This window comes from Eumetopias jubatus, unplaced genomic scaffold, assembly GCF_037043125.1.
Source record: "Eumetopias jubatus isolate StellerSeaLion01/CBP00866 unplaced genomic scaffold, mEumJub1_p1.0 scaffold_16, whole genome shotgun sequence".
In the NCBI taxonomy this organism is placed as follows: domain Eukaryota; kingdom Metazoa; phylum Chordata; class Mammalia; order Carnivora; family Otariidae; genus Eumetopias; species Eumetopias jubatus.
The window spans coordinates 92,912,813-93,182,987 of NW_028274822.1; the positions used below are offsets into that span (position 1 = coordinate 92,912,813).

At 57.0% G+C, this 270,175-nt stretch overlaps 6 protein-coding genes, 2 long non-coding RNA genes, 2 other non-coding genes and 1 pseudogene across 24 annotated transcripts; 8 read left to right on the plus strand and 3 right to left on the minus strand.

Moving 5' to 3' along the window:
• The first annotated feature begins 8,168 nt into the window (after window positions 1–8,168).
• MMP17 (matrix metallopeptidase 17) lies at window positions 8,169–27,261 on the plus strand. The gene is made up of 10 exons (XM_028095842.1): window positions 8,169–8,312; window positions 17,596–17,728; window positions 18,404–18,533; window positions 19,005–19,288; window positions 19,988–20,164; window positions 21,520–21,619; window positions 22,190–22,272; window positions 22,386–22,538; window positions 26,046–26,303; window positions 26,916–27,261. The coding sequence occupies exons 1-10, from the start codon at window positions 8,169–8,171 to the stop codon at window positions 27,239–27,241; spliced, it is 1,788 nt and encodes a 595-aa protein (XP_027951643.1). The 3' UTR covers window positions 27,242–27,261.
• Window positions 27,262–48,070: 20,809 nt separating this feature from the next.
• ULK1 (unc-51 like autophagy activating kinase 1) lies at window positions 48,071–69,526 on the plus strand. The gene is made up of 28 exons (XM_028095837.2): window positions 48,071–48,235; window positions 48,740–48,832; window positions 48,916–48,957; window positions 56,815–56,847; window positions 57,146–57,182; window positions 57,893–58,066; window positions 58,151–58,224; window positions 58,415–58,516; window positions 59,546–59,604; window positions 59,699–59,781; window positions 60,176–60,226; window positions 60,370–60,458; window positions 61,157–61,310; window positions 62,130–62,190; window positions 62,290–62,379; window positions 62,858–62,980; window positions 63,542–63,690; window positions 63,816–63,902; window positions 64,224–64,492; window positions 64,950–65,140; window positions 65,438–65,547; window positions 65,626–65,769; window positions 66,141–66,334; window positions 66,424–66,596; window positions 66,681–66,799; window positions 66,983–67,140; window positions 67,827–67,962; window positions 68,049–69,526. Exons 1-28 carry the CDS (start codon window positions 48,125–48,127, stop codon window positions 68,102–68,104), a joined length of 3,162 nt encoding a protein of 1,053 aa, XP_027951638.1. The 5' UTR covers window positions 48,071–48,124; the 3' UTR covers window positions 68,105–69,526.
• Window positions 69,527–70,224: 698 nt separating this feature from the next.
• Window positions 70,225–82,758, plus strand: PUS1 (pseudouridine synthase 1). Of its 3 annotated transcripts, none has more exons than XM_028095841.2 (6): window positions 70,225–70,792; window positions 72,730–72,961; window positions 74,531–74,668; window positions 78,016–78,118; window positions 80,417–81,108; window positions 82,455–82,758. In XM_028095841.2, the coding sequence occupies exons 2-6, from the start codon at window positions 72,740–72,742 to the stop codon at window positions 82,482–82,484; spliced, it is 1,185 nt and encodes a 394-aa protein (XP_027951642.1). In that variant the 5' UTR covers window positions 70,225–70,792; window positions 72,730–72,739; the 3' UTR covers window positions 82,485–82,758. The 3 variants fall into 3 exon arrangements, with proteins under 3 accessions (XP_027951642.1, XP_027951640.1, XP_027951639.1); XM_028095839.2 differs by lacking the exon at window positions 70,225–70,792 and adding an exon at window positions 72,323–72,365; XM_028095838.2 differs by lacking the exon at window positions 70,225–70,792 and adding an exon at window positions 72,337–72,646.
• Window positions 82,759–86,675: 3,917 nt separating this feature from the next.
• On the plus strand, window positions 86,676–184,838 carry EP400 (E1A binding protein p400). Of its 9 annotated transcripts, none has more exons than XM_028095830.2 (54): window positions 86,676–86,768; window positions 97,149–97,314; window positions 100,011–101,371; window positions 112,814–112,904; window positions 114,254–114,361; window positions 114,863–115,248; window positions 117,299–117,589; window positions 118,345–118,530; window positions 120,042–120,182; window positions 120,633–120,711; window positions 121,443–121,492; window positions 121,854–121,911; window positions 122,699–122,788; window positions 125,094–125,201; window positions 126,486–126,676; window positions 126,932–127,109; window positions 130,082–130,218; window positions 131,149–131,318; window positions 131,568–131,742; window positions 131,842–131,978; window positions 134,166–134,352; window positions 136,080–136,246; window positions 137,576–137,745; window positions 138,479–138,697; window positions 140,755–140,919; window positions 142,360–142,515; window positions 143,715–143,809; window positions 144,270–144,541; window positions 147,987–148,189; window positions 148,277–148,446; window positions 149,595–149,791; window positions 152,378–152,489; window positions 152,658–152,801; window positions 156,203–156,343; window positions 156,551–156,634; window positions 156,915–157,049; window positions 157,309–157,353; window positions 157,434–157,587; window positions 157,815–158,056; window positions 158,164–158,337; window positions 160,409–160,545; window positions 160,686–160,742; window positions 163,471–163,549; window positions 163,634–163,885; window positions 164,839–164,887; window positions 164,964–165,073; window positions 170,807–171,014; window positions 171,119–171,279; window positions 172,824–173,042; window positions 174,902–175,097; window positions 175,506–175,630; window positions 177,791–177,937; window positions 181,250–181,327; window positions 182,112–184,838. In XM_028095830.2, exons 3-54 carry the CDS (start codon window positions 100,046–100,048, stop codon window positions 182,382–182,384), a joined length of 9,225 nt encoding a protein of 3,074 aa, XP_027951631.2. In that variant the 5' UTR covers window positions 86,676–86,768; window positions 97,149–97,314; window positions 100,011–100,045; the 3' UTR covers window positions 182,385–184,838. The 9 variants fall into 9 exon arrangements, with proteins under 9 accessions (XP_027951631.2, XP_087875674.1, XP_027951633.2 ...); XM_088019548.1 differs by having other exon boundaries at window positions 174,923–175,097; XM_028095832.2 differs by having other exon boundaries at window positions 164,842–164,887.
• LOC114202563 (large ribosomal subunit protein uL23 pseudogene) lies at window positions 93,796–94,645 on the plus strand (annotated as a pseudogene).
• LOC114202572 (small nucleolar RNA SNORA49) lies at window positions 149,275–149,404 on the plus strand. Its single transcript, XR_003607820.1, has one exon. It is a non-coding gene; the product is annotated as a small nucleolar RNA SNORA49 (small nucleolar RNA).
• A 10,447-nt stretch (window positions 184,839–195,285) lies between the features above and the next one.
• DDX51 (DEAD-box helicase 51) lies at window positions 195,286–200,585 on the minus strand. Of its 2 annotated transcripts, XM_028095844.2 has the most exons (15): window positions 200,253–200,580; window positions 200,014–200,165; window positions 198,881–199,031; window positions 198,431–198,576; window positions 198,268–198,339; window positions 198,071–198,177; window positions 197,835–197,943; window positions 197,604–197,749; window positions 197,207–197,399; window positions 197,014–197,129; window positions 196,800–196,916; window positions 196,517–196,618; window positions 196,348–196,411; window positions 196,119–196,253; window positions 195,286–195,902 (listed from the first exon to the last, which is right to left on the minus strand). In XM_028095844.2, the coding sequence occupies exons 1-15, from the start codon at window positions 200,539–200,541 to the stop codon at window positions 195,876–195,878; spliced, it is 1,926 nt and encodes a 641-aa protein (XP_027951645.2). In that variant the 5' UTR covers window positions 200,542–200,580; the 3' UTR covers window positions 195,286–195,875. The 2 variants fall into 2 exon arrangements, 1 of the variants encoding a protein (XP_027951645.2); XR_015767046.1 differs by lacking the exons at window positions 195,286–195,902; window positions 196,119–196,253 and having other exon boundaries at window positions 196,517–196,685; window positions 200,253–200,585.
• Window positions 200,586–200,739: 154 nt separating this feature from the next.
• NOC4L (nucleolar complex associated 4 homolog) lies at window positions 200,740–206,446 on the plus strand. Of its 2 annotated transcripts, none has more exons than XM_028095843.2 (15): window positions 200,740–200,903; window positions 201,074–201,194; window positions 201,647–201,753; window positions 202,046–202,153; window positions 202,353–202,502; window positions 202,579–202,678; window positions 202,767–202,801; window positions 203,225–203,275; window positions 203,386–203,497; window positions 203,688–203,748; window positions 203,931–204,041; window positions 204,132–204,292; window positions 204,388–204,470; window positions 204,583–204,696; window positions 204,780–206,446. In XM_028095843.2, exons 1-15 carry the CDS (start codon window positions 200,754–200,756, stop codon window positions 204,897–204,899), a joined length of 1,584 nt encoding a protein of 527 aa, XP_027951644.1. In that variant the 5' UTR covers window positions 200,740–200,753; the 3' UTR covers window positions 204,900–206,446. The 2 variants fall into 2 exon arrangements, with proteins under 2 accessions (XP_027951644.1, XP_087875859.1); XM_088019733.1 differs by having other exon boundaries at window positions 200,740–200,899; window positions 201,028–201,194.
• A 4,227-nt stretch (window positions 206,447–210,673) lies between these two features.
• On the plus strand, window positions 210,674–235,286 carry LOC148162345 (uncharacterized). Of its 3 annotated transcripts, none has more exons than XR_015767014.1 (4): window positions 210,674–211,013; window positions 212,046–212,163; window positions 234,503–234,710; window positions 234,798–235,286. It is a non-coding gene; the product is annotated as an uncharacterized LOC148162345 (long non-coding RNA). The 3 variants fall into 3 exon arrangements; XR_015767015.1 differs by lacking the exon at window positions 210,674–211,013 and adding an exon at window positions 211,190–211,441 and having other exon boundaries at window positions 234,500–234,710; XR_015767013.1 differs by lacking the exon at window positions 210,674–211,013 and adding an exon at window positions 211,190–211,441.
• On the minus strand, window positions 234,155–237,182 carry LOC148162346 (uncharacterized). The gene is made up of 3 exons (XR_015767016.1): window positions 236,677–237,182; window positions 236,252–236,375; window positions 234,155–234,912 (listed from the first exon to the last, which is right to left on the minus strand). It is a non-coding gene; the product is annotated as an uncharacterized LOC148162346 (long non-coding RNA).
• Window positions 237,183–243,102: 5,920 nt separating this feature from the next.
• Window positions 243,103–243,176, minus strand: TRNAN-GUU (transfer RNA asparagine (anticodon GUU)). The gene has a single exon. It is a non-coding gene; the product is annotated as a tRNA-Asn (tRNA).
• Window positions 243,177–270,175: the final 26,999 nt, after the last annotated feature.

Here is a 270,175-nt window from a genome sequence, read left to right on the forward strand (position 1 = left end):
CTTTGCACAGATGCTAGCAGGCGCTCCCCGGAGAGTCCACCCGGACAGGCACGTGCCGTGGGGACACGCGGAGGACTCCACACAGGGGCTTCCTGGCCCGTGTGGGACTCTGCGTCCCGGCCGCGTGCTGCGCCTCCTCTGGACCTGCAGACGGAGCAGAACGCATGCGGGGCACCTTCCAGGTCCCCTGCTGAGCTCCCACACCCGCACTTGCTGCAACAGAAATACCGGGACACAGGGCTTGGTGCAGGCCGTGCGGTGTGCGTTTCTGTGCTGGAGCCGCCCCAGGCTGTGGCAACAGGAGAGGCTTCAGGGGTAACCACACCCCCCGTGCCCTCCCGGTCTGGTCCCCCAACCACACACCGCCCTCCTGCTCCACGCGGGACGGCTTCGCACCGTCCGCCACAGAAGACACTGCCGTCGGCGTTGGGTCGAGAGTTTTCCCCTTTAAAAAGGTTCTCTCATAATGAACTTGCAGTATTTTTACTGGATTATTTTTAAGGCTCTTAAAATGGGCCAATAAAATTGTTCTCCACAACCTCTTCCCACCTGTTTGCGGTACGGCGCTCATGCCCGGATGGCGCGTTCTCCCCGCGACCTGTGTCCGGCCGTCACACTTGTGGCTCTGCCAGATTCCCAGAACCAGACGGGAGCTGCTCGGGGGGCCCTGCACCAAGCTTGCGGGTGGGCGGCGGTGGCCCGGGGCGGCTCCAGTGACGTTGGGGTGTCTGCATGAGCGGTCAGTTCACTCGCGCGCCATCCCGCACCCTCTCCACACACACGGGCGACGGGCTCTTGGCTGCCCCCCCCACAGCCATCCGCACGCACAAGGTGGCCCGTCGCCCACCAGCTTCCTCGGTCGGTGGTTACCGTGTGCCTTGGGGCTATTCCGTGTCTGAACACGAACATCCCCTTTATTGTCTTCTTAATAAACATTGTAGAACAGCTGTAGACCCGCATGAAAACGAGGACCACAGTACCAAAGTGCTCTGCTGTCAGGGCCTGGCCCCAGTGTGGCCCGCGCGGCACGATCTGCGGGCCAGAGTTGACGTGTGTGAGGAACTGAAGTCTACGGTGTCTTCAGATTGCCTCCCTTTCTACCCATGCCCGCCTGCGGCATTGTCAGCTCCGTGGGGTCAAGGTGGAGCAGATCCTCCCGCGAGGGGCTCCGAGCGCCAGACACCAGCCCCAGCCGCCCCAGCCCTGCAGGCTGCGGCAGCTCCCTGGGACAGACGGGTGCTGGCCGGCCCAGGGAGCCCACGAGCAGCGGCCCTTCTCAGGCTTTTCCAACGGTCAGGATTCAAGCTCCGGCCCAGGCTTTCGGTGGGCGCAGCGCAGCGTGGCCCCCAGCGGGAACAGAGAGCCGGTGGGGACAAGCCAGCCCCCACAGGACATCGGGCACTGCTGCCCAAAGAAGGTGCGAAGGATGCAAGCCCCCAGGAACCAATGGTTCACCCCGTCGTCCAGGAAGCCAGGTCTCCACGGACTTCTGGGCCTTCACAGGACTTGCTGGGTGGACGGCTGACACCAGCTTTCCTCATAAACCGTGTGGGGCTGGCGTAGAGTGAGCTCTGTAGAGAGTGAGCAAGGGGGCATCTCTCATGTGGTGACACAGGGACAGCGGCCTGCTGGGAGTAATGCGGGTAGGGGAGGGCGCCACGGGGCTCTAGGCTGCTGGTGCAAAGGTCCTGAGGTAGGAATGTGTCTGAGTGACAGGGAGAAGCAGCAGCCCTTTTTCCAAGTAAGCTCACATGCTCAGGTTGGGGTGGACATGAATCTGGGGTACACCATTTGCCACCCTTCAGGGCCCTGGAAGGAAACCCCGAGACCGCAGAGTGGCCGTTGTAGCTCCCAGGAGCTGGGCCGAGTGGGGTGCAGGGACAGAATTGCCCCACTCTGCTGCCTTCCTGGCCCGGCTGGGCTCCTCCAGACACCAGTTAGGAAAGAGCGTGTCGCTTGGGCCTTGTACCCCCCGCCCCGGGACGACACCCCCGGACCCGTCTCCCCTGACCCCGGGACGACACCGCTGGACCTGTCTCCCCACCAGCACGGTGTTCACCTGAGGCTCTTCCTGCCCCTCGCGGTCAGTGGATGGTGCAGGTGTGTGTCTTCCTTCCATAAGTTGGAAACAAAGCGTCAACCATACAGCAGCATGTCATGGTTTGCCGGCAGCCCTTCTTCCTTCTGGAAGCTACACAACGCCCACGGAAACTTGGCTGTTTTCAGCTCTGCAAGGTGCTGGTCATGCAGCAGGGTCCCCAGTGCAGGGGTCACAAGGCGGGGACACACGGGGGCACCCCCACCCGCTCCGGGGCCTGGAGCTGCCCTGACTCCTCCTTCCCTGGGGGTGAGCACACCCCACGTGGTGTCAGCGTCCATCGCAGCCATCCGATTCCGGAACATTCCACCTCGCCCAGGCCCTGGTGCCCAGTCCGCACACCGTCCCCGGACATGTCTGCTCTGGACCGTTCCTGCTCCGCTGGCGGACTGCAGCCCGCGGCGAGCGTCACACCGGCTCCACCGTGGTGGGTGCGCCCCCTCCTGGGCATCCATCCACCGGCCCGGCCTGCGGACACCAGGGGGCTTGCACTCTGTGGCTGCTGGAATGACGCTGCAGAGACCCTCACGCACCAGGCTCTGTGTGGACGTAGCTCTGCTTTGGTTCTTGTTAAACTGGAGGAAGTCTTGGTGCCCCCGCGCAAGGTGGCTGCGAGGACCCACGGGGTGGGGTCGAGGCCTGGGGAGGGGCTGCGGAGCCCCTGGGAGACAAGGCCTGGGTGTGGGGACCAGCCCCAGACCGAGGTGTGGCAAGGCGGGAGGAGCTGAAATGTGTGTCCAAGTGCCACGGGACAGCACCCAGGGACCCCGGCTCCCACGGCCACTTCGCCCACCGAGCCCTCCATGCCGACCCGGCCCCGCGACCTCTCACACCTTCCCTCTGGGCTGAACTGCCCCCCACACCCACACGGGGGGAGCCTCGACCCCCCAGACCACGGATGTGACTGCGTGTGGAGGGTCACGGGTGACACGGGGCCCCCCGGGTGGGCCCGTCCCACAGGACTGAGTTCCCGCGGAGAGCAGAGCGGGACAGAGACGCGCACGGGGCAGGATCCCGGAGGACGCGGCGGGAAGATGGTGCCTGCAGCCCTGGGGGGGGCCTGGGGAGGGGCCAGCCTGCCACCGGGGACGGGACCCCGCGCCTCCAGACAGTGTGGTGCGCCCTCTGTATGTTGTGTAACTGCTAGACGCCAGTGAAGACCTCCCCACTGCGCGGCACAGGGCCTTTCACCGGCCCCTCGGCCACCTGGCCTGCCTGCTCCACCTACACAGGCTGGTACCCGAGCAGTGGGAGCAAGGCCGGGGGCTGGGACTGCCCTGGTCCTGGTGAATCTCCGTCCCCTCCCTCTCCCCCCTCCCCGCTCTCCCCCCGACCCCTACCCCGCCAGGAAATACCTTGCAGGAGTGAGCAGAGGGACCCAGCACGGCCAGCTCAGGGGTCATCACACGAGTCCGGGCCTGGCTGTTCATGAAGGCGGTCACAGAGATGCTCTGTGTCCAGGGGAGGGGAGTACCTCCCTGGGAGGGGTGTCACGATTTAAGGACATGTCCTTTTTTTTTTTTAAGACCTATTTATTGGGGCGCCTGGGTGGTGGCTCAGTTGGTTGGGCATCTGCTTTTGGCTCAGGTCATGATTCTGGGGATCATGGGATCGAGCCCTGCGTCCGGCCCTGTGGGGAGCCGGCTTCTCCCTCCCCCTCTGCCCCTTTCCCCGCTCGTTCTCTCTCTCTCTCTCTCTCTCGTGCTTTCTATTTCTCTCTCAAATAAATAAATGAAAAAAAAACGAGAGAGAGAAGCGATGCCGTTGCAAGCTTGTGTGAGAGGGGTGGGGTTGGCGGGTGCAGAGGGGGAGCCGAAATCAAGAGTCCACGCTCAAACGACTGAGCCCCCCAGGAGCCCCTTAAGGACATGTTTTAAAATCACCTCCCCCTCTCCTTCCACCCCTCCCCCTAGGCTGCCCCAGGGCCTTGGCACTGGCTGTCCCTGCCGCAGCGGCCATCTGCGTACTCTTACCACCTGTCTGACAAGTAAGGGTCACTGTGGCTGCCGTGATGGTGACCACACACTCATGGGCAGAAACACATTCAGGCTCACTCCAGAGGCCAGCAGCCGAAGTCAGCTCTGCAGGAGTGAAAGCAGGTGGGGCAGGGCTGGACCCCCTGGGGCTCGGGCTTCCAGCTTCCAGAGGTGCCTGCATCCCCGGGCTCCTGGCTGCACCGCTCTGGCCGCGCTTCCCTTGTCGCATGACCTGCTCCCGGGCTCTGAGCCTCCCCCTCCCTCCTGTAAGGACCCTGGTGATGACACTGGGCCCACCAGACCGTCCAGGACAATCCCATCCCAAGATCCTGGCCTTGATCACAGCTGAAAAGCCCCTTTTGCTACATAAGGAACCACATTCTCGGGCTCCGGGGGCTGGGATGGGGCATCTCTGGGCCACTGTTCCACACTTCGCACACGCGATTCGTGTCTCCCCGACCCAGGGCAGCAGCCCCACAAGGGCAGGGGCTCAGGCCCGAGCCCCCCCACCCTGCTAGAGTGAAGGCATGGGGCCTGGTCTAAGGGCGCCACCTCCCCTAGAAACCCTGGTCTTGGAGAAGGGACCCTACTTGAGTAAGTCAACCTTTTGCATCCAATACACAGTTAACATTTTTCTTGTTCTCATTTTTATTGATTTTCAGTTACACAAGCAAACCAGAAATAGCCGCTCCTAGTAGGAGTGTAAAGCAGGCCTTGTCCCCCCACACAGAGCCCGGTGCCCACCGTCCTCACCCAGACTCACCCGTCCTCACCCGGTCCCTCAAGCAGACCCCAAGCAGAGGGTCCCAGGGACAGAGAACCCCCGCCCCGGGGGACCTAGGGATGGGGAGGTGTCAGAGCTGCAGAGACCCTCACGCACCAGGCTCTGTGTGGACGTAGCTCTGCACCTGGGGGGTGCAGATCACGTGCAAGGGCCCGGAGCATCTCCCCTGCGCCAGTCATGAGCCTGGGCTGCGCAGGGCCCGGGACGGAGAGTGGCAGGGGCAGGCAGCAGGACGGAGCGCCCAGTGAAGGACGTGAGCTCAGGCCTGGGGCTGCTCCCTGCCCTCCCGCCTGGAGTCCTCGTCACGTGCTGTAGTTGGTTCCCTCCGGAACTTTCCCTCTGCATTTACACACACACACACAGAGCCCAGGAAAGCTGCAGCCCCCGGCCATCCAGCTCAGCGAGCCCAAGCCCAAGGATTGTCCCTTCTTGCAGGACGTGGGCCATGGGGCCGGCTCTGAGCCGGTTGTGTGGCCGGGAGATGGTAAGGAGGGATGGGCCCCTCCTGGCTTCTATGCTCCAGATGGTGGGGGTCCGCATCCCAAACCCCTGGGCTGACAGGGTCAAAGGGGGACTTTCTAAAGGAAGTTGGAGGTGCTGACGCCAGAGAAAGGGAGATGGATGCAGGCAAGGCTGGATCAAGGGCTCAGAAGAATGATACAGTTATAGACATGTTTGTTGTTTTGTGGGGATTTTCTGATTTCTTTTCCCACAATTCGTTTTTTTCACTCCACAAGGTGTATGAGCGGTCCCCTTGGTGCACCCGGATCTAGTCCTTTCTTTCTAACGTCCAGGTAGTGTTCTGTCTTCTGGGTGTGTCTGTCCAGGGCACCTCCTGGGTCTTAGAAGAGACACCTGTTTCTCTAGTGGGACGCACGCCCGCCCCAGGAATCACAGATCCGAGGGCAGCACCCTCACCCACGTCCCGGGCCACAGCCGGCACAACTGACTGGACACGTGGCCCTGCTTTAGTGGGTCAGCCCTGCATGCACATGTAGGCAGCTTCTGACGGTAAACTAGTACATCCTGCGTTCGCCTTCTCGTGCAAAGATGGGAGTGTTTTTCTAGGGCAGACACCAAGAATGCTAGCCATAGAAAATGTACTTTTTAAATTTTAATAGCTATTCCCTGATGGCCTTCCAGTAAGTCGGTACCAGCTGGCACCCCCACCCCCACCCCGTGGCACCGAAGTCCCCACTTCCACACCCTGGGCGCATGATGATGTATCACTTTTCCAACATCGCCCATCTGATGGTGAAGAGTGGCCTCTCATCGGTGCTTGGATTCTGTCCACGTTCAAACGCCAGAATTCAGTGGCAGGCTCAAAGAGAAAGCAGCAGCTGGTGTGTAGTAGCCCCCGGCATGAAGGGACGAGCCTCCCCCCAAGTATGTCCTAGCCCAGCATGCTTGGTGCTCGCCATGGTCTCCAGCCACTGTCTGGACCCACCTGAGGTCCATGCTTATGTTTGTGCACCTGAGGCCACCGTCACAGCTACCTCTCTCTTCACCACCATCTGGAATGAGTCCCCCTACAGCATTCTGCTCCAAATGCTCAAATGCAGGAAGAACTCTGACACAGGCGTGGACTGCTCTGGCCTCTCTTCTGAGCTCCTTGATCCGGTCCTGCCTGCCATCCATCTCCCTTACTCTGACTTCAGCACCTCCAGTTTCCTTTAGAAAACCCCCTCCTTCCCATGGTCTACGCGGGCAGGTCAGCTCATTTCCATCCCCTGGCCACATGGTTGGCTCAGGGACAAACACATAATCCACATCATCCGATGAAAGACAGCCCTGGGTCTGTGGCTTGCAGGTCTGTGTGTGGCTCGGCTTGCTGCAAGGCAAGGATGTTGGCTGAAGCTGCCCTGCACCATCCTGGCTGCCATTTGGAGAAATCTTGCCCAAGGATGAAGCCAACGCATAAATGGAGGGAGGAACTGAGTTCTGATCTAGTCCTTGTACAACCTGCCCCAGCCTTGCCCGACATCAGTGTGCTCTGGGGTGTCCCAGCCTAACAAGCCCCTAAACTTCCTTTCCTTGACTAGGACCAGTTTGAGCCGGTTTCCTTCACTGGCAACCAGGTTGTCCCAATGCACATGAGCAAAATTTGGGGATGTGCCTCGAAGGGTCACTGTGTGCCAGGGTGCCTCGCTGCTTGGAATCTCAATCAGTCAGTACAGGGCTATAGCGCAGCAGGTGCGGAATCTCCTTTCTCCAAAGGGGCCACGGAGGCTCTAAGAGTATCAGGGAAGGATGGTGAAGGGGAGGCTCTGCCTGGAAGCCAGCCCTCACCGCTCCCCCCAGACTGGGTGACGTGGATCCAGCGGAAGTGCTTGGGCCTCAGTTTCCCTGTCTGGAGACCGGGGCCACAGCACCAGCCAGGACCAGAGGGTGAAGGGGCGATGGCTGGGAAGCAGTTGTAGACCCCAGGATGAGAAATCTCACTCAGGTGTGGGGGTGTTTGCATCTGATCCTCGCAGCCCCCCACCCCGCAAGTTAAGTAATTTCTCTGGACCTCAGTTTCCTTGTTAGAAAAATGGGAATAATCGTTCCCACCTCACGAGATGCTGTGAGAAGCTGAGATGATAAAGGGGGCAGGCTGGACATGTGCCCCGCGCACACTGACCTCCGACAGACGTCAGCATTCACAGCCTCCTCTCCAGCCCAGACCCCAGGAGACCCGCCCGCCCACAGCGCCCCGCCCGCCCCCACGCTCACCCCCTCCCCTCAGCTACCCCTTTCTTTCGAGGATCAAGGGCTCCACCAGGCGTCCGCCGGGCGCGCTGCGACTGCCGCTTGGGGTGCCCAACCGTGACCGCGAATCCGGGCTCCGGGTCCGGGTCCGCGGAGCGCGCGGGCGGGCGGGGGCCCGGTCAGCCCCCGGGGGGCGCCCCGTCCACGCACCGCCCGCCGTCCCGAGACCGTCTCGGGACACTCGGAAATCGCCGGCCTTCCGACAGCCGCAGCTCCAGTCCCCGGTGCACGCGCGAGGCGTGGGGCGCGGGTGGGGTCCGAGCACCCGCGCGGGACGCGGGGCCTTTAAGAGAGTGGGCGGAGCGAGCGCTGCCGGCGGTCATTAGCATACATTAGCATTCCCCGCCCCGCCGATAGGAGGCGGCGCGCGGGGCTCGGGCGGGCCGGGAAGCGGCGCGCAGCAGAGCGGGGCGCACGGGCGTGGGGGTGCAGGGGCGCAGAGCGGCGGCGCGGGGCGCAGCGGCGCGGGGAGCCCGACGCAGGGGCGCGGGGAGCCGGGCGGAGCGGGGCGCGGGAACGCGGAGACCTGCAGTGCCGCGCCGACGGCCCCGCGAACGGGATGGGGCGCCGCGTCGCCCGCGGTCCCGGCCCGCCGCCCCCCTGGCCCCGGCTCCCGCAGCTGCCGTTGCTGCTGCTCGCGCTGGCGGCCCGCGGGAGCTGGGGCGCGCCCACATCCCGCGCGGAAGACCTCAGCTTGGGAGTGGTGAGTGCGCGGCCGGCATACGGGGTCCCGCGGGCGGGGAGGACGCCGTCCGTGCCCCTCGGCGCCTGCAGGAGCTCGGGGAGCCCTGGACCCATTTCCTAGGCGGAAAGCTGAGGCCGGGGCACAGGCTGAGCGGCTGAGGCGCGCGCACCCGGGCTAGGAAAGGGGCGCCGCGTGCCTTCCCGGCTGCTTGCGCTCCCCGCGCGCGGCAGCAGCGGGAGGCAGCGGAGGTTGGGGCTGCCTGGCCGGAGCCCTTGTCCGCGGCTTGGAGCGGCCCCGAAGGGGGACCCCAGGTGAGTGGGACAGCCGTTGCAGCCGCGGGGGCAGTGCGCCCCGCGTGCGTTCCCAGTGGGAGTGGCGGGGGGAGGGGCGTGCACCCACCACCCAGGAAAGCTTGGGGCTGCGGACTGTGGCGCCCCGGAAAGCCGGTGGCTCTCGAGTTTGCTCCGTGTAGGGTGTTGGGGAGCAAGAGAACCGGCCCCCCTGCCCCCCCGCTGGGCATGAATCTTGGCCCTATTCCCTGGCCTCTTCCGCCGCCAGGGCGGCCAGCCTTGCTCTGCCGCCCGCTTGGCCCTGTCTGAGCTGGATGGGGTCCCCCTTCCACTCCCAGGCTCTGATGCAGCCCCACCGCCGTCCCCAGCGCCCCCTCCCGTAACCCCAGCTGTCCCCCCTGTTTTGGGAACCGTCCTGGGAGCGGCGGCAATGGCCTTGTCCCGCGCCCCTCCCCCATTCAGACTCCTTTGGACCTGGAGGGTTGAGATCAGACTTTATGGGTCGCCGCCCCCAGATCCGAGAGGCCAGGCGAGGGCGCGAGGGGCCGTTGGATTGGAACGATCTTCTGGGGCTTCCGCCCCTGCCCTCACTCCCCGAGGCGTGGGGATGCGGGCGGGGAGCCGCGGCCTCCCCACCCCCGCACACGGCCCACGGCCGGCAGCGGTGCTGGCCGGACCCCTCTCCCAGCGCCGTTGGCACTTGGAGGCTGCAGGCGGAGTTAGGCAAGCGGAGGCACTCGGATGGGGGCAGTTGGGAGGCACCCGCAGCTCCATAGACTTGGCAGGACTCGGCCACAGGTTCTGGCTGAGAAGCAGGCTGGGACCACCCCCGCCCAGCTGGCCCAGCCCTCGAAGCCATCTGGGAGGGCGCAGCCACGGTCCCTGCTGACGGCATCCCGAGGCCTGAGGGGCCCCACACCGGGCGTCCTCCCAGCCAAACTGCCCCTGAAATTGGGGTGCCTCCGTTCACCCGCTCTGGGCTTCCTGGACCCGCTCCTGGGGCACATGATCTGGGGCTCAGAGAGGCCCTGCTCCGGAGGCTGAGGGGGATCCCACGGGGTCCCGCCAGCGGGTGCTAGTCCCGGCCCAGTTCATTTGTCAGACCTGGCCCGGTTCTCAGGTTTTTTCTCTGCCTGCCCAGAGACAGCAGGCTGGGTGCACTCCTCCCAGCTAGGGCCTGGCACTGCCTCCTGGGGCGTGGGGGGCAGTCATGGGCCCAACTCTGTGAGATGCACTGGGGGTGGGGGGGCTGTGGCTCCTCAGCCTGGAGCCCCAGAGACAGCAGGACCCTGGCATCTGGCCCCGTGGGGGAGTAGTGAAGGGTTCTGCCCCTGACCCTAGAGGCCCCCACCCAGGGAAGGCCAGGAGGTCCCTCCGGGTGCGGCCAAGCCTTCCTGCCTCCTGCCCACGTTTGTGGGCGGAGGGCGGTCTCTGGTGGCCTTCTGGGGAATGACACCTCAGAGCCCCAGACCCAGAGGTGCAGGAAGTCTCGGAGACAGGATTTATGGGGAGGAGGGGGCTCCTTCCCACCCCCTCTGTAGACTGCCGCACACACCCCTGGGGCCCACTGACTCTGCATATTCAGATCTAGGGCTGCCAGGGAGGAGAAGGGCCCCTTTGTCAGTGTGACCCAGCTTCTGCCAGAGTTGAGCCCAGCGGGTCTGGAGCACTGGCTGGTCCCCAGAGAGGCTGGCCCGGCCCAGCCCACCCCCAGCTTTAGTGAGAGGACAAAGCCCTGGATTGAGTCCTCCTGCGCCCAACTACCGGTGGGTTTTCAGGCCGGTTTTCAGGCCGTGTGGAGCAGGACCAAAGAGTGCGCTGTGCCCTCCTGGGGCTGTCGGCCGCTCAGCGAGTCCTTCTGGGCCCGAGCTTTTCATCATTTTATTTCTGGGTAGGTAATACCCGTAGCAAGCTATTCAGGCCATAGGGAAGGGCCAGCGGGAGAAATCCCATCTTTCCTGCCCTCCCCTCGCTTCCTGAGAATCCCTCTGGAGGTCGTCTGGGCACTCCAAAGGACGTGGGGACCTGGGCCCCTTATCTCTGGGGGTGACGCCTGCTGCCCACGGTGCCGTGCCCTGCTGTTTTCCCTTGGAAGTCCGTCCTGGGGAACGGTCCGTACTGGAGCGTCTGGGTCTGCCTGGTGCTTGGTGCTCACCCCAGCTCGCTTCTTGGCGCAGACGTCAGTCACATCCTCCAGCCGGCCCTGGGCACGGACGAGTGGGCTATTGCTAATATTTTGCTAAGCCAGCAGCAGGGCCAGGAACACCTGGGACCCAGGCCCGGGAGCAGGGGGGCCTGGTGGTGGGCGTGAATGGGATGCGGTGCACGTTAGCACACCTGCCAGCCTGGCCCCTCGAGTTTCTGCTCAGGTTTCTGCTTCCAGCAACCAAGTGCTTGTGGCCCCGAACCACGCGGCATCTTGGCGGATCGTGTGATCTTTGACACCCAGAAAGCTGACTGGTGTGTGGCTGAGGATGGCCGGGAATGAGCAAGGCCCTGCCACGGCCCAGGAGGCCCCAGGAGGCCCCACAGGGATGGGCAGCACAAGGCTGGATGGTGACAAGGGTGGGTGCGAGCCAGGACCTCACTCGGAGCGAGTGTGAGCCTCGCGTCCCCCTCCTGGGCCAGAGGCAGGTCACGGCAAGGGTGACAGTCACCCTCAGCCAGTGGCCTCTGGGGCCCTGCTCCTCAGTGCCAGCACCCAGGGGAGCCTGTGGGCCCTGCGTGCCCTCGGGCCTGAGGTCACAGACCTGGCTTAGGGCCAGGACTGTCCCTCGCACCTCGAAGCTGCAGACGCCCAGGCCAGGGCCAGACTGCATGCCCCCTGCCAGGACAGAGAGAGCAGGAATGGTGAACCTGGGCATGCGTGCTTTTGTCCTGAGCCTTGGAGAGGGAAGGCTGCTGGGGTCCCCTCCCTACACCTCTGTGGGAGGTTGAATTTAAATGTGAAGGACCTCAGACACCCCCCAGCCCTCCTGAGGCCCCCACCCTGAGGCATGCTGTCAGCACTGAGTCCTTGTGCCGGAGCACCCACTGCCTTTGGGGCGGCCGGCCGGTCTGAAAGAAGTCTCTGTGGGGCTTTTGTCCTGCGAGCCAGGGTGGTGTGGGCAGGGCTGTGCTGGATGCCTGTGGTCTGAGCTCTGGGAGTGTGGACCGGCCGGCCTGGGGGCTTAGGTTGCGTTTCCTCTCATGGGGGCCCTTGACACAGATGGGGGTCCAGACCCAGCCTGCAGGCCCCAGGCTCCCATTTGTAAAACAGGGCTGCTGGGATGTTCAGGTGAGGCCTCTGAAGTGTCTGGCAGGTAACAAGCTGCCTGCATGTTCCCAGGGGGACGGAGGAATGGAGAGAAGGCTGTATAGGATTTGGGGTTTGGCAGGGGGGCTGACGCAGTGCCTTCCAAGGGTGTGTGCTTTTTGCCTGTCAGTGGTGATCTGAGTTTCTAGTGAGATGCTCTGGGTGTAGGGTCTGCTTGGCTCATGGAGGGTGATGCATCTGCCCCACATAAACTGAGAGCCTGTCGGGTCCCCCGAGCACTGTCCAGCTCTCGAGAGTGACAGGACAGAGTGGTCTGGCAGTATGCACAGCCCAGCTTCCCCACTCGCACAGAATCAGGTCCCACTCCTTACAGGCGGCTGGCTTCTGAATGCCTCCCTCCTATACTCCGTGGAACTCCTTTCTCTAGGGAACTTCCCAGGCTGCTTCCTGCCCCGGGGCCTTTGCATCTGCCATGGCCACCTCCATGAACTTTTACAGGCTTGTCACCTGACCAGCTCCTCGTCTTTCTGGTCTCAACCTACTGTCCCCCCCCCCCCCGGACATCTTCCCTGACCACCATTTAATTAGTCCCTGCACCTGTCACTCACGTGTCCTCATAGCACGAAGGTTACAGGAATAGGCTCTGCAGCCAGACCCCCCGGGCTCCCCGGCCCTGCCCCACGCTGTGGGACTGCGGGTCCTAATCTCTCTAGGCCCCCCATCTGTAAAATGGGGATAATCATGCCCTTGTAAGATTAATTTAGCAGGTACTCCCTTGGCGTCTCCCGCGTGCCAAGCGCGGATTGAACCCGCAGACAGTGCATCCCGGCCTCACGTAGCTCTGCCCTGGGGGATGCCGAGAGCGTGAAGTGGGTTAGTGAAGGGAAGAGCACTCAGTAACTGCTGGGATCGCTTCTGGTAACGACAGTCGTGCATGACACCATCACGGTCTGGTGTCACTTGCTGTGTTCACTTGCTCCTTGCCGTTCTTCCCCAAGACACTGTCCACGCCTGGAGCCCTGTGTGCAGGACAGGCTCTCCCAGGCCCTCACTGTCCCCAGGGTGCCCGGTACAGCGAGCGCTCAGCCTGGAAGTGTCAGGTGGATGGACAGCGAACAGCAGGCTGTCGGGGGGGATCCAGGAGCATCCCCCCCCCCGGGAAAGACACTGGGGCTGACACTGGGGCTTGGAGCCCCCAGCAGCCGCCCGCTGTCAGCTCCCAGAGGAAGACAAGCATGGGGGGTCCTGCTCTGAGGACGCCCCAGCTCATTTCCCTTCAGGGTCTTTAGCGGCCCCCGTGGCAGAGCAAGCCGGACAGGGACTGCCACCGGACCACGGCTCCGCCACTGACTCCGGTCACACGTCTGGGGGCCTCAGTCTCCTGAGCTGTGAGTGGAGGTGGTGGTCACACTGCCCTCCGAGGGGCACCAAGTGAAGGCTCGCAGGGCGAGCAGTGAGCCGGCACCTCGTGGGTACCGGCCGGGCTCTGCCCTCCTCACTGTGAGTGTCGGGGTCCTCAGGACTGCTCTGAAGCCACCGCCTGCCAGCTCCATGTCTCCCGAGCCACATCGCCGTGGCTGGGGGGTGGCCGTCTGCACGCGGCGCCACAGCAGCCTCTGAGCCTGGGTTCCCTCATCTGTGCAGAGGGGCTAATGCTAAAGACACCTGCTCTCCATGCCCCCCGCCATGCGGCTGGGGTTCCAGCTGGAGATGGGTCGTGCAGGGGAAGGGCCCACAGGTCAGCCATCCATGGCCACGGTCCCTGGCAGAGCTGCAGATACCCAGGCCAGTCCAGGCACACGGTGGCCCCGCCAGGCTCCAGGGGATTGTGTGTCTCCTGGTCACCGCTTGCCACCTGTAAGTGGAGACGGCAGCGGCCATGTGGTGGGGCAGCCAAGGGGACCACCTGAGACCCTGCATACAGTAAGCACTTCTTGTTTGCCAGCTTGGTGAAGCACAGAACAGTGCAGCCCCGTACCATCCCTCCGTTGGGCTGGGGCTGCAGTTTCCCGGTGCCCACCTGCTGGGTCCCCCCCACCTGCTGGGGCCGCCCACCTGCTGGGGCTGCCGTGGGGCCAGGGCTGCGCTTCCCTGTGACCCTAAGAGTAGGGAGGGGACTTAGACCTGTTGGCGGTGTAACAAACTGTGTTGAGCGCACAGGGAAAGACCTGAGGCCGCGTGGGCGAGCCGGGAAAGGCCCGCCGGATGCGCGCTGCACGGAGTCCTGCCACTGCCTGGCACCGGACACCATGTCCCGGCCTCAATTTCCCCCTCTGCGGTAATGGCCCAGCTCAGCGGTCGCTGGGAGGAGGCAGAGCTCATCTCCTCCGCTGTTGGGGATCCTCCTCGGCGGGGCGGGGGCTGCGGGGTTGCGCCGCCCCTGCTTCTCTCCTCCCCTCCCCTTTCCCTCCCCTCTCCCTCCCCTCGTCACAGCCTTCTGGAAGGTTCACCTCCGCTGCGGCAGCCTGGTTGCCCTGGAGACGCGGTCGCCGTGAAGACGGCGCAGGGAGGGGCCGGCCTGGGTGTGCACCCCGTGGGCTCTGTAGCGATTGAGGGGGCGGGGACCCCCGGGGGGGGCGGGCTTCCTGCGGCGGGCGCCCCCGAGGAGAAGGCGGGGGCAGCGTCTGGCCCCGGCTGCGACCCCCAGCCCCACCCCCACCCGCCGCCCCCCGCCCGAAGGAGCGGTGGGGCGCTCGTCTGCCGCGTCCCCGGGTTAACGCCCCCGCCGCTCGCACCCATTAGTCTCCTCGGCAGCTTCAGAATGTAGTGGTGCCCCGGGAAAAAAGGAAGCCCGGCCATTTGGGAATTTGCCTGTCACCTCCCGAGATGGAGATGAGCTGGCAAGTGGGGAGAGAGCACTGTCTTCTTAGCCGCCCCCTCCCCGAGAGCCCCTCCCTCCCTCTGCTGGCGGCCACTGTGCCTTCCCCGCGGGGATGGGGCCTTTGGGTTCCAGGCACTTGTGCCTCCACCAAGACAGGCCTGGGCGGGGCCCCACGGGCTTGCAGGCCCAGTGCCACCCCCGAGGGCTCCCGAGGGCCAGCGGCTGTCAGCAGCCCCCACGCCCGCCAGGGCTTGTCCTGTTGTCAGACCCCCCCCTTAGGATTTTCCCCTGGCCAGCTGGTGGGGTGCTCCCACCCACCCCCACTCTGGGCTGTCCAGGAAGGGACCCAGAAGCCCCCCCCCAGGACTGCAGGGGCCTTCGGGGGCGTGGGGAGGAGAAAGGGGGGCCGGGGGGGGGGGCTTGAGAGGCTAATGTCATTGGGAGGAGTCCACATTGGGGGTAGGTGGGAAGTGCAGTTGAGGACACAGACCCCCGCACCCCCAGCTCTCGCCTGCTGGTGGGGACTCCCTGGCCAACCCCGCAGATCCAGCCGTATCTCAGGCAGGGTCCAGGCAGGTGGGAGTGGCCACTGACCTTGGGGGCAGCAGTGCCAGTCCCAGGGCCGTACCTGCACTCAGCTGCCCCTTCTTCTGCAAGTTAACCCAGGCTGGCCACTCGGATCCGAGGCTAAAACCTACTTTGCAGTGTTGGCAAACATTTCCAAAACTGCCGGAAGTGCTCTTGGCTTCTCCAAAGCCCAGAAACGCAAGGATCTCCTGGCCAGGCTTCCCTGGGGACCCTGGGGGCTGGCGGGCGAGGGCTCCTCCGTGAACCCCACAGAGCCCTGTGAGGGGTGGAGCACGGGGCTGCTCAGTGCAGAGACCCAGCTGTTACCTCGGCCTGCAGGCCAGACTTCCCCGGGGAGCCGGGGGGGGGGGGGAGGTCCTTCTGAAGCAGCTGGCCTGGGTGGGGGGATGCACCTGCTTGAATGGACCCTTCCCTGGTGAGGAGGGTGGGGGCTGGCTCCCACGCCTGCCATCCTCTTTGTCAGGAGACTCCTGAGGGCTTCCTGGAGGAGGCAGCCTTGTGCTGCTGAGCAGCAGGGCTTTGAAATGTGTGTGTGCCTGCATGTTGACATTCAGAAAGAAAACTGCAACATCAAAACCTTGTTAAAACTTTTCCCCCAAAACACATGTAGCCTCAAATATACTTGTTTTGTGCTTGAGCATCTCCAGTGCCTAGCCGGATGCTAGCCAGGACATGTCCCCTCTTGGTGCCTGAGATAGATACACTTTAATGTGTCCCAAGTGATGTGAAGGGAGGTCCTCCCAAAGGAAGAGGGGTGTTCAGGGGCAGCAAAGATCTTAACTCTGAGGAGGGCACAGTCCGGGGTGGGGAAGTGGGCCTGTCCCAGCCGATGCCCACCTCGTCTGAGCATAGGGCGTCACTCCTCAGGCCCCCCTAATCAGGAGTGTCCACTTGGAAGGGTCTCCTGATTGCTGTCCATCGAGGACCAAGTCACTTCCACTGCTACCCAGTCCTGTCCGACAACCTCTGAGGGCCCCGGCTCCGCACACTCTCTCAGGGGTCTTCTGTCAGGACTGGTGGTTCTGGGCCAGTAAGGGCTTGAGGGGTGGGAGTTAAAGGAACAGAGAAACCCCAAGAAAGACTCCACGTTTCCAGGAAAGAGAGGAATCTAGCTGGTTCTCTGCCGGTGTATACAAATTCTACGCAAATCATGGAGGTGGCTCCTCCTGGTCAACTGAAGCTCCTGAGAATTCCAGGAGGGTGGACTCTCTCCCACCAAGCACCTGCTGGGCCCCCTGTGGGGGCAGAGCCTCTGGGCAGGGGTCCTACTGGCAGGGGCCACAAACTCAGAAGCTTCCGGGGACCCTGCAGGTAGCATAAACGAATTGAGAGTTTCTTCAGTGTCCACCAGAAAACAAATAGGCCTGCAGGTTGCTACCTGTCTTGGAGCCAGGCCTGGGAGGGGAGGGTCTCAGGGAATTCCTGCAACCTTGCGCCCCACCCACCTGCAGGTCCTCCCCCACTGGGGAGCCCACTGCTGTCCACATGGCCCGAGGCTTTCATGTCACACCGGCCAGGTCGTGGGCGTGACACCATTTGGTAGTTGAAGCTGAGACTCCCCCCAAAGAATGGCGTCAGCGCCTCCCTCTCTTCTCGGGCCCCCCCACGGGGGTAAAGGTGCTGGGACTTGGGAAGGAGGCTCTATTTGTGTCCATGGGGAAGGGTCGCCTGCCATTCCTGCTTCCCGTTTGGCTTGGGACCCCAGTGCCAGGGCACTTTTCGGCAGACCTGTCCCGACAACACCACGTACACTTTGTGTACAGAGCGCCTGTGTCAGGCGCTGAGCGTTTCCGTGTTCTAACTCATGATGTCCTCACACCCACAGGCAAGGAGACCACCCAGAGGGCTTGCGGGACTTGTCCCAGGTGCCCGGCAAGGAGGTGGCCCAGTGGGATTTGCCCCCAGCCAGCCTGGCTTCAGAGTCCGGGCAGCTCGTGACCGGATTCCTAAAACCGGAGTCTGAGGCTACTGCCCTCTCGGTGTGGGTTTCAGACCTTAGGTCCTAGGTTGCTGCCTCGTAAGGCAGCTCCGGGCCTGAATCTGGCACTTGCCACACGCAATAACCTTTTTATAATTTCACCTTCTCAAGTGTGCCCTGGGTGTGTTCTGGCGCAGGAGAAGGGCACTGCTTAAGCTCACCCCTTCTAAGGGGCATCAAGTTTAATAAGACGGTTCTCCAGAATCTGTCTATAAAGAGGGGGCATGAGGTGGTCTGTGGGCTAATGGGGGGCTAGGGCCGGTGGTGATCAGGGCGGAAGAGGCCTGCCCCTCACCTCAAGGGCAGGCAGCTCTTCTGGTGGGGCTGAGCCCGCCACCGCCTCACCTCACTCTGCTCTCTGCTCTCAGGAGTGGCTGAGCAAGTTCGGCTACCTGCCTCCCACAGACCCCACAAGAGGGCAGCTGCAGATACGGGAGGAGTTGACCAAGGCCATTGCGGCCATGCAGCGGTTCGGAGGGCTGGAGGCCACCGGCATCCTGGGTCAGTCCCGCAGCGGTGGCAGGAGATGGGGTTTCCCCTAACTGCCCCGCCACCCTTTGGGGCCCTTTGCCCTCTCCAGCCTGCCCGTGGGGGGTGCGCTTAGGGCTGGGCCCACTGTCCCTGGGGACATGGGATCTCGTCGGCACGCTCACCACCGCCAGATGTGGGGGGACTGTGCACCAGCTGCGCCCAGGCCCATCTGCACGCCGCCCAGCAGGGTCTCATGCACTTGTGCCATGGGGGCCAAGGGGGCTAGCTGTCGGGGTGGGGTCTGCCCAACCATGGCCCCAGTTGATTCTTGTCCCCGAAGTGGCAGTTCTGTGCAGCCAAAACTTGCAGCTTTCCATGGGAAGCCAGAAATCTGGGGTATTTGTGGGAGCACTGCGGGTTTTACATATTGGCAACAGATCCCCGGCTTGGAGAGCCCCTCCTGTGGGCTGATGGAGCGCACCTGTGCCCAGGCCTCGGAAGAGCTGCAAACGTCCGTGCCCCAGCAGAGCCGGTCAGGCGTGTGTGCTGCCGTAGTCAGTGATTGCTTCGCATGACCCCTGCCTGGTCACGGACGTCCCCCTGGCCATGAGGCCTGGCACGCTGAAGCCCCGGGGCAGGGACTGGGGCATAGGGCCTGAGCCTGCTGCCAGCCCCAGGGGACCTGACCCCCGGCCACCCCTGCAGACGAGGCCACCCTGGCACTGATGAAGACCCCTCGGTGTTCCCTCCCTGACCTCCCGGCTGCGGCCCCAGCTCGAAGGAGGCGCCAGGCTTCAGCTCCGGCCACGTGGAACAGGAGGAGCTTGTCCTGGAGGTGGGTGGGCGGCACCTGCCTGCCTCTCTGGGTCTCAGTGCCTGGGGGCTGCCGAAACAAGCGTCCCCGAGCCGAGCGTGGTGGGACCGGGACCGTGTCCTCAGTTCCCAAGGTCCAGGGCTTGAAGGGCTGGCTCCTTCTGAGGCTCCGTGGGGGGGGTGGGCGGGTGGGGGGAATCCCCCCCGGCCTCCCTGCTCGGGGTGCTGCTACACTGCCACAGTCCCTGCGTCCACGCTCGCGCGGCCCTCTCCCCGCCCCCGCGTCCCCTGCTGTGTCCTCTGCGGACACCTCACCCCATCCAGGAGGCCTCATCTCAAATCCTAACTACATCCGCAAAACCCCATTTCCCAGCAAGGCCTGGATGGGCACCCCTGGGGAGGGATGTGCCCGGGAGCCCCCCGGGTGGGTGCTGGGGTGGGGGCAGGGCCTGCGCCTGGTGGGCAGACCCCGGGCTCTGACCCCATCACCTAGGGTCCGCACGTTCCCACGGGACTCGCCCCTGGGCCGCGACACGGTGCGGGCGCTCATGCACTACGCCCTCAAAGTCTGGAGCGACATCACGCCCCTCAACTTTCACGAGGTGGCGGGCAGTACTGCGGACATCCAGATCGACTTCTCCACGGCCGACCACAACGACGCCTACCCCTTCGACGGCCCCGGCGGCACGGTGGCCCACGCCTTCTTCCCCGGCGACCACCACACCGCAGGGGACGCCCACTTCGATGATGACGAGTCCTGGGCCTTCCGCTCGTCAGGTGCGTTGGGCTGAGGCTGAGTCCCAGGGAGCCCCTGGCTTATGGCGGCCACTCCAGGCCTGCGGGGTGAAGAGCCCCCATGGCCCCAAGCGCTGTGTGTCTGTCCTGCCCATGGAGCCCAGCCTCATCCCGCCGTCTCCGGCAGGGGCGCCTGCCCTGCTGATCTTGGGCTCACAGGCCTGGGACGCGGGCTCACGCGGCTCGAGGTGTCTACCCCATGACGGGCTGAGCCGGGCTTGTCCTTACCCTGGTCCCAGCTTCCAAGAGGCAGCGGAAGCTTGCAAGGTCTCTGCAGGTCTTCACACCTTCACCCCCTTGCTCGCTGAGCCCCACTTGTCCTGGAAGGCACAGGCCCCCAGGCTGTGGGTGGGCCGAGCCCCTCAGCGCAGGGCACAGATGTGGGCCAGGAGATGGGGGCCGCTGTGGGGTCAGTCCACACTCCAGCCCTGGGGCGGAGCCTGTCCCAGCCTGAGGAACCTGCAGTGACCCCGCAGAGCCTCTGGGCCCTTTGCCGTGGTGGGACTCAGGCCCGAGAAGCCCTTGTAGATGCCAGGAGGGCCTTGGCAGGAACCGGGTCGGTACCCCTCACATCACACCCCCTCCCCATGGGTGCCCCCTGCCCCTGTGCACAAGTTTGCCCCATCCTTGTGGCCAGTCCGGCAGTCCCTCCCCTGATCCACTGCTCCCTGTGGTTCCCAGATGCCCATGACATGGACCTGTTTGCGGTGGCTGTCCACGAGTTTGGCCACGCCATCGGGCTGAGCCATGTGGCGGCCGCGAGCTCCATCATGCAGCCCTACTACCAGGGCCCGGTTGGCGACCCTCTGCATTACAGGCTCCCCTATGAGGACAGGGTGCGGATCTGGCAGCTGTACGGTGAGTCCTCCCCTGAGCCAGCCACAGGCTCCCCCGGGATGGGCACAGAAGGGCAGGGGACCCCCAGCGCACAGACCACCCCGGGAGGAGGGTTGTTTTTTTTTTCCGTCTTGGTCGTCTTCATGAGCTCGGCATCTAGACCCTGCGTGGCACGACTTAGCAGCTGCCCCCTCGTGTGTGGGATGAGTAAAGGGTGTCTGTCGCCGGGGTCCCTGGATGCAGGGCCTGCAGCCCTTATAACAGCTCGCCCCAGAGCCTCCGAGCCCCGGGCAAGATCCCAGGCCAGTGCCCACAGAGCTTCAGGCAGTGACCGCGGGCGTGGGTGGTGCCCCTGGCCCCGTGCGAACCACGTGTGTGCCTAGCGGCGCCCGGTCTTTACACCTGTGACCGCGGGCCGGCCGGCCCCACTTAGAGGTGGGAGAGAACTGAGGCAGGCTGGCCCCTGGCGGCCAACAGAGCCAGGACGGGGCCCAGAGCCCTGCTTGGGGACCTGCTCTGCTGGGGACATGTCAGGAAGCGGCGCAGAAGGAGGCCCCATCCTGCGTCGGGCGTGGGCCTAGGCCAGAGGCGGTGGCCCCAGCCCCGTGTGCGGCTCTGGTCTCCTGCTCCAACCCCAGTCTGCTCCGCACGGCGGCCAGACCCTGCCTCCCCTTCCTAAGCGTGGCAGCCCCTCCCCCGCTCCCACGCTCCCCTCGCCCCCGGCCCTCCGATGCCTCTGGGCTTTTCCTGCTAGAGTAAAATGTACCACGTTAACCACTGGGAGCATCCAGGTCAGTGGCATTTACCCCGTTCACAGTGTTACCCATCTGCCACTTCACCTAGTTCCAGAACATTCCTCACCACCCCCTGCCCCCCCGCCGAGCAGCCACTGACCTCCTTTCTGTTCGTCTCCACGGTGTGGACTTCTCACGCCAATGGAATTGCACCCGAGTGGCCTTTTGTGTCCGGCTTCTCTCACTGAGTGCCCTGTTCCCGAGGCCGCCCACGGCCCGCGTCACTGTGGCCCAGCGATCCTACCTGCCCACTCATGCTGGTGGACACCTGGGGCGTCTCCGTGTTTTGGCTGCTGGGCACATTCACAGACAAGTTTTGGTTGGAACCCCTGTGTTTGGTTCTTTGGGGTCTGCACCCACAAGGAGTCTGGGGGGCAACCTCGTTTAAGCCCTGGTGGTCAAGGAGGGGTCGTGGGGACCCCCGTGTCTCCTACTCCTGCTGTAGTTCTGGCAGCCGTGCCCGTGTGGGGACCTGCCACCCCTTGGCCGCAGTTCCGCACTGGGGGGGGGGGGTCCCCTGGTGGGGGCGGGATTTGCAGGGAGGCGGGCCTACGGGTCCAGTGCAGCCTCCTGTCTCCACAGGCGTGCGGGAGTCCGTGTCCCCCACGGCACAGCCAGACACCCTGGAGCCCGAGGAGCCTCCACTCCTGCCAGAGCCCCCTGACAATCGGTCCAGCACCCCGTAAGCTGTGGGCCCCTGGTCTGCACTCTGTGGCCGGCACCGCCCCCAACAGGCTCAGAGCTTCCTGGCTCTCCTGAGAAAGCACGGCTGTGGGACCACGACCCTTTCCTTAAGCCTCCCAGATGCGGAGGGGCACCTGCTCACTCCTTGGCCCAGACCTGCACCCACGATGCTCGCTGACGCTCCGCCCGCTCCTCGCTCTGTCTCGGCCACTCTGGACTGTGGAAAAGGGACACGGGCTTTGGATTTTCGTTTATTAATTGAAGTATAGTTGACACATAAGGGACTGCTTTTAATGCCCTTTCTCTCTTGACGCACACCGTTGTCATGCCTCTCTGAGCCTGTGGGCAACGATGCGGGGTCTCCTTCCGGGGCTTTGTGACGCCCAGCTCCTCACAGTGGCTCAGGAATGGGGGTTCAGCCCGCCCGGGTCTGTGCCCCCAGCCCCGGCACCCCCTCTCCCCTGCCCACCCCCCTTCTCTCTCACCCCCAGCCCGCCCCCCAGCCCTCCCCTCCCTCTGCCCCCCCCAGGCCCCTGCCCCCAGCCCCCCCGGCTCTCTCTGCCCCCAGGCCCAGGAAGGACGTGCCTCACCGTTGCAGCACTGACTTCGACGCAGTGGCCCAGATCCGCGGCGAGGCCTTTTTCTTCAAAGGTAACCCCCACCTGGTCCCGCATCCAGCGAGCGGCAAATGGAGGGAAGGGCGGCCCCCTCCCGCTGCCCGCCAGACCGGCACCTGCAGCCGCACACCCTCTCTGGCCCCCCAGGCAGGTACTTCTGGCGGCTGACACGGGACGGGCACCTGGCGTCGCTGCAGCCCGCGCAGATGCACCGTTTCTGGCGGGGTCTGCCCCTGCACCTGGACAGTGTGGACGCCGTGTACGAGCGTACCAGCGACCACAAGATCGTCTTCTTCAAAGGTGGGTGGGCCCCCACCCGGCGCTGCCTGTATGGTTGCTGGGGCCTCAGCCATGCCCGCGGTTTGCTCCGAGCCCGGGGGGCGGGGGCCAGGTCACTCACTGTGCCACGGCCTGTGTGTATTTGCTGAGCACCTACTGTGTCTTCACACTGTGGCAGCCATGACAGGTACACGGTGGGAGACCCCGGCCCTCGTCCCCTAGGAGGGCCGGCATTAGCCGCTGCACGAGGTGAGGGACTCAGTGTTGGATGAGCTGAGGGAGCAGCTTTCCAGGCAGAGGGAACGGCCAGCGCGAAGGCACCAGGGCAAGAGCCGTCCTGCTGAGTGCCCAGAGCCCCGAGGAGGGTATGAGGCTGGAGTGGGGGTGCGGGAGCCCAGAGTGCAGCTGTGCACCCGGGGAGGGAACGCAGGGGGAGGCCCGGCCAGCTCCCACGTCTCCCACGTCTCCGTCGTCATCGGGGATGATGGATGGCCGGCCCACCCTCCACACCCTGTTCCCTGGGCCGGGCCACGGGCAGGACGCCGGGCCTGCGGCACGAGCCCCGCGGGTCTGTGGGCACCACCCCCCCCAAAGAGGAGCCACCCTCCTGCCCTGACCCAGGCTTTCCAGTCCAGCCTCGTACGGGCTCCAGAGTCTGACCCCTCCCCACCCAGGGACGCCGGGAGCCACACACTGTGCCCCCCCATGGCAGATTCCCTGCCTCCCGGTCCTGCACCCCAAAGCCACGGGCATGGGGGTGGGACCTGCAGGGCACGGTCTTCTAGATTGGTGTTATTTCTCAACATCTGAACGTCGGGAGACCCTCATTGCGCCAGCATCGGGCTCTCAGACGGTGTGGCCGCCTGGGGCCTGTGCTGAGTGCAGGACAGCGGGGCGGCTGGAGCAGGTCGGCCACCCCGCCTTGTGCCCCCCGCTCCGGGGAAAGCCTGGCAGCCCTTGCCATGTCCACGTCCATCGCGTGGAGAGAGGAACAGCGGAGGCCCCCGGCCCCGGCCCCACCTGTGTCCCCGCCGGGCTCCGTCCCTCTGTGTCTCACTGCGTGTGTGTCCTCTCTGACAAGGACACCAGTCCGCGGATGTCGGGCCCACTCGACTCCAGCACAACTTCACTCTTAACTAATTTCCCCTGCAAAGACCCCGTTTCTACGTGAGTCTGATGCTGAGGTCCAAGTGGATGTGAATTTGGGGGAGCGTTGTTCAACCCGCTACAGCAGCTCTTTGAGCCAAAATGGGGGGGGACCCTATTTCTTTGAGGAGATAACGAATATCGTGCGTGCTTCTCGTGCTCCTGCCAGCGCCTGGTTGGGGTCAGGCACCTGTCAGCTGTGAGCTGTCGGGGTGACCAGTCAATCACCACTGGCTCCAGTGGGTCTGGTCCCCATCCTGGGGCGAGTCAGCAGCCGGGCGCAGGGGGGCTCCCTGTAGGTGGTACCTGTTATCTCAGCCTTCAAAAAAAGCAAAGCTAGAAGAACGGCGCACGTTCTAGCAGATACTTTCTCACAACTGTGATGCCATTTGTACTTGATGTTCAGATGTTCACCAAGGGAGGGATGTTCGCCTCGCCGGACGGAGCACCGCCTTTCAAAGGGAGTGCGTGCACGAGTGAGCCGCTGCGTGCACCTGCCCTCGCCTGTCTCCGCGCAGACAGCAGCCTACTGTGCACCCTGGCCGTCCCCTTGTCTCTGGGCGCTCGAGAGGGCTCGGAGGTGGTTGCACTTCTCTGCGTAAAGAGCCTCCTCGTTCCTCAAACCTTTATTCTGGAAAGTCACTTCTGACTTCCGGGAACGTTGCAGAAACAGCACGTGAACGCCCGCCTGCCCGTCCGTCATCCAGCTTCCCTCCTTGTTCACATGTTGCCGTATTTGCAACATGGACGGTTGGTTCTATGCCTGTGTTCCCCTGAACCCGTGAGGAGTCCACTGCGCTCGTGCGGGGCATCGTACCCGCCAGGCTAGCACCCCCTCCCGCCGTGCGCGGAAGAGGCTCTGCGTCTCCGGCCCTTCGTGTTGTGGGGGCCCCCCTGCCCTCCCCCCCTCTGTTGGGGGGGTCCGCTCTGCGGGGGTGTGGGTTTGCTTCGTGCGCCCCCCCCCACTCAGGCACTCCAGTCGTCTGCTGTCTCTGGCTAAGGATTTTTTAAAATTATGTTTACTTTTAATTGTGGTAAAAAAGAAAAAACACGTAAAAATTGGCCACTTTAGCCACGTCTACATGCACGGTTCAGGGGCGCGAAGCACCTTCCCACGGTGTGCAGCCGCCACCACCGTCCACCTCCAGGAGGCTTCTGTCTTCCCATGAAACACCAACCGCCCAGGCCCCTGCGCCCACCGTCCACTTCCTGTGTGGGTTGGGTGGGGCGCCTCGGAGACGTGGAACCACGCCGTACGTGTCCTTCCGTGACGGCTCCCTTCCCTCAGCATAGCGTCCTCAGGGCTCACCCGTGCTGCGGCAGGCGTCCCGGCGTCCGTCCCTTTTAAGGCTGAGTAATCTGTTGTGTGGATGGCCCACCTGGTGCGTATCCACCGCCCACGAGTGGACGCCCGGGGCGCTGCCGCCTCTTGGCTACGGCGAATGATGCTGCTGTGAACGTGGGTGTGCAGGTGCCCCTTTGAGACCCTGCCTTCGAAACTTCTGTGTATCTCCCCGGAAGTGGGATTATCGGAGCCTCTGAGGACCGTCCACGCCGTTTCCCCAGTGGCTGCCCCGTGTTACGTTCCCGCCAACAGGGCGCCGTTTCTCCACATCCTCCCCAACACTCGGTCTTCTCAGGTTTTTTGATCGAAGCCATTCTAATGGGTGTGAGATGCTATCTCATGGGGTTTTGATTTGCGTTTCCCTGATTAGTGACCTTGAGCATCTATTCATGTTGCCTGTCGGCCATTTCAGTGTCTTCCTTGGAGAAATGCCCCTTCCAATTCTTTGGCAAAAAACTTTTAAATGTTTCCTCCTCTCACCCCCCTGCCCCGTCGCCCCTCCGCCCTCCCCCTCCCCGTATATGACCGGGCTGCACATCGCCACGCCAGAGGAAGGACTTCGCTGGCAGAACGACGGAGTGATGTTTCCAGAGCCCAGTCAAGGAGATACTCCCCAAAATATCTTAAACCTTTTTTTTTCAATTTTGCATATGGATTTGAAGTTCTTGGTGATTTCTAAACGTGTTTCTTCTGTGTAAACGCTGAGAGAGGTGCACCCGCATGTCAGGGCCTGTCAGTGCCCGTGAAGATGCCGCCGGCCTGCCTGGTTGCAGCAGTGGGTGAGGCCCAGCACCGCGGCCTCCTGGGGGCCGGGCACTCCGTTCCCTGTCTGTGTGAGAACCCGGGTTCTCAGGCTGCCAGCAGGTGGGCCAGCCCTGGGCCAGGCACAGAGTAGGTGCTCAGTAAATACGCGCCAGGCCCCCGGGGCGTGGTGGGGGTGATGGCGCGGGGGTGGCTGACGCGGGGAGGAGGGGCCAGAGCCTCCGCCCCGCGGGGTGGGCCGAACTCTGGCCCACGGCGCTCTCTCTCACCCCCAGGAGACAGATACTGGGTATTTAAGGACAATAACGTAGAGGAAGGATACCCACGGCCCGTCTCAGACTTCGGCCTCCCGCCGGGCGGCGTCGACGCTGCCTTCTCCTGGGCCCACAATGACAAGACTTATTTCTTTAAGGACCAGCTGTACTGGCGCTTCGATGAGCACACACGGCGCATGGACCCCGGCCACCCCGCCCGGAGCCCCCCATGGAGGGGCATCCCCAGCACGCTCGACGACGCCATGCGCTGGTCTGATGGTGAGCCCCATGCAGCCTCAGTCTCCCCGCCTGTGGAATGGGGATCGCAGCAGGCTCGTTGGGAGGACCCAGGAGCCGACGCGTGCACCTGTGCCCCTTGCTGCCACTGACCCGCCGGGGTCACCGCTCTGTGCAACATCCTGCTGCCTCATGTGCCCCAGGGCCTTTGCACCTGCCCTGCCTCCCGTGGACGCTGCCCCGACGCCTGCTTCAGGCCCACATGGTGCAGCCCCGCCTGGCCGAGGGGAGAGCACAGCTCCTCCACAGGGACAGCTGACGGGGCCAGATGTTTCGTTTCCTTTCTGTTTTCAGAGCTACGTCCCCAACACCTAGAGTGGCCTGGCACACAGTAGGCCCTCAATAAATATTCCGTGAGAGAGAAACCGAGAGGGCCTCTCATCCATCCCCCTGCCTCCTGGCGGCTCCCCCAAGCTTTCCTGGGCCTGGGAGGCCCTGGGTGCCCACAGTCAGCCGCTGGGGCTGAGACAGACAGACCGCCCGGAGGCCGCTGTCCCACTTACCCTGGCCCACGCTCTGCCGCCTCGTCCCCCTGCTGTCTAGCCTCATCCCTGCGTGCTGCAGCGCCGCAGCTCACGCTCTCCTCTCCCCCAGGTGCTGCTTACTTCTTCCGCGGCAAGGAGTACTGGAAGGTGCCGGACAGCGAGCTGGAGGCCGCGCCCGGGTACCCGCAGTCCACAGCGCGGGACTGGCTGGTCTGCAAAGACCCACAGGCGGACCCGGAGGGTGCGGGCAGAGAGGCCGGGGCCCAGGCCCGGCCAGGGCAACAGGGCCAGAGCCGCGCAGAGGACGCCTTCGAGGTCTGCTCCTGCACCTCGCCCGCCTCCCCTCCCCCAGGGGCCTCAGGCCCGCTGCTGGTGGTCTCAGTGTTGCTGCCCCCGAGCACCCTGTGGACAGTGGCCCGGGCCCTGGTGCTCTGACGGCCGCCAGCCCGCGAGAGGGCAGGGGGGGTCACAGCTGGGGCCTCACAGGGCCAGGGCGGGCGCCCCCACCCCCCACCCCCGGTGCCCGGACCAAGAGCTCCTGCCGCGCCACAAGTGGCCTTGGGGGCCCCGCCGGGCGGACAAGGACGCACTGCCGCCTGGTGGTGCCCTGCGGGCTGTGAAGAGGCCAGCAGAGGGCGGTGCCGCTCAGCCACCCGCCCATCCTTTCCTGCTCCCACCCCGTCCCCACCCCCACCCCCCCGGGGAACGACTGTCCCACCGGTCTGGGGACCGGAGCCGTCCTTCCGGCCCGCGCACAGCTATCTCCAGAACTCTAGCGATGAGCCCAGGAGGCAGGGCTGGGAGGGCGCGGGGTGGCCCCTCTGCCCCCAGCCTCGCCGGCCCCTGGGACAGACCCTGGGACAGCCCCCTGGCTGGCGGCACCACCGTCCCCGACCCACGCCCAGACTGCTGCCCCTGGTGCTTCCGCCCACCCCCGGGGGCCTGCGGTTGCCTGGCACAGGGCAGTCTCTAACCCGCAGATGAGTCCCCCAAGCTGCGGCCGAGGCCGGTCCCCCTCCTGACGCATTTCAGACAAACACGATCTCCCTGCTTCCTGCCGGCTCAGCCTCGGCTCCCTGATGCCCTGCGGGCAGGCGGGGGCCACGGGTGAATGTCCTCAGGGGCCTGGAGGGGTGGTTCAGACCCAGCCCCAGACCCTCCTGCGCTTGGGAGGGGTGGGGGCTTCCAGGGAGAGACCGGTGCCCCCCTGGCGTTCGCCGACCCCTTCCTGTCTAGCTCCGGCTGACCCTGCCCCTGCCCCCGTCCTTACACCCGTTTCCCAGGCAGGGGGCTGAGGCCCTAGCACGTTTGCCCAGTGCTCGCTGACGGAGCCCCTCCCTGCGTGCACGCACTCCCTGCCTGAGCGGACGTGCAGAACGCGCCAGTGCCCATTCTCGGTGAGGCACCCGGGACACCAGCTGCCAAAACCAGGCAGCCACCCGACAGGAAGCGCAGGGAGGCGGCTGGGCGGCCAGTCGAGGGACCGCCCTCCCACCCGGAGACACAGTGGGAGCCGCACCCCCAGTCAGGAAACACGGCCTGTGCCGGAAGCTGGGATGGGTGGCCTACCCCCCAGCTGCTGCCCCTTCCTCACCCAAGCCCACACCCCCCTCTGCTCCTGTGGTAGGCCCCGCCTCATCCCCAGGGAGGGGTGGCGATCCCTGATTGCAGAGGTGCTCACAGGCCTGAAGGGAGTGCACAGAGGGCCTGCCGGGCCATGTTAGAGCAAGCGTCCCCAAGAGCCCCGGCATCCCCTGGACCTGGTGGAATGCAGATTCTCGGCCCTGCCCCCACGACCAGAGCACAGTGGGCGGGGCCGGCCGTGTGTGTGTCAACCCTCCACCTCCGTATGTGACGTGCTCTCTCCTGGGGCTCCAGAGAGCCTGCCCCAGCAGGATGGGCAGAACCTGAGGGAGGAGTTGGTCGTGCAATCAGATGGAAGAGGCAGGCCAGGAAAGGAGCAGCAGGTGTGACTGTCGGGGCAGAGGGACCCAGGAGGCAGGGCCAGCCCATAGGGGATCCCCCCTGCAAAATGGGGGTCATCCAGTCCCCCACCCCCCCTTCTCCACCACTGGCTCTCAGAGGAGAGTGCAGACACCTGTAGCCCCAAGCCCCTCCCCACCCGACACCCAGGCCAAAGAGGCGGGTCCGGAGCCCACCCTGGACGCAGATGCATGGCAGCCCCCTCCGTCTATCTGCCCTGTGACCCGCGGAGCTGGGAGGGGTCTCTGCCTGTCAGACGGACAAGACGGACCAGAGGTCCTTCTGGGGAGCAGGCTGCCCAGCGTGGTCCCACTTTGTTCTCCTGCAGCTTTGGGGGAGCCCCCCCAGGCCCTTGTGTGGGTGGGAAAACAGCCCAGAGAGGGTCCCCAATCCCCAGGGTGCACAGCCCAGGGCTCTCAATGTGGGCGGTGGTCTTAGTGCTGGGTCAAAGCCAAAGGCTCTTCCTTAAAACTTTCCTGCCGTTACGGGCCACGTGAAGAAAACAGCGGGAATGTCCCGGAATGGTGCTACCCACACAGTCCTTCAATGTAGCTGAGTCACCATCTGGACACCCGGACATTTTGTGATGAATTCGGGATTTTCGGGCAGTCTCTGTTTCGACCCCGGGCTGTGCTGGCTTTGCTCGGGGAGGCTGTGCCCCCTGGGGAAGGAGCAGCCCGGGGACAGGCCCAGAGAGCCCTCCGAGAAAGGCCAGAGGACTGGCCCCACGGCGGCAAGGTTGAGGACCCCACTCGCGGCGCGCGCCGGGCCCCGGTGCTGGCTGGCCTCCGCGTGCCTACCTCGTGAGCGGACGTGCACATCTCCGCGTGGGTGGGTAGCGAGTTTACAAAACACGGCGCACAGGGGACCTCAGGGTCCAGAACACAGCGGCTCTGAACCCCCGGCCCCTTGCAGGTGGGGGAAGAGGATGCATGGCTTAGCTCAGGCTGTGCGGCCAGCGCCACGGACGGGGCCCAAACAGCAGACACAGCTCTGGAGCCCGGACTCCGGCCGACAGGCGCTGGTGGCTTCCGTCCGCCGAGAGCCACGTCCTGGCTCACAGATGGCGCGTTCCCGCTGTTTGTGTGAGAAAGAACGAGTCCTGAGCTCTGCACAAGGACACTGGTCCACGGAGGCCCCACCTCTGTGACCTCCCCTAATCTCACCACCCATAGCCCCCCCAAATGCCATCCTGCTGGGGGCGGGGCTCCCACCGGCAGACTCGGGGAGACACAAACATTTGGTGGACACACGTGGGAGCGTGGGCCAGAGCACCAAGCCTGCATCGTGGGTGCCACAAGGCCAGACTCAGCCCTCGGCCACCCTGCACCCTCTCCCACCACCTTCCCTGGGAGCAGGCTGGGGGGCTTGGGGGGCTCATCACCCCAAAGAATAGTTGCGATGGTACGGTTCTGGTCCTGTTCTGCACTTTACAAATACAAACTCATTGGATCCTCTCCATGTTGTGAAGGGAGGGAATGTGGTCACATCTGTTTTCCAGAGGAGGAAACCGAGGCTCACAGAGGGGCCGTGAGCCGCCGCCGGGGCTGGTGGGCGAGGGACCTGGGGGTGGAGCCCAGGTGGCCATGCTCTGAGAGTGGGCTAACCCGTGTGGCTCCCCCTGTGTCCGGTGCGAGTGCATGTGGGGGCAGCCATCTGCTGCTGCTCGGGTGCTCCTCCACACCCTGGGGATGCAGCCCCCGCCCGCCGTGTGCCTGCAGCCGGGAATCGGGCCCTTGCGGGCTCTGTTGTCCCTCCCCGAGCCCACGAAGCGTGACAGGACCCTGGTGCGTCTGGAGGGATGAGAGGGACCCACAGCACCCAGACGCTGGTGTCCAGCAGCCCCTCTCCCTGGCATCTGCTTGTGGCGCCACAGCGACACCCATCGACTCCGGGCCTGCGTCCGGACTTCCCCCAGCTTGGCCGAGCGACTCTCCCCTGGTGGCTGTCCGGTCTTGCAGCCGGGTGGTGGCCGAGCCCGGGGGTTAGTGGTGCCGGCTGCAGAGGGGTCTCCACGTGCCCACACGTCCTCACGTGGTGGCCGCAGGGGGACCGCACCACTACCGTGACCTCGTCTCTGAGGTCAGGTGGGTGTCCTCCTGCCGAGGTCTTAGGGCGGCCTGAGCCACGGGAGGGGACAGACCCACCTCTGCAGGAGACCAAGAGTCAGTCCACATCCTACGAAAACCGCATGAGACTCAGGAGGTCTTTTTTTTTTTTTTTAAGATTTTATTTATTTATTTGACAGAGAGAGACACAGCGAGAGAGGGAACACAAGCAGGGAGAGTGGGAGAGGGAGGAGCAGACCCCCCGCGGAGCACAGAGCCCGATGCGGGGCTCGATCCCAGGACCCCGGGATCATGACCTGAGCCGAAGGCAGACGCCCAACGACTGAGCCGCCCAGGCGCCCGAGACCCAGGAGGACTTGCGGTGCCCGGCTTGTAAAGTCCGACCGGCCCCACAGCTCCAGCTGCAAAGGGAAACAGCGGGCCCCGAGCTCCCCCGGGGGCCGCCCATCCTGGACACAGACCCCATGTCACCTGCCACTTCCTGAGGCAGACACATCCTCGCCATTTGGCCCAGTCCTGCCCCACCGTCCAGGTACATCCCAGCCAAGGCCTGGAATGTTCCAGCAGCCCCCTGACCGGTCCCCTGCACCCCACGGGCCCCTCTGGAGTGTTCTCTGCGTGGCAGCCTCGGGGGCCTGTGGAACGCCCCACCAGACCCCGAGTCCTCTCTGTGGGGCTCTGTCCCCTCCCTCCCCGGCCCGCAGCCTCCGCGCGCGCCAGTCTGTCTCCGCGGCTGCCTGGTCAGTGATGCCCCTCCCACCGTCGCAACCAGTAGCGCGTTGGTGGTTTTAGCCGATATTTCGTTGGGTGTCTCTCCTCCTCACGAGAGTCCAAAGATCTGACCTGCTCTGTTCCGTGCCGTGGCCCCAGCACCCAGAACCGTGCCCGGCTCAGCCAGTGTCTGTCGAGGGAACGGAGAGATGACCGACGCCCCGGGCACACTCAGCCGCGCACAGGGGTCTGGCCCAGGACGTGGCTTCACGGAGGGCAGCCATTTCCTTAATTAATTGATTTGTCGTCCAGACCGGGATGGAGGGGAAGCCGGTGTTGGCTATGCCGGGTGGCCCGACACAGTGGCAGACCTGTCCCCGTTGATTCCGGCGGGAGAGGTCAGCGCCCCGTGGTCAGGGAGGTGCGGGGTGGGGGAACAGAGCTCGGCGTGCGACCGGCCCCCCACAGCCCGCCTGGTTGGCCAGCTTCCCTGGGAACAGTGTTGCCCCCACGAGACAGCTGCATGGTACGCGAGCCATACCGCTGCTTTCCACGAGCGGAGTCCCCACCACGGAGCCCGAGCGGCCGCAGAGAGACCGAGTGTCCTCATGGAGGACGCTGGCAGGCCCGTGCTTGTCACGATGCCCGCTTCTCCGGCAGGGTGCCCTGCATGGCTGTGGGGACAGTGGCTAGACCACGCTGACCGTGTGCCGGAACCAGGCTCGGGACGCGTCCCGGAAGGAACAGAGCCCCCAGGGGTCTGCTCGGGCAGCCAAGGCTAAGAGCTGTGTCGGGGTGTCTGTGGGTCTGTGTGCCATGGGGTCGCTGCCGGGGAGGTGGGCAGGGTCGGTCACCCCAGGAAGGCCCGGGGGTTCCAGGCCACAGCAGTATGGACCCTGATGCAATGCCCCGCCACCCTCAGCCTGGACCCTGCCCTTCCAGGAGTCCACCCCCAAACTCCAGCCTCCAGCTGCCCCAACACCCCCCCGTGTCCCCAGACAGCACCCCGAGTCACTCCCGCTTCTGATCCTTCATTCCACAAAGAGCCCCGCGGGCTGGGCGAGCCAGGCCCCCCTTTGCACCGCCCCTCACCTCTGAGCCGTGAGCCTCGGGGGCTCCCTCACCGGACCCAGCCCCCCACCCGTCCCTGTGCACTCGCTCCGTCCAGGTACTGCTGCTCAGAGGAGACCCCGCGGCAGCGGTCATTTCCCATCTGCTGCTTCTTTCCGACGTGGCTGCAAGGCTCCTGAATCAGAGCTTCGTTCCTTGTTGGGGCTGAGCTGGCTCGGCCACGTCTGGTCCGTCCGCTCATCTGCGGACGGACAGCCAGGGGGTTCCCACCTTTTGGCACCTGTGAATGAGCCGCCGTGGACATCCGCACACGCTTCTGCTGAGAGCCCAGTTCCAGTTCTCTGGGGTGTGGACACAGGAGGAGCCCTAGGGGACTTGTCATCGGGAGACCCTGCACCCCCCGCAGGGCGCAGCAGAGTGGGAGCTCATGCAGGCCCCCCGGCCCCCCATCCAGGCTGGAGCAGAGAAGTCACCCCTTCACCCCCTGGACGCGTCTGTCACTCAAAAGCATGAACCCATCTAACGCCTCTGCCTTTGCTTCTGAGTCACCCCCCCCCTCCCCGCGCTCTCCCTGGTCCTGCAGAGGCCCCTGCAGGCCTGTCTTGGTCTGGGGTGGGGTGGGGGGGCGCCGGGGCTCCCGCGAAGGCCCAGCGGTGCATCCTGGAGGATGAGTCCCAGGTGCGTCCAGGGTTGCCCAGGTGTGGGCTGGGCCCGGGGTCTGGGCATGTGAGGGCTGCCTGCAGGAGGCGGGCTCGGGGGTCACGGCTGTCGAAGCCACGTCTCCGCACACTGATTTGGAGCATGTGCCAAAGCTGGCCCTCATCTGTGCGGATGAAAAGGGTGTTTCTGGGGGTTTGGAGAGCTTGGAAAGCAGGGCGTCTGCACCAGCAGTGTCCGGTGCAGACTCGACTGACCTCATGCAGCCCTACAGCGGTTGGCAGGTGAGAGCAGTGTGCGGGGGGGCGGCGGCCGGGACTCTCTTCCCCAGATGCTGGAGTCAGAACGACACGAGCGCATCTGAGCAAGCCGGCCCCGGGCTGTGGAGCAGCCCCAGCAAGGAGGCCGGACCCCTAGGCCCACTCAGCACAGCCTCCAGCCGCGGCACCCCAAGCAGGAGATCGGGTCTCTAGCCTCCCCATCCCAAGCCGCAGCAGGGGGCCCACCCGAGTGGCTCCTGGGCTCCACCTCTGGGCATGACAAAAGGATGAAGAGAGGGTAGGACAGACCTCCACCCTTGCATCGCCCACCCCACGCGGGGGACGTGTGTCAGCCCCGGGTCTCCTCGGCTTTCCCATCCTACCCGCCCAGCGCAGGGCAAAGGTCCCGCAGCCTCACGCGGAGTTGGCCGCATGCCTTGGGCACACACCCCTCCACACGTTCAGCCGCCTCACAGGTGCTTGCAGAGCGCCACTCCATTCCAGAGGGTGCTGTTCCAGGCCCTCCCGTAGGCGGCTCCTCCCCCATCCTGGCCTGGCCTGCTGGGACACAGGAGCGGGTACGTCCCGAAGAGCAGCCATCTGGGGCTCTTTGAAATCAGCATCTCTCCTGCGTCAAGGGCAGTCCCGGGCCAGTGCCAGGGGAGGGGCGGGTCAAGGGGAGCTCTGGGGGGGCGCACCCCTCTCTGCACCCCCTTGGGAACCTACGTTGGCATATTTTGTAATGCCAAGTCCCCTGCAGTCCCACCCCCAGATGTGACCCAGAGAGACCCATGGGAGGAAAGAGCAGTGAGATGTTAACGGCAGAAGTCCAGACCCAGCCTGCGGGCCGTGGCCAGAACAGATGGCGCGTTCCTGGACAGAGCTGGCGGCAGGGGCAGCCCGGGCAGCAGGCAGGGCGAGCGGCCGCGACGCGCACGGCCCAGAAGGGAGCGCGTCCACACCACGGTGAATGAGGAAAGCATGCACGACACAGTCCCCGTGCTATTGTTTAAAAGACGGTCAAAACAGGGAAAATTATGACTCACAGAGCTATAAAAATGAAGAGGTGTTAAAGATTTTGCTCAAGGAGGGAACCAGGCAGATGTTAGGAAGTTGGCAAAAAAATTGAAAGACACCCTTATGGATGAGAAATGCTGAGATGAATAAGTGCATGGAGGAAAATCCGGGTTTTTCCGTGGGATGGAGGGGAGATCACAGGAGCCCGGTGGACAAGGAAGAGTTTGCTCGTCTGTCCACTTGTAAAACTCGCACAGAGTTTTGTAAGACAGCTCGGTGGCACAGGAGGCCAAGGGGGGCGCCCTGGTGCACCTTCACCACCGGAGCCCCCAGGGCGGCCGGCGGACTCCCCGGAGTGCTTCTCTCCCGGCCCCGAGCCTCAGGAGGGTTCTAGTTGGCGGCTCACAGTTAGATGGGTCTGGACATTTCATCCTCCAGCCTCTCTAGGACTCCAGGGGCATTTAATCCGTTTACGTTGATTGATGTATGTTTACGGTGATGGAACTGTAACCCAATCCCGCTCGGTGGCTGGTGGTGCCTTCCCTGCTTGCGAACATTGTTTCAACACGGTTATGCTTTGATTCCTCTTTCTATAGGTATTTTTTGTGGTTATCCTCAGACCTACATACGACACCTTATAGTTACAGAAGTCTATTTTAGGTCGAAAACTTATGTTCAACCACACACGAAGACCGTATGCTTTAGCTCTGGTCCCACACACACATTTTACGGTATTTTGGTCACAGTTTGTATCTCTTCCTACTGTGTATATTTTAACATATTTATTAGTCATAGTTACTTTTTATACTTCTGTGTATAGCTTCTACACTAGAACTAAAAGTGGCTTACCACCGTCATTGCAGTAATACAGTATTATCGATTTGTCTATAGAGTCACCTGCACCGATGGGTTTCATGCTTTCCTGCACTATTGTGTTCTTTTTCTACACGGTGACACCAGTTTTGTAAAGCTCAAGAGGAAGCAGAACTGAAAAATACATCTAGATACACACCTGGACAAATCCGTACGTGTACGTGTACGTATCACCTATGTGCCGGCATTGCTTTGCACAAGCCAGGGAATGGGCGCCTCTGACGGAGAGGATGCTTCCTGAAAGGGGCAGACACAGTGAGCTCTCTATGACCCACTTTTATCAAGTTCAAGACCAGCAGCACTCTCCGCGGAGAAATGGACCAGGATGCTGGTTCTCCGGCCGGGCGTGCGGGGGGCACCCGACAGCTCCCGGGGTCTGGGAAAACCCTGCACCTTGCGCCCAGCAGGGGTTACACGGCCCGACACGTTTGTAAAAATTACCGTTAAGATGAGCGCACTGACCACGTGTCGGTGACGCCCGGGTAAGAGTTACAACAAAGGAATGACGAACAGGAAACGGAGGCCATGGCCACCTCCGATTGAGGGGCTGAGACCGCGGGATGGCTCCCTGGCGGCTTTGAGGGTGTGTGGTACCCCGTTAGGCCTTTGACATGCACTGCGCTCATTGTTTCATATGTATTGAGTCGTAATAAAAGGGTCTTTAAAGGAAACATATAGGAGTGTACAATAACAATAGGTATTTTTAAATTCCTCTCCTGCAGCTTTTTTTTCCCCCTTTGTCATGAAAATTTCCAGGCTTTAGAGAAGTCCAACTTGAAGCCATGTGTAGATTCAACGATTGGCAGCATTTTGCCACATTGTTTCCCTTATTTCTGTCTTTGCCAAAGCTGTTTTAAAGTAAAATACAGACATCACAACATGTTACTCCTCAGTACTTTGTATATCTCATGAAGAATAAGGACATTTTCCTACCAGACAACAACCTCACCATCACATTTCATGAGATTAACCAGAGTGCCCTAATGTCATTTCACTCTTGTCCACAATCAAATCTGCCCCCTTTGTGCCTCCACATGTCTCTACAGTGGATTCGTTCAACCCAGGACCCCGTCCAGAACCACGGGATATGTTTGTAAATCTTTTAATCTGTGACGGCCCCCTATTTCTCCCAGGCCTTTACCCTGATGACCAGCTGGGACCCACCATCCTGTGACGGTCCTGCCATCACCAGGCGGAGAGCAAGTGGCTCGGGTGCGAGGAGGGCGCCTGCGCTGAGTCCCCGGCGGCAGCCGGCTGAGCTGAGCTGCCGGGGAGAGCAGGCCAGCGGGAGGGCCCAGAGGCGGACGGGGCCGGCGTGGGTGGGGCGGGAGGGGCCGGGCGGCAGGTGAAGGCGGGGCGGGCGGCAGGGCTGGGGCCCAGAGGAGCTGAGTGAACACATCAGGCGCAGACTTTGGGGCTGGACCACCACCTGACTCCATGAATCATCTGTCGGGTATGCGCGTGTGCTGGGCGCTGTAGGCTCAGCTCCTGGATCCGCAGACAGCCTATGACTCCCTGCCTGTCTGTCAGGACGGGCCGGGTCACCCACAGTAACAAACAGCTCCCCAGAGCTCAGCCGCTCAAATCCGTGCAGGTTTGTTGCGTGCTCCCTGCCGGGCTGGGGGGGAGGGGGACGCTCACCGGTGTCCAGGTCCCTGATAAGCATTTGGCTCTCAGACACCGCCATGCCAGGGTGAAGGGCTGGGGAGGAGCCCTTAGGGCTCCGTTCCAGAGGCAAGCTGGCAACTGGTCAGCCCGAACTGATTACGGGGCTCTAGCCCCCCGGAGGCAAGAGGCCCATGACCACCGGGCCCCCGGAGCTGGAAAGCTGGAAGCCCTGTAGATTAGGGCCCCATTTTACACAGGAGAAACCAATTTAAAAAGGATAAAAGCAGGTTGCCCAAGGTGTCCCACCTGGTTCTTGGGAAGCAGGGAGGGCTGGTCCTAGTGTGAGGAGGGGTGTGGTGGGTGTGGCTGTCCGGGGCCCGAGCTCCCGCCCAGGACACCTGCACGAGGGCTTTGCCTTCTGCGGCAGAGGGCTGCAATCTGCTGCTGGACACTTGCTCGCCAACCTGGAGGCCCCCGAGTCCCTGGGGGAGCCGTGCCGTTGGTGATGCGGGGCCTGGACCAGGGCCTCGGGGCCTCTGTCTAAGCCCCAGCTCTGCCCAGGGCCAAGGGGGGGTCCTTTCACGCCTCCTTGTCCCCGAGACAGATGTCCTGTGCCATCTCTGCCCCCCACATCCAGACCTGTGAATGGCGGGCCAGGCTCAGGTTCCTGGAGGCTGGTCCCCTCTCCTGGGATTGGCCAAGCAGAGGCGCCGGGCTGGGGGAGCCCCTAGTCCCCACTTCCACTGGCTCCCAGTACTGAGTTCTACAACCGGGGCTCCTGCCCGGTGACCCCCCTCACCGCCCCACCCCCCAGCTCCAGCCCCACCCTGCAGGCCTTGCAAGGCCCCAGCTCCCTGCACGTAACCTCTTCATCAACGTCCAGGGAAGCCCTTTGGAGTAGAGCTGTTTCCCGCCAGGAAGCCGACCGATGAAGGGGACTAGTAATGGCTGCTTCATCGGGTCTGGGACTGTAGGCAGGGACAGTGCCTGTGACCATTCACACAGGCATCCACTGAGGACTTCCTGAGGGCCGGGTACCAATTTAGGTTCTGGAGAATCCCTTATGTCTTAGAGTTCTCATTCCAGTGACGGAGACAGACAATACGTTGTAGTAAGTAAAACATAAGTTCCGTTAGATGGAAAGGTGTCCTGGGGGAGAGGGGCAGCTATGATTCTAAGTATGGAGGTCAGGACCTGGGGGAGAGGGGGAGCCGGGGCAGATCTGGGGGAGGACAGGTTCCTCCTGGCAGAGTAAACAGCTAGTGCAGAGGTCATGGGGTGGGAGAGATGCCCCATGCAATCGGGAAGAGCACCAAGGCCAGAGGAAGGAAGATGGCGTCCACGGGAGCACAGGGACCCGTCTCCTACTCTGAGCGACATGGGAGTTGCTGGGTTTGTTTAAGGAACCCTATGCCTGTCTCCCACCTGGGTTAGCTCTTGTGCTGGGGTGAATAGTATCCCCCCAAATTCATGTCAACTTGGAACCTCAGAAGGTGACCTTATTTAGAAAAAAGGTTTTGGGGCACCTGGGTGGCTCAGTCATTAAGCGTCTGCCTTCAGCCCAGGTCATAATCCCAGGGTCCTGGGTTCGAGTCCCACATCGGGCTCCCTGCTCCGCGGGAAGCCTGCTTCTCCCTCTCCCACTCCCCTTGCTTGTGGTCCTGCTCTCGCTGTGTTTCTCTCTGTCAAATAAATAAATAAAATCTTAAAAAAAAAAAAGAAACAAAAAGAAAAGAAAAAAGGTTTTGCAGATAAGCTAGTTAAGATGAGTCATGTTCAATCAGGGTGGTCCTAAGTCCAGTGGCTGCCGATCTTCTAAGAAGAGGAGAGACACAGAGAAGCTGCGTGAAGACAGAGGCACAGATGGGGGGGTGCAGTCACAGGAAAGGGACTCTCCCAGAACCCCCAGAAGCTGGGCGAGGCAGGAAGGACCCTCTGCTCGAGCGCCCAGCGGGAGCATGGCCCTGCCACACCTTGATTTCAGGCTTCCGGCTTCCAGGGCCGTGAGAGAATGCTTTTGTCCGAAACCGCCCAGTTTGTGGTAACTTGCCAGGGCGGCCCAGGGAAACTCAGGTCGGTGGCGAGAAATGGCCAAATCCTGGGTCTTTTTGGAAGACAGAGCCAACAGGGTCTCCGGAGGTGCTAGAAAGGATGGGTCAGGGATGCCTGCATGCTTCTGGCCTGAGCAGCACAAAGGATGCAGCTGGAACCCCGGAGGTGGGGAAGATCCGGTGACTGGGACCCATAGTTGCTAAGCTGCCGGCCCTGCCTGAGTGACCAGCGGGGAACCGCCAAGACGCCCCGGGCAGGGGCCACCCGACCAGAGGCCCAACAGTGGGCGGTATTCCCCATCTCCTGCCTGGCCAGGACCCAACCTAACAACAGAGGGCCAGGCCTGGAGCTGGCGGGGAGCACAAGGGGCAGGGAGAAACTGGGCCTCCCCTCATGCCCCTGGGCCCTTTCCTCCTCCCCGAATAGGAGCCCCCGGGCCTTTGCACTGGCCGGGCCCCCTGCCTGCGTCACTTGGCCACCAGCTCCCGCGCACGTACTTTGGCTCTGCCTCCCCTTTTCTCCCCTGAAAACCAGAATGATGGGCTGTGGTAGTGATGAAGGGTGGTCGGAAGAAAGGCATGCAGGGACAAGGCCCTCACCCCCGCCCGAAGAGGAGTCTACTGTTAAAGAACTTGACACGCTGGATGGAGCCCTCCACCCTTTCCCACTTGATAGAGACGTGTAAGAACCTGATTGGATGACAGGTGCAGGGAGGGGTAATCAGATGGAAACAGCCTGCCAACAAGCCCATAAAACCCCCAAGACTTAGAAACGCCGATGGCAACCGTCTCGGGTCCCTCCCCCCTCGGGGTCTTCGTACTCTCGCTTCACTGCTGCTCCATAAACCTCGCTTTGCTGCCCACCGCTCATTCTTTGAAGCGGTGCGACCAAGAACCGTGGGCACAAAGGTAAAATAGTCCGGTCACTGGCATTTTTCATATGGCCAAAGGAAGAAAAAACCCCAAATACCCATCAACTGACAGTTAAAAGCAAGGGTTCTATCCACAAAGTGGAACATTATTCGGTAACAAGGGGTGAGGCCAGACGCACCTACCATGTAGACGAACCCGTAAACGCCATGCTGCACGAGATAAGCTGCAGAAGAGGCTGTGCAGTGTCTTGACGAGCAGGCAAATCCGCAGACGGAAGGAAGCTTCAGGTTGTCGGGGGGGCGGGGCGCAGTGCTGTCCACGGGGATGGGGGTCCTTCTACTGAGATGAAAACGTTCTAGAATGAGCAGTGGCGGCGATGGCTCTGAATATACCCAAAACCACTGAAATGGATGCTTTAAAATTGTGAATTTGATGGTATATGAACGATAAGTTTTTTTTTTTTTAACCAAAAGAAAATGGAGTGCGGCCTCACCTGCCTGCGTCCACATGGGGTGCGTCAGAAGCGTCTGGGGGCACCTGACAGGTGCGGGCTGGTACCCGCCCCCAGCGCCCGGGCTGGGCTCGCACCCGAGCTCCACACCCACCAGCAGGAGACCCTGGGCTAGTCTGGCCTCGGCTTTCTCATCTGGGAAATGGGGAGAGTCGCCGGACCCCCACTCAGAGCAGAGCCTGCAGAGCCCTGCCCCAGCCTCTCGCAGCACCTCCCCCACACCGAGCTAGGCCCTCACTGAGGCCACCCACTTGGTTGCAGGACATGCTCATCACCCCAAAATAAAGCCCTGGGACCATTAGCAGGGGCTCCGCACTGGCCTCCTCCTCCGGGCCCTGGCAACCAGCAAGCTGCCTGTCTCTGCAGTTTACCAGTCCCGGATGCGCCGCCGCAGAAATGGACCGTGCAGCACGTGACCTTTGGCTGTAGTTGGAGGCCACCAGCGCAGGGGAGAGTAAACATGCATCCCCGCGCGGGTACATAACGTCCCCCGTAGAAAACCCTAACCGGACTTCTAACCGCCTGCATGCTTCTTGATTTGCGGTACGTTGTCCTCATCAGCCTGGACCGATTTTATTTATACTTTGAAAATCCATGAATTCAGCAGCCCCCTCAAGAGCCTGAGCAGGAACAGTAGCTCCCAGCTGCTTCTCTGCCCCCCACCCTCCTTGCTGCCCCTGCCCCCCTGTCTGGGGACGCAGGGCACTACAGCACAGAGCAGGAGTGTAGGAGGCGGCCGGCGTGAACGGGCAGGCGCTGGGCCCCTCCCAGGCTCCCACTAGCATCCGGCCGGAGGGAGCGGCAGTGTGGTCCCCAGAGACACCCCTGGGTGGCACTCAAGGCCTAGAGGGCTAGAGGGAGGACAGCTTTGTCTGGGTGGAAGAGTTCTGGAGCTGGGGCCCAGGGCTTGGGAGGGGGTCTCTGAGGAAGCCCCCAGCCCTGGCCTGTCCCTGTCCAAGCCCTGTGGTGACTCAGGCCACCAGGGCTTCTGCATGCCTTGAGGATGTCCTGCAAGGCTCGTGACTCTCTATCCTCCATCAGCAGGGTGGCTATTGTCAGGCCGAGTCACCGCCAGCAGGGTGCAAAGGCCCCGGGGTGCTCTGCTAAGGCCTTTGGCAGGAGCCAGTCCGGGCCTCCCCTGGGAGCTGCTGAAGGACACGGACGGGAACCCTCTGCGGCTGGAAGATGCCAGATAAAGCCTGGGGTCCCTGGACCCAGCAGCCGCTCACTCCTTTCCCCTCCAGGCCCTGGGGGACACTGGCACCAGACATGCCCCTGAGGGTCCCGCCCACCAACCCCCAGCGCAGTGGTGCCCACGGGCAGGGTGGAGACCCCCACCGCAGCAGGCCCTCGCCGTTCCCGTTCCCTCCTCCAGCCCCGGCCACCCACCACCTTCTTCCGGGCTCTGGATTTACCTGGTCGGGACATTTCACGTAAATGGAATCCTCCAAGGTGTGGCCCTTGGTATCCGGCTTCTCTCACCTCCCAGAATGCCTTCCAGGTTCGTCCACACACACTGTGCGTCCACGCTCCCCTTTAAAGTGAGCTGCAGGGGGTGTAATTCATTCACGATGAGATGCACACAGTTCACTGCGTTTTTCTAAGAGAGAGAGAGAGAGAGAGAGCACGAGCTGGGGGAGGGGCAGAGGGAGGGAGAGAATCTCAAGCAAACTTCCCGCTGAGCACAGAGCTGGACACGGGACTCGATCCCAGGACTCTGAGATCACACCGGAGCTGAAGGCAGACGCTTCCCAAGTGAGCCACCCAGGGACCCCAGTCCAGTGCGTTTTGACAATTGTGTGAAGCCAAGTGTCCAGCATCACGCCGGTCAGCCCAGGACACTTCTATCAGCCCCAGGGTCCCCCCTCCTTTCCCACGGACCCTCCCGCTCCCGAGCAGCAATCGGGTTTCCGATGCCTGCACCCCGGATGACTGAGCCTCGCCAGCCAGCCAATGCTGCCCTCGGCGGGGGCCTTTGCATCTGGCTGCTCGCCTCTGCGTGGAGTGTTCGCTGGGGCCAGACCTCTGTCCAGTCCTTCTGGGTGCTGAGAAGTATTCCTGCGATTTGTTCCTTCTCTGGGGCTAATGGACATTTGTTTCCAGCTCTGGGCTATGGGCTGTCGTGAACATTTCCCGTTCAGGACTTTGTGTGAGTACCTCGGGGTGGAATTGCTAGGTTGTAGGGTAAGTTTATGTTGTGAGTTACAAAACTACCAATTTTCTCTCCCTAGAGGGAGGCAGGCGTACTCTTCCCTCCGGGCTTGGGTTGAAACTGGCCCAGAGCCTTCTTGGAAGCCCTCGAGCTGTCACTCTTCCCACCTTTAGGGAGCCCAAGGGGCAAATTCTCATCCCGCCCCCTCCCAGGGGCAGAGTGGGAAGAGGTCTTCCTTTGCTTAAACAAAGTCGGAAGGCCTGAGAGCTAGCCTGTGGCCTGAATTCCCCTGGAGGAAGACAAAGACCTTCCAGAATGAGCTCTAGCCTCAGCAGTGCCTTCTGGGGCGGCTCAAGGGCTGGAATCAGTCAGCTTGGGCCCTGGGGGCAGGGAGGCGCCCTGTCCTTCTGAAGAACTCCTCAAGACGAAGCTGGCTCCTCTACATTGTTCTACTTAAGTTTCTTTGGGACCTCTCTCCCATTTTCCAGGGAGGTAACCGAGGCGCCCGGCACAGTGGTGAGGGGAGGGGGTCAGGGCTGGAAGAGGGGACGCTGTCCGCAGGCCCACCTCCCTGCCCGCAGCCTTCAGTCACAAACGACGAGCAGATCCGCCCCAGGTGTTGTGGTCGCGGTGACAGGGGCAGGAATTGAGTGGTGCTCCTGGGGTTCTGCTTGGACCCACTAACGCGGTTGGGGAAAATGTCCCACAGCTGCTGAGGAAGGACGGTGGCATGCCCTTTCGTTGTCATATACCACAGGGTCCTTGACCAGGCCCATCCGAGGATTGCTTGGGGATTCAAGGCGAGGTGGGCAAACGGCTTCCGTAAAGCCAGGTGGAAATAGGGCTTTGCAGGCCACACAGACCACCCAGCTCCTCTGCTCTGAAGGGGCAGCTCCAAAGCAGCCACCACGAGAAATCAGCAAGTGGACATGGCTGGTTTTATCTAGAACGTAAAAAGAACTACAACTCCAACAACCCGATTAAAAACCGGTCAAAGGCTTGAGCAGACATCTCTCCGGAGAAGACAAACAAATGCCCAACACACATGAGAAGATGCTCAGCATCACCGATCACCAGGGAAATGCAAATCAACACCACAGCGAGAAACCACTTCACACCCACTCGGATGTCTATTTTTATTTATTTTTTATTTTTTTAGATTTATTTATTTATTTGAGAGAGTGAGAATGAGCGAGAGAGAGAGCACATGAGAGGGGGGAGGGCCAGAGGGAGAAGCAGGCTCCTTGCTGAGCAGGGAGCCTGATATGTGACTCGATCCCGGGACTCCGGGATCATGACCTGAGCCGAAGGCAGTCGCTTAACCGACTGAGCCACCCAGGCGCCCCTCGGATGTCTATTTTTAAAAAAATAAAAAAAATCACAAGTGTTGGTGAGGACGTGGAGAACCTGGAACCCTCTTGCACCATTGGTGGGAAAGCAAACTGGGGCGGCCACTCTGGAAAACAGTACGGAGGTTCCTCAAACGATTTAAAAATAGAACTACTATATGATCCAACAATTCCACATCAGCGTATATGCCCCAAAGAGTCGAAAGTCTGCGTTTCTGTTGACCATTGACTGAAGGCTCTGGGTCTGTGATATTATCTCCAGGTAAACTTGTAGGGTTCTGTCAAGCAGAGGACAAATGATTCCTCCACAGGGGAAAGATAATCACAGGTTAAATGTTTGCCCTGGAGAACAAGAAATAGTTTTGTATCTGGCCAACCATCTACTCTAACAGTCTTCAAATCTCTGCAAATAACCAACTCCTCAAATTCCACCCAGCAACCATCTTTTTTGTTTGTATGTTTTTTTTGTTTTTATTCTAAGTAGACTCCACACCCAGTGGAGCTCCAGCTCACAACCCTGAGATCAAGAGTCGCACCCTCCGCCGACTGAGCTGGCCGGAGGGCCCCCACCCAGCAACCATCTCTGCTATCCTGCTGGTTCTCTTGTTAATGAATTAAATAAACTCACAACCCCTGCTTTTTCCATATTTGTAAGAAGGTTTTTAACTTTTTGGAAGTTTGACACCTTTGAAGTCACGGTGACACAAGGATGTGGCCTTCCGGGCACCTGGGTGGCTCAGTTCATGATCCCTAGGGTCCTGGGATCAAGTCCCGCGTCGTCGTCGGGGTCCCTGCTCAGCAAGAGGGGAGTCCGCTTCTCCCTCTGTCTGCCCCCCTCCCCCTGCTCATGCTCTTTCTCTCTCAAATGAATAAATAACTAAAAATCTTTAAAAAAAATAAACAAGTTAAAAAAATGTGGACTTCCGACTGTTTGAAGGCATGCAAACCACCCCACACCCCCAGCGTGTGTGACAGACATTACTAAGTGATCACAGACCCCCCCCCCCCCACCGCCCCCAGCTCTCGCCTTAAGGCTCTGGGGAGCCGGGCCAGGCCCTTGGAATTGACACCAGTCTGCCATTCCTGATGTAGAAGGGGCAGCGGCCTTGGAGCCCTGTGTGGGTGGGTATAGCCTCTCCACAGCAGGTGGCGCGGTTTTGCAGGCTGAGTGAGGTGGGTCTTTCCTGGGGTGGGTCTTGGAGTTCACTCAACCTCCTTTCAAAGTTTCCTTACCGTTTGCCGGGCCTTGGGCTGAACCCTGGGGGTCAGAGATGGACAGCACTCAGTCCTTGCCTTGGGGGACCCGAGAGGACGAGGAGCACGTGGGTTCAGGGGAACCAGGCTTAAATCCGAGAGCCACCACTCTAAAGAGTGCAGCCGACACACAGCCCATACAGCCAGTTCTCGGTCACAGTATTTGTACCCCGTTGACCCCTGCCAATGAGGAACAGGGAGTTAGCGGGACACTGCACTCCAGGGGAGACGCAGGGCTCGGTTTCTGCCGCCTCTGCTCACAACGTCTTTGTCAAGCGTCCAATTCATAATCTGTTTTATGTGTGTTTCTGTTTCAAGACACTGTATTTAATACATGCTGTTGATTCAACAACATCCAACTTGCAGGGGCGGAGCCCCTCTGATGCATTTTCTCCTGGAGGCACATTGCTGCCTCCTTGCGCTCAGGAAGGGACAGCTCTTCACCATGACCCCGGCAGCCGTTTTCGACAGCGAACTCCCCACCAAAAAGCACAAAAATGCAAACCGTGTGGCACTAAAGGGCCCAGAAGGTCACTTAGAGTAGTAAGCTGCAACAGGGCAGAGGGTCAGGTGGCCCGCCCGCCCTCAGCTGGGACTGTGCGCCCAGGGAAACACCCTGAGGACTGACAGGGAGGTTACAGAACAATTTAGTGAGTACACAGATTTGCAGATGTGAATAAGGAGGATATAAGTGTTGACCATGAGACAGAGGAGGGCAGGAGCCTGGCGGTGGCCCACAGGGCCCACGGGGCGGGAACCGGGCGCTCCCAGCCTCTCTGGCCGGGGTGCGGGGCGGGGGGGGGGGGGGCTCTCCTCCTCGCCCGGTAACCTCTTCCAAATGCAAATCTTACCTCGACCCACCCCCTCCTAACTTCACCGTCCTTCCTTGAGTTGAGGTTGAAGATCCCCTTCCCAGGGTGGGCTGGACTCCTGCCCCCAGGCACCAGCTCCATCCAGCAACCTTGCACCCCCTTGCCGCCCCCAGCACCTGGCCTGCTCTTCACACTTCCCTCAGTTGCAACTTCATGAGCTTTTCTGCAATTACTGCCCCTCATGTCTCCCCACCCCCAACCACTCCTGAAGACAGGGACTCTCTGTGCTGTGGCAGCTCCAGGGGCCTGGGCCCTGGAGCTGGTGTTGGTGTTGGACAACTGAGGGAATGGAAAGTGACCTTAGGAGTGCTGTGGGCTGACCTCAAACTGGGGGACCTCTCCCCTGAAGAGCAAGGTGCTTGGCCAGGAGACCCCTTGTCCCTCCCAGCTCTGGTGGCCTCTGGCCTCAGTCCAGGGTCAGGAGCCTGCATGCACGTGCTGGGGCCTGGAGAAGGGCCCGGGGGCAGGTGAGGGGGCTTCCGGGAGATCCTGGGTGGGGTTCCTCCCAGAGCAGCAGGAAGATTAGCTGCCAGGCGGCTCTGTGAAGGCAGCAGAGAGGGCAGCAGGAGCCTGACCCGAGAGCCTGCCCGTTGGGCCCACGGGCAGGCTGGTGCAACCATCCCGGGCTATTACTGCAGGCTGGGGGCCGAGAGGGGGATTGTTCATACCCGGCATTTACAGAAGCAGGACTCAAACGTGACAAGAATAATTCATGCCAGTACTCAAGGGAGACAGTCAAAAGCACCGACCCCTCCCCAAGCAGCCGCTGTTAACAGTCTCTTGCGTGAGAATCTGGCTCTGCCTTGCTTGCCCCGTGACTTCAGGTACATTTCTCTGGGCCTCAATTCTCTCATCTGTCAAATGGCGATAGAATAGCAAGTGTCTCACGGAGTCATTGGGGGGAATGGACGAGTTACTATATGGACACACTGGCATATGGCAAGCCCGGGTTAGCGGTTCTATTGGACATGACGTAGACATACGTGTATTATACACGTGTACCTACGCGTGTACGGCCATATACTTTCTAAAATGACAAGTAGTAGCCCAGTTCACTGTTTTGCCTCTTAATTCTAAACTTCGGAGCACTTTGCACCTGAGCACATGTCTATTTAACACTGTGTCTAAGAATCCGCGGTGTATCATCCCAGGGAAAGGACTTATGGAAACTTTCCCTCCGATTTCCTATGTTTTGGTGCCGTGTGGCAGACAATTTGTTACCGTTGAACACAATTTAAAATGCATCACCTCGGGTGCCTGGGGGGGGGCCCGGGGGCTCAGTCGGTTAAGCCTCCGACTCCGGATTTCCGCTCAGGTCGTGACCTCAGGGTCGTGAGATCAAGCCCCGCAGCTGGGCTCCGCCCTGGGGTGTGGAGCCTACTAAAATAATAATAATAATAATAAAAGTAAATAAAATGCAACAGCTCTAAAGCAGCCCGATTTATTCTATGCGGCCCCTAGCCCTGGGGTACACAGGCCACGTCCGGGTATTATGCGCCTGTGTAGAGACGAGGCAGCGGACAGGGGATGCGGGGCAGGGTCGCAGCGCGGGGGGGGGGTCCTCCCCTTCCCCCCTCTTCCCTCCCCGCCCACCCCCACCCCGGCCTACCGTGGGGGCGAGTCGAGTGCTGGCCCCGCCCCACCCCGCCATGGCCCCGCCCCCGCAGGCCCCGCAGGCCCCGCCCCGCCCCGCCGCCCACGGAGCGCGGCCGCCCCGCCAGGCCCCGCCCCCAGCCCCGCCCCCCCCGGCGCGCACTGCGCCTGCGCCGGCGTCTCTGGCTCTGGGGCCCGGCGGCCGCGGCTCTTTTGTTTCCCTGCCGGAGTCCGAGCCGGAGCCCGAACCCCAGCCGGAGTCGCAGCCGGGGAGGGATCCGGATCAGCAGCCCGGGCTGCCGGGGCGCCCCGAGCGGCCCGCGGGGCTGGAGGCGGGCCCGGCCTGCCCGATGGGGCGCGCCCCCCGCCCGCCACCCCCGGCCCGAGCCGCCGCCTGAGCCGCCCGCCCGCGCCATGGAGCCCGGCCGCGGCGGCCTGGAGGCCGTGGGCAAGTTCGAGTTCTCGCGCAAGGACCTGATCGGCCACGGCGCCTTCGCCGTGGTCTTCAAGGGGCGCCACCGGGAGGTGAGGGGCGCCGGCGGGCCCGCACCGAGCCCCAGCGAGGGGGCACCCCCTCCTCCCCGCCGCACGCCCGTTGCCCCCATCCCCCATCCCCGCCCCACACCCGGGGACACCTCTATCCCTGCCTCACACCCCGGACCCCCATCCCCCCATTCGCACCCCACACCCCGGGGGAACCCGGCCCCCACCCCACACCCCGGGCCCCTCAACCGGGCCCCACACCGGCGAGCCCCACCCGCATCCCCTCCCCGCACCCGGGCCCCCCCATCCCCACCACACACCCCGGGGGTTTTCATGCCCACCCCACCCCATGGGCCCTTCCCTCCCATCCCCACGTCCCAGGCTCTCTCACCCTTACATCCCGGGACACGCCGTCTTTCCCACCCCACACCTGGGGCCTTGCCACTGGCACCAGAATCCCTCCCCAGGTGCTTACCTGGCCTGGGGTGGCCCTGTATGGTTTCCTGGGTTCCGGGCCCCTGAGGAACATCCATGCTTGGTTTTCAGAAGCACGACCTGGAGGTCGCAGTCAAGTGCATTAACAAGAAGAACCTCGCCAAGTCCCAGACACTGCTGGGGAAGGAAATCAAGATCCTCAAGGTGAGCGGGCTTCGGAAGCGGTAGGGGGAGAGGGTGGTGGGTGAGCTAGCCTTGATCCTAAGAAACTTGGGTTTCTGTCCTAGGAACTGAAACATGAAAACATCGTGGCTTTGTATGACTTTCAGGTAAGGCTCGGGGCTGCATTGGCGGTGGGGAGGGGGTGCGTTACCCTCCCAGGCTGGCTAGTGCACAGCCTCAGGCCCCACGAGCTTGGGTCCCAGGCCAGCCAGGTGCTGAGACCCTGGTGGGTAGTGGAAGGTTCTAGGCCAGGGTCTCATGTTGGGAGAGGGAGCTGGGCACCCCTGGGTATAGATCGCTGTCTGGCCTGCCCAACTGCGAGTCCTGAGCAGGACCCTGGAGACTTCTCTCTCGGCCCAGTTCAGGGCTGGCTTCCTCTGGGTATGTGGGGAGAGTCCCGCCAGCGCCAGCTGCCTGACTGCTGCAGGCACCAGCAGGGCACCCTGGGTCGTGTCGCGTTCCTGGACTGACGGAGGTCTAGCTAACTGCGGCGGGGGCCTCGGGGGTGTCTGACCCAGTGGGCCCGACCGTGGGTCCTGTCCCCGGTGCAGGCCTCGGGCAGGACGGTGCTGCTGGCCTGGCCCACCTGTCTGGGCCGGCAGCTTGTTTGTTGACATTGCTCCAACGGCCTGGCATTGGCCAGTCCCTCCCTGCGTCAGGCTGGGGGAGGGGAGGGGCCCACGGAGATTTCCTTCTAGCTGGCAGTCGGGGCCAGACGGCCCCGGCGGAGGCTGCCTCCGCCGGCAGCGGGGAGGCGGTCCGCCTCAGGCCCAGCTGGCTCGGGAGGCCCCCGCCGTGTCCCCTCACCGCCCCTGGGGCCGCAGGTGGGGCCTGGCTTCGGTGAGGGTCCAGGACCCTGGAGAGCCAGTTTGGGGCCCGGGAACCTGAGGCAGATCTGCAGGCCAGAGTGCTGACTAATGGTTTTGAAACCTGTTTACTGAGGCCACGGGACCAGCCCCTGGCTGAGGGGAAGTTCCCAACCCGGCTGTCTGTGTTTGGGTGGCCTCCTCCCTCCCCCTTGAGAGCCAGGCTGTGGCCTCGGGGGCTGTAGCATGATGTGAGGTGACATGGGAGGGCACGGGTCCAGTGTGACGGCGAGTACCTAGAAGCCGGGCACTGGGCTACCGAGACACGGTGTCCCGGGGCCAGGAGAGCGCCCTGCCCCCCTTGCCCTGCCCTCCCCTCCTGGAACCTCGCTCTCCCTCCTGCCCCATCCTGGCTGGGCCGCACACCTGGTTGTGAGCGGTGCTGCTTCCTCTAGTGTTGGCAGCGATTCAGCCTCCCCCGCCCGGAGGAAGTGCATGGAGGCCAGTGGGGCCTCTCCCCTCCGAGGCCCGGCCTCTGCTGGGGCTCTGTGCCCTCACCCCCTGGGGTGTGCAGTGGTCCCCAAGTCCTTAGACTTCTCCGAGACACACAGGACCCTGGAAAAATGGCTTTTGAAACTAGGTAATACATAATTGGGCTAAAAGAAATGATCATAAAAGGGGACCTGGGAAGAGGTAGCTCCCCTCTCTCGTTGGCTCCCACACTGCCATTGGCGGTTTCTGGATCTCTCCAGGGGCAGGAGCACGTTCCTACGTACGGCTTTGCCACCACACCATCCACTTCTGCGTAAAGTCAGTGCCTTTTTCACTTGGGCCTGTATCTTGGGGAAGGATCTCTGTCTCCCTCTACGTGGGAGACACACCCCTCTCCCGGGAAGGTTCCCACCCCTGAGCAGAGTGCTTCAGAGCCCAGACTCTAAAGCTAGATGACCTAGTTCCAATCCTGGCCCTAAACCAGCTGTGTGTCCTTGGACAAGTGTCTTAAGGTGTCTGTGCTTCCATCTCTTCCTGTGGTAGAGACCCTGCAGTTGTTGACTAGAGACAGCCATGGTGAGCCCCGTGTGCTTGTTAGCTGTTGTTACAACGTGGCAATGGGTGTTCTTTGCGGTTGTATTGGGTTCCATTGCCCCACATTCCATAGCTGACCTCGCCGGTTCCCCACTGACGGGACGTGGGTTCTTCTGGGGTTCTGACACGGCCGCGGTATGGTAGCGACTGTCTTTGCACTCAGTTTTGGCCAGGTGTGTCGACTCCTAGACAGGAATCCCTGGGTAAGAGGGACGTGTGCTTCTAGTTTGGGACAGTTGCCAAATTGTGGTCCCCAGAGGCTGGACTGGACTTGCAGCAGGGCTGCGTACGGACGGGCCAGTCTCCCCACATCCTTTCCAGGAGGTCGGTTATCAGACTTTGATCTCAGGGGAAAATGACTTCTCAGTGTTTTTCACTTACTGTGAGTGAGGCTCAGCGTCTCAGTATGTGAGTATTAGGAACGCCACCTGCCTTTGGCATGATTCCTGTTAGTCTTTTTCTACTGAGGCTGGATGGCGCCATGGTTAGTGGCATGGGCCCTGAACCATACTGTCTTTCTCTGAGCCCAGGTGCTCCATTGACTTACTTGTGTGACTGACCTTGGGCAAGCTCCTCAGTGTCACCTGTAAAGTGGGAGACGGTGACCGTACGCCTGTGTGATAGAGAGCTGTGTCTGCTCAGACACAGCAAATTACGTAGTATTTGCTACGTAAATACTATTGATTTGTAGGAGCTCTTTGTATGTTAAGGAAAGCCCTTTTGTGATGGGTTGCAAATATTTCCTCGGAGATTGTTTTCTATTGTTTTGTGATCCTACGGAATAGGGATGTTTATCACGTGGTGTGGATGCTTGGGGGGGTTGTACTCTGTTCTGAGGCCCCCCAGACCCGTGGAGAGGCAGCTGGAGCTTGTGGCCTTCAGTGTGGTAGGTGGTATCTGGACATGCTCTTGCCTGGGGAAGGTGGCCATTGCAGGGATCAGGATTAGGACCGTGCCCAGCATGGCCCAGGAGGAGGGCTGATGCTCACAGTCCTCGCCGACAGTGACCCTCCCCCTCCCAAGGCCGGCTGGTTCCCACAGCTGGACATGACTCACGGCCGGCCCAGCCGCAGACGCAGCCAGCCCACCTCCTGCTGACTTACTCAAGGGCCTTTCTGGGCAGTGCCAGTCCTCCGCCTTGCCTTTCCTTGCAGAGAGGGGCCTTGGGCCTGGGGCGAAGGTGGGCAGGATGCAGGTTGGGTGGCAGCCCCTCGGTACCGGGTTCCAAGCTGGGGGCCGATGAGTAGGCCCGATGGTCCAGGTGGTTCTGGAAATGCCTGCAAAGTTGCGTTACTGTTGTTTCATCTATCTTTTTTAACTTAAAAATTCTTTTGACTTAGCATTTTGAAGTATAATATATACTAGGCGGTGGGAGACGCAGATCACAAAATGCTTTGTTAAGCACTTAGCTGAGGAAAGAACTCTAACGCGGCTGGCCCCAGGAGCTCAGCCCCCGAGTTTCTCCGTGCAGGTGGGGTCTGTTGCGCTGCCTTTTGTGGGGATGTCTCTCTCCCGGTCCACCGCCTCCGAGCCCTGGAGCCCCCCCAGCTCGGCTGCCTGCCTGTGTGCTCTCGGCACCACCTTGGGGGTAGGGGGGCTCTGTGGCCGTGTGGTGTCCCATCTTCAACCGTCTCGGTCAGTGCCCTAGAACGGAGTTGCTGCGGGCATCTGTGTGGGTCACGTCTGCCGTGTCACTGGTGTGTGGCGACCGGGGCATGGTGCGTCTCTGGGAGGAGCATGTGGTTTCTGTTTTCCGAGGGATCATACCAGCTCACGCCTCTCTTGCCCTGAGAGTCTCCCCTTGTTTCCCGAGTCGGGCAGGCCGGGTGTGCGGGCAGGAGGGTGCCGCAGAGGGCAGGCCGGCTGGCCTGCCGGCAGCCGCAGCAGACTCCCCGAGGAAGGAGGGTGGGGCTGGGCACCCTTCGCTTCTGGGAGCTGGCTCAAGGGCCCAGCCTGGGGTGGGGAGTGGCCCTGCTCCTTTGGGCGGCTGTGTTCTGGCCCCCACTGGAGCCTTTGCCACCTTCCCGAGCCAAGAGGGCCAGTGTCCGAGGAGTTAACTAGGTCAGTGCCGGCCCACCTCCCAGGCCCAGCCCAGGCAGGGAGTGGGATCCTATTAGGCAAAGCACCTTAGCGCCCCATGGCGGGGTGGCCTCCTACGTGCCTGGTTGCCCGTCCCAGGCTGCCCAGCACACCTGGCCGTGATGCTCGGGCCTGCCCTGTCCCCAGGGCCTGTGGGCACCCTGCCAGGGGATGGAGAGGGCTCCATTTCATCTCCTTGTAAGGCTTTGCCTCGTTGTCCATGTCAGGTGCTTAGGCTGGGATTCATCACCCCCTTTCTTGGGGGCTGCAAGGTGGGGTGGTCGGGACTGAGGGTTCCCACCAAGCTCTGCCCCTCCCTTGCCCCTCCCTTGCCCCTGTATGACCGTGTCCTGTTTCCTCTCCTGGGGTGGGCTGTGACACGGACGGGACCCGCCATGTCCCTAGGCCAGCAGGGCAGTGCGGCGTGTGGGTAGCTGGCCATGGGGCTGTGAGGACAGCCCTGGTGCATTCCCCCGAGGTCACAGGGTCCTGGAGGGCCTGTGCTTTGGCCACGTTTACGTTTCTGTCTTAACGTTATAATGAGCTTCCGAGAACCTGCCACCTGAGGATGAGAGTAGGCCCCGGTTCCCATCTGCCTCCCCCAGGACGGAAGCGATCCTGGTCATTTCAAGTGTGTAGACTGAATCTAGACTGACCCCAGGGAGGGGGCTCTGTGCCTGGAGCCTATGTGGTCTCCGCTCACTCCCAAGGGAGCTAGTGCAAACCCAGTGTGTGGGGGGCAGCAGGGGTGGGACCGGAGGCCCAGCGGGGCTGTGGGTGGACAGTGAGCTGGGCAGGGGCAGGTCAGCCGTGACCACCGAGGTAGTGCTGGCCACTCCCCCCCCACGCCGGGGGGGGGGGGGTGGGGGGTGGCCCAGGGAGCTGGCTTCCCTGGGAGGGGCGGGGGCTACCCAGCAGTGATGGGCGGACGGCGTGGCCCCGGGGGTGGGGGGGTGGGGCGGCAGTCCCTGGGAGGGGCCTGCGCACGGAGCCTGTCTGGAAAGGTGCCCCACCCCGGGGCGGGGAGACATGCTGCCTGCCCCTTCTCCTGGTCCCTGTCCGGGCTGGCGGCCGTGCTGCCGGGCTCTCTTAGGACCTGGCTTGCTGTTGGCACAGGGGGCAGGCTGAGGACACACGCGAGCTGGCTTCTCCTTCCCAGGCCTGGGCATGCTTCCTGACTTTGCCTGGGAAGTGGCCCAGCCTGCACCCACCAGTGGAGTTAGGGTGTCCCAGGTGGGGGGAGAGAGGCCAGGAGGAAGGGGCTGGTCTGAAGCCGTCGTCTGGCTCAGCGTCGTGGGAGACCCCAGTCTGGCTTCCCTGGGTCGCCCCAAGCCTGAATGCCCCATGTGAGGTTGGCTTGGCTCCCCACCCTTGGCCCCAGCCCTGCTGTGTTCTTTCCCTGCTGGCCTGCTGTGTTCCACGCCTGGGAGGGCCTGCTGAGGGTGAGGCTGATCCTAGGCCACAGGCGGAGGGACAGATCGGTGGGGAGAGGGAGGCTAGGTCCCCGTAGCCCCGGTGCCCCGCTGCTAACGGACTGTCCACTGAGGATCCACAAGCCTCGGGGAGGCTTCAGGGTCTTCTCAGGACAGGAGGCCTTTGGGGAGGCGATAAGTTGTAACCTCCTGTGGGGACGAGGGAGGCCCTGGGGAGCCCTCGGAACAGTGGGCCAGTGGGGATGGGGCATGCGCAGGGGTGCGCAGGGGCCTCAAGGGCCTGTGGGGTGGGGTCTTTGGAGGGAGGGCATCCACCATCCCATTTGGAAGCCTGCTGTGGCTCAAGTGTGGGGGCAGAGGTGGGAGCAGGGCCTAGGCCCTGTTGGGGGTCCTGCGGGCCCTTGAGTACAAAGGGGACTCTTGTTACTTCTGCTGTGGGGGCCTTCTTTCCAGGGGAGGCGGTTGTGGGGTCTGGGGCACTCCCAGATTTGGGGGAGAGAGGCAGGCCAGGGGTCTACTCTCACTGCTCCCACACAGCCCTGGCATCCCCACCAGTCCAGGTGGGTCATTCCCTGGGGACACTCTGTCTCTCTGTTGTCCGTCACTCTGTCCCTGCCTGTCCTGGCTCGGCGGGGTGAGTTTGGGGCTCTTCTGGAGGTGCCTGGGCCTGACTCCCAGCTCTGCCCCTCTGCTGTGTGGCCCAGGGCAAGGGACTTAGCTTCTCTGGGCCACTTGAGACCAGAGTGCTCGGAGTGCTCCCCAGAGCTCACTGGTGAGGAGTAATTGTGGGGCGCGCCCAGCACAGAGGGCCGAGGGCTGCCCCTCCTAGGTCCTCACCTCCCGCCTGCCCTCCGCCCTGTCCGGGGTCCTCTGCCTGCGAGCGTCGCACTCCCCTCCGCCAGCCCCCCCCCTCCCTGGCGCGCTCTCTGCGACCTGCCCTGCTCCTCTGGCCCAGGCGTGTGACCTGGGACTCTCCTGGAGTTGCCCCTGTGTTATCTCTCCCCTGCAGCTGGCCTGGAAGGACAGTGGGGCGGGCCCGCCCCCTCCCAGTGACAGGCCTGGAACGCAGGGTGGGGGCGTGCTGGAGCAGGCCTGCCTCCCCCGACCCTAAGAGTACGCCCCGCCACTCCTGCCGCCCAGGTTGTCTTTGTCCTGGACTCACGCTCTCTGTTGGTGGAGCTCTGGGGGGGGTGCTGACATTTAAACATGGGGTGTCTCCCCCCTCCCCCCCCCGCCCCGTGCAGGAGCTTGTGTCCCTGCTCCACGCGCATTGAGTGTGTGTCTGTGCCCAGACCCCGATCCAGCGACAGGGTGGCTGACCAGGGGACCTTTGTCCTGCTAGGTGGGGGTCGGGGCATCCCTGGGACCTGAGTCCACTGCTGGAGGTCAGGCCTTTGTGGATGGGCCTCCGGAGACTTCCCCCAAAGGCTGTTGAGAGATGTCCCTCTTGGAGTCACTTCCCTGCCCCCTCTCTAGGATCCCCCTACCACGCTTGGAGAGCTTCGGGGCCGGTTCGCAGACTTGGCTCCTTGCACAGTGGGGAGTGAGAGGTTGGGGTTTTGTGTGGAGCAGAGAAAGGGCTCCTGCTGTGGCTCCCAGGGCCTGGTGCTGCACGGGTGCTGCAGGTTTGGGGGCTGGCTGGCAGAGCCACTGCGCGGGCAAGATCCAGGCCGACTGTCTGCAGGACAACGGGGGTTCACAGAGACCCCGCCTGCCTGGTTCACTTGGCTTCTGGGGCCTCAGATGACTTGGATACCACTTGGGGATCTCAGCGGCACTCCTGGCAGCAGACGCAGCCTGCAGGAGGCATGGGCCCGTGGGGATGCTGGCAGCTGGGGCGGGCGCTGGGGGCTGTCCGTGCACCAGCCTGGGCCTTGAGCTCCTCAGTCTCCTGGGGGCGGACCCAGCACCACCCTGAGGCCATGGGTGGCTGGGAGCGGCGCCGGAAGCTGGCCTGGCTGGCGCTGCCCTCTGTAATCCTGTTGGCATCTTTGATCCTGGAGTCGGGTGGTTCTGAGATTGTGGGTCATGGGTCTCATAATTTTGACTGTGTCCTTCCTGGGGACCTGGGTCCCCCACTGGGTAGGTAGAACGTGAAGCTGAGCCCTGTTGAAACTTCACGCCTGGGCTGACCCTGATTTTGACTGGGACCTGGGCAGTTGAAGGTTGCCCCTTGGCATCAGGGTTCATGTCCACCCTAGGCACCCCTCCGGGACCTCAGCCTCTTCCCCAGACTTGGCAAATAAGAGTGCTCTGATTGGCTGCCGCTCTTGTCAGTCAAGCCCAGTGCAGAGGACCTCAGAAACAAATCACAGCCCAGGCCCTCATCTTCTGGCCACTCCCCAACCGGGCAAGCGCTGGCACAGCAGGCCCTGGGCCCACCCAGCCAGCCGCTGTCCATGCTCCCTGGCCTCCCTCGCTCACAGCCCAGGGGATGTGTTGAGGGGCATGGGTGCCGAGTGCGTGGCTCACGCTGAGGCCGAGAGAGGCTTCCTGGAGCACTGCTGGGGGGGCGGGGGTGCTTTTTTCCACCTCTCATTGCTGTTTCTGTGTCCTGCAGGAGATGGCTAATTCTGTTTATCTGGTCATGGAGGTGAGTTCCTGCAGCCCCGGCTGGGAGGACAGGGAGGCCGGACTCTCCTGGCTCCTGGTTCCTCGTCACCTGGGGGTTAGAGGTTGGTTGCATGTCCGTGGGCGTAGGGCCACCCCATCAGGAGCCCTCGTGGCTGTGGCAGGTGCCTGAGGTGATCAGACCCCCACTGACCTCTTCAACTACGGATTGCAAGGGACACCTGCCCCAGGAAGGAGGCTGGGAACAAGGGAGCAGGTGTAGGGTGGTGGGGCGATCCAGGAAGGGCCGCTGACCAGGTTGTGCCAATGGTCTGTTGCAGTACTGTAACGGCGGGGATCTAGCTGACTACCTGCACAGTGAGTGGACACCCCTTGGCCAGGGGCCTGCATGCCCAGTCTCACCCTGACCCAGCCTGCAAGGCAGCCTGATGGAGGTGGAGGGTCTTCCCGTACCCCGAGCACTTGCTGTGGAACGTGGAACAGCCTCACAGGACACATGGGTCTGGAAGGCCCCTTGTGAGCAGGGCCCTAAGTGCTCTGTGGGGATGCGGTGCCTTCTGATGGCCGCCTGGCCCTACAGGGGACCTGAAGCACCTGGCCGGCTGCCCTACAGGGTGCTGGGCTGTTCTGAGCACCCTGGGCCCCCAGCAAGGCCTGGCTGACCACGGAGGGGTGGGCCTCCCCCAGGACCCTGCCACAGGTTGGGGGGGGGCAGGCACTCACTCTCCTGGTCGCTGCTCCGGCATCCATTTGTCCATCCCTTCGCTCAGGAGGGCGGGCCCTGGGGCTCACCTGCAGTGGTGGGTGGAGGCGGCTCCGGAGAAGTAATGGGACCGGAGAGAGGGGGTGTGACAGGGCAGCGGTGCGTGGTGGCGGGTGGCCCAGTGCCGTGAAGACCCCAGGAGCCGGGCAGCCGGCAGCGGATGGGCTCGCGGTGGGCCGGACCGGGCATGCGCATGCGGTGTGAATGAGGGGGCGGGGCCGGGGGGGGCGCAGTGCAGGAACGGTGGAGTGTGGAGCCCCCCGAAGGGCTTGCGGCCCCTCACCCTGGGCGCCTGTCTCTGCAGCCATGCGGACGCTGAGTGAGGACACCATCCGGCTCTTCCTGCAGCAGATCGCGGGCGCCATGCACCTGCTGCACAGCAAGGGCATCATCCACCGTGACCTGAAGCCCCAGAACATCCTGCTGTCCAACCCCGGGGGGCGCCGCGCCAACCCTAACAACATCCGTGTCAAGATTGGTGAGGCCAGGGCTGGCAGGGGGAAGGCGCGTGGGGAGGCCCGGGAGCCAGGGCGGCCCCCTCACGCGCCCTCCTCACCTGCAGCCGACTTCGGTTTCGCTCGGTACCTGCAGAGCAACATGATGGCGGCCACGCTCTGCGGCTCCCCCATGTACATGGTAGGTGGGCTCCCCGCCGCACGTCGGCTGCAGCCAGCGAGGCTGCGCTATTCTTGACCGCACCTGTGGCAGTCGGGCGGCAGGTGGCTCCGGTCCGTTCCGCTTGGCTGGTGTTGGCACCAGACCTCGGCCGCCGCCGTACATTGTCCGTTCCAGCCACAGTGCCGACTTGTATGCCTGACCCCCGTAGGCCCCCGAGGTCATCATGTCCCAGCATTACGACGGGAAGGCAGATCTGTGGAGCATTGGCACCATCGTCTACCAGTGCCTGACGGGGAAGGCGCCCTTCCAGGTGAGCGAGCCCCGGGTCAGGCATGGGCTGGCCGCCGCTTCGCACTCTGCACCTGACACTCAGCTCCCGGTCCCAGCGCGGCCACCGAGCACTGCAGGCCCACAGCCTTCGCTCACGAGAGGCAGGTGGTCTCGTGGCTCCCCACCACGCAGTCACGGGGGGCCCCGTCCTGCTGCAGGCCAAGCTGGAGTCGGCGAGCTCCAGAGTGCATCCGTGTGTGCCCATGTGCATGTCTGAACCCAGCCTCGTGCCCTCCTTCCTGCCCATGCCCTGCTGGTGTGCGGCACTGAATTGGTGTTGGGCCCTGGGGAGCACCACCTGTGAAAAGCAGTGGCCTGCTCAGCAGTGGGATTCTGGAGGGCTGGGGGCTCTGAGCCTCCTGTGCTGGGCTGCACACCCCGTCGGGACTTCCTGGCTTGACCACGCAGCACTCGGCTGTTGCCAGCTGGCTCCTCAGCTCCTTGGCTGGCCCCCTGGCTCCCTGCCCCCCTCCCTGTCTGCCGTTTCCTCCCTGCATGAGCATCCAGAGGGCTGTCCCTCACTGTCAACCCCGGGAAGGTGGGGCACTCTCTTGCTCTTGGCTGCTTGCTGGTGCCGGGAACAGTGCCTGGAATGTGGCGGTGTGCGGTGACCGCAGATGGCTGACCACACACGTGCCCACCAGGTGTTCCCTAGGGGGTATGGTGCACACTGCGAGGGGAGAGCTTATGCTGGGGTTCTCTGCTGGGAGAGGGGGTGCGTGGACTCTTGTTTTATTTCAAGAAGCAAATACCTAGTCACACCGGACACTCAAGACCACCCTGACCGGTGTGCCCTGGCGGGGAGGGAGGCCTGGCCGCCTGGCTTCTGGCCCACCTGGCTGCCCTTGTGTGGTGCCCATGGTCTGCGTGGACGGGGGCAGGGGGCATCCCTGGGAGCATGGAGGGCCTGCGGTGCTTGGTCCAGGGCTCCGGCCTGCCGGTGTGGCTGGGGGGCCTCGTACGGAGCTTGGAGGCTCTGAGGGGCGCTCACGCTGCTGTCCCCCACCAGGCCAGCAGCCCCCAGGACCTTCGCCTCTTCTACGAGAGGAACAAGACACTGGTACCCACGTAAGTGTCCGGGTCCTGCCCGCCCCCACACCCCGCTGACCCCGGGTGGGTGGGTGGGCGGGCGGCGGGTCATGTTGTCTCTGGCCCCTCCCAGCATCCCCAGGGAGACGTCGGCCCCGCTGAGACAGCTGCTGCTGGCCCTGCTGCAGCGGAACCACAAGGACCGCATGGACTTCGGTGAGCGGCCCCCGGCCAGCCCACAGCGTGTGTCCTGATGGCCCACCCACCGGGTTGGGGTGCCGCCTCCTGGCTGCATGCCCCCCACCATCAGCTCCCAGGTGCCCACGGCGCTTTCCCAGCAGCCCAGGCTGTGGAAACCCCGGTTTTGCAATGGGAAGTGCCGCCGCTGGGAAAACCCATGAGGCAGGGTGGGGGGGGCCTCAGCCGGCGAGAAAAGCCCCCAGCTGGGGCCGTGTCCCTGCACGCCTGGCGCGGTGCCGGCCGGGTTGGGTGCCCAGGCCTGCTGGAGCTCAGGCCCCAGTGGCAGCTGGGGGGGCGGGACGCCATCTTTCCCCCAGGGGGCCCTGGGGTCAGGGCTCTGCTCAGGCCTCTGCCGTCCTTCTTCCTGCAGACGAGTTCTTCCGGCACCCTTTCCTCGATGCCAGCGCCACTGTGAAGAAGTGTGAGTCCCCTTAGGCTCCTGGAGCCCCACGGCCATGGTGGGGCTCAAGGGGGGCGCAGGTGCCGCACCTGCTGCTGCTGGGCTGGCCCGGTAGGGGGAGGGTGGAGGGGTCTCCTGCGTGCTGACTTGTGCCCCCCCATCAGCGCCCCCCGTGCCTGTGCCCTCGTACCCGAGCTCGGGGTCCGGCAGCAGCTCCAGCAGCAGCTCTACCTCGCACTTGGCCTCCCCTCCGGTGAGTCTCCGCTGGGGGCCGGGCCCTGGGCTCCTCCCCCTGGGGTTTGGCGCTGCGTGGATGTCATGCGGAGGGCTGTCCCTCACTGTCAACCCCAGGAAGGCGGGGCGCTCTCTTGCTCTTGGCAGCTCCCACCAGCCGTGGACAGACACGTTTGGACTGTGAAATGTCGGAGCCTGACAAGTTGGCAGAAGCCCTCGTAGCCCCCCACCCCTAGCCCTCGTGTCCCAGAGGCCGACCTGCTTGGTGCGGGTCTGTGTGTGCTGTGCACGTGTGGGCCGGGGAGCGGGGGGGCCCTGTGTCCTGGAGCCCGCCCCCCAGCTTGTGTCCCCAGCACCTCAGCACGGGGTGGGCGAGGACAGAGCCGGGGCGCCAGGGCCCGTGGTAGAGAGGACCGCTCTTGCCCGCACTGAGGGCGGACGTTGGATGCCTTATGTCCTGAGCGCAGAGCGGCCCCCCTTTCAGGCCCTTTGCGGGACTGATGGAGACGCGGGGAAGTCTCCCCGGGAGCCCAGCGGGAGCTGGGTGGCTGCGTCCGTGTGACTCGCTGTGGGGCCCAGCCTGGGCCTGGCGAGCGGCAGACCCCACAGAAACTGGTGGGGGAGGAGGGCGCGCTGAGCCCTTGGTCGGCACCCAGCAGCCCCGGTCTCCCCGGGCCCCGGGGCTGAGTCTCAGTGGCCTCCCCTTCTGACCCCCAGTCCCTGGGAGAGATGCAGCAGCAGCTCCAGAAGACGCTGACTTCCCCGGCCGAAGCAGCTGGCTTCCTGCAGGGTTCCCGGGGCTCCGGCGCCAGCAGCAAGGACTCGTCCTGCGACACGGATGACTTCGTCATGGTCCCGGCCCAGTTTCCAGGTCAGGGGTCGGGGGTGGCTTCGGTGTGAGCTCTGTGTGTGTATGTGTGCGTGTGCACTTGCGAAATTCTCTACCTGTGTGCCCTCAGGGTGGTTCTGGCAGTTTCCCTACCAGGTCGGTCTGCCTATGGAGTCAGAGCCATGTCGTCCCGGTTACCTGTGGCTGGTCTGTGGGCGGAATCCCTGTGCTCGGGCCCTGCCCTCTGCACCCTCTGGAGCATCTGCTCCCAGGGAGGGAGCTGCTGCCAGCTTCGTATTTGCTGAGCCCCAGTTCTCAGGCCTCAGGGACAGGCCTAGCACCTCCTAAAACTCTGTCCTGGGGTCTGAAGTTCCTCTCATGACCCTGGGCTTTGATAGGTCCTTTTCCCTGCCTGTGGCCATCTCATGACTCCTGGGACTCAGGGCTGAGTTGGAGTGGCCCTGGACCTCCAGGGCAGGGGCAGGAGGGCAGTGAGCGGGAGAGAGGGCCGTGAGGGAGGTTGATGGGGCAGGTGTCTGACCCGGCGTCCCCGAGCAGAGGTCAGTCCCAGACTGGGAGCCCTGGGCGCCTAGCCTGGAGGTGGCTGAAGGCTGGGGTATGGAGAGCACACCCAGGGTCTCCTTCAGAGCTCTGAGGTCCGGTCAGGTTGGGGGACGGAAGTGGGGACTTGGGAGCGCTGCCTTCTCCCCTCCCTGCCTGGAGTCTCCCCCCCGCTGTCTGGAATTGAGTGTGGGGCCATCAGGGAGCCATGGTGGGTGAGGTGGCCCAGGAGCGTCGAGTGGACGCTTGTCCTGGTGTGAGAGGTACCCAGGCCCAGCCTCACTCATCTCTTGTCCACAGGTGACCTGGTGGCCGAGGCGGCCGGTGCCAAGCCCCCACCGGACAGTCTGATGTGTAGCGGGTGAGCCCCCTGCCCTGCCCGCTCCTGGTTTGGGGAGAGGGAAATGCTAGCCCTTGCCGGTTGCCCCTCTGCCTTGTCTATCTTGTCTGTCCCTACCAGGAGCTCGCTGGTGGCCTCCGCTGGCCTGGAGAGCCGTGGCCGGACCCCGTCTCCTTCCCCACCCTGCAGCAGCTCTCCCAGCCCCTCAGGGTGAGCAGGGGCTGGGGTGGGACAGGGCCGTGCAGGGCCCCAAGCTAAGCTAGGGCTAGGGCCCCCAGCCCCAGGTTGGGCTTTGCAGGCTGTACTGTGTCCGCAGGTCCTGTCCTGGTTCAGGCCTTGCAGGACACCGGGTTTCTCGTGGGTGGCCCAGGAGGGAGGGGCTGTGACAGGAGGGATGTAGACCCAGGGGGTGGGGTGGGGGGGAGCTGCGGGGCCAGGTGGGCTCGAGTCCCCAGAGCCAAGCGGGGGAGCGGCCCCCGCCTGGCCTTCTGCCACGTGTCCCTGTGGCCCAGGGTGCGGGGGGTGGGCGTGAACAGTCCTGGTGCCTGAACGGTGGCAGTGGCCTGTGCAGAGCTGAGGAAGCAGGCGGCCTTGGCGGTCTCTGCTGCACTGTGTCTGGGGCTCGGGTTCAGTTCAGGACTCTGTTTCCATTGACAACGCCCCCGCCCCGCCTCTCCTCCTGTTGCAGCCGGGCCGGCCCCTTCAGCAGCAGGTGCGGTGTGTCCGTCCCCATCCCGGTCCCCACGCAGGTGCACAACTACCAGCGCATTGAGCAGAACCTGCAGTCACCCACCCAGTACCAGACCACACGGTGAGCATGGTCGCCCCTCTCCTCTCATCCCCCCGTGACTGTAGGGGTCCCCCTGGGGGCAAAGGGCATGCCCTAGAGAACTATAGTGAGAAGCCCCCCTGCAGCCTCCTTGGAGTGATACAGGGTTGTCCCACGTGCACAGTTGTGCAGGTTGTACACTATGTAAGTCTCACTGCCACTGTTCACGGACGTGCGGAGGTTTGAGGTTTATTAGGACAGCTCCCTGATAAGACGTCAGTGAAGTATCATGAATTTACAAAACCCAGTGTTGATTTTTGACAAATTTCAACAAACACAGCCGGAGGACAAGGCTCCCTATTTTTTTTTCGTAATTCACAGATCTTGTGGGCTAGTGGTTGTCCCGGCAGGGACTGTGACCTCAGGCCTGAGGGTGCTCAGGGGGAACGCTGGGGTTCTTCGCTTCCTAGTTACCAGTCTAGGCAGGAGGGTGAGTGGTCCAACCTTCCTGGGGGCTCCCCAGTGAGACTGTTATTTGAACAGATAGGGATGAGCCGTCTGGCATGGCTGTGACCCTCATCTCGCGCCTGCTCTTGTCTCCAGGTCCTCCGCCATCCGCAGGTCGGGCAGCACCAGCCCCCTGGGCTTTGCCCGGGCCAGTCCGTCACCCCCATCCCACGCCGAGCACGGAGCTGCCCTGGCCAGGAAGCTCTCCCTGGGTGGGGGCCGGCCCTACACACCATCTCCACAAGGTGAACCTGAGGCCCGTGGTGGGAGCTTCTGATGAGGGATCGGGCATCTCCCCGGGCTGGGGCGGCGGGGGAGGGGACTTGGCTCTGTCGGGGCATGACCCTGGTGACCCCTCTCTCTCCTCAAGTTGGAATCCTCCCTGAACGGCAGGGCTGGAGTGGGGCACCCTCCCCGCAAGGAGCCGAGATGCGGGGTGGCAGATCCCCTCGTGCGGGTAGGTGTGGCCGTGGGCCAGGGGCAGGGGCCAGCTTCCTGCTCATGATGGTCACTCATACAGGGAAGGGAGGGTCGGGTCCTGGGGCACTGCTCACAAGCTCAGGCCTTGGGCTGTGGAGCGGCACTTGGGCCTCAGTGTCCGCACCCACCGTGCGGTATGACCTGCGCCCATTCGCTCGGGCGCACCGCTGAGCAGCCGGGGTGGGGGGAGTAGTCCAGACACAGGGGCCTCACATACACGCTCGTCTTGCTGCTGGTGGGGGCTGGGCTGGGTAGGCCCCACGCGGTAGTGACCAGGCCCTGTCCTGTCCTGCTGCAGGCTCCTCTGCGCCCGAGCACTGCCCGCACGCCGCTGGGCTGGGCTATCGCTTGCACAGCGCTCCCAACCTGTCCGACCTGCACGTCGTCCGCCCTAAGTTGCCCAAGCCCCCCACGGACCCCCTGGGGGCAGCGTTCGGCCACCCGCAGTCCAGCCCCCCGCAGCCAGCCCACGGGCTGCAGTCCTGCCGGCCCCTGCGAGGCTCGCCCAAGCTGCCTGACTTTCTGCAGCGCAACCCCCTGCCCCCCATCCTGGGCTCCCCCACCAAGGTAACTGGGTCACAGAGCTGGAGGGGGAGAGGGAGGGAGTGACCAGTCCTGGGAAAAGCCCGCAGAGTGTGGCTCTGTACTGAGGACCCCTTCCCATCCACCTGCCCAGGCTGTCGGCCACCCGCCTGGCAGGATTCCTGTGGGACACGCTTCGGGCCCCAGAAATGCAGAAGGTGCCCCATGGGCTCCAGTACCGCTCCGGGCAGGCCACTTAGCTCAGTCCTTGCTGTGGCGTTCTTGCTGGTGAAGTGGGGCCAGACCCGTTAGCAACACATGCGGGGTTTCCGAGGGCGCACGTGTGCCTGGGGGGTGGGCATGTGCGGGGCACGTATTGCTTTCCTGCAGCAAACAAGGCCTTGTGCCTTTGCTGTGGAGACCGGGTAATGGAAGCGTGGGGCCACGCAGGTGTCAGCGCCCTCATGGTGGTCTGTCTGAGCACCCCACCTGCTCCTCCTAGGCCATACCTGCCTTCGACTTCCCCAAGACCCCCAGCTCCCAGAACTTGCTGACCCTCCTGGCCCGGCAGGGTGTGGTCATGACACCACCTCGGAACCGGACGCTGCCGGACCTCTCCGAGGCAGGACCCTTCCAGGGGCAGCAGTTGGGCCCCGGCCTGCGGCCCACTGAAGACAAGAGCCCCTTTGGCAGGTGTGTGGGAAGGGACTCTCCCGACACGCTCGCTGGCTCGCTGTCTGGGAGGAGAAGCCGGGAGGAGACCTGCGTGTGGGTAGGGGCCCTGTCTGCGTCTCCACCCTGTGTGACTCTTCGTGGGTTCACTTGGCCTGTGTGTTAATGGGGGACACTACCTGCGTCCAGGGTGGGCAGGAGACGGCCAGCCTATGTGAGGCCCTGTGTGTGCCTGGCGTGCGGTGAGTTAGGGCAGGCTGGCCGGGCGATGTGGGGCGGGGGCCCCGGGCCGGCTCCCCACGGCTCCTCACCCTGCAGGTCCCTCAGTACTGGCCGCCTCACTGATCTGCTCCTCAAGGCTGCGTTTGGGACCCAGGCCCCTGACTCGGGGAGCACGGACAGCCTGCAGGAGAAGCCTATGGAGATCGGTGGGCCGGTGGGCTCCCAGCGGGGTGGGGGGCGGGCGCCAACCGCCAGGCCCTGAGCCCCTCCTCCCGCTCTTGCAGCGCCCTCTGCTGGCCCTGGAGGGAGCCTGCACCCGGGAGCCCGTGCTGGCGGCGCCAGCAGCCCGTCTCCCGTGGTGTTCACCGTGGGCTCACCCCCCAGTGGGACCACGCCGCCCCAGGGCCCCCGTGCCAGGGTGTTCTCAGGTGAGGACTGCACGGCGCTCTTGCAGGCCGCAGGGCGTAAACGGCGGTGCAGATGGGTCAGGACAGGGCAGGAAGGGTGAGGTGGCCTCGCTCTCGCACGTGGAGCAGGGATAGTGCCCACGGCACCCGTGTCTGCAGCCACTCTGGGCAGCCTGTCCTCGTCGGGTCGGGGTCCCGGGCTCGGGGCTCAGACGCGCCCACAGCTGCCGCCTCTGGACCGGAGGGCCCACTGGCAGGAGCGCAGGGCGACGGCGGTGGGTGGCAGGGGAGGAGTGTAGACCGAGGCATCCAGACCGGGTGGGAAGGGGTTTGCGTCCAGGAGTTAAGAAGGGCGTGTCCTGAATCGGCTGTCCACCGGCCTCTGCCTGCAGTGGGCTCCTCGAGCTCCCTTGGCTCGGCCAGCTCCCCCTCTGCCCGTCACCTGGCACCGGGGGCCTGTAGTGAGGCCGCCCCGGAGGTTCCGGCCCCCGGACACTGCTGCAGCTTCACCGACCCCGTCACCGCCAACCTGGAGGGGGCTGTGACCTTCGAGGCCCCTGACCTCCCTGAGGAGACGCTGATGGAGGTGAGGGTCCCCGGCCGTGGGCAGCAGGTCCTGGGGCGGGGAGGGCAGGGGGCCACGGCCGCCGCCTCAGCCGCCCCGTGTCTCCGCAGCAAGAGCACACGGAGATCCTGCATAGTCTGCGCTTCACGCTTGTCTTCGTCCAGCACGTCCTGGAGATCGCGGCCCTGAGGGGCAGCGCCAGCGACGCGGCCGGGGGGCCCGAGTACCAGCTGCAGGAGAGCGTGGTGGCCGACCAGATCAGCCTGCTGAGCCGGGAGTGGGGGTGCGCGGGCCCTGTGGGGCCAAGGGGGGAGGCGGCCTGGGGTCCGGGGCCTCCGCGCCGCCTCATGCGTCTGCTGCCCTTCAGCTTCGCGGAGCAGTTGGTGCTCTACCTGAAGGTGGCCGAGCTGCTCTCCTCGGGCCTACAGACTGCCATCGACCAGATCCGGGCCGGCAAGCTGTGTCTGTCGTCCACCGTGAAGCAGGGTGAGTGCCGCAGCCCCAGGGGCAGCGATGGAGGCCAGAGAGTGTGGACAGGGTCGGGGGCAGGCAGAGGAGGGAGGGGGCTGAGGAAGGCCCTTCCCAGTGACGTGAGGGTGGCCGGCGGCCCCGGGCGGCGGGGGGCCTGCGCTGACGGTGGCTGCCCTCGTCCCCGGCCCCCGCCCGCAGTGGTGCGGAAGTTGAACGAGCTGTATAAGGCGAGCGTGGTGTCCTGCCAAGGCCTGAGCCTGCGGCTGCAGCGCTTCTTCCTGGACAAGCAGCGGCTCCTGGACCGCATCCAGAGCGTCACTGCCGAGAAGCTCATCTTCAGCCACGCGGTGCAGACGGTAGGCACCGCGTGGCACGTGGGATGGCGGTGGTAGGGGCCGTGGGGGGGGGTTGTTGACATACACGGCTTGCTGGATTTTGGGCGGGGGCGTGACTCCATGCTGCCCCACAGCCAGCGCTGGCCCCGGGCTCCCCAGGCCCAGCCCGGTGTTGGACGCCTGTCTGGCTCCTGGGTCCAGGCAGGAGGCCTGGTTCTCAAGCCTTGTAGTGGGCGAGTGTTTTCCAGGAGAGACCAGAGCAGGCGGCCCCGCTGGAAGCATGCAGCTCGTGGGCGGTGGGGCCGCAGGGGGCCCCGGCTTTCTGCTTCCCTGGCTTTGGGGGTCTTTGTGCCTAAAAAGGGTTGGCTCTGAGGTGGTGGCTGTTATTGAGAACATTCGTTGGTGTAGCGTAAATGTGCAGTCTGCACAACGGTCTGGGGGAGAGCTTGTTTTCTCGTGCCCGGTGGTGACTGTTGTCTGCCAAGGGGACGCTCTGCCTGGGAGCACTGGTCCCTCTGGGGCAGTGTCGGCCGGCTGGTTGCCCAAGGCCGCACGAGCCCTTGTTCAGGCCCCTGGCAGTGCTCCCGCGTCCCACACCCTCCTTCGTGCCCTCTGATGTGTGTGCCGCGACGTCCGGGCCCCTGACCCTCTGTGCCTGGTGTGGGGCTCGGGGCAGCTGGGCTCAGCCCCTGGCCTCCCTCGAGCAGGTGCAGTCAGCCGCCTTGGACGAGATGTTTCACCGCCGGGAGGACTGTGTCCAGCGCTATCACAAGGCTCTGCTGCTGATGGAGGGGTTGCAGCACATCCTCACCGACCAGGCGGACGTGGAGAACATTGCCAAGTGTGAGTGCCACTGGGCCGGCCAGGGGACGGCACGAGGGAGAGGTGGGTAGCAGGGTGCCCCCTCACGGGGCCGTTCCTCATTGCAGGCAAGCTGTGCATCGAGCGGAGACTCTCGGCATTGCTGACCGGCATCTGTGCCTGACCTGCGGGGTGCCTGGCTCACTGCGCCCGGGGGGCTGGATCTCCTCTGCCAGTCCCCCAGGCTTGGGGGAGACCGGCTGGCCAGGCTCGAAGGGACAAGCCTGCAGCCTTGGTGCGGCTTGCTGGTGTCAGGGAGAGGGCGGGGCTCCTGAGCTGCAGGCCTGAGCTTCAGGGCGCTGGGAGGGCTCCACACAGCCCGAATCCGGCCAGTCCCCCTGCCTCACCGATGGGCTGAGCTCCCGGCCGCCTTGAAGGCGGGTGGGCACCTGCGGCCGGTCCCCAGCCTCAGCCAGACCCCAGGGCAGCCCTGATGCCGGCGGCCGTGCTGAGGACAGGAGGAGGCACTGAGGCCTGCTCTGCCCAGGAAACGGTGTGGCCTCCCGGACCCCCTTCCCCAAGATCACCCACCCAGCTTTGTGAATCACGGAGCACTTTACGCAGGCGCACTAGGAGACGCGTGTACATACCTATATACAGACGCACATGTATGAACAGCCGTGCGAGCCCGTGCGAGCGCGTGCGCTGGGCCTGCTGCCTGGGATCCCCCCCCCCCCGGGGAGACACAGACATCTTATTTAAATGTTCTTTTAGGGACGGACAGTACGAAGCACCAAGCTTTCTGAACCCAGAACAGACGTTGAAGTCTATTACACTTTACTCCTGAAACGTGTCTTATTTTTCTGCAGCTCTTTTTTTTTAACAAAAGAAGAAAATCTGTAGGAGTTTAGGATGTTTGTTTAGGAAGGGTGGGGCAGGGCGGGGTGGATCCTCAGCATTCTGTGGATGCAGGTGGAGGCAGGGGGTGCCTAGGAGGGCGGCCCTCCCCCCGCCCCCTCCCCACCTGGAGGCCGTGGGCAGGCGAGGGGGCGTTTCCTGCAGAGCCTCCTGTCCAGCTTTCATGGTGGGTTTGATGCCAAAGTTGTGTGTTCCCCCCTCCCCCCCACCGCAGGCTGGGTCCTGGCTGCTCTGGGGGGAGGCCAGCGGGGAGAGGGCTGAGGAAGCCCACCTGAGTCCAGGCGCCCTGGGCGAGGGGTTTAAGGTTTTACATCAAGACATGGACATCTTTGTGTCTCTTTCTTTGCAATACTTGAAACATGGCCCCTGTGCTTGGATTTCGAAGCAGCCCTGTGAGTCGTTGCCTCGTCCACTGGTGACTTGGTTCCTTGCTGCACGGAACCTGTGCATATTTATTGCTTTACGGTCGGCTGGGACACAGGCCACCGGAGGCTGGTGCCACGGGAGGGGGCTCGTGCAGCGGGCCGCCGTGCGCCTGCCTCCAGCATGTGTGCTGCCAGCCGGTCTTGTCCTCCACGAGTCCGCACCTGACCCTTGGTCTACTTTACAGGAGTTTTGTGTGATCCCTCCCCCCCATTTGCGTTACATCGTGTAATACCGATTGAAGGAAATAAACCTTTGGAATTGAGTGGGCGTAGCTGACGCTGGTTTGTCAGCATCTCTAATGTCACGCGCTGCGTCCAGGGACCTGCAGCAGCCTGCGCGTGACCCCCAGACTGCTGACCCAGGGCACACTGGGTGCTCCAACGTGCGTTCACAGCTGCGTCCACCCCCGCCACCAGGGTCGCAGTCTCAGTCCCTGGGGTACACCTGGGAGGGGGGTGTGGGTTGAGAGGGGAAACAGCTCCACGTCCACCCCCATCTGTGGTGCAGGAGGGCCTGCTTCCTCCACACCCTCCCTGACGCGGTGGTTCTGTCTGGGTTCTGGCTGTGCTGGGGTTTGATGCGTGGTGATCTCCAGCATCCTCTCCTGTTTGCTGGCCATTTCTAGGTCGGTTGAGTTGTAGGATTTGCATTTTTAAAACTACATACTGTTTCTGTGAGTTTTAAAAATAACCCTTTACCAGAAAGGCTAACTGCAGTATTACATGGAAGCGTGTGGAGGGGTAGCCTTAGAGGCGGCGGAGTGTGGGGCCTGGGAAGGTGGGGCGGGGGGTGGGGTGAGGTCTGCCCCTGCCTGGCTTCCTGCAGTGTGCACGCGGTGTCTGCAGACAGGAAGGGCTGTGCTGGTGGGGACCGGGGCGGGAGGCGGAGCCCCTTCCGCTCGGTGGGGCTCCTGGTCTATCAGTAACTGGAAGAAATGCCCTGAGGATTAAGACAATCATGGCATTGTGTTGCTAAATTAATAGGCTTCAGAGTTCCATATCCTCCTTTCCCCTGCCCTCCCTCCGTGTCTCTGAACACCTTGCAGTGGTGGGGGACACGGTTACAATCCGTGAGCCTACATGGACACGCGCCATCACCCTGGTCCATAGTTGCTGCTGTCCATTCTGTGGGCTGGACACCTGTGTGATGATACATGTCCACCATCACAGTGTCACACGGAGTAGCTTCACTGCCCCCGATCGTCTGTTCTGCCCATTCCTTCCCTCCCCCAACCCCTGGCAAACACTGGTCTTTTTATTGCCTCCTTAATTTTGATTTTTCTAGAATGTCCTAGAGTTGGAATCAGTGTGCAGCCTTTTCAGACTGGTTTCTTTCACGTAAGACGCATCTGAGGTTTTCCGTGTCTTGCCGTAGCTCATTTCCTTCTAGCTCTGAATAATGCTGTATTGTTTGGATGGGATGGGTCACTTTATTTATCCAGTCACCGACTGAAGGACACCTTGATGCTTCCAAGCTTGGGCAATTATGGCTGAAACTGCTAGAAAGGTCCCAGTGCAGGAACTTGGTGGTAAGTGGTGGGCCCAGGAGGGCTGGGCGGGGGGTGTGGCAACTGCAGGAAGGGCTGGCTCCCTCCTTTCTGCCCGAGGACCTCCGATTCCCCAGCACATTCCAGGCATGTTCACAGGTGCCCAGGCCCACAGGGGCCCTTGGCCAGGAGGACCAGGCTCAGGCCGGCCACTGTAGCTGGCGGGATCTGAGGAGGGAGCAGGTGTGGTGGTCTGCTCCCCACACGACAGGTCACAGGGAGCCTCTGTCCCCTGACAGTGGGCAGTTCTAACATGACAGTGCTTACCTTCCTGCCCATTTCACTCCTACCAGGATCCTGGGGCAGGCTCCTGCAGGGACACGTGCCTCCATCCTCTCTGCCTGTTGTGGCCTGGCTGGGGGCTCCCCAGCAAGGGGCTGCATGCGGCACAGCCCAGGGTCTTGGGCTTGCCCCTGACACAGCCCTCTACCTGGTCTGGGTCTCTGTTCCAGCACCAAGGAACCCTCGGCTCCCGTGTGGCGGGGAGGGAGAGGCTCTGTTCCCAGTGGCGTAGCCTGAAGCCTCAGCATCGAGCCTCCCCGGCTCCCCGGCTGGGTTTGTCCAGGTCCTGGACTCCTGTGGATGCCCTCAGCCTGGGGTCCCATGTCCATCTCCCTGTGCCAGGGTGGGGCCCGTGCCCTCAGAGCTGCTAGGGCCTGGAGGGAGAATTCCCCACAGAGGGAATCTTCTGGCAGAGGGTGGGGGAGGTGCCCTGTATGAAGGTCGGTCCTCTCTGCAGAGATGGCCCAGTGCTTCCTAAAGCTGCTGAGCCCCCGGAGCTCCCCAGGTCTCCTGTGACCATGCCCTTTTGTCAGCCCTGGCACATGGAGGCTGTGCTCTGCCCTCCTGCACTGGGCAGGGCTGTCCTGGGGGTCGTTCAGCACAGGTGAGCCGGCCCCTCCCACCCGCATGATCTCCTCCTCAACCCATCCTCACTTTTGAGCTCAGAGGAGTATGGTGTGGTCCGGGGAGACCCTTGTCAGCAACGACCAACCCACTTTCTGTGCCCGGGCCTGCCTGCTGTGGACCTTGCACATGAATGAGACCCTACCCTACGCGCCCTTCGCATCTGGTTTCTCCCACCGCGGGCGGACTCCCATCGTGGGCGCGCCGGTACTTCGGTTCCCTTTGTGCGTGACGTTTAGTACTTTGTGATGCCCTATCTGTTTTTATGTTTTGGTTGGTCCCTGGGCGTCCCCCCACAGGAACGTGAGCTTCCGAGGCAGACTTTGTTGTGCGCTCCTGCTCCGTCCCCCGCAAGGTTTTCCCGGGGATCGCGCCCCCCGGTGTGTCGCGTGAGCGGACGCCTGGCCACCACGGGCCCGGGAGACGCAGAGTCTGGGGAGCCGCCGGGGGGCTCGCCTCGGGAAGGCCGGGCCGCGACGCTCCGTCTGCGGAGCACCTGCGCGCGCCCGCTCGCTCCCGGGAGCCGCGGCCCGTCCCAGGCCCTGAGCCCCGCCCCGCGGGACTTTTGTCCACGGCCGGCCGCCGTCGGGCGCGCGTTCCGCTTCCGCCTTCGCCCACGTGGTCCGGCTCCGGCTCAGTCCGCGGCGCCGTGAGTGGGGCCGGGTGGGAGCGGGTCTCTCTAGCTCCGGCGAGAGTGGCCGGCGCCTCCTGGACTCCCGAGGGGGAGCCGGGCGGGGCGGGGGCCGCTGGGGAGGTCGGCCGCCGGCCGCGAGGGCGCCCCGGGGGCGGGGGCCGCGGGCCCGGGCCTCCCCAGCCCCCAACAGCCCGCTCCCCGACGCGCATGGCGGCCTCCAGCCTGCGGGCGGCGGCCGGGGCCCTGCGGAGAGCCTGCGGAGCGTGGAGCCCGCGCCTGGGACGGCGTCTGCTCTGGTAACGGCGGCGCGTCGCCCGGGCCCCCGCCGTCCAGGCCGCGCGCCCCAGCCGCGGCGCTCACTCGGTCCGTGTCCTCGCAGCTCGCCCCCCATGGCCGGGAACGTGCAGACCCCCGCCCCCGCGGGCGCGGCGCGGGAGCAGGACAGGAGGGCCCGGAGCGGCTGGCCGGGCGGGGCCCGCGCCTGGGAGGACGCCGAGCAGCAGGCCAAGAAGCTCAAGAGCAGCGCCGACGGGGAGCCGCCCAGGAAGCCGCCCAAGCGGAAGATCGTGCTGCTCATGGCGTATTCCGGGAAGGGTTACCACGGCATGCAGGTGAGGGTCCGCGGCTCTCTTCTCCGACCGGCTTCGGGCTGACGGCTGCCCGGTTAGGCCAGCTCAGGACGCGGGGCCTCGCTCTCCACCCGGTTTTCAGCGTCGCGGTGAGTCCCCCGGCGGCAGGGTTTCCGCTGGAGCCCAAGCTGCCCCGAGCTCTGCTCTGGCCCCGGGAGGCGCGGCGCTGGGGCTTCCGGGCGTCCGGAGCCTCCCCTGCCGCCGAGCAGCCTGTGGCCGCAGCAGCCGGCGACCGGCTCCCTGTGCGCTCTCTCCCGGAGGCCGGGGGGCAGGGAGGGGCCAGCCGCCGTCGTCTGCCCTCCGCTGGAGCTCAGGCTGGGGGAGGTAGGATTCTCAGAATTCCTGAGAGTTGGGGGTGCAGGAGCCCCACGCCTGCACAGAGAGGTTCTTGGCCCCCTGGTGGGTTCCGAAACGTGGGTCCTGTGTTCTGTAAGCCTGTTGAAGCTTGGCTCAGAGGAGAGAATTGCGTGCCGTGCCCGAGCGTGCCCGGAGCGTCTAACCGGGCGCTCACCAGGTGGTGTGATGACTGTCACCAGGAACAGCGGGAGAACGGGGGTTCTTCGGGTCTCGTTTTAAGGAAGAGCTCAGGTCACACGGGGGAGACTGATGTCGCAGTGTGGGGTCGACTGTGCCAAGGGACGGACCACCCCTGTTGCTCTGTGTGGGTGATGAAAGGCTTTTGTGACTGATCTTGAGGAGGTGCATTTTTGCTTTAGGCGCGCTCTTGAGAACTTTGCTGTGTCTCAACAGCTTGTGTGCCTCAGTTTCCCCGTGAGGGAAATAGGCTGGAGGGTGACAGGGGCTCACCGTGCTGATGGGAGGACGTAGTGAGAGCCTGGCACTCGGCCACCTTCCCTGCTGCCGCAGCCCTGCCCCTGCGTGGGGGCGTTTGAGCAGCATTTATTTACGACTTGATGCTTGCATCAAGGGACCGTAGGGTAGACCTCGGGAAGAACTTCTCCTGTGGTGGTCTTGGCAGAGTGCTCATCCGCCCTCGTGTCCCTGGTGTGGGGTTTTCTCTGAGAAGCGCCAGGGGGGTCCTGCAGGCCCTGGGTTGTGCTTAGGGCATGCTAAGACGACAGTGTTAGGAGGTTCTAGAAGCAGTGGGTGTCGTACGGGCCGGTCCCATGAGCTGAAGGGATACTGAATCCAGCCCTGGCATCCTGGGGTGGGTTTCCTGCTTTGAGTCAAGGGGTCTGCCTCCCCGTGTGGTAAGGGGGGGTGGCCCTCTGCAGCCCGCTGCTGCCAACAGATGGGTCTCTGGCCAGAGGGGCACTGGTTTCAGACCTGACCAGGTGGGAGGAAACTGTCGGGTGATGCTCTCTGTGGGCTGTTTGACCTGGCTGCGCAGGGTGGGGCGTTTCTAGAGACTGGGTACCCTCAGGTAACTGTCCCACTTGCCACGGGACGGGGAAGAGCCGCGGTGTATTCCCAGGGCCGCAGATGTGGGCCCAGGCCCCAGGCGCCCTGCGGGGAGCAGCTTAGGCCCAGGGCTCCCGTCTGTGGGCGGCGACTGAGTGAAGAAAACTGGTTTTCTATTCGTTCTTTCAGAGGAATATTGGGTCCTCACAATTCAAGACCATCGAAGATGACTTGGTGTCTGCCCTGGTCCAGTCGGGTTGTATTCCTGAAAATCACGGTGAAGACATGAAGAAAATGTCCTTCCAGCGGTGCGCCCGGACAGATAAGGTAGGCGCCATCTCTGCCCCTCCCCTGCAGGTTCGAGCAGCAGACCTGAAGCTCCTGGTCTCTACGTCCTTCACACCACATGTCAGCGTCTTTATTCGTCAAGATTCTTGGCTGTGAATGACAGATGCACAGACCAAACTAGCCAAAACGGGAAGAAAGCCGTCGCCTCGTGTCACCAGGAAGTTCTCAAGCATTTCCAGTCCAGGTGTGGCTGGACCTGGGTGCTCCCTGCGGGCCAGACTTCGTGTCTGCGTGTTCTCCTGCGTGGCCCCTGCAGGTGGCTGCACAGTGGTTCTGATATCCACGCAGCTCAGGTTTGCCAGTACATAGAGGATTGAACGTCCCGTCTTCCGAGAGGGGAAAGGAAGGGGGTGATCCTGGTGTGAGTCATCTGTTTTAGCTTAGTACGTCCCTGACAGTGTTTTGTCCCAGTGTAACAGGCAGAACGCAGTTCCCATTGTGTGCGTGCGCATGTGCTTGCGTGTCACGGCTCGGCAGTCGGGTACGTACTCCACGCTCATGGTGCATCACCACCACACTGGCCGCGTCTCATGGACCAGGGAGCCCCAGTGGCTGTGGCCCCGTGCTGTCCACTCGGTCTCAAGATTGGGTCTCAGCGCACTTAGTCACTGCCTCACACATGTGTCCTGGGCTCAGTCTCGCCCTGTCGTGTTCCTGGGTGTCAGTCTGGCATGGGCAGCAGCTCCCCAAGGAGAGTGGAGGGGAGCTGGGCAGGCGGGTAGGGCACAAACCTCGAGCTCTTCTCCAGTAGATGTGAAACGCAGAGTGCACCGCATGCCTTCTGCCCCTGCTCTGCAGCCCTGACCCTGGGATGCTTCTGTGGCCACCTGAGGTCCCTGGGGGTGCGACACAGACACGGGCTGGTCAGCATCCTGAGCAGCCAAACAACGCCCGGGTCCACAGGTACCAGATCCCCTGGGTTCACGCGCCAGGTGGGGACCACAGAACTGGTGAATCGTACAGGTAGCGGAGAACAAACGGACTGTGGGTTCACTTCTTGTAGGTGATGCGGTGATGTTTCCCACGGCTCAGGCGAGGGTCCCGTGGTTCCAACAGTTTCCCTTTTCTCTTTAATTGGCTTGGTGACAGCTCCTCTGGTAGTTCTCAAGGCAAAAGGAAAGCAAATAACCAACAGAGCGTTTCAGAGCATGGGGCTTAACCCAGTGCTGGAGATTGTTCCATTCAGATGTGTTTCCCTCTTACAGTTTGGGGAACCTGAAGAAACCCGAAACTTCCAGCACTAACGTCCCAGCTCATCTCTCCACTTGTGCATCCAGCCCCGTGGATGAAGAAATGATAGCATTTTCTTAGTTTTTATTTCAGATTCTTTAAAAAGCCGCTTTATTGAGATACAATTCACTCCTTACAGTTTGCCTGTCCAGAGTGTGCGAGTCAGTGGATTCTTGAGTGTTTGCAGAGTTGTGCGGCCGTCCCTGCAGCTGGTCTGGGGACACTTTCATCTCCGCAGAAAGGAGCCCAGGCCCCTTAGCCATCTCTCCCGCCCCAGCAGCACGTCCAGAATGTTCTCATTTACACGTGATTAATACAAAAAACGTAGTGGTGTCATTCACCTTTTTTTTTTTAAATTTTGCTTTTTTAAGTAATCTCCACACCCAGCATGGGGCTTGAACCCACAACCCTGAAATGAAGAGTTGCACACTTCACTAACTGAGCCAGCCAGGCATCCCCATCTCCCCAGTTTTTTATTGGGAAAAATATCAGCCCTGCAGATGTGTGGGGAGTATCACGGTGGACGCTGGACCAGCCCTCCCCTCGATTCAGCAGTGATACCGTTTTGCCACATTTGTTTCCTCTTTACATTCTTTTTTCCCCTTAAACCGTTTGAGAGTACGTCGCGGACCTCATTCACCCTGAAAGCCACAGGCCTGAATGTGCCGGGATGGCAGCGCCCCTGGGAGTTCCCCTCGGGTGGTCCGGCGCTGACCGGGTGCCGCTACCACGCGCCTCGGTCTGTTACTGACCCAGCGCCTGAGCCGTGGTTGGCGTGTGTGCCTGCTCCCTCCTCTGAGCTCCCTTTAATCTGAAATGGTTTCCTTGTTGCTTTTTTTTAATTTTTTTTGGACAGGTGAGGCCAGTAGTTTTTTTTTTTTTTTTGCTTTTTTATTTTTTATCTTTTTTCTTAGATTTTATTTATGTGAGAGAGAGAGAGAGACAGAGATAGTGCACAAGTGGGGAGGAGAGGGAGAAGCAGGCTTCCCACCGAGCAGGGAGCCCGATGTGGGGCTTGATCCCAGGACCCTGGGGTCATGACCTGAGCCGAAGGCGGACGCGTAACCATCTGAGCCACCCAGGCGCCCCGCTGTAGTCGATTTCTTGGCACAGGTTTGTGGAGCGCCTTCAGATGATGTTTGTGTGGTGACGCGGGTGGTGCCGAGCCGCACACCTGCGCGTCTGCGCCCAGGACGGCACCCCGCCCCCTAGGAGCCGTCCTGTCCACTTCCCTGTCCCCGCACGGTCCTGCCATGCTGACTGTCCACACAGCTTTTAGGCAAAGGCCTGGCATCGGGGTGGGGAAGCATGCTCACCCTGCTGGGAGTTGCCTGTGTAACCAGCTCCCCTTCGCTGTGCCCGTCGTTACCCCGTCCCTGTTCCACAGGACAACTGCTCTCCTGACTTAGGTGGCACAGTGGTCCCCCCTGGTTTGTGGGGGCCGCGTTCCAGGACCCCTGGTGGATGCCTGGCCTGTCCCTGGTGCTGAAGCCCCGTGATACGGTGTGCTTGTAAACGCGGCCCAGGGAGAGATGAGCAGTGGTCGCTCAGGGCAAACCAGGATGATTACAGCCATGCGCTGGCCTGGAAGTTAGGTGAGCGTGGGCTCTCAGAAGGCCTCTGAGCTGTACCCGCTGTCCCCATGACAAAGGGAGACGAGATGGGGGTGCGGAGGGCGGGGGCTTGTGCTGGAGCGCGAGGTGGAGCGTCAGCAGCGCGGGTGAGTGTGCACCGGGAGCGGGGACGGCGACACCGTGGGCGAGGTGGGGCGACGGCTTTCCCTTGCTTGGCCTCCCATTCTCCCAAGGAAATCGCTTGCTCTTTTCCCCACGTTGTGCGGAGTCTGGTCCGAGGGGGCCTTCATTTCTTACCTGCGTGACGTGTGTCCCGCAGGGCCGAGGCCATCGGTGATCCTTCACCGGTTGTGCTCGCCTGGCTCTTTGGCGGACTGAGCGCCATCCTTGGGTCTCACCAGCCCCTCAAAGGCGTTTCTAAAGCCAGAACTTGTACAGGAAACGGTGTAGCTTTGGTGTGGTCCTTGGTCCAGGAGACTACCTTACGGAGGGGTGTGCCTGACCCTTCTGCTTCCTTTGCAGGGCGTGTCGGCGGCCGGCCAGGTCGTGTCCCTGAAGGTGTGGCTGATTGACGATATTTTAGAAAAGATCAACAGCCACCTTCCGCCTCACATTCGGATACTGGGTAAGCGCAGCAGGGCAGGGCTGCGTGCCGCGTGGTGGCTGGTCTTGGAGGGACGTGAAGCCTCACCAGATTTCTCTGGTGTGGAATCAAGATGCCGGGGTGGGTGCTGAGTGGTTGGTAGGAGAGGCTGTGAGTCAGCTCAGAGGTTGCTGTCCCCTCCTCCTGAAGGGATGAGCTGGACACGCACTTGGGAGCTCCCTTCATGGCAGCGCCTTGTTTGACCCAAACACCGACGCAAAAGTCCCAATTTGGTAAAGCTGAAACGGGTGAGGATTCCCTTTTATAACAAGCCTCTCAAATGGGATTTTTAGGTCTTTGTTAAAACAATTCCATCTGACTCTTTGCTTTTGAGTGGCGTGCGCGGGCTGGTGGTTTCCCACGCTCTTGGGTTGGTTGGTTGGCGTAGACCTCGCCGTCTGGTGCTTTTTGTCTTTTCTGTTCTGTGCTCTCCTTTTCTTCTGTTTATTCTTTTGGATTAATGAATGTTTTTTATAATTCCATTTAATTATCACCTTGGTTGCCTTGTTAGGTGTAACATGCCGTGGTTTTTAGTGGTCGCTTGGGGTCAAGGCAGGAATTGGCAGACCCTCTGTAGCGGGCCCGGCCGCGTGGCCAGCCGACCTTGATCTCGGCCTTGCGTGCCCCATGACTTTAACTGCCCTGCCGCCCCCGTTGTTGCCGGTGGGCTATTTGGTGGCCTGGTGGCCGTGTCCGTTGGAGCTGCTTCTCACCTCGCGTTTTGTGTGAAGACGGCGGCACTGTCCTGCGTCCGTCCCCCCGGCCTTGCCGCTGACGGGTGCCTATCATGTGACCACGTGTGGTACCAGCCACGCAGCGTTTTTCATTTAAGCAGCCAATTGAAAAAATCCTTTGAGATGTGGCTGATGTGTGATGAGCACCGTATGTGCGCCCACGCCTATGGAACCATCCTGGGTAGGACCGTGAGCCCCTCCGCCCCCCACCCCTCCTCACGGGCCACCACTGATCTGCGTTACTCTTAGTGCTTCACTGAACAGAATCAGGTCACACGTCTGGCTGCTTTCACGGAGCCGGTGTTGTGTGGACCCCGCCACGTGGGCGTGCCACACGTGGTTTCTCCATGTGCCCCAAGGGCGCTGGGTTTCTGCGCTGTCACGGACAAAGCTGCCGCAGGCATTTGGCGCAAGTAAACGGAGATTCTTACCGTGAAGTCGGTAACGCTTACTGATTACTTTTTCTGCTACTGGACGTCTGTGTTTGTATGTGACGTGGCTTTTGTTTGCTCTGCTGGGGTCTTTCTCTGCTGCAGGGAGGGTCCCCTCCTGGGACACTCTTCTTTGAGTAAACCCTCCTGAAGGCGCCTTGATGCGTTTGCACCGGAAGGTCTTCCATGTAGTCCACAGATCGGGCCCCAGTTTTGCTGAAACAACACTGAATCCCATATAGTTACCGCAGTGTCAGTGCTCCTCGGGCAACCTGACATGCGGGGTGGTTTCCTTCGTTGCGGCCCCGGAGCACAGCCATCAGGCAGCCCGGGTGCTGATCCGACAGCCGCCTGCATGACGCGTCCTGGCGATGTTTGGTGCAGACAAAAGTGAATTTTCAATGCCAGGTAACAAGGAAAACCTGAAATTACCCCCAAATGAGACACAGCAGTAGAGCGAGAGCAAGGAGGGCAGGAGCCCTGGGAGCTGGGCCGGCTGGAGGTGCCCGCAGGGCCCTGGTGCAGCTTGGGCAGCACCCCCGGGTCCAGGTCCTCGCCAGTACCTGTGTGTCGTCGGGGAGATTCTCTACGCACGCATATGCTTCCGTGCTTCTCACGAGTGGAGCCCTGCGTGCTTCATTCTGTCTTTATTCTTTCACTTCCTAGTTAGCGTGTTTGTCGAGCACCTGCTGGGTCTGTCCGCTCTCAGGGCACAGGGCCTCTGGTGTTCGGGGGCTGCCTGCTGCTTCGTCCTGCCGACGTTCTAGAACGTGTGCGATCGTGTTTCTCTCACGGGACTTCTAAGTTGTCTCTAGTTCTTGTTCTTAGCCCTGCCGCTATCTGGTGGCCTTGTGTAGGACGACCCGTAGGGCGTGGTTTCGGGTCCCCAGTGGATTCCGTGGAGAGCTGTGCAGGGCATGAGCATATGCTTCCCTGCCCATCTGCGAACCCCGGGTTTTAACAAACCGCTGGTGTTTTCGATGAGTTGGTTTGCATAACTCTGCCATTGAGCATCGGGCGCGTGCGGGTTCGGTGCACGGAAGCCAGGCCCACGTCTGGTCCAGGGGCTCGTTGGCAGGGAAGCGTTGTCCTCACTTGCCTCCTCTCTCCCCAAGGACTGAAGAGGGTCACGGGCGGCTTCAACTCCAAGAACAAGTGTGACGCCAGGACCTACTTCTACATGCTGCCTACGTTTGCCTTCGCCCACAAGGACCACGACGTGCAGGACGAGAGCTACCGGCTGAGCGCAGAGACGTTGCAGCGCGTCAACGGGCTCCTTTCCTGTTACAAGGGCACGCACAGCTTCCACAACTTCACCTCGCAGAAGGGGCCCCGCGAGGCCAGTGCTCGGCGCTACATCCTGGACATGTTCTGCGAGGAGCCTTTTGTGCGGGAGGGCATGGAGTTCGCGGTGATCAAGGTGAAGGGGCAGAGCTTCATGACGCACCAGATCAGGAAGATGGTCGGCCTGGTGGTGGCCATCGTCAAGGGCTACGCCCCCGAGAGCGTGCTGGAGCGCAGCTGGGGGGAGGCGAAGGTGGACGTGCCCAAGGCGCCGGGGCTCGGCCTGGTCCTGGAGCGCGTGCACTTTGAGAAGTACAACCAGCGCTTCGGCAACGACGGGCTGCATGAGCCGCTGGACTGGACGCGGGAGGAGGCGGGGGTCACGGCGTTCAAGGAGCAGCACATCTACCCCACCATCATCAGCACCGAGCGCCACGAGCGGTCCATGGCCCAGTGGCTGAGTACCCTGCCCGTGCATGACTTCAACGCCACCGCCCATGCGGCAGCCGGCCCGGGCACCAAGGTGGGGGCTGGGGCCATGGGGCTGGAGGCCGGGGCCCTGGGGCTGCCACAGGCCCTCCCTTTCGGGCGCTCGGCCAAGCTTCTCACCCGCTCTACACTGGTGTCCTTGTGTCCATTGTGCAGACGAGCAAGCCGAGGCGCAGAGAGGTGCGTCAGGCTCTCGGGGTCACACAGCTGCGACGAACAGGGCCAGGGCATTGGACTGGGTGGCTGGCGACCCCGCAGTGCTGCTTTGTGTTCGCTCCCCACTCCGTACCCAGTGACCTCAGACAGAGGCTGTGCTCAGTGGCCGGCCTTACGGCCCGTGGGACGGAGGCTGTGAGGTCCTCAGCGCGTGTCTGTTGTCACGCCTGCTCCGGGGCGTGGGGTCCCTCGAGAGGCACGTGGGGTGCTTGGCGCCCACTGCAGGTGGTTGCTGTCTGACGCACTCTCCCACTTGGGCCACGGCTCCAGGCGGCTCGTCCCTGCCAGGAGAGTGTTAGGAGGAGGGCGCGTGTGTCGAGGCCCTGGAGCTAACCGCAGTCTGCAGCTGGATTCTTTCCTGGGGCGGGAGACGTCCCTGAGCCCGGGTTCCCTGCTGGCCCGGCAGCTCTCCACGGGTGCAGCCCCACCTGGAGCGCTGGGAGAGTGTTTCCCATCGCCTTTGCGCCCAGAAAAGCATGCTCCTTTCCGCGCACCTGGGCTTGTAAACCCACGCACGCAGGTGGGGTAAGCCGGCCGGGTGGGCCAGGTGTGGGAGAGCAGGTGTGCAGGTGGGACGACGAGGGGCCGCAGCATCAGGGAGGTGATGGGGGTCGGACCCTGGCAGGCGTGAGCACTCCTGCCCTGTCTCACGGCCCCGTCGGGGGGAGGGCCGCGCCGGGAGAGCTGAGGCTTTCCCAGGAGACACCGGCATTCTGGGATTTTACATGGAGTCTTCTGGTCTGTGAGTGTTGTCGGTGCCGAGTTCTCCCAAGCGCTGTGAGGCCGGGTGGTGTGTGTGTGCAGACTCGAGCTGGGGGCCAGACGTGCCCTCTGCTGGACTCCCGCTGGGACAGGCTCCTGCCTCCTGCTGTCTTCACACCTGAGGGAGGGCCTGCGCTCGTCCAGCTGGGAGTAGCCCCATTTTGTGTCCCCTGAGGGGATCTGATGGAGCCCTGTGACGACCCCCTTGTCCCCAGCCTTGGCTTTCCCTGAGCAGGTCAGGCTCCTGAGCTGTTGGTGTGGGGGCCAGGAGTCGGGCTGAGACCAAGTGCTTGCACGTGTGCCTGATGACAGGCCGGGCTGGGGGGCGGCCCTGATGCTGAGCCCCCCGTGGACAGCCCCCCCCCAGGGAGGAAGCACCCACACTTTGCTCTTGTTCTGCAGGTGCCTGACCCCCCAGGAGACAGTGACTGAGGTGGCGGCCACCTGCTGGAGCGCCTTCAGGCTGGCCCAACGTGCGCCAGGAGCCCCTGCTGCCACCGTGGGCCCACCTCCCAAACGGGAGCCGTGCCGCCGCCCCGCAACCTCAGGGTCTTGAGACCTGCGTCACGTTGGGTTTCATCACAGGGAGGACCTGCTGCGAATCTATTTTCAGCTCATGCATTAACCGTATACACCTCAGCACGTAAAGACACTATTTTTTTTAAAGAAGCAATTTTCTTATTAAATAAGTACGAACTTTGCTAAAGTCACGCCGTTTTTTTTACCTTCACTTGGTCTCTGCTATGCTTGTAGCCTCCGGAGAGGGGAGGGAGGGGGAGAATGCTGCGTGCTGTTAGGAGCAAAGGGGCATTGGTGGGCAGAGGCCGGAGCCGGTGGGCACAAGAGGCTCCTACGGGACCGGCCGTCAGGCCCTCAGGACCGGGCTTGGTGGCTTGGCCGTGTAGTAGAAGGCAGCCCCAACAGGGCCCTTGCCCCTGGTCACATCCACCCCAGCCCTGCCCATGTCCCAGGTTGGGGGGAGTGGGGCAGATGTGGCCCTCGGTGAGCTCTCCCAACAGAAGACCCACCAGTAGCTTCTTCCCCTCATTGTCAAGGGCATGTCATGCTGTCCAGTCTAGCTGCAAGGGATGCTGGAAGATGCCTTTTACCAAACGGGTAAAAGGTAAAAGGTAAAAAAAGCACAGCCCAGAAGTGACCTGTCAGTGAGAAGGGGGATTGGGTGACGGGCAGGCCCTGGGCATGTCTGCAGAAGGCACGGGCAGTGTCCCGTGGGGAAGTGGTGTGTTCTGTGCGTGCCGGTGTTCATGCGTGGGCACGTGAGCACACACCTGATGATACGTGCACGCACGAGATGTACAGCGTCTGTACCCAGGGGTACGTGCGTGTGCTTGTGAGTCTGCACGGGTGCCTCTATGCACACCTGTGTGCACATGTGTGGCGTGTGGGGGCATGTGTGGGCACACCCATGTGAGCACGGAACTGGGCAGATCTCTTCGAGGGTTTCTTCTGGGTGGACAGACAGGGTGGCATGAGTGTCATCAGGAAGACCACTGAGGATGCTGGTGGTGGCCAGGGGGGAGGGGGGAGGGCGTGTGTGCAGAGGATGAGTGAGGTGTGTGGGGCCAGAAAGGCAGCTGGGCTTCCTGCTGCCAAGGGGACGGAGCTGAGCACAGGAGGGAGGACAGAAGGCTGACTTGGGCTTCACGTCTAAGGGACTGAGGGCCTGAGGACCTGGGGCCGCTAGCAGAGGGCGCGGTCTGGATGCGCAGCTTGGCGTTAGGCGTGGTAATGGGCCCGGGGATAACTAGGGCTCTTTGCTAAGTCATTTCCAAGGGCAGAAATCAGCCCAAATAACCGCTGGGACCACTGCTTCTCCCATGAAAGGCTACGAGGGCTTGATCTGAGCATCAGTCAAACCTCTAGAATAGACAACTCCCAACTGTGACTCCAGGTAACGAATGCGTGACCTGTGTAGCCACCTTGGAGGATCCCTGGGAGGGCAGCATTCTAAAGGAACAAATGTGCTCGCGGCAACAGTACATACGAGAGAAGCCCTTCCCTCACTGGTTCCCAGGGCCTCTCGCAGAGAGCCCTGTGCACAGATGAGCCCATCTGATCCGTCTCTTCACACAGATGCTGGCTCACGGCGCACTCGACTCTTGCCTGTCCCAACGTAGCATGGCTTTGCGGTCGTGAAGGTCTGCATCGTTCTTGCCGGTGGCTCACTGTCCATGCCGCCCCGCATGCTGCCGGGCCTTTGTCCAGACCATCCCTGTACGTCCTCGTTGATGTGTGTGAGTAGCCGTGGATGCAGAATCAGTGGTCTGATGGGTTTCTAGTGGCCACTTGACTTTGATGGCTCCTCCCCTCCATAGAACCCTGCCGACATCGCATGATGGTACCTGCCCCTCACTCTCTCCAGAACCTCAGGGGAACACGCCTGACCTTGGGGCCAGCCTTTTCCTGGGCTGCATGATCCTTCCCTGAGCATGGAAGGCGCAGAAAGTTAGGGCCGGGATCTGCATAGTCAGGGGGTCAGATGCCAGAATGCAGTGTTATCCCAAGGACACAGGAGAGCCAAGAATCCGCACCTCCTTTCCCTGCCCAGCTGCCCGCCAGGTCCCCACATTGGCCAGCACGTAAGATGGGCACGCAGGTCAGCACCTGGGAAGCGACGGGTCATCTCGTGAGCTGCTCTCATCTGTGTATTTGGGACCACGCAGGTGTCTGAGAAGGAAGACATCACTGTCTGGTTCTGCGTGTGGTTGGGCAGGTGTTTTCTTCAGCAAACTTGGGGTTTACAGATTGCTGGGGGTGGAGGGGCTCAAGGACCTGGTTTTGGACTGGACCAGATCCCCTGGAAGGTTTCCCAGAACAAGACAGAACTGGCCCATTGAGGCATCTGCTCCTCATGCTGCCTCTGGAGCTGGGGGGATCGGAGGACCCAGACCCCCCCCCCCCACCCGTGGCCACGAACCTGGAGCTGCTGACAAGCTGCCTAGAGCTGTGGCCCAGGGGGAGGGGTTCATGTCAGGAAGCCACCAGTGTCCACGGCTCCACGTTGATGGCCACCCAGCACTGGGCCTCCCTTGCAGGAGAGACATTTGTCAGCCCTGCTTTTGGGCAGCAATGCAGCAGGAAGGAGGTGGCCTCCTCCCTCCCACTGCGTCTTGCACAAATGCAGCGAACAGAAGGGGCCTCACTCAGCCGGGACTCTGGCAGATCAAGTTTTTAACTTCCCGGCTTCACCAAGTAGGAGGGGGGCATGCAGTTTCAAAGAGCCAGCCCCCACCCAGGCGATTCAATTGGATGGAGAATGTTCTTTTGACCATGGCTCTAGAACAACTGCTCAGTGCAACTGCCCACTCCTGTCTCCTTTTTATTTTTTATTTATTTATTTTTTAAAGATTTTATTTATTTGACAAAGAGAGACAGTGAGAGAGGGAACACAAGCAGGGGGAGTGGGAGAGGGAGAAGCAGGCTTCCCGCGGAGCAGGGAGCCCGATGCGGGGCTCCATCCCAGGACCCCGGGATCCTGACCTGAGCCGAAGGCAGACCCTTAACGACTGAGCCACCCAGGCGCCCCTCCTGTCTCCTTTTTGTAGCCAGGGTTTGTTTTTCTAAAATTTTCAGTTTAACATCAGAGGGCATTTGCACCTGCACTTTGCTGAGGTGTTTTATTGCATCAGCCTTCTAATTTTTCTTTTTTAAATTTTTAAGGTTTTTTAATTTTATTTTTTTAAAAGATTTTATGCATTTGAGAGAGAGAATGAGAGAGAGCACGAGAGGGGGAGGGTCCGAGGGAGAAGCCGACTCCCCGCCGAGCGGGGAGCCCGATGCGGGACTCGATCCCGGGACTCCAGGGTCATGACCTGAGCCGAAGGCAGTCGCTTAACCGACTGAGCCACCCAGGCGCCCCTAGGCTTCATTTTTTTTAGGTGAATTTTGTAGCGAGACATAATTCAAATACCATAAACGCATCCTTTCAAAGCGCACAATTCAATGGTTTTCGGTACATTCACAAAGTTGTGCAACCATCGGCGCTACCTAATTCCGCAACATCTTCACCGGCCCCCAAAGGCAGTCCCCTCCCGGGCTCTGCCTACTCCGCACATTTTCCATCAGTGGGGCCCCACGGCGCGCGGCCGGCTACGGCTGCTCCCGCCCACCGAGCGCCGAGTCTCCAAGGTCCGCACCCAGCGCCCCGGGTCCGCCCATCCGCTGGTGGGTGGGCAGCGGGCCCTTTCCCCGGGAGCCGCGGGTTCGGACGGTGCCGCACCGTGTGCGGCAGGCGGTGGCCGCGGGCGTGCGTGGACCCTCAGCCCCTCATCTCTTCTCCCGCCGGCCCCTGGCCCGGGGTCTGACCCGCAGACGCCTCCCCCGCTCCGGGTCCCGTCTTTTCTCGGCGGCGTTCACCGCGCCAGGCCTTTCCAGTCCGACGCTGTCCGCGGGCCCCGGGAGCTTCCCGCCCCGCCGCCCCTCGCGGCCGCAGCCTCGCCCCACGCACGACTCGGCCGGGGGGGGGGGGGGGGGCGGGCTCCGCCGCCGGCCCGTCGTCCCGCTCCTCGCCCGGCCGCTCTAGCCCTTCGCCCGGCTCGACGCCTCCCGCCGCGCGACGTCACTTCCGGCTCGCCGTAGCGGGCGCGCCGCCGCTTCCTCCGCTCGCGGCCCCGGATGCGCCGAGCGGAGCGGCGCCGCCTCGACTCCGGCCCCCAGCCCTCGGCCGGACGCGGCAGGAGTGCGGTCCAGGCTCCGGTAGGTGAGGGCGCGGCGTGGCCGGGAACGGCGGGGGTCAGGGTCCGGAGTCGTGTGGCCCGCGCCCCGGCCTCTCTGGAGCCGCTTCCCCCCCGCCCCCGGGGCGTGCAGTTGGGGGCCCGCCGGGGTGGGGGGGCGCTGCCGGGAGTGGGGGGTGGAGGCCCCGGGGGTGCAGGTGGCACTGGTTTGGCGCGGAGACGCGGCACGCGAAGGCGGGAGCGCCGGGGGAGCGGGGGGAGTGGCGCCGGGAGTCAGGGGTGGGCCGGGGATGGGTGGGGGGCGCTGGCGCGGCGCGGAGCCGCGGCCCGCGGTGACAGGGCGCCGGGGCTGTGAGGAGCGCTGATGCGGGGACGCTACCCCCCGGGACGGGGCGCCGGCGCCGAGACGCGGCCCGCGGTGATGGGGCGCCGGGGGTGGGTCGCGGCTCTGGCGCAGCGCAGAGACCCACGGCGGTGCGGCGGCCCACCGTGACCCGGGCGCCAGGCGGGGGCGGCTCTCCCAACTCCCGGTGCAGGCCTGGCTCTTTATTTTGGTTTGGTTCTTGGGTCTGTGTGGCCAGCCCCTTCGGCAGGATAGGATCCTCACTGCGTTGGTCCTCTGGCGCGAGGCGTGCCGCCTTCGCAGGTGTGCAGAGGGGAAGTGACTGGTCCAGGCCATTCAGTGGGGGACAGCTGGGTGCATTCAAACCCGGCTCATTTTGACGCTGCTGCGCTCGGTACAGCACCGTGGTCGGAATGTGCGGGGCCCCACAGTCTCTCTGCGCAGCCCACTCGGCGCTCCGCAGAGGGCTCAGCCTTCTTACGTCCAGCCCTTTGCGCCGGCTGTCCCCTCTGCCCTCAGCACTAGCCACGGAAATCTGCAGCCCCCAGGTCTCCGCACGGATGTCACCTTATTACTAGAGAAGGATAGTGCAGCCCAATGCCGGTGGAGCTTTTCCCTGCGATTGTGCATGTTGGAGTCTTTGTGTACTTTGTGATGGATTGTTAAAGTGACGTATACAATAAAATGGTTTTGGTAACTTTTTTTAGTGGAACCAATAAAACAAATGTGCTCTCTGAATGGTTTCAAAAAACGTGAAAATATATGTGTACATATATATATGTGTGTGTGTATATATATATGTATTAAAATTTATTTATTTATTTATTTGACAGAGAGAGAGACACAGCGAGAGAGGGCACACAAGCAGGGGGAGTGGGAGAGGGAGAAGCAGGCTACCCGCGGAGCAGGGAGCCCGATGCGGGACTCGATCCCAGGACCCCGGGATCATGACCTGAGCCGAAGGCAGACGCTTAACCATCTGAGCCACCCAGGCGCCCCACAGTTAATGTTTTCATGGCCCCTTGTTCTATCCATGTAGTTTTTCTTTTATAATTGAGATTGTATAATGTAATTTTATGTGCTTTTTTTTTAAAAAAAATATTTACTTAAAAGATTTTATTTACTTATTTCACAGGCACAGCGAGAGAGGGAACACAAGCAGGGGGAGTGGGGGAGGGAGAAGCAGGCTTCCCGCTGAGCAGGGAGCCCGATGCGGGGCTCGATCCAGGACCCTGGGACCATGACCTGAGCCGAAGGCAGATGCCTAACGACTGAGCCACCCAGGCGCCCCTGTAAAAATATATTTTGAAACTAAGTCATCCTACCACCCAAAGATAAGCACAGTTAATGTTTTTACGGCCCCTTGTTCTATCCATGTAGTTTTTCTTTTATAATTGAGATTGTATAATGTAATTTTATGTGCTTGTTTAAAAAAAATATTTACTTATTTAAAAGATTTTATTTACTTATTTGACAGAGAGACACAGCGAGAGAGGGAACACAAGCAGGGGGAGTGGGAGAGGGAGAGGCAGGCTTCCCGCTGAGCAGGGAGCCCGATGTGGGGCTCAGTGCAGGACCCTGGGACCATGACCCGAGCCGAAGGCAGACGCCTAACGACTGAGCCACCCAGGCGCCCAATTTTATGTGCTTTTAAAAACAGCATGATCACGTGCTGTTAGGCCTTGTAAGTAATTCCTGTTAGTGCTGTAGTATCCGCAAACCATTATTTACTCTCTTGTATTGGATCCACCGTTTCTTGCCTACTCTAGGCCGTGGCTCTAGCATTCTTGTCTTCAGTTTATCTTCTCTCCAAAGTATTCTTACCGACATTAAATCCTCCAGCTACTCTTTGTAGGTCTTAGCTTCCTCTTATACCACAGTTAGAAAAAAATCACGTATTCCCTGTCACCATTTTCTCTTCTTCTCATTTCTCTTGAACCAACTTCAGGTAAGCTTCTGGTCCTCCCGTCCCCTCTCTTCTCCGACACCGCTCCTCTTGGGAGTTAACACCAGTGCTGTTGTATTGCCCAGGCCCCCTGTGGGCAGCCTCTGACCTGGTCGCCCGTGGTTTCCTTGAAACACTGTCTCCTCATGGCACGGAGATGCCACTCCGTTGGTTCTCCTTTTACCTTGCTGGTTGCTTCTCATCTCCTTCACCTGTAAATATTCTAATGCCCCGGGGCAGTCCTCAGACCTCCTCTCTGGTCTGTACACCCAGGTGATCTCATCCTGTGTCAGGACTGTAGGTCACGTGTCAGCATGTCCTGAATGTGTATCTCCTGGCTGGATCTTCCTGTTGCAAGTTCCAGACCGCACTTTTACTTGTGTGAGACGTGCAGCTTACACGCTGTTGCATTTCAATTGGAGGCAGCTCCACATTCATAGTTGCTCAGGTCAGAACTCTCCTGTGATCTCTGCTTTTCTTCCACATCCTAAATCTGATCTGTCCACACTTTCAAAATCGAATTCAAACCTGACTGCTCCTCACTGTCTTCTTGACTACAGCTGTCCTTCAACCGCTGCCCCCCCATCTCTTACCTGGCTCATTCCAATGCCCTCCTCCCTGCTTTGCCTGCTTACGTGAGCTGTTCTGCACTTGAATCTCAACACAGCAGCTGAGTGATGTTTTTAAAACAGAACTCAGATTGTGCACTTCTTTGCTCAAAGCTCTCCATGGTTCTTATCTCAGAAAAAAAGCCAATGTCCTTCAGGCGGTTTATGAAGCCCCTTGTGAGCAGGTCCTTACTGCCCCTGTTGCCTCCTGTCACTACCCCGCACTCCTTGTCCCCTGGCTCAGTCACACCTGGCTGGGGGCCCAGGCACACATTGGCTCTGTGTGCAGTGTTGGGGCCTTACTTGCCATGGTCCTAGTCTCTCTTTTCAGAAGCCCCTCTGCAGAGAGGCTGCCCACGTAGCTCACTGTCTCCGTCCCTTGCAAGAGCTCTGCCATTGCCCTTCTTGTCTGCCACGTACTGCTGTGTGTGTCTGCTCCCTTCTGGGGGCAGGGACTATGCCGTGTTCACTGTCGTATCCCCAGTGCTTCAAAATAATGCTCGATGGAGTAAGCCTTCAATAAATATTTGTTGAGTAAATATAATAACAAACAAATTCTTTTCTAAAGCAGGTGGATTTGGTAGGAACCTAGGCGTACAGGGGTAATGAATGATTCTAGGGGTTGCTGAGGAATAGAACTCACATGCTTAGAAGAGGGAAGCTGGCTCTTCCAAGACGGACAGACGCATGCAGGGAGCGAGGTTGATGTGAGTAGAGATGAAAGGCAGTCAGCTTGGAGGTGGGAAGGCGTGAGGCCGTTCAAGGAAGGAGTCAGTCACCTGATCTTGCATTCAGCATGAGGTTGGGTGTGGCATCTCTTCAGGTGGACTGTGTGTAGCCTGTCTTGAGTGCTGGCAGTGAATTCTGTCTGTCCCCCCCCCCCCCCCCTTTATGTCTCATTGCTCCCCGTGCATAGGAGGGAAGTTCTCCTTTTCTGTCAGGGGATTTGTGACTGCCCAGCTTGGCCTCCGGGGTCCACCCCTGGAACCGGGTCTTCCAGTCCCTGAGGTTCTGCAGTCCCAGTGTGGAGGTGGTCTCTGCTTGGCTAGTCTGCTCCTTTCCTTGGAGTCTAGGGCAAGCCGCTGGTTGTGTCTGCAGCCTGTGGCAACTCGAGCCTCTTTTCATAGGTGAAAGAGCAGGGTCTTCCTCAGGGAGCCTGGCTCTGCTCCTTAGCCACTTGGAGAGGAACCGTGTGCCCATTGCCTTCAGGAGTCCAGCCTGGCCCTCATTGTTTTCTTCTGGGCAGAGCCTCTGTCCTTCGGGCCTATATTCTCAGCCCCGCCCCCTTGTGGTTCCTGCTTTATTTCTAGTCAATGGAAATTTTTATCTTGTTTTGGTGCATTACTGTAGAAATAAATTTAAAAAATCATTTATGTACTGAGTGAAGGGAAGGCCTTTGGATAACCTCACATTCCTATTTTACTTAGCTTTTTTTTTTTTTAATATACTTTACACATCGTAGTATTCCTTTTTCTTGGTGTAGAATTCTGAGAATTTTGATAGATGTGTAATTTCCAGGACAGTCAGGATTCAGAACAGTTTCTGGGGCACCTGGGTGGCTCATTCAGTTGAGCGTCTGACTGTTGATTTCGGATCAGGTCATGCTCTCAGCATAATGAGATCGAGCCCCGTGTTGGGCTCCATGCTCTGTGTGGAGTCTGCTTGAGATTCTGTCTCTCCCTCTGCGCCTCTTCCCATTGGTGTGCACGTGTGCGCTTTCTCTCTCTCTGAAGTGAATAAATCTTTAAAAACCCCAAAAAACAGCTTCTTTACCCCAAAGCTCCTCCCCCTCGGCAGCCGCTGATCTGTCACTGTGTTTTCTGTCCTTTCTGGGATGTCAGTTAAAGGAACTCCGTGGGGAGCCTCTTGAGTCTGGCTTCTTTCATTGAGCATAATGCATTTGAGGTTCATCCAGGTTGTTGTGAGACCAAAGACTCGATTCCTTCTGCTGCTGGGTGGGCTGGACGTGTGGGTGTGCCACATTCGATCCAGTTCCCTGCTGTTGCTGGCCCCCTGATGTGAGCGGTACCCAAGCGACTCGCCTTGTGCTGTTCAGATGATACACAAGGACGCGTGGGATGACAGGGTTCCTCTTCGCTCTTTCTCCCCATTCCTGACTTTCTCCCTGGGACTAGCTGATCTGGTTTGCACTTTTCCCGGTCTCTTTCTACACAGTAGAAGCTGCATTCTCCATGATGATGCTGTTTCTCACAAGGGGCTGGAAATTGGTTCTTGGGAGGAGGGTGAAAAAAATCTTAGATACGACGGTGGTTTGTGGCCTCACAGAGGGCCACAGTGCATCCAGAGATCTGTGCTATGGCTGTGGTATTAAAATTTCACAGGGTGTCAGGAGGGATAAGGAGAAGAAAGGTCTAAACAGGCCCCTCAGGAGCTGTGGGTAAAAAGTTGAGAAACAGCAGCGAGAGGTACGGTGAGTTGGGGGCTTGCAGCTTTATGGCTTGTGTCTGAGGAAGGACTTCTTCAGTTTCTCTTGATTCCCTCCCAAGCTGAGATCGATCCTGCCTATCTGGGGAGCGCAGGGCTCTCTCTGTCCCATTGGGTTAAGGACCTGCCCCCACCGCCATGACTAAGCTCCTGGTGTCATAGCCTGTTAAGTTAGAAGGGACATGGGGACCTCAATCCCTGTTTCCCCACCTTGGCACTGTGATGTGGCATGTGGCACAGTGAAGCCCACAGAGTTTTAAAACTCCGTGTGGCCCAGTTTATGTCACTTGGAATTTACACATTTTAGGAATGAGTGTGGAGCCTTCCTAATCTGCCCTGAGGGGAGGGGAGTGCACGCTTTTTCAGTATTTGGGATTTTTGTTATAGCCTTGACTTTGTTTTTATTTTTTACTTATTTATTTTATTTATTTATATATATTTTAAAGATTTTATTCATTTATTTGACAGAGACACAACGAGAGAGGGAACACAAGCAGGGGGAGTGGGAGAGGGAGAAGCAGGCTTCCCACGGAGCAGGGAGCCCGATGCGGGGCTCGATCCCAGGACCCTGGGACCGTGACCTGAGCCGAAGGCAGACGCTTAATGACTGAGCCACCCAGGCGCCCCCAGCCTTGACTTTGTTGAGCGGTATCTCCTGTTGCTATCCTATGCGGAAAGTCTTTTTCCTGTAATGTTTTACTATGAAAAATTTCAACAATACACAGAGGTTGAGAGGATTTTACAGTAAACTACCTATGTACCCATGACCTAGTTTCCGTTTTTCAGTATTTTGCTATCTGCTTTATCACCCATCCATCTATCCGTCTTGTAAGGTTTTGGGAAGCATTTCAGGTAAGTGAAAGCAGTGTTTAAGCTTCTCCCCCTCTTTTTTTCTTTTCTTCTCCCTCAGGCAGAGGTACTTCTTCCATTTTTTTGGTGTTTATCACATTGCTTAGGGGGGTGCAAGACCCTTCCTAGAAAGGGCTGGAGCGCAGGCTTACCAGGGAGGAGAGGGCAGAGAGCATTCTCTGCAGAAAGACGTTTGGGAGGGTGGCAGTGTTTTCCAGGAAAAGAGGGAGGTTTCATGTGGCTCAACATGGGTGTTTGGGGGGAAGGTCCTTGTGTAGCCGCCACTGCTGGGGATGGACTCCGTCTCCCTGAGCTGCTTCCTCACAGAACCGAAACGTGGTGGTGGCCGGACCTCACAGGCCTCAGACCCGACTTGGCCAACACTGAATGCGTTACAGCCGCATGTGGGATGCCTCAGCAGCGTCCCTCACCCTGATGTGTCTTACCCACCTGTGGCCATTTCCTAGGCCTGCCAGGCTTACCTGTTTGCTGGTTTTCAGGAGTGTGAGTTGGGTGTGCATCAGCATCTCTGTTTGTAGAGAGCCTGAGTGGAAAAGAGAAGCTTTGGGGCGCCTGGGTGGCTCAGTTGGTTAAGCGACTGCCCTCGGCTCAGGTCATGATCCTAGAGTCCCGGGATCGAGTCCCAAATCAGGCTCCCTGCTCGGCGGGGAGTCTGCTTCTCCCTCTGACCCTCTTCCCTCTGGTGCTCTCTAGCTCTCATTCTTTCTCTCTCAAATAAATAAACAAAATAAAAAAAAAAAAAGTTTGCTTTAGTCTTACTCCCTTGACTTGTTTTTAGCCTCAACATTAACTTCAGGTTGAAATTCAAATAACATTAAGTGACGGCCCTTTTACGAAGATGGCGCCGAAGGCTAGGAAGGAAGCCCCTGCCCCTCCCAAAGCCGAAGCCGAAACAAAGGCTTTGAAGGCCAAGAAAGCGGTGCTGAAAGGCGTCCACAGTCTCAAAAAAAAGAAAATCCGCACGTCACCTACAATCCGACGACCCGAGACACTGCGTCTGCGGAGGCAGCCCAGATATCCTCGAAAGAGCGCCCCCAGGAGAAACAAGCTTGATCACTATGCCATCATCAAGTTCCCCCTGACTACTGAGTCAGCCATGAAGAAAACATTAGACAACAGCACACTTGTGTTCATTGTGGATGTCAAGGCCAGTAGGCACCAGATCAGACAGCTGTGAAGAAGCTCTACGACATTGACGTGGCCAAGGTCAACACCTTGATCAGGCCTGATGGAGAGAAGAAGGCATATGTTCGACTGGCTCCTGACTTTGATGCTTTGGATGTTGCCCACAAAATCGGAGTCATCTAAACTGAGTCCAGCTGGCTAAATCTAAATATAAATTTTTTCACCAAAAAAAACCACATTAAGTGACGGCATGACTATTTTTTCAAAGATGGATAAGGTTAAAACAGTTGGGAGCCACCGTCCTAAAATCTCCTAGTCTTCTTTGCCTCTGTTGTCTGCTGAGGCGAGGCTGCCTACTTGCTCGTCATCGTGTCTTGGCCCCACTGCCCCTAGGGTCCTCCGTTCTGCTAGGATGTCATTGCTTGTAGGCCATTTCGGGAGGCAGAACTAGGAGATGTGTTTTAAGGGAAAAATCCATTAAGTTCATACTCCTAGTTCTCATCCAGCAGCACGACGTTATTCCCTTGTCCCTTCCTTCCCTGTTCCATTGGTGACTATGTTGTCCTTCCTAGAGTTCGATTGTTTGCTTCTTTGTACGTTGGGTTTTAGGGAGTTTTTCATTGTTATCGATTTAGTTGTGTTTCTTGACTATGTGACTCTTTAACACGATTCTAAAAATCAAAGTGTTACAAGCTGGTGTGCTCAGGAGTGTCACTTTCTTCATCGCCCTGTCACTGCTCGCACCACCCGAGTAGGCTGTCAGCCTCATTTGTTTCTGACTTCTTCATGAGCTCCTTTTGCAGATACTTATGGGGTGTCAGTGCTTGTAGACTGTTGGAGTGAACTTAACTAGGAAATATATTGTTTGAGAAAAAAATATGTGTAGTTTTTTTTTTTTTTTGTAGAAAAGAATGCAGGCAAGATGTATCTATTTGTACATCTGTCTCTCTTTTCCCCTTATGCAAGGGTAGGGTCCCGCAGTCTTTTGGACTTTGTTTTACTTAATGCTAGAATTCTGGAAATCACTCTGTACAAGTTTGCAGAGAGCTTTCTCCTTCATTTGTACAGCTGCGTGCTGCTCCATCAAATGGATGCACCAGATGGAGTCACTAGTCTCTGAATGTGGACGTGTCGCTTATGTCCAACGTTTTGTGTTTACGAAGAATGCTGTAGTGACTGAACTTCATGTTTTTGTGCTGGAGGTGCATTTGTAGTGGGACTAGTGGATCCAGCATGTGTAGGAGCACGGCAGTTCTGTGGGGTCATGCCAGACCCCCGTGTGGCCTCGGACAGCTCCCACAGCTCGGCTCAGCCGCATGCTTCCCCATGGCCTCACCAGCAGTATGTTGTCTGGCTTCTGAATCGTTCCATCTGGGAGATGAGAAATGGCATTTCAGCTTAGTTGTAATTGCAATTCTTTTATTAGGAGAGATGATTTACAAGTTAATGTCCTTGAAAAATTCAGCTTCAAGTCTTCTTGGAGTTCTACTTTGTTTTACTGATTTTTGTAATAGGAAATGTCATTTCATAAGTAAGGGCTGGGAGTGAGTGATTGAGTCAGACATTTAGCTCGTTACTTGTGAGCATCCTTGTAGAGATACTCAGTGTTTTGATGGATCACGAGGGCCAAGTCTAGGCCCTGGTTTTTGCATTTGGAGTCATGGACTGGTCCTTACTTTTATTTATTTTTTTTTAAAGATTTTATTTATTTATTTGACAGAGAGCCCAAGAAGGGGGAGCGGCAGGCAGGGGAGAAGCAGTGTCCTCGCTGAGCAGGGAGCCCGATGCGGGGCTCCATCCCAGGACCCTGAGATCATGACCTGAGCCGAAGGCAGACGCTTCACCGACTGAGCCGCCCAGGCGCCCGGTCCTTATTTTTGGCAGGCTGGACTGTCTCTGACAGCTCCGTGTTTGCCACTGGGTGTTTGCTCACAGTCTGCTCTTTGGCTCGTGCTCTGTGTGCTGGACTCGGGTGGTGTCATGGTTGTGCAGGAACACTTCCCCACGGTAACAGCAGTGCTCCCTGTGTGACGACCAGTGCCCGGGTCCTGGCGTTGGCCTGGGGGGTGCATTGTGCATGGTGACAGGTGCACCTGACCATGGTGACAGGATTGCAGAACTGCCTGAAGCAGGGGAGATGGCCCCTGGCTGGATCTGGGAAATGTGGGGGCAGAGAGGGAGGTGGGCTTGGGAGGGGAGCCAGGCTCACAGTTGCTTGTTAAGGGGAAGAAGAGGGTTCCTGATCGCCAGTGGCCTGGACTCTGGCTGCTCGCAGACGGGAAGCTGGGAATGGAGGGTGGTCAGCGGGAGCAATTCCAGGCTTCAGCAGGGGGCCCAGGAGCAGCTGCCGGAAGTAGCCAGTCTCTCGAGCCCTCTCGTGGGTTCTGGCCTGGGGACCCCTGCCCTACACTGCCCGCAGAGTGCACGTAGTGTTCCTTAGAGTGGCATTTTCCTGGTGTCTAGATGGGCGTCTTTGATGTCATTGTCGTCCTGACAGTGCAGCAGGGGGAGGCGGTGAGTGCGGCATGCGGTGACCTGAGGGCTTGCGCCCCGCTCCCTGCCAGGCCGCAGGCCTGCTCTCACCTCGTGCTGCTGATGCGGGCCTTGGCCTGCGCAGTACCTGTGCGGGGCGGTGAGCTGAATGGTCGGCTCCAGCTCTTTCAGACGGACCTCGAAAGTGGAAACAGCTACTACAGAGAAAAAGTTGTTTCGCCGTTGGTGGTAGCTTTGCTCCCCATCGGGGTGACTGTGGCACATTTTTGGGGAAGGCTGCTTCAGATGAGCAGTTTCTTTATATTGTCGTCCATTGGGCTTGTTTCTCTAACTTGACTATAAGCTCAAGGAAGTCGGGAAGTTGAGGTATAATTTACATGTAGCTAAGTTCACGCTTTAGTGTGTGGCTCTGTGACGTTGGGCAAAAGAACGTGCGTAACCATCCTCACGAATCAAGTGGAGAAACGGGTCCACACCCCCAGACTCCCTCCTGCTTCTCTCGAGCCGGCCCCTCCCCACCTTTAGCCCTCAGGCTCTGTCTAATCTCTGTCCCTGTGGTTTTACCTGTTGCAGAAGATCCTGTCATGTCCGTGACCTGCGCTGCGTGACCCCTGGGTCTGGCTCTGCCCCTGGCATCTCGCGAGTCGCGGTGTGGGTCTGTCAGTACTTTGGTCCTCGTAGCACCGAGGCGCGCTCTGCGTGAGGCTGCACCAGTGTTGTGTCCCTTCGCCGGGTGCAGGTCAGTATTCATGGTTTGATACGTTTCGTGGATAGCTCTTTCATTCTGTCTTTAACAGAGTAGAGCTTATATCATGTGATTTGTATCCTGCTTTTTTCACCTAATATGTCTGTGTGTTTTTCGTTTTTCTTAGAGTCTTTGTCTAGAACTTGGACACTGGATATTTCTGGTTACTTTTACTGTATTCTGCAATGCACATTCTTATGCACAATTTAAAAAAATAGGTAGGTGAATTTCCTCAGGAGAGATTTCCAGAGAGACTAGGACTAGGTCAAAGGTCATGGGGCGAGATGGGGTCGCTTCTGCTTTCCCAGCCCTGTTGCCTGCCCCGTCAGGCATGTTCTGGGCTCTGAGCCCTTTGAGGTCTCTGCTCCGTGTCCCCGTCTGCCTCCCACACCCCCTTCGTGGGGTTGGCAGGATGCCAGCTGTGTGATGTAGCATCTTGGCCAAGTGGATCTGGGGGATACTTATTTCAGTCTGTATTGCTTTTATTAGTGCTGAGGTTGGACGTTTTCCTTCAAGCTGGTTAAGTGGATGCTTTTTTTTTCTTCTTGTAAACTGTCTCTCGCCCTTATTTCACTTTTCTGTGGGATTGCCGTGATTTTCAGTTTGTATGAGCGCTTTCTACAGTATTAGTGGTAGCTCCCCATCATAACTACCCCAGACGTTCATGATTTCGATGATTTACGTTTGAGCTTTAAACATTTTTAAATTTTGCCTGTCTTCAAATCCATCTGTCTTTTCAGATACAACTTTACTGTTTTAAGTTTAGGAACTTGAATTCCCTTCAGAGCTTTAGTAAGTATGCGTTCTTGTACTCTCTGTGTATTTCTGTTTTCACATTTCTATAATTGGTATAAAACTTGGGATGTTACCTTATCAGATGCTTCATTTATTTTGGTGAATGATTTGTGGTGAGGATTTAAATAGGACTTTCAATCTGTGTCAGTGGTCGTGCAGTGGTCGTACCTTCCCCTGGTTTTGTGAATTGTTACATGTGGGAGAGCTGGTTTCTGGCCTTTGTTCTCTCTCCTTGCTCACCTTTGATGTTCTGGGAATGTATTCTAAGGAATAATCCTAAATATGCCCTCATGTGTGCGTTTGTCATGTGCGCTTGTTTACAAGGATCAGGAGCAGAAGCTCGTTCTGAAGGCCGCAGGCGTGCTGAGGCCCCTGGCCCTGAGCCACTGTGCTGGTTGGGGGCGAGGGTGGGAGAGCGCTGGTGGGCTGCCCGCGACGGCCCTTCCCCCCCTGACTTCCTGCTAGACGTGTGTGCTGCAGCTTGCCCACGGTCTTGGGACTCTGCCTTCAGAGATAGCCTTTCAGATCAGAAGGCACCGTTTCTGCCGCGTAAATAGGCGCTGATTTTTGTGTTTTCCCAGCCTTTACTGGTGTACCCCTAGTACCCCTCCATTCTGTAGCTTCTGATTTCACATGTCCATCTGTCTCAGCCAGGCGCCTGGGACTGGGTCCGTGTGTGTATGTATTTTTGCCCTGCAACTTTTGTAACTTCTGGTTTCTGACGTTTTTATCCCTGTTTTCCGTGAGATAGCTTGTGATGCCCTGCGGATGACAGGGCCGGCCGTCTTGCTTGTCTTGGGGGCAGGTGGAAGGAGCACCGAGACGTGGGGAGTGAGGTGTGTCAGTTAAGACCTGAGACTTTCCAGTGGTGGAAGGGCATTTCTGCCCCTGCCCTCAGTGGGGAGCAGACAGCCCCCGGGGCCTGCGGGGGACATGTCCCTCGCAGACACTGAGACTAGCTGGGTCTGACTTGGGGTACGTTCGGGGCCTCACCTCAGAACTGGCCGCCTCCTGCTCAGCCCTGTCCTGAGAGCTGACCCCCAGCATGTCTTCCACTCCCCCAGCGCCTCCCTAGTCCTCTGCACAAAGCAGTGTTTGGGCTGCGAGGCTCTTTGAAGCTATGGTACCAGCTCCAGAGGGTTTGCAGGCCTCTGAGGGAGACTCTCCCAGAGCATGGGCCCGAGTCTTGGCCATTCTTCTCTGTCTGAGGTTCAGGACGCCTTCCGGTTTTGTCCTGGCTCTTACTACAGGTCTAAGGCGAGGCTTTGGCACCCAGGCCCGGGCTGTCTCCCTCAGGAGCTTAGGGTCTGACACGTAATGGTTGGCTCTGTGTGTTTGCAGTTGATGTAGCCCAGAGGTTGGTGGGGTGTTCTGTTCTGGTGATGGGGTGATGGCAGCATACAGCCCCTGCCTGCATTTGGCAGCAGTCAGCGACTGCCTCCTGGGTACCTGGCGGTGCGTAGGGTGCTGTCCCTCCCCCAGGACGGACAGGCAGACAGCGCCTCTGCATGTGGGAATGGAGCAGGGCCACTAGGCTAGGAGAAGGCTTCTGGGAAGAAATGTACTGGTCACAAGTGCCAGCACTGGGTTCAGATCCTGCTTGGCCTTGAGCTAGTGATGTTGGTTACCTTCCGCAGTAGCTGGCTGGGGTGACCCACCTACGGGTCCCAGCAGTGACCCAGAAGGACCTGTTGCTCGTGTGTGTTGAGGGGCATCGTGTCCAGTGCCATCTCTTTCGTGGCTCGATAAGAATTCATGACTCATTTGCATCAGATGCCAGTTGGAACGTACCCTCAGACTGTCTCTCCAGTGTTGCTAAATGGTACTCTTAGTAAGTGCTGATCAGATGCTTACATTTTTCTTCAAGTAACTTGATCTTAACTTTGATTTTTCAGGAGAACATTAAGTTGGATTAAAAAGGGGGGCGATAATGCACCATGGCAGCGGCCCTCAGAGTGTCCAGCACCAGCTGCAGAGGTCCAGGGCCTTCGCCAGCAGCGAAGGAGAAGAGCAGGCCCACCCAAATCCACCCCAGTCCCCTGCCACGCCCTTCGCGCCGTCGGCCAGCCCATCCGCACCTCAGTCTCCTGGTTACCAAGTTCAGCAGCTGATGAATAGGAGTCCCGTGACCGGGCAGAACGTGAACATCGCCCTTCAGAGCGTTGGACCAGTGGTGGGAGGAAGCCCACAGATCACGCTCGCCCCTCTGCCGCTCCCCAGCCCCACTTCTCCAGGTTTCCAGTTCAGTGCCCAGCAGAGGCGCTTTGAGCATGGATCTCCGTCATACATCCAGGTCACCTCGCCTCTGTCCCAACAGGTGCAGACTCAGAGTCCCACCCAGCCCAGTCCCGGGCCGGGGCCAGGCCTGCAGAGCGTGCGGGCGGGCACCCCTGGCCCTGGCCTGGGCCTTTGCAGCAGCAGTCCCACTGGAGGCTTCGTGGATGCCAGCGTGTTAGTGAGGCAGATGAGCTTGAGCCCGTCTAGTGGCGGGCACTTTGTGTTTCAGGAGAGCTCGGGCCTTGCTCAGATGGCTCCGGGCACCCAGGTGCAGTTGCAGCACGCAGGGGCTCCTATCGCGGTCCGAGAACGGAGACTGTCACAGCCCCACGCACAGTCTGGGGGCACTGTCCACCACCTGGGACCCCAGAGCCCCGCGGCTGCGGGTGCGGCCAGCCTGCAGCCCCTGGCCAGTCCCGGCCACATCACCACGGCAAGCTTGCCACCCCAGATCAGCAGCATCATCCAGGGGCAGCTGATCCAGCAGCAGCAGGTGCTGCAGGGGCCGCCGCTGACCAGACCCCTGCTCCCTGGGGTCGGGGTCGGGGTCGGGGGGGCTTCGGCCTTTGGGATGACCTCCCCACCGCCCCCTACCAGCCCCTCCAGGACTGCGGTGCCCCCGGGCCTCTCCAGTCTTCCTCTCACGTCTGCGGGGAGTGCAGGGGTGAGGAAGGCCCCCAAGAAGTTGGAGGAGATCCCCCCGGCCTCTCAGGAGCTGGCCCAGATGAGGAAGCAGTGCCTGGACTACCATTATAGAGAGATGGAGGCGCTGAAGGAGGCCTTCAAGGAGTACTTGATTGAGTTGTTCTTCTTGCAACACCTTCAAGGGAACATGATGGATTTCTTGGCCTTCAAGAAGAAGCATTATGCCCCGCTGCAAGCTTACCTCAGGCAGAATGATTTGGACCTGGAGGAGGAGGAGGAGGAGGAGGAGGAGGAGGAGGAGGAGCAGGAGCAGGCTGAGGTCATCAATGACGAGGTGAGCGACCGCGGTTTAGTAATCAGAGCACCGTGCTTCGCAGACTGGAGCCTAGGCACCTGTAGATAGAACATAACCCAACCTGTGAGCCTGGGGTGCTTCTAGGACGTGGTTTCATAAGGGTTTGATCCAGGAGTAAAACTGAAGATGTGTTTTGGTCTCTTCGTGCGTGGAGGGGCGGGGTGGCTCTGGGTGTCGGGACGAGGGTGCAGGACGGCCCCGTAGCAGCGCTGGCCCAGGACCGAGCACTTTGACCCAGAGCAAGGTCTTCCAGTTTCCGGAGGCTGGCCTGGCATGACCCAGCCTTCCCCGTAGTCAGCTGGGGCTGTGGGTCTTGTCCAGCACGGAGGCTGGAGGTGTGGACACCTTCCGGCTACTTGTGTAGATTTCGCATTTTACTTACGCTGGTCCACCATTAAAAACACCACGAATGTGGTTTTTAAACAGGGATTAGAATCACTAGCTTTTTAGAGTGTATCAGTCATGATTCCACATCACTAGGTATGTCTGTATGGTGTCTTCATGATGAAAATAGTTATTATGGCAAAAACTGGGAGAATTTTTCAATTTTTAGGTGTACTCTCCAATTTGAGGTATTTTAAACTCACATGTGTGCAGATACCTACTGAGTGATATTTAACATAGAATCTTTTTTAGATAGTGAAATTTTGGGGTGCCTGAAATGGGTGCTTCATACATCCCGCATTTGAGATTTTTCAGCACTGTAGTGATTCCTAAGATCCTTGTACTTGTGTTTCCTGAAAAAGGAGCCACTCAGCCAGGGCAGTAGTGAGGGACACCGTAACGCACTGTATTTTGTGCCTTTGTGTCGTGTAGTCTGCAGTGTGTTGGTGGAGCTTACTTTGTTTTACGGTACAGCTAAAGCAATCTGACTCTGCGTCAGCTCTTCTCCTGCAAAGAAATCAGCCTTTGCTGAGCAAAAGCTGGTCTCTTTGCTCTGCTGTCCTCATTGAGATTTATGGACATATCTGTGTGGCTTTGCCATTTTGTGTTTTCTTTAACACCCTCTCCAGAAAGGATCATTTTTATTTTCCCAAAAAGTTTATGTGATTATTTTGAGGATTACACCTCTGTTGCCATGAAATAGTGAAATTCAGTTCTCTCTCTGTTTGTACAGTTTTGTCTGTAGGCTCAGTCCCCCTCATGTGTGCTAATGAGGAGACCCGACTCCCCTTTTTTGCACCTTCCTGCTGAGATAGACCCACACACGGCAGGCGGTGGGGTGGCAGCCGTGCAGATGGCCTGTGAGGGCGTGAGGGCTTTGCTGCTCAGAGACTGCCTGCCGTTCCTTTGTTTATAGTTGGAAGTTGCAGAATCTGAGCTCACGTTGGAGTTCCTGCAGGATGTGCACTGGAGTTAGGTCGTTAGGTCGTAAATCCACCATAAGTCAGTTTAGTGTCCTTTTAGAGGATTTCATGCAAAAAAAGCATTCCATTTTTAACCACCAGACGTCACTGAGCTATCAGCATTAAAATTCTGACAAAATTTCGAGCAGTCTTAAAAATTATGTTGCCTTTTTTTCTCAAAATATTTCCTCTCAGGTAAAGGTTGTGACAGGAAAGGATGGGCAGACTGGTACTCCTGTTGCTATAGCAACCCAGCTTCCGCCAAATGTTTCTGCTGCTTTTTCATCCCAGCAGCAACCGCTTCAGGTACTTTTCGATGGTTCTCAAATGTAGCCTCATCCCAAACTTTCCTTCATCCAGATATTTTAACCTTCAATTTTACTATTTGCTCTCCAGCATTTTTTTCCAGAGCCCATTCCTTATTTTTAAAAAATTAAAAAGTCTTCCTGCATATAAGATGATAAAATTAAGTTGCATGAGTAAATGACAACACGGATTTTAATGCATTCTTATTTTTTGTGTTGAGTGTGACGCAGTGGTAGCCTTCGCATGCCTGTCACCTAATACTTACAGTCCTGTTGAATGTGTACTCAGGATTCCTTGTGTGCTGTGTTTTAAATGTTGGTTCTTTCCTGTGTCTTCTATCTGTATTTTTAAGAACAGTGCAAAACAGAACAAGAAGAAAAAAAGATTTAAGCAGGTGGTAACTTGGTATTTTCCGCAGCTGGAAGAAACGCTGAAGTCAGGACCTTAGGCCCCACCCGGATGTCCACTGAGTGCACACTGAGTAGCGTTAATTGTTTGGAAACGAAATCATTCAGTGTTAGATCAGTGATGCCAAGAACCTGAAAGGACAGGTCAGATTCTCCCAAGAGGGAATGGATGGTTCTTGGTTTGGAGAGTAGTTTCATCTTGTGGTGATACATTTTTTTTTTTAACTTTTTTATTTTTAATTTTGCTATAATTTCAAACATACGTGAAAGTTGCAAAAAGAGTTTCCCAAGGAGCCCCCTTTGTGCCCTTTACCCGGGTTCACCAGATGTGCACTTTTTGCCCCCCTGTATTGTGTTCACTCTGCTGTATGTGTATACACACACGTCTCCCCCAAACTGGGCGACCGGCCGTTGCAGATACCGCGTCACGCATTTTTATCCCTGATGCTCCGCGTGCCTCAGGTGAGAGTGTTCTCTTACCTGATGCGGTACAAGTCACGTCAGGACCACGACTAAGCCAAAGCTCATATGGGGTTTTTGTGTCTTGACCTGATGGTGTCCTTTATAGAGTTGACCCTTACAGAGTGCAGGGGCACTGTCCCCACACAGTGGAAACGCCATGTACAACTTTTGACTCCCCAAAAACTTAACTCCTCTTAGCCTGCTGTTGACTGGAAGCCTTACCGATAACCTGGTCGATTAGCACATATGTTGTCTGTTAATGTGTTTTATATACTGTATTCTTCCAGTAAAGTAAGCTGGAGAGAAGGAAATCATAAGAAGAGAAAATACATTTACTGTTCTGTATGGAAAAAAATCTGCGTGTAAGTGGACCTACGCAGCTCAAACTGGGATTGCCTGCTGTACATAGTTGCCATGCCTCCTCAGTCTTTTTAATCTGGGCCGGCTCCTCAGTCTTTCATGACCTTCACGGTTTTGAGTTTAGGCTAGTTATTTGATAGAATGTCCTTTGATACTGGATTGTCTGATGTTTCCTTGTGTCTGACTTGGGCCATGTATCTTTGAGAGGAATACCACAGAAGTGACGCTGTGCACGGCTCGTGCTGCCGTATTAGGGGGCCATGAGGTCACTGTCCTGTGACTGGTGATGCTCACTTTGACCACTTGGTGAGGCTGGTGTCCATCAGGCTTTTGCTGTGGAAGGTTCTTAGTTTTTCTTTGGTAAATGATAAATAATTTGGGGAAGATACTTTGAGACTCTGTAAATATCCTGTATCTCATTAAACTTTCAGCCACTAATTCCACCATCTGGCCAGAATCTGTTTTCACCTTAAAGATTGCAAAATGGATTTTCTAGCTCTGTTGTCCCTAATGCTTTGATTGGCTGGCATCTTGCTGTTATCAGTGCGCTTTCCTTTTCCTCCACTTACGTATTCATATATGGATTTTTATTTCAGTCAGTGGGTTATGTCACTAATAGTATTTATTTAGACTTAATTCAGTAAAACTCGGTCTTTTTTGTCTGTAGTTCTGTTGAGTTTTGCCAGCCCGACAGAGTTGTGTAGCCACCACTGCGGTCCAGAAACCGCTCTGTCCCCCTCCCGGAACCTTCGCTCTTTGCCTCTGTGAGTTTGCCTTTTCCAGAATATAAGAAGTCTAGATGGAGTCATACCACATGTGGCTTCTGTCGCGGAGCGGCCACGCTGTGCCGTTTGCCCGAGCGGTGTTCGGTGGCATGGGTGTGCCTGGTCGGTCTCCACTCACCTGTTGAAGGTCGGGTATTGTTTACTTAGGAGTAGAGCTGTGTCAGTGTCCCGGAGAGGTTTGTGTGTGTGAACCTAGGCCTTTGTTTCATTTCAGTACATAGCTCGGCAGCAGGTGGCTGGCTGGTGTCATAGGTGTAGGTTCGAGTTTACAAGAAACCTCCAAACCCGCCCTGGCTGTGCCCTGCTGCGCTCTGTTGCCCCCAGTGGAGGGGAGGCCCCGGTGCGTCCTCCCTGCTCATCTCCAGTCTGTGACCAGCTTGCAGTGGTTGCTGTTTGTGTATCTTCTTTGGGAAAGCCTGAATCCTGCGTGTCACTGTTAGATTTGAGAACCCTTTGTATGGTGTGAATGCAGGTTCCTTGTCACATACAGATTTGCAGATGTTTTTCTCCCGTTCTAAAGCTCGTCTTTCTCTCTTTTTATGTTTTGATGCGGTCTGTTTTATCATTTTTTTGGTTTTATAGATTGTGCTTTTGGCATCCTAAGAACTCTTGGCTCAGCCCGAGGTCACAGAAACCTGTATTTTCTCCTGGAACTTGTATGGGTCTGTGTTTCACACGTACATCCACGATCCCCTTTGAGTCAGGTTCTGTATTACTTGGCAGACGTACGTGGAGGTTTGCTTTTCTGCATGTTGATTTCCAGTTGTTCCAGGACCATTTCTTAAAAAGACCGTTCTTTTTCCATATATTGATCTTGCATCTTTGCCGAAAATGAGCTGATTCCTGTCTCTGTGGGTCTCTTTCTAGAGTCTCCGGAATTCCCTTCATCTGTTTGTCTTGCTAATGCCACACGGTCTGGGCCACTGTAGCTTTGTAGTAAGTTTTGAAATCAGTGTGAGTTCAACCCTTTTCTTTTCTTTTTCTTTTTAATTGTTTTGATCATTCTAGTTCCTTTCCATTTTCATAGAGATTTTAGAATCTGCTCTGTTGATATCTGCAGAATTTTGATTTGGATTGCATTGAATCTGTTGACCACTTTTGGGGAGGAGTGATGTCTTGACAATATTGCATCTTCCAGTCCGGGAATATGGCATTTCTCTCCCTTTATTTTGGTTGTCTTTGATTTGTTTCCTCAGTGTTTTGTAGTTTTCAGTATGCCAATTCTGTACATATTTTGTTAGATTTATACTCAGGTATTTTCCAGTTTTTCTGTGGTATTGTAAGTGGTAGTTAAATAAAAAAAATTGAGATGTTCATGGCAGGTATGTAAGAATACAGGTGATTATTTGAACCTATACTCTGCAACCTTGGTAAACTCGTTTGTTAGTTTTTGGAGCTTTTTTGTAGATTTTATGGGATTTTCTACATAGAGAATCATGTCTGCCAAGAAAAGCAAGATTTTTTTTTCCCCTATTTATATACCTTTTATTTATTTTTATCTTCTTGCCTTATTGCCCTGCCAAGGAATTCCAAATACGCTAAGTGGAATGGTCAGAATACTTATTCTTACCTTCTTCCTAATGTTTGGGGGAATGCATTTAGTGTTTCGCTGTCAGTCAGGTATGTAGTAGCTGCCGATTCTATAGCTGTCCTTTACAAGGTGAAGGAGATTTCTTTATTTCTAGTATTTATCCTGAATGGATATTGAATTTTGTCCATTGGTATTTCTGCATCTGTTCGCATGATCATGTGATTTTTCTTCTTGGGTCTGTAAAGAAGGTGAGTTTTATCACATCAACGTTTAATTCATTGGTGGAGAAGGCACAGATCCTAAGTGTTGCAGCTTTTGTGGAATTTGTCAAGGGCCAGTCAGGGTAACCCACTCCCATCAGGTCTCCTTGTGCCCCCTCCATCATCTGCTGCCCAGCGCCCCCCCTTCTGTTACCGTGTGTTTTGACCCAATGGAGACCTTCAATCTGGTCCTCATGCACTGTTGACATACCCTGGTCACTCTCTGAGCCCTTCCTTACTTGCTGGCACAAAATAAGGTTCATCTTGTGTTTTCCTTGATCTAGCCCAGAATCGGTCATTTCTGCAAGGGGTCTGGTCCCCTTTGGTGGGGAAGAGTAATCTGAGCCTGATATTTAGTTGCTTCTTGTGATGAGTTTGACGCAATTGAAAATAAGATCCTTTACATTTGAGATTGTGAGAACATGTATTAGCGGGGCATCTTTCCTGTTAATGCTTCACAGAATGTAATGTATTATTGTGTTTCTAGACCACATCGGTAAGTATTTGCCTAAGGACAGTGGGACAGTGGAAGACAAGGGGTGCCTGTCAGCTTATGAAACAGACATGTGGCCTCCATGGTGACACAGATTAAACCACTGTGACTTGCCATCACACTCACCAGATCACCAGAAATTAAACTAGATAGAATCTGCAGATGTAGGTCAGTGGGATTCTCATCTACTTATGATGGGAGGGTAGCACGGAGATGTTTGGAAACATTTTGCCTGACCTGGAAGAGGTGAGCATGGGCAGACCCTTTGTCCCGACAGCGTGCTGTTAAGAAATTCTTGAGTGTCTCTGCCAGAAACCAGGTATAATAGTATTCCTAGCGACACTGGTTGTAATAGTGTCCAGTTGGAAAGAACCGGATGTCCCCTGGCAGGGAGAACAGATCAGTGGATCATGCACATTCGTACAGAGGAATGTCGATGAGAGCCATCAGTAGGGAAGGGGCTGGCCACAGTGCCAACACGCGTGGCTGTGTGCGGGGCTCAGCCACATTTTGTGGAACAGAGGGGGTGTATGGGGAGTTCTCTAGGAAGCAAAGCCAGAGGAGATACAGTGTGGAGACGAGTCTGCAGGTGACAGCATCACCAGATGTTCACACACAGCTCAGGAAGTGGGTCCCTTCGCGGTGCCCAGAGTCTGTGAGGCACGAGCAGCAGTCTGTTTCCTGAGCCTTGTGTGATGAGTACACAGGCAGTTGCTTTATTTTAATTTTTTTAAATTATTTATTTGAGAGAGAGAGAGAGAGAGTACAAGTGGGAGGGGCAGAAAGAGAGGGAGAAGCAGGCTCCCCGCGGAGCAGGGAGCCTGACTGACGTGGGGCTCGATCCCAGGACCTGGGACCATGACCTGAGCCGAAGGCAGACGTTTAACGACTGAGCCACCCGGGTGCCCCTATTATCACTCTTTTAAACTTTGTGTATTTATTTTTCTCCTTTCCTTCTCCACAGTTTATGAAGAAGAATTTCACACAGAAAAGTTGAAAAGCGTTCAGTGACAGCTCTGTTCCACTGTTTAAATTCTAATAATTTTACTATGCATTTAAAATCACATCCATATGTTTTATAATTTCTTTTGTGTGTATGATATATTTCATAATCAGATATTTAAGAGGCTAATAGAGGAAGACCAAGGAGTCTCCAGTTTGAATTACAGATCTTGGAGGCAAACACTAGTGGGTTTCTCAGGAAATAGGAGAATGGAGTCTGTCAGAAAAGAGTTGAAATGAAAACATGTCCCGGGACCGCTTGGGTGGCTCAGTCGGTGAAGTGTCTGCCTTCAGCTCAGGTCATGATCCTTGGGGGCCCTGGGATTGAGTCCCGCATCGGGCTCCCTGCTCAGTGGGGAGCCTGCTTCTCCCTCTGCCGGCCGTTCCCCCTGCTTGTGCTCTCTTTCTCTTTCTGACAAATAAATAAATAAAATCTTTAAAAAAAAAATTTTTTTTTTTAAAGAAAGAAAATATGCCCCTTGTTTTCTTTGGAAAAAACATCTCAGTGTGAGTTTTATTTACAACCAGTTGTAGAATTTTAAATTGACCAATCTGTATTGACTAAAGAAACGCTGGAAGTAAGTGCAGAATTTTCTGTATTACAAAATATGCCCCTTGTTTTTCTTTGGAAAAAACATCTCAGTGTGAGTTTTATTTACAACCAGTTGTAGAATTTTAAATTGACCAATCTGTATTGACTAAAGAAACGCTGGAAGTAAGTGCAGAATTTTCTGTATTACATCTGTATTTCTGTCTGCTTCCGGAAGATTTTGAGGGAGTACTATTGAGTGCAGGTGTCCTAGGTAAAGTGACGTGTATACAGATACACACGTATGTATGTGTGTTCGTTTATGAGAAAATCCATCGTAAGTAGTGTCTTGCAGTGATTTTTCTGTTAGAGAAAATGGGTAGTTACCCATGATTCCATCCTTCTAACGCAAAATTTTTTTTTTTAAAGATTTTTTTATTTATTTTTTAACAGAGAGAGACAGCGAGAGAGGGAACACAAGCAGGGAGAGTGGGAGAGGGAGAAGCAGGCTTCCCGCTGAGCAGGGAGCCCGATGTGGGACTCGATCCCAGGACCCTGGGATTATGACCTGAGCCGAAGGCAGACGCTTAACGACTGAGCCACCCAGGCGCCCACTAACACAAAAATTTTTCTTGGCTTGGTTTGTTTTGTTTTTAAGTAATCTCCACACCCAATGTGGGACCTGTACTTACAACCCTGAGATCAAGAGTCACGGGCTCCACCGACTGAGCCAGCCGGGTGCCCCAAATATCTTTTATATTACATCTGTACCAGTTGACTGAGTGTATTTATACTTTTTGAAAATGTTATTTCATTTAACAAATACTCCTTAGGTTTTATTCACTTTTAATAATTCTTATTCTAGCAGCTCCTAATATGCCGTCATTTTGAGGAACTGCAATTCGGTAAATTATTTTTCTAATTTTAAGTTACATCTTTTTTATTTAGAAAAAACTCACAGGAGCGGCATTAGTGAATCAGGAAAGTCTAAGTATCTTTATGGTACTTGGCTATATCTTGTCACTTTGTTTTGAGGTAAAAGTGCTGCTAGAAATACACAAATGGTCCCAGTTATTATTTTGGCCTGGTCAGCACTGTTGTGCCTTCTAAACAAGAGTTTAAGACATATTCTCAGGATGAATTTCATTATTTGTAACTAGTTAGAGGACTTTTAATAATTAATCGGTTGCTAATTAAGCTCTACAAATAAATAACAGAGTTCTCAGTTTATGTGTGTATTACTTCATTTCTAAAAGCCTTTGAGGTGGTGTTCTGCTAGAGTGCAGTTGTATACAAGATAGTATTTTATTTGTTATTTGGATTTTAAACAACCATCCTCATTGGAGATTACTTTTCGGTGATTATGATGTTAGAGAAAATGGATAATTGCAGCTCTGTGACCTTACCCTATTAATGCTATCTTTTTTTTTTTTCTAAGATTTTATTTATTTGGGAGAAAGAGAGAGACAGAAGGAGCAGTGGGGAAGGGCAGAGGGAGGGAGAAGCAGACTTCCTGCTGAGCAGGGAGCCCCATGTGGGACTCGATCCCAGGACCCTGGGACCATGACCTGAGCCGAAGGCAGACGCTTCACTGACTGAGCCGCCCAGGCGCCCTTAAGTTTGTATTTTAAAGACTGCAGTATCTCTCCCAGTAGAATACTCAGGAAGACAGTGTAAGAGAAAGCAGAGTCATTCTGAAGGCAAGAGTCTGGCGGGGGGGTGGTGGTGGTGGTGCTGGGGTGGAGGGGTGGATGACAGCGAGGAACGCGGGAGAAGAGAGGCCAGCCCTCCCTGCCCGTGTCTGTGATGAGCACAAGTTGTTTATTTCAATGACGTCCAGTGTTTCGACCTTTTCCTGTGGACGCCTAGTCCCCCAGCACCGTTTTCGGGAAGACTTTCCATCCCCTTTGGGGCTGTGCAGCCTTGAGGGGATGACTGGGCAGTGTGAGTGCGCGTCCCCTGGGCTCGGCCTGGCTCTTGTCATCTTCCCACCGATACACGGCGCGACACCGCCCCAGTGGCCCAGCTCCGTCCAGGGATGCCGAGTCTGCCCCGCCGCCTCCTCCCTCGACACCGTGCTTTCAGTTCATGGACTTTGTATTCCAGATAGTTTATTTTTCAGTTCTGGCATCTCTGTTTGGTTCTCTTTCTTAATAGTTTCTTCTTTCTCTTGTTCTTCTTGCAGTATGTTTTCTTTATGTCCTTGGGCATACTTCTTAAAGCCACTGTAAGATCCTTGCTGCTAAGTCCAGCATTTGCGTTGCGTGGGGTTTGTGTCTATGAACTGTACTCTGAGTATGGCTCATGTTTTCCTGTGTCTTTGTGTTTGGGAGACATTTTGGATGTCATGAATGAGAGGCTGTAGGGACTCCGGTTTCTTTTACAGTCTTCTGAAGAGTATTGATCATTTCTGCTTTCGTAGTTAACGTGATTGAATTTTAATTCTCCTACGGTAGGGCACCGGAAATCTTAGTGTGCTTACGTTGGTCTGTGCTTGGAGTCTTTGTGTGTGCCTGCTTGAGGAGGTAGCCAGAGACTAGGGAGAGAGCTTGGGGCCTCCCTGTGTCCAGCCATCTCCTGGGGTGACTCCCCCTTCCTTCTGCGGTGGTTTCGTGCTCTCTGCCCTCGTGGCCTTCAAGCCATCGAGGCTCTGTGGGTCTGGTTCCGGGCTGGTGCACACAGCACAGGCTGGGGCCTGCTGTCACGCCAAATGCCGTGAGACTGTAAACTTCTCCTCTTTCCACCCCTTTCTCTCAGGCGTCCAGTCCCATTCTCCAGAGTTCATGTCTGTCTGGAGTATGTGCAGTCTCCTAGGAATCACTTGGCCATTACTGGACACAGAACCCTTTATCAGCTTCTTTTATTAAAAAAAAAAAGCCTTCTTTTGACTATAAAAGTATGTGTTCATTGTAGGATATTTGGAAGGTCTAGAGAAGTGATCACACACAGATTATAAATTACCTATGACCCTACCCCCAGAGGTGACGACTGCTCACATCCTGTGTGTTTCTCACATCATTCTTTTCTTTCCTCCCTCCTTTCCCCTCCCTCTCCTTTCCTCCCTTCATCTTCACGAAACGTAGATGGGGGTGCTTACTTGCCCCTCAGTCGGTCACTGCACCTATCCCCATGGGAGACCCTGACCGGTGTGGCTGGTGCTGCGGGGTGGTGCCTACCCCGGGGCACTTACCTTGTGTCGGCGTGCGTAACTTCGGCATTTAAAGTGCCTGGCTAAGTAGAGCGGACAGAGTTGAACCATGAAAACAGTTAGCAACTAGTGCTTGGTAAACATCATCCTTAGCACCTAGCAGCCCCGCAAGGATGGTACGGAGATGTGACAACGTGGGGCGCCCCGACTCGGCCACTTCCTGTGTGTGCCAGAAGCTTTCCCATGTCAGCAGTTCACGTCACCTGGATACGTGTTACCCAGCATTACCCAGCTAGGTAGGGTGCTCACTTGCCACAAATGACAGGTTCATCAGATTGCTGTCTGTCAAGTAGGGCTTTAGTGTCATTTTCCAGGAGGAAGAAATTGTCAACCTTTCTTTTTCTTAGCTTTTGTGTCTTGGGGGGCAAGTGATGACAGGCAGCGTGACAGGGAGGCTCAGCTGTCGGATTGAGGACTGGCGTTTCCCGACACTGGCCAGTCCTGTGCCGTCTCTGTTCGTTTCTGAGGGAGTGTAGATCTGCACTGATGGGAACTCCATTTAAAACCAGAATAAGATCTTTTACAAGTCCTTTTTTTCTCCTCCAGAGGTAAGTTAGAACTTCAAGTTCTTTATTACATATAAACATACATTACATGCAGTGGGCAGATAACATTTCTCTAGTTAGAGCGTAGGGAGGCCAGTGTGTGGAATAATTACGATGGTTTAGTTCGTACCCGTTCTCGTAAGGCACCTGCACGATCAGAGTCTCATGTTTTCATTTTCTCTTTCAGCAGCAAGCTCTGGCGGGGGCCCTTGTGGCGGGGGCTGGAAGTGTGGGAGAGACGGACCCCTTTAAGAGGCAGCAGGCGGGGACCCCGGCAGGTACGTCCTGGAGCACCAGCCCGCGTGGCCTGAGGGGACGTACAGCGTAGCGGCCACATGAACGCTGAAGTGCTTAGTTTTGGTGACTTTCTTTCTACTTGGAGAATTAATTGTTTGTGCTGATTATCAGCTGAAGAGAACATGTGTTTGTGGCTGTATGTGTGTGTACTGAAGGTAGAAGTTTGCCCATTGAGTTCGGTGTGTCCCATTTCGGTTTTCTGTGCTCTGCCAGGCTCTTAGTCCTCAGGATTGAGGGTAAAACCGCCTTATTTTTCAAGTTGTCACTCGTATTTTTTAAACTGAATTTTTTCTTCTCATTATAAAAACACACATTTCATGTGAAAGATTTGGGCAGTCGAGGAAGGTGTGGGTCGAGTCTCCCTCTGCTTTGGTGTTCCCTTCCTGTGCCCCAGCCACAGAGTAGCTGCTGCTGCCGTCTGCGTGCGTGCCGGACCTCCTGCCCACACGCTTGCGTTGTTCCACGTGGTCCTTCCGAGGGAATGGGGGTGCGCTTCCTGTGCCCTGTTCTGTCGCCAGCAGTAACTTCCTCGGCCGCCTGTTCAGGACCACAGTCTTTCTGACGGCTGTGCATTCCTCGAGCGCATGGGGGTCCTTCCCTCATCACACCCTTGGTAGTCCTTGTTGTTACCACCTTTTTCCGTGAACACGAGATTGAATTCCTACTCCCAGATTTTTTTTGACATGTTTTTCACCGTATCTAAGGGAGAAGCTCCTAGAAATGGAAGTGCTCAGTCAGAGCACATGGGTGACGCACACGGCCCCGCAGAAGGGCCAGCCCTTCTTCAGTCCCATCTACAGCTTCTGATGCTCTCATGTTTTGGCCAGTTTATGAAGCATGATTACTCTTCTGGTCTTTGTTGATCTGCTGGGTGAACACAGGTCCTCTGTTGTGCTGTGGAGCTCTTCAGTTTGGATGAGGTTGCTCGGTCCCTTGCCGTGTCATTAACCCTTTGTGACTCTGTCCCTCTGCTCAGACATTTCTGCTCTTTGCCCGTTCTGTGTGTCTGGTTGCTGGCACTTCTCACGTGAACTTGGAAGAGCTTTCCACACGGCAGCCCCGCCAGGCTCTCGCCCGCATGTGTGCTGCAGACGCCACGGTCTCCTGGGGTGTCACTCACCCTTGCTTTTGTAGGAGGCTGCTTCTCATAGTTGCGAAATTTTAATGGAAAGAAATTACCAACCTTAGCTTTTCTGGCTTCTGGATTTTGGTTCACGTATGGAAGGGCCTCCCTGTTCAAAGACTATAAAAACACTGACACATGTTTTTTCTACTACTTCTGTGGTTTTGTTTTTACATCAAACTGCACCTTTTCTGAAAATTATTCCAGAGCAGTCTAAGCGGCCTCGGCTTGAAGTGGGCCACCAGGGGGCAGCTTTCCAGCACCCGGGGGCGAATGCAGGGGTTCCTCTTCAGCAGCTAATGCCGACAGCTCAAGGTAAGGCCCAGTGCAGCACGGGCCCTTCTAGCTCAGAAAGAGCGCCGGTGCGGGGGGCGGCCTGCGGCCCGGCATCTGGCCAGCACTGGCACGGTCGTGGCAGCGCGGTGCAAGTGGCTTCCGGGGCTGGGCCCGGCTTGGAGCTCCGGGTCGGTGGGGGGGGGCGGGGGGTGCGGGAGCCGTGCATGCCGTTGTCCCTCGGCTCCCCTCCTCCGCTCGCCTGCACGCCCCGCGGGTGCTGCCGCACTCAGGGTGCTGGTTGCCATGCCCGTTCTGCCGGATGCTAGCTTGCAGGGGTCAAGCGCCTTTCTTTCTCTGTGTGCTCATTTGTAACATCAGAGGTAATGCCATGGAAGTTTCTGCCAGCAGAATTTTCCGTTGGGGGTGTGTGATGGCTCTGAGTAACGGGTCTGTGACGAGGGCCGGGCTGTGAGGTCTGCCGTGCGCTAAGGTGCTCCGGGCTCCAAGCTCAGCGCTGCTCGGGCTGTTCCTGTCTTGTAGGAGGAATGCCTCCTGCCCCCCAGGCCGCTCAGCTCGCCGGACAGAAGCCAAGCCAGCAGCAGTACGACCCGTCCACGGGGCCTCCGGTGCAGAACGCCGCCAGCCTGCACACCCCGCCGCCGCAGCTCCCCGGCAGGCTGCCCCCGGCCGGCCTCCCCGCCGCGCCCCTGCCGCCAGCACTGCACTTTCCTCAGCAGCCGCAGGTGGTGGAGCCTCACGCACAGCTCCAGGTCCCGGCGAAGACGCAGCAGCCAAACGCCCCTGTCCCTGCGCCCCCGCCCAGCCAGCTGCCTGCTCCGCCGCCGCAGCCCGTGCCGCAGGCCCTGCACGCCCCGATGCCTGGGAAGGCGCAGATGCAGGCCGCTCAGCTCTCGTCCCAGCCGCAGGTACTTGGTGGGCACCTGTCCTGTTAGAAACGGAAGAAAAGCCGAGGTGTGCGTTGCACGCCGCCCCGCCCTCCAGGTGGCTTGCTGTCCGCTTGGAACCAGTACGTCGCTCAGCGTTCTTTTGTCCGCCTCCGTAACCAGCCGCAGTTACGTTGTGGAGAACCAGCGAACAGCACAGGTCTACTTGCTGCTTGCGGTTTGGCGGCTGTGCAGAGGGTGTCGTGGCCGTTGTCCTGGCTGGTGTGTCCAGTGATGCGGGGCGGGTGGCAGGTGCCCGCCCACCAGTGCGCAAGGGGGGCTGCGGGAGTGCGGGGCTGCTCTAGGCTGCATGGCTCCGGCGAGCCACTGCGGATGCTTGTCCACGCCCGGCCGGCTGCTGGGCCCCCCACGGACGCCGCCCCCTTCTGGGCGCTGTGCGCTCTGCAAAGGCGTAAGGCCTTACTTCCCTGGGTTTGTAGCCTGTTGCTCCTCCTCCCCTACTGAGTGCTGGAAAAGTGTACAGGGAGCTGCTCGCCGTTCCTAAGGAGCAGTGAGTCCCCGAAAGTGAGTGTGAACCACCGGGAGCCCCGAGGCAGGTGGTGCTCTCAGAGAATCGTCTTGGTGTGTGTGATTGCATCACCTGGGAAGGCTTCCCCTCTCTCTTGCCGTTTCCCTCATGAACAAGGGGCTTTCCTAGGGGGGCTTTCCGGTCAAGGGCTTTGTGGCTATTTGAGATTGATGGCGAGCTTTGACCTTGTGTGGTGATGGGGTAACCGCATACTTGCCTTGTGTGCACCACCTGTGGAGCTGTGGGCACTGTGGGGAGACTATTGGCATCGTTTTATTTTCTCTGCCCGGCAGCCATAGGTTGTAGAATCTTTATTATCCCCATTTTACCGTAAAAAGACCCGAGTGGCTTAAGTAACTTGGCAGGATCATGCAGCCCGTGGCTGGAGGAGCTGAGAACTGCATCCTGACGGATTCTGGATCCTTCTGTGCAGGTCTCCGTGGCCGCTCTGTGCGCACCCTGGGGACCCACCACCGCTTTGGTTATATTTTTATGGAAACAGTCTCTCTGTTTCCAGTCCTTTGTCTCATTGAGCCACACAGCTGACTTCAGGCAGCACCGGCGTTTTGTTTTGGTTCCTTTACTTGCCCTTGTTGTTGAAAGGATCAGCTCCTTACAAAACCCATGGAAACCTGTCCTTCCTAGATTGGGTAGGGCTGACAGACGTTTCCTGGGAAGGGCCACAAAGAGGGGACGTGAAAACACGTCAGGCCTGCGGGCCACGAGGTTTCCGCTGCCCTCACTGAGCTCTGCTGTGGATGGCGAGCAGCCCCAGAGCACAGAAGTGAGGGCTTTGGCCGGGTGCCACTGGAGCTTTCTCTCCAAGAGCGTGAGGCCGGCCGCGGTAGGAGGAGACTAGGTGAGGGGGAGGCAGAAATGGCACAGTGCCTGGGTACAGAGAGTGTTTCTGTCGGTGTCTTCCCCGGATTCCAGGTTACAGACGTGCCTCTTACGTTGTGGGTAGCACCTTGCCTTCTCTGCTCTCTGCTCGCCCCCAGAATTCCTGTAGGAGCTCAGCTTTGTCCACAGTCAGGGTGGCAGGCGTTCCTCTGCTGTACACAGAGTTTTAACCTGGCAGACTGCCTGCCGTGAGAGGGGCACGTGGAACTGGTGTTCACTTTTCAAAGAAAAGGTACAAGATGAACATTCGGTATTTTTCAGTTAAGAAGCAGCTTATGCAGTTACAAATTCTAAAAAATAATTTAAACAGGAGAAACAGCTACAAAAAGCAAAAAACAGAAAAGGCTCCCGTGGGATAAGACGGCACATGAAAGCCGGGTTTGTGACGTGCTCCTTGTGCAGCTTTGTGGAGGGAAGGGACGCGTCACACTTGCGGGCATGGTCGGGCGGGTGTTCGTGCGCTGCGTGTGCGTTACTCCTTTGCTCCGCTGCGGGAGGGGCTCCCCTGTGCTCACCTCTGTGGGCGACACGGCCTTTGGCGTGTGGCTGCACGAGGGGGGCTGAGGTCTCCTGTTCACTGCCGGCCTGTTTTCTGCCTGCCAGACGGTGGCGTCAGCAAGAGCCCCTGTGGACCCTGCCCAGCCCTGTCAGCGGCCCCCGCCAGCGGCCTCTTCTACCTCGTCCGCAGCTCCTGCCGGCGGCTCGGGCCCGTCACCCGCACGGGTCTCTGCAGGGAATAGACCCTCCTCGGCAGCCAGCAAGTCACTGTCTCCGGTCACCTCCCGGTCCCCGGGGGCAGCCGTGTCAGCACCCCCAAAACCGCAGAGCCCAGCTCAGAATGCCGCCCCGCCCCAAGACAGCTCTCAGGATAAGGTGGCAGAACAAATAGCACTGGTAAGCGCACTTAGAATGCCAAGAAGGTTGTCAAATGTGTTGTAGTTTGTGAAGCTTACTTGATTTCAATTTCTGCAAAGGATGCAATAGTTTAAAACTGAGCACTCGATCGTGAGGACAGTCAGACATGGTTTCTGATCAGTTAGACACCAGGGTTATAGCCGGGAAGGCTCTCCCGTCCTGGTGGAAGTGGACCTGTAGGGGGAACGTGCTTTCTGTGCTGACCTCAGGCGGCGCTGCGCGCAGGCTACAGGGCAGCGCCGGGAGGACAGCCGAGGCTGGTGTGGCCGTGGCCCAGCACCCCAGTTAGCGCTTGCCGTTTGTGGGGTGACTAAGCAGTTGTTTAAATTTCATGGGGGGAGTTAAACATAGCAAGACTGGTACGGTGTTGCAGCCCTAGTCTTCCCTGTCGTCCGGTGCTCACTCAGGGATGTTGTGTGGCCAGTCTTACGTGACCTGTCCCTGCCCTTCCCAGTGGTTTTGGAGCAAGGGCCAGGCCTGTGTAGTTTCCCTTGTAAGTGCTCTGGTGTGGACAGTGGCCTGTGTGTTCTATCTGTGTTTTGGAGACGGGGTGTGGCCATTGCTTCCCCTGCTTCTGGGGAGGGGGGCATGCCTGCTCACCTCTCTAGGGCCACTTTCGACCTTTGTGTCCAGTCCTGTCTTTGTTACTGAGGCTTCCCGAATTTGGGGTCTGAACTAGTGGAATGCACTTACTAATCACGTGGGGACGTGCCCCACCCCTGCGCTCCTTGCAGGAAAACCAGATCCATCAGCGAATAGCAGATTTGAGGAAAGAAGGCCTGTGGTCCCTCAGGCGGTTGCCCAAACTGCAGGAGGCCCCGCGCCCCAAATCTCATTGGGACTATCTGCTGGAGGAGATGCAGTGGATGGCCACAGACTTTGCCCAGGAGAGGAGGTGGAAGATGGCCGCGGCCAGGAAGGTGGGTGAGGCACGCGTGGTGGCACTTCTGGGCAGGCGCTCGTTCACACTGCCGGACGTGGGAGTGTCCAGGCCAACTCGGAGGGGTCTGGCTCCGAAACACGAAGAGTGCTCTGGCACCGTTTAGGAAGTAACTGTGTGGTGTGGTTTGCTTGTGAGGGGCTGTCTGCAGAGCCCCGGTGCGGACGCTGGGGGCAGACGCGTCATGCATTTCGGTTCTTCTTGCCAGTCTCTCCTGGCGGTTGGAAAGCCTGCAGCCCGCAGACCCAGGCTGGTGCCGGTGGTGGTGTCATGAGGGAGCTGAGGAGGCTCAGGGTTTGGAGGGAGCAGAGAGGCTGGTCGGCTGGTGGGCAGCTTGGGGGCCTGTCCTGGGCCTTCAGGACAGGTCTTCTGTCCAGCGTCCCCCCAGCTCTGTCTGAGGATTGGTTTCCTTCTCACTGGTCCCAAAGCAGACGCCCAGTCCTGGGGAGCCTCTAGCAGATGGCACTGCCGCTACTAGGAATGCGGAAAGGGACAGAGTTCCAGAAACCTTAGGTCTCAGAGTACGAAGCAGCTGTCCTCATGTACGTGTAGATGGCTCTAGGCCCTGCTTCTCTCATGTCACTGCACCACCGTCTGTTCCTTGGGGCGGAGCTGCTCTCTTTTCATTTCCCGTGCTCTCAGGCCTGGGGAGCGGTCCCGTGTGCCCTGCTGTCCACCTCCCTCTCTGAACTCTGCTTTCCCTCTGTAGGCGGGGGTCTTAAATCAGATGCATGGAGTCCAGAAAAACCCGATTGCTCCTTAGGCATGCTTTTTTCATAAAGGAGGATGGTCCTGAGCATGTGGGCACCAGGTGGACAGGGCTTGGCAGCGAGTGCTGCCCTCTCCTGGGAGAGACTGCAGACCCCGAGCAGGAGGCTTTGTGCCGGGGGTGTGGTTGGACCAGGATGAGGCCCCGAGGAGTCTGTGGGAGGGGGGCCAGCCACAGTGTCCAACAGGCCCCCCAGCGAGCTTCTCTGCTCGGTGTGGGGGCCCACAGCCAGGCATGCTCTGGCTCACAGCGTGTCTGTTTCCGAGTTCCTTCTCAGCACCTTTTTGAGAACTGCTGGTAGGATGTAAGAGCACAGGTCCTGGAAAGCAGCTTGGGATTTAAAGGAAAAGCCTTGGAAACGATGAGTCGTCCCACCCGACAGTTTGCGTGCCTAGTAGGTCATTGCATCCTGCTGCGTTCGTGCAGTGCAAGGGATGCCTGTCGAAGGAGTTACTCTGTTTGATGAAAAGGTGTTAATCGTATGTCAAATGAGAGACGATTGTAACACAGTATGGTATACTCTTTGGAGAAAAATAAGTGTATTTAGTAAAACAACCCTTTGTGGAAAGTCATGCGGGGTGTTGGTGTTGGCCGTGGTCTTTGCTGGTGTGGGCGTGTCTCCTGCACCCGCCAAGCAGACGAAGGCGCATCCCCTGCGAATCTGTGCATTTGCGCCCGCCTGCCGCAGCACGGTGTCAAGGCCGTGACCTTTGATTTACTAGCTCATCAGGACTGTGGTGCGTCACCACGAGGAAAAGAAGCTTCGTGAGGAGAGGGGAAAGAAGGAGGAGCAGAACCGACTGAGACGAATCGCTGCCTCAACCGCCAGAGAAATAGAGTGTTTTTGGTCAAATATTGAACAGGTAAATCCTGGAATTTACATGGGGTCCTGAAAACCTAGACTGTGCCTTCTGCACATGCCTGACTGAGTGATGCGATAGCTCAGGCAGGTCACGCCCGTGGCGGCACTGGGAGAGGTGCATGTGCCCGAGGTTCTTCTGTGCTCGTGTTTGCGCGCCGTGGCTGCGAGCTTCGTGCGGTTGGCGAGGGGCCTTCTAGTGTTTCCTTCAGTGTGAGCGCTAGTCACGGAAGGCAGCTGGTTTCCAGCGTGGCTGTTCTGCTGCACGCGTCCTGGTACAGAACACGCTCAGCCCCCACCGCCCCCTCCCCAGCCCCCGTGGGACTCGGGTGGCACGTAGCTGCACAACACCTGACTACGTGCCAAACTGAGAGTTTCATCTGAAGTGACTTGAGGTGACGTTGTCTGTAACTTCCATCCTCATTGATGTTTTTATTCTACTCTTCGTACTCAGGTTGTGGAGATAAAACTACAAGTAGAACTGGAAGAAAAAAGGAAAAAGGCCTTAACTTTACAGAAGGTTCCCAGGAGAGGTAGGATATGTTTTAAAAGCCTTCACGTTTCCGATGCCTCTTTGGCCTCCCTGCTCGCCCGCAGCTAGCCATGGAGGTGGTGCCGGGGCGCTTGCTCGCCGGACTGGGCTTGCGCTCTGCCCGACGTCACACTCCCCCGTGCAGCTGCTCAAGCTGTGAACCTCAGCTCTCTTGAGGTTTGCTGGCACGAGTCAGCACCCCCAGGCTCTCTGATGGGCTCTGGGGCCGTCTTGGGATTGAGGCTCCTGTCCCCTGTGGCCAGTGCCGGACGCTGAAATGAACTCCCACAGGCGTCTGCCCCTTGTGGGGTCTTCTGTGGTCGGTGCACAGCCTCTGCAGCACCTCCCCATCATTGGACACCGTGATGCGTGCCGGGCACCGGCGGAAGCGGCTGTCACGGGGCCGGGGGGCATGGTGTGTCTCGGTCTGTTGGTGAGGAAATGGAGGCGGAGCGGTGGGCTCTGCCCAGACTCGTACAACCATAAGATTGTAGAGAGCATAGAAGACGCACGTTGCCATTTAGCTCCCCGGTCCCTCTCCAGATCAGACGTGTGGAGAGCTGCCAGAGAACTATGTAGGCACAGGGCCGGGGGCTGGTGTGTTGCCGCCCCGGTTCCCAGAAGGAAGGAGGCGGAGCTCACGCTTGCTGTCTTCCTCCCGTGAGGAGGTGCCAGTGGGGCGCGGCCTACACAGGAGCTCCAGTGAAACTGAATCATGTTTCTTGTCTCTAGGAAAAGAGTCGAGGCCTAAAGGGCTTGATGCGTTGCCAGAAGCTTTCCTGGTAAGTTGAGGACTGCTGCTGTACTAGGTGAGAGAGGGAAGCCGCGAAGAAGACACAGTGTCTGATAAAACAGAGTCCCTTTTTTTCCCCGGGGAAACGTGTGTATCGTCCGTAGTATTCTCCTCCGTTACAGAGTCGGTGTTTACTCTGGGGAAGAAGCTTGGTTCTTAGTGTTAGGCTCCCATGGGGTGTCGATCCGGGGACAAGGGAAGACACGGCGACGGGATTTAGTCCCGCCTGCCCGCTGCCCAGAGGCCGGCGTGTTTGTCCCGGGCTCACCACTGCCTTCCCGGGAGCCTGTGAAGTAGACGTTTCTGCTTTGGTTTCCCGTTCTGTTTGCGAGTTTTATTCTCTGTTTCAGGAGTCGGGGTTGTCTGGAAGGAAGAGGAAAGCTAGCACGTCTCTGACTGATGACGAAGGTCTGTGTCCTGGTCCTCTCCTGCCGTCTGCAGGCCCAGGGCTTGCTCCATGCTGTCAGGGTGCCTGATGGCCCAGTGACGTGTGTCGTCGGGGGCCAGGCGCCCTGGGGGTTGGGAGGGGGTCTGCAGAAATGAGCCAGACTGTGAAGGAGGGACAGCACAGGGCCACTTGTGGACATTTTGTTTGCGTGGCGGAGTCAGCAGGGAAGGCTGGGGGCAGGCAGGAGAAAAGGCGTAGTCTGGTGGCAGGGCCCCCTGGGGGCAAGGGCTTGTGCTCAGATGGGGGCGGGCCATAGCTGGGCTGGCTCTGCTGTAGGTTCTGGTGGGTTCTTCTCACCCAGAGCCACGTCTCTGCTGGAAGTGAGGTACGGGGGGTGGGGTCAACCTAGCTTGAGGTGGTGGTTGCCCAGGACGGGAGCCAAGCTGAGGGAACGGCATGCTGGGCAGGTGGCTGGGGCCCCTGACGTGGGCGATGACAAAGTCCCCGTGACCCCGGACAGCCTGCTCCTGGGTTTTTCTGCTGTGGGGTCAGCAGGTGGATGAGAAGTTTGACATCACTCCGTGTTTTGCTGGAGTAGGTCCGTCGTGTAAGGAGGAACCAGGTTGTGTTTTACACCCTGCTCAGTTAGCTCACCCGCACTTCCAAACTTAACCGGAGAAACAGAAAGACCTCGTTGAGTCCCCTCGTAGCCATGCGAGACGGTGTTGGAGCCTGGTAGTGTTTCATGAGCAGTTGGGGAGGCGCGGTGAGGTCGGTGTCCCTGACGTCTGCTCGTGACCGTTTCAGTGGAAGACGAGGAGGAGACCATAGAGGAGGAAGAAGCTAACGAGGGGGCCGTGGACCACCAGGCCGAGCTGTCCAACTTAGCCAGAGAAGGTAGGGTACGAGTGTCTCACCGGAGATGCGCTTAGGAAACGTGGAGCGTGCACACGAGAACGTGTGACGTCTAAAGACCCGATAGATACCTCGAACGCTGGCGTCAGGGCCAACTGGCAGTGTGGGACAGAGAGCGTGAGCGCCGCGTGCTAGCCGGTGACCTGCCCTGGTGGCTCATCGTTTCCGCTCTGGCTGTCCTACCACTTAGCACGGCCCGGAGCGCCGCTGGGCTCGCCCTGGGGCACGGCATCTAAACGGCATCGCGCCTTGGCCTTACTGCTCTTTCCCTCGGCTCTCCTGGCCCCGAGCTTTGCCCGGCGGTTGTCGCTGCGGGTTCGCTAGCCTTCCCTGCTGAGCTGCGTTCCAGATGTGAGCGTGTCACAGACTCCCGTCTTGGGCTGCTGCTGGGCTTTCGGCTTGTCCCCTGTTGCGCCCTCAGTGCGGCAGGAGCGTTCCTGTGGCCAGTGCCCGCGACGCGTGTGTGTGCCAGAGCGGAGGGCTGGGTCGGCGCACACGCGGTCCGCTGGGCGAGGCTGGCCAGGCTGCAGGGCTCGCTCCAACCCCCATACGTTGGGGCGCTATGCCCACCCGGTGAGGGGACACGGCACCTCCGCATGCCTGCGGGTGGCGCTTCTCTGAGAACTGATGAGGTGTGCCATCTTGTCATGGGTTCCTCTCTTCCCTTATGGTCTCTCTTCCCCACGTCAGCTTGCAGGCGTGCGTTGTGTGTCCCACACGTGGCTTCTTTGTGGTCACATGCATCACAGTGGCCCCCTCACGGTGCGTGCATGTGTTTCCATTCTCTTTATGGGGCCTTTTGGGGAACGGGCGTTCTTAATTTTAGCATAGTTGGATTTATCAGTCTTGTTTTAAAAAATCCCTTTTTAGCTCAAGATCATGAGGCAGTTTTCCTGTTTGTCCACAGATTTTTTATTTTACTCACATATTGCTGTATCTGATCCATCAAGAATAGCTTTTGTCTCGTGTGGAATAAGAGTGCAATTTCTTTCTTTTTTTTTTTCCTTCTCCAAAACGGATCCCAGTCATCCTGGCACCATTTGAAAGGCCGGTCTTTGCCCCTGCTGGTCCCGGCCAGCTCAGATGGCAGGCAGGTTTCTGGAGCGCAGGCTCTTTCCCGAGCTCTGTGGTGCAGCCAGTCCGCCCGCGTGTCCTCGGGCTCCGTGGTCGTTCCTGAGAGCTGGCTGGGGGTCCTCCCACCTTAGTCTTCTCAGGACGGCCCTGGCCGCCTCGGGTCTCTTCCCGGTCCGCCTCAGGATCTGCTCATCCAGTTTCGGATAGGCATCCGTGGGGACTGGTGGCCTGGAGGCAGAGGGTTATAGCCAACACTTGCATCTTGACGAAGCTGAGCTTTTCTGGTCCCTGAGCACAGTGTACCTGTCCGTCCGTTCACGCAGGTCGCCTTCAGGAGCCTCCAGGGACATTTTATAATTGCGTATTTTTTTGTGAGATTAATTTCTAGGTGCCTTGTCTGTTTCAAAGTTGTAGTAAGTGGTGTGTTTGCTGAGTTTGGAAGTGCAGCTCCCGTGGAGCTCGCCCCCCCCATGGGCGTGGCCTCTTGGCCTCCGGAGAGCCGCTCTGCCTGTCTAACCGGGGCCCTCTTGCTGCCCTCCTTGCAGGGAGGGACGGATTTAGACATCCTGCTGCGGGGCGCCCCGCATGTTTGTGCTCTGGAAGGGAGCACCTCCTCCTGCGGCGGCTGCTCCCTCCACGGCTCCGGCGCTCCTCGGGGCCTCCTTGGGACCCCGTTTGTGTTCTTGCTGCTGCCACTTTCCAAGGACAGTGTGGGCCTCCGGCGGGTCGGAGTCCATGCCAGCATCTCTGCCACTTTCCGTAGGCGGAAACGGGGGAGCCCGGCTGGGGGTTTGCTAGGGCAAGCTCTTTCTGCAGAAGGGATCACAACCTTTTTTGTCTGCTTTTTATAGCATTTTTCTGCTTTATTTTTGTTTGACTTTTATTTGATGTTTCCTCTTTTTCATATTACCAATTATTTCCCATTGTTGGTGTTTTTATCGTTATGTTTATGAGGTTATAGCTTTTACTTTTCATTTATGAGATTATTTTAGAAATCTTAAAAATTCTTTTATGAGTAAAAATTGAGTTTTTTCATGTCATGTTCAAGATTCTCATATTTATAAAGAAAGTGCCTTAGACCCAGGTATCAGTAACGGGCAATAGTTACTTTTGGAAAAAACTAACTGCAGGAGGGCTGCAGCTTTGTTTTCTTCCCAGCTGGTTGCCACTCCTGGTGTGAGCTAACCCCCTTTCTTCCCGCGATCCTTTCCAGCTGAATTGCCCCTAATCGATTTGATGAAGTTGTACGAAGGAGCTTTTCTGCCCAGTTTCCAGTGGCCGCAACCTAAGCCCGACAGTGAGGAGGCGAGTGAAGAAGAAGGTCTGTGTTGACATCTTTCAAGAACTCAGCCATAAAGCAAGAGCCAAAATATGCAGAGGAAGGGTGCTTACAACAGGGTTTAAGTCACCTTCGTTTGCTTTTGGTCTGAAGGAAGAAAAATACGTGAGCGATTATGTGGGGGTGCCTGGGCGGCTCAGTGGGTTGAGTGTCTGATGACTCTTGATCTCAGCTCAGGTCCTTGGTCTCAGGGTTGTGAGATGGAGCCCACCTTGGGCTCCATGCTTAGCGTGGACCCTACTTAAAAAAAACAAGAAGTAACGAACCATGAGAGACGATGGACTCTGAAAAACAAACTGAGGGTTCTAGAGGGGAGGGGGGTAGGGGGATGGGTTAGCCTGGTGATGGGTATTGAGGAGGGCACATTCTGCATGGAGCACTGGGTGTTATGCACAAACAGTGAATCATGGAACACTGCATCAAAAACTAATGATGTAATATATGGTGATTAACATAACAATAAAAAAATTAAAAAAATGTTAATCCTAAAAAAAAAAACCAAGAAGTAAATAAAATGAAATGAAAACATGCAAGTATGTTTAACGTGTAATTTTGTATTGCTAGGGTTTGGTTAAATTTTATGCTTTTTATTTTCATTTATTAATTTGGCACAATTATAAGAGGACTTGTAAAGGATATAGAAATATTCTTCACATTTATAAAAGTCATTGTTTTTTAGACTTAGATTTTTATTATGTATATTCAGGGTAGGCTATATTTAATGTGCTAGTTTTGAGGAGTTTATTTTACTTTGATTAGATGGTCTAAACAAATACATACCAAAAAAAGTCTATTTTTCCTTGTTTTCATTCCACTTGTTCTGATCATCAGACACAGATTCCTGTGAGCAGAGAAGCTAGGGGCTGGCAGGGCCAGAGGATGGGCTGGTGGCCTCCTTGCTTGCTGGTCCTTGGTGACGCTTGTGACTTTCCCCTTTCCTTGTGGTGGAGGGGTGGTCACTAAGCCCTTAGATGCCCATACGTCTATGGGTGATACCAGCTCCTGGTTTGCTACAGATTCTCCATCTTCACCTGACGGCTTTCCAGAGTGCTCCTATGTGTGATAGTTTCATGGGAGTTTATACCCATTGATCTGGGGAGTATTCTTCGGTATATAAAGTGGATTCAAAACAAAACAAAACAAAAATACTCCATTTGAAATATCTGGACTCTGTCAACTTTTCCCCTTTTATTTCTTTTCATAAATGATAAGTAGGCTCATAAAACTGTTGCAGCCACTGCAAATCTGTTTTTCTCTTGTTCACAGATGTGGAAGACGCCCCGGGTGATCGAGAGAGCCGGAAGGACGTGGTTCTCATAGACTCGCTGTTCATCATGGACCAGTTCAAAGCTGCGGAGAGAATGACTATTGGGAACCCTCATACAAAGGACGTCGCGGAGGTGACCGCTGTGGCCGAAGCTGTCCTGCCCAAGGGCAGTGCCCGGGTCAGCCCCACGGTGAGGCACCGAGCTGCCACGTGGGGGGCGGTGTCTTTCTGAGGCCGAGAAAAGGCTTGGTACTTCCCCATAGCTCTGTCCCAGCTGCGGAAGTTGTCAGGAAAAGTGAATACTGGCTTTGCTGCTTCTTTCACCTCTAGATCTTTTCTGTGGTGCTCTAGTAAGCTCGCCATTTGACTGATTTGACTTCACGTTGCAGAAAAATTTCGGATGATGATTTTGAGAAGTGCGTATTTGGCCCATGTGTTGCTGCAGGTGAAATTGAATGCCCCATCTCTGTTGTACGGTGCGCTCAGAGATTACCAGAAGATTGGCCTGGACTGGCTGGCCAAACTCTACCGGAAGAACCTCAATGGCATATTGGCAGATGAAGCTGGGCTTGGTAAAACAGTACAGATCATTGCTTTTTTTGCCCACCTAGCTTGCAACGAAGGTAAGAGCTTGTCTTTTTGAAGAGTGTGTACTTGCTAAGACTGCAGGCAGTGCATCTGGCATGAGGGTGGAGAGTGGCCTTTCTTTTTGCTCCTTTGCCCTGTGCTTCTGGTGCAAGACCCAAGAGAACAGAGCTCAGGAATATTCGTTGCATGAACAAGTGAAAAACTTGTTGGCAGTTAACACTAGATCGAGCAACTCACCGTTACTCAAAATCTAACACACTGTGAGGCCCACCAGGCTGTGACTGGGCTGTGTGACTCCAGGGTCCCCTGCCAGCCAACACCTGTGTGCCGAGCAGCTCTGGCCACGTGTCAGCCTTCCCCGTGCAGCAGTGGTGTGCATCCCTTGCCTCCTGGCCGGGCTCCACCACCTACAGCACTTTTGCCCCACTGCTGGGGTTCCTTAGGGGGTGCTGTCTGGACCTTGCTCGGGCTCGGCAGCTGGACTGCAGCAGACACAGAGTGCCTGCCTCCCCTGCAACGGGCTGTCCACCCCTGGACTCTTTGAACTCACATGACATTGGTCCAGGCCCCGTGGCCTCTGTATTGGCATGTTCAGGGATCTGCCCCCGCTCACGCCCTCCTCTCAGTCTGTGGGCCAGGTGCCTGCCTTGTCCCCTGCTCTGTGCCTTTGAGGCCTGTAGAAGGGCATGTGCCTGTGTCTCTAACACAGGACAGGGTCTTATATACAGGTGACCCTTGAACAACGTGGTGGTCACGGATACTGAACTCCCACACAAATAACAATCCACGTATAACTTTTGCCTTGCCCATAACTTAACTACTGATAGTTAACTGTTGACCAGAAGCTGTCCCGATAACACAAACAGGTGACTAATATGTGTTTTGTAGGTTCTACGTACTATGTAGTGTGTTCTTAGAATAAAGTCAGGGAAAAGAAAATGTCGTTAGGAATATGACAAGGAAGAGGACATACAGTACTGTACGTATCGGAAAAAAATCTGTGTGGGCTTACGTTGACCCGTGTGGTTCATACTCATGTTGTTCATGGGTCAGCTGTGGTGTTTCTCTTGCAGAGGGAGTGTTCCAGATGCAGATTGAGTGGGCTCCTGGACAGCCGACCAGAAGAGCCAACACATCTCTTCCCCTTGTGGAGTTTCACAAGCCGGGAGGGGACTCTTTAAATTAGGGAGGTGGCATCCTGCCACAGGTCTCATGGAAACCGCTGACATTCAGCAGACCTCTGAGATGGGGTGTGCAGAGGGTGATGACCACCCGCCCCGACTCGGGGAAGCTTCTTCCTCCCTCTCCCCGGGCTTGCTGCGCCTTTCCCTCACCATCACGAGCTAGCAGTGCCTCCTTTTGCCCTCTGTGTGAAAATCTTCATCAATCTCAGTCAGTTTTTTATTTTCTTTTACTTTTTCTTTATTTATTTTTAAAGATTTTATTTATTTGAGTGAGAGAGAGCATGAGTGGCAGGCAGGGGGAGAAGCAGACTCTCCACGGAGCAGGGAGCCCGATGCGGGCCTCGATCCCAGGACCCTGAACCATTCAGGCACCTCCTCAGTTTTTTTTTTTTTTTTTTTTAAAGATTTTATTTATTTTGAGAGAGAGAATGAGAGATAGCAAGAGAGGGAAGAGGGTCAAAGGGAGAAGCAGACTCCCTGCCGAGCAGGGAGCCCGATGTGGGACTCGATCCTGGGACTCCGGGATCATGACCTGAGCCAAAGGCAGTCGCTTAACCGACTGAGCCACCCAGGCGCCCTCCTCAGTTTTTAAATACAAATGGATTGACACCAGGGCTCCTTATTTTCTTGCATTAATTTGTTCCTGTTTTCTGACCTAGTGTCATGAAATTTTCAGAGTAGCACTTTAAAATCTGTTTTAATAGATACAGTTACTTCAAACTACCACCTTGTCTTACTGTCTTATTGTTTAGGTGGAAAAATTGTCCATTACTGTATGCAGAATAGTAAGAAATTGGAGGTAGCCTACATTTCCAAAAACAGGGGCTCTTAGTTCATCAGTTGAACAAATGAATGAATGAGTCCCTCAAAGTCTAGGTACCTGTCTGGTGCCCGTGCTGTTCCAGGCACCGGTCTGGGCATGAGGGTGAGGCTGTGAACAGAGCAGAGCCCCTCCCTCAGGAGGCCCAAACTGGGCCCCGACAGTGTCAGGAATAAGGGGCCTTGCAGAAAACCAAACGTGGAACAATGTTCTAAACGCTGGTTTTTAAAAAATCGTGGTTCTCCTTGGTGGAGGAAAGGGCATCTGGGGTTGATTTGCATCTCTCTTCTCGTGGTGTGTGCCTGCTAAAGAGTTTCTGCCCTCTTCCCTCTGTCTACGTCCTTGTTCACTTCCCTCTTGGGCGGTTCTTCTGTCAGCCCGGCAGGCCGTGCTCTGCGCACGAGCGGTACTGGCCACGGCCGCGTGCCCTGCATGTAGCCTTTCCAAGTCTGCCATCTTTGTCTCTCAACGTGGTGTACGTCTCCTTTACAGCACTGAAGTGGAGATTTGTCTTGTGTATATTCTAATAATTCAAAGCATTATTTTTTGAAATACTGAAGTTGAAATTGTTCATTTTGGGGTGGTTTGGGCGTGTTCTGACTGGAGGCTGAGCCAACGTGCCTCACTTGGCGGCTGCCAAGGAGGGCTCCAGGCAAGGTCCGAACGCCCAGTCAGCATGCTTCCTTCGCTTTCTGGGCACTGTTCTCATAGATGCGCGTTCTTCCCTGTGCTCACTGTGGGATTCACTGTATTTTTGAATAAATACTTTCTTCAGCCCCCACTCAGCAGCTCTTTGTTGAGCACCTGCTGTGTGTCAGGCCCCCCCGCCCCTCGGCCGCAGGTCTGGGGGTTGCGTGGTATGGAGGAGTACGCCTCCGCGTCATGCCCGGGGCCTTCCCCCGTGTACCTGCCCCACGTCTCTGCTCAGCACAGCGCCAGTTGTCCGGGCTTGTCAGATGGTTTTGGTTCAAGAGGAAAGTCCTGTCTCTTCTCTCCTTTGTAGGTAACTGGGGCCCTCACCTCGTGGTCGTGAGAGGCTGTAACATCCTCAAATGGGAGCTCGAGCTGAAGCGCTGGTGCCCTGGGCTCAAAACCCTCTTATATGTTGGCAGCCACAGAGAACTGAAAGCAAAGAGACAGGTATCTTATTTTAAACATGAAGTAAAATTGGACAGGAATGATCTTGTCTGTATAGAAGACAGATTTCAGAATGTCGAGATGTGTTTGTGTACTTGTTGTAAACCCCTGGTTTGTGAGACACTAGGCCTTCAAGGCGTTCCTAGGTTTGGAGCCCCTTGAAAGCACAGCCTGCCCCGGCGAGGAGAGCCCCATGCACACTGCTCCTCCCACGCCCGGCCACGGCCGCTTTCCTTCCAGAGCCATCCCTCCCACCTGTAGGCCCAGTGAGCGCCACAGGCGTGAGCGGGGACTTGGGGTGTGCTCCAAGTTCTGAGCCGGGGTCTCGTGAGGTGCCTCCCGTGGGAACAACCCCGTAGGGCTACAGGTGACGCGCAGGCCGGCCATGGGAGCAGAGCTGGCCGGGGTTTCTTCTTCCTGCCCTGTTCTGTCTAGCATCAGATTCTGAGTGAAAGTGTACCAGAGGCTACAGTTTTTCATTGAAAATAAACATTTGCCTCATTGTTAGACTGTTGTGTTGAGTAGTATTTACCGGAGAAGTGAGTACCTTGGGATGTAGTTTGTTTCCCTGTTTCTCGAAAGCTTACAAAGTAGTCTTGCAGCGTGGATGCTCCTGCTTTGCCGTCCCCTTCTCAGTAGTTTCCTTACTCGGGTTGCATCCCATGAAAGCTGGTTCCCCTTCATGACGCTCTCTGGTGACCTGTTTTCCAGAAACCGTAGTTCATGCCTCAGAGCACCTTCTCGGTTTGTCTTCACGAGCACTGTAGACTCCCACAGGACAAGGTCCTGAAAACACAAGCTCTGCTGTCTGACATGCGGCAGGGAGCAGGCCGTGGCGGGCGGCACGGTCAGGGGCAGGTCAGGGTAAGCGGCGGCGGGCTGTGCGCCCGGAGGGGGTGCTGCCGCAGGTGAAGCCTGTTCTATGTGCTGCAGGAGTGGACGGAGCCCAACAGCTTCAATGTGTGCATCGCGCCCTACAAGCAGTTCTTCAGGGGCTACGCGGCCTTCACGCGCGTGCGGTGGCGGTGCCTGGTCATCGACGAGATGCAGCGCGTCCGCGGCATGACCGAGAGGCACTGGGAGGCCGTGTTCACCCTGAGGAGGTCTGACCTGCATGCCCTGCTCGGGGTCCTGGGTGTGGCTGGTGGAGGGGTGCGTGTGGTCATGGGCACACCGAGCTGCTTCTCAGCTACCCAGTTCCCTTCCCCTCGCTCAGTGCGTGGGGGCCGCAGGTCCCTTCCTGGTGGCCCTGTGAGCTTGTTGTTCCTGTCCTTGAATGTCTGCACGGGAAGCGCACCTCTGGCCAGCTTCCCGGGGTGCCATGGGCGCTGTCGCCTCTCACTCTCCCACAGCCAGCAGCGCCTGCTCCTGATTGACGCGCCCCTGCACAACACCTTCCTGGAGCTCTGGACCATGGTGCACTTCCTCATCCCTGGCATCTCCAGGCCCTACCTGCACCTGCCCCTGAAGGCCCCGAATGACGAGAACCAGGACTACTACCACAAAGTGGTCATCCGGCTGCACCGGGTATGTGCGGGCGGCAGCTGCGGCGCCGTGCCCTGCTGTGGGCTGGGTGTGGTGACGTCGTCTTGGAAAGGGGACGACGCACACTGGTGTTCTTCTCAGGTGACACAGCCCTTTATCTTGAGGAGGACTAAGAGAGACGTGGAGAAGCAGCTGACGAAGAAGTACGAGCATGTGCTGAAATGCCGCCTGTCGAGTCGGCAGAAGGCCTTGTACGAGGACGTGATCTTGCAGCCCGGGTAAGCCGGCTTCGCACCTGCGGGTCCTGCCCAGCTGGGGGCGCTGGGCCTCTGCCCTCACCTGGCCGTCTGTGGGGACGGCGTCTGGAACCTGCGCTCGCCCGGGCTCCGTGTACCTGCCCAGCTGACCCAGCACCGGCCTGGCTCCCGGCCTGCTCCCTGAATTCATGGGCGAGGCTCGTGGTGTTTCAGTCGAGGCTCGCGCAGGCCGCACGTGCCGCTTGAGCGCCTGGGTCTCTCCTCCCGGGGTAGCTGCCCTGAGGCTGCACGTGCTGGTCTTGCTGCGCCCCCTGGGCGCCGTCCCCTTGTGGGCATCGCATCATCACACTCATAGCATCATCGGGACAGTGTGCGTGTGCAGAGCCTTTAGGACACGGTTTTGCCGTTCACATTGGTTTTTTTGGGTTAGGTGTGGAGAATTTTAGGACAGAACGTAAGTGTGCATTCTTACTCCCTGGTATGCTTTCCCGGTCCCTGAGAAATGGCATCAGTGGCGCTGCAGTGGCTGAGTGTTTCCGTGGATGGTAGGATCCGCAGAGCCCTCCGCGCCGGGCCGGCTGTCGGGCAGCTCCCCATCCAGGTGCTGGCTGGAGGGAGGTTAGGAAGGGCTGGGTCGGTGGAGGGCGCTGCTCTCCTGCGGAAGGAGCCCCGTGCTCGGCTGTCGGGCTCCCCTCACATTCCTTCGCCAGGAGCAGACCGCGTTCTCAGGATCTCCGGGCCATCGCTCTTCAGGGCTGGGCCATGGGCATGCTGGGCTTGCCTTGGGAGCGGGCGGGTGCCGACGTCAGTCCTGCCTGTGGATGTGGGATGCTGGTGACCGCACACCTAGGCTGTCGTGTGGCTTCTGCTCCCGATGGAGCAGTAGGAAGTGACTGTCCCCCTTCGTGTCTCTGGGCCTCTTTTCCCCTGAATCGGTCAAGTCAAATGGGAAGTGTTGAGCTTGTCTCTCCCTGAGCTCACATTAGCTCCTGACGACAGGTGTCCTCGCTGCATGTTGATGTGATGGTCTGGCTTCGTCGAGGGGGTTCTGAGCTTCACTTTGGCCACTCTGTGGTGGCCGTGTCTCATGTTCCTGCCATCGTGAGGTGCACCCTCTTCTCGGCAGACCTCGTCTCCCCCTCCCTCCTGGGGGCCCCGCAGACCTGCTGTGTGTGAGCCTCTTCCCCTCCAGGGGCTTCTCTCGGGGTCCTGGGTGTCACTTGTGCTTTAGCCTTTTGTTCGGAAGCGTGTCCTTGTACAGACAGGTGTGACTTTAGATACCCCCCCCCCCCCCCCCGCTCTCCAGAGCCGAGCTTGCGGCCTCTGTGCGCGTCTCCGCCCTGCTTAGCCCCTGTGCTGTGGCTGAGAACTGCCTGTGTGGGCTTCTGCTGGCTTTTGGCACAGCCTGCCTACCGCCGCGCTCCCCAGTGGCCCACGCTCTCCCGTGGCTGCTTGGGCTGTCCCTGGAGCGTTGCAGACCTGCTCTCCCCAGGGCGACCCCAGAGCCCTTGCTCTCTGGGCTGTCCTATCCTCTAGCACCGTAGCCCGTCGCCCTGCTGCTCACTTGGAAGGCTGGCCATTCTCTCTGCCCCCGTCTGTCCCTCCATCCCACTGCGTCTGCCCCCGGTCTCTGTGGATCAGCCTGCCTCCTGGCCTGTCCTCCACGGCTCCTTCCTCAGCTGCTGGGGGCACTGTGCCCTCCTCCTCACTTGGAGACCCTGGAGGTCTCTGCTTAGACTGTGTTGGCTGCGTGGTCCTGGTCCGCATGCGGTTAGCCCGTGTGTCTGCCTTCTTCGTGGCTGCAGGGCCGGGGCTGGCGTCCCACCCGAGGGGCCTTCCTTCCCTCAGGTCCGGTGCTCTTGCCTGGTGCCCTCCCCTGCTCCACGGCACTCAGCACCGTGGGGCGGAGATCCGTCACTGCTGTCCGCGTCGACTGTCGTCCTCCCCTGGGAGGGGAGGATCAGAGGGGGAGCTGCGTGCCCATCTGACCCCCACTGCTGGCTCCCTGGCCCCCCAGCCTGTTCCGGGGGGACAGTGAGTGAGTCGGAGAGCCAGAGCCACCTGGAGGGCAGTTGGGACGTGAGCGTTGTGAGAGAACTCATTACTAAAGCAGAGCTGGGGAGAGCGAGGCAGTTGTGTGCTCTGGACTCAGCAGCGCACACAGTACGCACGCTGATGGTAGCGCTGGTGTTTTTTTCCTGAGAGCAGAACCCAGGAGGCGCTGAAGAGTGGGCACTTTGTGGACGTGCTGAGCATCCTGCTGCGGCTGCAGAGGATCTGCAACCACCCTGGGCTCGTGGAGCCCCGGCTCCCGGAGTCATCCTACACGGCGGGGCCACTGCAGTACCGCTCTGCCTCCCTCATCCTCAAGGCGCTCGACGGAGACTCCTGGAAGGTACGTGTCTCCCCGACGTCGGTTCCACACAAGTTGCAGCTACCGTGGTTCCGGGAGGTTGCTTTCCACGTGCTCATCCTGTGTTTTGGAATCACCTGGTGCTGGGTGGCCTTCGGCTGACACGGGGTCTGCATCTGCAGTTGGCCCGAGCGGGGGGACAAGCCACGGCTCGGAAATAGCAGGGGAGGGGTTCCTAGTATCGCATGTGCTGTCGGAGCATGGGAAACGGCATGGCGTGCGGGCTGTTTGGAGGGGAGCTTGGTCCCCACCACGGTGAGGCCTGTTGAGGACACGTGGGTGTCTCAGTGAGCGCCGTCACGGGCCACTCTCAGGTCTTCGGTGAGGTCCTCTTCCTGAATTGTGCGCGTTTGCGGGGCCCTGATATGTGTTCTGGGCCCAGAGCCCTTGTGTCCCCCGGCCCCCACACTGGCTGGGGGGCTTTGGGCGGAGCGCCCTCAGGACAGGGACAGTCGTGCGCTTCCATGGCCGTTGTGTGTGTTGAATCCATGGGAAGAACCTTACGTGTGCCTGGCTTCCGAGAACTCAGTGTGTGTTAAGTCGTGGTGTTTGTTGTCATTTGTTCGGCAAGCCTTGAGGTGTGCTGGGTGTCCAATAGTTTTCCAGCCACTGGGACAGCAGTGAGAAGACAGCTGAACCTGCCTGCATTCATCACCGCCGATTCCGGAATATTCCGTCATTGCCAAGAGAGAACCCACAGACATGAGCCATCCCTCCCGTTCCCCTGTCCCGCCCCTCCCTGCCCCAGGCAGCCCCGTACCTGACCTGCCTCGTGAGTCCACCTCTCCTGGACTTTGCGTACAGATGGAATCCCTCACCACGTGGTCCTTGTGTCTGGCTTACTTCAGGGAGCGTAGTGCTTTCGGCATCCGGGTTGTGGCGTGTGTCCCGACCTCCCTCCTTTCTAAGGCTGACTCGTGTTCTCTGGTGCGGAAGGGTCATGTTGATCTGGTCATCAGTTAACGGACTTGGGTTGTTTCCACATTTTGGCCATTGTGAGTAGTGTCACTGCAGACGTTGATGGACTAGCTTTGTGTAGACATAGGTTCCATATTTCTTGTGCACATATCTAGACGTGGAATCGTAGGGTCATGTGCCTACTCCATGTTTAACCTTTTGAAGATCGGTCGGGCGGTTTTCACACCCCCACACGTGTACAAGGACACAGGAGGGCTCGTCAGCACCTGCCGTCGTCGTCCCCTTTGATGCTCAACGTCGCGGCGGGAGTGCGACTGCACTTTCTCGTTAGAAAAGCACTTGTGGGGCTGCTGGGCATGCGGGGCGTCTGCCCCAGCTGGGGATTCAGGCAGTGTGTCCTGCCCGTTGGAATGCACGTCCCCACGGCTCTGGACCGAGTGACATGTCGCGTGCCCACCTCTGCTTCCCTGTTACGCATGGGTCTCTCCCCCAAGGCGCCCCTTGTCGACGTGGCCTGGCTCTCGCGCTGTCCGGAACCCCCTCCCTGTCTGCCGAGTCCAGTCTCTCTCCAAGCATTGCCTTCTCCATTCACAGCTGCCACGTGGGGTGCTCCTAACAATGGGGACACTGAGGCATGCTGTGGTCCAGCAGCCTGCCTGAGCCCTGGAATGGCGTCAGGGCGCATCCCAGGGGGCAGGGCTGTGCAGGCCTGGCCGTCCTATCAGGAATGTGCTTGGGTTCCCATTTTCCTCCAGTCTCCCAGAGCAAAACTTTGCTGTTTTTCTCCTTAGGAAACAGATCTCTCTATATTTGATCTTATCGGCTTAGAGAATAAAATGACTCGCCACGAAGCAGAATTGCTGTGTAAGAAGAAGGTGACACGGAAACTCATGGACGAGCTGTTCACTGCGCCACCCCCGCCAGGCAGGCCAGCAGCCCTGAGACTGAAGCCCAGCAGGTGTGTGGCCTGGAGCGTTGCCTCCTGCTCACCAGAGTCCCCACCTGGGTTCTGGCTGGCCCTGAATCAGCCGTGGGCTCGGTGATGTTCCCCTCCCTGGAAGGACCCAGCCCCACAGCCCCTCACGGAGAGCTGGGATGTGTGGCGGGAGCTCACACGAGGACCCGGCTGTGGCTGGGTGGGGGGGAAGAAACGGCCATCCTCTCACTGGGTTGCCTGCTTCTGGAATCTCTGCTGGTGTCCCTAGTGTCTGTGGGGCAGCTCATTGCATGTGGCCTGTGTGGGCAGTCTGCACCCCGGGTGGGACGGTGTGGCCCCTCGGCCTCCTAAGGGACAGCCTGGCGGTGCTGGTGAAGCAGCCCCGGGATGCGGGAGGTGTGGGAGGGGTGTGTGTGGGGAGGAGGTCTGGCTGCTCTGCCCGGTGTATGCTCTGGTGGCCGCTGTCTCCGGGCAAGGGTGCACTCTGGGTGGTGGGCAGAGGGCTCCACCCCTGACAGCAGCACGGGGACTTCTGAAGGACACCGGAGTTTGTAGGTGCCACCTGGCTGGGAGGGGCAGAACGCATGAAATGATGAAGTGGAAATAAATGACTTAGTAAGATAGGTTAAATCCAGCAAGTTGGAAATACAGAACATCTCACGGTTGGGTTGAAAATGAGAAAGAAACAAGAAAAGAGAAGTTTAGAGAGAAGGGGCCAGCTGTGCAGATTGTTGCCCATTGCCATTGCCTGTTGTGCACGTGCCCTCCCCACCACCGTCCGCCTGACACTCGTGGGGGCCTGCAGTGCTCCGTTAGATCCGCACGTGTGCCGGTGGGGCTGCGGCTCTCCTGGGCCGGCCTGATTCCAGGTCGTCGGCTTTCTCCTGGCTGTTTCTAGCTGGTGCCTGGCATGGGGGAGTTGAAAATAGACAATTCCTGCCATTACGGTTTTCCAGGTAAAAAGATTCTAAAGAGTGTTGGGTGGTAACACCCGAAACAGCGACCATGGGCGTGAGTCCCCGCTGGTGGTGTTAGCCCATCGCCTTCAAGGCGCCGATACCACTTCCAGCCACCGTGACATGTGCTGTCTTGTCACTTGATTGTTGGATGTGGCTTCCTGCCCACTCCACTTGCATTGTACGCAGTAGCGCCGTGTCCCCCAGCTTCGGGGTAGACGTTGCCACTTTGTGTCCCGAGGGTGGTCAGCACCTCCCCCGGACCTGTGCTGAGCTTCTCGGTGCCTGTCTGGAGACCCAGCCCCTCTCTGAGCTGCACCGGGAGTCAGGACCGTCACCATCTCTGGCAGCCCAAGCCCCCCGTGTCTCAGTGGCGCACACGCCTTCTTGCCAGGTTGTTTCAGCCCGTGCAGTATGGCCAGAAGCCCGAGGGTCGCACCGTGGCTTTCCCCAGCACACACCCACCCCGGACAGCAGCCTCTGCCACAGCCACGGCCACTCCGCAGGGCCACGTGCGAGGACGGCCACCGATTGCCACGTTCTCTGCAAATCCAGATGCAAAAGGTATGCCTCACGTGCTGGCGTGCCCTCGGGGTTACCGAGGGTGTTTGTGGATGGAGCGTCTGGCACTTCCCCTGCCCCTGGGGACAGGCTGCCTGCTCCAGACTACACCTCACGTGGCTCACCCAGGAGTTTCAGGCCTTTTGGTTTGTTGAAACTGGAGTTTTTCCCCGAACAAGACGCTGCAGTCTTGGTCGAGTCGCTGTTGGCATGCTGCTGAAGGTGAGCCTCGGCAAAGGCTCTGTTACGCAGGGACGTGCGTGTCCGACTGTGCATGGGAGCTCAGGAAGGCTGCTCTCGAGTGTGGGGCCCCACTTGCACGTAGCCCGACTGTCACTGTGAAGAAGGGTAGGGCTGACTGGCAGAAGGTAACGGGATGGTGTTCCAGCCTCCGTCACTGGCTCCTACGCGTCCGGCCCGCCGTGCACGTGCAGCGCTGCCCCGGGCGTGCGGGTGGGGTGCAGCCCCGTCGGACCGGCTGGCTCCCAGCACTCCGTGCCCTGCGGAAGCGGATTGCGTGGCCTGCTGATGAACTCAGAGAACACCGCACAGCAGATAGAGAAAGTTCCATTTCACCCCATAAACCACCCCCCCACCCCTTTTTTTAAGAGAGGGTTTCTCATCTGAGAGACTTTAATGAAATGTTTGTTTTGTTTCTTTGAAATTCGGGTTTAAAATACTGCATTTCGTGAAGAACCTCTAACGGCTTTGCACAAACAAACCTTATCGATTGCAGTGGCGGCAGCCCCGTTTCAGACCTCCCAGGCCTCCACCGGCGCTCCCGCTCCGAGACAGCCGCCCGCCTCGACCTCCAGCGCAGCACCTAGCCCAGCCCATCCTGCGAAACCGCGGGCCCCGCCCCCGCCCCCGCCCCAGGCCCCCTCGCACCCGGCGGGGCAGAGCGCGCTGCCTCAGGGGCTGGTGCTCACCTCGCAGGCTCAGGCGCGCCTGCCCAGTAAGTGGCCTCGCCCCTCCCGGTTCTGCCACGTCTTTGCCACGGGAAGTTGTGTTCCGATCAGCGTGTGTAAAGAGCCTTGCTGTCCACTCCCTTTGTCTCCCTAACCCCACGCCCGGGCTCTGCCTTTCGCCACGCTGTCGTTTCTGGCCCTAGGTGTGCAGAGGGACGCCCTCTGCAGGGCCAGCGTCAGGGCCCTGTCCTCCTCTGCCCTTTCTCCTGACCCCCGGACATCAGCTCTGCTTTCCTCCCGCGCATGCTCTGCTGGTGTGCTGACCGCCTCACTTGTCCTTAGTGTCAGCCAGAGGCTGGTTCCGTCGGCCACGGGGCTCAGCCCGGGGAGCAGGTGGTACTCAGGCGAGAGCACGTAATGTCCTCGCCAGCGAGGGAACCGGTGCCGGTTGTTAAAAACCACGACTTGTTTTGATTCTTTCGCTTATGATCACATTGAAGCCTGGAGTGAATTCCTGCTCAGCTGAGACGTCTCATAATAAATTGGTGATGAAAACGTCACAATATTACTACATTTCCTTAGGTCTTTTTACTGTGACCAGTGTCATTAGCATATTTGCATATCTTTCATGTGCCCCTGCTGATCGGGCTGTAGGGAAGTGCCCTTAGGCAGACGGTCGTAGGCACCGTTTCTCAGACGTCCCCTCGAGCACTTCGTTGGTGGCTGTGACCAGTGTGTGGAGGTCTCTCTGGGAAGCTGGGGGGCGGATGTCACGGGGAGACCCCGAGTTCGGGCTAGTCTATTGTGACGAGACCTTGCTGCTTCCACTGCCAGGGAGTGAAGAGTTACAGTCCTGCTGGCTGCCTGGGGGAGGGAGCCCCTGCACGGGTGACATTTCTGTTTGCCAGGGACAGCTGTTGCAGGGGCCGTGCCATGGGAGCTGAGCTCGGGCAGAGCCCCCTGCTGCCCTTCGCTCTGTGTGGACGGAGCAGGGCTGGGGACTCTGTGCACACGCACGTCCCGGTGCCTCCTGTCGTCCCTCCTGTGCACAGCTTCGGGGGGCAGGGCCTCTGGGTTTCTTCCTGGTCTTCTGCTAACTGTTCTCTGTATGGTGTCACTAGTCATTCTGGCATGGATTTCTTTGAGGGGAGCGTTTATATTCCACTATCAGCCATTGGGGGGCAGAACGCTGTACCCCTGGCGTTCACTCAGCGCCTTCAGGTAGTACCTTTCTGAGCCGAGTGCACAGGACTCCATCCGAGTTATGTTTTCACAAACGATGTGTTAAGCAGTGTCGAGTCTGGCATTTGTTCAGTCAGCGTTCTAGATCGAATCCTACAGTCTAGTCCAAGTTAGTGGGAACCTTTATCTCTTACAGCCACGTTTGTGTGATGTGTTTACGCTAGTGACCCGTTCTCTTACACTCGGAGGGGTATAATCTTGTGTACCTCTGTGCACTGAATTGGACACGTACTTTTTCACATTTTGAAAGTTTTCTAAAGAGGTTGATATTAGAGGGGTGCCTGGGTGGCTCAGTTGGTTAAGCGACTGCCTTCGGCTCAGGTCATGATCCTGGAGTCCCAGGATCGAGTCCCGCATCTGGGCTCCCTGCTCAGCGGGGAGTCTGCTTCTCCCTCTGACCCTCTCCGCTCTCATGTGTGCTCGCTCGCTCTCTGTCATTCTCTCTCTCTGTCAAATAAATAAAATCTTAAAAAAAAAACAAACAAAAAAAAGAGGTTGATACTTAGTATATGATAGTTCCAAGGTATATTACAAATAGATTTCTGCTGTATTTGACGTTTGCTGCTTTTTCATTGGTTGGAGAGAAAAGTAAAAGGTTGGTAGTTTGGTTAATTAAGATCTGATATCGAAAATCTCTACCAGTTCTGATTAAATAAATTAACCATTAAGATCCAATATTAATTTTCTCTTTTCTATTAAAATGATTATTTTCTGAAAGCGTTAGGAAGCAATACCTAAGAAACGTTTCCATGACGCTTCCATTTACCGCAGACGGTCATTCTGGACGACGAATGGTCGTCAGTAGAACAGTTGCAGACTTCTCCCAGAGGTTTTAATCCCGTCTTCCTCTGCATTTCCGCAGGTGGGGAGGTGGTCAAAATAGCCCAGCTGGCTTCCCTGGCGGGGCCGCAGAGCCGGGTCGCCCAGCCAGAGACCCCGGTGACACTGCAGTTCCAGGGGAACAAGTTCACCTTGTCGCACAGCCAGCTTCGGCAGCTCACCGCCGGCCAGCCCCTACAGCTGCAAGGTAGGGGACAGCGCCCCGTGCCCTGCTTTCGGCCTGGTCTCTCCCCTGCCACTGCCACTCGGGCGCGTCAGGCAGCCCTGGGAGCTCAGGTGCCTCACCTGGAGACGGCCTGCATGAGCCTTCCCTTGTGGGGTGTTGAGAGGGCCGGCCGGGCAACAAGCAAAGCACCTGCTTGCCTGTGGTGGACGTGTGCTGTGTAGCTGGTAGTTTTTTTTTTGACAAAACAGGTTCTTTGGAAATGTTGCTCATTTTTATATTTTTTTATTTTTATACTCTTTTAAGTAAGTTCTGTGCCTGGTGTGGGGCTTGAACTCACGACCCCGAGATCAGGAGTCATAGACTCCACTGGCTAAGCCAGCCAGGTGCCCCAAATATTCCCTATTTTTAAAATCAAGATAGAGTTATTTGTTACTTTTTAATTTTAGCGTGAAATAACTTGTCCTAGAACCACCACAGGACTAGCAAATTATGTAGAAGCTGTGTTCTTTCATGTACAGGTTTTACAGCATTGATGCCTAGATCAAAGCCTCTCAGGCCTCTGTCTGCGCATGACGTATTCCTGTGGTAACTGCTTTCAACTGCTTTGTCAGAAGATGGGCAGTCCGAGGGGCACCCTGGGATTAGCCCTAAGTGACTGGATGGTAGCGGCTTAGAGCTTGAGCCCCCCTTGGCTGTGGGCGTAGGCCACACGTGGCACCCACAGCAGCACCCCCGGGACGGGGTGTGAGCCACGCTTGTAAGCCCACACTGGGACGCTCCGTACGGGCGCTGGAAGGTCACACACACCGGAGTGGAGGCCCCAGGAAGCCTGCAGCAAAGACAGCTTGTAATTTGGCCTAATTCCCTGTTCTTTCAGTTTTCTGGCCACAGGGGTAAGGCCATCTGTCTATACCTCCGGCAGGCTCTGCTTTGCGCGGAACCCGGCATGGGGACGTTCCTCCAGAGTAAACGATGTCAGACTTCGTCACACAAAAGGCGGAACGTGGCTCCTTAATTAAACTAAGTGCGGAGAGAGCTGAGCTTTGAGGCTAGAGGGCGTGTTTGGACGTTCCTTCATCGGCTTCACGGGCCAGCCGGTACCACGTGTGATCCAGAGCTGGGACTCTTGCCCTGGCACTGGCTTGGGGCCTCAGGCAGGCCTGACAGACCCATCCTGGGTGCCTACTGCATTGCCCGAAGTCAGGAAGAGCAAAGAATAGAGGAGCATTTTCTTGACTTTAAGTAGAAGGGACTGTGTTCCTTAGTTTTCCATTAACTGTCAATGAAATACTCTCATTTTTTTCAAGTAACTGAACTCTGTGCTGCCTTGTTGGAGTAAATCTGAATTTGGATGTTTGGTTTGTGGCTTCATTTGTTCCTGTGTGTTTGGATGGGCTGCGTGTAGCAGGTAGGAGGCGGCACGCGCAGCCCGTGACCCTCTCGGTGCTCTTGTGATTGCAGGCAGCGTTCTTCAGATTGTATCTGCCCCAGGGCAGCCGTACCTGCGACCGCCGGGCCCGGTGGTGGTGCAGACCATGTCTCAGGCGGGCGCCCTCAACGCCCTGGGAAGCAAGCCCCCGACCGGCGGCCCAGGCCCGGCCCCCGTGACCGCGCCAGGTAGAGTGTCCTGAGCGGGAACACTTACGCGTTGAAGCTTCTTTCTGTGAGACTTTGCTTCTAAGGTAACAGGGAGCTGTTTATGACTTGTGCCCGTGGCTACGTCTCAGAAGCTGCAAATCCCGCTGGGACGGTCTCTGCTCTCCGCAGACGGGCCACTGTCAGCCTGGTCTGTTTTCTCTCTCCTTTCCCTCTGAGAGGAATCTGGAATATGACTGGTCTCCACTCGCCTAGAGTTTTTTCTTTTTGTTCTGACAAGAAGCTTGGAATCATGAGAAATTTGGTTTGCTAAGGTCACACGGACATTTAGTGAGCGTGCTAGAATTTCCCCCGGGACAGGTAATGGGACAGGATTTGGGCCCTTCTCCATCTGGCCCGTCCATGGCCTGCTTCCCACCGCGGTCTGGCCCTCCCAGACATGCCTAGCCTCGTGCGGTCTGCTGAGGAGGTTGGGCAGGCGGGTGGGGTTCGTGGGTGGAAGCAGCAGGGGGACCCCTCCTGACCCGAAGCCCTTGTCCCTGCTCAGCCCCGGTCTCTGTCTTGTCTGTGGGGACACTGGGTGGGGCCGTGCCGTGGGGTCTGGAGGGCAGCACTTCTGTGTTCTAGCCGTGGCGCGCGTTTCCACCCGTGGCTGGTTCTGTTCTCCAGGCCCCCTCCCACCCCACCAGAGCTGCTGCTGGCGCCTGTCCCCCCAAGGCAGTAGCCACCTCCCCCGCCCCCAGCTGTCCCCCGAAGGGGCTGTCTCACCCCAGGCCCCGCCAGTCCTCAGTGCCTCCCGTGCAGTCTGTCAGAACACGCGGCTGGCCTGGCTGCTGGCAGTGGGCCGCTGGGGTGCGGCGACGGCCCCATCCTGCTTTGGAGGACGCGGGCAACGCCAACCCTGCTGGGGGCAGGCGGGCAGGTGGAGTCCAGGGCATGTGTGGGCATGTGTGCGTGGCCACGTGGCTGCAGCGCTGTGTGGTAGGCATTGAGGATGATCTCGGGCCTCAGGTGTGCGTGCTTCCTCTGAGCGCACTGGGCACTCACCAGTGGAGAGAGACAGGCCCATGGCTCGGATGACGGCCGGAGAGCGGAGTGCTTTGCGGGCGGGCCTGAGTGATGAGGGCTTGAGTCAATGCGTTGTGAGAGCGAGCTGCCCGAGGACGGGTCTGCAGAGCCACCGTAGCTTTGCGTTCCATCTCCTCCCTCTTGCTTTGCAGTTGGTGTGCCTGGGCGAGTGGCGGTCAATCCCTTGGCTGCTGGAGAACCTGGAATGGCCCCCAAACCAGCCTCGCCTGTTGGAGGGCCAACCCAGGTATGGCCCCTACCCACACTGGCACCGTGTGGGGCCCGGGCCCCTCCTGCACCCGTGGAAGTTGTTTTTCAGAAGCTGCTTGTTGGGGGGACGGTTGTGATATTTAATGGTGTTGTCGACGTACATGCCTTTGAAAGCACATCATCCCTCTGAATCCCAGAATTTGACTTTAAGAGCACATTTCATAACAAAGGAAACTGGGTTTCGTGGTTACAGAAATTCTCTTCCACGTTTTACGTTTTCATATCCATCTCCCCGGCATTAGAAATCTCACCGTGTCTGGAGAGAGGCTCTTCAGTTAGAGACACACATTGAGGCACACAGATGCCTCCTTCCTGTGGCGGTCTGCCGTAGAAGGGGACACGGGTGTCTCAGGGTCACCGTGCGCGAGTGACACCACGGGGCTTGGCGAGACCAGGCCCTGGGCCTCAGTGACCATTTTTAACACTTTCCCACGAAGGAGGAGAAGAGCAGACTTCTGAAAGAGCGACTGGACCAGATCTACTTTGTCAACGAGCGGCGCTGCTCGCGAGCCCCCGTCTATGGCAGAGATTTGCTGCGAATTTGTTCCGTGGTCAGCCGAGAACAGACACCTTGGCCCGGGGCTTCTGACAGCAGTCAGCGGAAGGGTGCCGGGCCAGCGAGCGCTCACACGTCGCCCTCAAATGGTCAGAAGGACCTGATTTTGACGCTGGCCCAACGGCAAGCCTGCCTGCAGGATGTCATCGACAGGTAGGGCAGCCTGCGTGTGTGCCTGCGCTTCGCTCTCCTCCACAGGCTCCCGCGGGCCTCCGGCACTGCTTGTCGTCCTGTCACGGAGTCTGTTCCCGTCACCTTCTCTGCGAGCTATTCTCAGACGTCTGTCTTGAGTCATTTCCTGGGTCTTCAGCTTTGGCACCGGCCCGTTTTTCCACCCTCCGGGAGGGCTTTGTTTCCTGAGGTGGCTTTCTTTTCCCCTGGGCACTGGGCCGGTCCCTGGACAGCACTTGGGTGAACGTTGGCTGGCCTGGGTACATTCTGGGTACGTGGAACAGACCACTGTGTGGTTGATGAGTTTCTCCATGTTCTTTTAAAGGAACATTTTATTTAAAAACCACATGAAAAACTTCACATTGCATGGTGAGAAACGTGTATTTAAGAGTTAAATTCAGAAACTAGCTCTAGGAGAGAAAACAAAAACAGAGATGCTATTGGGCCAGCCCCGCCCCCCGCCCACCGTGCGTCTTGGCTTCCTCTTTGCCCCACCTAGTGTCGATGCTGTTTGCACTCCGTTCCCTGCTTTGAGCACAGGTCAGGTCCAGCCCGAGGATGGGTTTTCTTTCCCTCTTCTGCTCTGTGCACGTGGCCGAGTGTTTATCGTGGGGACCCGGCAGCGCTCCTGTGGCCCGGCTCGCATCCACCGCATTAGCGCGCAGAGCCCTCCTGCTGCCCTGAAGCCCTGTGCTCCGCCTGGTCGCCCCTCCCCATGAAACCCTGGTAACCGGCAACCTCTTTACTATCCCCTAGCAGTGCCTTTTCCAGAGTCGTATCGGCTGCGGACTCTTCAGATGGGCTTCTTTCTCTCAGCGAGGAGCGGTGAAGTTTCCTCCATAGCTTTCTGTGGCTTGACGGCCATTTCTTTTTAGCTCCCAATAACGCTCCCTTCTCCGGATGCGCCCGTCTGTCCATCACGTACTGAGGAATGTCTTGGTTCCTTCCAAGTGTCGGCAGTCACGGACGAAGCTGCTGTAAACGTCCATGTGTAGGTTTTTGTGTGAACGTAAATTTCAGTCCCTTTGAATAAAACCCAGAAGCGTGACTGTGCGATCATCTGGTGGGAGTGTGTTTCGCTTTGTAGGAGATGGTCCAGCAGACGAGCTGAGTGCGCCCTTCTGCACCCCCAGCAGCAGCAGCAGCAGCGAGCGCCCCTGCAGCCCCTCGTCACGTCCCTGTGGTCCGTGCTGCGGGTCCTGGCCGTTCTCACACGCGTGCAGCGGTGTCTCATGGCTGTTGTGATCTGCGTTTCCTGGAGGGCATACCACGCGGAGCCTGTTTTCGTAGCTTTTTGCCACGTGCGTCTCTTTTTTGGAGAGGTGTCTGTTAGGGTTTTTGGCCCATTTTTTAAACGGGTTTTCTTTCTATTGTTGGGTTTTAAGAGTTCTTTGTGTGTTTTGGATGACAGTCCTTTGTCAGAGGTGTTTTCCACACTTTCTCTTCATCTGTGGCTTGTCTCCTCGTGTCATTGGCTTTCACACGGTGGAAGCGTTTAGGTTTGCTGAAGTCCAGCCCTCTGTCCTCCCACGGGCCATGCCATCGGGGTTAGGCCTGGAAAGTCATCTTTGCCTGCCCCTCTCTCCGGGCCCTGGTCACCCGGGCTCGCCCTGCGTCCTCTTCTGGGGGCCCCTTGGCTGCGTCCCCTTTAGATCCACGGTCCAGTCTGAGTTGGTGTTTGTGAAGGGACTAGGTCTGTGTCTAGATTCATTTTTCCCCCATTTAAAGACTCTCGTATTTCAGAAAATCTTCAGATGTGTGTAAGCAGGATAACGCAGTGAGCCCCAGTGTACCCATAGCCCACTTTCAACACTTACAGTCTTGTTTTACCTGCTGACTGCCCCGAGGCACAGACTATTTACAGCAAGTTCCGGACAAACACGAGTTCCTGTATAAGATTTTGTTCTGCTCTGAAAGAAACACAGTCGCCGTACCATTATCACACTTAAAAAAAAGAACAGTTTTTAATACCGTTAAGCGTCTGTTCCACACGCACGGTTTTGGTTGTCTCATAAATGTTTTTATGGTTCACATTAAAATCACAGTAAAGTAAATACGTAGCAGTTGACTGATACATGTCGTGTAGCTCCTAATCTGTAGATTGTGCTTCTAGCTTGCCTTTTTTTTCCCCTTGCTATTTATTTGTTGAGGAAACCTGGTGGTTTTCCCTGTAGAATTTCCCAGAATCTGGATTTGCTGAATTGGTTGCTCAAGGTATGATCTGACATGTTGCTTTGTTCCCCGTGTTGTCTGTAAATTGCTGGATTCAGAGGCTTGATCAAATTTATGTTGGTTGGTGGTTATTTGGGGTTTCTTGGGTAGCGCTGTTAGGAAGCCAGGATGTCTGGCTGAGTCTTTCACGCTCGTGTGTTTGCGTGTGGGTGTCCACTTGTTCCAGCACCACTTGTTGAGAGATAGTCTCCGCTCTGTTGGGAGAGCTGAGGTGACTGTCCCTCTCTCCGGGCCCTCCATCCTATCTGTTGGCCTGTTCCCTCACCAGCACCGCGTTGTCTCGATGATCCCTGTGCCTTTACAGAGAGACCCGGTGCCAGGCAGTGTCCCTTGTCCAGCTTTGTTCTCGTTCGGTATTGTGTGGGCCTTCCGGCCTGTGGCTTTTCCATGTTAGCCTTAGGTTCAGTGTGTTGGTAATCTACCGAGTAACTGGCTGAAGTTTGGATTAGGATTACACCAAATGTTTAGGTCAGGTTGGGAAGAACGGACGTGTTGGCCGTGTGGACTCTTCAGATCAGTGAACGTGGAATTGCTCTCCATTTATTTAGTGCTTTGATTTTGTCCACCCATGTTTTGGGGCTAGATGGCCTTTTTGTTTGCATGTGGTAGGGAGCAAGTCAGGGAAACGCAGCTTGAGCTGACCTCCAGAGTGAGGCTGTCCTGGCGTGGGTGGCATCCAGAGTTCTGGAGGGCATGTGTCACATGCTGTAATGGCCCATCCGAGTCGTCATTGTGCTGCTCTCAGCAGGGCCCCTTCCTGCTAAGTCTGGCTTCCCTCCTGGTGGCACAGTGGCTGTACCAGCTCTGGGGTTCGTATTCTCCCCCCAGACCATCCTGGAGACGCAGCACCTGCACCCCCAGATTCCCATCAGAACACACGAGTTTCATGGGGAATGCGCCATCTCTGCGCCCTTTCCTGCAGTCTCTGGGGGTGCCCTGCGCTGATTGTTTCCATCTGGGGGGTGGTTGTTGGCCAGGACTGGCGGGACCCACTCCCATGGTTGCTGTGATGGATGGTGTGGGCCAGCAGCCATGTCACCCCGGTGGTGACTGTAATTAGGCACCCTGGCTTTTCTGACCATTCCACCATTGGAAGTTTCTGCCCGCTTCCTTCTTGAGCTGTTGCTTCCTGAGATGAGCTGCTGGTGGAGACGCTGTGGGCAGCGTGTGCGACACAGTGCTTTCTGCTTCTCAGGGTGGTGTGTGTGATTCCTCCGGTGGTGGCTGCACCCCCGTCCTTGTGGGTGGCGAGGCCGCCATCCCTCTACAGCCACAGGATGAGGATCTTGAGGCACTGCCTGAGAGAGCACACGGCTCCCTATGCGCAGCAGCTGCAGCGGATGACCGCCCTGCGCTCCCTCCGGTTTCCTGAGCTCAGATTGGTCCAGTTTGACTCAGGTACTGCGGGGCTCCCGTCTGCGCTGGCCTTGAGGTTGGCCTTCCTTGCCTTGGGTTGTGAGAAACCTGATGTTGTCCACTCCGTAGGAAAGCTCGAAGCTTTAGCCATCTTACTTCAGAAGTTGAAGTCTGAAGGACGTCGAGTGCTGATCTTGTCACAGATGGTTCTCATGCTGGACATTTTAGAAATGTTCTTGAACTTCCATTACCTCACCTACATCAGGATCGATGAAAACGCCAATAGCGAGCAACGGCAGGTAAGGAAGAGGGGGTTTCCTTTGTTCCCGTCGACGGTGCAGTGTCGTTCGCATGAATCTGCACTCTCTGCCCTGGCTTCTCAGAGCCGTGTGAGCGCTGGGCTGTGTTCGGCCCTTCGGAATGAGGGGAGGGGCCGCTCCACGTCCTTGGGCTCTAGCGAGTCTGCAGCCCGTGCGTCTTGTTACGGGGTGCGCGCTGTTACCGGGGCGTGGTGGCCTGCGGCCATAGGGAGCAGGTCGGCGCGCTTGAGGCGCAGCCAGGGGGTGAGAGCGTGGGCGCAGCCCCCACGAGGCACCCTGTGAGAAATGCAGGTCACATGGCGTGCCCCTGTCACTTGTCAGAGTGGCTAAGGTGCGTTGCTTGGGTCAGCACAGCGAGATGAGTGATCTCAGGCCCTCCTGGACGGCGTGAAGCTGCACAGCTTTCTAGGAGTCAGGCTGATGGTGTGGGGCGTGCGGCTCCACCGCTCCTCCCTGGAGCCATGCACACATGCGGCCGCAGAATGGGTCGCTAGGTCGTGCGTGCGCCGTGCTGCTGGGTGGCGCCGTCCCGAGCGGCCGTGGGCTGGACTGCATGGCGGTCATTAGAGCGCTCAGCATGGGGTGTAGTGGCACAAGCAGAACGCTCCTGCCGGAAGCAGGCTGCCAGCCCGTGTGAGCCCACACGCGCGCACACCCAGAGGGCCTAGAAGGAGGTGCAGCATGGGGTTGGCAGACGGGTTTCCTCGGCAGTGATGTAACAGATCACACGCGGACTCCCCGGGAAGAAGAGGGGTCCCTGTGACAGTCGGGTTTGGTGCTGAGATCACTGCAGGGCCTGTTTCCCTGCTCCCTCAGCCTTACTCCTGGGCCTTTTGCTGTGAAGGCCCTGGCATTGCCTGAGGGTACAGGACCGAGCACACGTCCCTCCCCGGGAAGACTCTGTGTTCTCCTGGGGCCTACGGGTTGAGCTGACAGTCCATGTCAGGTGGGAGCTGACGTTTTCCTTTTGTCAGTGAGGCCTGGCATGTGCAGAGTGTGGGGGGTGTCTGTGATCGGTAAGCGGGAGAGGGCCAGACGTTTGTTCCTGGCTGGTAGGCGTCAGAATGTGCCCCAGCTGTGCCCGCTTTGACCAGGGGAGCTAACCCGAGAGCTTTACTTCATCTCAGGAGCTGATGAGGAGTTTCAACAGAGACAGGAGGATTTTCTGTGCAATTCTGTCGACTCACAGCCGCGCCACAGGCGTGAGCCTGGTGGAGGCCGATGCGGTGGTGTTCTATGACAACGACCTGAACCCCGTGATGGACGCCAAGGCCCAGGAGTGGTGCGAGCGGATCGGGAGGCGCAAGGACGTCCACATCTACAGGTGAGGGTGGCGGGCGCGACACGGAGTCCGTGGAGGCCTGGGGGCAGGAGGGTGCTGCTGGGGCTCAAGGGTATGCTACAGCTTGTTCCGGAAGTTTCTGCCGCATCGTTTGTTTTTTCTGAGGCAGACTGCTTGCTGCTTTGTCTGTTCTTTCTTTAGGCCCAACATTTGCTCAGTTTATAATTGGTTTGCTTGAAACTGATCGAATTATGTTGCTCAGACGCAGCTGTGCTGTGCACTCGACACGCACCTGTCGTGCACCTGACCCCCAGGAGGGCGGTTTATATTTCAGTGTTCCAGCTGCTACCTGGCTTGAGTCGTCTGTCAGTAAAGCAGCGACTGAAAGAACTCAAATCCGTGGGCACTGCCTGTAGACACAGAGGATCACTGGCCCCTCACATAACCGAGGAAAGTGGAGGAGCCTCTCCCCTGTATTTCTGAACCTGCTGGAGCATCCATCGTGGTGTAATAACAGTGGGTCTCTGATACGTGCTAGCACCAGACGGCCCTGCCCCCGTGCGTGCTGGTGTGTGCGCGGCGGCACCGTGTGCAAGGCCTCCACCTGTGCAGGTGACCACTCCTTCCACCGAGGCTGAATATAAGTAGCTGCATTACTGCCTCTCTGAGGTTCAAGGAGAAGTATCCCTCAGAGATAGAAGTTAGTAACGTTTGCTGTATGTTTTTCCATGCATCCTTCTAATTGTTTAATGGCTCACGCGACAGTCTCATTAAATCCCCTCTTCTCCCAGTGTTGTGTGAGCAACGTTTTTCTGAGTGATGCTTTCAGCAGTTACTGAAATCGTTGACCCATTAGCAGTTACTAGCTAGAAATGGGAAAACTATTTTATTCTCAGTAACCATGATCCACAAGTCAGGAACAGTCTTGGCAGTGAAGGTGCAGGATGTGTAGGAAACAAGAATCAGATTGTGCAAAACGTGATAAGATGGGAGTTGGAGACTGAGCTATGTTCTGGCACGGGAAGACCTGGTGCGTAAAATGTCCTCCCCCCGAAGCGACGGTAACACGCAGAAGAGTTTTCAGGAAAGCTGTCATGGGGGTTTGTGTATGTGCATGCGTGTGTACCTGTGAGTGGATAAAGTGGGTTTTATTTGTTTTTATTTATTTTCAAAGATTTTATTTATTTGACAGGGAGACAGAGCGCACACACATACACGCACAAGTGGGAGGAGGAGCAGCAGAGAGAGAAGCAGGCTTCCCGCGGAGCAGGGAGCCCGACGCGGGGCTCGATCCCAGGACCCCGGGACCATGACCTGAGCCGAAGGCAGACGCTTAACCGACTGAGCCACCCAGGCGCCCCTCCAAATACCTTTAAAAACCACTTTATCCAGGGGCGCCTGGGTGGCTCAGTCGGTTAAGCGTCTGCCTTCGGCTCAGGTCATGGTCCCGGGGTCCTGGGATCGAGCCCCGCGTCGGGCTCCCTGCTCCGCGGGAAGCCTGCTTCTTCCCTCTCCCGCTCCCCCTGCTTGTGCTCCCTCTCTCGCTGTGTGTGTCTCTGTCAAATACAATCTTAAAAAAAATAAATAAATAAAGTGTATTTGGAGTGAAGGGTAGCTGATAACGGCCGACAGAAACGCTGACAAAGGTTGCAGTGGAGAGGTCTGGGGGAAGGCTCGTCGTTGGGGGCGAGCAGTGAACAGGGCGAGCGTGAGCCAGCAGGGTGGGGTTCCAGCTTCATTGGAGTGCAGGTCGTTTAGCGCTTGTTGCTGACACCGTGGACCGTGAGGAAGAGCTGGGGTCGGAGTGTTGTGCCCGCTTTATGGCCAGAACACCGGCGCCAGCGTTAGGCACGCAGGTGTAGAAACAAAGCGGCGGTCTTAGCATAGTATTGAAGAGATGATACCTGTGGCTTGAAGGCATCACTTTAGCCAAACAGAAAGCTTGGAGGGAAGGATAGGCAGACATACCTGACTGTAGTAAAATGAAAACTTAAGTTTTGGTTTTGCAAGAAGATTCCATAAACAAAGCTAATGCACAAATAATAGATTGGGACAATTATTGGCAATTCTCACAACAGACAGAGGGTTAGATAGCTCATGTAAGTTGAGAAGAAAGATAAATGAGCCCTTCTTTGAGAAAGGGGGGGAGGCACCTGAGCATCCGAACGGGCCAGTCCAGCTGCCCCCACGTTTGGTGGGACGCCCAGGCTCGGAGGCAGAGAGTAGGTAGCTGCGTGTGTGATGGCCTTCGTTACGCACCCAGACGGGTCGGCAGTGGGCATGGCTGCCGGCGGGGTGCTGGCCGAGGGAGCGCCTACCCGTGACTGGGGCCGTGGGGTGGTTGCACTGTTTTGACATCAGGTTGGCAGGGTCTGCTGAACTGGAGATTGTGTGTGCCCTTTGTCCCCAGCATTTCCCTCCAGGGACCCTGGCCCGTGGCGTCACTGGTCACTGTAGCTTGTTTACACGGCGCAGCGGGAGCCAGAGGATGCCCATGCTTGGGGTACAGCCGTACCCTGGGCATTGAGCAGCCACTGGAACCGTGCCACCAGGCCCCCCGCGCCCCAACTGCTCGTGGCGTCGTGCTTCCAGGCGCCCGTTTACCGTACACGTGTCTATGTTTTGTAGGCTTGTGAGTGGTAACTCCATTGAAGAGAAGCTATTGAAAAACGGAACCAAAGACTTGATCCGGGAAGTAGCCGCTCAGGGCAATGACTACTCCATGGCCTTCCTGACACAGGTACCCATCAGCGGCCTGCAGTCCTCCTGGTTGCTGTGTGATGACCGGGGGCGGGGTGGCGCGTGTGGATGAGGAATTGCTAGGCGGTTTCCCTGGTGATGCAGTCTGACGCTCAGGTCAGGTGCTGGCCCATTTCCAGCTGGACACTAATGTGCGTTTCGTGTGCAGCGGACCATCCAGGAGCTGTTTGAGGTGTGTTCTCCCACCGACGACGCCGGCTTCCCAGTGAAGGCAGAGGAGTTCGTGGTCCTCTCTCAGGAGCCTTCTGCTACAGAAATCATCGCGCCCAAAATTGCAAGACCTTTCATTGAGGTGAGGACAGATCGCCTACCCTGGAGGTCACAGAGGATTTGCCGCACCTGCTGTGGGCCCTGAGCACCCTGCCTGCTCTGCAGGCCCCCCTCGCTCAGCCCTGGCACACCCTGCCTGCCCGCTTTGTTTCTCTTATGGGCATTTTCATCTGGAAAAGCAGGTAAACAGCAGTGGAGAGTCCGGGGGCCTCAGGCACCTGCTGCCCAGCTCAGCGGCCATCCGTGTCCTCATCGGCTCTTCCTGAGCCACACCGCCTCCCCTGAGCCATAGCGAGCGGCTGGTGGCAGGGAGCACCTCGCCTGTCCTGTCTGCCCTGCCCTGCCTGGCCCCACGGCCTGCTGTCTCGGCTCCTGTCTGAGAGGCGCCCCGTGTGCGAGTGTAGATGCACACCCGGTTCTGAGGACAGTACAAGGGAGAACGTGAACGATCTTGTTAATACCTTTTTATGTTGGTTGCTTGATGAAATAACATTTGGGTATATCTGGTTAAATAAAATACTGCCATTTATACATTCAGCACGTGAGCTAGAGATGCTAGATTACGTGGCTTGTGCAGTACCGCTTTTGGGTAGTGCTGCTGTGTAGACACACCGTAGACCCGCCGTTGGGGCCATGGGCCCTCCTGCCCTGCCTCGTGGAGCAGCCTGGCTACAGCTCCCCACAGGACTCCCCCTGCCCCTTGGCCTGCCTCGGCGGGGGGGGGGGGGGGGGGGGGTTGGGTGGTTGCCCCCTCCTCCCCCTCCCTCCTTCCTGGGTGTCGTTTTGCGGGCTCTTAGCCTCGTGGGGATCCCCGTGTCCTGGGCCACTTCCCGCACCCTTGCCCGTGGTAGAAGGCTGCACTAGGTCCCTTGTGGCACCTCTTCACCCCTGTCCCCGTGCCCTTGGTGAGGAGGACTTGCCGCAGCCTCGGCTGATTTAAAAATTCTCATTTGGTTGAGAAGTAATAAATGTGTGAGGTAAAGCCTTCGAGAATTTGTCATGAAAAGCAAGTGTCCCTCACCAGACCCTCCCTCTCTGCTCAGCAATGACCACTTGATGCGGTTCCTCCTGCCTCCCTCCTGGAGTTTCCTGTGTACGATGACCCCACACACAGACACATTGTGGCTCCTTCTGCATCTGGAGGGACAGATAGATCAACCCTGTTCTTTTAAAAACAGGTGTTATGTGCACGAGGTTAAAAAGAAAAAGTTGGTTGTTTGCCAGAAATAATGATTTTTCCACTGAAAGTCTCGCGCGTGTCCTGGGAGAGAAATGAGAGGCAGCAGAGTGTGTGCTTGCGGAACATGGTGTTCTCTGTGCAGTTGTCTTGGGGACACGTGCGTAGCACACAGAGCGGCACGCTGGCTCAACACACAGGCACTGTCCATGTGTATTTGTTGAATGCCCTGCCGTGCTTCAGGCATGTTCTAGGCAGGAGGGACCTAGTGTTGACTAAACCACGTAGTGTCCCCCCGTCACCCCCCCCCCCCCCCCCCCGCCGTGAAGCTTACATTCCAGTAAGAGGAGAGATTGTAAGCCAGCAGACGAGTAGATCACAGACTCTCCCTGCTGCGGTGGCGAGCAGTGCCGAGGGCCCCCACAGACAGCGGATGATGTCCAGGGAGGGGTGGCAGGGGGTCAGCAGGGGATGGGGGGTAAGGGAGGTGGGGCCTGGCCGTGTTCTTAAAAACGGTCCTCTGGCTCTGTGCCGAGTCTGGATTGTGGGGGCCGGAGCAGAGGGCCGTGGCAGGGGCGCAGGCGGAACCACCACGCATGGAGTAGCAGTACCAGGATGACTTCCCGGACGCCCGGGACGTCTCCAGCAGGGGTGGTGCTCTTTAGAGGATTCGTGCAGGAAAATGGCTTTCGGTGAACGTTTTGTTGAAGCACGAGAACCTCCTGAGAGGCATGCGTGTCACAGAGAATCAGCTTGAGAGGGCGTTCCAGGGAAAGCCCCCAGAAACTGCCTGCCCCCTCACCACTTGCGTCCCCCAGGGCTGCTCTTCTGCCTCCCGACCACCAGCATGGGGCTGCCCGTGCGGGTCTGGCTTCTGGTTGACGCTCCACTCCTTGGGTCATCGTGATTTCCTTCTCCGGCCCACCATCTGTGTTTGAGCCATGTGTCTGTGAATATTTTCTGTGTGTCTCTTGGCAGACGCACCGATGCATCTCTGCTAACTTTTGGGTAGTGCACCTTAGGGTGGGGCCCTGGGGTCATCGGGGAGGATGCATGTGACCCACCGGGGCTGCCAGGCAATTTTCCAAGTTGGCCAGGCTTCTCTATCCTCTGTCAGCCGCATAGGACTTGAGACGTGGGGTGTCGTTCCCAGCAGTGTGTTGGCGGATGTGCCCGTGTCTCTGGTTGGATTTGCCTTTGCTGTTGGCCCACGAATTTGTGTCTGCATGTCCCTAGCAGAAGTGTTTGCTCACGTCTTTTCTCCTCTTTTTTGGTTAACCCAGCTGTTGCTTTTCCTCGGTGGTTTGTTGGGGTTCTTCCTGTGTTCTGGGCGGATACGTGTGGCATACCTTCCTGTGTTCTGCAGTCTGCCTTTTGGAATATGCTTTCAGGGGCAGGGACTCTGGACTCTGAAGCCGCCCAGTGGCCCGTCTTTATCACAGTTGCTGCTCTCGGCGTGCTGCCTAAGAGACGTTCTCCTGACCCTGGGTCGTCAGGACGTCCTCGCTCGTTTTCCTACGGGTGCTTCAATGTTTATCTTTGTACTTAGAAGTGTGGTCTGTGTGTAGTGCGAAGTCAGGTTACGTTTTAAACTGCAGGTTTTGCCAGGTCGCCAAGAAAAGAGGTTGTATAACTCATAATTGACACCTGGTAACCGGAGACCGCTGGGTTGTGCCCGATGCGCGAGTGTGCGTTCCACACTCGGCCGCGCCTGTCAGGCCTGAGCTCCGGGCTATGGGAAGGCGCCTCCTTCCTTCCACTGGTGTTTCTTGGTCTGTGGTGGTGCCGACCGTCTTACATGCCTGTCGTCTGTGGGCTTGGTTCTGGCAGCCGTGGCGTTGGGTCGTTTGTGTCCTGTTCATGCCGTGGACAGCAGCCTGTGTCTCGTGCACCGTGAAGACTCGTTCTCGTCTGTCAGAGCCGCGGCTGCGATGCATGTCGGTTTAAGGTTGAATGAGGTGCCCCGTCCCGCTCTGTCCTCAGGGTTGGGAGCTTCGTGGGATGGCAGCACGTGGCTCTTCCCCCCCGGGCTTGCTGTCCATCGTGGCCATGAGCCGCGCACACTCATTCTCTGCCTCCCTCGGTGCTTCTTTCTCTGGGCTGAGCGGGTCGTGAACAAGAGCGTGTCACCGCCGGGGGGCTGCACGTGCAGTGAGGCATCTTGTTGGCGCTACGTAGGGCGGCTCCTTCTCAAAACCCCGTAATTAAAAATATATGAAAGTAGTATGAACACGTAATCTCTTTAGGCCCTCAAGAGCATCGAGTACCTGGAGGAAGACGCCCAGAAGGCCGAGGAGGAAGCCGTGCTGGGGTCGTCCGGCTCTGACAGCCCGAGGTGGGGTGAAGAGCCGTCGCAACTGGAGGAGTTAGCCGACTTCATGGAACAGGTTTGGGAGCTTTCTCTTGTGCACTTCAGCTTGATTTTTTTCCATACACCTTGATGTTTTAAACACTTGTCTCTTCTGTGAAATTTTGCTTGGTCGCTGAGTAAGAATGGTCACTTTCTTGATTCAAGTGTTGGTGGGGGTCGTATGAGGACCTTAACCTTCGTTAACTTGCTGTTAACCCTGTTCAAACAATGATTTCTGAAACAGCTTACACCGATTGAGAAATATGCTCTGAATTACCTGGAATTGTTCCACACGCCTACGGGCCCCGAGAAAGAGGGGAACAGCGAGGTAAGGGCAGGCTCAGCTTTCAGAGTCACATTTGGCCTGAAGTAAATGTGACTTGCGTGGAATTAAAGGCATAAAAACCAAGCCCACCAGTGTGGAAACAGATTGAAAACGGAGCAGCTCGGTGCTTGACGGAGGGTTGTGTGTTGGGGGCGGGCAGGGGCCCAGGGCACGTGGGCCTGTAGCTGGGGCCGCTCGTGCGAGCCAGGGGCGGGCTGGGTCACGGCGGGTGGGGCCTGCCGCGGCCGGGTCTCAGGGCCCCTCTCCGCGGCCTTCCCGCCAGGGTGCCGTGCTGACTGCTGTGCGGGAGTGGGAGGCCCGGAACGCCAGGGCCCTGCGGGAGAGGGAGACGCGGGCGCTGCAGGAGCGGGAGCAGGAGCAGCTGCTCACCTACGCGCGGGAGGACGCCTACGACGCGGTACGCGGGGCCCGGGACCCCGTGCGCTCCCCCGGGTCGGACAGCCCTTGTGCGGGGCCCGGGACCCCGGGCGCTCCTCCGGGTCGGACAGCCCTTGTGTGACGCTTGGCCCTGGGCTGTGCGTGTCTGCTCACACTTGGGCTTTTCCCCAAACGTGGTTAAGCGGTGGTGCGGGTACTCTGAAGACCTCCTCGGCACACAGGTAGATAGCTGGTGCACCCGAGGCGGTGCCGCACTGAACGCTGCCCTTCCCCTGCAGGAGTATGTGTGTGAAGGCGCCGACGGGCAGATGGAAGTCATGCCGGTGAGCGCCCATCTCCCTGAGTGTGGGGGTGGCTGCCCTCCCTGAGGCGCACAGCTCACAGCTCTCCCTTCTCCACGCAGCTCTGGACGCCGCCCACGCCCCCCCAGGATGACAACGACATCTACGTGGACCCGGTCCTGTGTCTCACGTACGAAACCACGCCCATCCCAGAGTCCAAGCTGCCTCCCGTGTATGTGAGGAAGGAGCGCAGGCGGCACCGCACGGACCCCTCAGGTGCGCACCCTGCGGCCAGGCTTGCGTGTCCCCTCGCTTTGTGCTCATGCACAGGGGGGAAGCTTTAGGCTTACGGTCCACTTGGCATTAAAGCAGGCGAGTAGGTGTGTGTCCACTGAGGCTCCTTGGTGACAGGCCTCCTCAGGTGCCAGCGCCCTTGTTTCCTCGCTCTCGAAGGCAGAGTCCTCGTTTGTTGACAGCCTCGCTGAGAAGGGCTCTCTGTCCAGTTGCAGGCAGAAAGAAGAAGCAACGTCATGGGGAGCCGGTCGTCCCTCCTCGCTCGCTGTTTGACCGTGCAACACCCGGCATGTTGAAAATGCGACGGGAGGGGAAGGAGCAGAAGAAGAACATTCTGTTGAAGCAGCAAACCCAGTTTGCCAAGCCTTTGCCGACTTTTGCCAAACCAACGGCCGAGTCGGGCCCAGACAACCCTGAGTGGCTCATCAGCGAGGACTGGGCGCTGCTGCAGGTGAGCACGGCCCACAGTCTACGTTCTGTGGTCTCAGTCCTCGGGAGAGCGTGTGCACCTGCGGATGCAGCTCGTTGACCCGTGGTACCTGAAACCCGGTCCCACAGGCCGTGAAGCAGCTCCTGGAACTGCCTCTGAACCTCACCATCGTGTCCCCGGCCCACACGCCCAACTGGGACCTCGTCAGTGACGTTGTCAACTCCTGCAGCCGCATCTACCGCTCTTCCAAGCAGTGCCGGAGCCGCTACGAGAACGTGCTCATTCCCAGGGAGGAGGGGAAGGTGAGGGCAGACGCCTTCTACTCGCGCGACCGCGGAACTCCAGCCCCCGGGCCCAGTGGAGGCTGGCGAAGTAGTGGCCCCGGGCCTGAGATCTTGCCCGACGTGCCTGGAAAATTCCAGGTGCCGTCTGGAGGCTCCCGTGCCACCTGAGGGCTTGGTCCTACCTTCGTGTCTTTTTTTTCCTTTTGTTTCTTAAGACAGCCTCGGGTGAGTGAAAGGGCCTTTGTTTGGCTCTCTTGGCTTATTTGAAGAGAAGTCCTGTGCCGTAGCTCTGGGCTCCTACCGGGCTCATCGGCTGCCACGGTGCTGGGACCAGCTCTGGACTCTGGTTCCGGTTGACCGTGTGCATCACATAGGCCGAGTGCACAGAGGCTGGGTACTCAGTGTCTTTCCCAGGAAGACCGCGGTGGCGGCAGCCTGACCCCGCGAGAGCCAGCCCTGCGGACAGGTGCATCTGCCATGCGGTTTCCACCCGCGAGCCTCTTGTTCTTCTTGATCTGAGAGGGTCTCTTTCTGTTTTCCCTCTGCTGTCTTCACCGCTTCCCTTTCTTGCCACTCGCCCATCTGCCTGCCCTCCGGAGAATGTCCAAGTCCTGTGCACAGAAGGCGTGCATGCGTGGCGGGCTGCCACGTGGCAGGCTGCCGGCGTCGACAAGGGTCCCACGGAGCCTGCTGCCTGTGACAGACGGCGCAGGGCAGATGCGGCAGAAGCGTACCCGCAGGGCCCAAATGCAAAAATCACTGCTCTGTCATTTCTGTTTTCGTGTTCCTAAAAACATTAGTCTTAAAGCATTTATTTGCTTTTTGTTTAAGAACAAAAAAAGCAAGTGTTTCTCACGCTACCACTTGTGATGCCTTTACCAGAGAGACTCCGTGGAATTTTCTGTCTGGTCTGTTATGTGTTGGAAGCACGTCTAGCGACAGCCATGACATTAACGTAGAAAAACATGAAGCTGAAGCTCTGTGCTCCGTTATAGCTCGGTGAGAAGCTAACCTAGAGAGAAAAGGCAGAAATGCGTTTATTAGCTACGAGGGGCATGCTGTGGATAAGTCGGCAAGCAGCCGTGCAGAAGGCCACGTGATGGGGTCAGGACCAGCCGGGAGGTCGGTGTTTGCAGACACGGGCTGGCAGCCACGTGTGGGGTGGGGCAGGGCAGGAGCTCCCTCCCCGCCGATCACGATCTGGGCTCACCGTCGGGCGGTCGTGTGACTTACCTGCTCTTATTCTTGCTCTTTTTCTCCCTCACTTTTCTGGGCCACGGGAGTGCTCCCAGACGCGGTCCCCGATCAGGGCCCGCCTGTGCTGGTCTTGTCGTGAGTCTCCTCTGACGTGGCCGTCCTTGATAGGAAGTCTTCACTTGGTACAGACACTGCAGGAAGTTGCGTACGCATGGCCCTCCCGTGCGCGGTTCCTGCTGTGGAGCAGTTTCCATCCCGCACGCTGTGTTCGAGTCCCAGTTACAGGGCAGTCAGAGCCTGGAGGTGCAGGGGAGGGTCCCGGGGAGCCCTGTGGCCCAGCCGGGATTTGGTTGCTAACAAGCACGCTGGCTTTACACACACAACGTCATGAGACTGGAGTGTTCTCCCTGAAGTTCTGTGGGGCACTGAGGTGTCTTGGGAGCGAGCAGGTGCTTGGCTTCGCTGTAGGACTTAGGCCAGAGAGATTACCCGGCACAGGTAATGCCGTGAAGCCCCGAGAACACACTCCCAGCCACGCAGTGCCTCTCCCCTTCCCTGTGCCCTGTGGGTGGAGGCCCGTGGGAGGGCAGCCGTTGCTTGCTTCCCGGGGTCTGTCGCCGACGGAGGTGCGCTGGCTCGGCCTCACTGCCATGTGACCTTGGGCACTTTGCCCAGTGGTCCTCTTTCCCTGCGCAGGCGGGGAGCCGTCCTGCTCTGGGTGATCGCAGGCTCACGCGAGGTGGCGTGTGGAGAGGAGCAGTGTCTGCAGGCGGTGGGCGGCAGGGACCTCGAGCCTCGGGAGGAAGTAACCAGGTTCAGTCCTGGAAGTTTGAGGTCAGGCTTGCACACGAGCCACCGTCTGACTGACGTGCTGCCTTGGGTTTTGTCTCAGAGTAAGAACAACCGGCCCCTGCGCACAGGCCAGATGTACGCCCAGGACGAGAATGCCACGCACACGCAGCTGTACACAAGCCACTTTGACCTGATGAAGATGACGGCCGGCAAGAGAAGCCCCCCCATCAAGCCTCTGTATGCTTCCCACATCCTTCCCGCCCCTCCCCCGTGACGAGCTGGCGCGGGTTCGCCGGCCGCATGGCGTGTCCGTCACGCGGGCTTCCTCGGCAGCGGTTTCTTGTCTGCTAATGGTTGTACCCTTTCCCGCACTGCAGGCTCGGCATGAATCCCTTTCAGAAGAACCCCAAGCACGCCTCCGTGTTGGCAGAAAGGTATTTCTGTATTTTCCACTATTGGAAGTGATCTCATTTTAGTGTGGTCAGCGAATCGTGCAGCCTGTGCGTCCAGGCAGGGCCAGCAGGGGGCCGCGAGTGCCACGTGTCATTGCCATGACGAGGGTCTATCCCTGCTTGCAGGCCACAGGGGACACGGGCAGACGTGACGGGGCTGTGGGAGAGGCTTTGTCCTTTCTCGGCCGTGCCCACCTCTGATCTGCCATGTGTTTTATTGGTTCTGCCTTAAAATTAAATCCCGCACAGGGGTGAGCATACTTGCTTGGAGACTGAGTGAGGGTGGGAAGAGGGCTGACGAGAGGGTGGGCAGGGAGACGCTGGGCGTGTGAGCAGGCGCAGTGGGCCGACTTGGGAGCTGAGTGTGGGCTGCGCGGGTGTTTGCCGCACACTCCCTGTGCTTTCAGATGTTTGCTTTGCGATGAGGTGGTGGGAACCACATGTCTACATGAAGCCCGGGTGCCCATCTGGCTCAAGCCTTCATAGTTGCCCAAGGGAGGGTCTACAGTACACTGAGGGCCCTGCTTTGTCCTTACTGCTCTCAGTGTTGCCCCCAGCGGGGCGCGTCTTGTGCTGAGACCCCTGACTGCCTCTCCTGGCCACTCCGAGGTGGCCCGAGGCCTGTGCTGCCCATCCGACTCTGTGGGCCTGGACTCCGCAGGATGCTCCCTGCCTCACGGCCGTGCCCTACCACTCAGGCCTGGGACGGTCTTCCTGGACGTCTGCGTGGCTCGGGCCCAGGATCCCCTCACACGTCACCTTCCCCACCTTGTGGACAGTTGCACCCTGGTCCCGTATCACGTTCTTTACTTGAGTTGCGTGGTGTCTGGGTGCCTCTGGGGGTAGGGGTTCTGAATCCTGGAGTACAGAGCAGGCGATAGTGTGTGTTTGTGGATGAAATCAACAGATTGTTTCACCCAACTGGCATTTATTGGCAGGCTTCGTGCCTACCGCTCTGTTGGGCCCAGCGGTTGAGTAGCGAGCAGAAGGCCGTGTTCTTGTTTCCATATCTGCGAGACGCAAACTCGGAGGAATCTTAACAGAGGTCGAGGATCCATCCTGCAGGTGGATGGAACAGTCTGGCAGAACCCAGGGCGAGCGGGGCCTGGGGGGAGGAGACAACGGGGTGTTCCTGCTGGATGTCACCCCAGCGTGAGGGGATGTTGGGTTGGCCATCATGGGTTTGCAGTGTGTGGAGCCAAGGAAGAGGGGTTACAAGGCAGGTCCACAGGACAAGCACAAGGGGCCCGGGGTTGTACCTCCAAGGTGGGGGAGCAGGCAAGCAGGGAGGCAGGTACACTGGGGGCACGATGCGGAGGAGGCTGAGGGCCTCAGTGGGAATAGGTTCAGTGTGAAGCCCAGCTGGGGTGAGGTGGACGGAGGCTGTGAGGTGAGCGCAGGCCTGCGGCGTCCTGGGGGCCCAGGTTGGTTTCTGTGTTTGGCTCAGATTGGAGGGATGGATCCCACGTGGGCTGGTGGACATGACTAGAAGGTGGGCAGTTGAGGGGAGAAGAGCGCTGGGCGTGTGGGTCCACAGCCGGGTGGGGACTCAGCCTTCTGCAGTCCGGGTGTCCTCTGAGGATCTCGAGGCGGCAGCCAGGGGTGAGGGTGTGAGGGTCCATGAGGAGTCGGCCAGGCCGTGCACCAAGGAGGAAGAAGTGACGCTGGGTGGCCCGGGTGGGGGGCCTTGCTGTGCGTGGGGTCAGCTTCTCTCTCGTCAGTGAAGACACTTGGGCCCCACGTGGAGCTGGCAGACCAGGGGAGCCTGGGTGTAGCTTTGCCAAGTGCGACGGAATGGAGGGAGCGCTGGTGCAGGAAGGCCTGCATGTTCATGTGAGAGCCGGGGCGGGGTGGGGGCTCTGGGCAGACTGACGTGGTTGATGTTAGCGAATGGGTAAGAGGTCCGCCAGGCGAGCTGGGATGAGCAGTGGGGGTGGGGGGAGCTGACACGCAGCAGCAGTAGGCAGGTGCGGTGCCCAGGGGAGGCCCGGAAGTGGGGGTGGTGTGCACGAGGTTTTAAGGAAAGCCGGGCTCTCTGGTAGGAGTCAGAGCACTGGGTGGGTCACAGTAGTTGGGGGCGGCGGGGGTGGTGGTGGTGCAGGAGCAAGGGTTCTGTGAAGGGTGCGGAGGCCTGTGGGGACTTCATGGCCCTGGGCTGGGAGGGGGCCCTCCCTCCCCCTGGGCTTTGCTGGTCAGCCTCTGCGCCTGGGGAGCCTGGTGGCACGGGAGGCAGCCTGGGTCCTGACATCAGTCCTCACGGACATGGGGGCGTCTGGCAGGCCGGAGGGGGACCTGGTGGCACGGGGCTACGGACAGCTTCTTGGAAGAGGACTGACGCCCTGCTGGGGAGGGAGGGGAGGCCCGGCTTGGAGCAGGTGGTCAGTTTGGGGGACTGGGTGGGAGGGGGCGGGTGGCTCGCTGTGAGTTGCGCCCGCACACATTTCGGGGCACCTGATACCCCAGGCACTGTCCTGGGTGCCGCTGTGGTGGACCAGGCCCAAGCCTGCTTTCTGGAAGGTTCTGTGTCGAGAGGAAACGGGAGACATGGTCTTGGACGATGTGGGCAGCTTTTGTCTTTGTGGAGAGATTTGATGGGAACTGTTTTCTAGCGCCTGGCACCTCGGGGGGGTGAGAGCTCTGGGTGGGTTTCTGGGGTGTTCTGTGCCTCAGAGCGCGTCCGTTTATTTTTGTCTCTGCTGTTGTCTTTCAGTGGGATCAACTACGACAAGCCGCTGCCTCCCATTCAGGTCGCATCTCTCCGAGCAGAGCGAATTGCCAAAGAGAAAAAGGTGTGGGTGCCGGGCCTGGACGTGGCTGGGGTGGCGGGGGTGGCGGGCTCCTCCCCACGGCGCCTCTCCTCTCCGCCTCTGCAGGCGCTGGCCGATCAGCAGAAGGCACAGCAGCCACCCGTCGCGCAGCCCCCGCCGCCCCCGCCGCAGCCGCAGCCCCCGCCGCCCCAGCAGCCGCCCCCGCCTCTGCCCCAGCCCCAGGCGGCTGGCAGCCAGCAGCCTGCGGGCCCACCAGCCGTCCAGCCGCAGGCCCAGGCACAGGCCCAGGCACAGCCCGCACCGCCCCCGCCGAAGGTGCCCCCGGCGATCACAACGGTGGGCAGTGCGGCCGTGCTGGTGAGAAGGCCGCCCCTCCCTGGCGCGGGCACCGGTGGGCACGCGGGGCAGGGCAGTCTGTTCAGACGCGGTGCGTCTTCCGCAGAGGCAGCGGCAGCGGGCCCTGCGTCTCCCGGGTGGGAGGGAGCATGCAGAGGGGCGCCTCACCACACTCTGCCCGCTCCGGACTCTGGCCGGCCGGGTCGGTTAGTGGCGATTTGGGCGGTGGAGGCGCCCAGGGTGTTTGGAGTTCGGTGGGATTTGTGAGGTGTCATTGTCACGTCACCCTGCGGAGTGAGTACCGTTTGCACCAGCGTGCGAGCTTCCCTCACGGCTGGTACGTGCGTGCTCTTGCACACGTGTGTGCATGAATCTTCGGTGCCCGTTGGAGAAGGCGGTAAACCGAGCACACAGAAAAGGGGCAGAAAGGCAGACTTGTGACGTTACGCGGTCTGTGCTGCATGTGCCCGTGTCCGTGTGACACGGACCTCGGAGCCCCCCGTGGGGAGGACGCCTGGGGACTGCAAGGGAAAGCCCGCTGCCTTGCGCTGCCAGCCGGGTGGGGGCGTGGTCTGTCCTCGCTTGCGGTTCAGTCTGCCGCAGCAGGATGGCCGTGGGGCCTGGGCAGCCTGGCTCTGCGGTCAGAAAGCCGCTCCCTCAGCGCCTGCTGACGTGGCCCCAAGGGCACCGTGGTGGACGGCCAGGGAGGGACTCTGTGTGGAGCCCTGTCGCCCCGGGCGGCAGCCTGAGTACGGGAGTCTGTGGGCAGAGAGCAGGCCACAGCAAGCACAGGGGCCCCAAGCCTGGCAGTGGGGGGCTCAGGAGAGCCTGTGCGGGGCATGGGGGCGGGGGTCGGCCCATGCGGCCGCGTAGCCAGGCGCGAGGGTGGATGTGACTCCGATGAAGTGGGAACACTTGGAGGTTTTGTGAAGGGGAGAGCTTGCGCTCCAATTCCTATGGTTTTCTGTGTTCAGCAGGCCGGAGCCATGAAAACATCTGTCCCGGGGACGAGCATGCCGACGGGTAAGAAGCCCGAGATGCCCCCCCGTCCGAAGCCATGCTTCCCCCGGGCTCTTGCCTCACAGCTCTCTCCCCGTAGGCACGGTGAGCGGAAACGTCATCGTGAACACCATCGCAGGGGTCCCTGCCGCCACCTTCCAGTCCATTAACAAGCGCCTCGCTTCGCCTGTGGCGCCGGGAGCCTTGACCGTGAGTTGTCCCTGCTCCTGTGACCTAGGGCCCTGTGAGAGTTGTTTTGTCTGGTGTTTGGGTTTCTGTTTTGTTTCGTTTTTAGTTTGTCTAATCTTGACACCCAACGTGGGGCTTGAGCTCATGATCCTAGGATCAAGAGTTGTGTGCTCCCCCAAACGAGCCTCTCGGGTGCCCTGAAAGTTGTTTGCTTTGTAAAGAAATATCCCAGCAGTGCCGAGAGCAGTGACACAGGCTGAATTTTGTAAGACAACGTGAACGTTCAGGAGTTCAGGAAATGGCTTGCATGGTGCGCTTATGAGGGCATATGTGTTGAGACCCCTACCCATGGCGGTTCTCAGAGGAGGAAGGTAGGGTGTGAGGGGTGTTGCTGCCTGCATGGCCGGGTGCTGCACGTGCCGCATGACAGGTTTGCTTGTGGGGGACACAGGGATGCAGAGATGGGCTCCCTCGGGGGGCACCACACGGGTGGCATGGCGTCCACAGGGGCAGGGGTGCTGCTGTTGCGTGCATCGTCAGAGCGCGCGGGGCCCGGGTGAGGCGTGTCCAGACCCGTGTGTGGGAAGCAGGGAGGTGCCAAACCTGGGCAGAGCCATCTGACCCTCTGAGCGCAGAACCAGAGGAGACCTTGTACTCATTGAAAGGCGCACCCCGTGTTCAGCCACCTTGTCTTTGGTGTTCCCCATAAATGGCAAAAATAAACAGCTAAGGTTAAGGAGATGAAATGCACGTCTCCTTTTCCAGTTTAGTTACGTATCTGGAGGCAGCACGTGCCCTGTGTCGCTCCCTGCTGGGCTCTGGAAAGTGTCTTTTCTACAAAGGTGTTGTTGTGGTAATTGAGACAGGATGGCATTGGCAAGAGGACGGGCGCAGCTCCATGGCATAGGGTCCAGGGTCCAGCAGTAACCCCCCCGGGCATGTAGTTAGCTGACTTCCATTAAGAGTGCTGAAGGAGTGCCAGGAGAAGGGATCGTCTTCCAACAAGTGGTGCTGGAAGGACAACGTTGCCACACGCGGGACTGGGAACCATGGTCTGTAACTGGTCCTGGGTATGAAGAGTCCCTCAAGATGGATCGTAGACCTAAGTGTAAAACCCAGAACTACAAGACTTTTAGAAGAAAATCACAGTAGAACATCTTTGCTTCCTTGGTTCAGGCAGAGATTTTCTAGGATCCCAAAGCCCTTGAATCGTGAATAAAAAATTGGTAAGTTTGTCTTCATCAAAGTCAATGACATCTGCTGTTTGAAAAATAGGAAAAAAATGGAAAGCATGGAACATATTTGTAGGATACATGTGACAAAGGCCCGGTTTGCAGATTCGTTGAGGATTTTTCAATAATAAGAAAATGTTATAAAACATGGACAAAAGATTTGCGCAGTTACTTCACCAAAGAAGCAATAGGGACGACAAACAAATGTGAAAAGATGTTCAACATTATTAGTCATCGGGGAATCCCGTGAAAACCACAGTGAGATGGGGCTCCTGGGGGCTCAGTCACTTGAGTGTCCGACTCTTGGTTTTGGCTCAGATTGTGATCTCTGGGTCGGGGGATCGGGCTCCGCGCTGGGCGTGGTGCCTGCTTCAGATTCTTTCCCTCTGCCCCTGCCCCCACTAAAAAAAAAAAAACAAACAAAAGACCCACAGTGAGAAGCTACCACATATATCTGGGAGCGGCTTTAGAAGCAGAAGCATGGCCGTGGCGGACGCCGGCAACGAGGCAGCATGGCTGGAGTCCATGTTGCTGACGGGCTCGCAAACTCTTAGAGTCGCGGGGGAAGTCGGCCACTTCTGATAAATGTACACTTACTGGACAACCTCGCACTTCCACGACGGGTTTTTCCCCAAGGGAAGTAAAAGCATACATCTGCACGAGAAAACGTGAGTGTGCCTAGTGGTTTTATTTATAGTTACTAAGAAAGGAAACAACCCAGAGGGCCTTCCGCGGCCACGTGGACACCATCTAGGACTGCCCAGCTATACAAGAGATTGAGCTGCTGGGCTGAGCAACAGGGTGGGCGACTCTCAGACACACTTGGCCATGATGAGAGTTTCAGGAGGCCTTGTACGCTGCATGATTCTGTTTAATGTGGAAAAGGCAGGGTCATGAGGGCAGGAGACGGGTCCGGTCTGTACCTGGGTCGTGGCGTCTACCTGGCCGTCTGCATTCGTGAGCATTCATAGTCCATATCCTGAAGGGGGCGGATCGTACTGTGTGTAAATTATACTTTAATGAATCTGGCTTTAAAAATTAGAATATTCCCAGGTAATAACAGCATATATGAGAAGTTTTTCTAGTGTGTGACGTAGGATTATTTTTCTTTATACTTTGCAATAAACCACTTTTGATTCAGTCGTCTTAATACATAACAGCTCTTAGGTAGGCCTGTGATGCTCAAACATTCTCGGTGACCGACACCATTCCTCAGGTGAGAGTGAGATGCCCAAATCATTGCATGTGATGTTTTATTTTGAAAAAGATGTATTTCTGTGTATGATATTTTTGGAAGATAAAGTAACTCATCCATAATGTATCTTTTGAGTAGCTCTTAAAGACAAGATACTCTAGCTGGTGATGTGGGACTAGAAACTGGACTCAGACACTCAGCCGGCTTCCCCAGGGCTCTTGTAGTCCTGGGGCTGGACTGGGAAAGAGGTCCAGTGACAGGGCGGGCTTGCAGGGCTTCCGAAGGACGGGACGACGTCATCCACACACGGCTCTTTGGTCCTGGGAGGGGTGTGGGCTGTACAAGGCACAGCGAGCAGGTCTGTTTAGGGAGGCATAGACAAATGTGTTAGCAAAGTAGCAGTGGTTCCTGCACCTGCCAGGAGGCTCTGCGCGCCTGTGTGTGCTTGACACCAGGAGATGCCGAGGCTAGCTGGGCGTAGAGTTTGGGTATCCAGCTAAAGAGGATGGCTTTTGTTTGCTAGGCAGCTGGGAGCCCTTGATAGTCTCTGAGTGGATTCAAGCAGAAAAGGGCAGAGTGAAAACCATTTTGGAAATCCAGGAACGGATTTCTGTTTCTGGTAATAAGGTGAGGTTAGTTATGCTACTTTCTTAACCAAACTAAAATTATTGGGTAAGAAAATTTTTAATCTTAAAAGTTTTAAGGAGCTGACAAAAGAATACATAAGGATTAGGGCAAAATCTAAGGGAAGAAACCCAGAGGGAAAAACGGTGCACTGAGGCGGGGTCTGCCCTGGAGCACCTTTTACCTCATCTGGTGGGAGACTCCAGCGCGAGCCTGAGGCTCGAGCTGGGAGCCCCGCAGCTGAGCCCTTGGGGCGGGGCTGAAGCAGAAGGGAAACCCGCCTGCCCTCCATCCACCCTGGCGCTGAGCGGAGGGGACTGACTCCCCCTACAAAGCTGTGGCCACACGTCGGCCTTCTGTCAGTTTGCAGCTAGAGCAGGCAAAGCCTCGAGTGGGCGGTGTTCCCGGGTGGGCGGCCAGAAGCAGGTGCAGGTGCAGGTGCTCTGGAGGAGCTCACCTTCGACCTGGACTCCTTAGAGCCGCCACGAGTGGTTTTCCAGCGTGGTGAGCAGCACAGAGCAGAAAAAACCAAACGGGAGGAAAGAGTGACACCACCCTGCCTCCACTTGGGGTAGTGGAGTCCGTGGGCACAGAACATAAAGCAGCTGTGCTTTTCCATTTTTGTTTACTTCTGAGAAGTCTCCACACCAGTGTGGAGCCCAGCGCAGGGCTCGAACTCACAACCCCAAGACCAGGAGCCGCACGGTCCTCCCACTTGTGTGCCAGGTGCCCTCCTTACGGTTTTCCTAACATTTTTTTTTTTTTTTGGTCTGGCTGAACTCACTGTAAGAATGCAGCGTATGACGCACATAACATACTGAGTGTGTGTTTATCGACTGTGTCGTCAGTAAAGCCTGTCCGGCCAACAGTCAGCTGTTAGCGGTTAAGTTCTGGTCAAGAGACTTGTACTTGGATTTCCAATTGTGCAGGGGGTTTGGCGCCTGTAACCCCCACATGGTTCAAGGGTCGACCATAGAGAACTTCTGAAAACGAAAACTATGGTTATCAGAATTGGAAAACATCCCTGGTACTGGGCATCCGTTGACACATCCGTTGAGGAGAGAATTAGTGAACCGGAAGAGAAGTCAGGAGACATTTTCCCGAATGCAGCGCAGGGCGACGGCAGGGGCCGCACGGAAGAGCGCTGTGAGGTCGCGGAGGGCTGACTGGGGCGATGGAGTGTGCGGTTACTGAGTTCAGATGGGGAGGAGGGGCGCAAAGGCAGTGTTGGAAGATGTGAGTTTTCCAGAACTGAGCAGTGACACTGAGCTGTGTATACATCAGTCTCCACTGAGCCCAATCCCGGACGGTGCCAACAGCAGAGAGGTCTGAGAGCAGCCGGGGGGGGGGCACGGCAGCTTCCTTCTCGGGGGCAGTGAAGCCAGGAGCCTCTGGAACGGCATCTGTGCTGAATGAAAGCAAATCACTGCTGACCCTGCTCCGCCTCTTTTGGAAGTAACTTGAAGAACACGGGTATGTGGGTACAAAGGAACACTTCCAAGCAAACATGGGGCAGGCTAACGACAGGTGGGTCCGTGCGAAAGGACACGCTTGAGGCAGAAGGTCTGAGAAGTGAGCACAGAGGCAGTGACGGTGGACAGTCAAGGTGGAGACTGACCTCACAGCAGCTACAAGGGGCTCCCTGCGGGGCCGACAGCAGGAATGCGCCGCACAGAGTCAGTGGTGTGTAAGACAGCCAAGGGCCACTATGCGGAGACGCTCTGGACTCTTGTTCAGGAAAAGTGTGAGACCTTGACAAGTACTCATGGCATAATGTTTTTTAAATTATTATTTGAGAAAGAGCGCACGCATACACACGAGAAGAGGGAGCGGCAGGCAGAGGTAGAGGGAGAAGCAGACTCCCCACTGAGTGGGGAGCCCGATGCGGGGCTCAATCCCAGGACTCTGGGACCATGACACCTGAGCCGAAGGCAGACGCTTAACGACTGAGCCACCCAGGCGCCTCTCGTATAATTTTTAGATGAGCCACGAAAAGCGTAAAAAGAGTGTAGCTTCCAAACTTTGGGAGGAAAAGTGAGGTGAGAAAGAAAATGCTGTGAGTGAAAAGCAGGAAAGGCGATTGAAGACACTTGGATCCAGAGGGTTGAATAGAAAGCACAGAGTGCGATGCTGGAGTTAGCTGACCGCGGGAGTAGGGATGCTCAGAAGGGCCGGGGGTGAACCACACAGTCTGGAAGAACGTCCCGGCCGCCCGCATGGAGGGGCCGGCCGAGGCAGGTGGCACGTGCACCAGCCGTCTCGGAGGTGGAACCGGTGGGGTCCACAGTTGGAGTGGGACGGTGCGGCTGTAGCTCTGAGGGTCGGTGTCGGGCGTGGGGGGCAGCGGGGCTGCCCTGAGACGCCACGAGGCCTGTGCAGGCGGGAGAAGGGGCGGTGGCCAAGAGCGGAACCCTACGCTGTGTGTTTAGGGGGCAAGCACAGGTGTCTGCGGCGTAGTCAGAACCTTACGGTGTTCCTGAGGCCCAGACTGCCTTTCTCGTGAGGACAGAGGGGCAGGGCAGCGATTCAGAACGGGAATAGGAGCGTTGCCATCTGAAACGGTTTTCTTCTGTGGTGACTGACCCACTCTGAAGCTCTTCCTTTCCTTGGGTTCAGATGTGCGTGTCCTCTTAGCCGGTGCATGTGGAAGCCTTGAAGGGTGGCGCGGAGTAACCTGACGACTTCCCCCGTTGCCTCTTGCAGACCTCTGGAGGCTCTGCTCCTGCCCAGGTGGTCCACACCCAGCCTCGCGCGGTTGGCTCGCCGGCCACGGCCACGTCTGACCTCGTGTCCCTGGCACCGACCCAGGGCGTTCGCGCGGTTACCTCCGTGACAGCCTCGGCCGTGGTCACTACCAGCCTGACCCCCGTGCAGACTCCGACCCGGTCTTTGGTGACTCAGGTGTCCCAAGGTAAAGGCAAGTGTTGTTTCCGGGTGAGGACACGGGCATGCGTCTGTCCTGGGAGGACGGGCGGGCCATGTGCGTGCGCAGCGTGACGGCACCCCCTCTCCCAGCCACAGGGGTGCAGCTGCCCGGGAAGGCTATCGCGCCTGCGCACTTTCAGCTGCTCCGGCCGCCGCCGCCGCCGCCGCCGCCCTCTCAGGTGCAGGCTCCGCAGATCCAGGGCCAGGCCCCGTCGCCGGCACAGATGAAGGCCGTCGGCAAGCTGACCCCGGTGAGTACGTCGTAGGAGGCTGCACACCCGCTGTGCAAGGCCCCGTGTGTCACCTACTTGGAAGCACAGGTCTGCTGCTCGTGCTGCCCGTAAACACAGCTTTCCGCACGGGGGCATGTCCGTGGCCGCGTGGCCAGCCTGTTGGCAGTGCTCTGGAGACCTGTCTTCCCACTTGCTGTCTGCTGCCCTGTGCAGTAGCTCAGGCTCCGGAGAAGCAGGCGGCTGCCTGGGTCCATTCCCAGCTGGAGAACATGCCGGCGGGAAGTGTTGCGGACGGTCTCAGAGATGCGGTGCTGGGTACTTGGTTTCTTCACGCGTAGTTCCTTTGCGGGGTTGAGTACTGATCACCCTGTGCATTGGCCATGCAGCTGCGCGTGTAAGTGCATTCGTTTTGAAAGGAAGCGCTGTATTCCTGCCAAGACGGAGACGTGCTCTTGCTTGGCATGGAGAAACATGTACTAGAAACAAGACTGTATCTTAGAACTGCAGCTAGTTGCCGGGCCTGCCACAGTAAGTACCTGACCTTGGGCCTGCCCCTTCCCGGTTACGGAGGGACAGGCGGGCATGCTGGAGGGCTGTGGAGCACGCGCAAGCCCTGAGCTGTGGCTTCGCTAGTGCGGCCCCAGGACGTGCGCCACAGAGAGGAAGTGCAACCAAGTAAGCCATTGAGCTCCTCTGTCGCACCGGCCCCATTTCAGGGGTGCAGCGGGTGCGCGTGGCTGTGGTTAGCATACTGGACAGCGCAGATCTAGAACACGCCCGTCACCACGGGAGGCTGGGGGATGGCGCTAAATTAGAAAGTTGCTGGGCCCAGCACCCCCCACCCCGACGCCTGCCCCTCTGCCCTCCCTCGGCCTTTTCCTTCTCCCCTTCCTGCTTCTCCACAGGACATGAGGGCCAGCCTGTACCCCTGCACACCCTCCTTCGGCTGCCAGAGCCCCGCTTACCTGCTCGTTTGCCTGTGTCTGAATTCTCCACTCTGCCCCGTCCTGAGTCAATTTCAGAGTCATTGTCATTTTCAGATAGTTACGAGCTACACAGTAGAAGTTTTCTGAAAAGAAAATTGATTTCTTAAAATATTTTTTGGGGTATTTTGACATCTTGTTTTCACTTCTTTTAAAGACTTGGGATTTATTTATCAATTTATTCATTTGCAAACAATTGGAATAAAAAGTTGAGAGGTGTGATACACATCTTATAATTTTAAAAATTCAAGAAGGACCATGATTTTAAGACTTTATAAAAATTTTAGAGCACTACAGGTTTAAGTTGACGTACTTGCGAGTGAGAAAAACCGAGAAATTTTGCTTATGAGTTTACTCATTTGTCAGAATCACTGTTTTCTGGTTATCATCAGTGATACGCGAGTTGTTAACAAAGGAACATTTAAAAAATGTCAGCCCTGGAGGATGGTTTGCATATTGTGTGTTACCCACTGTCTACCTTGGTGTTTAATGGATAGTACAAGAGTAACTTAAAACCGAGATTTATAACAAATGGAATGCAGTTAATATTGATGAAAAGCTACTTTATCTGGGTTTTAGGAACATCTGATCAAAATGCAGAAGCAGAAACTGCAGCTGCCCCAGCAGGCCCCCCCACCGCAGGCCCCGCCAGGGCCCCCACAGCCCGCTACACAAGTGCAAGTGCAGGCCCCGCCACCCACGCCGCAGCAGAGCCCCCAGCTGGCCACGGTCACGGCCCCGCGGCCCGGAGCCCTGCTCACGGGCACCACCGTGGCCAACCTCCAGGTGGCCCGGCTCGTAAGTTCCAGTTGATACGTTTGTTTTTCCAAAGCTGTGTCTTTTAACATTTAATTGCACTGTTACTGCTTGCTGAGGACCATGTCAGGTGTGCTGGCGGACCTACTAGTAAAGTAGAAGACGTGCGCTTTCCCCCAAGAGCTTAAGTTGTCCTCGGAGAGGATGAAATACAACCCATGGAGGCACTTAAGTCATCCTGCTTCCCAGGCCCTGAGCATCACAGAGCTCACGGCAGGCTGGGCTGCTGGAGGAGACGGGGGGCACGCTGGGCTACACAGGGAGGGCGAGGTTTCTGTTGGGGACGAGGCCCATGTGGTTGGAGCCGAGGTTACGGGGGGAATGAGACCCGTGTGGGGAGGTGGGCGAGGCCGGAACACCGGGCTCTGGTGTCCCTGGGCTTTGTCGGCACAGACTCTGGAGGTTTCTGAAGAGGAGCAGAATGTCACGGTGAAAATAGTGTCTTGGAAGATCAGTTAAGTTCAACAAACATCCATCGAATGTCCTGTGGGACGGACACTGTCCCATCAGGCACGCCACTGCCCTGCTGGGGGAGCACCCATCCCGGGCCAGGCACCACCCTCGGCTCTGTACCTCTCATGTGGTCAGTGCCCACAGACCGCTGCCGAGGCCGGGGTGGATGTTTTAACATGAACTCCTCTGTGCAGGTGGCAGAAACTGAGGCCCTCAGCTTCAGTAAGTAACTTATCCAAGTCCGATAGCTCGTCACCCACAACTCACATGGTGCTCAGCCCCCGCTTCGCGCGTGCCTCCCCCTGACTTTACGTCGGCGAGAAGTGGGGTAGACGTGGACTAAAACTGGGAAAGCACATGTGATCTCGCCTGTGTTCACAAGAAATGCAAATTCAGAGGAGAAGGGCGGTGACCCCGTGTGCCGGCCAGGGCATGGGGAAGGCACGCTCCACGCAGGACTGGCCAGATGGGTCGGCTTCCGCTCTGGGAGGGCTTCTCGTCACCGAGCTACAGAGTGTGCTCACCGTTTACTTAGCGGTCCTGTTTCTGTTCTCACGGAAAGTAGTAGTGGAGTGAGTACAATGTGACGGACGCGCAGTCTTGCTGCTTGAGTCGCGTTAGAGGAGACAGGTCCCCGTTAACTAGGGAGTTTACCGCACAGTGGCGAGCGTCCCCACGTTGGGGTAGTACGTGACTTTGGAAAGGATTTGTTGTAAAAGGCAGACAAACAGACTACAAAGTACTTGTAAGTTGGCCCGTTTTGCACACTTCCACAGCAAGCCACGCAGGTAAGAACAGTGTCTGATAGGCCGAATATTGGCTTTCACGTTCAGATGTGGGTAGTGTTAGGGCTAGGGGTGCTTTGTACTTCTTTATGTTTTCTCAGGTAGTCTGAGTGCTTGTGCAGGTAAGACACATCTGTGGTCCTTTCTGAAGATGTCACTTCAGGGAACGAGCGCTTGGGGGCAGTGTGGAGACCCGAGTAGCCGGAGGCGTGTCCGCAGGCGGGCTCTCTGGGAAGGGGGGGGGGTGGTGGGCCGACCTACCGTAGCCGCAGGCGTGGGAGAGGAGGGTCTACAGGAGTCGGGGCAGGATGGGGCTCCCCTGAGGTTCAGGAGCCGGAAGGAGGAGAAGCAGAGACCGGTGCCACGTGGCAGGGCCTGAACCCCAGAGTGAGTGAGCAGCTGTGGGTCCCTGCATTGGTCGGTGATGGGGTAGGAAGCATAGAGCTGCAGCCCTCAGTGAAATGTGTCCCTTCAGCCGACAGCCACTTGTCACCTTTGTGGATCTGTAAATTTCTCACCACTTGACCTTTTGTGGGGAAATGTTTGCAAAGACACATGGTATCCCGAATATCTCTGGACTCTCCCGTTATTTTCACTGTTTAGACCCGGGTTCCCCCTTCGCAGCTGCAGGCGCAAGGGCAGATGCAGGCTCAGGCGCCCCAGCCCGCTCAGGTGGCGCTGGCGAAGCCTCCCGTGGTGTCCGTGCCCGCGGCCGTGGTCTCCTCGCCAGGTGTGACGACCCTGCCCATGAGTGTCGCCGGGATCAGCGTGGCCATCGGGCAGCCGCAGAAGGCCGCAGGTACCTCACGGGCAGCGCCCTCCCTCCAGCCCTTGTCCTGCCGAGGGCCTCAAGCGGGGCTGACGGGTCTTCTGGCTTCTGTGCGGACACCCGTTTCGAGTGTGTCAGGGCACCGTCTGGCCAGCGTGCCTCTCAGAGGCGTCCAAGTATGAGTTTCAGCCCTTGACCTCACCTGTTACCGTTCAGAACTTTGCACCTTTATTGGGATGTCATTGTGGGCTCACGAACATTTTAAGTGTAGCTGTGGGGCGGCTGTTCTGTGTTGGCCCAGTTCAGCATGGGGTGTCCTGTATGAAAGCGGTCAGTGGGGACACCTCGGTGGCTCGGGGAGTTGGAGGGAGCTTCAGGGAGGTCATGGGGCCCCTGTGCCGCTGAGCACTGTGACTGAAGCCTTGGCTGCATTCACAGGACAGACCGTCGTGGCCCAGCCCGTGCATGTCCAGCAGCTGCTGAAGCTCAAGCAGCAGGCCGTGCAGCAACAGAAGGCCATCCAGCCACAGGCTGCCCCGGGCCCAGCGGCCGTCCAGCAGAAGGTATCGGCTTCCTGCAGGGGACTCTCCCGTCGTCCTGTCTGGACGCTGGGCACAGGGTGCACGGACGACAGGAGTGCCCCGCGCGGACCTTGCCTCGCTGCCCGGCAGCCACGTGCACAGAAGACCTGTGCTCAGAGGTCTCGGGGTGGGAGCTGCGATGAGGCCCTGCAGGGAGAAGGTGATGACGGGAGCCTGTGGGGAACCGTGGAGCCGGCTGTGGAATCGCATGGCTGGGAAGGGGCCACAGGGGCCCAGGGTGCAGGTGTGGCTCACTGTGCGTGACTACCTGGGCTCCTGGTGTGCAGAGGGGTTGGGACCTGGCCAGGAGCCAGGCGGGGACCACGTCCTCGCCCCTGTGTTTGCCTCTGGGGGAGGGACCTGATGTGAAGGAGTCCTGTCAGCGTCTTCACCGACTTAGACGTTTGAGAGTCGCTCTGAGCTGATGCAGGTGCCCAGGCTGAGCCGTCCGTAGGCCGGTGTGTTGAGGCCATGCCCCGTGCAGGCACTGCACTGACCTGCTCTGTGTGCTTCCTGTTAGTCGTGCAGCCCAGGGTGCAGATGATGATGTTTTGGTGCTTCACTGGGCACTGTTCCTGCTGCTTTCTGAGCTGGAGCTAGAATACACAGCCCGAGGGCGGGGCAGCTGGAGCTCCCCGCGTGGGCTGACAGCTCTGCGGGCACCTGGAGCCAGGGTTCGGAGCAGGGCCGCACGTTACTTTGAGGAAACTGAGGCTCAGAGAGAGGAAGCGACTTGCCCGGAGTTGCGGAACTGATCACCGGGTGCGGGGCCCTGCACGAGTCCTGCTCCTCTGCTGGGCAGCTCTTCCCGGAGCGTCGCTGCTCCCACTGGCAGGAGCCCAGCTCTGATCTGGTCGGGGCTGAGATGCTGCCTGTCCAGGTGCCGCTGTGGTTTGTGGGGACAGCAGAGCAGAGTCGGAAGTCGAGCGGTCCTCGGCAGCCTTGGGTGAGGTGACGAGCTAGGAGGGCACGGCAGCAGGGAGGGGCCGCACCGGCTGGGCGTCTCCCAGGGGCACCGGGCTGTCGGTGGAGCGGCGCGAGAGGGGCCCCAGGGAAGAGCTGCCCCGGCAGCAGCCCACCGTGCCGGGTGCGTGCCCTTCGACAGCCTCCTCTGCCATCTGGGGAGAGCCGGGGCCTGGAAGCAGGGTTGTCTGCTCTGAGGGGAGAGAGCACACCTGCCTCCAGGCGCTGTCTGCTGCCCGCTGCTGGACAGTTCCGGGAGGGGCGCCACTCAGTCACCTCCCCAGTCCGCTCCCGCCATCCCTGGGCCGAGCTGCTCAGGCCTGGGCCCCGCTGGAGGCACTGATGGCGGGAGGACCAGGGCCCCCGCAGTTGGGCCTGGGTAACCGAGTAGGCTGGGCTGGCCGCTGAGCGAGAGGTGGTTGTAGCCTTGGTCTGATGTTCTCATGAGTTGAAAGAAAAGTTCTGAGACATTGGAGAAATGTTTGTGTGCAGCCGAGGCTTTGTAAACCACAGACTGTGTGTGTGCACGGTCTTCTGAGCAGGATTCACATTGTTCTGGCAGAGAAAACTTAGAAATTAATCAGGCAAAGATCGTGCATATAGCTTTGTTATTCCTTGTGCTAAATACTTTATTTTTTTTGTTATTTTTTTAAGATCTTACTTATTTGACAAAGAGGTAGGGAGAGAGGGAACACAAGCAGGGGGAGTGGGAGAGGGAGAAGCAGGCTTCCCGCTGAGCAGGGAGCCCAATGTGGGGCTCGATCCCAGGACCCCGGGACCATGACCTGAGCCGAAGGGAGACGCTTAACGACTGAGCCACCCAGGCGCCCGTGTGCTAAATATTTTAGAGTATGTTCTCAAACCTTCAAATTAGATTCAGGAAAAAGCGTATGTGCATGTGTTTTTTGTCGCGGTCAAGTTTACTCACATGATGAGCACACAGAGGATGTAAAGACAAACTCCGGCCTGGTCTCTGAGGGGACTTCTGGACAGAGGAGGCTGGGCGTGCCGGCCGGGCAGCTGCAGGACTGGGCGGAAGGCAGGCAGTGCTGGGGGCGTGGGGTGGTCGTGCTGTGGCTGTTGGGGCACCGGGGGCCCACGGGGAGGCCCTGATGTTCTGAGGAGAGGACACAGCCTCGCCTGGCTCTAACGTGGGGCGGTCTCTCTTCCTTCATTCAGATCACCGCACAGCAGATTGCTGCTCAGGGCCAACCACAGAAGGTCACCTATGCCACCCAGCCAGCCCTTAAAACCCAGTTCCTTACCACACCCATCTCCCAGGCCCAGAAACTGGCTGGGACCCAGCAGGTGCAGACCCAGATCCAGGTGAGCATGAGTGAGCACAAGGTGGCTCACAGGACAACAGGTGCCCAGGAAAGTGAGTGGTCAACGTACAGGGTCCAGAGAATAAGGAAACCAGCAACCTGTTACAGAGTGTCAGGGGCCCTCCTCTGCTCCTCAGGCCCCCTGACGCTGCTCGCTGACTTTGCCGCCTCTGGGGTCAGGGAGTGTGGCTTGGGTGCCATGCCGAGGTCACGCTCCGGGGGTGGTTCTTCACATCTCGAGGGGTTCCTCCCAGAGTCAGTGAGTCAGCACTCTCCATTGCTCTGCTGCCGATGGCCGAAGGGGCTGCTCCTGGCCTGTGGCTGCTTACGGAGGGTGGAGGGAGCAGCGGGGGACCGAGCTCAGCAGCAGTGTGACGGCTTCTGTGTGTGGGCGCCGCATGTGGCTGCCTGGGGTTGGGAAGCCGCGCTGTGGGTGTGTGCACGTCTGTCAGGCTTCTGCAGCAGTCCCAGCCCCGCAAGCCTCTGCTCAACCTCGCTCTGCTCCTGCGTCTCTGCCGTTCGTGACTCTGTTAACAAGGGCCCCCCTTCTGCCGAGTGCCGGCTACCTGTCAACCCGGCACTGTTCCCTTTCTGCTGTGAGCCTTCAGGTGTCCAACCTGTTCGTGGCTCATCTTCGCATTTAACTGTCTGGTGTCTTTGCAGGAACAGTTCTTAGTTTTAACGCGTTGGAATTTATCAGTTTTTCTGTTTCTGAACAGCACCTTGTGTATCTTTTTTTTTTTTTTAAGATTTTATTTATTTATTGACAGAAAGAGAGAGAGAGCAAGAAACAGAGTACAAGCAGGGGGAGATGCAGGCAGAGGGAGAGGGAGAAGCAGGCTTTCCGCTGAGCAGGGAGCCTGATGTGGGGCTCGATCCTGGGACCCTGGGATCACGACCTGAGCCGAAGGCAGACGCTTAACGACTGAGCCACCCAGGCGCCCCGCCTTGTGTGTCTTAAGAGATTCTTCCCAGAGGTCGTGATGTTACTTTTCCGTGGTATCTTCTGAAACCTTGTATTTTTTCTTTTACACTGAGGTTTCTGACCTTCCTGGAATGGGCTTTTCCAGACAATATAAAACTGGGAATTCAGTTTAATTTTCCCATTCGAAGATCCTGTTGTTTTCAGCACCACTTTCCTTCTGATCCATAGTGCGACACTGGCGTAAATCGTGTGTGTCCGTCCCTCTGGCCGTGCAGTGAGCCTCGGCTCCTGGGGAGCAGACCCTGCCTCCTGTCGGGAACATCCTGCTGTCTGTGGTGCTCCTCACTTCCCTGTTAGTTTCAAGTCAGTGTGTTAAGTTCACACAGCACGAGCAGAACTGTTGGGACTCTTACGATCGTGTGCGCGCGTGCTTGTAGCGGGGGTGTGGAGCTGCATTCACTCTAGAGGACGCTGAGGGGAAAGCGATGTCTTTACTGTCTTGACTACAGACTTCACCCACACGATGCGTCTTCTGCTGCCTGGCCCCTTCAATGCCCTTTAACTAGGTTTTCTGAATTTTTTCCAGGAAGGTCTTATCACTTGGATTGGATTTGTTCCTAAGTAATTAGTGTTTTCTGATGCTTCTGTAATCATGTGTTTCTGAGTTTCTGTTTTCCATCTGTGCCTTTCTCTTTGCACCTTGACTTTTGAGTCCGGGCTGCCTTGGTCGAGCCCCGTTCTTTGGACAGTTCGTCTATGGCCTCTGGTGCTTCCTTTGTCCCCAGGCAGGTGGCCTGCGCCGAGTGGTGGCCAGCGTCTTCCTCTTCCCCTGCCCGTTTCTTCCTGCTTTGCTGTGCTGGCGAGGCCCACAGCCTCCCTGGCGGGTGGTACATATGAAAGCTTAGCTGTATCGCTGTTAATGTGATCGTTTTGCAAGGTCTGATTTTTGAAGTCATCCTTCAGTAGAGTAAAAAGAAAATTCCCTTCTTCACCTAGTTTGCTGGAAGATTTTGTTCTTTTTTATGGTGGTTTTTGTCTCCCCCGGTGTCGAGCCCTTTGTCTGTCTCTGGGCCGATGACCCCAGGTTCACAGCTGCAGCTGATGGCTAGCCCCGTTGCAGACTCTCAGTCCTGGCCGCCTCTGGACAGGTCCCCAAAGCTGTGTGACCTCTCGGGTGCCTCAGCCCGCACCTGTGTGCACCCGAACTTCTCCAGCTCGAGGGCAGTGGTGCTGTCCTCCCTGACTGAGGCCTCCCTTGGGCCAGACCCTCCGGGTGATGGACACAGCTGCAGGGCCAGCGGGCGGCCCTGCTCTAGCTCCTCGCTGACAGTGGGTTTGAACTTGGCCTCTCGTCTGCTGCACCCTGTGTGACCCTGAGCATCTCGCGCTCTCGGGGTGAAAGCTGCCATCGCGCCTCGGCTCCTCGCTCTGGGTTCCCACCTCTGCTTAGCTTTGGAACTGGGAGTTCTCCACAGGTGGCGGTGCTGCTGGCCTGCTGTGTGCAGGGGGGGCCTGCTGCAGCTCAGCGAGTCTTGCTTTCCTGCCAGGGCTGAGAGCACTCAGGCTCTCTCTGTCTTAGCAGATACCTGTTTACAACTCTGACTTTAGTTACGGTGAACTAGGAAGTGCTCTCCGGTGATCTCAGGTTTTACGGTGAGAACTCACACTGACTTGGAGCCGGTCGTTTACAAGCATGTTGCGTCGTTTCGGCTTTCCTCTACAATTGTCCTGGACACACTCACTTTCATCCCCGTTCTACCAGTTAGACACCCAGGCGAGGGTGTCCCGGCCCCCAGCAGCTGCCTCCTCAGGAGCCTGTTCTCCTGCAGAACCGACACCCCGACAGGGTGGATGCAAGTGGCCCGAATTGTCTCCCTGCACCGAGGCAGACACGTACGCATGGGATGACGTGTTTGCAAAAGGCAGGCAGGGTGGAAAGTTTATCAGGAATGAGAGCTCAGCCACAATTGAGGAAAATATAGCAAGATGGTATGATAACTACTTTAAAATATCGGGCACCTCATCTCATCCCTCCCGGAGCAGCGCCCAGACTTGAAGAAGGGACTCTCGTGAGCACTCTGTCCTTGGTTTAGTTCTCTTACAGAAACTTGGAATGGTTCTTGGTAAAAACACTGTGACTGAGGGGTGAGAACAGGTAACTTGCTAGTCCCAGCTGCCTGCAGAACAGGAAGGCGGGCGTTACTCTGCAGGAGGTGGGATGGGTGGCTCCCGGCCAGCAAACGGAGAATCACTCTTGGGTGGCATCTGGCCCCCGATCTGTTTTTGCTTTTGCATTAAGAACTGAGAAGGAAAGAGGGGGAAGAATCTTCTTGTGCACACATTCGTTTGAATTCTACATTTGGCTTTTTTTGTTTTGTTTTGTCAAAGGTTGCCAAACTCCCTCAAGTTGTCCAACAGCAGACACCCGTGCCCAGCATCCAGCAGGTCGCCTCTGCTTCGCAGCAGGTAGGACCTGCAGACATACAGCCCCCCGGGGAGTCTCACACGGACTTTGCAGTAACCTTCACGTTTCCCGTTAGGGGAGTTCTTGGTTTTCACTCGGAGAAAGTAGAATGTCAACTATCAGAGAATCACTTTTGATGTTGATAATTCAGAAAAGATTAATTTGGGGGACAACACTTAATCCTTAGGCTAGCAGGACACAAACTGAGGAGCCAGTTCAAACTCAGTGTCATGTGTACGAAGGGAGCCCGTCCATCTATGGGATCATTCCTTCAGCCAGCAATTTCAGATGCGTCCTCCAAGCTGAAGCCCGTACCTTAGTTTTAGGGAAACACAGAAAACACAGTCTGCTGGCAGCGACCTTGGTCCTGGAAGTGTCAGTACTACTGGGGACAGCAGTGACCATTGTCACTGAACTGGCAGGCTCCTGCCTTTGTATTTATTGCTGCAAAGTGTGGCCGTGTAAAGCAGCGCTTTAACAAAACACTGTTTTATTCGAAATCACATGGCGTGTAGATGTCAGGGAACCAAATAGCACTAAAAGCTGAATGCCGCCACCAGGCCCCAGCTGTCAGCCTTTTCCCGAAAACAACAGTGATTTCGTTCAGGGGCTCTTTCCTTCTTCCGTGTGGTCAGGAACCAGAGGTCATACTGTGATGCCTCACGAAGTTCTCACATTTCACAAAAGCATTTGTGCTGACAAGGTTCCTAAAACCCCCTCCCCATCCCCAGGAACGTTTAATTGGCTGTGTCACTAGATCTGTGTTTTCTAACTGTTCTGGCCCAGGCTTCCCCGCAGACTGTGACCCTGACCCAGGCAACGGCGGCCGGGCAGCAGGTGCAGATGATCCCCACGGTGACGGCGACGGCGCAGGTGGTGCAACAGAAGCTCATGCCGCAGCAGGTGGTGCCGACCGCAGCGAGCCAGCTGCAGAGCCCCGGCGTTCCCAACCCCGCCCAGGTGCCGGCCAGCTCTGACAGCCCCAGCCAGCAGCCCAAGCTCCAGATGAGGGTCCCTGCTGTCAGGCTGAAGACGCCCACCAAGCCTCCGTGCCCCTAGTCGCAGCAGCGGGGCGGCCTCAGGGCCACCGTGCTCTCCACCACCTAGCCAGGAGCGGGTAGAGTTTATCTATTGTGGAACCGTGGCACAGTGTCGTTTGTTCAGCACTGGGGAAGTTACAGTGGAAACAAAGTAGCGTGTCATCATTTTATCACCCTGCCTCCAACACCGCGGGGGTGGCAAGCCGCATTATGTGCCCCCGTTTCCATATCAGGTGACCGGGGAGGAAGTGCTGGTGGCAGCTTCAGCTTTCCGTCTCTCCTGCAGAGCGGTAGTGCTGGGTCTTGAAAGCCATGTGGACTCTGTGTTTGTGTGCAGTGTTCTGCACATGGCCACGTGGAGTGTGCAGCGAGTCATAAAGTAGACTTCCTGAAGCTAAAACGTGGTCTTGGACAGCGTCCGCCTCTGCTCGGTTCCGTATCCCTAACTGAACACTCGTTCTGGTCCTTGGAGAGGAGAGAGGCCGGCTGAGGGAGAGCATCTCAGGTCCGAGGAAGCCAGCGTGGTTTCTTCTTTCCCTCCTAAGTGGGATTTCCAGGCACATTGATGACCTGCTCCCGGCTCTGGTGAAGGGTTACCATTCCCCAATTGAGTTTTCATTCCAAAGAGCAGCCAGTGGGGCTGCCCCCGGGCCCTCCCCTTGGTGTGCGGGTTGTCCACCCCAGCACATCCAGGATACTCTCCCACCTTGCAGATGAAGCTCACGTTCGAACGTAGCACACTGAAGCAGGCCCAGACTGCTGTGCAGGTGTCGTTACGCGGCAGAGGTCACTGCTGTGTGAGGGGGTCGGAGGGTGCCTGTCCCCGCCCCCTCGCACTCCTGCCCAGCCCAGGTGGGATCTGCTGACGGTAGAGAAGCCCCGTGGACCGAGCGCAGGTGTCACGTACAGAAACGGGTGTCGTGAGCCCTTCATCGTGGGCTGGTAATGCCAGACTTTTGTTTCTCGCGATGCTGGGGTCTTGCATGGGAGCAGACGCACTCCCTCGTGGTTCCGGGTAAAGCGGAGAACCTTCTGTGCAGTATTTGGGGGTGTGGTTGAGGGACAAAGAGGAGGCCCCGTGTTTGCTTCTGTTTTATTTTTTTACTACGGCAAGCTAGTAGAAGTGTTTGCGGTGGGCTTGGTTGGCCGATGATGTCTGTTTTCCTGGACGCTTTCGCCCAGGCCAGTGCACGTGCCGGCTGACCCCTCTGCTCTGGCTCTGTGGCTCTGTTCTGTTACTGGGCCCAGAAAATCAGGTCGTGTCGGGTCTGTGTGGGCATTCTGAGAGATTCTCACTCTTCATTTTCTCCGTCCTTCCTCATGTACCACTTGAAGTGACACGAAGGAACGTGGACCGTAGTTTTGCTTTCCCATCGATTTGTGTGGACAGGAACATGGCGGCATTTACCGAAGCAGCTAGGCAGCCCATTATTGAGCTCTGGGTGAGAAATTTGGAGAAAAGTAAAAATCAAGTGTTGAAAACGTGGAAGGGACTGAACGTTTTAGTTCACTTGAATACAGGGAAGCAGTCCTGTGGTCTGTGTTCTTGCACCCACACTGGCTGGTTCTGGCGTGGCCAGAGCTACCGGGAGAGGACACAGCGTGCAGGGGGCTCCTGCTCTCTTACCCCAGACGTGCCGAGCTACAGTGTGTTTCAGCTTCTTGGGATTTGTGCGCCCAGTTCATCTGCCCCTTGCTCTTCCTGAGGCGCCGGCAAGTGGCTCGGGGAGGAAGAGGCCCCGGCCACGCCTGCTGTGTGGCGCACCCTGCTCGGGGCTGCCCGGACGGAACAGCGGGAGAGTGCAGAGCATCTCTCAGAACTGAGCTGGGGCCGTGGGGCCCCTACCTTCCTTAGTGCACCAGTGAGAGTCCCTCGTGGGCGAGGGCGCGTCCCTCGCTGGCTCCTGACGCAGAACGCAGAGCAGACGGTTGCCTTTCGTCCTACTTAGTCGCGCCAGCGGCCTCACCAGCTTCAGTAGTTGCTCCAGGAAACATCCTCCTCCCGTGCGTGGTTTTCTCGGTCTTCTGTTGTCAAGGGTACACTGTCCACGTTTCTGAGCTCAGTACAAGTGCGGGGGTGGTTCTGTCTGCGGACTCCTGCATTGCCCGAGGACTGGCGTTCTGGCCAGGACAGCGCGCCACGCCCGGAAGTCACGCCCGCCGCCGGAACGCTGTCCGAGCCGTCCTTCTGCACTGACAGCCGCCGGCTCTAAGGCCAGGCTGTTTTCCCGGAAGCCGGGCCTGCGCCTGTTCCCGCGTGGTGCCTCCCGAGGCGGGGCTCGCCTGTGTGCAGGCCTCACCGCTTTCTGTTCCCTGTGTAACCACACAGCTGTTGCGTTTAAAATATAAAGGAAGAAGACTGAAATTGTAAATACTTTGTAAACATACCCATTTGTACTTGAACAGTAGGGTTTTAAAAAGGGCACTGATATCCCGCCAAACAAAAGGTATAATAAAATGACCTTTTTCTATGCTTTCTTGTTTTTGCTTTCATAGAAAACTGGTATTCAAGTTAAAGTAAGATGCTAGTTGTGTTTCTTTGATTTGTGTGAAGAAAACACAAAGGGAAAACACGCAGGGTTGAGGCAGGGACCCCCACGCCATAGAAGGAGTGGAGCATGCTGGGTGGTTCTCAGGGAAAGCTGCTCTCTCCCTGAGGAGTTGGCCTTCGTGCTCCAGAGACACGTGTGGAGGAGCACCTGGTACGCCGCCGCCGCCACTCTGTCCTCGTGTGACCTGCGGCCCACAGGCACCCCGTCTGGTGGAGGGCCGGGTGCAGCTCCGCACGCGCTCCACCCAGCACTGCTCTAAGCAGGCGGCCTGCACATGTTACTTTTATTTATCATCTCTTTTGCTTTTAGATTACTTTTCCTTTTGTTAAAAAAAAAAAAAAGTTGCTGGGGGCGCCTAGGTGGCTCAGTCGGTTGAACGTGCGACTCTTGGTTTCGGCTCATACCATGAACTCTGAGGGTCCTGGGATCCAGCCCCGCGTTGGGCTCTGCACTCAGCACGGAGCCTAGTGGAGATTCTCTCTCCCTCTCCCTGTGCTCATCCCCTGCTCACTTCCTTGCTTGCTTACTCTCAAAACCTTAAAAAAAAAAAAAAAAAGTTGCTGATAACAAAAAAATACCTACTTCTTAATTAAAAATGCGCAACTTCATACAATGCTAAGAAGCACCCCAAGTAATCTGTGGTTATTTTTTATCTTCCACTGCAGAAATGCACGCCCAGGAACCACATGGGCCTGTAGCCTCGGGCTCCCATTTCATGTCCCCCCGCCCCACCTCGGAGCCAAGCCTGCAGGCTCTCGTGTGCATCACCTGCATGCACAGACCTGGCTGGGGGCGTCATGGGGCACCTCACTTATGACCCTTTGCCAAGTGCCTGCCGGGTGCTTGGTGTGGAGAGGATGGGGTGCTCCGTGGGTGGTGTGGCTCTGCACTCTGGTACCTGCCTACCATGTGACGGGGCCAGTGACTCCGCTCCTCGGGGCCCTGGCTTCCTCCTGTGTGTCCTTCTCCCAAGGCGGCTGTGACATTTGCAAAGCTCATAGCCTCTGCACTTGGTAGATTATCTCATCGTGATTATTCTCAATGGAGAAGATTGTGTGTTTTCCGAACCCTTCTGTCACCGTGACTGTATGAGCATGCCTTTGCCAACGGTATGTAGCCAGGAGGCCGAGGGTGGGCTCATCTGGCCCCAGGCTGTGTTTGTGTGTGTGCATTCAAGGTGGGGTGGGGTCGCTAAGTGCAGTGATTCTGCTGTCTGGCTGCAGTGGGAAGCACCTCTGAGCCCAGGGGTCCATTTGCCACCACCTCTAGCATGACTCCGTGTAACATAAAACACGCCCAGTGGGCTTGCGCAGGCCACTTGCCTGCAACCAGCTTTCGAGGTCTCACTTAGGTGTGTTAAGCAACCTCATCTCTGCTGCTCAGATCCCGTGTCAGCCTCGGCCAGGGTGCTTTCCGCGCTCCAGATTAGGGGCTGTGGTTTGGGGAGAGAAGAGGGGGACTTCTGCTGTAGGTCTGGGCAGTGGTTCTTCCCTTCTCTGTCCTTGGCCCGCATCGTCCATACCCTAAAATAATCTTCCAAAGGTCTCACCTTAATGGATAATTAGGGTATGTACATTCAGTGAAATAGAGCTCAGCTACTTTTTTAAAAGATTTTTTATTTATTCATTTGAGGGAGACAGAAGGAGCAGTGGGGAAGGGCAGAGGGAGAAGCAGTCTTCCCGCTGAACAGGGAGCCCCACGTGGGGCTCGTTCCCGTGACTTGAGCCAGGTGACCATGACTTGAGCTGAAGGCAGATGCTTCACCGACTGAGATGCCCCTAGAGCGTAGCTATTAAGAACAAGGTAGAGCCATATAGTCTGGAATGGAAAGATCGCGCTAAGGTTCAGTAAGTAGGAAGGTGCAGAATCGTGTGGGATGCTATCAGAATGGAGCTACATGTATGCCTGGATGTGCGTAGAATGTCCTGGAAGCGTGTGTCTGCCTCTGGGCGGGTTGCTCACGGATAAAGGGGTGTTTACTTTGTACTGTTTGGCATGCCCTTTTAATTTAAGCAGTTTGCCAAGTACATTAAGTACTAAGGCTCTATAACAATAGCGTTTTCATCATGTGCTGGCCCTGCCCAGGAGCCTTTATGGGAGCAGCTTCCAGCTTCCCTGGAGCTACGACTCACTGGTGCCCGGCATACCCTTCTGCTCTCCGGTCGCAAAGTACTCTTCTCTGAGGCCCGGCCTACACAGCAAAGTGTGCGCTGGCTCATGGATACTGCCCTAATGCGTGACCCCGGCCTCCTAAGAGGGCAGTACCTCTCTCCCCAGCTGCAGGGCGCTTGTTTTCTCTGTTCGGTGAGCATTTGTTGAAACACACGTACCACGTGCCAACTTGATCGCTGGTGGTAGGCCTTTTTTAAAAAACGGTCAACACTTGACTCTTCCCTTTATCTTAAAGGAAGAATTACTGGTTTGTTGGCATGGTGACTGTTGAGTACTACACGCAGTAACTGCCTAGGACCCGGAGCTGTAGCGGTGAGCAAAGCACAAAAGGGCCAGAGGGGGCCCTTCCGAAGGGGCGAAGTACAGGGGAGGCGGGGGGGGGGGTCCCGATGGGGTGCAGCGCGGCTCCCATCCTGGGGACCGGGGGCCTCGCCGTCTGCAGCGCAGGCGGGGTCCACGGCCGCGCCAGACCACTCCCCCGGCCGGGGAGCAGCACCCACGCTTCGGGGCTTCCGATCCCAGCGTAAGAGCCTGCCGGGCGCTTCCTGACCCCCGTCCCCCGTCCGCGGTGGGCACTGGGCCCTCTTCTCTCTGCGCGGCCGCCGCCTCCTCTCACTGGGCGTCTGTGTCCTGCTGCGTGACCGCCCCCCACCCACGTTCACGACGTGCGTGCTCCGTGTGGCAGACGGTGCCGATGGGGGCAACCGGCGGGGGCACGGGCACTGCCCCGGCCCGGAGGGCCCCACGGACGCGGGAAGCCAGACGCGCGGACGCCGGCGGAGTGCGCAGGCGCTGGCTGTGAGCCGCGCAGGCCCCGTCCTTTCCCGCGGGACGTGCGATTGGCCCGCGCCGCGCCTGCGCACTGGGCCCTGCGGCCCCGGTCGGGTCGGCCCTGCGGCCCCGGTCGGGTCGGCTCTCCGCCCCCGTGGCCCGCCCGGCGGTGAGCGACGGCCGCTTGTCCCCGGCGGGGCTGGGGCCGCGGGCGAGGGGGCGGCGCGCGGTCGTTCCCTCCGCGCCGGCCCGCTCCGGGGGCGCCCCCTCCCGGGGTGGTGACCCCCGACCCGCGGCAGGTCGGGGGCCGCGGGCCGCAGGCAGAGGTTGGCACCCCGTAGGTCCTAGACTCTGCCCTTTGTTGTTGCCGCCAGGGTAAAATCAAAGCTCCTAAATCCGCCACTTGGGGAACTTTTAGAATAGACACGACGGCTGTGCCTACTCGGCGATCGTGTCTTAACACAAAATAACTCAGGTATTGTTCCTCCCGTGTTTAAGTGCGCGGCTCGCTGGCTTCGAGGCACCCGCACGACCGTGCCGCCGGCCCCACCGCCCGGCTGCAGAGCCTTCCGCCGTGCCGCGCTGGAGCCCTGCCCCTGCGAAGCGCCGCCGCCCCGCCCTCCCCAGCGCCGGGCCCCAGCGCCGGCCCCCAGCCCTGCTCTCTGTGAGTTTGAGGGCTCCGCGGACCTCGCGAGAGTGGGATCCCGCAGGGTCTGTCCTGCGCTGGCTTATTTCCTTCGCCACGTGTGCTCACGCCGGCCGTCGCGGGGCAGGTGTCAGGACTCCCGTCCTTTAAGGGAGTGATACCGGGTTGTGTGGACGGACCACGTGGTGTTCATCCCTCACCCGTCGGGGCCCCGGGGGAATGTGATCCAGTTTGGGGAGCAGTGAGATCCCTCAGTGTCTGCTGGTCAGTCTCTGTTATGCCCTGAAACGTGGAGAGTTTGGGTTTGGTTTCTCGTGGTGGCAGGAGAAGATTCTCCTGCCCCTCAGGCCACTCAGCTCACCGGACGGAGGCAAAGCCAGCAGCAGTACGGCCCGTCCCCGGGGCCTCCGGTGCAGAACGCCGCCGCCGCCGCCGCCGCCGCCGCCGCCGCGGCTCCCGGCAGGCTGCCCCCGGCCGGCCTCCCCGCCGCGCCCCTGCTGCCCGGCGGCCCCAGCAGTGCGTGCAGCCAGCCGTCTGCTTCCTGGCCCAGGGACAGCCAACCCCGCGGGTGATGGGTGGGGCTCCCTTGGCCCCGGCAGGCCAGCCCTCACCAGGTCCCACCTGCCACCAGGCCTGCCCGCACCCAGAGGAGCAAATGGCGTTTGTGAGACGTTTCTCACTCACTGAGCATGCACGTGGTTAGGGCCTCAGGGCAACATGCAAGCGGAGCAGGAGAGACCGGGGGCTGAGCAGCAGAGTCTGCGGACTCACCGGCTCTTCCTGGGCAGGTGGTGGCACCGACTCAGCCCCCGCTGGATGCCACCACGCCGCTCTGCGTCCTTCCCGCCGGCCTGCTGTCTGTCTTGTCTCTTCCACTGTCATCTGTCCCGTGCAGACTGGCCGCACCTGACCCCAGCCAGCAACATGCTTGCGACGCTGCAGCATGCAACCTGTGGGCCGGGTGGGTGACCATGTGCAGAGTTTGCCCCCCGCCCCCCCCACGGCTCCCGGGACGGACCTGCAGAGCCGGCAAGCTGGTGAGATTCCGTCTCGGCACGAGGACCTGCGATGACATCATTGAGAGAGGATCGGAAATTGAAGCGTTTGCATGTATTTGTCAGCACGGCACGGCGGACCGCGATTGGAGGGATCTTTCGAGAAGTCATCCTGTCTGTGTGTCTGTCTGTGTCACAGCGCACTTAGGGTCCAAGGCAGGGAGGTAGCTCTCCGTGTCCTCCTGTCTGTCCAGCCCTCCCAGGCTTGGCTGTCGGCCCCCCTTCCCTTCCTCCTGTGGCTTTTCCTCTGTTCTGTGTTTTGCTCAACACCCCTGCTGGTGGCTGTGCTCAGTTTTAAGCCTGGGAGCAGGGGTGAGATGGGGGTGCGGGGTGCAGAGGCTTCCGGGGCTCAGGATGATCTTTTTGGTGCTTGGGCAGGAACTGTATTGTTAGTTTTCTCTTTAAGGTGTACTTCCTTAATTCGAGTAAATACAACTGCAGAGGTGAGTCAGCTTGGCTAAGGGGCGCGGGGCGCTGCAGGGCAGGTGGGGGCGGGCCGGCCAACGGGGGAGGGGGGACGCGGGGGGGAGAGGACCCACTTAGTCGTGAGGGAGGTAACACACAACGCAGTGGGCACAACATGGCATCCCGCACAGGGGTGGCTGCGGGTGGCCGCACCTGTCGGGGATGCAGAGCCCAGCAGCGGGTTCGCCAGGCCAGGGACAGGGTGGAGTCACCAAATGGATTTTGTCAGAAAAGAGAAGTGGGGTGGTTACAGTCTTGGAAATTTTGAAATAATGTTAAGCAATTAAGATTGTCTTTCTGATTCCCTTATTTGAACAAATCGAAAGCTGCTACGGTTCTAAGCGATTTATCCCAGGTCACGTGGATAGTTGGAGGAAAAGCTGGGATTTAAACCCAACTATCAGCGCAGTCAGGGTCCGACCCTAAATGTCCGCCTCCCTCCAGGGCCTCCTACACGGCCTGGTTTCCTTTTGTCTCCAGGAGAGCCGACTGCACGACTCGACACTGAACAACGTCTAACGTTTCACTGGACTCTCTGGATACACGGATGTGCCCTGTTCTGTATTTAGGAAAACAGAAATGTCTGCACAATAAAGGATGGCGGGAAGGAGTGTGTACTCTGAGGGGGTTGTTGTAACATCGCTCCTACGGACGCTGCAGATCGACGTTGCTTTTATCCAGATTTCAACATGAGAAAAGATGCGCTTGGCAGAGTAATCTGGGATTTCAGAGTCTCGGAGGCTTTGTGCTTCTCTTGAAGGTGTCGAACTATGACCCCTTGTCTGTTCTGAGACACTATGTCTTAACATGGAATTTCTGCCAAAGGTTTTACGTGCTTTAAAGGTTTTATTTAACACTTTCAAATACTGGGGGGGGGGTGTTCCAGATATCTTCGTTATGATCAAAACAGATTTCAATTAAAAAATTTTTTTTTGTTCTATGGCTTGGGACGGACCGTTAGCGACGATTCCGTGTGCGCTTTAGAAGGACCTCGAGCCTTGCGCTGGTTGTGCGCGGAGTCTCGTGCTTCTCCTGACCGTCGGTCTTCCTCCCGGCGCGTGGGGGGTGGGGTGGGCCGTGCGGGGCGCCCGAGGGCCGGGGACCAAGGACTGCGGGCAGGCGGACGCTGGGTGGCACCCTCCCTCTCTGAGGGCTGCGCGCACAGGGTCGGTCTTCCCGCCTCGCGAGGCTCGCCTGAGTCTGGTTCAACAGCAGCAACCGGAGAAGTGTGCGCAGCCCCGTGTGGTGCGCGGTTCGCCCCAAGCAGCCTGTGAGGTCTGCGGCCGGGTGGTTTGGAGCACGGCCTGTGAGCACTCCCCCACTTGCTAGGTTTTGTTGTTTCTCGGGAGCCTTTTATCACAGTTACCCGAAGATTGGCTGGCATCTGCCCTAAGAATTTGTAACCTTAAGCAGAAATTAAAAATGCCTTAGGAGGTTCCTCCAGTGCAGAGGACTCTGAAAGTTGGGCACATAATTTGTCTTTAATTCTTAGTTAACCCTTCAGGGGTGTACCCGGTAACTGCTCACTGACATTTTGGTCGGTAAGCGAAGGTAAACTGGTCTGAAGAACGCATGGAATTACGAAGAGGCTGGTTTTGTGGCTTCCTGGGAGAAGCGGCCCGGGGGAAGCATCGTGAACATGGACTCGGGCGCACCATGCTGGTTTGAAGCTGAGGGCCGGTCTGGGTTATGAGGTGACCTTGGAATTTGTCGTACCGTTATTCCACGGACGTGCGGCCCGCGGCTGGAAGGCTGGATGTGCTTCTGTCCTACGGGCTTTAGCAGAGCAGTGTTTGTCGTCCCAAGATTTGACCTGCTTTATTGAAGGATTTTAAAATTTAATCGCAGAAAGAAATTTGAGGAAATGTTTAACAGAAGGAGACTTACACGTTTGTGGTTAAGGAAGGTGCAGGTAAGAAAGTAAATAAAAACATCCTTTACATGAGTAACAGATCTGTTTAAACACAAAGAAAATTATCGATAGACTCAATGTTGGAAGAGGTGCAGGAGCATTTCTGAGTGTTTCCACTTCCATGAGTGTGCTGTAGGCACCGTGGGGCCCACAGGATGAGGGGTGTTTCGGGAGACCTGCTCCAGACATGTGCGCACACACTTGGTTTTCGAGTCCCGTGAGCATTCCGAGTTTGCGCTCAGAGGAGGTCCTCGTCCGGAGCCTGCCAGTGCCTCCTGAGAACGGTCACACGTTTCCCGGACCACCGTGTCGATGCAAAATGAGCAAACCTTCCAGGGTGTCTTAAAAACAAGGACGAGCGTTTATTCGAGCCCAGGTGAGGACCACTGCCCGGGATGGGGACCTTCACAGATGAGAGAGAGCGTGGAAGGAATGTGTAACACGGGGCCCTGTGTGCTTCCATGGCGTCGGGAGTGACAAATCACAGTGACCGAAGACATTCCAGAAAATGACACGCTCGACCTTGTGCTTTTAGCACCTGCAAGTTTGCAGGCTTCAGACGGATGGGCGCCGGGGAGGTTTTTACTCTTACCTTCAGTTTGATGTGTTTCTCGCGGGCTGTTTGCTCACAACGCAGACGGACAGCGTGAGCTCAGGGCAGAAATGGAGCCCTGCTCTGAAGGGTCGGGGAGCGCCTCCGACCGTGGCCGTGGCGTAGCCTCCCTGGGGGCGCGGGCGCAGGGCCCGACAGCGGGGTCACAAGCAGCCCCCGCAAATGCAGACCTCGTGTGGGTTGTTGGCCTTTCACAACAAGAGGCTCCAGGGACGGGAAGTGTGGGCTCGCCGGAGGGCCACGTGACGCGGAGACACGGACGTGGAGACACAGCCAGCAGTGGCTGCCCGACCCAGGGGCCTGCACCACTGGCTCACACTGCGGGTCTCCAGGCCCTCTTGGGCTTCCTGGTGGAAGCAGCCATGAGGAAACTAGGACTCCCGCCACAAACTTGTGATGCGGCTGCACCAAGGGCGTCGCTCTCCCTGAGGTCGTGAGGAGACTTCGCACTGCCTATGGTCAGCAGGTCGCTCACACTGTGCACTGACTTCCCCCAAGTCCGCTAGTATCGATCCACCTTCCGCCATCACTAAATACCTGGCTGTAGCCGCAAGAGTAGAGGACAGGTCTTCTTCCCTGTTTCTGCCTCGCTCACTGGCACCGGGGTCCGCTGGGTCAGCGTCCACACATCTGAGAAACCTAAACTTCAGTTGTCACAGGTGCGTTTACCCCGTTTCCTGCAGGAACATTTGATGGCAAGACGTGGCCTCAGAAGATCAAGGATATCTGCTGGTTGGTGTTTTCTGGTCTGGGAGGGGTTCGCAAAGACGCCCCTCTGTGGAAGAACGCTGGTTCATCCGGGCCACTGAGTGAGTGTGGACGCGGGGAGAAGTGGCACTTACATGGGCACCGCGTTTAAGTCCACGGTGACGGTTGAGAACGCTCAGTGTCCGTGAGCCCGTGGGACGCCACGACGGACCTACGAATCCACACTTGTTCTGAGAGCACAGATCTCATTCTCTTATCACCTGAAGCATAATAGGTCCCAGGTTAATGACGACGAACATCATGATTTACAGAGATCCAAACCTAACGTTGAGAAGCAGGTGACCGAGCAACGTGGATGTGTCAAAACAGCATCTTTCTGCCATCAGGCCTTGGGGAAGATGCTGGACAGGTGACGCTCTAGAACACCGTGCTGGACCAGTGAACTGATGCCTTTGGTCCTCAGCTTGGAAAGCACGAATGTGTTTGTGTCCGTTATCCGTAAATACTGCTAAGACTGCACTTGAGGGTTGCCTGTTTGACGAGGAAGGAACATGACTTTGTCACCTGGCCAGTAGGTTATTTAAAACAATGAAACGTACCCAAAGATACAAATGTAGGTTTCCAAAGGGGTACGTGCACCCCAGTGTTTACAGCAGCAATGTCCACAATAGCCAAACTGTGGAAAAAGCCCAGATGTCCATCGACAGATGAATGGATAAAGAAGATGTGGTATGTATATACACAATGGAATATTATGCAGCCATCAAAAAATGAAATCTTGCCATTTGCAAGGATACGGATGGAACTAGAGGGTATTATGCTAAGTGAAATAAGTCAGAAAGACAATCATATGATCTCACTGATATGCAGAATTTAAGAAACAAAACAGATGAACATAGAGGATGGGAAGGAAAAATAAGACAAAATCAGAAGGGAGACAAACCATAAGAGACTCTTAACTCTAGGAAACACTGAGGGTTGCTGGAGGGGAGGTGGGCGGGGGGCTGGGGTCACTGGGGGACGGGCACCAAGGAGGGCGCGTGATGGAATGAGCACTGGGTGTTCTATGCAACTGATGAATCGCTGACCTCTACAGCTGAAAACTAATAAAACGCTGTATGTTAATTGAATTTTAAATAGACATTTAAAAAATTCCTTAAATGGTAAAATATAGAACAAAGGAGAAAAGAAAAAGGTATGTTAATGATCAAGTATACGAAGGATTCACGGTGAGCAGGATCGTTATTTCCCCGCAGACCAAGAGAAGATGTAGGTACAATTGCAATAAACACAACAGACTCAGGAGGCCAAATAAATAAATAAAACAACGAAACAACACGGGGTAGTGATCAGCCGTCCGACTGGAAACCTGTCGCAGTCCGGACGTGGGAGCAGGCGTACGAGCTGCCCATGCACGCACACCCACGTCTGGTGTCCGTTTCTGAGCGTGTGCCGTATCCATGTCTCCCTGTGACGAACACCGGCTCCAGTCATTACACGTGAGCCAACGCAACAAGTTTAACACAAGAAACTAGTAGGAAGCACACACCTCGCTGCGTAAAGAGAGGGAGATAGTGCCGGTGGGAGACAGGCCCCCCCCCAGGTCAGCCTGGCCTGTTTCCCAGGAGTTGGGGGACGGTCCCCGGCACAGGCCGTTTGGTGTCTCCGTGGTGGAGGTGCCCCCACAGACGTCGAGCCCAGCCAGGCCCCAGCGAGGGGGGTGGGAAGCGGGTCTTTGCGGCTCCCGGGCCACCCCGCCCTGTCCCTGCCTGTCCTGGGGCTTCTCCAGCTTTGTGTTCCTGGCTCCAGCGAGGTGGGCCGTGCGTGGCCCCCGTGTACGGAGAAGCAAGCTGGTTTTGCGTGGAGGTTGGTTTCCGTCCCTAAGAGGCTTGTACCCGTTTAGTGCGATGTTTCCTGTACCCTCCCGCGGCCCCATGAGCAACCACGGGGCCGGGTTCCCCAGTGTTACCCTGCTGCAGCGAAGAGCACACTTTCAGGAGGGACAGAAAAACCACAGCCTGCCTGATCCTGGTTTTTTAGTTTAATATCAGCACATGGTTCTGAAAACAAATTCTTTACACAAACAGCGGGTCAGCGCTCCTGAAGCCTGTTTTCCGTTACACTCACGACGCACGTCCTGGCGGGCAGTGAGGTTGGCCTCGTCCCCGTGTGGAGACCCCCCCCGCTGCATGGTCGGGGCTGTGCCCACACCGCGTGGGTGGAGACACTTCGCACTGTGACAGTGCCGGGAATGGCTCACGATGTGCAGGATGGCGGGTGGCAGACGTCCTGAGGACACCCAGGGTCCTATTAACGGGCCCAAGGCTACACCCCAGATGCTGCCCCATCAGGTTTGCCGTAACCTCAGCGGTTTCTCCCAGGCCCGAGCTTGCCCAGCACCAGGCCTGCTGCAGCGACCATGTCCAGGGCCTGGCAGGAGGAGGCCCTTTCCACTGGCTGTTCCTTCCGAAATCCAAGGAAACAGTCTTTTGCTCACATATCCATCAGCCACCGCTCAGGACTTTTCTGGAAATGAGGTGGCTCTGCCCAGCAGGAGGCATGGGCTGGGAAGGGTCTGCTCTGCGGTGGGCTCAGCCTGCCTGTCCCCCAAGCCTGTCAGGGCGCCTTCTGCCTTCGCTCTTCCTGCAGAGGGGAGGCCAGAGGCTCACGTGGCGCTATCTGCCGCCTCCCCGCAAGCAGCAGCACCCCGCACTCGCTCAGAAAGTGCAGATCTGGCCCTCGCCCCCTCCCAGGGCCATGCACCCCCTTCCCGCCCTCCCACCCTCTCCCCTTCCTGCACACGTTGTCCAGTCTTCCCAGACACCAGACGTGGATCACCAGAACGCCTCGGCCCCTCACCTTGACAGCTCGCTCCAGCTGGGACAAGGCCGCCTCGTACCGTGGGACCAGCGGCTGCAGGAGCTCGCTGGGGATGTTGTGCTGTGCCATCTCTGGCACCCCAGCTTCAGCTAGCATGCGGAGGAACCTCCTCTCCTGCAGGGAAACAAGTGGGAAGGGACCCTGTTTTCTCTGAGCAGTGCTGCCAGCAGAGGCCCCCGGCCCCTGGGTTAGACTCCAGCAGACGGACCTGCACTTGGAGGAGCAGCGTGAAGGCCTGTCCAGTTTTTCCAGCGCGGGCGGTTCTTCCGACCCTGAAACCAAGCACAACTACCTCCAGGATGGTGGCCGCCAGGGGCCCGATGGGACAGGGGTTTCCCTCCAGGGACCCTCCCTCCAAAAGCACGGGACAGCCTCACCGATGCACGTAGGTACGCAGGTACTGAGGGGCATCATAGTTGACGACCAGCTGCACGCCCTCCACGTCAATGCCTCTAGCGGTGGCGTCTGTGCTGACGAGGCTGGGGAACACCAGGGGCCGTGGGCCCTGCCTGAGGCCGGGAGCCCCTCTCCGCCCCCTGCCCGGCCCTGCTGGGGAAGCCACCACACTGAGGAGGTGGGTCTCCCGTAGGAAAACACCCTTCAGAGGGGCCAGGCTGGTACCTGGCGGGAGCATTCCCCTCCCTCTTTCCAGGTACTCACAGCTGAATCTTGCCCTGCTCAAACTGCTTCAGGACGGCCTTCCTCTGGCCAGGCCCGCAGCGGGAGGAGAACTCAGCCACGGTCACACCTCCAAAAGCCTGGACGAGCAGGAAGAGCCTGGGTGGGAAGAGCCGGAAGGAGCTGGGTGGGCAGCGCCTGGAGCCTGCCCCCACTCTGTTCCCCTCTCCCCACCCTCCGCCCACTTGGGCCTCACCTGTGCGAGTTCTCGCGGGAGTTGGTGAAGCAGAGGACCCTGGAGAAATTCTTCTCCAGGATCAGATGCAGGATGGCCAGTGGCTTAGTGCGGAGGCTGCAGGGCACATAGTGGTGCTGTGGGGACAGCACAGGGTCGGCCAGGCCCCAAGCATCTGAGGCACCCCCTCCCCACCCCTGCACGCCCCACTCACCGAGAGCCCTGCGGGGAAGGTGTACTTCCCGCCGGAGTCCCCGTCCTCATCAGTGTCTCTGGGGCCCCTGTACGTCAGCCCCGTGGAGAAGAGCCGGGGCTGGTAGAGGCCCAGCTGCTGCAGCTTCTCAGGATTCTGCGTCAAGGTGGCCGAGAAGAGCAGCTTCTGCAGCGGCATCTGAGGACAAGAAATACTGAGAGGGAAGCAGGAGATGAGACAACAGTCTTGGCCTAGCCAGCCGACCTCCAGGGCCCTGGCCACCCTCCTGGATACTGGCCGCCCCAGAACAAACCGGACCAGACTGGGGCCGAGGCAGTCTCGGAGACAGAGGGGAAGCACGACGGGGCTGTCCGCAGGCGGCCACACCGAGTGCAGGGCAGAGCTCAGTGTCAGGTACCTGGCGGCAGTGGTGGCCCGGGGTTGCCTCCTCTGTAGCAGAGCAAAGGGGTCCTTGGCACCATCACTCGGGAAGGCCGCCTCCACCACCCGGGGCAGCCAGGACTGGTGCATGCTGTCTATCATGCGGTCGGCCTCATCGATGACCTGGGGGAAGCAAGAAGCCTGGTGTCTGGTGGCGGAGGTCTGCATTGGCTCCAAACCCCAGCCTTCCTCCAGGAGTGGGACTTACCAGGAAGCGGAGGTGCTGGAGGCTGAATCCTGGGGTCTGGTCGATGTGGTCCACCAGGCGGCCAGGAGTGGCCACCACCACGTCAGCCAAGCAGCGGAAGCCGTCTGCTCTGAGGAGCGGAGTGGCTCAGCACAGGGCCCCATGCTGACACCCCCCAATACCACAGGGAACCTGCACACAGGGTTCAGATAGCCGCTCCCTGTTCCCTGAGGAGCCCCCAGCCCCACAGGACCTACGTCTTCTGGACGAGACTCTCCTGCTCCTTGATCAGTGACTTTTGCCCAGTGATCAGGGCGACACGCAGAGGAGTGGCATCTGTGTAGATGTTGAACACTTTGCTCACCTAGAAAAAGAGCGGCCGTCACCAACCTGGTACAAAGCACCACAGCGATACAGATCCTAGGTCTGACCTGGGGACGTGGGGTGCACGTACCTGCTGGGCCAGCTCCTTGGTGGGCAGCACAACCAAAGCACGGACCTGGCAAACAGCTCGATGTAGCAGGGCCTGGTGGGGGGAGACATGACAACCACCTGTGTCAGCAGAGCCGGCTCCCTGCCTGCAGAGCCCACTCGGAGGGCGGGGTCCTTACACTCACCTGTACCACCGGAATGACAAAGGCCAAAGTCTTCCCACTGCCCGTTGGGGCAGAGACACAAAGGTCACTGGGCCGGTAGCCACCTCTGGCCACCAGAAACCCGTCAGCTGTGCTCTCCAGGAGGGCAGGAATCACTGCTGCCTGGACTGGACAAAGAAGGATGAGACACGGGTCACGTTTGTGCGGGAACATCCAGAATCAGCACAGGCACTGAAGTCAAAGGTAGCCTCACCCTTCACCTCTTGACTTCTAGACTAGGCTGTTCTCGCTCAATGACAGCACCGGAGCCTCTAGGAGCGCCAGGCCCAGGTGGCCAAAGATGCCAAAAACCCAGATGGCGCTTGATCCTGGACGTGCCTAGGGGCCCGTGTTCACGGCTGCTACACTGTGGCCTCGTAGGGCTCTCCGTGAGGAGGCTCTTGAAAGCGTGCGCCCCCCTCCCCCCCGCACCTGGGAAGTAGAACGATATGCCATGAGCCCGCAGTTTCTTCTGCATGTCAGGGTGGACTTCAGGGATGTCCTCGATAGGCACCAAATCTTCAGTGACACTCTTTCCAACACAGCTTGGCTCAGCCAACCACGATGGCAGGAAAGGCTGGACCTACCGTAAAGAGAGAGAGACCAAGTGAATACTCCGGGGTCCGCGGGGCTAGGGGAGCAAGACCCGCAGAAACAAAGGACTCAGGTACTCAAGCTGAAGAGACCACAGCAAGGCAGGCCGACAACCCTATTTCCCAGCTTCTCCCCCCACCCCACGCAACCTTTAAAGGAATTAAACACACACCAGAAAGTGCCACTCCCCTGAGCAGAACCACCCTGGGGGGCTTCCTCCCACACCTAGGGTAACATCCACACCCAAGGTGCGCCTGCAAAGCCATCCAGGATCCGGCACTCACCTGCCCCCAACCTCATTTCCTAACACTGGCTCTACCGTAGCCACATAAGCCTCTGTTCCTACACAGAGAAGCTCACTGCTGCCTCAGGGCCTTTGCGCTAAATCCGCCTTCTGCCGGATGCTCACCTCCCCGGTCCATCTTACCCGGGCTGACCCCAACTCAATGTGGACCTGCACACGGGCACAGACACCAAGGGGCCCCTACGCACCCTGGCAAGCCCACCATCTCCTTCCTGGCAGCTCGGTACTAACTCACTGAAAACCTCCACCAAAACAAAAAGACGACTACTTAAGAGCCCGCTAGAAACTCCATTTTTTTCTTTTAACCAAGTAGGTGAGCACAGAACAGAAACTTCTTAAACACACCCACCAAGTAAGAGAGTAGTTTTAAGACCCAACTGTGACGACAAACCTACTTACTATATCACAAAAACCTTTCTTTTTTTACGATCAAAGCAAAAATACTGAACTTGCACGGGACGCGAACGCCCAAAAGGACACTGACAAGCCACGCAGCCGGGGGCGGGGACGCGCCCTCACTGAACACTTGCGCACGCCCCCAGGCGCAGGCGCGGCCCTCCGGGCTACCCCGCGAGCGGCGGCAGGACCGGCGACGCCCTCCGCACGCGGTCCCCGGCTGAAGCAAAGTCGTCGAAGGCTCCCTCCGCGCCGCGGGCCGCTCGCTCACCTTTGGCGCTCTGCTTCTCCCAAAGCCCCCGAGCAGCAGGGCCCGGGCTGGAGTCCCCGACGCCTCTCCGGGGGGCCGTCCGCCCGGGTCCTCCGGCGGCCCCGCGCCCTCGGCGTCCGCGCCGCTCTCTCCGGGCGCCTCTTCGCTGCTCCCTGCGCGGCAGAGGCGGGCCAGGGCGGCGCGTCAGCCCCCCGCGGACCCGGGTCCCACGGCCGCGCCCCCGCCCGGCCCGGCCCCACCTGCGCTCTCGTCCTCGCCGTCCGCTTTCCGCCGCTTCCCCCGCGGCGCGTGCGGGCTCCCCGGCGCCCCGCCGCCCTCGCGCCTCCGCGGCCTGCGCGGCCGCCGCCGCCGCCGCCCCGCCGCCCCCGCCGTCCGCGCGGCCTCCTGCTGTTGCGGCTGCTTTTGTTGCTGCCGCTCTCGGGCACGGCACTGCAGCCGCTCCAGCAGCGCGCGCGCCCGGCCGTCCGCCTCGGCCTCCGCCCCGGCCGCCTCGGGGCCCGCGTACCGCGCGACGTGGAAGAGCGCCATGCCGGCCAGTCGCACGCCTCCCGGTCAGACGCGCCGCGATGACCGCAGAGGCGCAGGGCGGTGACGTCGGGGGCAGGGCGGCGGCGGTGGGCTGGAGGCCCCGGGCGCGGGGCGGTGACGTCACAGCGGGGGCCGGGCAGCGGCCGCCGCGTGCAGGAGACCCCGGCGCGGGGAGGTGACGTCACGGAGCCGGGCGGCGGCGCGTGAGGCGCATGGTGTCCGTGGCGTGGGGCGGCGGCGGCGGCATGGAGCGGGACCCCGGCCCCGAGGGCGCGCGCCGGGCGCTGGGCCGCCTGCTGGAGGCGGTGCTGGCGAGCCGCGGCGAGGCCAACGCCGTGTTCGACATCCTGGCCGTGCTGCAGGTGGGGGCGCGCGGGGCGCGGTGGCCGGGGTCCCGGCGTCGGAAGCCGGGGAGGGGGGGGGCCTTCGCGGGGCGCGCAGGCCGGAGGCTCGGGTGGGCGGGCGACGGGCCCGGGCGTGAGGCAGCAGTGGGGCGTGGGGGGCGCCCCCCGCGACCAGCCTGTTCCCTCAGTCCGAGGACCACGAGGAGACCCAGGAGGCGGTGCGCGCGTGCAGCCGCCTCTTCGGGGCCCTGCTGGAGCGGGGAGAGCTGTTTGTGGGCCGGCTGCCGTCCGAGGACTCGGTCATGGCAGGTGAGCGTCCCCGGGGCGCCGGGCTGTCCTCGGGCTGCGGGCCCCCGGCTGTGGGAGGGCGGGGGGAGACTTGGCCCCTAAGCCGCAGCGCAGGGACCGCGGGTCGGTGGAGGGGCCCAGAGCCCACGGTCGGGGCAGAGGAGGATGGTGCTGGGGGCGGGCGGGGGGTCGGGGCAGAGACAGCCCTGCAGCCCGGTTACTACGGGGTCTGCTCTGAGACCTGACGCCCTCTGATCTGTGCGGTCAGCATGCCACGAAGCTGGGGTCGTGCGTCCCCACCCCCGGTCGTTTAGGTTTTGGGGTAAAGTGAGGGGTGAGGGACTGTGCCCTCAGGGTAGGAGGTTCTTTCTTCCCACCCCAGATCTGGGGCCACGGTGACTGCACCCATTTCCCCGGTGGGGCTGAGTGCAGAGTACCGGGCACGTGTGTGTTGACCCCCTTGCTCCCCGTAGGGTCCCAGGGGGCTACGCGCAAATACAAGGTGTGGATGAGACATCGGTACCACAGCTGCTGCAACCGCCTGCAGGAGCTTCTGGCTCACCCCTCCTTTGAGGTCAAGGTGAGTCACGCTGACTGCCTCCGGCGTTCCCTGCACCCCCAGCCACAGGCTGTCCACACGCACGGAGATGGGGCCAAGGCTGCCCGCGTCTGTGTTCCTGGGCCCACCAGAGGCCGTGTTCTCCTGTCTGGTTGGCATTCTGGTGGCTGGATTTGTTTGTGTGCCGGTACTTGTGGGAATGCCATGTGGAGCGAACTTGGGTTTGTGTGCTGGGGGAGCTCTGTGGCCATGCCTGCAGTGGGCGTGGCCTGTGGTCGGTCGCCTCGGCCACTCTGCTACCCGCTGTCCCCAGGAGCTGGCTCTCAGCACGCTCATGAAGTTTGTGCAGCTGGAAGGAGCCTACCCCCTGGAGAAACCTAAGTGGGACGGCTGCTACCTGTTTCCTCGGCAGCTCTTCAAGGTGGGGTGCACGGGGGTGGGCGGACAGAAGCCTCCGGCCAGAGCTGGAATGGGCCCTGGCGCAGGTGGCTAGTGAGTGCCGTGCGTTTGCCATACCCTCCCCTGCAGGAGGGGTGAGGCTGCCGGCTCGGTGGTCTCCTCGGGCAGTCCCTGGTCGTGGGGCTGACGCACTAAGGCCCACCTCCCTGCTCGGCACCTAGGCGGTGGTGGAAGGCCTGCTCTCTCCGGAGAACGACTGCTCGCTGCTCCTGTCCCGGTTCCGGGAGTACTTGGAACACGACGACATCCGCTACCACGTGATGCGGGCAGCCACGGACGTCGTGGGCCGTGTCGCTGACAGGTACCCAGAGGTGAGCTGGCTGGGTCCCATGGCTGGGGGATGGGTGGGTGGCGGTGATGCCTGTGCTCAGGTTAGGCTTTGTGCAGGTGCCGCTCACTTTCTGGAACAACGCCTTCATGCTGTTGTCGGCTGTGAGCCTCCCCCGCCAGGAGTGTAGCTTCTCCACCTTCTACGTGAAGCACGTGGGTGAGCGTCCTGGGCAGGTGGTTGGGCAGGGGCACCCGGTGGGCTCCCCGCTCTCCCGCATGCCCGCTGATCCCTACCTTCTTTGCAGAGCTGTCGAGCACGTGGAAGGTGGTTCATCTGAAGGTTAGTTGCTCCGGAGGGGTCGGTGGCCTCCCTGGGAGGGGGGTCCTTTCAGAAGGACGCACGTGTGTGCGACGGGAAGAGAACTACCTGCCCCTTACTTGGCTTAGGCAGGCGCGGGGTGCCACACAGGGACCCCTCATAGGGACTGGGAGCGGGGTGGGGGAGGCACACAGGTACCCGGTTCCCAGGCTCTCAGCGGGCCCTTGTTACTGTGGGCAGTCACAGACGTGATGTTCCTCTGCTCCCGTACAGCTGGGATCCACGCAGGGCGTTTTCTCTTGTCTAGTACGGAGTCCTCGGGTTTGGGGTTTTGAACTGCTCCTCCCACAGGGCAGCGGGGAGGCCATGTGTCTGGTGTCCCCGCCTGGGGGCAGGGGGATGGGGTGGTGCCTGTGTGCAACTGTGACACCGCATCTGCTGTAGGAGCACAGGAAGGCGTTCCAGCTGATGTGGCTCGGTTTTCTCAGGCACAAGGTAGGGCGGGGTGGGGCGGGTGGGGAGCGGGCGCCTCCTGTCTGGGTCCGTATGGGTCAGGGGGTTCTTGGAGTGGGGCAGGTGCACCCACACCTGCGGCTTCCCGGCAGCTGCCTCTCAGCCTCTACAAGAAGGTGCTGGTGGTCATGCACGACTCCATCCTGCCGCACCTGGCCCAGCCCAGCCTCATGATCGACTTCCTGACCCGCGCCTACGACGTGGGTGAGTGCTGAGCTCCCGCGCGGGCCTGTGTGTGCTCACGGACTGGGCTCCTGCAGCCGTGTGGTTGGTGGGCCATCCTCAGGAGTCTGCTTTCCCTCCCGGCCTGGTGGCCTGCAGCTTTGTTGGACTCGCCCCCCGGGCTGGAGGGGTGGGGTGGGCTGGGGCTTCACAGCCACACGTGTGTCTGCAGGGGGAGCCATCAGCCTCTTGGCCTTGAATGGACTTTTTGTCCTGATTCACCAGCACAACCTGTGAGTACTCATCCTGGAGGCGTCCTCAGGCCGGGGAGCCGGCTGGGCTGTGCCCAGGGTGGTGGGGTCGGGGTTGGGCTGGAGAAGGGCTGGGGAGGGGACGGAGCCCCTGGAAGCCACCACCTGTCTCTTCATTGCTCCACCCCTGTGTCTGCTGCTCAGTTACACTCCCCCTCCCCTAGCGAGTACCCTGATTTCTACCGGAAGCTCTACGGTCTCCTGGACCCGTCCATTTTTCACGTCAAGTACCGGGCCCGGTTTTTCCACTTGGCCGATCTCTTCCTGTCATCCTCGTGAGTGCCAGAGGCGGGGCTGAGACCCAGAGCGGGGACTGGGGTGCTGGGTCCTGAGGGGGTCTCACTCACAGCTACCGTCCCGCCCAGCCATCTGCCCGCCTACCTGGTGGCGGCCTTCGCCAAGCGCTTGTCCCGCCTAGCGCTGACGGCGCCCCCCGAGGCCCTGCTCATGGTCCTGCCCTTCATCTGCAATCTGCTGCGCCGGCACCCTGCCTGCCGCGTCCTCGTGCACCGCCCTCTGGGCCCTGGTGAGTGCGACTGGGGGACCTGGGGGGCCTGCCCTCCCCCAGCAGCCAGTACACTGGGGGCCGGTCGTGGAGCAGGGCCTGGGTCTCGTTCCTAGAGCTGGATGCCGACCCCTATGACCCTGAAGAGGAAGACCCCGCCAAGAGCCGAGCTCTGGAGAGTTCGCTGTGGGAGCTGCAGGTGAGCACGCCGGGTCCGTCACCCACCTCCTGGCCCACCTGGGTGTGTGCCGCCTGCGGGTCTCCTGGCTGCCCGGGGCGGGGGTGGTGGTGATGTCACACGTGCTCTGCAGGCCCTCCAGCGGCATTACCACCCCGAGGTGTCCCAGGCCGCCAGCGTCATCAACCAGGCGCTGTCCGTGCCTGAGGTCAGCATCGCACCGCTGCTGGATCTCACAGCATTTGAGGTGAGGGGGGGATGCTGAAGTTTGGGTGGCCGGGGTGCGGGGACCGCGCAGTGTGGGAGCGTCCATCTGTCCGTCCCTTGCAGGTCTTCGAGCGGGACCTGAAGAAGAAGGGCCAGGAGTCGGTACCACTAGAGTTCATCCCCGCCCAGGGTCTGTTGGGCCGGCAGGACGACCTCTGCGCCCAGCACTTCACGCTCAGCTGACCCTGTGGCCTCCCCTCCCCCCCTCGGCCCCCATAAGTGGTTTCATGGGAGAGCCATTGGGGTGGGCCGTGGGTGGCTAGGCAGGGGTCTGGGGAGGTGCTGAACCCGTCTACTGGCTCCTGTGGTGGCTGGGTCCACAGGTAGACGTCCACAGTGCTAGCCACCCTATGTCTACCTGCAGCACCGCCCCCCCCCCCCCCCCGCACTGGAACGTGGTGTCCAGGGGTCTCTCCCTCCGCTGAAGCCTGGTGGGGAGGGGGGCTGCAGAAGTGGCTCCTGCCATGGGGCTCCAGGTGCACTGGTGTGGCTTCTGCCAGCCCTGCAAGCTTCCCCGGGCACCCCAGACTCCCCGGGGCCCTTGTATCCAGGGAGGGTCTGGGCCACGCCCCCCACCTTTCCCGTGCAATTGGACTCTTGTGACTCAGGAGCGACAGTGAGGGCTTTGTCCTGGTTAGTCTTGGGGCGCACAGGGAGCGTACATGCCCATTCCTGACCAGGTCCAGAGGAGGACACCTTTGTCACCTGACCCCCGGGGTGCTGGAGCGTGTGTGCCCCGTCAGAGGGAGTTAGCTGGAGGCCGCTTCACCCTTCCATCATTTCCCCGAGCAGAGTGGGCACCGGCAGCCATGGGCCAGTGGCTTATTTTGTGCCAGGGCGTTTGTTCCTTCGAGGCCCCGTTTCTGCCAGGCGAGCCTGCTCCTTGAGTCTGGGTTTCCTCTTAAAAAATCTGCTTGTCTGGGGACAGAGGAGTCATGTGTTTGATGGCAGCTCACGTGGGCTGGGGGGCTGGCAGAGGCACAAGTGGGGGTGGAGAGCCCACGAGGGAGAGAACCCCCCCTTGCCCTGCAGCCTCCTGAGTTCCCGGCATACCCCCACCCCGCAGGAGCGCCCTGGGATCACAGAGGGCAGTTGTTTGGCCAGTTTGGTCTCTGGGAGCTGCTCCTGTGGCCTAAGACCCTGGTGTGCCTGGTGGGGGCTTTGCCCAAGGGGTGAAGGGGCACCTCTTCTCTGTACAGGGTTGTGTGAGTCAGGGACACTAGCGCCCCACCCCCCAGCTGGACTGCCCTGGCTCCCTCCCAAGCTGGTTCCTGCCCCAGGGCCTTTGCACTGCTGTTGCCACAGCTTTCCCCTGGTCTTCAGACCCCAGGCTGAGTGAGGCCTTGCGGAGTGGTTACATCCTGTGTGTAACAGCGTTTTGTGTGTCCCACCTGGCACCTACTTATCTTCGTGGCCCGGCTGCCCTGCAGCAGTCCGCAGACTGTCCCTGCCCGCCTTCATGGGGACCGAGGGAGGCTCGTTACTGACCGGCCTTGTCTCCTGGCCCAGGACTTGCCTGGCTCGGAGGAGGGGCTCATGCACATTTGTGGGGGATGGTCTCGAGGCTCCTGAGTGGCCTGCTACCAGAGGTCATCAGTGCCCTGCCTGAGCCTCGGTGCAGGGACACCAGGGGGCAGCGTGGATGGGCTGAGCCCTCACCGATTAAGAAATGGATTTTTTTCCAAGTTAAATTATAAAAGGCTTAAGCAGGTTTTTTTTTCCGAAATTCAGCATCGTGTGTTCTGTGTAGATTTTCTCATTCTGGCAGATTCGGGGACTCCCATGCCCTGGACACCTCAGTCCACTACACCGCCTGACCCTCAGGGCTGGGCAGCTGCATTTTGCCACATTGGTGTTGGGTTGGTGTTTCTTTTTTATTTTACTTTATTTTTTTTCCAAAGATTTTGTTGAGTGAGTGAGCAAGTGTGATGGGGTGGGGGGGGCAGAGGCAGAAGGACAGCAGACCCCCTGCTGAGCTCAGAGCCCAATGGGGGGCTGGATCCCAGTACCCTGAGATCATGACCTGGGCTGAAACTGAGTTGGACGCTCAACCCACTGAGCCACCAGGCCCCCGGGCTGGTGTTTCTCCACCTCCCGTCCTGGTTGCCCTTTGGGTGGTTGCCTGAGCGGACGTGGGGTGGGGGCAGGGATGGATGGAGGAGACAGGGCAGCCCTGCTGGAGTGGCCAGGACAGCCTCGGAGGCTTCTGGGCTGGGGGCCTGAGCACCTGACCGACGTCGGGGCTTCTGGTCCAGGGGATATCAGAGCTAGACAGTCAGGGGCTCCTGAACCCTCTGGGATCTGAGTGTAAGTGCTGGGGTGGGGCCTGGGGTCTGCACTTGTGGACCCTCCCCTGCCAGGCAGTCACTGTCCTAGGAGGTCTGCACATCCTGGGGAGAGTCCGCAACACTGCTGGGGGACAGCGTCTGCGTGGAGGACTCTTCATACCATTCATGGCTCCCAGCCCGCCTTCTGCGGCAGCCCCAGGGTCAGACATGGGGGTTCTCAGGGACCCCAGACTGGCTGTGGGAGTCAGATGTCAGGGGGTCTCGGGGACACCAGACTGATCATGGGGGTCACGTGGGGGGTCTTGGGAACCCTGGACTGGCCGTGGGGGTCAGACATCTGGGGGTTTTGGGGGCCCCTGGACTGGCCGTGGGTGTCAGACATGGGGGGTCTCGGGGATCCTGGACTGGCTGTGAGGGTCAGATATGGGGGTGGGTCTCAGGGACCCTGGACCCACTGTGGGGGTCAGACGTGGGGGGTCTTGGGGACCCTGGACTGGCCGTGGGGGTCAGATGGGGGGTCTCAGGGAAATGGGTGTATATGAAGTTGGGAAACCCCTGAAAAAGGGCATCCCTGCAGCTGCTCCCACCCCAGGCAGTAAGCGGGACAAAGCCCCCATGATGGGAGCTCATAGGTCATCAGGCAGAGCAGGGCGAGGGATTCTTCCGGAGTAGAAAATGTCAGTGGAGGCCGCCTTGGATGGAGTGTCCAGAACTGATGTCCAGGCCCTGGGGGCAGCAGGGGCAGGCAAGAGCCTCCTGGGTAAGGGAGGACCAGCAGCCTCCTGTATGGTCCTGGGATGGCGTAGGTGGGTGATGGAACTTTCAGGGTGTGGGGGAGGACAGGTAGTGAAGGGGGGGCACTTGGGGGTCCCAAGTGCCACGGTGTGTGTGACCCTGACTCCAGGGTCGGTGCCCACGGATGGCCTGGCCCTTCCCTTCTTCCCTCCACTTGGGGCAGCAGTGGCCACCCTGTGCACTCGGCTTGTCTGCCCCCATCACCGTGTAGCCACCCCGAGTGTCAAATTCTACTTCTCTCTTCCCGGCCCATACATCTCTCCCTGACACCACCCAACCCAGGGGAGAGGGGGGACCCTGACCGACGGAGACCTCACCCCTGTTGTATACAGAACCGGAGCTGAAAACAATGTATCCTTTTGCAGAAACTCAGGGGTGTGGCATTTCCTGCCCCGGGAGGAGGTTCACGGGGAGCTGGCCCTCTTGTTCAGGGGGCCAGGGACACAGGGACCCTTCCTGTGCCCGTGAGCAGCTCCCTGAGCTCCCCGGCTCACTGCCCACCTCCCGGCGTGGAGGCTCCAATGCCTGTGGGCCCAGAGTCTGAGCAAAATTCAAAGGTCTTGGGCCATCGCTGAGGCCGGTGTAGACTGAGCACCTACTGTGCGCAGGAGCGTCCTTCCATTCGGTGCTCAGCGCACACACCTGGCCAAGCCCCTCAAGGGAGGCTCTCCCTCCCTCCCTTGGTCTCCCATGCCCTGTACCCTCCAGGAGGTGAATGGGACTGGGGGGGCAATGAGGTCACGGTCACCTAGGTCATGCAGCCAGGCTGATGAAATGAGGCGTGTCTGTCCTGGTGATAAGAAGCGCTCACGCCCCTGCCTGGCATTTAGCAGATTAGCTGCAGACAATTCTATGTCAGCAGGCGTACTCCTGAGAGGTCAGTCAGCGAGAGGAGCTCAGCGACATCCCCCCGTCCCCCGGAAGCGCTTTCCCGCTGCACTGTGCCCCTGCACCCCATTTGCTCGCCTCTGCAGGGGAGGAGATGGTCCGTTAATGGAAACTGCCAGCCTCGCTGCCGCTTTCAGGAGCAGGGTGGTGAGGGTTGTGGCTTCGGCCTGCACGCCCAGCCTCAGCTGTCCAAGTGCGCAGTGGGCTGTGCCAGGTGCCAGGGCTGCACCAAATTACTCCAGCGTTTAGCGGCTTGAACCCAGGTCTCTGCAAAGGGCCAGAGTGGCTGGTGTGGCTCCGTGGCCCCATGCAGCAGCTTGCCTGCACCACTGCGGAGCATGCAGGGCACAGGGCATGTGTGGGCCCCAACGGCTGTCTGCAAGGGCAGGCGGGCGGGTTCGGCCTGTGGGTCGTGGCCGATCACGCCCTGGCCTGGTGACCTCTCTTCCCTTTAGAAGCCACGCCGTGTGCCTGACTGGGCGTCTGGAGATGGCTCCTGTCCACGGACGTGCAGATGAACCTGGCCTCCAGGAGGGACCAGTGACGTCCCCTGCCCGTGGAGGAATCAGCTTTGCGTTTGGGGAATTTCTTCAGGGCTTCCTGCCAGGCCCGCACCCACGGTTCCCCTTGGGGATGGACTGGCCAGCCGTGGAGCTGTCCCCCAGGCAGGGGCAGACCTGAGGACGTCTGGGACAACGTGTGCATTTCCTGCAGCACTTGGGTCGATTTCTCAGGCAGGGCTCCCGCCCCTCCGTTTGCGTTACTGTGTAACAAAGCACCCCAAACTCAGTGGCATCAACATTTTGTGTCCCCAAGCCCTGCGGTCAGGGCGCAGATGGGGCCCCACCCGGCGGCTGGACTAGCTGTGTGATGCCTGGCAGCTCTGGCGGGGACAGTGGCGTCTCCCACCCGCGTTCTGACGAGTGCGTGGGGGAGATGCAGGTGAACTGCTCTGGGGCCATCCTCACACAAAGCCAAGACCTGGGGCTGCAAGCGCCCGAGGTGTGGTCTCTGCAGGTCTGAAGCCCAGAGGTCCTAACGCAGGTGAGTCAGGGCGGAGCTGTCTCCGGAGGCTGCGGGGGAGGGTCCTCCCTGGTCTCTCCAGCCTCCGGGCGTGGCCGAGGATCCCATCCCGTGGCTGCATTCCTCCCAGCCCTGCCTCTGTCCCTGCCCGGCCCCTTTATCCACTCCCTGAACCTGGGCACCGTCCACGGGGACATACAGGGCACCCCGCAATCCCATCCCTGTGCACCGAGACCCTGCTGGGGAGGGCCCTGCTCCCGCCACTGCAGCCTGGGCCATGAGGAGTCAGTCTGGCCCTGGGGGATGAGCGCGTGGCGGCCCAGGGCCCATCAGGCTCCCGGTTTACAAAAAACTGCAGCCAGTTTTAGGCGGACTCCTTGAAGGACATTCCAAAGGGAAGCACTCTCCGTCCTGGGGGTGTGCATGTCTGGGGGGCTGGCTCCACCCAATAGGCCACAAAGGGAACCCACAGACCAAGGCGGGGGTACCCGGGCCTAAAGGGGCAGCGGGTGCCGAACCCGGGCCTGGGAGCTGGTGCTCAGAGACGCTTGGCATCGGCGGATCCAAGTTGTATCCCGCACGACGGCGCCTATGGCCCCTGAAGCCCGAGCTGGACAATCTGGACTGCTGCTCAGCAAGGGTCGAGAGGGACGGTCGGGCTGCCCTCCAGAGGGACACCTGGGAGCCTCCTTGGCTGAAGAGGCCCGGGAGCCCATCGGGCAGGCAGTCCCCCCGGGGGGTTCAATGTACCACCTCAGAGACCGTCCCGGGTGGGGTGCCTCCACTCTGAGGCTGGTCAGGTGCTCTGAGGGGGCTGGAGCTCCACGGGACTGGGGTGCCCCCTGGAGCTCAAGGTGGGCTAGCCAGGGGCAGAGGGCACAGTGCAGGCCGCGCAGGGGGAACAGCGGCGGGACCAGGAACAGCGCAGCCGTGGGAAGAGGCCGGGTCACAGGAGGAGACTATTTGGGGTTACTGGAATCGGCCTCGTTCAAAGCCTGTGACACAGAGGCACATATGCCCCCTGAAGGCCCATCTAGAGACAAGTGCACTACCTTTCCAGCGATGGGTGGAGGCCGGAGGGCCGATGAATCCTCCCGCAAAAGACCCCGGGGAGCCTTGAAGCCTCGGGAAGCCGGGGACGCATGGGGTCGACAGGCCGGATGGAGACCGACGGCGGCCGCATGCAAGCCGCCAGCTCAGAAAGAGTCTCGGGGTTGGGATACCTCCGCCCGGAAGGCTCTCCGGTGGTTCCGGTGCGGGCCGAGATCCACCGGCAGAGAGACACCCGGCTTCCGCCGCACAGGTGAGGGGCGCCTAGCGCGCATGCGTGAGCCGCGCAGGGGCGGGCAGCCAGGGGCCCAGAAGAGCGCGAGCGGGCAGAGCGCCGGGGGAGGGGGCGGGCCCCCGGGGGCTCCAATCCTCTGCCTCATTCCCAGCCCTAGGCTACTCACCTGGGCCTACTTCGCCCCCAGAGGTGAAGCTGGAGGAGCGGGGTCTGCCTTGGTCGCAGGGGCCCGGGAGGCTGGCGGGGTGTTTTTCCAGCAACAGACACCTGGGAGCCTCGATGCCTGGTCAGCCCGGGACCCCGTCGGGCAGGGGGACTGACTGTACCGTTGCAAGCTGCCCCCTGACAAGGGGTGTGGGGGTGCCCGTTTTATTCGGGAGGCTGCTGGGGTGATCCCGGCTGTCCCGAATCTCCACCGGTTTCCAGGGCCTCGGGCTGGCTGACAGGTGCGTCTGGCGCTTTTAGGAGCCGCCCGTGTCAGGGGAGCCCGGGGCGCGGCTGGTGTGGGGTGTGGCAGCGACCCCAGGCTGGGCTGGGCGGCCCACACGCTCGACCTACTTGCAAGCCTGCACCTGCGCACGTGGGCGTGTGTTTCCCTTTCAGCCGGAGCTGGGGGAGCCGGGCCTGTGTTGCCAGGGGGGCCTGAGTCCCCTGACTGCGCTGTCCTTCTGTGAGAGACCCCTGAGGGCCCTGAGTTCGGGAGAAGGCGGGGGCTTCATCAGGCAGCCAGTCCGACGGGGACGGAGCTGGGCCCCTGGAAAGGTGCCTCTAAGAAAGATTGGGGGGGGTGGCTCCCTCCAGCCTGGAGGCTGTGCATGTGGTTCCAGACCGTCGGGAGCTGGGCAGGCTCAGATGACCCCAGCCACCCTCTGCGGGCTGACGCGGTGCTTACTGAGCATGCTCCAGCCGCACAGGTGCGTGGAGCCAAGGATCTGCTCCCCGGCCGGGGTCTGGAGGGCGGCTTGCTTCACGGCAGTAGCCTGGTGGGATACATGGCATCTGCCTGTTTCCAAGTGCGAATCCACACAAATGCCTGTGTTTCCCCTGAAGGCAGAGCGGAGGGATCTGGGAGCCTTGCAAGACCTGACTGCGGCGTGCTGACCGTGGTACCCTCAATGAGCGGCACCTGGGAGCCTGGTTTGCTGCAGAAACCCGGGCCTTCCAAACAGTGAGTGCACCTGGGGACTGACTCGCCCCCATTTCCGGGGCTGCCTCCAAAGGAATTTCAGGGGTGGGCTCCCTCCATGGTGGACACAACGCAGAGGTGGCCGGAGATGGGTCCTGGCTCCCAGGGCAGTGACAGCGTGAGTACGGTGCAGGTGTGAGCCTCCCAGGTCAGGGGAGCCCGGGCCGGGAACAGGGGAGGTCGGGCGAGGTCGGGACACAGGAACAGACCTGTGTGCACCTGCACCTGCCCAAGTCCAAGCCCAAACCTGCACAAACACACTTGTGTCCCCCTGAGGTCTGTGGGGTTGCGGGGGCCAGCAGTGCTCAGACTGATTGTCTTTGTCGTCCGTGTCTTTTGTTGCTGCTGTTTGCTTGATACATTTTTTTAAGATTTAATTCCAGTGTCATTAACATGCGATGTTGTATTAGTTTCGGGCGTGCTGTGTAGGGATTCAGCACTTCCACACATCACTCCGTGCTCCTCACGGTAAGTGTACGCCTAGTCCCCTGGACCTGGTTCACTCCTCCCCACCCTCCTCCCCTCTGCTGAACACCAGTGCTCTGTAGTTGAGTCTGTTTCTTGGATTGTTTCTTGTTTTGTTCCTACATTTCCACATATGAGTGAGATCCTATGGTATTTGTCTTTCTCTGACTTCACTTATCGTAATACCCTCTAGGTCCGTCCATGTTACAAATGGCAAGATTCATTCCTTTCTATGGCTGAGTAATAGTCCATTGTGTGTACACACCACATCTTTATCCGTGCGTAAGTCAGTGGGCATTCTGGCTGCTTCCGGATCTCGGCTAGTGTAGATACTGCTACTGTAACAGGGGTGCATGTATCCTTTGAAGTATTGATTTTGTATTTTTGGGTAAATACCCAGGAGTGCAATTGCTGGGTTGTAGGGCAGCTCTATTTTTAACTTTTTGGGGAACCTCCATACTGTTCTCCAGAGTGGCTGCACCAGTTTGCACTCCCACCAACAGTGTAGGAGGGTTCCCCTTTCTCTGCGTCCTCGCCAACACCTTTCGTTCCCTGTGTTGTTCAGTTTAGCCATTCTAACTGGTGTGAGGTGGTATCTCATTGTTTTGATTTGCATTTCCCTGATGATGAGTGATGTTGAGCATCTTCCCATGTATCTGTTGGCCATCTGGATGTCTTCCCTGGAAAGGTGTCTATTCATGTCTTTGCCCATTTTTTAAATGGATTATTTGTTTTTTTGGAGTGTTGAATTGTATCGGTTTTTAATACTTTGGCTAGTAAGCCTTGATCAGATATGTCATTTGCAAACTTCTTACCAATTCTGTAGGTTGTCTTTTCGTTTTGTTGACTGTTTGCTGTGCAAAAGCTTTTTATTTTCATGAAGTCCTAATAGTTCATTTTTGCTTTTGTTTCACCTTGTCTTTGGAGACGTGTCTTGAAAGAAGTTGCTGTGGCCAATATGGAAGAGGTTGCTGCCTGTGTTCTCCTCTAGGATTTTGAAGGATTCGTATCTCACCTTTAGGTTTTGAGTCTATTTTTGTGTGTAGTGTAAGGAAATGGTCCAGTGTCACTCTTCTGCATGTGGCTGTCCAATTTTCCCAGCACCATTTGTTGAAGAGACTTTTTTCCATTGGACATTCTTTCCTGCTTTGTCGAAGATTAGCTGACCATAGAGTTGAGGGTCCGTTTCTGGGCTCTCTATTCTGTTCCACTGATCGATGTGTCTGTTTTTGTGTCAGTAGCATTCTGTCTCGATGATGACAGCTTTGTAATAGAGCTGGAAGTCCAGGATTGTGAGGTCACCAGTTTTGGTTTTCTTTTTCAACACTCCTCTGGCTATTCGGGGTCTTTTCTGGTTCCACACAAATTTTAGGATTATTTGTTCCATTTCTTTGAAAAAAGTTGATGGCATTTTGATAGGGATTGCTTTGAATGTGTAGATGGCTCTAGGCAGCATAGACATTTTCACAATATTTGTTCTTCCAATCCATGAGCATAGTACATTTTTCCATTTCTTTGTGTCGTCCTCAATGTCTTTCATGGGTATTCTGTAGTTTTCTGAGTACAGATCCTTTTCCTCTTTGGTTTATTCCTAGGTATCTTATGCTTTTGGGTGCAATTGTAAATGGGATTGACTCCTTAGTTTCTCTTTCTTCTGTCTTGTTAGTGTTTAGGAATGCAACTGATTTCTGTGCATTGATTTTATATCCTGCCACTTTACTGAATTCCTGTATGAGTTCTACAGTTTTGGGGTAGAGGCTTTTGGGTTTTCCACATAAAGTATCATATCATGTGCTAAGAGTGAGAGTTTGACTTCTTCTTTGCTGATTTAGATGAATTTTATTTCTTTTTGTTTTCTGATTGCTGAGCCTAGGACTTCCTGTACTATGTTGAATAGCAGTGGTGAGAGTGGACATCCCTGCCGCGTTCCTGACCTCAGGGGGAAAGCTCTCAGTTTTTCCCCATTGAGAATGATATTTGCTGTGGGTTTTTCATAGATGGCTTTTATTGTGTTGAGGTATGTACCCTCTATCCCTACACTGTGAAGAGTTTTAATCAAGAAAGGATGCTATACTTTGTAAAATGCTTTTTCTGCATCTATTGAGAGGATCCTATGGCTCTTGTTCTTTCTTTGAATAATGTATTGTATCACAGTGATTGATTTGTGGGTGTTGAACCAACCTTGCAGCTCAGGAATAAATCCCACTTGGTTGTGGTGAATAATCCTTTTAATGTACTGTTGGATCCTACTGGCTAGTATTTTGGTGAGAATTTTTGCATCCATGTTCATCAGGGATATTGTATGTAATTCTCCTTTTTGATGGGGTCTTTGGTTTGGGGATCAAGGTAATGCTGGCCTCATAAAATGAGTTTGGAAGTTTTCCTTCCATTTCTATTTTTCAGAACAGTTTCAGAAGATTGGTATTAATTCTGCTTTAAATGTTTGGTAGAATTCCCCTGGGAAGCTATCTGGCCCTGGGCTCTTGTTGGGAGATTTTTGATGACTGCTTTAATTTCCTGGCTGGTTATGGGTCTGTTCAGGTTTTCTACTTCTTCCTGGTTCAGTTTTGGTAGCTTATATGTCTCTAGGAATGCATCCATTTCTTCCAGATTGTCTAATTTGTTGGCATATAGTTCCTCATAATATGTTCTTGTAATTGTTTGTATTTCTTCGTTATTCGTTGTGATCTCTTTCATTCATGATTTTATTTGGGTTCTTTTTTCTTTTTGATAAGTCTGGCCAGGGGTTTATCAAACTTATTAATTCTTTCAAAGAATGAGATTCTAGTTTCATTGATCTGTTCTACATTCTTTTGGTTTCTATTTCATTGACTTCTGCTCTGATCTTTATTATTTCCCTTTTCCTGCTGGATTTTGGCTTTATTTGCTGTTCTTTCTCCAGCTCTTTTAGGTTTAGGGTTAGGTTGTATGTGTGAGACCTTTCTTGTTTCTTAAGAAAGGCTTGTATTGCTATATACTTCCCTCTTAGAACCACCTTTCCTGCATCCCTAAGATTTTGAACAGTTGTGTTTCCATTTTCATTTGTTTCCATGAATTTTTAAAATTCTTCCTCAACTTCCCGGTTGACCCATTCATTCTTTAGTAGGATGCTCTTTAGCCTCCATGTATTTGAGTTCTTTCCGACTTTTCTCTTGTGATTGAGTTCATTTGAGTTTCAAAGTGTGGTCCAAAATATGCAGGGAAGGATCCCAATCTTTTGGTACTAGTTGAGACCTGATTTGTGACCCAGGATGTGATCTCTTCTGGAGAATGTTCCATATGCACCAGGGAAGAATGTGTATTCTGTTGCTTTGGAATGTTCTGCGTATATCTGTGAAGTCCATCTGGTCCAGTGTGTCATTTAAAGCCTTTATTTCCTTGTTGATCTTTTGCTTAGATGATCTGTCCATTTCAGTGAGGGTGGTGTTAAATCCCCTACTATTATTGTATTATTGTCGATGTGTTTCTTTGATTTTTTTTATTAATTGGCTGCTCCCATGTTAGGGGCATAAATATTTACAATTGTTAGATCTTCTTGTTGGAAAGACCCTTTGAGTATAATATAGTGTCCTTCCTCATCTTTTATTATAGTCTTTGGTTTAAAATCTAATTTGTCTGATCTAAGGATTGCCACCCCACCTTACTTTTGATGTCCATTAGCATGATCAGTGGCTTTCTACCCCCTCACTTTAAATCTGGAGTGTCTTTGGGTCTAAAATGAGTCTCTTGCAGACAGCATATTGATGGGTCTTGCTTTTTTATCCGCTCTGATGCCCTATGACTTTTTATTGGGGCATTTGGCCCATTTACAATTGGGATAATTATTGAAAATATGAATTTTGTGCTATTGTATTGCCTGTAAGGTGACTGTTACTGTATATTGTCTCTGTTCCTTGCTGGTCTATGTCACTTTTACACTCTCTCCTTTCAATATTCTTGTAGGGCTGGTTTGGTGTTTGCAAATTTTTCTAGTTTTTGTTTGTCCTGGAAGCTTTTGATCTCTCCTTCTATTTTCAGTGACAGCCTAGCTGGATATGGCATTCTTCGCTGCATATTTTCTCATTTAGTGCTCTGAATATATCATGCCAGTCCTTTCTGGCTGGCCAGGTGACGTGGATAGGTCTGCTGCCAATCTAATGTTTCTACTGTTGTAGGTTACAGACCTCTAGGAGAGACATTTTATTTTTTTTAAAGATTTTATTTATTTATTCTACAGAGAGAGAGAGTGAGAGCAGGAACACAAGCGGGAGTGGGAGAGGGAGAAGCAGGCCCCCCACCGAGCAGGGAGCCTGATATGGGGCTCAATCCCGGGACCCTGGGATCATGACCTGAGCCAAAGGCAGATGCTTAACGACTGAGCCACCCAGGTGCCCCTAGGAGAGACATTTTAATAATATTTGTTCTTCCAACTCATGAGCATGGAAGGTCTTTCAACTTAACTGCATTGTCCTGAATTTCTTTCATCAGTGTTTTATGGTTTTCAGAGTACAGGTCTTTTGCCTCTTTGGTTAAATTTATTCCTAGATGTTTTACTGGTTTTTTGTGTGTGCAATTGTAAATGCTACTGTTAAATTCATTTTCTGGTGCTTCGTTATTGGTTATAGGAAAGCAACAGGTTTCTGTGTATTTATTTTGTATCCTGCAACTTCACTGAACTCAGATATCAGTTCTAGTCATGTTTTGGGGAGTCCAAGGTGATCCCTTTCTGTCAAAGTCTGGACATATTGTCCATGGAACAATGGTTAATGATCTAATCAGTGACTTATGGTCTGAAACTCCTTGGGAGCGTCCCAGATGTACTGTGAAACAGGCCACTGCTCTGAGGACAGAGACCAAAGAAAGGGATAGGCCACTGCAGATCGGTAGGTGGCAGTTTGAGAAGCAAGGGAACTCACATCCGTGGCTTGTCTTGGGCAGCAGCAAGAGGAGTAGATCTCCACACCCACCTGCCACCTCTTAGAGGTTTATGTGGAGGCCGTAACTGGGCTCAGTCATGTAGAGCATCCAGATGGTCTCGACACCACATCACTGTCTCAAGACCTCATCCCTGGAGCAGCGTCTGGGAGCGGGGAAGGCAAGGGAAACCCACATTCCAAGGGCAGGGGAGGGTGGGGAGCCTCTGATTGCCTGGGTCCAGGTCACAGCAAGGGGTGGTCATGGCCTCTCATCCACCTTCTCCAGCACCCCACCCCTCGTGCCCGGCTCTTACAACCTCCCGTGAACCTCTGTTCTGCGTGTGCCCTGAGGGGTCAGGAAGGGGTTTCACTAGCCCGGGGTTGCCTCCTGTGGCAGTTGTCCCGCTGTGCTGGAGGCAGAGGCCACAGCAGTGACACAGGTGCGTACAAGAGAAAGCACAGGTGAAGGCAACAGTTCCCCAGATGAGCAGCAACTTTTTCCACCAAGAGGCCCCTGATCCCAACCACTGAGTTATGAAATCCCCAAGGCTGGGGGTCGGATCACTCAGGGCGCCCCCCGCATCCTCCTGAGACCCGAGAAACATGATACAGTAGCAGGCTCGTCAGGTACGGACACAGAATTCTGGCTGGATGACGGCACAGGTGCCTCCTTGTGCTGCAGCAGGTGTCCAAGGCCATCGTGTTCTGGGGCACAGCTGGTCTCATTGAAGACACTGGGTGTCCAGTAGGGACAGACTTTTTGGCCATCCCTCAAGGCTCACTGAGTGAATCCAGTCAGGGCTGCAAGGTCTGCGAACCGATGGAGCGAACAGAGAGCAGCCAGACAACCGTGCCGACAAAGTCAGAGTGTGTCCATCTGGCCTTCAGGAGAGGGAGCTTGTCAACAGTTGTTCCCACAGGACAGGTTCTCCCCTGGCCCAGGGGAACCCCAGGGTACAGCAGCCCAACCACCCAGGTGGGAGCCACGACCAAAGGTTCGTGCCACAAAGCCATGGAGGCCCACTGGGGTCGCCCACTAGATACCCGAGTGGTGGGACCAGTCCCTGCCAACCAGTGACTCTCCCTTCATGTGACAGGGTGGATGCAGTCCAGGGCTGTCCATCCCACCTTCTGGTACAACTGGGTTGGTTTTGTTTAGAGTGACTTTTCTGTTCCCAACATAGGGGTGACTGGGTGTGCAAATGTCCTTAACCCAGAGTAAGCCCCATAAATCCATTCCAATTCTGAGCACAGCCAACCAAGGCTCTGATGGAGGACTTTCTAGAACCTTCCAGTGAGCTATTCGATGGGATGCCTCTATACTGTGTTTGACAGAAAAACACATACCCATGCCGGTGTTATGGACACGCTATTGGTAATACCAGATGAACAGAGTGCTAGTCCTCGCTTGTTCTGAATGCCTTCCAACTTCTCCCCTGGAGGGGCGATACCCCCCATTATCATCCTGACCATCTGGAGAGGGCAGCCCACATACCCAACAGTGGGACAGATTTCCTTGCCGGGCCTAGGATGGGGCCACAGTAGGACGGTCCATCCTGCAGGTGTCCGTCCTGACTCTGGACGCCACAGGGGCAGCAGAGCCTCAGGTCAGAACAGAGAGGAGTAGGAACTTGCCTGGGGAGGTCTTCCCCTTCTACAAGAATGATCCTGAGACCCGCACTTTAGATGTGAGTGTGGCTGCATCTTTAGGAATGTGACCAGGGTGTGCGTTGGCCCCAGGAGGCAGCCCCTGTCAGGCATGAGGAGGGGCACTGTGGTGGGATGTGGCAAACCAGGACCCCCACCCTCTCCCCTCTGTCGATGGTGTGTGTTCCATGCCAGGTGTAGTGTGTTTCAGTTGGTCCGTCTGCAGCAGAACAATGGGATCCCAGTGCAGACGGAGTCGTTTCCCGTCACCCAGGGCTGGGAAATGACTTGTCTACCCCAGTGGGAATTCCCAGTGCAAATTCCAGGCCCTCACCCCTGTCCCAGGTATGATGGGCCTTGCTGTCCTCAGCAGCAGAGCACGTTGACCCTGAGTGGGAGTCAGGGCATTGACCGTGTCTTGCAACTTCCATAGGATTACAGAACTGGGCACCTCAGTGGGGATTCCCGTCTGGAAATTGGGGCAATAGGCCCTACTGGTCGACCATTCAAATGTATTAAAGCCCGGACAGTACTGTAGTCCACCCGGGCAAGGTGGTTTTACCTGCTAGTGATTTAATCTGCTGCTTTACTCTTGCACTGTTCCTTTCTACCAGCCCTGCTGCTGTGGTTCTAGGAGCGGTGGATGCTTCACGTGCTCCACGTTCCTTCCCCCACCCTCGCACAGTATGATCTTTGGAGTGTGAACCCCCGATCACTGTCCGAGCAGCGAGGTCCCTGTCCATGGCACTCAGCTTCCCTAGTGGTGGCAGCCTGGTTTGCACGGTGACAGGGAAGGTTTGGGTTAGGCCAGATGCAGTGTCCATGCAATCCAAGGCACATTTAGAACCCTGACTCAGAGGGAGGGGCCGGGAGAATCCATTTGCCAATCCCACCCTGCGTGGGAACTTCAGGGATGGTCCTGGAATCCCTTGGCATTTGCCTTTGGCCTTGTTGAGAACACGCAGGACTTGATGATAGTGCATTAACCCGGTCACTGGTCTTGTACACAGGGCAGTCTGCATCTGTGTCTCTAGGCCACCCCATCCAGCCCCGGAGGTGGCCACTCTGTCTATGCTCCCAATCTGCTGTCTCTCCTGAAGAGTCCATAGCCAGGGCTGAGCCTCAGCTGGGGCATCTGGGGCCTGATGGCCAGGAGCTGTCAGAGCCTTCTGAGCCAGGATATGAAAAACAGTGAGGACCACCCCAGGCTCTTGCCGACGGACCTAAATGTCCTTCCACATATCCTGGCCCCTCAAGGACTTATCGGTGATCATTCTCCCCTCGGCTTCCCATTGTCCAGGCCGCAGGGTTCATCCCTCTAGAGCAGTGGGGCACCGGCCAGGGCTCATGAGTGACCAGCAGCCTAGCAGCCCTGGGTCTAGCCCTGGCTGAACGGACTGTGCTGACTCGTTCCTGTTTTCATCCAGATGGTCCATTGTTGGCTGAGTGGTGACTACTGTCCGGGTGGTGGACTGCATTGATCAGACCCCTTTTTCGGGCATCAGACAGTATTTCCCCGCTCCCTCTGCACAGGCTATAGTGATGTCCCAGGGAGAGGGGCCAGGATATCTGGAGCATCTACACAGTCTGCGGGGCCCAGTAGTGCCCACGGTAGGCTGGTGAACAGGGTGCCCCTCTGCTGCAAATGAGCGTGACCCCTCGTCACAGTGGGGTTTCAGCCACAGCAGGGGGTGGATCGAGGGGACATACCCTCACCCCTCTCGTGGACGGGCAGGGAAGTTCTTGCACAGCGTGCTGTTCCTTAGTGAGAGGCTCTACTTGGAGGAGCGCTGTCTGCCCTGCTCGGAGCTGGTGGTCTGTGGGAGGGTGTCGGCTTCCTGCTCCTTCCAGATCTGAGACCAAAGTCCACGGGGACTCTCTGTTTTTCTCGTTTCTGCCGCATGGCCAGCTCATGTCATCTGGAGTCTCAGACACGTCTAATTCAGATGTAACACTGTGTGGGAGACGCCCAAGGCAATAACCTGCTTCACTAGTAGTTTTGCTTCTGAAAGGTGCTTGCTGCCTGATCCGCAGTCCCGCAGGTACCCTTTCTCTCCCAGGTGATCTGAGGGAGCAAGCACTGTGCCAGTGAGGGACAAAAGTCCTCCAAAGTCCCCAAATCCCTATGAAGTCCGTGTCCTGTCCACATTCTTAATGGTTGGGCAGCCTTGCACATCCTCTGTCACACCTTTTAGGACAACAAAGACTTACTTGACCAGACAGCTCCCAAAATCTATGGCCGTGTAGGCTTTGAACTTTCTGTGCCCACTGCCCATCCTCTGCCCTGCAGATGCCCCGGGAGGCTTACAGGCTGTCGTGCAGCAGAGACAGAGTTCCACGTGTTAATGTTATATCGTCAGGATAATGGGCAGGTGGGCAGGAAAGAGGGACAGGTCTCGGGCTGACATGTGGTATGACTGGGCAGTAAGCTGTGGAAGCCCTCGAAAGGTCCATGGGTGCCCCTTCCAAGTAAAGCAAAATTGACCGTGTGACTGTGTAGCCAGTGGTACACCAAAAAAGCATTGCTGAGTGCAGCTGAGCACGGTACGCGGCTAGGACCAAGGGCAAGGTATCCAAGATGGCGGCACTGTAGGGCAGAGCCTCATGGGTGGGGGGCAATACCTTGTCCGCCATCATCCGCCACGAGCCAACTGGCTCTTTAGTGGCCACACCAGGCTACTGAAACTACTGTGGGCAGGGCATTCGGTAGCCCCTCGACGCAGTCCTAGGACGGCTTCCCCAATCTCCCCGGGACCCCCAGGCAACTTCTGTTGTGGGACGGTTTCCACGCTTACCTGTTCCCGGTTCCCGTGTCCCTTCTGTCTACGGCTTTGATCACTGTAACCTGGAGGTGGAATCCACACACAGATTTGCAGAGTTTGGCCCTGGAGGAGATCGATGCTCATATGTTCTCTGGTCCTAGAGAAAAACGCCGTGTTCTCAGGGTTGGTGGGGAAGGCCACAGGGCAGCTTCAGAGGGCCTTCCTGACAATAACTGCTTGCCCTCCATAGCCATCAGTGGCCCTGAGGGGTCAGGAAACTCATGAGGGCCACCGTTCAGCCTCAGTGCCCACCGGTGCGGACCCCACTGTTGATTTCTGGGGGACCGGTGAACAATGAGCTCACCTCTGGTGGCCCCCCGTGGCCCTCACCTGGAGGCAGTCTTGGGCTGCATCCTGTACCCAGGGAAGGGAGGCACCCACCCTGCATAGCACTGCACCTCTGAGGCCTTTCTGGAGGAGGCGAGGCATCAGGGAAGCGGGGGCAAATCTGAACTGTACAGTTTTTGAGGGTTTCCACAGGCTGACCAGCCCTGTTGAGTGTCAGTCTGTCCATCCTGGAGGGAAAGGGTCCCAGCAGCGATGTGGTCAAGCCTCACTTACTTCCGGGTTATTTCTTCCAGATGCTTTACAACCAACTGGGATAGACTTTTGCCTTTTTGAGCCTCTTTTCATGTCCGGTCTTCCCATGGCGTGTACCCATTCCTGGGATTTGTCCGATCCTCCAGATCAGCAATGCCTTGCACAACGTGGTAAACGTCCTCTCTGCAGCTGGCTCGGCGTGGATATCAGCAGCCCACGGCAGGTCCCGTGGGTGGACTGGACGGCGTCGGCTCTCATTCCTGCAGCGAGTGCGGCTCTCAGGACCTTCAGACACAGGAATGGAGGACGTCTGCCTCATTCCCCACTCCCTCAGAATTTGCTAAACCTCCTCCGTAGATTTTCAGCATCCCGGCTGCCCACGGAGGTCCTCCTGCAGGACGGGGTGATCCGATCCAGAAGGGACTGAGTCCCTTGGCCCCCAGCGCCACGCAGGAGCAGCCGGAGGGCAGGGTGTGTGGTGCTGTTGCTCCTTCCCTGGGCCTCCTGTCCACTCGGAGAAACGCCACCGCCGCCGCCCCCCCCCCCCCCCCGTGTCCCATAGCTGCACATGCAGCACCTGGGTATTCCTGGCCTTTTGCTGGAACGTGGCAGCTGTCGTAACGAGCTGGATGGCAGTGTGTTCTGTCCTCACGAACGCCCTCCAGCGCCATGCTGCCCACCGGCTGGGGGTGCGGTTTTGCGGCTTCTGGTTCCTTTGTGTTCGGCGCCGGACAGTGTGGGGCTGTGTTACAAGCTCTAATCCTATTATTTTCTTTACTTTGATGTAATACACTTTTTACTTCAGTCGCCCGCAGGTGTTATTAGCGGCAGGTGCTGTGGTTTCCCCAGTAGTGTGTGTATGGGTCATTATCACTATACTTTCGATTAACACGTTTCCTTTTCATTTAGATTCTGGGGTGCTTTCTGCTAATTCTTATCTCTGTGGGTACCTGCGGTAATCATTCAGTGGAAGTTTGCCCACCCTTTCTGTATATGTGGTTTAGAGGTCTTACCGCCTCCCAGGTCAGGTTAGCCCAAGCTTTAATATCTAGATGGTTGGTAAGCAACCCAGAATTTGCTGGAGCGAGCCTCCATGCCTTTCAGTTCAAGCAGAGGCAGTTGGATTGTAGGGTAAGGGGGAGATGCACATTCTGGCTTGTTCCTTAGCCCATTCTTGTGTTTGCTTCCCTGTGACTTGGGTGCCCATCTGATTCGATGATAGTTGGGGTACCGTAGCAAACAACCCAGATTTCCAGTGCTCAGATGGCCGATGGTGTAAAATCATTTTCTGGCATGGTCAGGGGAAGCCTGTTCCTGACCATGTGTCTACAGTGGTCCATGCATATAGTCTGTACTCTCACATAGGCAAGGGTCTCTTATGCCCCATGTGTGTAACTTGGGAGAGCCTGTCAGCTTTGACCTTGTCTGGAGTGTTCATTAGTGACCTCTGAGCTTTGGCTCTGCCCGTTCTCTCATGTGTTTATGAGACTGGAGGTGTCTGGTGGGGATACACACGTCCCTCTTCTCTCACAGCATGTTCTCCTGTGCATCCCATGTGACCTGTGGCTGAGGCGCCCATGCGTGCTCCCAGTCGTCCTTCCGACGTGCAGGGACGTGTGTAATGAAGGTGGGGATGACAGCCCATGCTCTGTTCTGCCATACGTCCTCACCCCACGTTTTATTTCCCGTTGTGCGGTCATTTCCCTGCCGCGTTCCGTACCAAAGAGCTGTGTCCCAGCTCTTGCCCGTGAGTCTGAGAACAGACGTACCGATTCTGGTTTCCCTTAGCAGACTCTTCCATCGCCAATTTCATGGCTCTTTGTTCACATTGTGCTGATTCTCCTGTTCCTGAGGCTGCCAGGGTTAGACCATCATCGGCTCTCAGGGCAGCAGCTTGGCACGTACTCTGGTTGGTGCCACGGAGGCGAATCTGTTTGGAAAGGATGCGTTGTGTTCCGTGCACCAGAGTGGTCCCCAGTACGGACTGCTCGAGCGTGGACACGCGCCCTGCCGGCAAGTTCCCTCAGGTCCGCCATTGGCACAGCTGGGATCTCCTCCGCTAATGCCGAGGGCCGACCCCCCATCTCTGTGTCCTGCTCAGAAACGTACGGTTTCCCTGGTGGGACTTCTGGTCGAGGTCGTTCCCCTCCGTCAGGGCTCTGCTCTGCCTGCTCCAGAATAGGCCCCTGGAGCTGCCGGACCAGGTTTATTTTCTCTTAGTGGCCCTGCTGTCTGTAGGCCTCAGAGAGCCCAGCTGAGCCTTTCCGGCAGTTGGCATCTGTTCTCAGAACACGGGAACGTCTCAGTCCAAAACCCGCTCTGGTGAAACTTGGGGCCCTGCAGTGTTTTTAGTCCCCGGTGACCATGTCGGTGACCCTGTCGCAAACCCTTGTGAGTGAAGACACTCTCGTGTGTGTTCAGCGTCCTCATCAGCTGCCGCCAACGTATCACAGGTTCTGACGGCGCTTTCCCAGTAGGTCAAGCCTGCACCTGGAGTCGCTGTTCTCCTACGGTCCCTGCTCTTCCTAGTTATTTCACAAGTGTGTTTTAATATGACCCCCACATGTGGTTCGGACTGTGTCCTCTGTCCCATCTGTTTCTGACGTTCTTCCTCTGTGGTAGGGTCGGTATGCAAGCTATGATGTCTGCGAGGCTGTGTGGTATTGTTCTGCCTTCAGAAGACCACGTCAGGCCTAGAAATGTTACTGTAGTGTGAGATGTGTGGCCCTTACCTGGGTCGATTGTCCATCCCCTGAATGTAAGGAGTTCCATGAACTCTAGGTGGACGTTAGTCTATTCTCCAAGTTGTCACCAGAAATAAGGGTGTCGGCATTGTAGGAAATGGGTGTGTGTTTTGTGTGTGTATATGTTGTATGTCTATGAAAGGTCTGGGTGTCTTGGGCTAGAAGGTTGTGGGCTCTTTCTGGGCTGCTAAGGTAGCTCTGTGGTTACCTGGTGAACTGATAATGTCTGCCTTCCCGTGGGAATGTGGTCATGGGTTGACTTTCCCATCCGTGGGAAGAGCAAAGAACACGTCAGATAAGTCGACCAGTGTGTACTGAGTGTCAGATTCACTGATGTTATGGTTTATGATAGTGCTTCCATCTGGGAGTATTCCCTCAATTTCTGCAGTGTTAAATTCCTATAAACTGTTATAAACCTATAAGACTTGTGTCACTGTTAACCCACCAGATTGATCTATTATATGAAATAGTACAATAATTTGTTCCTTTAGGAGTTTTTGAATTTCTTCCCTAATTTGAATATGTCCTTTTTCGTCCATTCCAAGAATATTTTCCCTATGGGGACATTTAAGGTACTTACCCTTTCTTAAAAATTATTTATTTTATTTTATTTAAATTTTATTTATTTGAGAGAGAGAGAGAGTGAGAGCACAATCCAAGGAGGGGCAGAGAAGCAGACTCCCTGCTGAGCAGGGAGCCCAACGTGGGACTCGATCCCAGGACCCAGGGATCATGACCTGGGCCGAAAGCAGATGCTTATCCAACTGAGTCACCCAGGCATCCAGTACTTACTCTTAATGGCTGGTCTCTCACCACGTGTTAGGAATCTAGTTACCCATGTCCCTGGGCTTAATTTTTCTCGTAATTCTTTAAATAGCTGCCATATCAGAAAGATATTTGGGGTGGGCTTCCTCTGTCCTGGAGGCTATGCAGGTTGTCAGAGACTGGCCAGAGCACTCCAGTCCTGGAGGCTCCAGATGCTCAAGGGCAGTTGATGGACTGTGTACTGTGGGTGTGGGGTGTGCAGGTCAAGGAAGCCAGGGACCTAGATCCAGCATGTTTCTGAGAATCCAGGTGCCAGGGGTGAAGTCTTGGGGGTCCACATATCTGCCTAAATTTGTCCCCTCCTACACAGATGTACTTATTCCTCCTGAACACAAAGCTCGAGAAAACTACGCTGTCTTTCCAGGGTAAATTTCATTAAGTGACACCTGGGAAACTTGACTACTGGTTCAGGGGAGGAAAACATTTTCTCTGTATTTCAAGATTCTTCTAGCTGGTTTAACTTGACTTTTTAAAAAAGATTTTATTTGTCAGAGAGAGAGTACGTGCAAGCACAAGCGGGGGGAGTGGCCGGCCGAGGGAGAAGCAGGCTCCCTGCAGAGCAAGGAGCCCAATGTGGGACTCGATCTTAGGACCCTGAGATCATGACCTGAGCAGAAGGCAAACACAACTGACTGAGACACTCAGCCGTCCCAACTTGACATGATTAACAGGAGAAAAAAACCAAAGTTTTATTGCATGTGCATGGAGACCTAATGATGAACATGAGACACAGAGAATGACCAAGGCAGGCAGCTTTTGTACGTCTTAGACAAAGAAACATAACTCTGTGAGAAATTTGCAGGACAATTAAGTAACAAGGTATTAAATACAAGATATTTCTATGGAAACAAAGAAAACCAGTGGTTAATGAGTGGACCCAATGATACAACAGCTTCTGAGTTCTGAGGGTGGCAGTTGAGGGGATTTCTAGACATCGGGGTCAAACCATCTTTAGATGGAGTAAAGGCAGGCGGTGGCAATTGGAGAGCTTCCCCTGGTTTGCAGCCGGAATGTCTCTGGTGATCCCTGTGAGTGGCCCACACAGCAACAGGCTCGGAGACTGTCTGCATATGAGCTAATATAGTGGTTTCTCTGAAGTATACATCCAGTCGTTCATATTCAGTTGGCAAGGCTTCAGGAAAAGGGGCAGTTTCAGTGTTCAGTGATTTCAAGTCAAAAAGATGGAAGAAAATTGGCAATGTTAGTTTGGAGAGTTGTAGTCTGACACTGGAGGAATCTGGAAGAATTCAGGATCCAGAGTAGTTTATAGATAATTCAAAACCTCAAAACAATGAACAGAACTAAAACCTAATACCCAAAAGCATGTATTATAGTGACAGTGGAATCATAATGTTTCTCTCAACAATCACTCCCATTTCTATCAACAGTAACCACAGTAAGACTAATTTGTTTGCAAATTAGATCCAGTTTCAATAAACTTGGCTTCATTATTCACATCAGTGCAATAAGAATTGCAATTGACCATATAGAATCTTTTAAATCTGTTTTGCTGGAACTTTTCATAAGGAATCACAGATTGAAGTTGGTGAAAATTTTATTTTTGAAGTATAGTTGATGCACAACTGAAACTAAAGTAATATTGTGTAATATAGTGACTCGACAAGTCTACCCAATATGCAATACTCACCATGATAAGTGTCGTTAACATCTGCCACCGCATCCTGTTATTACAATGTCACTGACTATATTCTCTATGCTGGACCTTTCCTCCCTACGACTCACTTATTTTATAACTGGAACGTTGTACCTCTTAACCCTCTTCCCCTATTTGGTATATAGTCCCACCCCCTTCCTTCTGCATGCGAGACTTTATTCTATTTATGAGTCTGGTATTGGTGTGGGTTTATTTTCTTTTGTGTTTTAGATACCATATACAAGTAAATCTGTATGGTTTTGTTTTCCTCTATCCAACTTATTTCACTTAGCATAAAGCCCTGTAGGTCTGTCTGTGTTGTTACAATTGGCAAGATTTCTTTCTTTTTTATGGCAGAGTACTATTTCGTTGTGTATCTATATTACATCTTTATCCATTCATCTGTCATTGGACGTGTAGGTCGCTTTTATATCTTGGCTATTGTAAATAGTGTTGCAATGAGCATAGAGGCTCATATATCTTTTTGAATTAGTGTTTTCTTTTTCTTTGGGTAAATACCTGTGGTAGAAATACCATACAATCTAGTAGTTCTATTTTTAACTTTTTTTTAAAAGATTTTTTATTTATTTGACAGAGAGAGACACAGTGAGAGAGGGAACACAAGCAGGGGGAGTGGGAGAGGGTGAAGCAGGCTTCCCGCGGAGCAGGGAGCCTGATGCGGGGCTCGATCCCAGGACCCTGGGATCATGTCATGACCTGAGCCAAAGGCAGATGCTTAATGACTGAGCCACCCAGGCGCCCCTCTTTTTAACTTTTTGAGGAACCTCCATACTGTGTTCCTCAGTGGTTGCACCAGTTTGCATTCCCACCAACAGTGCACAAGTGTTCCCCTTTCTCCACATCATCGCCAACACTTGCCATTTCTTGTCTGTCTGACACTAGCCATTCTGAGAGGTAGAAGGTGATATCTCATTATGCTTTTGATTTCAGTTTTCCTGATGATGATGAGTGATGTTGAGTATTTTTTCATGTGGCTGTTGGCCATTTCTCTGTGTCTTCCTCAGGAAAAATGTCTACTCAGGGCTTTTACCTTTAAAAAAAAATGGGTTACTTGGTGGTGTGTGTGTGTGTGTGTGTGTGTGTGTGTGTGTGTGTGTGTGTGTGTGTGGTTGTAGGAGTTCTTTGTATATTTGGATACTAACCCTTTATTGATATGTCATCTGCAAATATCTTCTCCCATTCATTTCCATTTTGTTGATGGTCTCCTTCACTGAACAAACCTTTCCAGTTTGGTGTAGTCTCTATAGTCTATTTTGCTTTTGTTTTATTTTACACATGAGAAGCGTGTTGCTAAGGCTGATGTGCAAGGTTTTACCTCTTTTTTCTTAGGAGTTTTATGGTTTCAGGTCTCACACTTGGGTCTTTAATCCATTTTGAGTTCGTTTTTGTGGATGGCATAAGTGTGTGTTCCCATTTCAGTCTTTTGCACGTGGCTCTCCACTCTTCCCGGCACCATGTATTGAAGAGACTGTCTTCTCCCCACTGCATATTCTGGCCTCCTTTGTTGTAGATAAATTGACCATAAAAGCATGGCTGTATTCCTGGGCTCTCTGCCCTGCTCCATTGATCTAGGTCTGTTTTTGTGCCAGTGCCATACCGCGTTGATCACCGCGGCTTTGTGGTATATGTTGGAATCTGGGATTGTGATGCCTCCAGCTTTGTTCTTCCTTCTCAGGATTGCTTTGGCTGTGCGGGGTCTTTGTGGTTCCATACGCATTTTAGGATTACTTGTTCTAGTTCTGTGAAAAATACTATTGGTATTTTCATAGGGATCGCACTGAGTGTGGAGACTCTTTTGGGTAGTGTGGATATTTTAACAACATTAGTGCTTCCATTCCACGAGCTTAGTGTAGCTTTCTGTCTGTTAATGTCATCTTCAGTGTCTTTCATCCATATTTTATAGTTTTCAGAGTACAAGTGTTTCACTTCCCTGGTTAAATTTATTCCTAGGGGGGCGCCTGGGGGGCGCTCAGTCGTTAAGCGTCTGCCTTCGGCTCAGGTCGTGATCCCAGGGTCCTGGGATCGAGCCCCACATCGGGCTCCCTGCTCAGCGGGGAGCCTGCTTCTCCCTCTCCCCCTGCTTGTGTTCCCTCTCTCACTGTCTCCCTGTCAAATAAATAAATAAAATCTTTTAAAAAAATTTATTCCTATGTATTTTATTCCTTTTGGTGCAATCATAAGTGGGGTTTTCTTAATTTCTCTTTCTGCTGCTTTGATATCAGTGTATAGAAACACAACACATTTCCGTATATTAACTTGGTATCCTATGCTTTTACTGACTTCATTTATTAGTTGTCGTAGATTCTTGGTGGAGTCTTCAGGGTTTTCTACTTATAGTATCATGCCATCTGCAAATAGTGACAGTTTTACCTCTTCCTTACCAATCTAGATGCCTTTTATCTATTTCTCTTGTCTGGTTGCCAGGGCTAGGTCTTCCAGTACCACGGTGAACAAAAGTGGCACCAGTGGGCGTCTTGTCTTGTCCCTGATCTTAGAGGAAAAGCTCTCAGTTTTTCACCATTGACTTTGATGGGCGCTCGGGGTTTGCTGCGTAAGGCCTTTATCATTTGAGGTATGTTTCTTCCAATGCCAATTTGTTGAGTTTTATCATGAACAGATATTGTCAAATGTGTTTTCTGCATCTCTTGAGATGAACACATGGTTATCCTTCATTTTGTTAATGTGATGTGTCACCATGATTCCAGCATTGAACCATCCTTTCATCTCTGGAATGAATCCCACTTCACTCTGGTGAATAATCCTTCTAATGTATTGTTGAACTTGGTTTGCAAATAGTTTGTTGAGGGCTATTTTTGCATCTATGTTCATCAGGGATACTGGCCTGTAGTTCTCCCTTTTTTGTGGTGTCTTTGCCTGGTTTTGGTGAAAAGGTAATGCTGGCCTTGTAGAATGAATCTGAAAGTTTTCCTTCTTTTTCTGCTTTTGAATTGGTTTGAGAAGAATAGTTCTTAACTCTTCTTTCAAGGTTTGGTAAAACTCACCTGTGAAACCATCTGGTCCTGGACTTTGTTTGTTGGGAGTTTTTTGTGGCTTTTTTTTTTTTTTTTTTTTCAATTTTGTTACTAGTAATTCTTCCTGATGCAGTTTTGGAAGATTGGATGTTTGTAGGAATTTATCCATTTCTTCTGGGTTGTCCAATTTGTCAGTGTATAATTTTTCATAGTAGTCTCCTCCTCTGTATTTGTGCTGTCCATTGTTGTTTCTCATTTCTAATTTTACGTATTTGAGTCTGCTTTTTTTCATAATGAGTCTAGCTAAATGTTTATCAATTTTGTTCCTTTTCAAAGAAACATCTCTTCATTTTACTTATCTTTTCTGGCTTTTTAGTTTATTTCATTTCTTTCCACTCTGATCTTTAGTATTTCCTTCCTTCTGCCAACTTTGGGCCTTGTTTGTTCTTTTTCTAGTTTCCTGAGGTGTGAGGTTAGATTGAGATTTTTCTTGTTTCTAGACGGAAGCCGGTATCACTATAAACTTCCCTCTTAGAACTTTTGCTGCTTCCCAAAGATTTTGCACTGTTATTTGCATTTTCATTTGTCTCCAGGTATTTAGGTTTATTCTTCAATGACACATTTGTTGGTTAGTAGCGTGTTGTTTAGCCTCCATGTGTTAGTGTTTTTTCCATCTTTTTTCTTGTCAGTGATTTCCAGTTTTGTGTGGTTAGAAAAGATGCTTGATGAGATTTCAGTCTTCAATTTGCTGAGACTTGGTCTGTGGCCCAACCTGTGATCAGCTCCAGAGAACGCTCCACATGCACTTGAGATGAATGTGTATTCTGCTGTCTGGGATGGCTTGTTCTGTGTGTATCTGTTCTGTCCATCTGGACTCATGTGTTGTCAAGGCCAATGCTTCTGTCTTTTCTGTCTGGATGATCTGTCCGCAGAGGTAAGTGGGGGGTTACAGTCCTCTCCTGCTACCGTATCACCGTGGACATCTCCCTTTATGTCTGCTAATATCAGTGAATAACTTGTGTACTTGGGTGTTTCTGTGCCAGGTGCACAGATAACTTAAAAACTGTCCTTTTCTCTTGTTAGATTGATCCCTTTATCACTAGGTAATGCATTTCTAGGTCTCTGGTTACAGTCTATTTTTTCTAATAGAAAGATTGCTACCCTGGATTTCTTTCTTTCTTTCTTTTTTATTTGCTTCGATCTCTTTCTATCCCTTTACTTTCAGTCTGCGTGTGTCTATAGGTCTGAGTGAGTCTTGTAAACAGCACATGGATGGGTCTTGTTTTTTAATCCATTCAGTCACCCTCTGTTTTTTGGAGTATTTATGCCATTTGCATTTAAGGTAATTAGTGATACATATGTGTTTATTGATACGTGCTTATTGCCATCTTGTTAAATTCCCTCTGGTTGGGTTTTTTCCTTTCTTCTTGTTCTCGTCCTTTACAATTGATGACTTTGTTTCGTGTTATGCTTGGACCTTTCAATTCATTTTTTGGTATCAGTTACAGGTTTTTGGTTTGTGGCTACCATGAAGTTCATATATAACATCCTAACTATACAGCAGTCTATATCAAGCTGGTGGTCGCTTAAGTTCAAACGCATTCTGAAAGCCCTACGTTTTTATTCCCCCTTTCAAGTTATATGTCTATGATGTCATATTTCACATCTTTGATTTTGTGAGTTCTTTATGATTGATTTTACTACTTTTATCTTTTAACCTTCATACTGGCTTTGTGATTGATTTACTACCTTTAGTGTATGTTTTCTTTTCCTGATAATTTTCCTTTCATAATTTCCTTCTAATTATAGCCTTTCCTTTGCTACTTCAGGAAGTCCTGTTAACATTTCTTGTAACCCTAGTTCAGTGGTGATGAACTCCTTCAGCTTTTGCTTGTCTGGGATATGCTTTCTCTTTTCTTCAGTTCTGACTGATACAGTATACTTGGTTATAGGTGTTTTCCTTCCGCACTTTGAATAGATCACCACTCCCTCTTGCCTGCAAAGTTTCTGCTGAAAAACTGGCTGATCGCCTTTTGGGGTTTCCCTTGTGGGCAACTAGTTGCTTTTCTCCTGCTGCTCTTAAGATTGTCATTATCTTTAATCTTTGACATCTGGATTATTATCTGTCTTGGGTGGACTTCCTAGGGTTCATCTTCTTTTGGGCTCTCTGTGCTTCTTGATCTTGGATCTGTATTTCCCCAGGGTAGGAAAGTTTTTGGCTATTATCTCTTCAAGTAACTTTTCTGCCCCTTTCTCCTCTTCTTCAGGGACCCTTACAATATGAATGTTGGTATATTTGATGTTGTCCCAGACCTTTCTTAACCTATCCTTTTATTTATGCACATCTTCCTTCCTTCCCTCTCTGCTGCTCAGAGTGAGTGCTTTCCATGACCCTGTCTTCCAGATTGTTGATCCGTCCTTCTGTATCCTCTAATCTGTTGATTCCCTCACATGTACTCTTCACTGAAGTTACCGTATTCAACTCTGATTCTTTCTTATATTTGCTTTCTCTCTGTGGAAGTTCTCACTGAGCTCGTCTAGTTCTCTCAAGTCCAGTGAGCACCTTATGACCTCTACTTTGAAGTCTTTATCGGGTAGATTGCTTATCTGTCTCACATGGTTGTTTTTCTGAAGCTTTGTCTTGTTCTTTCATTGGGAGCATATTCCTGTTTCCTCATTTTGTTTCTGTTTCTGTAAAGTAGGTGGAACAGCTGTATCTCCTTATCTTGAAGGAATGGCCTTATATAGGAACATTCCCTGTGTGGACTGCATGTGCCTGGTGGCTTTGGCAGGCTAGCTGGCTGGGACTATGGTGGGTAGAGGCTGTGGGTCTCAGTGCACTCCAACCCAGGGCCACCCTGCTGGGACAGCTGGAGCTGAAGTGGGAGTGGGCCTGGGGATCCCTGGGTGCTCTGTGCAGAGGGTGCTCTGCTGAAACAGGTAGAGGCAAGGTTGCTACAGCCCAGGAAGTCCCAGTACATTCAGTGCAGGGGGCACCCTAGCAGGACCCCTGGAGCTGAAGTAGCCATGGGCTACATGGGGACCCAAGTGGCTGCACAGGGGCTTCATGATGGGACGGATGGCATGAGCCAAAGGGGGTGTGGACCCAGATGTCCTGGGGTACTCCACATAGGGGGTTTCCTGGAAAGTTGTGTGGAGCAGACACAGGTACAGGCAGCTCCCAGGGTGCTTTGTGCCTGTGTCTCCCTGGAGAGATGGCTGGAGCTGTATTGGGTACTGTCTGGGAGTGTCTGCTGTGTCCTGCACTGGGGTTGCCTTGGTTGACTGGGGTCAGCTAGGGGCCCAGGGTTTGCTAAGGCAGCAGGCTGGCAAGGAAGCCCAGCCCCCCCCCCCCACATCTGCATTAGCAAGGTGAAGGGAGAATGGAAACCATGGTGGGGACCAGCACCTCTGACCCCAGAGAGCATTACAGCAGGTCCCCCACCATTGGGCAGGTGCTCTAGGATCATTCCCTTCTATTCTAGCTGCCCCTTTACACCGTGGCTTGTGTTCTGTGCCCCGGTCGGATGAATCTGCTCCCAGGCCCTCCACCCTATCTGTCCCCACTGATCCCCTGGTAAGGCCCTGGGACCCTGTAAGCAAGGCATCAGGCTGACATTCCCCAGGGGCTTTACTGGCTCCATAAAGTCCACCTCAGTTCTGAGTCAATGCAGATCATTCTAGTCAAAGCCTTGGTAACGTCGTCTGTGTTGCCCACTGTGTCCGTTAAAAGCAGAACCGATTCTCCGTGGACTTCTGCAAATACGTGGCCAAGAAGAATACTCAGGGAGAGCTGCTGACTCTGGAGGCATCAGGCAGGGGCACAAAATGGAAGGTTCCACTCTGTTGACGAAGGTGTAATTTCCGAACTGCCATCAGTCACAAAGAGGAAAGATGTTCTTACATGATGATGAACAAAGTCATAAAAGCTTATTCAGGCCCAGGTAAGGAACTGTGGTCACTCTTGCTCTTTGTCATGGTTTCCTGAAGCCAGCGGGTTCTCCCTCAGAGTTCTGTGAATCTGCACGCAGGTCAAAGGTCTTCAATTATTGGAGATCCGTATCTCGGAGTCTGGGTCTGTCCTCACCTGAGTCCCCTTGAGGAGGGGGAACTTGTGCAAAAGCTTCAGAATAACATGATAACCACCTGTCAGTGAGAAAAGGAGGCAGATGACATGAAAGGTAAAGTAAAATGTTTACAATTCCTTATAAAAAGCAGACCAGTAATCCTAGAAAAGGAGAAAAACCAAATTTTAATTTTGCGTGAGCTTGCTTTTGATATTAAAACTTGTTTTTAAATTTAAGCCAGTTTGACCACACATTTTTAGATTTTTTATTCACTTATTTGACAGAAAGAGCACGAGCAGGGGGAGTGGCAGGCGGAAGGAGAGGCAGGCTCCCCGCTGAGCAAGGAGCCTGACGGGGCACTCCATCCCACGGTCCTGGGATCGAGCCTCCCAATCAGATTTTGTCCTAAGTTTTTCCCCCTAAAATAACCAGTCTTACATTAGGACAAAATTACTTTTCCTCAACACAAAAAATACATTTTTTGCCAAAAGCACATATCCTGCTTTTCTTGCATACAGAGATGCTTCCCTTAATATTTTTAGTGTCTTTAACCACCTATATTAAGTAGAATGTTGAACGCTTACGACCTGAATGTCCAGTGGGCACTAAGTAGTGGGCTTGTGAACTGTTAGGCCAGCGTTCTTCCTGTTGGCAAAGTGATGACCACATTTCATAATTCCTACAAACCTGTGTTTCTTCAGAGCACAGTCTTTCCATAGGGCCTGAGAAAGGTTTACTAACAGACCCAAATATATCTTTAGTTTTTCTGTACTAAGGAACCCCACAGTAGTCAACCTAAGAGACCAATACTTTGTGATTTTACCTTATTTGGAGTGACCTAGGTGCACAGCTAGGTCCTCGGGCTCTCCAAGCAGTAGACGCCCAGCAGGAATTCCAGACACGGCTTCTCTGGGGCTGACGCCCGAGCACCAGGGACCAGGGAGCCAGCACAGAGCGCCAGTGTCCTAGGCCAGGGAAAGGGTGATGCCTGAGCACGTGGGGGCAGGGAGAGGCTGGGGGCACAGTGCCCAGAACGTGCTTCTGCATACATCACGTGTCTCGTTGGTATGTTCGACCCCTGGGCGTGATTTACTAGGAGAACCGGGGGGAGGTAGGTAGAGTGGGGCACCGGGCTCCATCTTGGCACAGGCTGGTTTGGTCCCGTCTTCACCAGCCTTCAGAGTCCCTCCATCGCCTGCAGGATGTGCCGTCCAAGGGCACAGCGTTCTGGCTTTCCTGGGAGCCCCACCACTCGGGGGCGCTGCCGATCCGGGATACTGGAGTTGGGGGTTGGAGCGGGGGGCCTGAGTCTAGTCCCTGCTCTGTCTCCTAGGCTTTCGACAGATTTAACTCATCACTTAGCAAAATGTCAATGTTTCAGGTTACCAAAAAGATGGAGGGGAATTATTTCTACCTACCTATTCAGGTAATGCGCTCTCAACAGCCACGTGTCCATCAGCCACGAAAACTGCACGAGCTGTCTGTCCAGCAAAGTCCACCATTCTCTCCAGCTGTGGTGGTGGTGTTGAGAAATTCTGGAACCTAGATAACATAAAACTTTTATTTTTCCTGGGTTTACTGAAAGTCCAATGAGTTTAATTCTAAGGCTCATAACTCTGAAGACGGAAAACTTTTAATTAAACCCACAACCTTAAATTTGTCTTACTATCAAATATTTTCCCAGATCATGTGAACTGGAAATTCATTTGGATTTAGTTTCTATTTTATTTTTGAGAATTTTTATGAATACTAAGTGTATGTAAATGCTCAATTTTCTTTAAGCCCATTAAACAGAGCCCTTTTACAAATTAATTTTGGCAATAATACCTTATCTGTCACATACCTCCACATCCACATAGACGAACACGGAGCTCTTGCAGCTTCTGTTTAAAAATAAACGTTGGAATAAATTGAATTAAAAATAACCGTTGGAATAAATGGAAATTACTGGCTGCATGGCTTAAAGCCTTTCAGGGTTTGTGGACGAGATTGTAAGGTTTGTCCCTGGACACAGTCCTAGGAAGGCTGGGGTCTGGGGGCGGGGCAGAGCCCTTCTGCAGGTTTCGATGTTTAAAAAGGTCTCTTTCCCTCCTTTGGTTCTCACGCTCAGGCAGGTGTGGGCTGTGTTCACACTTCAGAGACATGGTAAGATGTATAACTCTAAGGGACAGAGAATGAATGTAAGTTTTACGGTTCTAAGCGTTTGGGTGTAATTGCTTTTCAGATTTCCCTTCCTTTCCGACAGCGTGATTTTGTTCCAGTGCCCTCCCGTTTCTTCCTATATCTGCACACCTCTGAGAGGAACAGCTGAGGTGTCAGGATTGGCAAAGGCAGGTGGGCTTTGACTTGCTTCTCGATTTGCATTTCTGGTTTTGTAGGGGTTTGGGAGACGGTGGTGTCTGCACCCCCGAGGAGCTGGGTGACAGCCTGGGTGTCTCGGGCCCGGCCGCCTTCGGGACCTCGCTTGGCTTCTTCACATCAGGACGAACGCCAGCCAAGCCGGAATCAAAACCTTTATACCTTTGTGAAGTCTGTATAAAGCGTAACAAAGTCTTCTGAGTCCACATTCAACCTTGGCTCCGATCAGCCCTGGGATACGGCCTTTAGCCGGTCATTCATAGGAAGGCCTCGGGGCGACACTGGTCCTCTGCTTCCTCTATGGGGGACAGTGGGTGTCGACAGGCACTCCTCTTTCTCATTCCTCCCCACAGCTGGAAGATCGGGAAGCGGAGGTAGACGGGCTTTATAAAGGATCTGCTGCTGCGCTGGGGACCGGACTTTGGCGTGGTGGGGCGGGGTGGGCTAGGGTCCATCTGCAGAGGACACTGCACGGGTCTGCCTGAGGCCGGCAGAGCCTGAGGACAGAGCCTGGACCGAGCCAGGAATTGCAAACCTCACTGCCAGCTCCGAGCATATGGACACGGCTGCCCTGTCGGCCGGGGGCCCAGAGATTGGGCCCGAGGGCCCTCTGCAAACCGTGTCAGGGACGGCACGTCCCAAGAGGCAGACGGGGGCCGGATGCTGAGCGCGGGAGCTGAGCTCGGAGGACATCCACTTCTGTCCTAATTCTAATGTCTGTTATGTTGTCCAGGGAGTCCCTGAGGCTAACCCTTGCACTCCTCAGAAAACGGGGAACTCGCTACAGAGAAGTCGTTCTCTCTCAAACAGAGCCAATTGAAAGAGTCCATCATGGGGCCAGTGACCAGTAGGAGCTTATTAATCTGAACAGGGACTCAAAGCAATAAGGTTCTTTAGGGAAAGACGCGCAGGCAGTGTTCCAGGCTCACCATGGACACAGGTGTTGCAGCCCCCACGACCCGAAAGTTTACTCCCCGAAACAGTCTACGAAAGGGCCTTCGTACGCAGGGAGTGAGGACAGGTGCCGAGCGTGGGGTCTCCCACAAATGTGAGCGGCCTCCAGCCCGAGTCCTGCTCACCCGTGACAGTGGGCAGGTGTCCTGGCAGGGATTCTTCCGGCGCTAACACACGGCAAGGGCTGAGAGGACGGAGCTCCCTCGCGTGCCGGCGCCTCTCGTGCCAGACCCCGCGGGGAGCTGGAGGGTTCCGTGTCGCCGGACCCTGGTCCGTGGGTTCTGTGACGGGCCACCGAGGGTCACCCCGGAAGCGCCCCCTCCCACAGCGGAGGCAGAGAAGATCCTCGCCACTCACGAAGCCAGGCGCTCAGGACCCAAGAACATGAAAGCACACGCCTCGCCCGGTTTCCACGCGGGGCACCCAGAGCACGGTGTGAACGCGCCCGTCGAGGCCGGCTTGAACCGCAGGCTTGCAGGCCCAAGGGCTGTGTTCTCCCTGCGGTGAGTCCTCTTCGTGACAAAGACAAACGGCCACCATCTCTGGGAGGACGTGGGTGAATCTGCCAAGAGAAGCTACCAAATTCACCAGAGTCGCTAAGCGCAAGCAACTGGTTCTGCAAGTATTTCCTCCCGCTGCTCTGAGCTTAGAAAGTGAGGAAAGGGACCCACGCTCTTGCTCCCATGCGGCCCCGAGGCTGACTCGGGAGGGATTCTCGCACTGGCTGCGTCGGGAGTCAGGTTAATCGAAAGTGATCAACATCCCAATGTGGCACATTTAGGGGGCCCTGCCCCCCAATAGGCATTGATGCCGGTGAGAGTCTGGAATTATCTGAATTCCTTGGACCCATGATGGCCCCTTCTGGGTCCCAGCCTCTCGGGACACTGGCCCCATCGCGGGTCGCTGGCTACACAGATCGGCGAGGCCCTCCCTGGTGCCGCCACCCTTGGCAGCCAGGACACCCCAGCCTGTGGAGCTCATGCCAGTTCCCACCAACGGCACCACCTCCAAGGTGGGGGAGACACCCGGAAAAATCTGCCTGACACGGCAGCTTTAAATTGATGACCGTCATTCCCCATGTGGATGGACATATTTTTGGAGGGTAGCCTCCAGGACCATTTCCTCCAGCTCTGCCTGCACGGGGAATACGCACATTTGTGGGGTTCGGGCTTGAAATAGGCAGAGGCCTCGTGTGGCCAACAGCCGGTTCCCAAGACCAGGCTCCCACTGTAGCAGGTCCCTGGCCACCCCGAGTGTCCATGCAAGGGTTGGCCAACCACAGGCAACTGGGACATGCATGGCCCCAGGGTGGAGGGAGCACAGCCCCCCAAACCTTTCCGAGGCATTAGCTTTAAACTGGGAAAAGTCAGCCACTCTTTCAAGTGGCTGTTTGATGGGGTCCTGGGCTTAGCGCTCATCAGGCCTCCGGGTGTCTCTTTGTGAAGGGAACCCCAGCAGCCAGACAGGCCCCTTCCTGGCCCCCACAGCCCAGGCTCCTCCCCTTTACCCTCAGCGGGAGACGGGCGCCTGTGGAGAGTAAGGCCTGGGAGACGCAGATGTCTCTTACCCCAAACGCCAGGACCCAAGACCCAGCTTCTCCCGGCCCTTGCCCCGTTCCAGGGCAGGAGATGCAGATAAAACATGAGACAAAATTCAACACCAATTCATGATAAAAACCCAGCAATCTGGGAATAAGGGGAAACTCCCTCAACTTAATAAACAGCAGTTAACATTATACTTAATGGTGAGAAACTCAACATTTTCTCACTAGGATCAGGAACAAGGCAAAGATGTCCCCTCTTGCCATTGCTCTTCAGCAAAATGAGAGAGGACATTTTGGAAGAGGGAAAGTGGGCAGGTGATAACTGACTCCGTGGAGAGAAAGCCCCAGCTACTACACCTAGACAAGAAAATCCCAAATTCTCAGCAGGTTAATTGGTGGATATCAACAAATGGATTCTAAAGTTTATATGGAGAGCCGGAGATCCAGAATAGCCAGCTAAATTTTTTTAAAGATTTTATTCATTTATTTGAGAGCGAGCGAGCATATGCCAATGAGTGGGGGGGCAGGGAGAGAGAATCTGAAGCAGACTCCACGCTGAGCACAGAGCCCCATGTGGGGCTCGAGCCAACAACCACAAGATCACGACCTGAGCCGAAACCAAGAAGTGGACCCTTAACCAACTGAGCCACCCAGGTGCCCCTCGCCAGCTCAGCTCTGAAGGACAAGAACAAAGCAAGAGGACTGGCCCTGTGACCCCACCCAATGTCCAGACCCACTGGGAAGCCACAGGGATGGAGACAGGGAGGTCCTGCTGAAAGAACTGGTCAATGGGACAGAAAATGACCCACATCAACACAGTCCATTGATCACCACCAAAGGAGTAAAGACCCTACAACAAAGATAGGCTCTTCCATCAACGGTGGGACAACAGGGCGTCCATGGGCAAAAAAATTAAAAACCACCAAGACAGAGACCTTACTCCCTTTACAAAATTAACTCTAACTGGAACACAGACCTAAATGTAAAACACAGAGCAAGTTGAAGCCAAGGCTCACTGACCATCCTGAAAATCCCAGGGCCCTTGAGAATCATGCTCCATCTACTCTGCGCTCTGGCAACGGAACAACGGAGCCTGGATGACAGCCCATCTCCTTACAACATGGTCGGCTGAGTAATTTAAGCCCACTCTTGAACCAACTGCTGAGAAAAAAAAGATTCCTTTCAAAATGTTATTTCTCACTGACAACACAGCTGGTCACCCAGGAGCTCTGATGGGGATGAATAACGAGACCCGTGTTCTCGCTGCAGCGAACACAACATCCATTCTGCCGCCCATGGAGCAAGGAGCCCTTTCGACTTTCACGTCGTCTTTTTAAAGAAATACGTTTTGTGAGGCTGCAGCTGCCGTGGTGATTCCTCTGAGGGACCTGGGCAAAGTCAACAGGAAGGGATTCACCATCCCAGATGCCATAGGAACATTCCCGATTCACGGGGAGAGGTCAGACTATCAACATGAACAGGAATTGGAGGAGGTTGATTCCAACCCTCATGCACGACGGTGAGGAGGTGGAGACCAGTGGAAGAAGTCACCGCAGATGGGGTGGAAACAGCAAGAGAACCAGAATGAGAGCTGGAGCCTGAAGATGGGGCCGACTCCCTGCATCTCAGGATAAAACTCGAAGGGACGAGGAGGTGCTTCTTGTGGAGGGGCAAAGAGTGTGGGTTCTTGAGATGGAATCTACTCCTGGTGAAGGTGCGGTGCAGACTCGTGGAGCGACACAGGGGAGGGGACTTAGAACATCACACAGACGGAGCAGCAGGTTTGAGAGGATGGACTCCGATATGGAAAGACGGTCTGCTGTGGGTAAAATTCGATCAAACAGCACCACCTGCTGCAGAGAAATCACGTGTGAAAGGAAGAGTCCATGGACGGGACAAACGTCATTCTTGTCTTAGCTGAAGGAACTGGCACGGCCACCCCCACCTTCCACCAGCGCCATCCTGGTGGCCAGCAGCCATTGGCATCGTGGGGAGACCCTCCACCAGAACACAGATCACAAGTCACTGAAAATTTGGATGACGGCTAGCATTTTTTACAACGAAGCATTTGCAAATTAAGGTGTGAACACTGTTTTCATGGACATGCTGCGCACTCAGTAGACTACAATATAGGAGAAACATTTCTGGGCAGGGAATCCAAACGCTCACTGGACTCGCGTGGCTGTGGTGTCTGTGTTGCTGCAGTGGTCTGGGGCCAAACCCACCCTCTCTCCGAGGTACACCCATGGAAGAAACTAACAAATATGGAACCAGTCTGTCCCTGAAGTGAGAACTGACACCGGAACGGAAATGACAAAAATTGGAATAGAATTCCAACAAACTGATGTGGCCACAGAAACCCAATGGCTATTAGATGGATGGACCAAAGGAGGAACACATCTGATCCTCCAGGAGCAGAGACTGTGCAGCTCGGTCCATGACTGCCTCAACTTAATCAAAACCTTAGAGCACGTGGAGAAAATCATTCTCACTGACCAACATCTTTGTTTGCCTGGCTGGCAGCAACCTGGACCCTCAGAGGGCCTGTGGCTGACACAGTATATCCTATAAAACATCTCCAGGGAGAACAGCAGGGCACGCTCTGATGACAGAGTGAGAACACTTCACGGTCGTCTGTCATGGGGACAGACACCTCGCTGGTACACGCAGAAGCCACCGAAAATTCAGGTCATCCGCAAAGCTGCGCCCCCGAGGACGGAACAGTATTACGTTCAGTATTTGCAGGTGACGGGACACAGGAGAACTGGCTGACTTGCTAAGAGCTTCTGAGGAAATGATCAGACAATCACGCAGAAGGCACAACAGGCTGGCCCGTGATGTGAATGGACCCAATCCCAGTGGACCATGGAGACCTAAATCGGCACAGCCCTACTGGCCCCCTAAGCTGTTCAGACCACCACTCTGTAAACTAGTTTAACAACAGAACCCAGACAGAAACCCCAGAAACCACTCAGACTGGCAGAGAAACAGAAGCCACCCACCTTCTAGAGTCAATGTACCTACAGGAAGGAAACCCACACATAGACCACACTGAATCACTCACTGTAAATATTTACCTCTTTATAAAACATAATCCCACTAATAGACAAGCCGCCGAGGGACGCCTGGGTGGCTCAGATAGTTCAGCGTCTGCCTTCAGCTCAAGTCATGATCTCAGGGTCCTGGGATGGAGCCCCACATTGGGCTCCTTGCTCAGCAGGGAGCCTGCTTCCCCCTCTGCCTGCCGCTCCCCCTGCTTGTACTCTCCCTCTCTCTGGCAAATAAATAAATAAAACTTTAATAAAAATAAACAAGCCACCGATACCCGAACAAGAGGAAATCCCACGAGGCCCCCAAAGGGACTCAGAGTCCAGAGTGCTAACCATTACACCATGGAACCTAAATGGAAAGAGCCGTCCCTGGGTGGGCTCGAACCACCAACCTTTCGGTTAACAGCCGAACGTGCTAACCGATTGCACCACAGAGACGGAGGCCCCCAAAGGGACTCGATAGTCTCCATCATTGGTCCCAAGTCAGAGACAGTCACACTTGGGTCACACTGGTTATATCAATAAAAACCCCTTTGGGAAATAAAAATACATAACCACTGTGTTTTCAGGTACACAATCCCAGGTAACAGTGACACACATGTGTGCTACTGATTTAGAAAACTTTACAGTAATAACAACTCTGCCTGGACTGTTAAGAGGCCAGGCAGGTCCCGTAGACTTAAAGTAGGTTATAGGAATTGAAACAAACACGCCCAAAAATCGAGATGGTTTTCCTGAATACGGGCACCATCATAGTATCCCCCTGGATCTGACACTCAGTACACACTGGTCGACTTATCTGACCTGTTCTTTGCTCTTCCCAAGGATGCAGAGAGCCAACCCATGACCACATTCCCACGGGAAGGCAGACATTATCAGTTCACCAGGTAACCACAGAGCTACCTTAGCAGCCCAGAAAGAGCCCGCAACCTTCTAGCCCAAGACACCCAGGCATTTCATAGACACACTACATACACATACACACATGCGTGCACACACACACTTGCATTTCCTACAATGCCGACACCCTTATTTCTGGTGACAACTTGGAGAATAGACTAACATCCCCATAGAGTTCATGGAACTCCTTACATTCAGGGGATGGACAATCGACCCAGGTAAGGGCCACACATCTCACACTACAGTAACATTTCTAGGCCTGACGTGGTCTTCTGAAGGCAGAACAATACCACACAGCCTCGCAGACATCATAGCTTGCATACCGACCCTACCACAGAGGAAGAACGTCAGAAACAGATGGGACAGAGGACACAGTCCGAACCACATGTGGGGGTCATATTAAAACACACTTGTGAGGGCGCCTGGGTGGCTCAGATGGTTAAGCGTCTGCCTTCGGCTCAGGTCATGATCCCAGGGTCCTGGGATCGAGTCCCGCATCGGGCTCCCTGCTCCTTGGGAGCCTGCTTCTCCCTCTGCTTCTCTCTCTCTCTCTCCCTCTCTCTGTCTCTCATGAATAAATAAATAAAATCTTTAAAAAAAAAAAAAAACCACACTTGTGAAATAACTAGGAAGAGCAGGGACCGTAGGAGAACAGCGACTCCAGGTGCAGGCTTGACCTACTGGGAAAGCGCCGTCAGAACCTGTGATACGTTGGCGGCAGCTGATGAGGACGCTGAACACACACGAGAGTGTCTTCACTCACAAGGGTTTGCGACAGGGTCACCGACATGGTCACCGGGGACTAAAAACACTGCAGGGCCCCAAGTTTCACCAGAGCGGGTTTTGGACTGAGACGTTCCCGTGTTCTGAGAACAGATGCCAACTGCCGGAAAGGCTCAGCTGGGCTCTCTGAGGCCTACAGACAGCAGGGCCACTAAGAGAAAATAAACCTGGTCCGGCAGCTCCAGGGGCCTATTCTGGAGCAGGCAGAGCAGAGCCCTGACGGAGGGGAACGACCTCGACCAGAAGTCCCACCAGGGAAACCGTACGTTTCTGAGCAGGACACAGAGATGGGGGGTCGGCCCTCGGCATTAGCGGAGGAGATCCCAGCTGTGCCAATGGCGGACCTGAGGGAACTTGCCGGCAGGGCGCGTGTCCACGCTCGAGCAGTCCGTACTGGGGACCGTCTGCTCGCTGGGAAACCCCCAATCGCTGGAGAAACGGGCTATGCAGGGGTGCGTGAGTGGAACCCTCCCCTTGACTCTCCACCAGGACCAGTGAAGCTCCAGAGCAGCCCTGTCTTCCACACGGACCTGCAGGGAGAAGACTGGCCTGAGCCACTAATGGGCACTTGGTATGCGAACCCAGGAAATGTGCCAAGATGACCAGGTACCGACTTCTGTCCCTTTCCCTTGTCTTATCCGACCAAATTCAATGTAGCAGTGGGCACAAGGCAGAGACTCTGCAAACAGCCCCAGTGTATTCCTGATTTACGTTGTGTGCTAGCATTTCATTGTGGAAGAGCAGCTGCTGAATCTGCATAACGGACCATTAGATCTTTAAACAGAAATAAGCAAAAAAAAATTTTTTTTGATCATTTATTACACTCCCAACTGGCAACATTTAATCCATAGTCACCAATTACAACATTCATAATAGATCCATGGACAAGAAGTCCAGACTTTAAAAGAACAGGAACACCTTGTAAGGTGCATAGAGGACACATGGAATTGTAGCCTACAACACCCATCACCACCCCCATTGGTGTGCCTCAGGGTTCAATCTCACACCACAGATTTCTACCCCAAGAACATGGGAACCTATGTTAATAAAACCCCTCACAGACATATTAGAACCTACAATATGGGCCATGCCTCCAAATTGAATACACAGGACTTTCAGACCAGATATATGTCCCCAGGTGGTGCTCAGTGTTTTCCATCTTTCTCTGTGCCTACTTAAAACCTGTATCAAAAACAGACTTGCGGGCGCCTGGGTGGTTCAGTCGGTTAAGCGGCTGCCTTTGGCTCAAATCATGATCTCCGGGTCCTCGGATTGAGACTGTATTGGGCTTCCTGCTCAGCGGGGAGTCTGCTTCTCTCTTTCCCTCTACCCCTCCCCACCACTTGTTCTCTCTCAAATAAATATTTTTTAAAAAAATATTTAAAGAGGGCGCCTGGGTGGCTCAGATGGTTAAGCGTCTGCCTTCGGCTCAGGTCATGATCCCAGGGTCCTGGGATCGAGTCCCGCATCGGGCTCCCTGCTCCTTGGGAGCCTGTTTCTCCCTCTGCTTCTCTCTCTCTCTCTCTCTCTCTCTCTCCCCCTCTGTCTCTCATGAATGAATAAATAAAATCTTTAAAAAAAAATATTTAAAGAAAACAGATTTGCCAAAAGGAACGAAACAGTTCCTGTTCAGTGGTAGGAGTTTCAATTGGAGGAATTTTAACAGCTGCTTTTTCTTTACACCAAATCATTCAAATCACACTTAAAAATTTTTTTAAACCAAATCTCAGTATAAACACAGACCATGGCAGCTTGGTCATCCTTGGGCACACAGATGGACAAAACTAGCCATGTATCACAGAACAGAAATAAATTTCACACTGAAGTAAACAGGGCAATGGAAATTCGACATGAAGCTGTTGGAGAAATCACTAGAAGTAACAACACACTAAAAAATGACATGAAAGGTATTTCTCTTACTGTAGACTGACAGTTGTTGCAATAAGATGGGTTAATACGGGGAATATTCTTAGAACAGCTATAATCTTGGGGGCAATCCTGGTTGTCCAGATGCTAGACAACTCAGCCAGAAGTGAAGGAGACACCACACATCCTTGAGTCAGGATTCCTTGGGATCCTGTGAAATTAGACTATTGGCACTTCCTGGAGGAAACATGACACTGGCTCACTGCACTTTTGCAGTTCCCCAATATGAGAAGAGAGTGCGGAGTGAGCCTACAGGCCACAGAGGGCCTCCTTATGACAGAAGGGAAACATGTTCCTACTCTGAAAACTATGAAATATGGATGAAAAAAATTGAAGACAACACAAACAAATGGAAAGCTACACTAAGCTCATGGAATAGAAGCACTAATGTTGTTAAAATGTCCACACTACCCCCAAGAGTCTCCACATTCAATGCAATCCCTATGAAAATACCAATAGTATTTTTCACAGAACTAGAACAAGAAATCCTAAAATGCGTATGGAACCACAAAGACCCCGCACAGCCAAAGCAATCCTGAGAAGGAAGAACAAAGCTGGAGGCATCACAATCCCAGATTCCAACATATACCACAAAGCCGCGGTGATCAACGCGGTATGGCACTGGCACAAAAACAGACCTAGATCAATGGAGCAGGGCAGAGAGCCCAGGAATACAGCCATGCTTTTATGGTCAATTTATCTACGACAAAGGAGGCCAGAATATGCAGTGGGGAGAAGACAGTCTCTTCAATACATGGTGCCGGGAAAAGTGGAGAGCCACGTGCCAAAGATCGACAGGGCAACACTTTCTTATGCCATCCACCGAAATAGACTCCAGTGGATTAAAGACCTAAGTGTGAGCCCTGACACCATAAAACTCTAAAAGAAAACATAGGCAGTAATTTCTTAGACATCAACCTTAGCAATATTTTTCTAGATCAGTATCTTCAAACAAGGAAAACATATTGAAAACTAACCTATTGGGACTACACTGAAGTAACAACCTTCTGCAGAGGAAAGGAAATCATCCACAAAATTAAAAGAAAACCTGAGAAGATATTTGCAAATGACATCTCTGATAAAGGGTTAGTATCCAAAATATATGAAGAACTTATAAAACTCAACACCCAAAAAACAAATGATCTAATTTAAAAATGGGCAGAAGACATGAACAGACATTTTTCCAAAGAAGACATCGAGGTGGCCAACAGACACATGAAAAGATGTTCAACATCACTCATCATCAGGGAAATGCGAATCAAAACCACAACGAGGTATCACCTCACACCTGTCAGAATGGCTAGTATCAAAAAGACAAGAAATAACCAATGTTGGTGAGGATGTGGAGAAAAGGGAACCCTCTTGCCCTATTGGTGGGAATGCAAACTGGTGCAGCCACTCTGGAGAACAGTATGGAGGGTCCTCCAAAAACCAAAAACAGAAATATCGTATGATCCAGTAATTGCACTGCTGGGCATTTACCCAAAGAAAATGAAAACACGAATTTGAAAAGATACATGCACCCCCCCCATGTTTATTACAGCATTATTTACAATAGGCAAATTATCGAAGCAGCCTAAGTATCCCTTGAGAGATGAGTGGAAGAAGATATGGTGTGTGTATATATATAATATATATATTATTATATGGAATATACAACGGAATACTACACGGTCTTAAAAATGAATGAAATCCTGTCATTTGTAACAATATGGATGAAACTGGAAGGTGTTAAGTGAAATAAGTCAGACAGAAAAAGACAAATACCATATAATTTCACTTATTGTGGAATCAAACAAGCCAAAAAAGAATAAACCAGAAACAAACTCATAAATACAGACAGGAAACTTGTAGGCAAAGGGAAGGGGATGGGAGGGTTGGGAGAACTACGGGGAAAAGAGGTGCAAACCTACAGTTACAATAAGTCACAAGGATGAAAAGTACAGCAGAGGGAATATAGTTAATGATATTGTAATGTTTATGGTGGCAGATGATAACTACACTGATCGTGGTGAGCACCATGTACAGAACTGTCCAATCACTATGTTGTACACCTAAATTTAACAACATTATATGTTAGCTACAATAAAAAATTTGAAGACTTTTTATATCTGAGACTATTTATGAAAACTTCCAGCAAAGCAGATTTAAAAGAGCCTATATGCTCAACTGCTATTCTTGCTTCACTGACGTGAATAATGAAGCCAAGTTTATTGAAACTTGATCTAATTTGCAAACAAATTAGTCTTACTGTGGTTACTGTTGATAGAAATGGGAGTGATTGTTGAGAGAAATATTATGATTCCACTGTAACTACAATACGTAATTTTGGGTATTAGATTCTAGTTCTGTTCATTGTTTTGAGGTTTTGATTCTAGTTCTGTTCATTGTTTTGAGGTTTTGAATTCTATCTATAAACTACTCTGGATCCTGAATTCTTCCAGATTCCTCCAGTGTCAGACTACAACTCTCCGAACTAACATTGCCAATTTTCTTCCATCTTTTTGACTTGAAATCACTGAACACTGAAACTGCCCCTTTTCCTGAAGCCTTGAAAACTGAATATGAACGACTGGATGTATACTTCAGAGAAACCACTACATTAGCTCATATGCAGACAGTCTCCAAATCTGTTGCTGTGTGGGCCACTCACAGGGATCACCAGAGACATTCTGGCTGCAAACTAGGGAAAGCTCTCCAATTGCCACCGCCTGCCTTCACTCCATCTAAAGATGCTTTGACCCCGACGTCTAGAAATCCTCTCGACTGCCACCCTCAGAACTCAGAAGCTGGTGTATCATTGGCTCCACTCATTAACCACTGGTTTTTTTCCATAGAAATACCACGTATTTAATACCTGGTTACTTGATTAATTGTCCTGCAAATTTCTCACAGATTTATGCTTTTTTTGTCTAAAACGTACAAAATCTGCCTGCCTTGGTCATTCTCTGTGTCTTAATTTCATCATTGGACCTTCTTGCACATGCAATAAAACTTTGGTTTTTTTCTCCTGTTAATGACAAGTTAATTCTTAAACCAGCTAGAAGAATCTTGAAATATAGTGAAAATATTTTCCTCCCTGAACCAGTAGTCAGGGCTCCTAGGTGTCACCTACTGAAAAGCACCCCCGCAAGACTGTAGATTCTTCCAGCTTTGCCTTCAGGAGGAATATGCACATTTGTGTAGGTCAGGGCTTACATTTAAGCAGATGCCATGGACCCCCAAAAGTCCACTGTGATGCCTGGACTCTAGACACATGCCCTGTTCTAGGTCCCTGGCTCCCCAGCCCACACATACACAGTACACAGCCTTTCAGTTGCCACTGAGCATCTGGGGTGTCCAGTCCTGGAGACCTCTGGCCAGTCCCCAGCTACTCTGAATATCTCCAGAAAGAACGGAACCCACTCACAATATCTTACCAAGGCAACAGCTTTAAAGTAATGACATTAGGGGCACCAGAGTGACTCAGACAGTTAAGCATCTGTCTTTGCCTCAGGTCATGATCCCAGAGTCCTGGGATCGAGCCCCGCATCAGGCTCCCTGCTCAGCGGGGAGCCTGCTTCTCCCTCTGCCTCTGCCCCACCCCCACTCATGTTCTCTCTCTCTCTCTCAGATAAATTCTTTTTAAAAAAAAAATGTAGGCGGCACCTGGGTGGCTCAGTCATTAAGCATCTGCCTTCAGCTCAGGTCATGATCCCAGGGTCCTGGGATCGGGCCCCGCATCAGACTCCCTGCTCTTTGGGAAGGCTGCTTCTCCCTCTCCCACTCCCCCTGCTTGTGTGCCCTCTCTCGCTGTGTCTCTGTCAAATAAATAAATCTTTAAAAATAAAATAAAATTTAAAAATAATAAAGTAATGATATAATTTTCCATTTGGAGTAGCTGCCTGATGGTGTCCCAAGGTTCTCCAGCCACCAAGGCTCCCAGGTGTCCCTTCTAGGAAGATACCCTGGACAGTCTGCCTATATGCCAGTCTTGCCCCACCACGGCTAGGCATGGCATTTTCCTCCGCTCAGCCTTCAGGTTGAATATGCACATTAGTGTATATTTAAGCTTAGAATTAGATGGGTGCCTTGTGCCCCCAACAGCACCTTCCCTGGACCAGGCTTCTCCTGACACTTTCCCTGTATCCGGCCACTGGCTACCATGACCAGTGTGGCCCACATGCACTATAATAAAACATCAGCAGGCCTCTACAATAAAACATTTTGAACATCGTTGTAAAAGGCAGGATGAGAGTAGTAAATATGCCTCCTGAGTACTCTTACCAAGATTACTGGAGATGAGGTTTTGGGGTAGATAGATTATATATTAATGTCTGAGGAGACATGGAAACCTACTGAACAGTCTGGAAAAACTTAAAATTTAGGTAATTCTCACGTTGCCCTGATAACTAAGTGAGGGCATAAATATAGTATCCTATATTTAACAGAGCAATGAAGGAAGACAATCCACTCCTCTCATCAGCAACATTAGCTGACATCCCTGCTGACAGAGAGAGAAAGTGCTGGCGAGGAGAGTAACCTCCAGAGGAGGAGGAAAACCACCCTTATGCAACTGGGGTCAACAACAAGCACTCTGAGGAGGATGATTATTTTAGCCCCTCGGACACTGGGAACCTGAACTTACTGGAATCCATGCCTATGAAATAACCAGAGTTACAATACATGATAATGTGGACCCAGAGTCACTGAACACAGGGCTTACACCAGACAAGATGTGAGAAAGTTTAAAATGGAATTGCAAGAAAGAGGAACAACCCACACCAGCCTGCGCAGCCAGGGCTAGACCCAGGGCTGCTAGGCTGCTGGTCACTCATGAGCCCTGGCCGGTGCCCCACTGCTCTAGAGGGATGAACCCTGCGGCCTGGACAATGGGAAGCCGAGGGGAGAATGATCACCGATAAGTCCTTGAGGGGCCAGGATATGTGGAAGGACATTTAGGTCCGTCGGCAAGAGCCTGGGGTGGTCCTCACTGTTTTTCATATCCTGGCTCAGAAGGCTCTGACAGCTCCTGGCCATCAGGCCCCAGATGCCCCAGCTGAGGCTCAGCCCTGGCTATGGACTCTTCAGGAGAGACAGCAGATTGGGAGCATAGACAGAGTGGCCACCTCCGGGGCTGGATGGGGTGGCCTAGAGACACAGATGCAGACTGCCCTGTGTACAAGACCAGTGACCGGGTTAATGCACTATCATCAAGTCCTGCGTGTTCTCAACAAGGCCAAAGGCAAATGCCAAGGGATTCCAGGACCATCCCTGAAGTTCCCACGCAGGGTGGGATTGGCAAATGGATTCTCCCGGCCCCTCCCTCTGAGTCAGGGTTCTAAATGTGCCTTGGATTGCATGGACACTGCATCTGGCCTAACCCAAACCTTCCCTGTCACCGTGCAAACCAGGCTGCCACCACTAGGGAAGCTGAGTGCCATGGACAGGGACCTCGCTGCTCGGACAGTGATCGGGGGTTCACACTCCAAAGATCATACTGTGCGGGGGTGGGGGAAGGAACGTGGAGCACGTGGAGCATCCACCGCTCCTAGAACCACAGCAGCAGGGCTGGTAGAAAGGAACAGTGCAAGAGTAAAGCAGCAGATTAAATCACTAGCAGGTAAAACCACCTTGCCCGGGTGGACTACAGTACTGTCCGGGCTTTAATACATTTGAATGGTCGACCAGTAGGGCCTATTGCCCCAATTTCCAGACGGGAATCCCCACTGAGGTGCCCAGTTCTGTAATCCTATGGAAGTTGCAAGACACGGTCAATGCCCTGACTCCCACTCAGGGTCAACGTGCTCTGCTGCTGAGGACAGCAAGGCCCATCATACCTGGGACAGGGGTGAGGGCCTGGAATTTGCACTGGGAATTCCCACTGGGGTAGACAAGTCATTTCCCAGCCCTGGGTGACGGGAAACGACTCCGTCTGCACTGGGATCCCATTGTTCTGCTGCAGACGGACCAACTGAAACACACTACACCTGGCATGGAACACACACCATCGACAGAGGGGAGAGGGTGGGGGTCCTGGTTTGCCACATCCCACCACAGTGCCCCTCCTCATGCCTGACAGGGGCTGCCTCCTGGGGCCAACGCACACCCTGGTCACATTCCTAAAGATGCAGCCACACTCACATCTAAAGTGCGGGTCTCAGGATCATTCTTGTAGAAGGGGAAGACCTCCCCAGGCAAGTTCCTACTCCTCTCTGTTCTGACCTGAGGCTCTGCTGCCCCTGTGGCGTCCAGAGTCAGGACGGGCACCTGCAGGATGGACCGTCCTACTGTGGCCCCATCCTAGGCCCGGCAAGGAAATCTGTCCCACTGTTGGGTATGTGGGCTGCCCTCTCCAGATGGTCAGGATGATAATGGGGGGTATCGCCCCTCCAGGGGAGAAGTTGGAAGGCATTCAGAACAAGCGAGGACTAGCACTCTGTTCGTCTGGTATTACCAATAGCGTGTCCATAACACCGGCATGGGTATGTGTTTTTCTGTCAAACACAGTATAGAGGCATCCCATCGAATAGCTCACTGGAAGGTTCTAGAAAGTCCTCCATCAGAGCCTTGGTTGGCTGTGCTCAGAATTGGAATGGATTTATGGGGCTTACTCTGGGTTAAGGACATTTGCACACCCAGTCACCCCTATGTTGGGAACAGAAAAGTCACTCTAAACAAAACCAATCCAGTTGTACCAGAAAGGTGGGATGGACAGCCCTGGACTGCATCCACCCTGTCACATGAAGGGAGAGTCACTGGTTGGCAGGGACTGGTCCCACCACTCGGGTATCTAGTGGGCGACCCCAGTGGGCCTCCATGGCTTTGTGGCACGAACCTTTGGTCGTGGCTCCCACCTGGGTGGTTGGGCTGCTGTACCCTGGGGTTCCCCTGGGCCAGGGGAGAACCTGTCCTGTGGGAACAACTGTTGACAAGCTCCCTCTCCTGAAGGCCAGATGGACACACTCTGACTTTGTCGGCACGGTTGTCTGGCTGCTCTCTGTTCGCTCCATCGGTTCGCAGACCTTGCAGCCCTGACTGGATTCACTCAGTGAGCCTTGAGGGATGGCCAAAAAGTCTGTCCCTACTGGACACCCAGTGTCTTCAATGAGACCAGCTGTGCCCCAGAACACGATGGCCTTGGACACCTGCTGCAGCACAAGGAGGCACCTGTGCCGTCATCCAGCCAGAATTCTGTGTCCGTACCAGACGAGCCTGCTACTGTATCATGTTTCTCGGGTCTCAGGAGGATGCGGGGGGCGCCCTGAGTGATCCGACCCCCAGCCTTGGGGATTTCATAACTCAGTGGTTGGGATCAGGGGCCTCTTGGTGGAAAAAGTTGCTGCTCATCTGGGGAACTGTTGTCTTCACCTGTGCTTTCTCTTGTACACACCTGTGTCACTGCTGTGGCCTCTGCCTCCAGCACAGCGGGACAACTGCCACAGGAGGCATCCCCGGGCTAGTGAAACCCCTTCCTGACCCCTCAGGGCACACGCAGAACAGAGGTTCACGGGAGGTTGTAAGAGCCGGGCACGAGGGGTGGGGTGCTGGAGAAGGTGGATGAGAGGCCATGACCACCCCTTGCCATGACCTGGACCCAGGCAATCAGAGGCTCCCCACCCTCCCCTGCCCTTGGAATGTGGGTTTCCCTTGCCTTCCCCGCTCCCAGACACTGCTCCAGGGATGAGGTCTTGAGACAGTGATGTGGTGTCGAGACCATCTGGATGCTCTACGTGACTGAGCCCAGTTACGGCCTCCACATAAACCTCTAAGAGGTGGCAGGTGGGTGTGGAGATCTACTCCTCTTGCTGCTGCCCAAGACAAGCCACGGATGTGAGTTCCCTTGCTTCTCAAACTGCCACCTACCGATCTGCAGTGGCCTGTCCCTTTCTTTGGTCTCTGTCCTCAGAGCAGTGGCCTGTTTCACAGTACATCTGGGACGCTCCCAAGGAGTTTCAGACCATAAGTCACTGATTAGATCATTAACCATTGTTCCATGGACAATATGTCCAGACTTTGACAGAAAGGGATCACCTTGGACTCCCCAAAACATGACTAGAACTGATATCTGAGTTCAGTGAAGTTGCAGGATACAAAATAAATACACAGAAACCTGTTGCTTTCCTATAACCAATAATGAAGCACCAGAAAATGAATTTAACAGTAGCATTTACAATTGCACACACAAAAAAACAGTAAAACATCTAGGAATAAATTTAACCAAAGAGGCAAAAGACCTGTACTCTGAAAACCATAAAACACTGATGAAAGAAATTCAGGACAATGCAGTTAAGTAGAAAGACCTTCCATGCTCATGAGTTGGAAGAACAAATATTATTAAAATGTCTCTCCTAGGGGCACCTGGGTGGCTCAGTCGTTAAGCATCTGCCTTTGGCTCAGGTCATGATCCCAGGGTCCCGGGATTGAGCCCCATATCGGGCTCCCTGCTCGGGGGGGGGGGGGCTGCTTCTCCCTCTCCCACTCCCGCTTGTGTTCCTGCTCTCACTCTCTCTCTCTGTAGAATAAATAAATAAAATCTTTAAAAGAAATAAAATGTCTCTCCTAGAGGTCTGTAACCTACAACAGTAGAAACATTAGATTGGCAGCAGACCTATCCACGTCACCTGGCCAGCCAGAAAGGACTGGCATGATATATTCAGAGCACTAAATGAGAAAATATGCAGCCAAGAATACCATATCCAGCTAGGCTGTCACTGAAAATAGAAGGAGAGATCAAAAGCTTCCAGGACAAACAAAAACTAGAAAAATTTGCAAACACCAAACCAGCCCTACAAGAATATTGAAAGGAGAGAGTGTAAAAGTGACATAGACCAGCAAGGAACAGAGACAATATACAGTAACAGTCACCTTACAGGCAATACAATAGCACAAAATTCATATTTTCAATAATTATCCCAATTGTAAATGGGCCAAACGCCCCAATAAAAAGTCATAGGGCATCAGAGCGGATAAAAAAGCAAGACCCATCGATATGCTGTCTGCAAGAGACTCATTTTAGACCCAAAGACACCTCCAGATTTAAAGTGAGGGGGTAGAAAGCCACTGATCATGCTAATGGACATCAAAAGTAAGGTGGGGTGGCAATCCTTAGATCAGACAAATTAGATTTTAAACCAAAGACTATAATAAGAGATGAGGAAGGACACTATATTATACTCAAAGGGTCTTTCCAACAAAATCTAACAATTGTAAATATTTATGCCCCTAACATGGGAGCAGCCAATTAATAAAAAAAATCAAAGAAACACATCGACAATAATACAATAATAGTAGGGGATTTAACACCACCCTCACTGAAATGGACAGATCATCTAAGCAAAAGATCAACAAGGAAATAAAGGCTTTAAATGACACACTGGACCAGATGGACTTCACAGATATATGCAGAACATTCCAAAGCAACAGAATACACATTCTTCTCTGGTGCATATGGAACGTTCTCCAGAAGAGATCACATCCTGGGTCACAAATCAGGTCTCAACTGGTACCAAAAGATTGGGATCCTTCCCTGCATATTTTGGACCACACTTTGAAACTCAAATGAACTCAATCACAAGAGGAAAGTCGGAAAGAACTCAAATACACGGAGGCTAAAGAGCATCCTACTAAAGAATGAATGGGTCAACCGGGAAGTTGAGGAAGAATTTTAAAAATTCATGGAAACAAATGAAAATGGAAACACAACTGTTCAAAATCTTAGGGATGCAGGAAAGGTGGTTCTAAGAGGGAAGTATATAGCAATACAAGCCTTTCTTAAGAAACAAGAAAGGTCTCACACATACAACCTAACCCTAAACCTAAAAGAGCTGGAGAAAGAATAGCAAATAAAGCCAAAATCCAGCAGGAAAAGGGAAATAATAAAGATCAGAGCAGAAGTCAATGAAATAGAAACCAAAAGAATGTAGAACAGATCAATGAAACTAGAATCTCATTCTTTGAAAGAATTAATAAGTTTGATAAACCCCTGGCCAGACTTATCAAAAAGAAAAAAGAACCCAAATAAAATCATGAATGAAAGAGATCACAACGAATAACGAAGAAATACAAACAATTACAAGAACATATTATGAGGAACTATATGCCAACAAATTAGACAATCTGGAAGAAATGGATGCATTCCTAGAGACATATAAGCTACCAAAACTGAACCAGGAAGAAGTAGAAAACCTGAACAGACCCATAACCAGCCAGGAAATTAAAGCAGTCATCAAAAATCTCCCAACAAGAGCCCAGGGCCAGATGGCTTCCCAGGGGAATTCTACCAAACATTTAAAGCAGAGTTAATACCAATCTTCTGAAACTGTTCTGAAAAATAGAAATGGAAGGAAAACTTCCAAACTCATTTTATGAGGCCAGCATTACCTTGATCCCCAAACCAAAGACCCCATCAAAAAGGAGAATTACATACAATATCCCTGATGAACATGGATGCAAAAATTCTCACCAAAATACTAGCCAGTAGGATCCAACAGTACATTAAAAGGATTATTCACCACAACCAAGTGGGATTTATTCCTGAGCTGCAAGGTTGGTTCAACACCCACAAATCAATCACTGTGATACAATACATTATTCAAAGAAAGAACAAGAGCCATAGGATCCTCTCAATAGATGCAGAAAAAGCATTTTACAAAGTATAGCATCCTTTCTTGATTAAAACTCTTCACAGTGTAGGGATAGAGGGAACATACCTCAACACAATAAAAGCCATCTATGAAAAACCCACAGCAAATATCATTCTCAATGGGGAAAAACTGAGAGCTTTCCGCCTGAGGTCAGGAACGCGGCAGGGATGTCCACTCTCACCACTGCTATTCAACATAGTACAGGAAGTCCTAGGCTCAGCAATCAGACAACAAAAAGTAATTAAATTCATCTAAATCAGGAAAGAAGAAGTGAAACTCTCACTCTTAGCACATGATATGATACTTTATGTGGAAAACCCAAAAGCCTCTACCCCAAAACTGTAGAACTCATGCAGGAATTCAGTAAAGTAACAGGATATAAAATCAATGCACAGAAATCAGTTACATTCCTAAACACTAACAAGACAGAAGAAAGAGAAACTAAGGAGTCAATCCCATTTACAATTGCACCCAAAAGCATAAGATACCTAGGAATAAACCAAAGAGGAAAAGGATCTGTACTCAGAAAACTACAGAATACCCATGAAAGACATTGAGGACGACACAAAGAAATGGAAAAACGTACTATGCTCATGGATTGGAAGAACAAATATTGTGAAAATGTCTATGCTGCCTAGAGCCATCTACACATTCAAAGCAATCCCTATCAAAATGCCATCAACTTTTTTCAAAGAAATGGAACAAATAATCCTAAAATTTGTGTGGAACCAGAAAAGACCCCGAATAGCCAGAGGAGTGTTGAAAAAGAAAACCAAAACTGGTGACCTCACAATCCTGGACTTCCAGCTCTATTACAAAGCTGTCATCATCGAGACAGAATGCTACTGACACAAAAACAGACACATCGATCAGTGGAACAGAATAGAGAGCCCAGAAATGGATCCTCAACTCTATGGTCAGCTAATCTTCGACAAAGCAGGAAAGAATGTCCAATGGAAAAAAGTCTCTTCAACAAATGGTGTTGGGAAAATTGGACAGCCACATGCAGAAGAGTGACACTGGACCATTTCCTTACACCACACACAAAAATAGACTCAAAATGGATGAAAAGACCTGAATGTGAGACAGGAGTCCATCAAAGTCCTTGAGGAGAACACAGACAGCAACCTCTTCAACTTTGGCCGCAGCAAATTCTTCCTAGACATGTCTCCAAAGGCAAGGGAAACAAAGGCAAAAATGAACTATTGGGACTTCCTCAAGAGAAAAAGCTTTTGCACAGCAAAGGAAACAGTTGACAAAACCAAAAGACAGTTGACAGAATGGGAGGAGATATTTGCAAATGACATATTAGATAAAGGGTTAGTATCCAATATCTATCAAGAACTGATACAATTCAACACCCAAAAACCAAATAATCAAGTCAAAAAATGGGCAGAAGACATGAACAGATACTTCTCCAAAGAAGACATACAAATGGCCAACAGACACACGAAAGGATCTCAACATCGCTCGGCATCAGGGAAATCCAAATCAAAACCTCCATGAGATACCACTGCACACCAGTCAGAATGGCTAGAATGAACAAGTCAGGAAACGACAGATGTTGGTGGGGATGCGGAGAAAGGGGAACCCTTTGTTCCCAATGTTGGTGGGAATGCAAGCTGGTGCAACCACTCTGGAAAACAGTATGGAGGTTCCTCAAATTTTGAAAATAGAGCTACTGTATGACCCAGCAATTACACTATTGGGTATTTACCCCAAAAGTACAAATGTAGTGATCCGAAGGGGTACGTGCACCCCAATGTTTATAGCAGCAATGTCCACAATAGCCAAAACTGTGGAAAGAGCCCAGATGTCCATCGACAGATGGATGGATAAAGAAGAGGTGGTATGTATATACAATGGGATATTATGCAGCCATCAAAAAATGAAATCTTGCCATTTGCAATGATGTGGATGGAACTAGAGGGTATTATGCTAAGCGAAATGAGTCAATCAGAAAAAGACAATTATCATATGATCTCACTAATATGTGGAATTTGAGAAACAAGGCAGAGGATCACAGGGGGAGAGAGGAAAAAATGAAACAAGACAAAACCAGAGAGGGACACAAACCATAAGAGACTCTTGATCTCAGGAAACAAACGGAGGGTTGCTGGAGTGGTGGGGGTGGGAGGGATGGGGTGGCTGAGTGATGGACATTGGGGAGGGTATGTGCTCTGGTGAACACTGTGAATTGTGCAAGACTGATGAATCACACACCTGTGCCCCTGAAACAAATAATACATTATACGTTAATAATAAAAATAAAAAATAGTCTCTCCTACTCAAGGCCATCTACACATGTAATGCAAACCCTATCAAACTACCAACAACAGTTTTCACAGGGCTAAAACAACCAACCCTAAAATTTGTATGGAACCACAGAAGACCTTGAATAGCCAAAGGAACGTTGGAAAAGAAAACCAAAACTGGAGGCCTCACAATTCTGGACCTCAAGCTCTATTACAAAACTGTAATCATCAAGACAGCATGGTATTGGCACAAAAACAGACACATAGATCAATGGAACAGGATAGAAAGTCCAGAAATGGACCCTCAACTGTATGGTCAGCTAATCTTCGACAAAGCAGGAAAGAATGTCCAATGGAAAAAAGTCTCTTCAACAAATGGTGCTGGGAAAATTGGACAGCCACATGCAGAAGAGTGACACTGGACCATTTCCTTACACTACACACAAAAATAGACTTAAAACCTAAAGGTGAGATAGGAATCCTTCAAAATCCTAGAGGAGAACACAGGCAGCAACCTCTTCGATATTGGCCACAGCAACTTCTTTCAAGACACGTCTCCAAAGACAAGGTGAAACAAAAGCAAAAATGAACTATTAGGACTTCATGAAAATAAAAAGCTTTTGCACAGCAAACAGTCAACAAAACGAAAAGACAACCTACAGAATTGGTAAGAAATTTGCAAATGACATATCTGATCAAGGCTTACTAGCCAAAGTATTAAAAACCGATACAATTCAACACTCCAAAAAAACAAATAATCCATTTAAAAAATGGGCAAAGACATGAATAGACACCTTTCCAGGGAAGACATCCAGATGGCCAACAGATACATGGGAAGATGCTCAACATCACTCATCATCAGGGAAATGCAAATCAAAACAATGAGATACCACCTCACACCAGTTAGAATGGCTAAACTGAACAACACAGGAAACGAAAGGTGTTGGCGAGGTCGCAGAGAAAGGGGAACCCTCCTACTGTTGGTGGGAATGCAAACTGGTGCAGCCACTCTGGAGAACAGTATGGAGGTTCCCCAAAAAGTTAAAAATAGAGCTGCCCTACAACCCAGCAATTGCACTCCTGGGTATTTACCCAAAGATACAAAATCAATACTTCAAAGGATACATGCACCCCTGTTACAGTAGCAGTATCTACACTAGCCGAGATCCGGAAGCAGCCAGAATGCCCACTGACTTACGCACGGATAAAGATGTGGTGTGTACACACAATGGACTATTACTCAGCCATAGAAAGGAATGAATCTTGCCATTTGTAACATGGACGGACCTAGAGGGTATTACGATAAGTGAAGTCAGAGAAAGACAAATACCATAGGATCTCACTCATATGTGGAAATGTAGGAACAAAACAAGAAACAATCCAAGAAACAGACTCAACTACAGAGCACTGGTGTTCAGCAGAGGGGAGGAGGGAGGGGAGGAGTGAACCAGGTCCAGGGGACTAGGCGTACACTTACCGTGAGGAGCACGGAGTGATGTGTGGAAGTGCTGAATCCCTACACAGCACGCCCGAAACTAATACAACATCGCATGTTAATGACACTGGAATTAAATCTTAAAAAAATGTATCAAGCAAACAGCAGCAACAAAAGACACGGACGACAAAGACAATCAGTCTGAGCACTGCTGGCCCCCGCAACCCCACAGACCTCAGGGGGACACAAGTGTGTTTGTGCAGGTTTGGGCTTGGACTTGGGCAGGTGCAGGTGCACACAGGTCTGCTCCTGTGTCCCGACCTCGCCCGACCTCCCCTGTTCCCGGCCGGGCTCCCCTGGCCTGGGAGGCTCACACCTGCACCGTACTCATGCTGTCACTGCCCTGGGAGCCAGGACCCATCTCCGGCCACCTCTGCGTTGTGTCCACCATGGAGGGAGCCCACCCCTGAAATTCCTTTGGAGGCAGCCCCGGAAATGGGGGCGAGTCAGTCCCCAGGTGCAACTCACTGTTTGGAAGGCCCGGGTTTCTGCAGCAAACCAGGCTCCCAGGTGCCGCTCATTGAGGGTACCACGGTCAGCACGCCGCAGTCAGGTCTTGCAAGGCTCCCAGATCCCCCCGCTCTGCCTTCAGGGGAAACACAGGCGTTTGTGTGGATTCGCACTTGGAAACAGGCAGATGCCGTGTATCCCACCAGGCTACTGCCGTGAAGCAAGCCGCCCTCCAGACCCCGGCCGGGGAGCAGATCCTTGGCTCCACGCACCTGTGCGGCTGGAGCATGCTCAGTAAGCACCGCGTCAGCCCGCAGAGGGTGGCTGGGGTCATCTGAGCCTGCCCAGCTCCCGACGGTCTGGAACCACATGCACAGCCTCCAGGCTGGAGGGAGCCACCCCCCCCCCCAATTTTTCTTAGAGGCACCTTTCCAGGGCCCCAGCTCCGTCCCCGTCGGACTGGCTGCCTGATGAAGCCCCCGCCTTCTCCCGAACTCAGGGCTCTCAGGGGTCTCTCACAGAAGGACAGCGCAGTCAGGGGACTCAGGCCCCCCTGGCAACACAGGCCCGGCTCCCCCAGCTCCGGCTGAAAGGGAAACACACGCCCACGTGCGCAGGTGCAGGCTTGCAAGTAGGTCGAGCGTGTGGGCCGCCCAGCCCAGCCTGGGGTCGCTGCCACACCCCACACCAGCCGCGCCCCGGGCTCCCCTGACACGGGCGGCTCCTAAAAGCGCCAGACGCACCTGTCAGCCAGCCCGAGGCCCTGGAAACCGGTGGAGATTCGGGACAGCCGGGATCACCCCAGCAGCCTCCCGAATAAAACGGGCACCCCCACACCCCTTGTCAGGGGGCAGCTTGCAACGGTACAGTCAGTCCCCCTGCAACCGGCTGCCTGCCCGACGGGGTCCCGGGCTGACCAGGCATCGAGGCTCCCAGGTGTCTGTTGCTGGAAAAACACCCCGCCAGCCTCCCGGGCCCCTGCGACCAAGGCAGACCCCGCTCCTCCAGCTTCACCTCTGGGGGCGAAGTAGGCCCAGGTGAGTAGCCTAGGGCTGGGAATGAGGCAGAGGATTGGAGCCCCCGGGGGCCCCCCCCTCCCCCGGCGCTCTGCCCGCTCGTGCTCTTCTGGGCCCCTGGCTGCCCGCCCCTGCGCGGCTCACGCATGCGCGCTAGGCGCCCCTCACCTGTGCGGCGGAAGCCGGGTGTCTCTCTGCCCGTGGATCTCGGCCCGCACCAGAACCAGCCGGACACCCTCCAGGGAGCCCTCCCCCCACAAAATGTTTCTGGGGCGACAGTGAGTCCGTGTTGCGACTGGCTGCCTGCCGAGGGGGCCCCTGGACTCCACACACGGGCCCCCCGTTTCAGGCCTGGGCCTCCCCTCCCCTCTCCGCAGCCTGAACAAGCGCAGCGGGTCCCCTTTCTCGCGCACCTGTGTCCGCCGGCTCCCTCGTGGCCTTTGGGGCTCAGGGTGCTCCCCAAAATGAACACGCCCAGGCTGTCGAGTACTCACGCCCCCAAATGCGGAGGCAGCCGCTTGACTCTGGGGCCCGACGGTGCCTTTTCCATCTGGATGCCCCGTGGGCCCCGGGGTCTGGAGGAACCAGGGCTCTATGAGGTCTGCGTGGGGTCGGACGGGGCTCCGCTCCGGGCGCAGGCTCTCCCTCGGACTCCCCGGTTCCCCTGCACGCCCCCCGGGGTTCTGGGCTGCCTGTGGGTGCTTCGCCGCCCCGTCTGTCACTCCGACTCTCTTGGACGTTCTCTCCTGGCCCGTGCGGCTCGGACTCCCACATGTGCACCCCCAGGGTGCAGACGCTTCCTCCCGAAATTCTCTCAAAGGTGGCCTCGTGAACCGCTCTCGGGCGGCCCGTCTCTGATCTGGGGAGACCTGAGGGGTCCTGGGGTTCCCCAGCCGCAGGGCCTCCTGGGGTCTGTGTGCACCCCGACAGGCCGCTGGGTCCCCTGCTCCAGGTCCCGGGCTCTCCCTGCACTTTCCCTGTTTGGGTCCCCGCCTCCCCCCGTGCCTGGCTGCCCCGTGGTCACCCGCCTCTGCAGGCCAGCTCCCTCCCGGCCTGTCTCTGGCTGGTCCACACGGGCCTACACAGACCTCAGGGTGGACAGAGCCCCTGCCCACAGTCTGAGGAGGCAGCCTTCACCTGCCCACGGTCACTCAGCATTCCCGCAGGCGGCCCCAGGGGCTGCCCGGTGTCCATGCTCGCTGCTCCGCACACCAGTGTGGGCCCTGACCTGGAAGGGCGATGCGTGTCCTGCTGCCCTGGGCAGAATGGACCCGATGTGCGGGTTAAGGTAGACGCCAGGTACCCCCGAAACCCCCTCCTGTCCCCCAGCCTCGTCGGCCGGACCCTGCCCTGCCCCAGGTCCCCGGCTCCCCTGAGCTGCATGTGTGCAGTCCACACCCTGGGAGCCAGTCTCGGGCTGCAAGGGGCACTGCAGTCCGTGGAGACAGGGCCTTTCATCAGCCACGGGCAAGGCCTTCAGTTGGGACAGTGCCTTAATGCCTCCATGAGCCCCCATCTGATAGGAGGGACTGCCAGTCCCATTGGCCCTGGCTGCCCGTGGGAGGTGCCCAGCTTCCCTGGCACTCACGGCTGACCAGGTGTCTCTTTGGTGTGTGCCCAGACCAATCCCCAGGGGCCCCGCCTTCCAAGGCCTCCAGATTCCTGCAGAGGAAGGACAGAGAAAGGCATGTGTGAGGTTTCTGCTTGAAGTCAGGCGGATGCCCTTGCACCAAGTCGCTGGCTACTGTGGCCCAGCCTGTCCCCACGGCTGCCCTGGTCCCTTCCCTGTGCTGCCGGCTCACGTGCTGTCCTCACAGAGTCTCCCGTCCTGGAGAGCCTCCTGGCGGGAGAGAGCCCCTGGCCAAAAATTCTTGCAGAGGCTCCATTTGCAATCGGGGACGATCAGTCTCCATTCATTCCAGCTGATTGAGGGGGTCAGGGTTTAACCAGCACTGCAGGCTCCCAGGTGTATCCAGTGGGTGGACATGCCAACCATACCTTGCCTCCCCATCCTGGCCAGACAGAGTCCCAATTTCTCCAGCTCTGCCGGGTGCGGGCCCATGTGCCTCTGTGTAGGCGTGGAGTTGAGTCAAGCATGTGGCCATGACCCTCCAAGGGCCTGTGACTCGGGCCCTCCCTGCCGCTGCCTGGTTCCTGGGGCCCACCTGCTTGGCCTTGGGGTGCAGGACACTTCGGTGCAGGGACCTGGGCTGACCCACAAGCACGAGCAGAGCCCCCAGGCTAGAGTGAGACCACCCACTGAAAATCTTTCTGAGGTGGCAGCTTTCAACTGGGCCAGTCACTCACCCTGTAGCCAGCCTGTGTTCCCGGCCTTCTCCAGAACGTGAGGCTCCCAGTGCTGCTTCTGGCGGCTCCACGGTCCAGTGGGCTGGCCCCGACCTGGCAAGTCCAGTTCCGCCTCTGCGGGCAGGGGCGGCATCCGGGGCCCCGCCCACACCCCCTCTTGCTCACTCATCCCTGGGCTGCTGGCCCCCAGGTGGGGGCGAGGGTCCAGGCCTGCTCTGCTCACAGATCCAGCTGTAGGCAGTTTGAAGCCCGTTTGTGGTGCTGGTTCCCGGAGCCCCAAGGAAGTTAGAGGTGCTCTGTGGCTGGAGTGATGGATGTGGGGCCCATGGCAGAGGCAGAGAGGGACCAGGCTCCGAGTGTGAGCCTGGAGCCTGGGTCGAGGTGGGAGGGGCCCCGAAGCCACAGAGTCCCTGTTCCTCTCCCCACAAGGGCCCGGGCACCCTGGCGACTGATCCATGAGCCTCCATCCTGGGCCCTTCCCTTCGCTGGTGGGCACTACTGGATGCTGACAAGTCCCACAAAGAGGCTGCTGGATCCACTCGGCCCCACATCCAGCGTGGGGGTCCCTCTTCTCGGGGGCAGCAGGCCTTTGCCAGGGCTGGAACTTGGTGGCCAGGGCAGCAGACGAGGCCCGAGGAGCCTGGCCCCTCGCGGTTAACTAGCCGTGGCGGCCGCAGACCCCCAGACCGATGCTTGATGGCCTGTGCCTCAGTCTGGAGGCCGGCCGGAAAGCAGGTGTCAGGGGGCTGGGCTCCCTCTGCAGCCCTTCCTGTTCGCCACCATGCACTCCCCCTCCCGTCTCTCTCTCCCCTGCTTACAAGGTCACAGTCACACGGATTAGGGCCCACCCTCTCGGGTACCACCTCATTTTCATGTGGCTAATCACACAGAAATGTCAAAGTCTTGGAGACGTGAAAACAGGCCACAGTCAGGGAAGGACTTTGGTGGCAGACAGTGTGGGCAGAAGGGGTTTAACGAAGGGTGGATGGTTGTCCCCGAGGCGCCGAGAGCGAGGCTCAGATGCTCCTGGACGGTCCCTGCGCCGCGAGCGGGACACCTGCCTGCACACCAGGGCCTCTCTGGAGGCGAGCTGCACTGTCAGTGGAAGCTGGCTCCACAGCAGAGGCCCCTTGCTGTCTCACGGCGGGCGGGCATTTACTGGAAGTGCACGCGGCTGCCCTGTAAGTTTCTTTCCAGAAATCAGCAGGGTTTCTGTGATGTGGCACATCCTGGGAACGGCATTTCATGTTCCCGTGAACGGGATGGCAGCAGACAAGGCCGTCAGAGAGCTGGGGTGCGGGACACCTGCTTTCCCATCGAGGGGGTGGGGACGGGATGGCGGGCAGGCCTGAGGGCTGGTCCAGCTCTGTGGCTTTCCTTCTGGGCTTCGGCCTTGTGGCTCAGAGCAGGGTCCTGGGACCAGCAGCACAGGGGGCCGGTTAGAAATGCAGACGCGCAGGCTTGCGGGTTCCCTGCCTGCCGATTCTAGGGGTGCAGACTGGGCCTTTCCCAGGGCTCACTGGTGCTTAGCCCCTCCAGTCCAGTCCTGCACTGAGCTGGGGGACAGGGGGTGCTGGTGCCAGGAACTGGGGCCTAGGCTGTTCCAGGAGCCAGGCGTCTGCAGCCCCAAGAAGCAGCAGGAATGGCTCCTCTGGGCTGTGGTCCTCCACCCAGCGCACTGACCAGCGCATCTGGGGCAAGACCTCTGGTCTGTGCTGCGGGGCTGTGCGGCGCTCCCCGTGCTCTGGGCTACCAGGGGGTGGGAGCCATGTGGGGTGGGACTGGGCTTAAGGGGGGGCCCGTGGGCAGAAGGGTAGTAGGCTTCCCAAGAGGACATCCCTGTCCCCCTCCACCAGCTCTCTCTCCAAAAGGAGAGGCAAGGCAGGGGGGCCTCTGAGTCTCTGAGGCTTGGACCCTTCCCCGAGCTGGGGGGGGGAGGACCTGGCAGCCCTGGCCGGGTGGGGGGTGGGGGAACCTGGCAGTCTGGTATGCACCCCCTCCCCCCACCTCCCACCCGGATGGTGTTTGATGAGCTGAGAGCCGAAGCCCGTTTCATCAGTAAGCCTTGCTCTGGAATTGATTTTGAGTTAAATTTTGTTTCTTTTGTTCCAGTCACTACCTGGGACAAGTTCTAATCTGAGGGGTGTTTCGGGGCCACACGCTCCGCGGGCATGTCTTTGTTCAGAAGATGGGACTCAGAGTCCAATTTCCTGCATTTAAAGATTGAAACCCTCACCCTGCACTGTGGAAAGTGCCATTACTTAGCCTTTCCGATGGCTCCAGGAATTCTTAATTACGCATTTATTTTCCTGGGTTTCTGGGCGCTGGGTAAGTTCTTTGCCCCTCGCTGTCAGACCTCAAGCTGCACCCACGGTCAGCAGGGGGAACAATAAGAAATGTGGTTTCCTTTAAAGACTTAATGAGCTCGTGAGTAGACAACTGTCAGCTGGTGGTTCAGGCGATCAATCGATTGATCGATGGATAGTGGTTCTGCTGCCCTGACGTCCACCTCCTTCGGCGTGCGGCCTCCTGCTCTGAGGGGAGCGAGGGGGCTGCCTCGTCGTCCCGGCGTCGGCAGGGCCCTCCCGGGTCCCCTTGATTCTGTGTGTTGTGGTGAAGCCCGCAGCCCCCACACCCCCATCAGGACCCCGATCCTGACACCGCCCAGCAGGTCCTTCTACCGCCGGGTGCTGGGAAGCCTCTGAGCAGAGCTGGTTCTCGGCGAACCCTGTGACCCCGGCTTCTGGAAGAACCCCCTGGACTCAGAGCAGGGAGGCTGGGTGGGGTTGGGGAACCAGCCCCGAAGTGAGGCAGCGGGAGACACACTTGCTGAGCATCTCCTGCGTGTGGGTGCTGGAGAAGGAGCCCCCCGGGAAGGCAGCTGCCATTCCTCCCCCACGAGCAGAGTGGAACACACCTGCGACCACCGGGAAGTACCAGGGGCGGGGGGCCGGTGCCACGAAGGCCACGTGGCCGGGAGCCCTGGGGGCACGCGTGGGCGGGGGCTCTTTGCCAGCTTCACAGGGTGGCCCCAGGGGTGAGGCCTGACAGGGAAAGGGACGATGGGGGTCTGGAGGGAAACGACCCCATGCCAGGGACCAGCAGGACCCAGACCCCTGGGAGAGTGAGTGGGTGTGGGAGCGGCACCTGCGCGGAAGCCACGCCCACCAGCGTTTCCCCAGACCCCCGTGGTGGGGGGCTCTCCTGGCAGCCAGGGCGGCCCCTCTCTCGAAGTCTTCAGCCTGGAGGTCCATCAGCTGGTTGCAGGTGACCAAAACCTCAACTCAGACTGGCCCAACCCTACAGGGGATTTGGGGCTCCTGCAGCTGACAAGCACAGAGGGGGCAGGGGGCTGTTTGGTTTGGACTCCCCCAGAAGGCAGATCTGAGACTGGAGCCTGTGTGCACCTGTGCTTCTGTGGGTGGCCCTGGTCCACGGCCCCCCAGACGTCACCTTCCACGGCAACTGGCCTTCACCAGTGGGACTGAGTTAGGGACCTTGAGACGTGGAGGGTATCTGGATTATCCTTGACATGCTGGCCGTGGTCACAGGGACCTGCGACGGAGCAGGCCCTGCCCTCGGGGGATGCTGCCAGGAGGAAGCACAACGGTCCACCTCTGCTGAAGCCGACACGAGGGGCCTGACAGCTGCCCCTACCTGCGCCCCCATGGGGTCAGCTGGCCCTGAATGTGCATCTGTGGGGGCACGAGAGCCTCCATGCAGGGGCAGCTGCTGGGGATGTGGAGGAAGGGGACCGGCCCCCAGGGGCAGAGAGAAGGGGTGCCTGCAGGGTGAGGCCGAGACCCCGAGGGACATGGGCGGCTGTGGCGAGCATGCTGGACGTGGCCAGGCCACGGTCAGGAGAGGCTGCCAGCCCATGAGGATGTCGGCCTGCCCAGGCTCCTCTGGACGTTTTTAAAGCCCTTTGTCCTCACTTTGAGAAACAGCACCCATGCCTGATGCTGCCCTACTGTGCGCCGGCAGCCGTGTCCTCCTTTGGATGACTCCCGGGCGCTGCCGCAGGTCCGGCCGTCCCTGCCGAGGGACACACGTGCGTCTGGGGCAGGGAGCCTGGGCGAGCCAGGAAGGGGGCCGCCTGGGGTGTCTGGGGCCTCCACGGGGCCTCCCCACACCCTCTGTTCCTGGAATGTGCAGCCTGTCCCCCCGGGGCCCACTCCCCACAATCCAGAACCCTCCGGGGCCTTCCGGAAAGGCAGGAGGTGGGGCAACGAGGGGGCGGCAGCAAGGGTTTGCCCCCCACGCCCACCCCTGCTCAGAACCAAGGGGCGACCACGCTGTCAGCTGGCTAACCCAGCCCTGCTTTCTGTTCCCAGCTACTGAGTCAACAAGCTTATCAGACTCCCTTGCAGCTGGAGGTGGTAGCATCTTCCCCGTGAGACAAACACAGAAGTCTCCCGAGGACTCGTGGGAGAGCTTCGTCCTTCTGAGACAGGCCACTGCTCTCTCCGCCTTCCCCCTCCTCGTTTTCATTGCCTCCTCTCCCCTCCCCCCTGCACCTGCTGCCCCCCGGCTCCTCTCCCCTCCCTCCTGCACCTGCTGCCCCCCGGCTCCTCTCCCCTCCCTCCTGCACCTGCTGCCCCCCGGCTCCTCTCCCCTCCCTCCTGCACCTGCTGCCCCCACCCCGGCTCCTCTCCCCTCCCTCCTGCACCTGCTGCCCCCCGGCTCCTCTCCCCTCCCCCCTGCACCTGCTGCCCACCCCCCCGGCTCCTCTCCCCTCCCTCCTGCACCTGCTGCTCCCCAGCTGGCCGGCTGGCTAACTGGGGCCTCTCCCTCGCCTGCGTCCTCCGGTGGAGCCCGTCTCAGATGAGGACGGAAGTCTGCGTGGGGAAATTTATTGAGCATCACTTTGCCTAATGGCTGCCGTTGGCAGATGTACAACTTGCTCTTACTGTAAGTAGGGGCGTTTCCTGAAGATATTACACGTCATTTCCTGGGGCGGACAGTGAAGTACATTGAGGGAGTCAGGAGGGGGCTGGGGAGAGGAGCGGACTGGCCGGACACGCCAGCAGAGCAGCCCCCATGGGAGGACCCTTCCTTCAGTCCAGCCACTGGCCCACCCACCCCTCCCTCCCTCCCTCCCTCCCTCCCCCTCCCTCCTTCCCTCCTTCCCTCCATTCCTCCCTCCTCCCCTTGGTTCCGCTTCTCTGGAGAACTCTGACCAATACAACCAGGTATCGACAGTGTAACTTCAGACAAGTTACAGAGGCTCTCCGTGCCTCAGTTTCCCTGTCTGTAAAGTGGGGGTTAATACTGGCCCCTTCCTCAGAGGACTATAACGAGGCACAAGGGGAGGTTTCTGCACCCCCTGATCTGGGCTGGCTTGTCCCGCAGCAGCTCGCTGCTGGCTCGGGCTCCCGGTGGCTGGCTGCAGGGATAACCCGACTACTCCGTGGGGGGCGGGGGCGGTCGTTTGTTCCGGTCCGTGTGCAGAGCAGCGGGCCCTCCTCCATGCCAGGGCGCGCCTCTGACGTCCGTAGCTAGTTTTCCCACCCTTCCTGTGACACCCGGTATCCTGATGCGGTGCCCCCTCCTGTGGCTTCCAGAAATCGATTAGCTTCTTTCTGTTGCTTCTTTTTAGGTGTTTAGAAACGTATCTCTAATCAGAGTGCCTGCCTTGAGCTTTCCTTCTCCATCAGCCGCTTGATTCTGGGCCTGCTTT

Coding starts and splice junctions, on each gene's coding strand:
- DDX51 (XM_028095844.2), bottom strand. CDS start 200,541: ATGGCGCTCTTCCACGTCGCGCGGTACGCGGGCCCCGAGGCGGCCGGG. Junction 199,032..200,013: donor GGAGAAGCAGAGCGCCAAAG/GTGAGCGAGCGG, acceptor TCTTTACGGTAG/GTCCAGCCTTTCCTGCCATC. Junction 197,400..197,603: donor CGGGCCACCACTGCCGCCAG/GTACCTGACACT, acceptor CTTCCCTCTCAG/TATTTCTTGTCCTCAGATGC.
- EP400 (XM_028095830.2), top strand. CDS start 100,046: ATGCACCATGGCAGCGGCCCTCAGAGTGTCCAGCACCAGCTGCAGAGG. Junction 121,912..122,698: donor GTCTCTGACTGATGACGAAG/GTCTGTGTCCTG, acceptor TGACCGTTTCAG/TGGAAGACGAGGAGGAGACC. Junction 152,802..156,202: donor TTGCAAGACCTTTCATTGAG/GTGAGGACAGAT, acceptor TAATCTCTTTAG/GCCCTCAAGAGCATCGAGTA.
- NOC4L (XM_088019733.1), top strand. CDS start 200,754: ATGGTGTCCGTGGCGTGGGGCGGCGGCGGCGGCATGGAGCGGGACCCC. Junction 200,900..201,027: donor TTCGACATCCTGGCCGTGCT/GCAGGTGGGGGC, acceptor GGCGTGAGGCAG/CAGTGGGGCGTGGGGGGCGC. Junction 203,749..203,930: donor CTGATTCACCAGCACAACCT/GTGAGTACTCAT, acceptor CCCCTCCCCTAG/CGAGTACCCTGATTTCTACC.
- ULK1 (XM_028095837.2), top strand. CDS start 48,125: ATGGAGCCCGGCCGCGGCGGCCTGGAGGCCGTGGGCAAGTTCGAGTTC. Junction 48,833..48,915: donor AGGAAATCAAGATCCTCAAG/GTGAGCGGGCTT, acceptor TTTCTGTCCTAG/GAACTGAAACATGAAAACAT. Junction 59,782..60,175: donor CAAGGACCGCATGGACTTCG/GTGAGCGGCCCC, acceptor TTCTTCCTGCAG/ACGAGTTCTTCCGGCACCCT.
- MMP17 (XM_028095842.1), top strand. CDS start 8,169: ATGGGGCGCCGCGTCGCCCGCGGTCCCGGCCCGCCGCCCCCCTGGCCC. Junction 20,165..21,519: donor GCGGATCTGGCAGCTGTACG/GTGAGTCCTCCC, acceptor CTGTCTCCACAG/GCGTGCGGGAGTCCGTGTCC. Junction 22,273..22,385: donor CGAGGCCTTTTTCTTCAAAG/GTAACCCCCACC, acceptor CTGGCCCCCCAG/GCAGGTACTTCTGGCGGCTG.
- PUS1 (XM_028095838.2), top strand. CDS start 72,558: ATGGCGGCCTCCAGCCTGCGGGCGGCGGCCGGGGCCCTGCGGAGAGCC. Junction 78,119..80,416: donor GCCTCACATTCGGATACTGG/GTAAGCGCAGCA, acceptor TCTCTCCCCAAG/GACTGAAGAGGGTCACGGGC. Junction 81,109..82,454: donor CAGCCGGCCCGGGCACCAAG/GTGGGGGCTGGG, acceptor CTTGTTCTGCAG/GTGCCTGACCCCCCAGGAGA.